We start from the raw sequence: 256,734 nt of genomic DNA, 5'->3' as shown, positions 1-256,734 counted from the left end.
GTCCGTGATAGAAAACAAATTTCAACTTAACACCAGCCGAAAAACCCCACCACTATTCCGAGTCGTTTTTTCTGACTGTGCTTTGAAGCTAGCCGAGTGTGAGCCTATCTTCAAATACGGAATGTGTCGTGTAGAGAAAATCGAATTGATGCGCAATACAATGACAAGCGAAGTGCTACTCACTTCCAGACAATCCGACGCGATAATATTTATTGAATAAGAATTGATGAAACATGAGTGCGACGCAGAAAAGATTTGAATGTGTTAGTATTGCCGTTTGAGGAATTTTTTGTTGTGACCGTTTTAGCATGAAACGTCTTGCTATTAGAGCATTTTTTCTTATTACCGTAAAGGTATTACGGCCGAGTTTTGGGTGTACCGATAACTAGATGCTGAGTAGGTTCTAATGTTTTAGAAATTTAGTATCAAACAAGTATATCGCATTATTTTATCAGAAAATATTTGAAAACAAATCGATTGTGGATCCTATCCCGGATACAACATTTTAATACAGAATTGACAATTGTGGAAGTCTTCAATTTTTGCAGAGTAGACCAGAACCATGTAATCCATTTGAGCTCGGGACTAGCATGATTACGAAGCTTAGGATAGGTTTTGTATGTCGCATCAGCGTTTGCCTCCCACTGAGAAACGTATTCATGCTCTCACAGTAACCACCCAATGTTGTAGCATTGTTGCTGTCTCTTTTCGACTTGTACACATTGAGCGACGGTGTGTACTTAAGCCACGGTTACAAGCAAGTTCAATCGTACCCAGCAATCATCAGCATTCAGTTGTAATCGGACGAAACAAGTGGTCAGAGGGAGGTCACAATCAGTGATGATTATATTATCATTCTCCATTACGGCTTTCGATGCCCTATCGGATAAAACATTCGTGGATAGAAGCATGAGAGCAAAAGGCGAGAGAAAACTATTGCATACAAGCAAGAGGGTGAATGTTTTGACGTTTCTTTGAAAAATGAGTGAAGCCAACATAAGCTGGCTTCCTGGCTCGGATAGTTGCCAAAAATGACAGCGAACGCGCTTTAAGCAACGTTCACATCACTAGGAGCCAATGTTGTTAACTCGAAATGACACTTATCGAATACAAACGTCATTTTAATGTGCTTAACTGGTACTGAGGTGATAAAAGCATTCGGATTTTGTGTAGGAACAACGATGAAAGAGAAAGCGTGATTTCTCATATATTGTTATTAATTACTTGTTTTGAATCCAACTTTTAAACAGTGTCGTACAGTTCATGTGAACAGACCTTGAACATTTGAAGCGTAGCTAGCGCTACTGGCACTTGGTGGGAGCTTCAGGCAACAAACAGTTTTCACGAGGCTGCATACAAGCTATAGATGATGCGTTCAACAAGGGCTGTAGTTGTGGATATCTGTGGTGCAGATGTTAATTATGTTAAAATATGTCGTCATTTGCCAATACTTAAGTATCAATAGAAACCCGTATTTTTTTCAAAATTCACACATTAAAGTATAGTTTGTAAAATAATTTAGTCGAAAATTGTAGTACGCCCAAGCGCGGCGTGGGAAAAACCTGCATTTTCAAAGATAGCCGCCTTTCAAGGCTTTCTCAGTTGAGCCTTCAAGCCATATTTATGCTAAAGGGCACAAAACATAACTGTAAAAGTTCGGGGGTTTGCGTTTCGACTTCGTCTCTTCAGACCCATAACACTACTACACCAGGCTGACGCTAGGAGGAATATTGCATATTGCTTGCTGGCCAAAACCAAGGTTCGATTTCCATCTGTCCCATCAGCAAACAGAACTTCTCCTCTGACGAGACGTCGCAAGTTAGGAGCCGTTTAGTGTGTTCGCAAGTAGTGTTTCCAATTTTGAATTAGTGTCAGCGTGGTGCAGTAGTCAAGTACCATGGGTCTGTAGAGACGTACATCCCTTGGGCTTATAACTTAACTATTGTGCATGCTAGTTAAGATAGGAAACAATATAATTATTACGCAAATTACCTCAAAATCAATTTATTTTGAGCGTACTTTCTCATCTGCAATATTTTCGATAAACTTGTAGTCATTGTTTGAGCCGTAGTCATTATTTATTTTCGTCAAGCATATGTAGGCTACATAGAATGGTTTTACAATATTTACTTATATACTATACATTATTTCTACGGTTTAGTTCAGATTTGATTTGTTTTCTAGACATGGAAAGGTCAATTATTACACAATTTTCATTATAATGACGCATCATTCTATCGTTCTTTGAGTGTTTGTATGTTAATGAGCATGCAACGTGCTTTATACGATGGAAGAGGAAATGTCGTCCAGTTTAGTTTACGAAGTGCGTACAAAATAAATTGTTTTTGGACTGATTCGATGCGTTCTTCGTACAAGACAGTGTATGGGTTCCATGCTAAGCTGCAATATTCCAAAATTGGCCTGACATATGTATTGTATAATGATTTTATTGTGTAAAGGTTTTCAAAATTGTAGGTGAAACGTTTAATAAAGCCCAGCATACTATTTGCTTTATTTATTATTGTATTATAATGATTAACAAACGTGAGCTTGGAGTCTAAGATTACGCCTAAATCTCGTACAATTTTGTATTTTTCTACAAGTTGGTTGCCTAAGTGTATGTCTATGGGAACATTTGAATTTTTTCTGTTGAACGTTATTGAGTTGCATTTCTTTACATTAAGTTGGAGTAGACTTTTGCTACACCACATGTGGAATATATTGATTTCGTTTTGGAATATTTCAGTGTGTTTGACATTTCTTATTTCCATGAAAAGTTTCATGTCATCTGCATATATAAGCACTTTAAGATGTTTGAGTATAAAGGTAATGTCATTAACGTACAAAACAAAAAGAAGAAGGCCTAAGTGGGAACCCTGGGGTACGCCAGAGGTGACAGGAATTGGTTCCGAGAGTATACTCTGAAAGCGAACTGACGTTTCGTTAAATATGATTCGAGCTATTTCAATAGTTTATTTTCTATGCCATATTTTTGCAGTTTGAAGAGTAATAAAGGTATATCAATACGGTCGAATGCTTTACTAAATTCTGTGTAGAGTGTTTCCACATGGTTGCCATTGTCCATTGCATTTACAGTAAATGTTACAAATTCTAAAAGGTTTGATGTTGTTGATCGGCCTTTATAAAGGCCATGCTGCTTGCTTGTTATTTGATTTTTGATTTGTTGAAATATTTTGTCATTTACTAGTTTTTAAAATAATTTGGGAATGCATGATATAATGGCAATCCCACGATGGTGTCGGATGTCCGATTTAGCGCCTGATTTAAAAATTGCCACTAAAAAGGATGATTTCCATATTTCTGGGAATGATCCATTTTTCAGTGACATGTTGAAAATATGTAGTAATGGTAGAGTGAACTCTTCTGCTAGATTTTATAAAAATATTGGTGCTATTCCGTCCGGTCCAGGTCCGTTTGATGCGTTTAAGTTTTTAGTGCAGTGGTAATTTCGTGTTCAGATAGTCCGTGGACGGAAATGGTCATTTGAAAATTCAGGTATAAATGAGAAGTAGTCGCGGTCGCGGTCTGTTTCGGAATATGAAGTATAGACTTCTTGAAAGAATTTTCCAAATAAATTGCAAATTTCAGTATTGTTATTTCCTACATGTCCGTCAAAATGCATTTGGGATGGAAACAGTATGTGTTCGGCAGTTTCGTCTACACCTGGGCAGTCCGGGCAAGCTGGGACCTCCGCGTGCCCGAACCTGTGGAGGTACTGTCGGAAACAGCCATGGCCTGACAGGAATTGTGTCAGGTGGAAGTGAACTTCCCCATGGGGTCTTCCCACCCAGCTCGATATGCTAGGTATCAGCCGGTGGGTCCACCTACCTTTCGAGGAGTTATCCCACTCACGCTGCCATCTGGCGACCGAGGTCACCCTGGTGCGCTCGCGGGCTCCTCTATTTCCACGTAGCTCGAAACACTCCTCATCTTCCTGAATGACCAGCCCGACTGACATCATACTCGCTATCACGCAGGATGCATCGTGTGATACCTTGCGGTAGGCAGATATCACTCTGAGGCACATCACGCGGTAGGTGCTCTCCAGTTTCTGTAGGTAACTGGTTACCCTCAGTGCTCTTGACCATGACGGGCCTCCTTACCTGAGGATAGATACGGCAACGCCTACTAGTAACCTACGTCTACTGGCGCACACCTTTGAGCTGTTGGACATCACCCAACAAACATTAGGAGCTGAACTATAAGACTACGTGTTGATTTAAAGTAGATTAAAGGTTATGTAAGCTGAATAAAACTTTCGCTGAACTATTCAAACATTAACAGTTTGAACTATACTGCTAATAAATGTAATAGCAACAATATTAAAGCTTTTATTCAACCATCTTAATTAGACTGAATTGCGAGTTGAATAAACGATGCTGTTACCAATAGTACTACCTTTAAACATTAAGCTGCACTACATGTCTTCAAAAGGTTGTTTCTACCTTTACATTTGCCGTTATACCACCTTTGACTTTTAGCTGAATTATGTGTTTAACAAAGGTAATTGTAACTACTACAAAAATTGGCGCGATTAGCAAATCATGGGGAATGGCAACCGACCTGGGTTCGAGTCCCAATACACACACAATATTTTTTTTACTATTCAGTGAAGGATTTTTTTTTATTATTTCGGTATATTCCAATTGAGTTGTTTTGCATATATTACAGTTAAGGAGCAGTAGATCAATAAATGAATAAAGAAAGTTTATTTAGTTTTTTTATATCTACTGAGTTTTCGCCACGGGAAATACACGATTTACAGTTTTTCAATGTACAAGCTTACCAAATCACACGCGCTCTCTTTTATGTAAATTTACCTTTTAATTCCAAACGATCTGTTTACTTGTGAAACATGAATATTCTCATATTGAACAAAAGAGAAACTTTTTTCCAACGTTGCTATAAATTTTTGACACCAGCATTGTTACCATGATTTTTTTTCTATCCATCGACTTGCAAACAAAGGTACAATGAAATCATTATTCACGCTGGCGAACTTAGTTGATATAAATAAATAAACTATTGAATTCGAACAGCGACGTCCGCTTACCAAAAAAAATCACAATGGAAAGAAAATCATTTGGCAGGGAGTGGTAAATGAATTGAGGAGATTGCCACCTTAGAATTATAAATGACTTCAATCCATCATTCAGTTACCACCACTTTCATATAACACCCATTTTCACTTATCTAAATGTTTTGTGACAACCATAAATCCTCACCTTGGAAACAAAAACGACTATAATCATCATTTTGGAAATAAATAAATTATCTAATTTAAAATTCCCGAATGTTCTAAAAATTATTAATTAAAAAAAATTGAAATAAAAAATTATCGTAGGTTGGGATTCGAACCCAAGACAACTAGGTTCACTCAAATCTATAGAAGGCTACTGTAGCCTTTGTACAGACTCTATTCAGCAACCTAGACTTGTCGGTACATCGGTGAAATCTTATGCATTCGATGTATGCAAGATTGGTGCAGACAGTAAGGTAAGTGCTTAGTATTCAACAGGTTGCTGGTTCGGATCCAGGTACGTGATATGATATCCAACAAGGTTAATACAATTTTTCTCTAACTGAAACGTAGCACTAATAAAAGAAATTTCTTCCAAAGAGATTGATGGCGTGTGTGTAACTTGAAATAAATGTCTTTTTTAACAATTTTCCTATGATAATCCTCTCAGCTGAATAACGGTAACGAAAAGGTTTATTGATAAAGCTGAACTGTGGTTTTCTTCAGGCTGTATACGTGCTGAAGAATTGTTCTTTCGTGTGTCTTAATCAGACAAGCTGAATAAATTCTCCAAATCCCGGATGTTTAAGGGTGGAATAAACGATATATGATTACACGTATACTTCCAATGTTCAGCTAGAGCTGAATAAAGCAACTGTTAAAACGTTTATAAAACCACGAAATGTTTGTTGGGCATCCTCGATAGAGCCGCAACAGCAGGCGACGCTCTCCTGCATGTATAGTCGACGTGGCTGCCGAAGGTCAGCTTGTCGTCTATAATGACTCCGAGAGATTTCAGATTCCGCTGTGAGGTGATCGCGACTTCTCCCACATGGATAACTGCATGTTGTGCCGACTTGCGGTTGTTGGCGATAACTATACCTCCGTCTTATGATGAGCGAGCTCCAGGCCTCTCGCGCTCATCCATTCCTCCACCGTGTTGATCGCGTGTTCTGCGGTTAGTTCTACCTCAGGGATTGACTCCCCGTAGACCTCCAAGGTTACGTCGTCGGCAAAGCCGACGATCTTGACCCCAGGAAGGAACTTCAGTCTCAGAACCCCGTCATACATGAGGTTCCATAGCAACGGGCCTAGGATCGAGCCCTGCGGGACTCCGGTGGTAATCGGAACCCTTTTCTGACCGACATCGGTCTCGTATAGCAGTACGCGGTTTTGGAAGTAGCTTTCCAGGATCCGGTACAGACCCACCGGTAGGCTAAGCCGGTGTAACGAGAGCGCGATAGCATCCCAGCTTGCGCTGTTGAATGCGTTCTTCACGTCAAGTGTCGCTAACGCACAGTATCGAATGCCTCGCCTTTTTCGTTGGATCGCAGTCTTTATCACTGAGTTGATAGCGTCCACTGTGGACTTACCCTTCCGAAAGCCAAACTGATTGCTTGACAGGCCGACCGTACCTTCTGCGTACGGGGTTAGCCTGTTAGGATAATCCTCTCAAGCAATTTGCCAGTCGTGTCGATCAGACAGATTGGTCTGTACGCCGATGGGTCACCTGGCGGCTTCCCGGGCTTCGGCAACTGCACCAATTTCTGCCTTTTCTATCTATCGGGGAAACGGCACTCGTTAAGACATCTCTGCATAGCTAGCCTGAACATGTTTGGGTTCGCTATGATCGCTGCCTTGAAAGCGCTGTTTGGAACTCCATCTGGCCCTGGAGCTTTGTTCATTGCTAGGGATTTAGCCACTGCGAGTAGTTTTTCATTCGTCACCGGAGCCACCGTTTCGGCCGTGCCCGCACTGTCTTATAGCGCAGGTGGCCAGGGGCTTGTGGCTCGAGACGGGAAGAGTATTTCGATAATCGTCGCCAGCCGGTCCGGAGACCGTTCTGAGGGTGATGAGCCCCCTTTGGTCTTGGCCATCACGATCCTGTAGGCGCCACCCCACGGATTCACGTTGGCACTCTCACACAGGTTGTCAAAACACGCTCTCTTGCTGCTTTTAATGGTCTTGTTAAGGGCCAATTTCGCAGCTCGAAACATTTCACGGCAGTTCTCTCTTGCATCCTCGGTGCGGGCTCTTTACATCCTATGTCTAGCTCTGATGCAGGCTGATCGTAGAGCTGCAATATCGGCATCTGATGAGAGCCTGTCGATCATCTGGTTGAACTGTCCACCTTGGTGGAGCGTAGCAGCTACAATAGAACACACCATTGATCTTGGAAATCGCAACACCCTCTGCGGAGGAGTGTATTACCTCTTGAACCGGGAACCGTCCCGTTGTACAGATTGCCACCATCCCAGGCCCGTCCGACACCCAATTGCCGTTACCGGCAGGGATGTTGTACGGGTCTGATAGGAGGGCGACATCTGTCCTCGACTCCGAGACCGACTGACACAGCAGCTGTTGGGCTGCTGCAAAATGGTTAAGATTTAGCTGTGTAACGTTCACGGCTTCTTATTATTTGCCTCACAGAAGGGACACGAAGGTCCACCCATAGCATGATTACGGGCTTGCTTCTTAGCGGTGCAGATAAGGCATTTATGCGCCTTAGTGCAGCCCCGCTCCTTATGCCCTTCCTCGCACCTATCCACTGAAGGCGGCTGGGGTATGCTAATTGGGCATACCGACCAGCCGATCTTCAGTTTACCCTTCACGGTAACCTTTTTGGCATCCACCTTCAGTAGCCTGAGGTAGGCTACTTGGGTGACGGAGGGTCCCCTTCTCAAACGCACAGAGGCCCGCTCGATTGTGACGTCGCATTGCTCCTTGACGGTTGCGACAACATCGTCTGCGGTCGTGAACTCGTTCAGATGCTTGCACTGGAGAGTCATTTCCGCCCCTAACGACCTGACCTGGGCGCCTTCACCCAGGACCTCTTGGGCCAAGGCCTTATACACCGCACTAGATTGTTCGCCTCGCATCAGCACCAAAAGCATTTCGCCTGTGTTGGTGCGTCTCACGCTGCGCAGGTCTTGCCCGAGGGCCGAGAGGCTTTCGGCCGCCCTCATCGACTTTAGGACGTTGGCATATTTGTCCTTGTCGGTTTTTAACCACAAGGCCTTGCCTCTGTCCTTGGCCTTCTTCGCGGGCCGCGGTGCATCCGGTGTCGGTGCCGGCTTCTTCTTGGTGACGAGCGTCCAGGGGTTTACGCCCCCCCCCCCCCTGTCCAGGTTGCATCGAGTTGCTGGTACCTTCTCTCTGCCCAGCGGGGTCATTCTCGCCCCGGTTTATCTCTACCAAACGGCGTTTGGCCGTAACGGTTACACGCCGTGTGGTGTTGGTTTTTTCACCCTCTCCCTCCTGGTGACTACCTAGGGCGCTTCGCGTTCGACGCCGTCTTGCGCTTGGCCTTGCCTTTGTCCTTCGAGAGGAACTCAGCCGCCGCTTCGAGCGACATGGCTGCTCCATAGAAGGGGAAGGGGGAGGCCCCTGTCTGGGTACCTATGTCGGCCTTCTCTCTTCCCTTCCTCTTGGAGGCCACTGTCTGGTTTCCTCTGTCGGACTTCTCCCGACATTCCACCCTCTTGGCGTAAGCCTGCTGTTCCTGTCTTGCGACACGAACAGCCTTCCGGAGCACCAGCAGGCTCTGTTTCAGCTCCTTGCTGATGTTTTGCTTCGCGCTAGTGAACTCGATTATTGCATCGAGCTGCTCCACCACTTTACGCATCGCGGTTAGTGGCCCGTCCAGCGCATTGGTAGGGCTATTTTCTACCCCTTCTGGGGGGTCACTGGTGCTGTCGGATACAGCACTCGTCGCTCCACTACTCTCCCCACGGGGGGCCAAACCACCTCTAGCAAAGGGGTTCGGCACCTCTGTTTTTTATTTTTATTTTTGTTCACTTCACACATTAATCCCACGAGTAGCGCGAGAAAGAAAGGTCCGCCATGCCAGAGCTCCGCAGTAACGTGGTAAGGGACGCTTACTGTGGGGGTTGCCCAGGTACCCCACAGGCTCCGTTAACGATCGAGCATCTTTTTCACCCCCTCGATCACTCATCCCTCGGCACGGGTCGCTTCACGCCTTGGAATTGGGGTTATGACCTATTTTGCTTTACGTGGTGACCGCGGCCCAGATCATCACAACCATCCTCCTTTACAAGGGCTTTGAAGCTGTAGCTCTGGTTCTCAATAGGTCCAGGTACATATGTTATTACAGACATGCTACTATTGAGATCCGTCATTCGCTAGCAGAGTTCCACCAATGAGCCTAGATAGATGAACTCGTCAACCACCTGAACTCGTCGCCGTCGATCGTAATACTACTGCCCAAGCGTTCCCTATCGCAATCGGTTCTGCCAACCAGCATGTACTTCGTCTTACACACATTTATCTTCAGTCCTACTCGTGCTGCTTCGCGCTTCAGTCGGGTATGCAGATCTGCTACCGTCTCCTTGTTTCTACCGATTATGTCCACGTCGTCAGCGAAGCACACAAACTCTCCGGACCTCGTGAAAATCGTGCCCCGCATGTTGAACCCCGCTCTTTGCATTACACCTTCCAGCGCTATATTGAACAACAGGCAGGACAACCCATCGCCTTGTCTAAGTCCCCTGCGTGATTCAAACGGACCCGAGAGGCCGCCCGAAATTTTGACACAACACCTTACACCATCCACCGTAGCCCTAATCAGTCTTGTCAGATTCACAGGGAAGCCGTTCTCGTCCATCATTTTCCATAGCTCCACACGGTCCACCGTGTCATATGCGGCTTTAAAGTCGATGAACAGGTAATGTGTCGGGACCTGGTATGCACGGCATTTTTGGAGGATTTGCCGTATAGTAAAGATTTGGTCGGTTGTTGATCTGCCGTTGATGAAACCGGCCTGATAACTCCCGACAAATCCATTTACCAACGGTGATAGGCGTCGGAACAGAAACTGGGATAGCACTTTGCAAGCGGCTTTTGTCACTGTGATCGCTCTGTAGTTTTCACAGTCCAATTTGTCACCTTTCTTGTATATCGGAGTGATAACCCCTTCCTTCCACTCCTCCGGTAGCTGTTCTCTGTCCCAGATTCTTTCGATTATTCGGTGCATGCATTCTGTCAGTTTCTCCGGACCCACCTTGCAGAGTTCCGCGCCTAGACCTTACCTTGTTGTTCTTGAGCTGTTGAATAGCCTCGTTAACCTCATTCATAGTGGGCGCCGGTACATCCCCGTCGGCTGCGACACTGACATAATCGTCCTCCTGAAACGCCCGATTGTCCGCCTGCGCACCATTCAGATGTTCATTGTAGTACTGCCTCCACCTTTCGACCACCTCACGTTCGTCCGTCAAGATGTCACCTTCCTTGTCTCTACACATTTCGGCCCGCGGCACAAAACCGTTGCGAGAGTCACTAAGCCTCTTGAAGAACGCCCGCGTTTCCTGAGAGCGATACAGCAGCTTCATCTCTTCTCTCTCAGACTCTTCCAGGCGGCGCTTTTGTTCCGTAAAAAGACGAGTCTGCTGTTTTCGCTTCCGTCGATATGACTCTACGTTCTAACGAGTCGCTTGAAGCAACATCGCTGCGCGTGCTGGCCATGTTCTTGGAGATGGCGAAATCGATTAGTCTTAGGCCGTTCTCGTTCGTCTGCTGGTGGGCCAATTACCGGTCTGTATTCCACCTCCTGGCCAACCTGAGCGTTAAGGTCGCCAATGACGATCTTGACATCATGTCTTGGGCAGCGATCGTATTCACGCTCCAGCTGCGCGTAGAATCTGTGAATTTATTCCTTCTTTTGTCTATTTTTCATACAAACTTGAAAACTCTTGTGAGTGAACTAGAGTTTTCGGTAAATGCTCATATTTGACAAATGTTATGTGAAGCCAATTACCGTTTGATTAAACAGTGTTCCGAAAAAAAGTCAAAATTGTTGCCGGTCTAATAACCAGCCATGAAATCGTAGTTTGGACAAATGAGAAAGCCACAATTGCACTACTAGGTGGATTAAAACAGGTTTTTATAAACTGTAAATGGAATCGTATTTTTGAAATGCATATCATTTTCAAAAAGGCGAATTACCCTCAAGGTTTAAGCCTTAATAAAGAAATAACAAGTTACGTAAAGAGGTTTTAGGGGCCATTCACAAACAACGGCTTATTACTTCGGAAGTAACACAAATAGTGAATTTTGGTCTGAAGAAAAATTGTTCGCAAAAACATTTCTGAAGACTTTTCCTTGTTTTTCATATTTTCAAAAATGTTTCAAATATCTCACTTCAAGGGTATTAATCTCCGAAACTATATCACCAAAACGAAGGCATTAGATCATCCTAAAACATCTCGGAAGATATTACTTTACCGTTACCGCGTGAATAGTTAATCGCATAAAATTTATTATGGAAACTACAGTAAGGATGGCACCGGTGGTTGAGCTTGAGTGGTAAGCGTGACCGCCACTCATTCCAATTTGCCTGGGTTCAATTCCAGCCGAGGTCGTTGAGATTTTCCTTCGGAAGGGAAGTAAAGCCGTTGGTCCTCGGTCTATGAGTTTGGTTGATCGATATCTAGTCCAGATAGTGAAGTCACGTCTCTGGTGTCGGTAAAAAAGAAGTGATCCAACTTCTATACTCTTACTAACAAAAATATCCTCCTCCTGTGATACTTGTGGAGTGCGCAGTAGTATATACGGCCTCTAGCAAAAGCAAGTATCGGACTAAACGTTCCTTCCCTTTCCTTCCGGGATATACGTTCGGGCCTGGCTGGCGTCGGTATTGATCAATAGTATTGTGCAACTCCTGGTAATCCTAAAGTATTGATTGAATACTTTAGGATTACCAGGAGTTGCACATCAAAAGATGTTTCGCTACTCCCAAGCATAATTCTAGAGAAAATTTAGAATAGGACGTAAGTAACAATGAGAGATTCTCTTTGGGGTCTTTCTCTTCTGTTCATTATTCGGCCATGATCACAATAAGTATAGAAATATATTATTTATGTATAATATAACTTGTAACAGTGTATCTACTGTCTTACGGAATCAATTTTTATAGTAAGACACAGAGCCTGTGCACTTCAAGAGTCAAGTACAGTGGAATGCGCTACACTGCATAATAAGACTAGTTCTGGAGAAAATTTTCAGTAGAACCTTAGTAACATTGCGATCCTCTTTCTTTTTGGATTATTACGACGTCAATACAAAACTTGGCACTAAAGCTGATCATGGTGCGTACCAAAGCCGTATTTAGCAATATAAAACTGATGGTCCCAAATAGTTTGGCAAATTTGTTAGTTTTTTTTGGGAGATTTTTTTTTTCAAATAAATGGTATTAGAATGGTCCTTGTGGTTGCGGTGTTCAAAGTATCGACTGTTTAGATGTGTGAAGTTTACCTGTGCAATGCCCTACAATATAATAACACAAATGAATTGAAGCATGTTTGCTGAATAAACAAGGCTAACTAAAATGGTTAATTTGTAATGATTTTTTTATGATTTAAGGTGGCTGTTGAAAATAGGGTTGCTTATATTATCTTTTGGTGTGTTAATTTCTCGCAAATGCATTGTTCTAGAGATTTTTGGAACTTTTATTGGAGCACATTTACACTACAGCACTGACGTTTCAATCCCTTGTGATAGTTGCATGTGGTTTATACAGGTTTTCTTCAAACCTCACTATCTTCAACCATTGCAATTTGATTTTCAATCTATCAATTCCATCTAGAAGATCGACGATTGGTTAGTTATTATTATAAAATTTATTTATTTTTTAAAAGAGCTATATTTTTAAACAAAATTTATTAATATTCGCGAAAGAAAAGATAACAATCCCTGGAGAGAATGTCATGATAACATTTATCACACTTTGAAGCTTTTTTCTATTGTTGTATATTTTCGAAGATTTAGGAATAAAACATTTATTTCTAGATATATTTTTCATAAAAATGTAAAAAATCATTTTCTTGAGTGTTTTTTAAAATGTCATTTAGCGCCATCTATATAAGTTATAAAATATAAATGTCTTCAGTACATGTGTTGAAAATATCAAACAAACAACTTTGTCGAAGAAATTTTTTTGATGGAACACCTCTGTCAAAAGATAGAACTGATCTAGATCAGTTTCCACTTATCTAGATCAAAACCAAAGTTGTCAAAATAATTATCATTTCCATCTAAGATACTTTGCTGAAGACACTAATCCTCCAGGATATATACCCAAGGCGCTAGAGGTTTTGAGCGCCGAAAGTAGCATTCTGCCCCACCGTACGACGTCTGACGTTTGATAAAAACATGAATAAAATTGAATTTGCCTTTTTTTTTTCTTTCATCTCATTCCATTACACATATGATTAAAAATCCTTGAAACATTTTTGAAATCGTAAATTAAAAATCTAAGCTTTAATAGGGTTCCATTTTTGGCACGGTTCCGGTTTTGGCAACTGAAAATAATAAAATTGTTGCCAAAAACGGAATCCTACTGTACTAACTTAGGGCAGACAACAGACAACACCATCCGCCGCGATCACTACTCCCAAAAATGTTGCGTAAAATTTATCCGAGAAACTCGAACAAAACTACAACCCTGCTCCGAGCATCAGTGTGTCATTGAAAACACGTGCAATACCCATTTATTATGCGCATAAAATCATACCCACTTATCACGCAGAATGATCGAAACCAAGCATAAGTTTCTCGCTCTTCTCTCATCACGTACTCCCTCTCTATTTTTGCTACACTGACGCAAATCTACTTATGGATTTCATAAGTCGCAACATATGAACTTGCATAATTTTGATTTCATTGGGCGCTTATGTCTTTCATAAGTTTCTCCTATGAAATTCAAAGGCATATATTATGATTTTTATTAAGGTATTATTGTGCAAATGTCATAATTTTTTTCATAGGAAATGATCGACAATGTAAAGCCAGGCATTTTTAGAAGTGGTTTAAACTTAGCGATTTTTGCAAATTTTGTGGAAATAAAACGTAAGTACCTATTTGTATATTTTCCATTGCTTCATATTTTACATTTCTTATAAAAGAAATGTTTTGATTACACTCTTAAGACTTTTTTTCATTCATTTCGCAGCGTTTCGGAAATCTTGTGACACAGCCACAATATCACATTAAAGACAAGTGCTACCTAAAGTGTTACTTTTTATGTAAATTCATACGGTTAAATATTAAATAAAGGTTGCAAAATGAAACATGCTATACTTGGATGATATTTTCTTGAACCTACAGATTTCACCATGTCTCAATGATTTCTTGTGTAAACATGATGAATTACATAAATACAATCATATGAAAGGCTTATATCTGCTTAAAAATTCCATAAGCAAAACTTATGAAAACCTTAACTGACTCAATGGTCATTTTTCTCCTCCGAGTCATAAGTCAACCTTATGATTTTCATATTTGATACTTGTGGCGCCAAGTCATAATCGTTTCTTATGGTTTTCATTAGTTATTTTATCTCGGTGTACGTCTCTCCTACACCTTCTCACGCAGCATGATAGAAAATCGACCAATAATTTTCCGCGGATAGGTCATCAACTCCTCGTTTCAAGCGGAGAGCGAAATACATATCTCTATGCCCCATTCAACAAAGCTGATGATATTCCGACGATGACGATTCAGTACATTTGCACCGAGCGTCCGGAACGGAATCAGCTGTTCAAAGTTCGTCTGCACCCGCGAGTCGCGCTCTGCTGCCAGTCCCGGGGGCTGCAATAGTGAAGTGAGTTTTTTTTTGTTGGCGTTCCCGTTGGGTGGTTCCCTCTCCTCGGATCGGGATGCACAGAGAAGTGGAACTGGATGTACGAAAAGAATAAGAAAGTCGCAATTTTATTTTTTCGTTACTGGTCCGGAGTGATTTTTTGACACAATTTCGTTGATTGATGTACATTTATGCGGAGAAAGAGTTGTGCAAAAACTGTACGGTTTATTTTCGGATAGTTCGGCTCGATTCCGATGGTCACTGTGATTGTCCTGAAAGTTGCAAAATCAGAAGCTACAGGAAACAGAGAAAAGGTGATTACATATGTATTCATGCTTCAGAGAACAAAGAAATCAAGCTGCTCGCAGTTGTTGGTGATGCCGTCGGCATATTCAGCATTGTGATTAGTCATTTCCAGATGCGGATGGATTCAAAGAAAGCAAACAAGCTGTTTATACATGTACGGTCAACTCAGTTTGACGACTAAAGACTACTCTCAACCGCGTATCATTTTCACATTCATATAAGCAATCACGTCGATCAAGGAAAAGGTAGCATATGAAAGGTACTAATTTAGAATCTATGGGAAGCATTAAAGGTGGTCGAAGTGCAACAAGGTTTCATTTGCGATCCAAAAGGCGAACGAATGAGACGTTTCGTAATAGTGAAATGAGGTCATTGAAAGGTAGTTCATGTCGTTCTGGCAGTGAAAAGGTGCAACAAATCGAATTATCCTCATTTGAAAGAACGCATACAACTTGCGTGAACTATCGTACCTAGGTGCTACGTTTCAATCAAAAGTTCATTCATTTATTCATGATAATCGATCCGATCGGAATCAAACATTAATCGAACACGCGTGTAGGTAAAGGAATCACATATTGTCCGTTCAAGGATCTTTTCAATTCCGGGCATCTGTACAATATGTATGAGTTTGGATCATGCTAATGAGTTACTATGGAAATAATCCTGATACAGTGTCGATTCGTTTTTATTAACCATCGTTTCTAATTAGAATAAGAAGTTTATTTCTTAAAATTCAAAACATTTTCAATTATATGCGCTGTATTTTAGAGTTTGCCATGGCACCATGATAACCTTAATCGCTGTCCGCGCTCCGTATTACGTGTACATTGTTTCTCCGCAAGTACCGTTGTTTTAGTGACTGAAGTTGAATCATTCAAAATGCCAGATAGTTCGGAAGCTGTTCAAAATCAACAAACTTTAGTAGCACGACCAGGAGAATATTGAAGGCCAATTTCAAGGCCAACTGCTACAAGACGTGTTATCAATTCTGAGCTTTCTACAAAAAACCTATTTTAATCCACCTAGCGGTGCAATTGTGCCTTTCTCAATCATGAATCACGAGAATGTGTGCGTTGTTTATATTCATTAAAAACTTTTAAATGCATATATTACATTTTATTATTATACATCACATGACAACTATATACAGGAAAATAAATCATTATTCGAGATCTAAAATTTTGAAAAAGAAAAAACAGCCACGGTAATATTGAACTGAAAAAAGGTGCGAAATCGGCAAAGTCCCAAAAAGTCGATTTAAAAAAAAAAATTCGAAATAACATAAAATCTCGACGTTTCATGCATTTTAAAGATGTTTGTCATCAAAAATACGAATTCGATTTCTGAAATTTCATGGGGTCCCCCCTTTGAAAAAAAATTTGAGTTCCGGCTTATATGGGAATTTCATATGTGACGTGACGATTTAGTCTATATTTCCGGACCCATACAAGCGATCCGTATGGAATTTTATACACATCTGTGGGGATATTATAGCTATCATTTGGGACTAAGTTTGTGAAAATCGGCCAAACCATTTCCGGGAAACTGATGTGAGTTCGTAAATTTTGAAAGATGGCCGCTTTTCCCGGGCACTTCCGGAACCGTCTATGGTGGTCAATGTAGTCAACGAAAGTTTGTTTGGCTGTTGGTGACCAAGAACAGCAAATTTAAGTTGTTTGAGAGACATTTTAGCGAAATTTTTACCTTTTTTGCTTTCATCGGAGTATCGGTTTGAATCACAATTTGCTATGTGATCGCACGCCACAGCCCGTAACTCCGGAACCGGAAGTCGGATCGGGATGAAATTAAATAGCCATTTACGGGGACGCAATACCTTTCATTTGAGACTAAGTTTAGTCGAATCGGTTTAGCCATCTCCGAGAAACCGATGTGACTGTTATTCTGAATTTAGATACTTCCGCCGGGGCTTCCGGAACCGATGATGGTGGCCAATTTGGCCAAATAGACTTTGAATGGATGTTAGTGACCTAATACTACAAATCGAAGCAGTTGTGGTCATATTTTGGAAAAATTTTCACCTTTATACATTCATTGCAGAATTTCTTAAAAATCGACATTTTCTGCGTGTTCGTACTCATCACCCTGTAATTCCGGAACCGGAAGTCGGATCCATTATAAATTCAATAGCAGCCTATAGGAACGTTGCACCTTTCATTTGGGACTAAGTTTGTAAAAATCGGTTCATCCATCTCTGAGAAAAGTGAGTGAGATTGTGTTCGCGTACACACACAGACGCACATACACACACACACACATACACACACACACATACACACACAGACATTTGCCGAACTCGACGAACTGAATCGAATGGTATATGTCACTCGGGCCTCCGTTAAAAAGTCGGTTTTCAGAGCAATTGCAATACCTTTCTATTGAGAAAGGCAAAAAGGTGCGAAATCGGCAAAGTCCCAAAAAGTCGATTTTTATAAAAAAAAATTTTCGAGATAACATAAAATCTCGACGTTTCATGCATTTTAAAAATGTTTGGCATCAAAAATACAAATTCGATTTCTGAAATTTCATGGGGTCCCCCCTTTGAAACAAGTTTTGAGTTCCGGCTTATATGGGAATTTCATGTGTGACCGGACCGTTCAGTCTATATTTCCGGAACCATACAAGCGATCCGTGCGAAATTTTACAGACATCTGTGGGGATAATATAGCTATCATTTGGGACTAAGTTTGTGAAAATCGGCCTAACCATTTCCGAGAAACTGATATGAGTTTGCTAGTTATGAAAGATGGCCGCTTTTCCCGGGCACTTCCGGAACCGTCTATGGTGGTCAATGTAGTCAACGAAAGTTTGTTTGGCCGTCGGTGACCTAGAACTGCAAAGTTAAGTTATTTGAGAGACATTTTAACGAAAATTTTTACCTTTTTTGCTTCCATCGGGGTATCGGTTTGAATCACAATTTGCTATGTGATCGCACGCCACAACCCGTAACTCCGGAACCGGAAGTCGGTTGGGGATAAAATTTAATAGCCATTTACGGGGACGCAACATCTTTCATTTGAGACTAAGTTTGGTTGATTCGGTCTAGCCACCTCCGAGAAACCGATGTGACTGTTAGTCTGAATTTGGATACTTCCGCCGGGGCTTCCGGAACCGATGATGGTGGCCAATGTGACCAAAGAGACTTTGAATGGCTGTTAATGACCTAGTACTACAAATCGAAGCAGTTGTGGTCACATTTTGGAAAAATTTTCACCATTATACATTCATTGCAGAATTTCTTAAAATCGACATTTTCTGCGTGATCGTACTCATCACCCTGTAATTCCGGAACCGGAAGTCGGATCCATTAGAAATTCAATAGCAGCCTATGGGAACGTTGCACCTTTCATTTGGGACTAAGTTTGTAAAAATCGGTTCATCCATCTCTGAGAAAAGTGAGTGAGATTGTGTTCGCGTACACACACACAGACGCACATACACACACACATACATACACACACATACATACACACACAGACATTTGCCGAACTCGACGAACTGAATCGAATGGTATATGTCACTCGGCCCTCCGGGCCTCCGTTAAAAAGTCGGTTTTCAGAGCAATTGCAATACCTTTCTATTGAGAAAGGCAAAAAGATTCGAATGATGATGACAATTCTTGAGCCATTTTGCAAAAAGACATATCTGCAATGAGTGACTCTCATTGTTTACTTTCTCTTCTGTTAAAAATTCGGTCGCTTTAACATGTATCCCTCAATTCTTTGCATAATATGCTAGTCAAAACTACCGTCTTTCAATCTGTACTGTAGAATAAGTGAAAAGTGCTAAAGTGACACCGTAAAAATCGAAAGAGAAAGTAAACAAAGAAAGTCACTCATTGTAGATATGACGTTTTGAATAAAAGCTCTAGAATGGTGTTAGTGTGAAGATAAAACAAGTGATTCTGCACAATAACCCCGCACTACAATGGAGAAATACGGTGAATTTTCTGAATCAATGGAAGATTCTTCCAGTAGAATTCAACGTAAATATGTGGAGTGACAAGGAAAAATTATTAATAACTGCTATCACACAAGCTCATGGTAGTTATTGGAAATAATAAATAATAAATAAATAACGGCTCAATCGAAAAGCGTGTAGGTTGTAAAGTCCGTCGAAAAGTTTGATGATTGGAAAACACATCCGCTTCAAGCTATTGAATTATTGGTTGAAGTCGAAAATCGAAATATTGTAAGGGGTGTTTATATGATTGGGTTTTTCATATTGATAAAAAAAACGCACAAAAAGTCGTTGATAACCAGTAGCGTAGCCAGAAATTTGGTGGGAGGGGTGTTGATCGTTATTTTTCGATAATTTTTAGTTATAGTGTATTTGTAATTATTATTACTGTTAACGAAAACTATTTTTCAGGTAAAGGAGTATCTTCGATAAAATATTGGAAATTCATAAACAAAAACTATCCTACAAGTATCATTCCAGTCTACAAACTCGAAGAATAAACAAAGAACAGCTGTCAAAGCTCCATAGATGACATTCTTCTCTAATATATAGAAGTTGAATACATTGTCTTTTGCTAATGAATCCCAGCGAAAATCCTGAAATCGATATTAAAATTTTAAAAGCAATATTGCAACATCGTCGCTGTTGTGCTATCTTATGACAAGCGCCATTTTGCACATTTCGAGAAAAACAATTTTTAAAGTTTAAAATTGAATATCTCGAAACTTATAAATGGTATAAACAATTTAAGGAAGGCAATTGATGCTTCTGTCTATTCTGTGTTAAACACTCAAATATTACGAACACCAGTTGACTATGTTGCGAGCTTTTAGTATAAATGTAAACAAAAGTCGCACTCACACGTGTCATAGGTGTGTATTGATGACAAAATTTGTATAGCGTGTCATAATCTTGCATGGAAAATTTTCCATAGAAAAAAATCATCAACTATTAACTTTTATTCATATCTTTGGCTTCATTTGGTCTAAAAACAATCAGTGAGATGCATTTTGAAGGAAATAAGTCAGGGAATCTAGCAAAAATAATTATTTTTGGTTACAGTGTTGCCAAATATGCTATATTTCCTGTTTAAAACTTAAATTGCATTTTTCTCACAATTCGCGCATTTTGTTTTGAAAATGATTATGCCATTGTGTTTCAGAGATAGTTTTACATATAAAAACATCTTATTCATCAAGATAATTTGAGCCAATCCCACTACACAGTCATTTGAAGCAAAAAATTAAAAATTGCTCAGCACATTTCTCGCTATATCTCAGTAACCATGCAGAAAGTCAAAATTCTGTAAACGCCACTTTGTAGAGATTGTTTAGACAAGTAATGTGGCATATCTAACTCAGTTTACCCCAAAATGGCGTTTGTCATAAGATAGCACAACAGCGACGACATGTCAATCAACAACTAACTTAAAACCAAGAGATTCGAAAATGAAATAAAATATTTTTTTTTTTAAATCTAAAGATTTATTTGAAACGGCTCAATGCGTTAGCACAACTTAGCCATGGGTCTTTTAATTTTTTTTACAATCATTAAAAAGTTAAAAAGTATGCTAAGAATGTTGGTCTGCCAGATCTTGTTGACGCAGTTTGCTGCTGCATGTTGTGATTCTTTTCCTTGGCGGTGAAGGGGTCATTCAGTCTGCCTTCTCTCGCGTTATCGTTCCCGTCCATGTCATCATCGGTACTGCGTTCTTGCTGTTCACGATCAGAAGTTTCTTGTTCTTACGGGTCGCAGTTGTAAATCCGTCTTCATCGGTACTTGCTTTTTTATTGGCGATGCTAATGAGAGCGGTTGTAGTGGTCGTTGTACCTGCATTATTGGTTAATTGGATCGTTGTTTTTGGTTTATCTGTAAGTGTCGGTGGCTGCTTATTAGAGTTGGTTGTAGTAGATGAATTTTGACTAGTTGCTTCGGCGCATGTTTTTCCGTAGTGGGCTGTAAGGTTACAGAATTGGCATGTTGGGATGTGCCCGGGATATGTGATTAGCGTTGTTTGCTTATAGGTCACGCCTTCCTTCGGTGATTTGCATTCGATAGTCATGTAAGAAGGTATTGGTTTAGTCACTCGCATCGTCACAATACGAATCAGAAGGTTTTAAGCATGGGAATGCCGGTGAAAAAATTTCTCCTTGTGTCGTAATAGATTCCACTTCTCCTTATTGCGACATAATTCGTTTGATGAAATATTCACTAGTGCGCGGTGCCAAATCATGGATACGCACGTCCACCATAACGTTTTCCATATGCACGGGGAACTTATATCGGGTGTTATTAAATTTGACCTCGTGTTGCATGTAATTCTTTGCAATGAAGTTTTCTGCCTGTACCAAACTTGTAAACGTGATCAAAACACAATTTTTGACGTGGTGTAGCTGAATGTACGCCAATAAAATGGCGGGATTGCTATATTTAAAGAGAAATTCCACCGTTTTATGAGTAGAAAGCCCCCCTAATTGAAAAAAATATCCCGAAAACTCAACGTAGGGGTTAGGTATTTTTAACATAGAATGTGTGTGCAAAGTTTGAAATAAATCGGTCAAGTAATTTTTGAATGGCTGTTAGCACCGCAAATCGTGTTTTTCCAGAGACGTTCCACAAAAAGTTTCGACACCGAATCGTTTGTAGATATTTTTGCATGAAAAAATTACAGAATGTTATTGAAATGATGTAGTATAATGTACAAGTTTTGATGAATTCGCTTTACCCAACTTTCAAAAAAAAATTGGCAAAAAAACTGATTTTTCTAACGCTGAAACCCTTACCCCCCACCTCCTCCCCCACCCCTTAATAAAATCGATGGGAATGGTGGTGACTGTAATAAAATCTCTATAAATTTACTTCAATCTTTAAAGCATTCTAATTGGTACTTGGGATCTCTTCCAAAATCAATGTCAAAAAATTGATTTTTTGTTCAAGATGATACCACAAATTTTCTATGGGGTTTAGGTCCGGTGATTGGGGAGGATGTGGGAACGTCTATTTTACGCTGCAGAGCAACCATTTCTTGACAATCTTCGATGAATGTTTGGGATCATTATCCTGAACAAAGCAAAATCTCCAAGCCCCAATTTCTGCACACTGCACAATTTTAAATCGTTCTTTAAAATGTCAATATTCATGAATCTATCCATGGTAATTCGATATATGTCAAGTTTCCTGGACCACTTGCACTGAAGGTACCCCACATCATAACATGACCACCGCCGTGCTTTACTGTCGGCCGCAGATTTTTCGGATTCAACTTTGTATTCGGTTTGCGTTACACTCTAACCAATCCGTCAGTCCCGAAAATATTAAATTTGCTCTCATCCGTAAATATAACGTTGTTGCAAATAATAATATTGTTCCAAATAATATTTCATGATTTTCTGAATTTTTTCACGAGCACGACTGGATTGTCTTAACTGTTTTACTAGACATCATGAACCAGTTCACGAATACATGAAGAATATTTCATGATTTCGTAAACTATTTCCGATAATAAAAGCGTTATGCGCGCGTTACTGAATGGAAATTGAACATAATTTTGAAACACATGATTTTTGTTCATGGTCCTATTTTCGTAACGTGAAAAGTACTTGTTGCAGAATTCATGGCACTTTATTCACGATTTTCCGAACAATTTTGTTTCCGTGTAGGAGTTTGTTCAGGAACACAAATTGCGTCTCCGTTTTTTGGAGCTAGCGTCAATCCAGCGCTAGCTTAACCCTGCCACTAAGTTAGTGCCGAATTCTGGTGAGACGAAGTCCATAACTAATTTACATCCAGAATGAAATTCGGAATGTGGGCTGATTTATGTTAGAATTCCAGCCCGAATGCAACAACCCATACTGGATGAATCGATTTTCGAATCGGTTGTTGCAATTGCGCTGAAATTCTGAGGAAAAGCATTCCGATTGCGATCAATGGGATCCAGTAGCGAAGTGTGCTGTCAAAACGACGGAGACAGAGAGTTTCGAGAGAAAGAGTTTCAATTTTGCTCTTGGTGGAAACTAATGGGTAGAATGTATAAGCGCAAACAGTTTTTTTTAGATATTATTAGAAAGATTATTCATAAATATCTAAATAAACTTCTACAAACTGTTCCCATATTTTTTCTACATCAAATGTGTATTTATTTTACAAAGCCGTGTGGTGTCCGGCGGGCTGAAATCTTTTTGCACTATTTCAGCCAGGAATAGAACCTCTGGGAACTGCTCCCATGTCGTAAGAGGCGACTAACAACATGCTACGAGTTCCTAGGTCGAGGTATTGCTCCGTACCGAAGACTTAAGGAATTCCTAGGTCGAGGTATTGCTCCGTACCGAAGACTTAACCTGGACGGACCTTAAGGTTTTCCATATTACCCTCTTTCCATTTTGTATTTAGTGAATCACTGACATATACTCACCTTTTCTGATTCGTCGTTCTTGATTGTGTGCCAACGTTTTAAGTTTCTTCTGGCGGTTGTATATTAGCCGTAAAGGACGAAATCTAATTCTACACTAAGTAACAGAATATATTAATATACCGGCTCTTCCACGCCAAGGTTTAACTTCTAAAGCTTTGGTTTAAAAACCGTCGAATTGCACAAAAAGTTTTTTATGTTGCAAGCAGGCATTGTAATTCTCTCTCACTCACGCGAGAAGAAGCTTATCCGATGTCCAACTTTTCCGAGATAAGATGAGTTGCAAAATTCCTTATCTCCACAAATAGCGTGAGAATGATTTTCCGGATAAAATTTATTTGACTTTTTCCTTCTCACCGGAGAAGGTGATAAAATTTTAATTTTGTAGAAATCAATTAAAACTTCAAAAAATACACTTAATTACAAAGAAAAGCGGCAAAGAAGTATGATAGACTTGTTTTTTCGTGTTTTGGAATAACGACAGAAAAGCAGCGAACGCAAAGAGGATACCGTGATAAACTCATTCACTCATTCTCCGGCTGTTTTATTTATCCGGAGAAATAACACGTTGTATTTATCCGGAGAAGTTGAGTGAGTGCCAATAACTTTTCGTGTGAATATATGAGTTTTTATTGTCGCAGTAGCAAACTATCCGGGTGCATTTACTCATATGAGCGATAAATGCAATGCCTGGTTGCAAGTGATCTGTAGATGTGTTAAATTAAGTTTTTTTTATTAAATCTGGAACCGTTTACCGACAAATCTACTTTTACGAATACCTCCAAAAGTGACTTCTTGAGGTCTCATGACACTAGCTTTATGATACTTTTGCTTTCCTAAACAGTGATAAAAATCTCAACATTCCAGAACTTCACTTTGTCAGAAAATGTAGGGCCATCGGAAACTAAAACTTCGTAAAATCGCACTCCTGGTCCTTTCTTCAAAATCATCCAGTGCAGTACTCTACGTCACTCGTTCGAATTTGCACCGCTCATATGGTAGTCGGTATTTGCTAATATTGCTGTTCTTCCATCCATTCTTCTTCTAGATCACCGAGGGATCCCCTGTCGTAGTGTTTATTATATTGGTTACGCATAATAAACATGTCGTTTGCAATTGGTATTTAACCCAATTATGGGAACGTGTCCTGTCACAAGTGTTGAACTAACATTCCTTCCCATCCCAAAATTGACCTGCATGGGCGTGGCCATCTACGTTATTGATCATACTATAATCTTAGTCTTTTTAGGTTGCACGTTGAGTATGATGAACTACTCCCAAGTATCATACAATTGATTCAATTTGCAATTTCAACAGGCTTGGTCAATCACGGGAAACTCACGGGCGGTCAACTAAGCTAAGCTAATCAAATGTGTATTTATTTTACAACTACAATATTATAGTATCTCCAAAATCCCAACTTTTAAAGTCTTTCTCATACGCGTTAGCCACCACCAAAGCAGCGTCATCTCTTAAATATTTTTATGAAGTTATTACCTAATTGAAAACTACCGTTCTTTAACAAGAACCCTCGTTCATTCTTTCTTTTTGAAGAAACAGTTCTTTTGAACTGTTCGAGAACGGATCGCCCATCTCTAATGCTGACTGTACGATTTTTTACACTCTATTCTCATGTGCGAGAAGAGAATAGTACTTATAGTCAGTGCTACGATGCGCAAGAGCATGTGTTCAAATCTGAGTGCGTCCGTTACTTTTTCCATTAATCGTGAAATCGTCCAAGTATTGCAAGAGATAAAGTAATTTTATATAACTGCAAAATTGAAAGGAGTTTTAACTACAACATTTCATGAGATGCTAACATTATTTGCAAGTGATTGTCGTTTGCAATTATTGCAAGAGATTCTTGTGTGCGACAATTGTCGAAGCTGAAATTAAATATATAAATAAATATATAACGAGTCTGGCTATAAATCTGGATGGCTAAAAATTTTTGTCATTTTTTTCTAGCAAGACATTGTTTTTTTGGTAAGATAGTAAAATGTTTTTTTTTGACTTTCCCGTTTATCAACCAAAACTTTTCAACCGGTAGATAAATACGTGTCATCACTGTGAAACTTCGGTCATTGCACTTTGAGTTGATGAAGGTGATATGTATATATCAGTTTTATTTTATCTATACTGAGGCTGGCTGGTACAATCGTCCCGAGAAATAAATGAATATTCACACAGTTCAGTAACATTTGAGAAATACATATGCATCGTTTTCGTTCAATTCGAATCACGAGGAATAGATCACGTTCACCATATTTTTCTTTTATCAACGACGCAGGACACTGGACACGTTTAAACCGCTAGGACGCTAGCAATTAAAATAGTTCATTCAAGCAAACATAGAGCCTCTGCCCTGAAATCTTTGTTCTGACAATTGGGTGGAAACGAAGAAGTTGAACGCGTGGTTCATGCTAAGAACAGAAGATAAGAGACGACAATAGGTGCCGTGCTCTTAATTTTCACTACTAGACCCTGTCAATAATTTGAAGACAACACGCGACTATTGCTGTTGAATTAATGTTGCATGCTTGCTATTGCTTTAATTAACTATTATTAGTGAAGCCAGTGACACACTTGACACTTCGAATAGTATCTTTGATTGTATTGTTAAAAAGTGCAATACTCGATTCATACCATGAGTTGGTTAAGCGCTCTTTTCAATAGAAACAAAATAACGAAGGATATGCACAGGCTTTTCAAACCACATCAATGAGAGTGCATTTCTGATAGTAATAAATAGATATGGTTGCTTCTTTTGTTGTTGACATCAGATATAAAAATTTCATCAATTATAGGCCAAACGATTATTAACGTAAACTGTTTATTGACGCTCAATAGGCAACCGATTACGGAAGCCATTTAAACGATACGCATATATACTGTCGTAAGTACACAATAATGTGGTACAACGGTACCAAGCAGCGCTCAACATTTTACTAAATATACAACCAACTTCAACCACCCTAATCCCGATTCGGCGGAAACAAAATATCACGACTCAGTCAGAATAAATTCCATTAAAGGATGCATTTTACCCTGCTTTATGCTGGCACAGACTGAAATTCCTCGACAGTGCGCAGGTCTCTCACGTAAACTACGTTTCACTTGTGGTGAGTTCTCGTATAGTGAGCAGAGGTTATAAAGAGTTGTACATCGGTCGGTGCTGGAAAACATGAATTGAACAGAATGCATGTCCGATGGTGGGTCGTTAGTTTTACATGATGTTTTAGGGTGCATTGTATGTAGGTAATTTCCTCGCATGTTTTGGCATTCGTTGATGTAGATGTTGCTGGTGATGTTCAACATAAAACGAAGAAAATAGCGACGAGTAAGATTTCAAACGATTAAGCGATACTAACCACATTAATTATGGTTTTATCAGGATTCGTTTCGAGATTTTCTGGAATCTATTCGGACTTGATATGACATTGTTCTGGAATCGATCCAGGATTGTTACGGCATTGATGCATCCCGCATTAATCTGTTATGGATACGGTAATAATCTGGAATTGCACAGGTATTAGCTAGTTTATTATAAAATTTTCTCACCTTTCTATTGAAACTAGTAGAGTTGAAATACTAAGTGTAAATCATCCTAAACGACTTACTTCGAGATTCCGCTTGCGGCACAAGTTAGAAGAGGAAAACCTAAGTGTATTCTACTTCATTGCGGTTATGTCTTTGACATTACCACACCCACCTTTTGCTAATTTTTGTCTAAAAGCTAGTATCTATATCTGTCTGTCTGTCTGTATATATAAAAGTCAATGTTTGTATGTATATGATTTATGGACTCCGAAACGGCTTAACCGATTGCCGTAAAAATTTATACATAGTAGAAATCTGTTATGGAGCGTGTTTCTGTGCTATTTGTTGGGGATTATCTTCCCGCCAGATGGCGCTTCGGAACAAATTGGATTTTCCTCTTATTTCGTTGAAAGTCGCAGCAACGCGCGATGTGTATTAGCTAGTCATATATGAAAAAAGCGTTGCGGCGGAAATTGCATGGTGGGGTGAAAGTCCCTCTTGCCCCCTACGCTGCTAAGGGTCTGCTTTTATTTGTTTTTTTTCTGGACTCAGTTAATTAGAACTTAATATAATGCAGTAATGCAATAGAGAGAATAGCGTGCGCCAAATGCGCACCCTCCCTTCATTTCCCTTGAAGCAAAAGACTAGCAAGTTTGCAATAAATAAAATCAATATTTGGTTGACCATATCCGAAATATGTGTTTATGATATAATAACCTGTTTTAATCCACCTGGTGGTGCAATTGTGCTTTTCTCATTTATCCAAACTACACGGAAAAAAATGTTCCTAAAATCGTGAATAAAGTGCCATGAATTCTGGAACAATCACGTTTTTGCGTTATGAAAACAGGACCATGAAAAAAAATAATGTTTTATAATTATGTTCAATTTCCCTTCAGTAACGCCCGCATAACGCTTATTTTAGTGGAAGTATTTGTTTTTGTTTTGTGTACTTCAGACACGGTTTCCGCCAAGTCATTTCTAATGCGATTTCCAGTACGCGAACTAGTTCACAACTTTATGAAAATTATTCATAAAACCAAAGGTTGACTCATGATGATTTTCATAGATATAGGAGCCTTAGTTCACAGAATCAAAATATTCTGGATATGTTCTCGTGAACTATTTCACGAAAGTCAAACAATTTATTCATGGATCCATTCAATTCTCGTGAGCTAATTCATGATCTCTAATATATTAGGTACGACCCAATATCCGTGCTCGTGAAATAGTTTACAAAACCATCAAATATTATTCATGTATTCATGAACTGGTTCATGATTCCTAATATATGTCACGATCCAATATTCGTGCTCTTGAAATAGTTCACGAAATCATAAAATATTAGTCATGTATTCCTGAATTGGTTCATGATGCCTAGTACGTGATTTACAATATATTATGCGTGTTGGTGATATTGAGAAGATATCGCTAATCATTTACAATTTCCTGCAATATGATAATGAAATTTTCCCGGGAACTCTCACAAAGTTTGGAGAATGATTCGTGGAATCATTTTTACTCAATGCACTGTTTTATGAAATGGCCAGCTGCCACGATCATAGTAATAGACACGAGCATTAGATATAAAATAAACTATTAGGACCTCGAACATCGATATTCGTTTGATAAGGTTCATGGTGATGTCTGGATAGAAAACGAAAACTGCGATGAGAATCCCATTTTTATGATCCAGTCACGTTATTCCGAATAAAAAATCCGATAGTAACCAAAAAGTAATAGATCACAATTAGACGAAAAGAATTTACGAATACCATGATAAAACTGCTGATATCATGAATATTAGTCATATTACTCTTCGTGACAAATTTGGAAGTAAGTTCTAAAATAAAATATTACATGAACAGAAATTACGAAAATCATGACTAAGATTGTGAACATGAATTACTATAATTATGACTCAAATATTACGATAACATGAACAGCAGTTACAAAAATCGTGCCTTAGATCCGGAAATCATGAACACAAATCACACAACTCGTGACAAAAATATCGAAAAACGTGACAAAGCTCCTGAAATCATGAACATGAATCACTCTGTTCATAACTTAAATATCACGATAACGTGAATAGAAATTATAAAAATCGCGACTAAGATTCTGAAATCATGAATTTTAATCCCGCTAGTCTGACAGAAAAATGCGATAGTAAACTCATGAATAAGATAGCACAATAACGTGATGAGAAATCATAAGAATCGCGAATAAGCTCTTGAAATCATGATCAACATTTAATTGCCGGCTGTGTATTCCCAAATTATGAACTAGAATCACAATGAAAATTAAACATGTCCAGGGAACAACAACAGTACTCTAACCAAACATTCTAATGTAAGGCCATGCATATATTCGGGACGAACTAGTTTTTTGAAAACACAAATAGTTTCATGAATTCGAGGTTCATTATTCATAATTTTAGGAACTTGTTAATGGTTCTCGTTAATCGTTCAGTTCACTCAATCGTGACCTTTTGTTCCGTTTGTTCTCCGTGCACAATTCCATGGCCGGTTATATTCAATATAATGGTGGAAATGTCCATTACATATTCAGTACGATTTGTACATACATACAATGCACAGTGTTTTAAAACGTCGTTTTCGTGCCCAAAATTAATAGCGTCTAAACCGTTGACTTTAGAGATATAGTTTGTTCGGAGAAGTTGTTGTTCTTATGATTGCGCATCCCCAGGAGTATATCGTTCAGTGATTAATTAACCTATAAGTGATATACGAAATTTATTTTCTGAACTCATTGAGATAGAGACTTTATGTCTTCGACAAAATTGTAGAAAATGTTACTACAAAAGAAATTGCTGAAGACACTATATATCTAGCTTCCATAGTTTACGAGTTATGGAACATATTATATGGAAGACCCCTTAAAATTAGTTTTTTCATGATAACTGTTTTAGATATTTTCGTATCTTCTTGGAATCTTCCACAAAGTTGTTTGCGGTATCGAAACACATATTTTTGCTTAACATAGTTACTTCTTATCTGTTGGATTTAAAAAATATTCCAAATTTTACGATATTTTTGGGGTAACTGCCATCTTAAATAACTCGTTACGGAGCAAAAAGGAGCAAACAACATCATAACATACTGAAAGTACTAGCTTTTTACTTTCATATAATGGCCCGATTGTTAGTCGACGCGATTCTCCCCGAGTGTTATGTTCAATACAATATGCCATCGCAGTGGTATAAAATGAAATATTCAAGCGCACTGCGAAAAACAGCTTCATCTTTTCATGGTAAATTGCATTAAACATATTCATCGATGTCCAAAAAAAAAGGAAAAGAGAACTTTGACCACAATCAAGATCAAAGTACGAAACGTAGCATATCGTGCGTTCGAGAAGTGTGTCACGTGAAATTTGGAATATCTTTTTAAATTCAACAGATAGGAAGTAACTATGTTAAGCAAAAATATGTGTTTCGATTCCGCAAACAACTTTGTGGAAGATACCAAGAAGATACGAGAATATCTAAAACAGTTACCATGAAAAAACTAATTTTAAGGGGTCTTCCATATAATATGTTCCATAACTCGTAAAATATTGAAGCTAAATATATAGTGTCTTCAGCAATTTCTTTTGTAGTAATATTTTCTACAACTTTGTCGAATACATAAAGTCTCTATCTCAATTAGTTCAGAAAATAAATTTCGTATATCACTTATAGGTGAATTAATCACTGAACAATATACTCCTGGGGATGCGCAATCATAAGAACAACAACTTCTCCGAACAAACTATACCTCTAAAGTCAACGGTTTAGACGCTATTAATTTTGAGCACGAAAACGACGTTTTAAAACACTGTGCAATGGATCGACAGCCACGAACTTGAGAAGCTATGTGTCGAAGCTGAAACACTTGAGCCCAGCAGTGGATCTAGAAGGAGGGTTCGGGGGGTCTGGACTCCGCCAAAAATTTTCAACTTGCTAACAAATTTTAAATTAGTTTCAAATTTAAAATAGTTTTCAAACTCAAAATCATTTCAAACCATTTTTTCACAGACCGACTAGGAAGTTTATTTTGGAGGAACTAGGAAATTTTCCTTAAAGGGGGGGGGGTGCTGAAATTGATGAGGGAAGGTGGTGTGTGATGGGGGGAGGGTGGTGGTAACCCCTTACCGCATGGCCCTAAATATGCCTCTGTTAAAATACAGAAAACCTATATTAGCCAAAATAATTAGACCGGGATTAGGTTGATGATATTCAGAATGATTGCATAACCTTTCTATTTGAGAAAGGCAAAAAAGTAAGGAGCACTGGGAGGGAGGGAGTGATTGCATAACCTTTCTATTTGAGAAAGGCAAATATGGGACATCATTTTTTCACTTAAACTACCATAACAAACGAACAAAACACACCAGGGCTTCTAAATTTCGAGAAACATTGATTGCAAAAAATTGGTGCAGTTTGTTTGAATAGAAAAAAAATTATTCTGAAAAATTAGGTAGAACATATAAATTGGGGACACACTGTATTTTCCCTTGGAATCAATGTCAAAAACTTCAAGCAAAGTGGGCGAAGGTCTAAAATTGACCAAATCATATGAAATTTGGCATCTGAGCTTACTTTGCTATTTGTCACAATAGTCTTTTGAGATTTCAAAAATGTTTTTTTTGCAATGCCCTAATGCGGATGCGGCGGTGGTTAAAGGGGGGAGGGGTTAATGAAATGTTGAGGTGCTAGGATAAGTGGGGGGGGCGGCGATACTACAATCAACTGCATATTATTCTTTACATTTGAGACTTCATACTTAGTTGCGTTTCGGCTTCGCCTCATCAGAAACCGACACTAACTTATTGTCGGAATAGATTAGCGCCGGCTTGACGCAAATCCCTTAAAACTAAAACACGCTTTGTGTTTCAATCGAACGATTGATCAAACGTGATGTCCCGTTCGAGCAGAAGTTCTGTTTATGCCGATGAGACACAGTGAAGCCGAAACTTGTCTTGGCTTAGCAGGCCTATGCGAAAGCACTATGCTATATATAGCAAAAAATATAGCATAATTTGAGACTTGTTTGGAGAAAATCGGTTCGGTCATCTCTGAGTAACTGATGCGCAATTGTTAGTCACACACATACACACAGAAATACACACATACAAATACACACGTTTTCCGAACTCAACGAAGTGAGTTGAATGGTATAAGAGAGTTGGCCAACAATTTCAAGCAATTTGTAACTCATTTTAATTATTTTTGAATCATTTATACATTTATTGATTACCGGTTTATTTGGGAATTTCGCATATGGCCGCATACTTGATCCCGTAAAACAGAAACGAGAACTCCGATTCAAAGGAAATTTCATAGCATTCAATAGGGATCTAGCTTTCATTTGAGCCTAATTTTTGTGAAAATCAAGTCAGACATTTCTGAGAAGCAGATGTCTTTTTAACTAAGGAACATAACTTTCCCGAAACTGCCGGTTCCGCCGAAGTTGTCCAATGTGGTCAACGTGGATTTGATTGGGCATCAGTGAGCTGAAACTATAAATACAAACATTTTCGAACACATGTTATGAAGTTTTGCATCTTTTAGATACCATGCTGATTCCGATTTATATGGGAATTTCAATTCGTAACTCCGGAACCGGAAGTCGGAATTAAATGAAATTCAATAGCAGGCTATGGGATCGTTGTACCTTTCATTTGAGATTAAGTTTGAAAAATCGGTTCAGCCATCTCTGAGTAACCGATGAGCATATTTTTGGTCACACACATGACATGATTGGTCACACACGCACACACACATACGCACAGACATTTGCCTAACTCGACGAACTGAGTTGAATGGTATATGAAACTCAGCCCTCCGGGCCTCGGTTAAAAAATCTATTTTCAGAGTGATTGCATAGCCTTTTTATAGAAGAAAGGCAAAAATAATGAAAACCTTTTATGTGCAAAAATACCTGCTAACTAAATAGGGGAAGACGCATGCCCCTCCCTGAAGACGCCAGTGTACTTGTTGTATATTGTATGTAGTCCTATCAAACACCAGAAAATCATGTCTTAGACGGTGTACAATTTTGGACTACTTCCAATCGAAGCATGAGCCATCACACAGTTGCATCTCACTAGCACACAATGCAATGCAATGCAAGAGGTTCGGTGAAGGTACCAAACAGAAAGTGAGAACCTTCGTCTGGGTGATATGACCAACGAGCAAGAGAATACAAAAGAGAGATGATACACCATAGTTTGGCTGTGCCACACCGGGTTCTCGACCGCCGCGAACCTCATTCAAATATTGCCATTGTGTCATCAATAATTGTGAACCATACACGCGACTGTTTGTACAGACGCTATGTCGTTGTGGACAGCCGCAAAGCGATCAGTGATCTCTCCACTGTCGCAATCGCTGCTGGTGCTACTGGTTGAAGCTGGTTCTATTCAGCCAACCATACTTTGGAATACCCGTGTCGACTGTGTTGTTGTTGTTGTGGTTGTTACTTTGGTCGCTGCTTCGTATCGAGCGTGAGCTGGTGAGAAAGAGAACCCGTTCATGTTAATTCCCCGACCCCACCCAACACCAACCACGTTCGCCGGTTTCGTGGTCCACTCTTTATCCAGTTTGCACAGCTGAGAGAAGCGTCCGCAAGCCGCAAGTCAGTTAGTCAATCGGTCCGTCAACCAGTCTGAGAGTTCTTGGCACCACGGGCGGACCGAAAAATATCGTACTGCTTACGAGACGGACTAGTTTGTGTGTGCACAAATGTCAAAAAAAATATTTCACAAAGAAAAAAGACCCATCTTTTTTCGGCTGTTTAAGAAATTCTCTGACGCGGATACTTACGTTTGTAGTCAGATGTGTTGTTTGTTGATATCGAGGCTGATTTAAGTAGCAGCAGTCGAATAAAGCACTCACCATTTTGTCCACCAAGTTGCGATGACCTTTACAGACCACCTACCATCTTCGACGGTACGTTTCGGTAGGTTACTCGTACGACGAAATCGGTGGAAAAGTTTGGAAGCAGCCGAATTCCAATCGCTTCCAAGGTGAAATTACGGTGTGCTTGGGAAAACATGCTGAAACGTTGTGTGATAAAAATAGAAACTCGAATAACGTAAACACTTTTTGTTCTGCATAATTCAATCAAATCAAATCATCAGATGCAGTAATCTGGCAAATTTTTGATGCGATTAAGTATGTGTACATGAAAATATTTCGGATACTATCGGTTAGTGCAAGTGGGCATTCGCAATCCAACATTCGAACGAGGAGAAAAAATGAAGTCCTCGTAGAAATCGATCCTGGCTGTGTGTATTTCAGCCCAAGTGTTTGTGAGAGTGTGAGTCCAGAGAAAAATCTTAGGGTGGAAAATCGCCTCCCCCTCGTGCGGTGCTGCGTGAGGATTAGTACGGCAGTAACCGGAGAGAAAGAGAACGAGAGGAAAATATTGAACTAGAGAGTGTTTAGGAAGGACGTTGTTTGTGTCATTTGCGATTCAAGGAAACCGAGAATTTCACTCTCACTATTTGACAAAACGGAGCAGACACAACTGCTTCGGCGTTAGTGAGCAAGCTGTTGTTATGCTGTATCCTAATAGCATAAACACAAAGCACTGATAACGGAGTACGCGTGTACCCGCAATTGTTGGAATTGCTGTAGCCGGTGGAGGAAAAGTGAGCAAAAAGTTGCCCTACATGTGAGTAACCAAGAGGGGGACTGTCGTACATATTTAGGTTTACGATGAATTTCACAACTCTAGAATGCGAAGGGCGCCGATTTTCCGGCTTCTCTGCAATCCAATACTGGATACCATCACCATATAAGTGACATCGTTGTTAATAGCACCAGCTCCTCTAGAAAAAAATTTTGGGATGAAACTACTTGAATTATCTGCTTTAAAAAAATAAATAAGACAATGTGCGTATTTCAAATGTTGCTCAATTTGAGCCGCTATGATGCAACGAAAGTAAAGTACCACCAAATTTGTGAGTTCAATATATGAGAATTGTCAAATTGTCCCCGGACTGCAACGGCTTTTGTAGTAAATGGTTGAAAAGCATCTCGTGGATCGTAACTATGTTAAGAATATAAAAAAATTGATTTAAAATTTAATTATCTTTTTAATTCATGTTTCCGTTAACAATATACATAGTTAAATCATCACTCACGACACTTTTGAAAACTTTTCGAATGTTTTCGACTGTCAAAACGACCAATCAGGAGCGGATCAACAGATAGTTTTCTATTGTTTCAACTTCCCGTAGATTTGATTTGGTGTACTCTTTAGCCGAGTTTCTCGCGTTTACTCTGACCGCGGCCTAAGAATCGGCTTCAAACTATGTCAAAATTCAAATTCCGTAGTGAAAAGTGGAACCAATATTTTCCGACAAATTTCGTTTGATTTGGTTTATTGATGATTATCATGAAAAATAAATCCCATAAAGATTTTGGATGCGAAGGATTTATTGTAGAATGCTCTCTCATGAGTGCTAGTTTAAAAAAATAAAATAATGCGATCAGTTTGCGAATCTATACATGAATTAAAAAAAATGCAATATTTGAGCACCAGTAAATATGACGAATTCCAGCGATTCAAACGTGGTAAAGTTTAGTTTAGTTATATGTGACATCCATTCGTATCACGAAGTAAAGTTAATTACTACAAAAAGAGACTGGGTGTAGTGTGTAGACGTAAACAACGTCCAGAAATGGTTGGGTGTGATTTATTCAAAACTCGAACCCGAAGGTTTAAAATTTCAAAAACCCGGACCCGACCCGAACCAGTCAGGTTTGACTCGGGTCCGGGTTTCGGGTCCAAAAACACGAACCCGACGATCTCTTCTCGAGGGGAATGACACTCCGAGATTTGTTGATGAAATGAGCTTAACATTTATTCTTTATCTTTAACCGAAGATGGTTTGAAATGTGCCACGAAAGAAAATGATTTGCTCGAAATTCATTTTTGACAGTTTCAGTGCTCGATGAATTTAAAACAAAGCATTTCCAGCAGCATAACTGCAGAAACAACAGAGCTTAGACGATTAAAAACTGCCAAACGAGCCGCATTTAAAAAGTTCTCGAAGCATAAGACACTTGCATTACGAAACCACTACTTTCAACTCAACCATGAATACAAACAGCAAAGCAGACGTGTTTTTTTAGATACCAGCGAAACGTCGAACGTCAACTGAAATCCAAGCCCATGTCGTTTTGGAAATATGTGAACGAGCAGCGAAAAGAAGCCGGGTTACCATCTTGTATGTTATTAAATGGAGTTTTAGGCACCGACCTCGAGGAAATTTGCCAATTGTTTTCCGACAAATTTTCAAGCGATTTTTCCGACGAGAACCTTTCCCCACAAGTAGCTGCCGCTTCAAATCTAACTCCTTCTCTAGGACGAACCATCAACCGAATTTGTGTCGATAATGCTGCCATTCTTGCAGCAAATTCCAAGCTGACAGCATCTAGTTCGCCGGACCCAGATGGCGTTCCCTCGATATTTGTCCAAAAGTGCATCAGCGGGCTTTTTGAACCACTTCGGCGAGTCTTTGTGCTATCACTCAATACTGGAACATTAACTTCCTGCTGGAAAGCAGCGCACATGTTTCCAGTTCACAAAAAAAGAAAACAAATCGAACATTGACAATAATCGGGGAATCTCGTGTTTAAGGCAGTATCAAAACTATTCGAGCTGGTTGTCGTAGACCCTAGTTTCTTTCACTGCAAACACTACATTGCAGACGACCAACACGGTTTTATGCCTAAACGATCGACAACGACTAACCTGCTCTCGTTCACAACATATGTACTCGATGGATTCGCTGACGGATTGCAAACTGATGCTATTTACATGGATTTATCTGCGGCCTTCGACAAAATCAATCATGATATCGCAATAGCGAAGCTGGACAAACTCGGTATTCATGGACAACTACTGCGCTGTTTTCGTTCCTACCTCGATGGAAGGCAACTCCCAATCAGCATTAAGGACTGTCTATCTACATCATTCTTCGCTACATCCGGCATCCCACAAGGAAGCCATCTCGGTCCAGTGATATTCCTCCTCTACTTTAATGACGTCAACATCAAATTACAAGGACCCCGCCTTTCTTTTGCCGACGACATGACATGAAAATATTTGGACAAATACGGGATAAAACCGATGCCGAGTTTCTTCAGAGTGAATTGGAGAGCTTTAGTACGTGGTGTGATCTAAACAGAATGGTTTGAAACCCGAGCAAATGCTCAATCGTTACGTTCACGCGGAAACGCCATCCGATTCAGTTTTACTACCTTCGACTCGAATATTCCAAGACACTCTAACGTCAAGGATCTCGGAGTCATCATGGATTCGGCACTAACGTTCAAACTACATACATCATCCATTGTGGATAAGGCTTCAAGACAGCTTGGGTTCATCTTCCGAATAGCGAAAAACTTTAAGGACGTATACTGTTTAAAATCTCTCTATTACGCGCTGGTTCGCTCAACACTGGAATATTGTTCTGCTGTTTGGAACCCTTACTACCAGAACGGTGTCGACAGAATCGAGGCCGTCCAACGTCGGTTCATACGCTTTGCACTCCGACATCTTCCTTGGCAAAACAGATTTCAGCTGCCGAGCTACGAAAACCGTTGTCAGTTAATACAGCTCGATACTCTAAGCATCCGGAGGGACTGCTCTCGAGCCCTGTTCGTCTCGGACTTACTGTCTGCCAGGGTGGATTGCCCTACAATCCTCGGACGCCTCGATCTTCAAGCTCGCGTTCGAGCTCTGCGCAATAACTCTCTTCTGCGAGTCCCGTTCAGGAGAACTAAGAATTGGCGCCAGAGCGCTGTTACCGGACTCCAGCGTGTGTTTAACAGCGTGGCGACGGCGTTTGACTTCAACCTGACAAGGAATTAGATAAAAACTAAAATAATGCGTATTCTGAAATGTAATTAGTTTAAGTAACCACCATTGTGGCCAAGGGGTCTGTTGGTGACGGTACAACAAATAAACAAATATAAACAAAAACAAAGATTTTGTTTTGACAGAATCATTAAAAAATTCGAATATAGAATATGCAGAGTTGCCAGTTACATCAAATTGGTTGGAATTCGAGCAAAATTTAATTGAGTTTGGATAGATTTCTCGACAAACATATGATTACGGCCTAAAAGCCAACTGTCAAAATCCACTTTGAATGGAAATTCCGGACAAACCGTTACACGCCAATCACAGATGTTGGTAGTAAACGAAAGAGAAAAGTTTTCTCTTTCATAAACTGTTGTGAACTGTGTTCGACTAATAACGGTTTGTCTGGAATTTCCATTCAAAGTGGATTTTGACAGTTGGCTTTTAGGCCGTAATCATATGTTTGTCGAGATTTGTTTTATTCTTTAATTTTTTTGCAATACTCGATTTGTTAGAGAAAAAAAATTATGTTCATTATGCTCATACTCATGCTCAATACTCGATTTGTTAGAAAATTGTTTAATTCTAAAATTACTGGAAAAATACGAATTCATGCAAAACTTAACGGAATATAACAATTATTCTGAAGTGACGTTCCCCTTGTATTTTTTGCTTACGGTTCAAGTGAGAACGCTTTAAAGAGCATCCATCTTTGAAAATGAAAACAAGCAGTTTTTTCTCATACCGTAGGAAAAATCTTCACGGAAATGAATCAATGTATTCGGGGTATTGGTAGAGTACACCAAACTTTCTCGATACAACCATAAATATACTAATTCCCTACGATCGAATCTATCTGTCATTTATCTTGTGGAATGTTACCCTGGTAGTCGTCTGGTGCCCTTCAGGGTAAGGCAAAAATTTCGTTTAGCGGGCGTATTCGATTTAAAGCTATCCGAGCGTCAGCTGATCAGTAAAACCGTAAATATCAGTGTGTCGTTTAGTGAAACACGATGCTCTACTTCCTCCATCACATATCCGTTTTGTATGACGCGAATTTACAATATCTGGCAAGTAAAAGTCAACTCGGAAAAGATCGTAACCGTTTCTATATTATACAAGCTAATACCCATCGCGCGTTGCTGCGAGATTCAACGAAATAGGAGGAAAACACAATTTGTTCCGAAGCGCCATCTGGCGGGCAGATAATCCTCAACCAATAGCACACAAACACGCTCCATAACAAATGCCTACTATATACAAATTTTGACGGCAATCGGTGAATTCATAAATCATATACATACAACAGCATTAGCACCTCGAAAAAAGTCGTTGCAAAATTTTAGCTCAATCTGACACGATTAAGAGGCTAAATTGCAAAATTTTCGCCCGTCAAAAAACAAAAGGACCCATAGAATATTACAACATTAAATTCGCAATTTTGGTGCCAAATGGTTTAGATTACAGTGATTCTCAACCTGGGGTCCGTGGACCCCTAGGGAGCTGTGAAGTCGTTGCTGGGAGTCCGCGAAGAAAAATATACTTTCTGAGTGCATAGTGAAATTTCAAGCCTCGTTTCCTAACAAACTGAAAATAACATTGTTATGGCATACAAAAGTAGAATGTAATGAAACGTCGAGATCTACTGCCTTCCTGATTTGTTTAAGATAGTTTTTATGGATCTTGGAGAATTCTGGATTTGAGTTCGTACTGGGGTTTGAAAAGGCTGTTTTTAATACTTTCTTCTTAGAAATGCATTAAACAACGCATCTTGTATCTTTTCGTAAAAATATATTTTGACAAAAGTTACCTCTGATACTCTTAATTTTTAAACTGAGATTTTCAAATAAAATAATATATTTTTATATTTACACCAAATTCAGACATTTCATGGATTTCTAAAACATTTGGCATACAAAAAAATAAAAGCTGCATTTCCAAGCTAAAGTTTCCCCTCAATTCAATTTTTTTGCACAACTAAAGCACTTTTTTCAACATTACACCAGATCTCAACGCTTCATGGCATTATTTTTCGATTGCCCTCAAATTTTACATAGGGACTTTCTTCGAGGTACCAATACTTTTGAGGTGTGTTCGGTTCGAAAATTCAGAATGACCATAAATATTGGCACTCTACCGTATATCAAGTATATCAAGGAGACAATTTTAACTTTGAACTGGTTGGTGGATTGTTGATTACGGTGAATATAATTCAATTTGAATTACCAGTCCAAGGGGCGTCACGGCATTCCGGTTATATTCCAGACAGCACCCACCCATCCTTTTGCTCAAGCAAGTGAAACAAAGTTACTTTTATTCTCTACTAGCTAATACCAGTCGAGCGTTGCTGCGACTTTCAACGAAATAGGAGTAAAACACAATTTGTTCAGCTGAGTACATTATAGGGGTACCATAAAACGGGGTGACTTTGATCTCTCGAAACTGTTTTCGCAGATTGCTTATTTAGCCAAAATAGTTCGCCGAATAGTTTAAATTTAGAACGATTTTTAATCTAAATCTATAAAACACTGATTTGCTATACTTTTTGAGTATATTGTTCGATTTTTGGGTAAAAAAACAAATGTACAAACGAAATTTTACTTTACCTTATTCTTACGAATCTTCGTAAAGCGTCTATTTTTATACAACGAATTAATCTTAGTTTTTAAAAGAATACTATTAAATTCCAAGCAATTTTTTATTTTTCATTAGAGTCGGATGTGCCAAATTGATTTTCAAGAGTTTGTTTATTTTAAAAACATTTTGTTGTGAAACTAGTTGGAAATTATTTGAAGCTTCGCAATATTTTTTTATATTAAATACTTCAACATTTTAAAATTGATGAAACTCTCTGTACATCGATAAACCATAGAAATAAAACAAATTTATCAGTTAAAAAAGTTCACAGACTCCTTTATTCTAGTTGGACTCATATTATACGAATTTTGGTCACTCAAATTTTACCGTATATTGAAATATATTGTATAATATCAATTAACAGCTATTTAACAATAAGTATCTTTTCAGAATTAGTTTGAACATACATTTGAACGAAATCATCAGGTGTGGGTGAACATGCAGGTTATCAAAGTCACCCCGGAGTACGAAAACGGACTTTAAATCTAAATTATTTTTGAAAAAATAGTAGTAAGCTGACAATTTGAGGTAAAGCCATCCATTAAACTTGAGGTAAAGCCATCTATTAAACTTGAAAAAAAAATGTGATGTGTCTAAAATATGTAATGATTACTTCGAAAAGTGATCAATGTAACCCCGGTTTACGGTATATATTATATCTGGCGGGCAGATAATCCCCAACCAATAGCTCACAAACACGCTCCATAACAAATGTCAACTACATTTATTTTTTTACGACAATCAATTGTACAGTTTGGGAGTCTATAAATTACATACAAACATTATATGTATACTTATATTTATAGATTGCTGAATAAGTTGTTGACATACTCTTCGCTCCAGTTTCTAAAAAATAGGTTGCATCCAGTCATATCGTGCGAAGACAAATGTCCACATTATTCCTTTACTATCAAATTCAGACTTGCCTTTCATATTATATCCCCCATGATTGCAGTTTCTCTTTTCGTATTCATCAGTTTTCACTTTGCGTCTGGCTCTAGGCTCGTGGATAAATAAATTCTATTCTGAAGAACTAACGCGTTTACATGCCCGCTCACAAAGTTCAGATCAATGGTGTAGTTGTCGATTCTAACTTGGCATGCGTGGATCTACTAAAGGACGGGATGGGCTGTTTCAAGGATCCCTTGCTTCAATGAGCTTCAATGCTTCAGTATCCCCATAGCGACCACCAGGCGATTCGCTACTGCAACGGTCAATGGAACCCTGCTGCATCGACCGGCAAGCTAAAGTGCCAGATGAAAGTCTTTAACAAAAACCTCTTTGTTGAGTCACTTTGGCGAACAGCGGAATCAAGTACGTTGATGCGGCTGATCTTACAGGAACGATTGTGACGGCTTGTGACGTTACAATGCCACGTAAACTGGAGCCATACAGTAGACGGCATGCAGCTTACTGTTTAAATGAGTAGCTCAGTACGCTACACGCTGCTTGTTTTAGAGCCAGAAGGCGGGCTCAAAGCGCAAGATCGGAGAGTGAGAGAGGAGCGCAAGCGACGTTTCGAGAAGCTAGGGACTCTTTAAAACGCTAAATCAAGCTTAGCAAGCCAATAGCCATAAGTAGCTGTGTTGAGAAATAGACGCCAATCCCTGGGGGATTCGTACTGAGTCGTCATGACTAAGATGAGGGCCTGTCGACACCAGCTGAAATATGCCCGGGTAAGCTAAAGATAATCGTTGAGGGTCTCTTTCCGAAGCATGATTCAACTACCCGGCCACCGACACCGTACGGCGAAGAAGAAGGTTACCGACTGGCAAGCGACTAACGACGACGACGTCGATGTGACTAATATCAAAGAAAACCCCCGTTCTGGATGGAGTACGAACCGTGGCGCTGAAAGCTGCGATCCTGGCATATCCGGACATGTTCAGGATGCTACTGCTGAAGTCTTTAGATGATGGCAATTTCCCCGAAATGAGGAAGGTACAGAAGCTGATGTTGCTGCCAATGTCAGGGGAGTATCCGGGCCATCCCGCCTAGTATCGACCAATGCCGCAGCGCTGCACAGAAGAATGAGCCAGATCCTGAAGAGCAACTTCCAGAGTAGAGTACTACTGTACCAGACGAACAGAAGGTAATGCGAGTCGCAGCGGGCGTTCCTCAGGGCTCCGTTCTCTGTCCAACTCAACGAGATGTACGATAGGGTCTTAAGACTGCGGCTGCACGGAAAAGCGAAAATCGTGTGTTTCGTGGACGACGTGTCACTTGAAGAAATGGAGGTATCGGTGACAGAGACAATAGATGCGATCGAGAGCTGGAAGGGCGGCGTCAAGCTGCAAATAGCTCAACACAAGACGGATGTGTTGTTGGTCAGCAACTGCAAAGCGGTTCAGCAGATACAGATCACCGTCGAAGGGCATGTGATTGCATCGAAGCGTGCACTGAAGTAATTGGGAGTGATAATCGGCGACTGGTAAAGCTTTAACAACCACGTTGATTACACCTGCGAAATATCGGTCTATTATCTAGTTTTTCGTCATCGATACTGAGATATGGGGCTCCTGCCTGGGGTGCGGCGCTGAAAACCAAATAGAACCGCGAAAATCTAAACAGGACGTTCCGGCTGGTGATCGTACGAGTTGCGATTGCGTACCGGAGGCAGTATGCGTTATCGCCAAGATGGTCTCCATCTGCATCGCCCTGGCGGAGGATATCAAGTGCTACAATCAATGAAACGTCAAAAACGTGAGGAAGATGATGAGAGTCGATTCGATAGTGATGTGGCAGCTGGAATGGGACAATACGGAGAAAGGAAAGTGGACCTACCGGCTCATCCAAACCTGTCGACGTGGGTCAATAGAAAGCACGGAGAGATTACCTTCCACCTGATACAGCTCCTATCGAGCCACGGCTGCTTCAGCAAGTATTTTCATCGGTTCGGGTACACAACGTCACCACTGTGCCCGGAGTATGAGAACGTCGAGGAGACACCCGAGCATGTGGTCTTTTAATGTCTGAGGTTTGAAGTGACGTGCAGGGAGCTACTTAAAGCGGGAGAACAGGATATCAACCCGGATAATGCAGCCTACAGAATGACAAGCGACGTAAAGAGGTGGAACGCAGTAAACAGAGATGTAGATGTAGATCATGACCGTCTTATGGCGGAAACGGCGTGATGAACATCGAGCAACGGTTTCGGGAGAGCAATTACAGCCAGGGAACTCTCCGCAGGAATAAGCTAGATCCACCGCCGAGGACTAGTTGAGTAGACTGCAACAGAGCACCGAGTATGAATCGGCGAAACGCCAGCGAACTGGACGTCACGCTCCATCCGGAATCGCCAGACCGACCACGGCACCCCACCGGTTCCGATAGAAAAATAGCGAAAACCAAAGAAGAATCGATATTGGGAGAACTTTTTTCGCCAGGGAACTCTCCGTCAACGTAAGCTAGATTCTCCGCTGGGGACTAGACTGAGTAGACCGCGACGAGACACTACCAGTCGCGAGTCATCGGGGCACCAGTGAATCGGACGCCCTGCTTCACCGCAATCGCCAAGCTGACCTCGGCATCTAGCTAATTGGCTCGGTTTCGGGAGAACTTCTCTCGCCGGGGAACTCTCTGTTGGAGTAGGTCAGGTCCATCGTCTGCGGCTGTTCGCCTATCTAAATATGGAAGCTGTTCTTCAATGTCAGCTTTTTTCACCGAACAGTCTAGATAAGCCGTGTAGTGTCGGTAGTGGTTGTTTCAACCGGCTAAGAATTACACTACGGACTACCTGTTTCAGTGGTAAAAATCTACCAAGCAGGGAACCACAATTCCATAGTGTCATGCGACCCGTGCTATGGGTAAAATTGTTGAGGGGGTTTAAAACATTCTCAATGGCGAACGGAGCCTGGGAAGAGTTGGGCGAACTCCCCAGTATGCTGCATTACGCAGCGGAACGTTCACTCTACACACCGATTTTTTTTCACCGATGATCCACTTAATTTTGCCGAATTTTTGTTGGCTGGGGGTTTGCTGAGACTCTCGGCTGATGGTAGTTCGGTGAAGTTTTGTTGAGTTTCGATTATCAAATTTCGATGTGTACAGATGAACCTGCCCAGAGGCCGTGTGGTATCCGGCCTAGAATTGAGCCACTGGAGTCCTGCTCCCATGTCGTAGGAGGCGACTAAAAGTAGGAGACCCTAAGTCAAGGTGTAGTTCCGTGCAGAAGACTTAATGACTGGAGGGTCTAAAATATGCCAGTCGCGCACGGAGCATTTTGGGTTTTGCCCTTACTGTGTTATGCGAATCTCTGACACAGTGGACCATTATTTTCTTCGCAAATCGTGGGAATCAAATGATCATGTCCCATTTAAACCTGATATGGCTCGCTAAATGCGTTAACATCCCAACTCGCTTGGTGTCCTCTAGTTGTTGTGCAATTTGTGTTGGAGATCAACAATGGTTAGAATAGCACAAATCAATCTCCAACATAAACGTACAGCAACGACTCATGCAGGAAGGGAAAGCTTCCATAGCATTGATTCAAGAACCGTGTTTCCATAAAGGAAACTTCTATTTTGGAAAGTTACTTTTTATTTATTTATTAACAGATTAAGGCCGAAGTGGCCTGTGCCGTATACAAAAGATTCCTCCATTCCACTCGGTCCATGGCCGCGCGTCGCCAGCCACGCAGTCTGCGAAGGGTCCGCAAATCGTCTTCCACCTGGTCGATCCATCGTGCTCGCTGCGCGCCACGTCTTCTTGTACCGGTCGGATTGCAATTGAGAACCGTTATCACCGGGCTATTGTCCGACATTCTGGCTACGTGCCCGGCCCACCGTAGTCGTTTTCGCGGTATGACAGATGGGCGGCTCCCCCAACAGCTGATGCAACTCATGGTTCATTCGCCGTCTCCATGTGCCGTCTTCCATCTGCACTCCACCGTAGATGGTACGCAGCACTTTCCGTTCGAAGACACCAAGTGCGCGTTGGTCCTCCACGAGCATGGTCCAGGTCTCGTGCCCGTATAGAACTACCGGTCTAATCAGCGTCTTGTAGATGGTCAACTTCGTACGACGGCGAACTCTGTTCTACCGAAGTGTCTTGCGGAGGCCAAAGTAAGCACGATTTCCTGCCACGATGCGTCTACGAATCTCTCTGCTGGTATCATTGTCGGCGGTCACCAGTGAGCCCAAGTACACGAACTCTTCAATCACCTCGATTTCGTCGCCACCGATGCAGACTCGAAGCGGGCGGTTCTCATTCTCTTCTCGTGAACCTCTTCCTATCATGTACTTTGTCTTCGACGTGTTGATGGCAAGTCCGACGCGCTTGGCTTCTCTTTTCAGTCTGATGTACACACCTAGAAAAAATCGTGTAAATTTACGTCTCCTGACCCTGACATATACGAGCATCAAAAATGACTAAGTTTCACGTTTGATTTTAATTTTACATGGCGTTGAATTTCGCAAATCACGTAATTTTACTCCGTACATAGCGTTCATTCTGAATGGTCGTAAGTGTAATTTTATGTCATTGAGCATGTAAAGTATACGTTTCATGTAAACTTGAACGGAACACGGTAATGTTCCGTCATTTCGTGAATTGCGGTTTGTTAAATTGTGTCATGTTTGCAGTTACGTCAACGATGAAATTCATATTTTTTTGGTGTGTAGGCTTCCTCCATCTTCTCAAAGTTTCGTGCAATAATATCAACGTCATCGGCGAAGCCAAGTAGCTGAACGGACTTTGTGAAAATCGTACCACTCGTGTCGATCCCTGCTCTTCTTATTACACCTTCCAGCGCGATTTTGCATAACAGACACGAGAGACCATCACCTTGCCGTAACCCTCAGCGTGATTCGAAGGGACTCGAGAGCGTCCCTGAGACACGTACTACGCACATCACCCGATCCATCGTCGCCTTCACTAATCGCGTCAGTTTGTCCGGGAATCCGTACTCGTGCATAATCTGCCATAGCTGATCTCGATCGATAGTGTCGTATGCGGCTTTGAAGTCGATGAACAAATAATGTGTGGGCACATTGTACTCGCGGCATTTCTGCAGTACTTGATGAAGAGCGAACACCTGGTCCGTGGTAGATCGTTCGCTCATGAAACCCGCCTGGTACTGCCCCACGAACTCTCTTGCAATTGGTGATAGTCGACGGCATAGTATTTGGGAGAGTACCTTGTAGGCGGCGTTCAGCAGGGTGATTGCTCGGTAATTGCAGCAATCCAGCTTGTCGCCCTTTTTGTAGATAGGACACACGACACCTTCCATCCACTCCTCCGGTAAAATCTCCTCCTCCCAAATCTTGGTAATCACCCAGTGCAGCGCTTACGCTTGGAAAGTTACTTAACACTGCCTTCATTGCTTACAACAAGACAGGCATGACTAACCCACTTGAAATGCCTCGTGCATGCATTCTTGCAAATAAGGCTATTGACGCGTGTCTCATATCGGAGCTCACAACTCGCGATATCTGTGTTGTCACAGTTACACCGACTGTCGGAAACGTAGACAAAAAATATATATATTGTTCAGCATACCTACCGCATAACGAGTCATCTACTTCTGATGATTTCAAAAGCGTTGTATCATATTGTAGCAGAAATGGGCTTCCGCTCATTATCGGTAGTGATGCGAATGCTCATCACATCATTTGGGGCAGCTCAGACATCAATCTGAGAGGCTCTGAAGTTGAGTATTTGCGGTTGTCCTCAGGGCGGTGTTCTGTCACCTTTGTTATGGAACTTAGTAGCTGACGGCTTGTTGAAGAAAATCAATGAGCTTGGATTTCCAACCTACGGGTTTGCTGATGATTACCAAATACTAATTACTGGATTTTGCATCGGAACAATCTTTGACTTAATGCAACAGGCATTAAGAGCTGTCGAACAGTGGTGTCGACAAGTTAAACTATCAGTTAACCCAAGCAACTTCAATGGTTCTTTTCACGAAGAAGCGAATAACAACCGGGGTTCGTCCCTTGCAGTTCTTTGATTCTGAGCTACTGTGTGCAGATCAAGTCAAATACGTTGGAGTCATATTGGATTCCAAACTGAATTGGTCTGCTCACATTGAGTTCAGAGTCAAGAAAGCGTGCATGGCCTTCGGGCAGTGCAGACGAACTTTTGGAAAGACCTGGGGTCTCAAACCTAAATACATCTATTGGATTTACACGACAATTGTACGTCCAATACTGTCATACGGATGCCTTGTGTGGTGGCAGAGGGGAGAGGTGGTGACAGTCCAGTCAAAGCTAAACCATCTGCAAAGAATGGCGCTCATGGCGTTGACTGGTGCTTTCACCATGACTCCGACTGCTGCTCTTGAGGCACTTTTAAATATCAAACCATTACACATACACTTAAAACAAGAAGCACTATCATGTGCATACAGACTGCAGGTTATTGGGCTTTGGAACAGTAATCATGTTGATCTTGCTACCAGTCATACACGATTGTGGTCACAAATGGTTACATGGGGTGAAAATATGCTTGCTCCCAGCGATATTACACTCACTTGTGGTTTTCCTTACAGGACATTCCATGTGAAAATTCCCTCTAGAGAGGAGTGGTTGTCTGGCTTTATGGAAAGACAACAACAAACGCAAGTGGTTTGTTACACTGACGGTTCTCTGATGGAGGGACGTGCTGGTGCTGGTGTCTACTGTCGTGAAATGAGATTGGAAGAATCTAACTCACTTGGTAGATACTGTACTGTATTCCAAGCAGAAATCTTTGCGATTATGTGCGGGGTGCAATCGGCCCTTCAACTGAGTTTGTCCGGCAGAGTTATAAACTTCTGCTCCGATAGTCAGGCTGCAATCAAGGCCCTTAGCTCAGACAAATCCCGTCCAAGCTAGTGATCGCGTGCCGAACCCAAATCGAAGAACTAAGCATTGTCAACCCTATCTACCTTGTCTGGGTGCCCGGACATTGCGGTATTACTGGAAATGAATGGGCTGACGAATTGGCCAGGGCAGGTTCAGCGATTGACTTCGTTGGTCCTGCGCCCGCGCTGCCAATTTCGTCAAGTTGGATAAGGAAAATAATACGGTCCTGGGCTTCGTCCGAGCACCGCAATTATTGGAGAAATCTACAAACGTGTCGCCAAACAAAGGCATTTCTAGAACAACCATGCCCAGTGGTTTCGAAAAATCTCTTACATTTTTCGAAGCTCCACTGCGGCATGCTGACCGGGGCTTTAACCGGCCACTGCAAACTCAATTATCACATGGCAACTATTCAGCGCGCTGAGTCTTTTTCATGTGATCTTTGTGAATCCGACTACGGGACCTCATATCATCTGATATGCGACTGTCCAGCGATAGCGCAATTGCGATTTCGAGTCTTCAGCCGTCCTTATATAGACCAAACCATGTTTGGAGGACTGAAACTCAGAGACATACTAAAGTTTCTTATCCAATGTGGTAAATAGCTTTAGGCTGATTCGCAGGCAAGTTGAACTACTTGTGAGTTTAACTTACCTGTTGTTTATTTTTGTTTTGTGCTGTTATTTTTCCCACCCTTCCAATTCTACTTCCCCACACCTCCTTGTCCTTTCCTTCCGCTCAGGAAATGATGAAAACACACGGCAAGGCACAAATCCCCGACTACATACGGGGAACGTGCCATTTGAGCCAATATATTCTGATTTCTGAACTTTACGATCTTTGCTACAGCTTTAAAAAGGTTGCCTGCTTTACTGCCCATGACCACATTTCCATTCTCCTTGTTTCTATGAAACTGAGAAAACTTGCGGAAAAAGTTTGCAATAATTTTCTCTATTTTTGTTGAAATTTGAAGTTTTTGTCAATTTTGTTGTTTATTCTGGACTACCAGGACCGTAGCGTAGTCTTCTGGTGCCTTTGGTAGAGTCTCAGTTATGTGCCTCTTTGCTGTCTATTTTGGCTTTCTTGTTCAGTTCAACTTTCAAGCAATAATTTTGTGTGTGTACCTGAGAATGATACTCCTATCCTGACTTATTTTATTACTTAACCTCACTTATTTTATAAAGCAGATCAAGATTTTAGCGCCCCCTAGGATTGGCGGCCAATCTGGCCAACCGCACGCTACAGCTCTAGTTACCGTAACGGGTTTTTTTCATAATACCTTTTCAATAATAACCGTTTTTTACTAGAGGATTTTTCTTACCGTCGTAAAGATACTAATGGCTAGTTCTCCATCATAACGTGACTATTGCAGATCTCCAACTTCGAATTGGGGAACACACTTTTTCCATGTAGCATCATCAAATGACTTTCAAGACACCTACATTTTACCCCCATCTGTTCTCTTAACGATTTCAGTAATGACATTGAATCCCGTGATGATGTGATAATGCTTTGTAATTTGCTGTTTCCCCCGTCTCAACCTTTCCACCTCGTGTTTCCTTCGATGTGAATCATGCAACGCTTGCACTGCACTCTGGGGTTGATAGATAGGTACGTACTGCTTGCAATGACAATTTCATCACGCTGACTTTTTTTCTTGCATTTGCCAACGATAGATTGTTGTTATTAGCTTCAGTGCCCGGAGGAGTATTCTAAATTACTGTATCATTACCCGAGGTCTCAAACCAGCAGCGTTGCACCGTATCTAGGGTATGACGTTGGTTACAACAAGAAAGCATGCGGGTGTCAGGTTTTGCTAACGTTATAACTACAGCAATCCAGTAATATCTGAAATGCTAATATGTTTAATTGCCTGGCGGTCTAACTAGTAATAGTTCTTGGAACAGAACGAATCAATGGGTATTCCGTTCGAAAGTAATTTGAACTGAAGCATTCGTACCCTAACCATTTACTTGCATCCAAAACAAGCCAAAACCAGTATCGATTATTTCATTGTTCTACATTCGTCGCCATGTTCGAATCGCTCTAGCGCGGAACAGCTGTGCATTGAAATCGATAAGCTCGAATAAAATAATCCAGCAAGCGATTGTCAAAGCATGCCATGAGCCAGCAAAATACCTCTATAGGAATGCACCGTAATAAATATTTTACCCTGTACAACAAATTCGCAGCGAACCGAAATTAAACCGGCACAATACACAGTGACCGATAAGATTGGGGCGCTCGGTTTTTATTACCTCGCCAAGTCCATAATCCACCAAGCAACCAATATGATTTATGCTTAATCACTTTGAGCGAACGTTGAGTGGTTCCGGGTGTGTGTGCTTTGCGTTTTATCACTGTCAGTTATATTACTTTTGAATGTGTAATTGTTATTCTCCACGTTCCATTGCTGGAACTGCATTGGGGTGTAGAAATGTTCCGCTTTGGATATAACTATCGATACATATCGCCGTGACTGAAATTAATGGCATTTAGAAATATGGTTCGGTTATTTAGACATTTTCACAGGCATGTTCTCAAGGGCAAGTGCACCCGCCCGCAAACTGATAACAGCCAGCGTCGGTCGTTACCCGGCAACAGAAGCCCGAGTACAAACACACCCTCGCTCGTTGATGGCGATTGTTTTCAGATTCCCATACCGGACCGTATCGGCCGGGACAAGCGGGAAGTACACTTGCACCCGGGGAAAGTGCTGTTTCGACTGTTTATTTGCACTTGCGTTGACTCTTTGTTGCCGTGATGGTGATTCGCGACTTTGAACTTATTGTACGCGATGTGGAACGCACGTTGGGTTATGTAAACTTATCTGCTTTGTTGCGGGAACGCTGATGCAGACCGGCAGTTTGGCGACACGTGTTTTGGAAATGGGTTGAGCGAAAGATGACTCACATTTCTTTTCCTTGTTTCAACATCAACGCAGTTTCCCTTTATGACTAACTCGTATTGTTGGTGTGATTGTGGATTTCATTTTTTATCAATTAACAATTCATGTTCAGATGGTTATTGATTTTCGTTTCAATTATAAACCAATAGGTTGGAAATGATTGCAAAAATTCCCCGTTACTCGTTTCACGTCCGCTCATGCATGGCTGACATAATCGTGCATACTGGTTGTGCCGACTTTCTAATTGCATACTCTGGCCAAGCACCCTTACAACTTGTCACCCTGGCTGGCCCTGCTCTCGGTTCTACGATCGCCGACAACTGCAGAAGCAGCTGCTTGTTGTAGCTCGCTAAAGTACTTGTATTTCAAATAAACACACCGGCCGTCAGCTATGCCAGCTATGGCTATCAATCTCGAAGTCTAAAAAAAAAGTTCACTCGCCCGACTGGGCAAATCGTTTCAATGTCAATCGACCCTTGAAAGCTTCTGATGTTTCTGCTAAACGGACTGTGCAATGCAGTCTTCCTTTGCAAGCGGTTCCCGCCTAGATAGTCATAACTACATAGCACTAGTAGCCCATAGTAGAGAGCACCTTGTTCAACATCATTGCATTGCACGTCGAGGGCTAGATACAGAATTGGATGTCGCTGCTGAGACTATTTTAAATACAGTCAGGAAACATAAAGCGGAGAATCGGATTGAAATAGACAGCATAATCGTGCTTGAAGGAGACCGGGTATCTAGAAGGAAGGAAAGGGGTGCGTTTGCTTATTTGTTTTCTATATGATGAAAACAACGCAGTTTATCATACTTTTCACTTTATTTGCGCACATTTGGGTATTATATATCGTACTTTAGGTTCGTTCAAATGACTAAATAAAGGATTTTACCCTGGTACCGTGAATCTTAAAAAGCCGATATTTTCACCCACGCCTAACTTTTAAACCAGGTTTACTGGAAGCTTATTTAACAGTTAAGGGGGAGGCAGGGCCGCCGAGAGGGGAGGGGCCGGGCCCGGAGTTGTGAAGGGGGCCCGGACTTTGAACAGAAGGAATGAGTCTGTCAAATTTTTTTTTCAAGAACTATTTTTTTTTTGAAAATCAATTAGAGTTTCTATGTTGGTATGATTTAATTTCCTCCAATTTCTATCATAAAGTTAATCGTACATTACATTATAAAGTTTATACTGCATGAAAGACTAATCAAAATAAAACTTCGAAACTCAAAAACGATTTTAACGTGCAGTGGGCAAAAAGGCAAGATTTTTTTTTGTAAATTGTGTATTAAAAGACTGACATTGATTTTCTATTTCGTACTTCACAACAGTTATCTCATGGATTTTGACCAACTATTTAAAGAATTGAGTTAGGGTGATGAGCACATTTTCACCATGTTTCTATTATTATCCTACGCATTTGAAGCCGTTAGTTAGAGCAGTGTCTGCCATCTTTGTTCAACGCATTGAGTCAAATTGTAGCGCAACAATAGAAGCACTCGATTCGAGTGTTCGTTGCGCTCAAACACGATAATTTCACTGTTTTCAGTGCATTTGTGTTATTATATTGGTTCTTAACAACGAAGCAAAGCTGTTGATGTCAATTTTTACGCATTCCATTGACTGTAGGCCGAGAAATTAATGAATTAGTGAGGCACCCTGCTTAGTATGGTGAAAATAGGCACTTTACCCTAGTTAAAGTTGAAAGTTCTGGGCTCTCGAAGTTGATTTTGATTCGTATTTTAATAATTAATTCGAAACTTTCAATCTGTGTATGGGTTTCAAAAAACAGTAGTTTTGTTGTGAATGGTTATTCCAATTGCAATGTTTTATTTTTTTGGGATGATATGAGACTTCTATTTCTACTTAATTCAATCCATCGTGGCTGCTAAATGAATCACAACAATATCTATTAGAAAGAAAAATAAAACTCAGTAACCTTCATTTAGAATGCTCAACTGGTCAAAAACGATTTGTGAAACTAATTTTGAATAACTCCACAAATCAACAGAGAACAGAGAAAATCCACGTAGAAAACTACCCACAGAAATTTTTCATATTCACTTTAAAAAATTTAATTTAAATACGAGAAATAGAAAGTGTTTGTCATCTTTAACTAACTTTCGTATATTTGCCCTATATTTTTCTTTTTCTATGTTTACCATTTTTGTGTCATTTAAAATTTGTTCTATTTTTTGTATTTGTCCCATTTTTCAATTCGATTCATTTTTTTATATTTATTCCATTTTTGCGTTTTTTTCTATAGTTTTGTTCGTTTCTTTTGAATTCGTTTGTTTAATCGATTTCATTATTTTTTTAAATTTAATTAACGAAATTTTCATTTTCTGTTAATTTTTGTATTTTTTTATATCTTCTAAAAAACTTATTTTAGTATTTCTGTATCCTTTTTTCATATTTTTCATTTTAGGTTTCTCTCTATTTTTATTTCGTTCGTTTCAATTTTTTTCGTGTTGTGAAATTTTCTGTTCTCCATTTATCAGTTTTGAAATTTATGTTTTTCTTTTGCATGTATTTTTTCAATATCCTAACATTTTTGTTTATTGGTATCTTCCATTACCTTTCGCATTTTCCTTTTTTACTCATTTAAACCATTTTGAATTCCATGTTTTCTGTTTTGTTAACTTTTCATTTGAATATTTTTACTTTTCTTTTTTTATCTTTTTGCGTTTTGTGCAAGTTTTCGGTTTTCCATTTCATCAATTTGTTTATCTTTTTTTCAATTTTACTTTTTATAGATTTATTTATTTCTCGACCCATTTATTTTTTAAATTTTATCTTTTTTCCTGATTCTTCCTGATAATAATCCTGTTTTTCCATTCCTTCTAGCATTTTCATTTTTACTCGTTTAAACCATTTTCATTTCACATGTTATCTTTTATCCAATTTTTGCACTTAAACATTTCTTCTGTTTGGAAACATTTTTAACATTTTCCTATTTTTTTTGTTTTCATGCTTTCCTTTTTTAATGTGGTGCTAATTTTATATTTCGAACATTTCATATAATTGTTATTTTTATGTCTATCTCAGTAGATCTATTTCGTTTATTTTTATATTTGTCTATTGTAGTCTTGTTTTTATATTTTTGTTGTTTCTTTCTTTTGCCATTCTTATCGTTTTCTATGTTCGTGATGTTTTAGTTTTAATTTTGTTATTTACCCGCTTTTGTCGATATTTTGCCATTTTCCAGTATTTTTCTATTTCTTTAATGTTTGTCTAGTTTCCTTTCTCATTTTCTTCGTTTAATTTGATTATTTTACTCAAGTAATCGTTTTTATTTTACTATGTCTTCAAGATGTTTTTTGCATTCATTTTTTTTATTTTTCCGTTGTCTTAATTTTGTCCTTTTTCTGCTGTTTCACCGTTTTTCGATCTTTTTTTTAAGTTGGCAGGTTTTGACTATTTGCATATTTTTAATCTTTTTCCATTATTTTAAATGCCATTTTATAGCTTTCTTCTTTCGTTTGATTTTATCTATTTATTAGTTTTTTCTCGTTTATTATTTCTTTATTTTTCTCTCTTTAAATTCTGCCTCTATTGAATGTTCTTTTTGTTTTTATTTAAATTTGTTACATTTCCATTTTACTATTTTTTTAGCAATTTGTGCAAAGTTTTAATTATGAGTTCTTGAATAATATTGTACCAAATATATAAAGGAAGAACTCTCATAAATCACCTGAATCAGTTTTTCCTGAAATCAAAAAAGGCCAGCAACACTACCGAACATATGAAAAGTTTTATTTTCAGAAACTGGCAATGTTATAGCACACCGACTTGCCGAATGTGTTGTTTCTTTAACGAATTCTAAGTGAAAGCAAGCAAAGATTCGAAAAAATCTATGACTTTTAGATAAATATGAAAATCTCGACAAACATATGATTACGGCTTAAAAACCAACTGTCAAAATTCACCTTAAATGAAAATTCCGGACAAACGGTCACTCGCCAATAATAGGTGTTGGTAGTAGAAAAAGAGAAAAGTTTTCTCTTGCATTTAGTGCTGTGAACTGGGTTCGACCAAAAGATAACTTTTTCATTTCATATTTGCTCTTTAGTTATAAAAGTTTCGTCCAAGCAAGAAAAGAAACACAGGGAAATTTTTTTTTTCGCGTATTGCCTGAATTCGAAATACTTGCACGCCAAGTTAGTGAAACCGTTAAAAGTGACCAAATCAACTGTCCCCAGCATAATGGCAACCGGGAGGAATAGTGGCCGATATTTTCAAGCTTATGAAATTGTCGAAGTTCACACAGAAATATCTGATTCTGTACCTTTGGTTTGAAATGCGACATTTTCATTGCGACCGAGCCCGTCAACAAGAAAATTTATGTGAAGAAGTGCATGAAAAAAAGTTTGCTACCTTTCATGACCAACACGATTATTCCACGCTATTTTGGCCGAGTTTTGAATACTGCCATTGCTGAAAGAAGGGCATGTAGTGGTAAAATGCCTACAAGGTTCTGATGGCGCCCAAGGACAAGAACCCTATGAAAACACTAGAACTCGGCCCTATCGTCAAGCGGAACCTGAAAAAGACCCAAAACTGTAGCTGTACAGAATTTGATGGCAGTAATTAAAAGACGCTCAACCGAAAGCTTAGCTGAATATTTTTCTATATGTTGTGCTATTTGAACTTTAAAATTAATAAAAAAAATAATAATTGTTGTTTGACAAATTTTGATCATAGACGACGCCGGTGGTTAAGTGGAAATCGTGACCGTCGCTCAGTCCAGTGGGTCTGGCTTTAATCCCAGCCGAGGTCGTAGAGATGTTCTGAGGTGAAAACTCTGTGTCACTGCTTCCTTTATAAGGGACGTAGAGTCCCGGTGTAGATAACCGATATCTGGTTTTGGAGGCATCTCTCTGGTGTCAGTGATAGGCACACAGTGCGAACAGAGACCGACGAAACGAAAAAAAATGACCGTAAAACCCTTTGAAATTAAAAACGCCATTGAAATGAACATCACTAAGTGTATTTTATAGTTGTCCATGAAATACATAATAGCTGATATTTATTTTTTTTCAACATATTTCGAGCTTGATAGTTTCTGTGTGCGAAAAATCTACAATGATGGACTTCCCGGGCCCGTAATTTCTCTCTACAACCCTAGGGGGAGGTCGTCTGGTGTAGTGGATAAAAAATCGATATTCCGTATTCGCTTAATTATTAGCATTGAACCTCTAGAATAGTTTCGCGCAGTCTCGGTGGCCACGCTAACATTCTTTTGTTTCAAACAGCCTTGTGTTCCTCGCCCGTATTTGTAGTCACACCCACAGGTCGATTATTCTCCGAAACCACATTTTTCGAATTGTAGCACACGATAACTCATAAACTATTGAACGATTTGATTTGTTTTGTGATAATGCATAATATGTGTAGCCAGAAGAATCACGGAAAACTGAAACAAAAAATTCTTCCCAATATTTTGAAGAAAAGTAAGCAAATTTTAGTTTTCAAATATGAGATGTGTGTATGTGTGTGTGTGTGTGTATGTGTGAGTCAAATAATGTCGCTTAATGGGGTCGTACATTAATTACGTAAGGCTTTTTTGGAACTTTTAAACCTCCCCCTCCCCCCAGATAAGAGTTCGTAATATTTTGGAGAACTCCCCCTCCCCCTACATAAGATCTTATCATGATTTTCGTCATTAAAAAATCATATTGTTAATTCATTTAATAGTACGATAACGGAAACGATACCTATAGAATTATTACCAGAAAATTCACGACAAAATTTAACTGTAATCATCTGCAGTAATTTTATTTGCATCCTAATCTCGCCCAGTATAAATTTCAAAATAACCTTTGGGAGATACTCAGAAACTCCATTTGGTCCACATAATCTGCTTCGCGATATTCCCCTTCCTTTGATTCTATTTCCTTGTCATGTAGAACTCAAAAGAATTTATAAAATCTTCTGGCGTGAATTTATTCTAAGTTGCCTTAGAATACACGGGCTGACAATACAATTATCAATGTCATTCACGTCAAAATTGTAGAGAAGGGGGCTTTAACAAGAACCTTGCGGGAGGTAACTTAATCTGAATGTTGCCAAATCGCCATTTGAAAAATGCATGTGCTTTTCTGACAATAAGTTGTAAATAATTATTTAATATTGGTGAAAGAATATTAATATTGGTGAAAGTAACGAAGGTTCGAGCTCGTTTGGTACGAGCCAGTTTACCAACTGATGCGTAATAGCGTCAGAGCAGAGAGTTACATCTAACACCTCTTCTCTGCCAGCTTCTGCAAATGTTGCGTGATTTCCTACATTAAGTATATGCAAATTTTCCTCGTAAATACGTGCTTTACTATGGTGATTGTTGAATTGGAGAAACTAGACTAATTATTTCGTTTTCGGTACCGGAAGTTAGTTTTGATATTAAAAGCGCACTGGTTATAAAACTAGCACGTAGGAAACTTAATAGGATAGGAGCACAGTGTTTTTTGCCAACCGCATTTTAACAACACGAACGCCGTTGGTATTGACACTGAAAAAGTTTCCTTAAGTAACGGATTCCACTTCTCCGTATTTTGTAACGGATTCCATTTCTCCGCACTTTTGACACAAATCTTTTAATGTGCTCTGGTCTAATGAGCGGCGCTAGGTCGTGTAGGCGCACCTTAATTTTATCGTCATCTATATATTCAGGATATTGGTTTCAACGTTGACATATTCGAAGCCGTGTTGCATGTTGTTCGTCGTTATGAAATTTTCTGCCTGGACTAAATTTTCAAACATTATCTATATTATAGTTTCTCACGTGGTGTAACTGTATATATGCCACTTCCTTGAGATTAGGATCCGTTTTCCCTTTTAGTAACAATTTAACAGTACATGACAGTAGGTCCAATAGGACAGTCCATCCAAATTATATTTTCCAGCTTTCCATCACTTTTATTTTTTACAGCTTTACAGGCACTTTTATTGTTTGTGAAGATCGGTTTTATTTGATATTAATATTTTAATTTCTGTTTGTAGCGAACAAGTTTTAAATTTCAATATCCAACCGAAGACGATATCCATCTTCGTGGACCCCTAAAACCTTTTCGCGGTTCCCTAGGGGTCCGCCCTAAATCATTCAAAATCAACAATTTCAGAAAATGATTGCCCTTTTCGAACATAACAGAATTTTGTAAAATATTTCGTTCACGAAAAGCGTTCAGGCATGTACTAAAGAAATGTTGGTTCGATTTTATCGCATGTGAAGTACAATATATCAGCTGTCATTTTACAACCTTTTCACTACAAAAATTACTACAAAACACCATAAAAATGCAGGCTTGTTATTTGCTCACACAATGTGCCACAAAGAGCGAAATACACCGATGAAAAATAGAGCAGCGCAAAACTCTGCGAAGTGCTGAGCAACCGCTCAAAGAGAAACTTGAAAACGAAAAAGAGAAATATCTGTGTACTGTGTAGCTGCAAAATTTCGTTCAAAGAGTCAATTTGAAGACCTACTTTTTGCGTCTCCCCTCACTGGCACTGGCAGGTAGGAAGGCGAATCAAACTACAATTCAGATAAAGTTTGATCGAAAGAATGTTTTTAAAATATTTTTGGTTGCCTTCTCTGCTTCTGTGCGCGTGGGACCAAGATGCACACTAAAGAGCCTCTTTATTTCTACTCTTTGAGGTGTGCAGCCATGGAATAGAATGAACGTATGGGAGCAACACACATCGGAGTGAAGGGGTTTATTGCGAAAGAGAGGAGCGGTGGTTCGCATGAAAAGTGCAAAGAGCGTTTTTTTTCTTCTCTTTATTTGCTCTGAGGTGCATTACATTCCTGAAATCATGTAAAATAGTTTCACAAAAAATATAATGATTAAAAATAATCGCGGATCTGCTCTATTTTTCTGAGTCCCAAATAGATCTGACACCTTAGCAGAGCGCACAACTTTCTTTTGCACGAGGAAACCTTTTTTCGCGACGGGGATACATTTGTATGCTCGCCTATTGCATCTTGGGGAACATTTACTTCTCTCTTATCATTCATATCAATATCATCATCGTTAAAGCTTTTGTAGTACCCGCGATCAGATATTCTTTCTTGTTTCTTGTACTTACGGATGACTAGCATATGTATGCCGTCATTGCAAATAACATTCTTGTAGATGGTAGGTTTCGCTGTTGTCATTATGGCTTGAACAGCTGCCACAAATTGAGCAACTGTTTCTGGTACTAAAATCTCTGCTGAGATGTATTCTGCTCTGAATCTTCCTCGCAATGTTTTCCATTGTGTGCCGTCTAATTACAGAACGTCCACGTAGGATTTTGCTTGTCATGGGTGCGTTTAATAATAGTTCTATGAGTTTTGAATTGTAAAAGGGCATATATCTATCAACCCGCTTCTTTACTACAATAACACTGTTAGGAATACCCGCGAAAAAGTTTCTCAAATATCGGATTCTACTTTTCCGTATTGAGAAACACAATTTTCAATTGGCTCAGGGAGAATATGCGGTTATAGGTCATCTAGCCTTAACTCTACATTTTACTTCATTTCAACGCTGTCACTTTCAAACACGTTTTTTGAGTTGTTCTGCTAAACGTGTATCATTCTGCTTAACAAAACATGTTGAATGATATCAGCACTGCATTGCGATCGGGTAGGATACTGAAGGTATGCGACTTCCGTATCAGGAATCAGAATATATTGGCTCAAATGGCACGTTCCCCGTACATAGTCGGGGATTTGTGCCTTGCCGTGTGTTTCATCATTTCCTGAGCGGAAGGAAAGGACAAGGAGGTGTGGGGAAGTAGAATTGGAAGGGTGGGAAAAATAACAGCACAAAACAAAAATAAACAACAGGTAAGTTAAACTCACAAGTAGTTCAACTTGCCTGCGAATAAGCCTAAAGCTCTTTACCACATTGGACAAGAAACTTTAGTATGTCTCTGAGTTTCAGTCGACCAAACATGGTTTCGTCTATATAAGGACGGCTGAAGACCCGAAATCGCAATTGCGCTACCGCTGGACAGTTGCATATTAGATGATATGAGGTTCCGTAGTCGGATTCACAAAGATCACATGAAAAAGACTCAGCGCGCTGAATAGTTGCCATGTGATAATTGAGTTTGCAGTGGCCGGTTAAAGCCCTGGTCAGCATGCCGCAGTGGAGCTTTGAAAAATGTAAGAGATTTTTCGAAACCACTGGGCATGGTTGTTCTAGAAACGCCTTTGTTTGGCGACACGTTTGTAGATTTCTCCAATAATTGCGGTGCTCGGACGAAGCCCAGGACCGTATTTTTTCCCTTATCCAACTTGTCGAAATTGGCAGCGCGGGCTCAGGACCAACGAAGTCAATCGCTGAACCTGCCCTGGCCAATTCGTCAGCCCATTCATTTCCAGTAATACCGCAATGTCCGGGCACCCAGACAAGGTAGATAGTGTTGACAATGCTTAGTTCTTCGATTTGGGTTCGGCACGCGATCACTAGCTTGGACCGGGATTTGTCTGAGCTAAGGGCCTTGATTGCAGCCTGACTATCGGAGCAGAAGTTTATAACTCTGCCGGATAAACTCAGTTGAAGGGCCGATTGCACCCCGCACATAATCGCAAAGATTTCTGCTTGGAATACAGTACAGTATCTACCTAGTGAGTGAGATTGTTCCAATCTCATTTCACGACAGTAGACACCAGCACCAGCACGTCCCTCCATCAGAGAACCGTCAGTGTAGCAAACCACTTGCGTTTGTTGTTGTCTTTCCATAAAGCCAGACAACCACTCCTCTCGAGAGGGAATCTTCACATGGAATGTCCTGTAAGGAAAACTACAAGTGAGTGTAATATCGCTGGGAGCAAGAATATCTTCACCCCATGTAACCATTTGTGACCACAATCGTGTATGACTGGTAGCAAGATCAACATGATTACTGTTCCAAAGCCCAGTAACCTGCAGTCTGTATGCACATGATAGCGCTTCTTGTTTTAAGTGTATGTGTAATGGTTTGATGTTTAGAAGTGCCTCAAGAGCAGCAGTCGGAGTCGTGGTGAAAGCACCAGTCAACGCCATGAGCGCCATTCTTTGCAGATGGTTTAGCTTTGACTGGACTGTCACCACCTCTCCCCTCTGCCACCACACAAGGCATCCGTATGACAGTATTGGACGTACAATTGTCGTGTAAATCCAATAGATGTATTTAGGTTTGAGACCCCAGGTCTTTCCAAAAGTTCGTCTGCACTGCCCGAAGGCCATGCACGCTTTCTTGACTCTGAACTCAATGTGAGCAGACCAATTCAGTTTGGAATCCAATACGACTCCAACGTATTTGACTTGATCTGCACACAGCAGCTCAGAATCAAAAAACTGCAAGGGACGAACCCCGGTTGTTATTCGCTTCTTCGTGAAAAGAACCATTGAAGTTTTGCTTGGGTTAACTGATAGTTTAACTTGTCGACACCACTGTTCGACAGCTCTTAATGCCTGTTGCATAAAGTCAAAGATTGTTCCGATGCAAAATCCAGTAATTAGTATTTGGTAATCGTCAGCAAACCCGTAGGTTGGAAATCCAAGCTCATTGAGTTTCTTCAACAAGCCGTCAGCTACTAAGTTCCATAACAAAGGTGACAGAACGCCGCCCTGAGGACAACCGCAAATACTCAACTTCCGTATCTCAGCCTGTCGCAGTGACGAGCAAAGTATGCGGTTACTAAGCATTGCGTTTATCCAACCTGAGATACATGCAGGTATCCCATGACCGTGCGTAGCTTCCAGAATAGACTGGGAGGACACATTGTCAAAAGCACCCTCAATATCTAGAAATACACCCAAGCTAGATTGCTTGAGCGAGAAGGCCTTCTCAATGTTGTAAACAACATCGTGAAGTAAAGTGATCGTGGATTTCCCACACTGATATGCATGTTGCATTTTGTGCAGTGGATATTCAACTAAACTAACGTTCCTGATGTGATGATCGATTATCCGTTCCAAAGCTTTCAGAAGAAAAGAACTTAAGCTGATAGGCCTAAAACTCTTGGCTTCTTCATAGCTTGAGCGCCCCCCTTTGGGAATAAATCTAACAGTTATTTCTCGCCATGCTTTCGGGATATACCCGGTAGCAAGACTGGAAAGCAAAATCTTTTTCAAGACATGTTTAAGAATATCAAATCCCTTTTGCAGTAGCACGGGAAGTATTCCATCTTTTCCGGGTGATTTGTATGGAGCAAAGCTGTCAACCGCCCACTTGACCGATTCAGTGGAAACCAATGTGCGTGCTAACGCCCACTAGTCCGAATCACCAGAATGAGATCGGTGAACATTGTTCAACTCCGGATCGATACAACCTGGAAAGTGTGTGTCGAAGAGACAATTAAGAACATCTTTTTCGTCCGTCACATAAACACCATCTCTGGTTTCCAAGGAGTTCATCTGAAAATCATTCGATTTGGAGAGAATTTTATTTAATCTGCTAGCCTCGTTCAGACTAGAGACATTAGTGCATAGGCTTTGCCAGCCAGCCCGTTCTGCAGATCTAAGACATTTCTTACATGCACTACGAGCTGACCTGAAAGCCCTGGAGTCATCACGCTGACGCCGGTTCCATGCTCTTCTCATAACTTTCTTCATTCTTTCAAGCTCAGCCCTCCCCCAAGGGGTTCCCCTAGTCGATTTAACAGTACGAAGTGGACAAGCTTCTTCGTAGGATGCTAATATGAATGAGTTTGTCGTATCCACGACGTCATCTAAGTCGTCTAGTTGACTAATTGTTGGAAAATATCCATGAAATTTAGTCGCTAAGTTTTCCAAAAAGAGGTCCCAGTTTGTAGACTTAGGATTACGATATGTCACCACATTGAAGGTGACATCAAAATGATCGAAAAATATATATTTATGATCGGATAGAGACGGTTCAGTTTCATTTGGAACCTGCCAATTTCCCAGTTCATGCAAAATTCTATCAGAGCAAAGTGTTATGTCTAACACCTCCTCCCTTCCAGACCTCGCAAAAGTTGGTCGGTTTCCCACATTCAGAATATGGAAATTTGTACTACTTATGTACTCCATCAGTTCAGAGCCTCTCAGATTGATGTCTGAGCTGCCCCAAATGATGTGATGAGCATTCGCATCACTGCCGATAATAAGCGGAAGCCCATTTCTGCTACAATATGATACAACGCTTTTGAAATCATCAGAAGGAGATGATTCGTTATGCGGTAGGTATGCTGAACAATATATGTATTTTTTGTCTACGTTTCCGACAGTCAGTGAAACTGTGACAACACAGATATCGCGAGTTGTGAGCTCCGATATGAGACACGCGTCAATAGCCTTATTTGCAAGAATGCAAGCACGAGGCATTTCACGTGGGTTAGTCATGCCTGTCTTGTTGTAAGCAATGAAGGCAGTGTTAAGTAACTTTCCAAAATAGAAGTTTCCTTTATGGAAATACGGTTCTTGAACCAATGCTATGGAAGCTTTACCTTCCTGCATGAGTCGAGATAAATTCATAGTTGCTGTACGTTTATGTTGGAGATTGACTTGTGCTATTCTAACCATTGTTGATTAGAGAACTGTACATTTCATCTCCAACACAAATTGCACAACAACTAGAGGACACCAAGCGAGTTGGGATGTTAACGCATTTAGCGAGCCATATCAGGTTTAAATGGGACATGATCATTTGATTACCACGATTTGCGAAGAAAATAATGGTCCACTGTGTCAGAGATTCGCATAACACAGCAAGGGCAAAACCCAAAACGCACCGTGCGCGACTGGCATATTTTAGACCCTCCAGTCATTAAGTCCTCGGCACGGAACTACACCTTGACTTAGGGTCTCCTACTTTCAGTCGCCTCCTACGACATGGGAGCAGGACTCCAGTGGCTCAATTCTAGGCCGGATACCACACGGCCTCTGGGCAGGTTCATCTGTACACATCGAAATTTGATAATCGAAACTCAACAAAACTTCACCGAACTACCATCAGCCGAGAGTCTCAGCAAACCCCCAGCCAACAAAAATTCGGCAAAATTAAGTGGATCATCGGTGAAAAAAAAATCGGTGTGTAAAGTGAACGTTCCGCTGCGTAATGCAGCATACTGGGGAGTTCGCCCGACTCTTCCCAGGCTCCGTTCGCCATTGAGAACGTTTTAAACCCCCTCAACAATTTTACCCATAGCACGGGTCGCATGACACTATGGAATTGGGGTTCCCTGTTTGGTAGATTTTTACCACTGAAACAGGTAGTCCGTAGTGTAATTCTTAGTCGGTTGAAACAGCCACTACCGACACTACACGGCTTATCTAGGCTGTTCGGTGAAAGAAGCTGACATTGAAGAACAGCTTCCATATTTAGATGGGCGAACAGCCGCTCAGGGAGAATATGCGGTTATAGGTCATCTAGCCTTAACTCTACATTTTACTTCATTTCAACGCTGTCACTTTCAAACACGTTTTTTGAGTTGTTCTGCTAAACGTGTATCATTCTGCTTAACAAAACATGTTGAATGATATCAGCACTGCATTGCGATCGGGTAGGATACTGAAGGTATGCGACTTCCGTAAGCCTAAGCTCCATTTTCAGCATCATAAACTATTCCACTTCACGGTGCTGGGTCGAAGAAGCGCTTTTTGTCAACTTCATTCACTAGATCGAGAGGCTGCTAGTTTAGTTCACTCGGACCGTAGCGCTGACTCGGGCAGAAGTAGAAAGTAGCCGCAGGCCTGCAATTGTGTTTCATATTAAAATTGGTTACTTCGGTGTCAATTTGTCTCAGTCTACAAACATCAGGTGCTTGGAGCTGGTCTCGTTTTGAACTATTACGTGTATGCATACATACTACCTTATTTTTAGTACAGTTTTAGTTATAGTATTGTGGACATTTTTATAGCTCATCTGGTTTTGCTGGTAAGTGATGATCGTTTGCATAAACTCGAAAAATAATTCGTTTGAATTAAAAATATGTTGACTACAAGGCTTTGTAACCGTAGCTAAATGAGAAGGTTTAACGGAGTCAGTGAGACTTTTCCACTTGCCGAGATAAATATAAATTATTTTTGGCAAACTGAACTCTGCGCATACAGTTTTCCATGGCACGCAAAGATTCTTTTTCTCGTTCAGAAAGCAATTTCAGTGTCGCCGAATAAAGCCTGTAAATAATTCAGATCGCATTTATTTGATATGTCATCTTCGTCATCGATTTCCTCGCTGGTTGTGTTTTGTTTCTCACGGTCTGTTACACAACTCATGTTTTTTTTCGTTTTGCGAGTATCGGTTGTCGATTCGTATTTCCCGTGGTAATGCTAGATGTTCATGTAGAAGTACTGTGCACTACGTTAAAATTCCATTTCTTTAAGTTTCATTTCATATTTATATTTCACTGACCTTTTTGCCAAGCAAACCGGACCAAAAATCAATATGCTAATGTAGAATATCCTCCTTATTTCTTTCGCGGTAAACGTTGTCGAGAAATAAAGTTCATGTAACAGAAAGTTATATCGGCTCTCATGTTTTCAGGATACATTTAGTTTGTTGTAGTTTCCGCTGCTGTCTAATATTTGTTGTACTTTTGTCCATCACGAGGAAGGCGGATTCAGTAAAAGCCACCAAAGTTGGTCACCAGTGTTTCGAGCGATTTATGTCGAACGTGAATCTATTATGTTTCGAAAATTTAACAGCTTGTGTGCACATTTGAATCATTTTTGGTATCTGACAGAAATAATAAGAAAGGTAGAGGTTAAAGTCAGGATCATGTTGAAACTATTTTGCATAATTAGGCAAATCAGTTTAATAATCAGGGCCGGCGGAAAGCGTGGGTAGTATGGGTAGTACTACCCATACCGAAAATAACCGAGTGGGTAATAACCCACTCGAAATTTTGAACCATTTCAAAAAATTTAGATGCGCAACGCATGTATCTCGCACTACACACATTTGAAAACATCGATGTACCACAATTCCATTTGCATAAACAAACGTGATTTAATGTGAATGTAATGTAAGTGTGTGCATTGCGAAAAGGAAAAAATCGTTACTAATGGACCCATCACCCTATGCTTTCTACCCACTCGGGCGTAAAGCTTTTCGCCGCCCCTGTTGATAATGACCTGAAATTGAGCAGTTTAGTTTTACAAAGGTGGTGCAAATCTTTCCCTCGATGGATATATACTGACATAGCAATTCTAACAATCAAAACACATGTATTTCAAAAAAATAAGTTCTTAAGTGTTTGGGGCCAATTGATGTCATGTCCAAAGATAGCCGTATATTTCGAATCAAAGCGGGAAAAAATGTTTCCCCACGCTCCACCTAACACGACATTTACAACGTGCTTGAACAACCAGATAAACACGGGCAATTAAAATGATGAAACACGAGTATCATTTTCCCGTCATACAATTATCGTGTATTTTCTCTTCCTCTCAATCACTTTACAGAATTGTACTCAACCTACGAGAGGGACGTAGCGATTCCATCATCTTGGTAAAGATAAAAACGAGCTTCACTACAACACAACAAATTGAAACGCACGTTTTGCTATGGCCCTACAAAAAATGAACTGAACAGCTCAAACTAGGCCAAAGCGGCTCTCTAGAGAACATCTAGCGCATATTTTCTGCACCAAACAAACCGGCCACTATCGTAGCGGAAACAGTACTTCCGAACTCTAATGACCGACAAGGTCGTCATCTGCAACACCACCGCCACGCCGGGAGCAATGTCAGCAAGTCAGCACGAGCTGACCGAAGTTTCCGTGGTGGACATCAATGCTTCACTGGCCGCTTCAGCACCGCTCCTGCCGACACCGATTGCCAGTTCGGCCAGTCCGGTGCCACTACAACCGTCCGCAGCGGCAATCCTCGCAGGTGGAGGATCCGCTGGGCTAGGTAATCTGTTCAATCTGGCCAGCAGCGGCGACATGGCGACGGTGGCGTACAACTCGTACACCCAGAACGTGCGCTGCAAGTCTCCGCCGACGCTGGTCGACAATCTCAAGAACGGGATGATTGGGTGAGTAGAGGAATATGTTGCAATTCGATAGGTTTAGTCGAAACTGTTAAGTAAAATCATTTGTTGGGCCAGGGCCAGACTTTTAATACTTTTCACCAAATTACCGACGAAATAACAAATGTTCCGAATTAGAAAATGAACTGAACGACTGTTCCGAGTTACTCTATTTTGTCTATATGGTAACAAAAGAATTCAACTAAACTTCTTTTTAATGCAACCAACCAACACACTTTTTCGAAAATTGTTTAATTATTTAAAAAAAGTATGATATAAGTTAGTTTTTAAACCGGTTCCAATTTACCATTCAGCTAATCTGCTCGAAACAGAAAAACTTCTATTTAATTATTATCATTTGGTGAAGAGCTTGACTTCGGAAACACGACAACGTGTCGGATCTATAGTATTCTATGGTTGTACCTTCAAACTATCGATAGTTCAGTCCGAATGATTGTCGAAATTATTGAAGCGCAACAATTAGCACTTACTTCTCTTCTAGCATTGTGGTGCTTCCCCCAGCCTATAAACTCTGCCAACTGTTTGTTCTAAAGCTCTAATCAAATCGTGACGCAAAATCGGAATACTCTCTCCAAACACAAACGTGACAAATCGCACGAGCTGAGAGTTGAGCGATGTTCATGATTTTAGAAGGTTAGTCATAATTTTTGTAAATTCTGTGATATTTTATTTATGAATTCACTCTTGCATTTTTTGCGTGGAGTAATAAGTCATGTTCGTGATTTTCGTAATTTCTATATGCGTTATCGTCATAAGGATTTTTTACGCAGAATAACGTGACAATATGAACTGGATCATGTAAGAAAACAGACAAAGATTTCGCTTACGTTTTGTTAATTGTTGACGAATTTTCTTGATTCGAACACCAATCGATTAAGAAAATTGACAGTAAAAATTGTTATCAAATTTATCTGTGTGTTTTATTAGCACACTATTAAAAAATTCGTAAATATGCAACAAATAGGGAAAACATATACAATTTTCACAAATTTGTGCTAGACTTTCCCTAACACGGACCTCATCTCGACATTCATAAGCATCCTCCTTTCATCACTTGATATAAAAGGAATATTTTTGACCAAATTCCTTCATTGCCATGCCTGCTCTGCTAGCAGAACCGGTTGGACTATCGCTACTGTTGCTTGTAGGATAGCTGTTAGATCCTGCATTTGATACGAGCTACGGAAGGGGAACGTTTGTCTGTGTGCACTGGAAGGATTTTGTTCGCAGTTCCAAACGACGATGGCGGAACAGCAGCGAGATGGCGAATTGATGGTTTATACCGTGCGTATGAGTCATGCAAGCAAGGCTCGAATCGTTCCATAGGATTCTCGTCCTGCATCACAAGACAGCTATCAGCGAACCGTCCTTATTAGAACGAATAAATAATGAAAAAAGAATTCAATTAAAACATTCCTTTTGTTAACTTGTATAAAGTTTGCGCTTGGTAATTCTGTACCTTTACCAGTGAATCATAATATAAGCAAATATTCTTCAAAATAACAATCTACCAACTCCATGGTTTTTGCAAAACCTTTAAAAAAATAAGTGAATGTGGCAACCCTGCCACTAAGCGAAAGCCACACCACAAATAATGATGAAAATATTTTTGTCATACAAAAGGTCTTCCATCTGCACCAAAAAGTTGATAAAAGAGATCGCCTTGTGTCACATTGTGCTCATTTGACATGATCTGGGTGAGGGGAATGCGAAGGGCCAGTACTAGCAGGCTTGAGTGCGTCGTATTGAGAATACCAACGTATTTTAACTGTAATTGAAGTAATTTATGAAGTATTTAAAAATACTTCCATTGTACTTAATAACATATTTAATGTAATTAACCGTTGTGTGTCCGACGCGGTACCCGGGTACCTTTTTAAGCTTCAATTAATGAAATTCCTATGTTTTATCCATAGCTGGAAATTGAAACTTTGTGACATCTTAGAACTTGACTAAGTCAAGCTTTTGGGTTAATAATATTGTTGATATAGTAAGGGTGGGAGTGAGGAGGGGCTCCTGAATTTTTTTACTACGTAACAGGCCGACGTGGGTACCCGGGTACCCACAAAACTAAAATGCCCATAACTAAGGTAATATCCAACCGATTTCGATACTTTTGGCCGTTTTGGATTCAGGAACTCATCCACTTTTGGACTTGGTAAAAATGAATCGGGTTACTTCATTCGGTTCCCGGGAATCCGGGTTTCCGGAAGCAGGTTCCTGTGCAGGGGTACTCTTTGCGAACTTCAATGGAATACTAGCAATATGGGTATCAAAATTCTTGGAATTGCATCAGTAGGCTGTATCTCGTGGTTTTGGAACCATTTGGTGATTTGACCCCGGAACGGACATTCCGGAGCAGGTTCCCGTGGGGCCGAGAGTTGCCATTCCATTCCAATTCCATTTTTCAAATTGCCATAGGGACCCTAACAATAAAAAAAACAGACTTCCGAGACAATTTGAAGAGTTTTGATACTCATATTGCTAGTACATTATTAAAATTTACAAATCATATCCTAGTACTGGAACATTACTCCGGAAAATCCGAATTACCAAACACCAGATCCATTATTCCGGTTCTATTGTAAAGAATTAAAAAGTGAACGAGTTCCTGAAACCAAAACATCTAAAAGTGTCCAAATCGGTTAAAGGAAGCCATAGTTATGAGCATTTCAATTTGTGGGTACCCGGGTACCCTCGTTGGCCTGTTAAAGGTGTTTTTTTTTGTTGGACACATAACTGTTAACGTGCAAGTATAAAGTATTGTAATTAATGTCGATGTGCAAGTACCTAAAGTATTTAAGTACATATTGGCAATAATTTAAATATTTTGCGTATTTAAAGTATAAATGCGCTGTATCTAAAATCATTTCTGTACTTAAATTACCATGTATTTATCACGTACTTTTTGAACATTAGCAGTAATTAATGTAATGGTACTTAATGGTACTTAAAGTAACTAATTAAGTACGACTTCTGGCACTGCGTCGCACAGTGGCGGGTCTTCAAACAAAAGTCGGACAAAACCTCAAATGTTACCTAATTTGACTGAAAATCACAATTGAAGCTAATTTTGAGGTGCTGAACTCATTTTTAATGTCAAAGGTCGTAAAATATTAAATGCATTTTTCCATACAGTGTCATTGAACCTTTCTTATAACTATGATCCCGTTTTCATGATAGATTTTCCGTTACTGTTCACCAATATCAGTAATATCATAAAAAATGAAGAACACTACTTTAAATCCATTGTATAACGTGTTGGTTTACTGTAGATTGTCTAAATATTTAACCAAAACACCATGCGCCTCCATATCATCAACAAAGCTTTAAAATCTCCATAAACCTTTTTGCACACCTAGGCGCAGAACGAGACCATGATATTCGAAAAGTAGAGGTTATTTCCCATAGAATGTATACTATGTGACCGTTCCGAAATGATTCCGAAATTTGTACAGAATACATTAGTGAAAAAAGTATTTTTGATCTGACCACCTCAAAAATATTTAAACGAAAGAGTCATAGTTCCAAGAAAATTTACCAAATGTATTTTATTCACTAACCAAGTTTTTCGTTCCTCTACACAATGAAACTAATTTTGGTAAATTCGGACCAAAATAAAAAGAGCAACCAGCATTTGAAGTGAATAGATCAATGGTGGTTTCGGAAATGAAAATCATTGAAAAATCTGGACTTTGGTACGTTTAAACTCATGTTAAACATCGTGTTTTTATCCAATGATCATAAAATTTCGAATATACTTCATTCAATACATGAGAAATTAAGGAAAAATATAAAATATCAATATTTCAAAAATAAATTTTTGAGGTTTTGGCCAGCCTCCAGCCACTGTGCGTCGCACAGTGATCACCTTCCATACAAAAGTCGGACAAAACCTCAAAAGTGGCCCGAATTTGATGAAAACTTCACATTAGGGTAATTTTGTGACGCTGAATTCATATTTGATGTTTATTTTTTGTTTTTTATTACCTCAAAATTTTGGCACTTAGGGTGGTTCGAAAATTTAACCTTTACGAATATAAAGGGCACTATTTCCGAAAATTCATTTTCAAAAAATTAGGTACGGTGATTTTTTTTAGCAGAATACACATTTTTTTTTCAATTGTTGATAATGATAAGACACATCTATAAATTATATTGGGAACCCTGGGTAGTCAAAGGCTACCATGCGTCTCCTTCAGACGTATCATGAAAAATCACCTTTTTTCATACCTCGGGGCAGAAAGGAGCAAAACAAGATATTCATTTTCGGAAAGTACACTAATTTTCAAGTATCATGAACAACAAGCGATCTTTTCAAAAGAAAGTACAGCCACTTTGAACATTATAACTTTAAACTATTGCTCGATTTACTATTTGTATGAATGGTAGCTATAAGTCCAGCGAATAACCTTTCCAATGAAATCAGTTTCACCCCAATCGGAATCTTAACTAAAAAGACATATTCATTTGAATAAGTTAGGTTTAAAAATAGTTTTCCTCAGAATCCATCATCTATTTCACCTTTGAAATTCTTTTAAAAATCGAACTCTCGTCCTCGTGACTTAATATTTTAAGAAGACTCTATTGGACCTGTTAAAAATCAGAGAAAAATGTTAAATCATGAAAAATCTAAAATAAAATTTTGAGGTTTTGTCCGGCTAGGCGACACTGTGCGTCGTATTGAAGATTTTGTGCTTGCCCCTCGGGAAAATGTTCGTCGGGGTGTACGCAGCAGAAGCGAATCGCCAACAAGCGAATCGTTTCAAAGGATTCTCGTCCTGTATCACAAAACGTAGTTATCTACAAACCGATCTTCCGTCCTTATTAGGACGAATACATAATGCAAAAAGAATTGAATTAGAAAATTCCTTTTATTAATCATAATATAAGCAAATATTCTTCAAAACAATAATCTACAAACCCAAAGGGTTTTTCAAAAGCATCAAGAAAATCACTGAATGTGGCAACCCTGTCACTAAGCGAAAGCCATACCAAAAACCTGTTTTCATCCACCTAGCGGTGCAATTGTGCCTTTCTCATTTCTCTAAACTATGGCACGGAGGCTTTTTATGTTCAACATAATTGTGGAAATGTCCATTACATTCTTAGTACACTTTGCACTTATACACAATGGCATGCCAGCCACGAACTTGATGAGCTACTTGTCGACGGTGAAACACTTGAAACAAAAAAATATCATACTCCATTAGCCTAATCAGCATTAGATCAATGTTATCTGCTTGCTAACTCATTTTGTCATGCGGGGGTGGGTATGTGAGGAGGGCGAAAGTCCCATGATCGAACGACTCCCCAGCTTAAATTGGTATGCTTTGTGATATAGTGGTGGTTTAAAGATGATGGGGTTGAAAGGGAGGGGTATGAGGGCTGGATGGGGTGGTGGTCTGAGGGGTGATTTAAGGAGATTTTTAAAGGAGGGGAGTGAACAGTAGAGGGGGGGGGGTGTAACCCCTCTCCGTAAACCATCAACTACGCCCCTGTTAAAATCCAGAAACCTTATGCGAGTCGAAAAAAGCCGGGATTAGGTTGACGTTTTTCAGAGTGATTGCATAACCTTTCTATATGAGAAAGGCAAAAGGATGATGAAAATATTTTCGTTTTTGCCTTTTTCATATAGAAAGGTTATGCAATCGCTCCAAGTATCGACTTTTTAACCGAGGCCCTGAGGGCCGATTTACATATACCATTCGACTCAGTTCGTCAAGATCGGAAAATGTCTGTGTGTATGTATGTGTGTATGTGGAAAAAAATGTCACTTCTGTTTCTCGGAGATGGCTGAACCGATTTGCACAAAATTAGTCTCAAATGAAAGGTACAACCTTCCCATCGGCTGCTAATGAATTTTTTGTTGATCGGAATTCCGGTTCCGGAGTTTCGGGTTGAAGAGTGCGGTCATACAGCAAATTTCCATATAAACTGGTACCACCATGATATCCAAATGATGCAATACACATTAAAATACATGTCGTCGCTGTTGTGCTATGTTATGACAAGCGCCATTTAGCATATTCCGAGAAAAACGATTTTTAAAGTTTGAGATTGAATAGCTTGAAACTTATAAATGGTATAAACAATTCAAAGAATACAATTGATGCTTCTGTCTATTCTGTATTAATCTCTCAAATATTACGAAGATCGGTTGACTATGTTGCGAGTTTTTACTATAAATGTAAACAAAAGTCGCACTCACACGTGTCATAGGTGTGCATTGATGGCAAAATTTGTATGGCGTGTCATAATCGCGCATGGAAAATTTTTCATAGAAAAAATTCATCAATTATGAACTTTTATTCATATCTTTGGCTTAATTTGGTCTATAAACAATCTGTTAGATGCATCTTGAAGGAAATGAGTCAGGGAATCTAGAAAAATTAGTTATTTTTGGTTACAGTGTTGCCAAACATGCTATATTTCCAATTTAAAACTTAAACTGCTTTTTTCACACAATGCGTGTATTTTTGTTTCGAAAATTATTATACCATTGTGTACCTCGGATAGTTTTAAATATAAAAACATCTTATATATCAAGATATCTTGAGCCAATCCCCATACACAGTTAATTGAAGTAAAAAATTGAAAATTTCTCAGCACGTTTCTCGCTATATCTCAGTAAGCAAGTAGAGTGTCAAAATTCTGAAAACGCCACTTTGTAGAGATTTTTTAGCCAAGTGATGTGGCATATCTAACTCAGTTTACCCCAAAATGGCGTTTGTCATAAGATAGCACAACAGCGACGATGTGACATTATTTGTATTTGCGGGTCTAGATTAATAATGGCCAATTGAAGTAGTTTTGACCACATTGGCGGTTCCTGATGCCCTCGGGGAACTTGCCAAATTCCTAAGTTAATATCTCGTCTATTTCTCAACGAATTCTTGATCGATTTGAACAAACTTGATTCCAAATGAAAGAAATGACACTGCTATTATCTGCTATTGAATTTTATTCCGATCTGACTATAGGTTCCGGAGTTATAGGTTGATGAATGCGGTCACACAGGAATTTCCCATATAAACCGTTACAATCGTAATATCTCAGAGGTTCAAAATCTACTGAAATGGACAAAAAATAAGGGCCGAGTGTCATATACCATTCGACTCAGTTCGTCGAGATCGGAAAATGTCTGTGTGTGTATGTATGTGTGTGTGTGTTTTTTTTTACGATGGAGAATACATTTACGTACTAGCCCAGTACACGTGGCATGAGGCAGTCCACATATACACCTATACACTCGCTCTTCTACCTTGCTTCGGGGTGGCTGGGTTTACCCCTTACGCGGTTGCCAGTCGCTGCGCCAAACCTTCCTCAGCATGAACAGACCATTCACTCACTTTTCTGCGCTCGGTCTGTTTCGCTCCAACTAACCAATCACTAGTTAGTCGTGCCAGTCGTCTATTGCTCGGTGGCAATCTGGGTGGTTGCAGTCGAGACTGCGTCCCACTTCTCCACTGATGGACACATCCACTGAATAAGGGTATCAGGGGTTGTGTCCCAGCCACTGACGTCAAGCATTGCCCTTCTTTCGACGTCGAACCGAGGACATACGAACAGTATGTGTTCGGCAGTTTCGTCTACACCTGGGCAGTCAGGGCAGGCTGGGACCTCCGCGTGCCCGAACCTGTGGAGGTACTGTCGGAAGCAGCCATGGCCTGACAGGAATTGTGTCAGATGGAAGTGAACTTCCCCATGGGGTCTGCCCACCCAGCTCGATATGCTAGGTATCAGCCGGTGGGTCCATTTACCTTTCGAGGAGTTATCCCATTCACGCTGCCATCTGGCGACCGAGGTCACCCTGGTGCGCTCGCGGGCTCCTCTATTTCCAAGTAGCTCGAAGCACTCCTCATCTTCCCGAATGATCAGCCCGACTGGCATCATGCTCGCTATCACGCAGGATGCATCGTGTGATACCGTGCGGTAGGCAGATATCACTCTGAGGCACATCACGCGTAGGTGCTCTCCAGTTTCTGTAGGTAACTGGTTCCCCTCAGTGCTCTTGACCATGACGGGCCGCCGTACCTGAGGATAGATACGGCAACGCCTGCCAGTAACCTACGTCTACTGGCGCAAACCTTTGAGCTGTTGGGCATCATCCTCGATAGAGCCGCAACAGCAGATGACCGGGTAGTCTAGAATAGTGAAGAGCTCACTTTCTTCTAGCACCTGAACCGTACACCGAAAATAATGTATCAGTCACGGTCACGGTTATCAAATAGAATTTATACACGCGAAGTTACATATACGTTAGCACACGCAACATACAAACGCACACGCGATCGAACACGTTAACGTACAAATGCACGAACCCTTCACGATGATACACGCGATAGCGAAGTCGCTATGCCGGCACATACCCGAACCGTATAATGAATATCACATTCAGTGTTTTAGTGGGCGCCATTGCCTGTCTCGTCTGCAATTGTAGTGTGTGATTCTGACGGGGAACCCTTCCGAAAACCTAGCTCTACAGCTCCAATAAGGTAACCCTCAAAAAAAATTAATGTTGCTGTACTTTTCTTTAAACAGTTCGAAAAGATTGCTTTTAGTTCATGAAACTTGAAAATTAGTGTACTTCCCTTTCTGTCCCGAGATATGTAAAAAGGTGATTTTTCATTATATGTCTGAAGAAGACGCATGGTAGTGTTTGATTACCCAGGGTTCGTAATATTATTTATAAATGTGTTTCAACCTTATGAACAATTGTAAAAAGTGTTCATTATACTAAAAATTCACAGCACCTAATTTTTTGACCGAATGCCATTTGGCCGAATGCCATTTGGCCGAATGCCATTTGGCCGAATGCCATTTGGCCGAATGCCATTTGGCCGAATGCCATTTGGCCGAATGCCATTTGGCCGAATGCCATTTGGCCGAATGCCATTTGGCCGAATGCCATTTGGCCGAATGCCATTTGGCCGAATGCCATTTGGCCGAATGCCATTTGGCCGAATGCCATTTGGCCGAATGCCATTTGGCCGAATGCCATTTGGCTGAATGCCATTTGGCCGAATGCCATTTGGCCGAATGCCATTTGGCCGAATGCCATTTGGCCGAATGCCAGTTGGCCGAATGCCAGTTGGCCGAATGCCATTTGGCCGAATGCCATTTGGCCGAATGCCATTTGGCCAAATGCCATTTGGCCGAATGCCATTTGGCCGAATGCCATTTGGCCGAATGCCATTTGGCCGAATGCCATTTGGCCGAATGCCATTTGGCCGAATGCCATTTGGCCGAATGCCATTTGGCCGAATGCCATTTGGCCGAATGCCATTTGGCCGAATGCCATTTGGCCGAATGCCATTTGGCCGAATGTCATTTGGCCGAATGCCATCTGGCCAGATGCCATTTACTGCATTTCCTATCGTTACCATCAATCAAAACGACGAATCAAGCAGTCAGGTGCAGATGTCCCTGTAGACACTAAGCAGAAACAACGAGCGCCTTTTTGGTAGGTCGATTCACACATATGCTTGTCAAAAGTAACTCAAGTGATGATAAAATCACTACATAATGCCGAACTATTGTCGCTACTTTCACCGTAATCCAGATGAGCAACGAACTGGTAATCGATTTATATTGAATTTCAATCAAATGCACTACATTTCACTGAAATACGTATAAAAAACACGAACGAACATAAAGCCACGTACAAGCAATTCGGCAGTGCTGCCTAAACTCGTCTTTAGCATGTCAAGAAAAATCAGTGAAACTATACAATGTATGTGTTCACAAAAACGAAAAATAAATAATAAAATCGAAACATTCGTTTTGTCTTTGGCCAAGCAGTTTTCGACTAACTGGCATTGGAACAAATGGCATTCGGTCAAATTACATACGGCCAAATTGCATTCGGCTTTCGGCTAAATTGCACTCGGCTTTCGGCTAAATGGCATTTGGTCAAATGTTATTCGGCCAAATGACATTGAGTCAAATGGCATTCAGCCAAACGGCATTCAGCCAAATGCCATTCGACCAAAGGGCATTCAGCCAAATGGCATTCGGCCAAATGGTATTCGGCCAAATAGCATTCGGCCTTACGGCATTCAGCCAAACGACGTTCGGTCAAATGGATTTCGGCCAAGCGGTATTGGACCAAACGGCATTCGGACAAACGACATTCGGCCAAATGGCTTTAGACGAAATGAGCGGACACCATTGTGACAATCATGCGCATGATGGCTATACGTTCATAGAAATGACATTAGTATTCACACCACAACAATAGTACTAATACAAGTGCGAAATCATCTAATTTCATATCTATTTACTGGCTGAAATTTGGTTTTAGGATGGCGAGAGAAGGAAAACACCTGCAATAGTATAATAGGCCCTCCTTGATACACCACCTTCGACGATTATTGCAATCATCATCTGCAAGCCACCTTCTGTTTTAAGTCAACATGAAGAGCCACAAATTATGTTGAATATAATTAATTAATATATAATCATATAATTAATAGTAGGTAAATAAAATAAATAAAAGCAATGAAATTAATAAAATTAATATAATGAACAAAAGAAATAAAGAAATTTAACAGAACAAAATGAAATGTATAGTAAGAACAGCTCATGCAAAAAAGAAGTAAGATATCGATAGATTGTTTAGACCATTAACAACAAATATTGTAAATACAAGAATAAATAAACAGACATCGTGGCATTTTTGTAAGTATTACTTTCGGCCAAATATCTCTGGGACTAAAACCAGTAGGCCCAAGGGCCTTCGGTTGTACAGCACTTGCCCAAACAGTATTCAGCAAAATGGTATTCGACCAAAGGGCATTCAGCCAAAGGGCTTTCGGTAATAAAGAAAATAAATAAGACCAAGAAAAATTTTAAAATGTCCCAAAATGAATAAAACGACGGATGTAAAAAATAAATAAATTTAATGAAATGATTAATAAAAATAAGCAAATCAACAAAATTTAAAGAAAAATTGCATAAAATGAACGAAATAAAGAACATTTTGGCAGAGCACACGAAATTTGTGGTAGAATACTCCAAATATGCATTCACTACTTCAAAAACGTATTCGATAAGTGACCCTTTTTTAAAGTGAACTTGCATATTACTTTGAGAGTGTAGTTGTGTATTCATACCACCAGTAAAGTTATACTCTTTGTGTAATCAACCAAATACAGTTCAAAACATTCCGTTTAGCATAACAGATGTTATAATTATACAAAATCTTATAATACTTTTCAGCCAAAAGATTGCAATGGGACCCTTTTATTTATAGGCCAGATACATTCTGAAAGAAAAAAAAATAGCAACCCACTGTTTGTGGCAGCCAACCCTACTGAATCAACGTCATTCAATTCGCATCAAGCCCATTCCATTCCAGAGGTCGAGATCATGAGAAAAAGTGTATTTGATTCGATTATTCCACTTGCCAGCATCTATCCTCCACCCACCAGCAAAAGCACCGTCGACTCCAACTTTCACCGGACCGTGCCACGTTCAGTTCAATAGCTCGGCCATCAAGTAGAGCTGCACTGTCCAGTATACTCGAATGCGGCATTTGTTTGCGGTGCCACTTCGCCCGCGACGTGACAGTAGCACACATACAGTTGGTAGATAACTACCAGCATCAGTATAGCAGCAGCCGGTGCAATTCTGTTGACTCTGCGGGGTCAGAGCTTTTCTCGCGAATGAATGCTGGATACTACACACCAACCTACCAAACACCCACCCACCCATCCATCTGCGATAGTAGGTATGACACAAAACACCAGCCGTCTACTCCGACTTGGCCGACCACTTTGGTCCCTCGTTGAAGCGTCGTCGCGTTCAACAATAATGGGCTCGGAGTAATTACTGTTGGTGGCCAAATGGATCACCGCTTGTAAAAGGTTTTCCAATCAGCATTTTTCGGTGAACTTCCCCAACGATTATTGCACAATTGAGCGGCCTTTACTAGTGGGTTTATTGTTATTAATTTGCAGATGTGCCATGGGAACACATTAACCCATTGGATCCCAACGTTGTATTTCGTATCCCGGTAGTGTAGTTTTCAAATGCCCCTCTGAGATTTGATGGGTTATCATACTTTTCCACACGGACTGTCCGCTCCGGTCCGGGTATGATTGAAGCGGAAAATTTAGATTTAATTGAACTTAATTGACTACGCATGACATGAACCGGTCAAACGTAACTAGGGAACAGGCGAAGTCTTTGCGTTTAACATGAACGTCGGAACGTCAGCGACATAGATTAGATCAATTAGCGCGATGAAAGGTTGATTCGATTTATATTTCCTGTGCAAAAATATGTTTTTACTAGTAAGTCATTCCATTTAAAATGACGAAAAATAAAATCAAAATACGATTTTTATTTTTTTAAATTTTGACAGTTGGACTTCACGATGATAGATTAAATTTTATAAGGTGGCGTGAATATTTCAAATCACAAACCGACTTTTTGAAAAAATTAAATCAAATAATTACGGTGCCAAAAATTGCCTGTAAATATTATACTTGTTATCAGATTAGAGAGTCTTCAAAGATTTCAAAAGTTAGAGGGATAGCGGTGAGACTAACTCCAGGTAGACATACAAGGATGACTAAATTAATTATATAACGACAGCGTCGGACCACCAAAACATGACGTCGGATGGTCCCTTTTGAGTCCGAAGGGGTTTTTTCCAAAGAATCCAAACCTCCCAGCAACTCCAGATTTCCAGTGCCAGTTAATATCGACACTAGGGTAAGCGCGAAGACGATCTTATAGCAGGGTTATGGTGCGGGACAGCAACACACCGAGTTGGTAGAATGATGGTGATGTTGCATAACAGAAGCTGGCCGGTTTGTATGAGGGAGCTGTATCATGAAATTTTGAGTTGAGTACAAACCCGTAAAGAAACTCGCTTCAGTGAAGATAGGAGCACTGGGGGTTCCTGTTCTTATAGCTAGATAGATATCAGGGTACCTTTTCAGATTTCAATCCATGGAATTCATGTGTTCTTTCCCAAGCTGGAAATTGATAGTTAGTGACATGTTAGGACATCACCAAGCATAGCTTTTTGGGGAATGAAGCGTATTTCTCACAACATTGCTAGTTTTTAACCGATTTGTAGACTTTTGGATGTTTTGGACTCAGGAATTCATCCATTATGATTATTATTTGTGAATACTGGCAATATGAATATCAACATTCTTGGAATTGTCTCATGGTTGAAGGACCATTTGGTGACTTGACCCCGGGCATGATATTCCGGAGCAGATTTCGGTGGAGTCGTGAGCGGCTGTTCCGAGTTCAAATCGTTTAATGATCCCGTAACGTCAAAAATTGACTTCTAAAACCATTCCAAAAGTTTTGATACAAATATGCCTAGAATTTCATTAAAATTTACAAATCGTATCGTAGTACTAGAACATCTCTCCAGAAACTCGAATTACCGAGAACCGGGTACATCTGGTTAATTTTCACAGATTCCTGATTTCACTCCCGACCGTCGGCTGTTCGGAGCTGAAGGTACTTTTTGTACAAACCGAGTATTTCAAAATTAATTCAACAAACGATAAATCTATCATAAATTATCGGCAGCCAGCTTCCCAGAGCAATAAACAAACGATAACACTACTGAGAGTTGCATTGATCGTGGAGACACGATCTCCATAACAACGTTTGTTACACTAACATTCCTTCCCTTCCCCGATGACTGTAAGGACATGGCCAGTACCGTTATTGGCATTTTAAAGTATAGAATTCTCGAAACGTGCATATTGAGAATGGATAGCTACTCCCAGGCCCCATTCGTTGATTCTCTGTGCAACTTAGCTTGTTCTGGTCAATCACGGAGTAGCAACTACGAATTGTAAGGTCATCATGCTTATGCTGACTTCGTTGTGTGTTTCTATGCAATCTACTCCGTGATTCCACTCATAAAATAGCAGAAACAAAGGGGCTCTTCATTGTGCGTTTTGGTTCCTAGCACAGGATCCGCCAGCAGGCTTCTTTTTCCAAGCAAAAAATCTCTTATTATATTTTTATCCCTGTTGAAAGTAACGCAACACTGTTGCCAATATGTTGGTTTTGTCATGTTCTTTATTTGATTAGATTAAACATTGATTCTTTATGAACGAATTTTAAGAGAATTGGCTTGAATTCTCGAATTCGATTAGGTGGATTAAAACAGGTTTTTTTTTTGGAAAAGAAAGCTTATTGCAGGTGATGATTTCTGTGATATGGATAAAAAATCATAAGTCGCGGAATAACGCTAAATTCGTCCTTTATACTCCGCCTAAACGAAATGAATGAACAAGCCGAGATGCATTTTATGACTACATATGAACGCTACGCAAAGAAATCAAAATCTCGATAAAAACAACACAAAAGAGTGCAGTAAACAAACGTTGTTATAAACAAAATCACGATATCTTATAATTCTGACACACATCCGGACATCCCTTTAGTACCTCTTGATTGCAAGCCATACGCATGTTGATGTCAATTTTATCCAATCACGATCTGGTTTGAAACTGGTTCGGTTGTCTAGGACAGAGCTGACGTATCCTACCCTAAGTTACACCTTGAGCTCTTATTGAATGGTCTTGGTTGAAAACAATTCCATTTGCTTTTGCCATCTTTGTTTATTATTTTCCATCACGTTTTGATGTAGTGTTAGTGTCATGTGACGTGCACGTAAAAGGACCGTATCAAAGCCTATTCACGGAAGCAGGAAAGGCCACTAAAAAAAAGTTATGACAGTTCTTCCGATCAATCTCTACCTGAATTTCAGTTTGAATCACCTTTCTCTCTGCTCGTTAATTCTTTGTTAGGGTGACCATATCAGGCGAGTAAAAACCCAGGACAGTCGATAAGAGACTGTCTCCTCCCATTATCTCTCATTCGACTGTGCTTTCTCCACAGGTTTTCGGCAGTTAAAAAGTTCTGGGGTCTAACAGGCAGAGCTTCGGCAGCAATCAAGTTCTGAGCATCTGGGAGGAAGAGTTCTGCCAGAAAGTCCTTCGTTGGAATTAGATCACCGAACACTTTTTTGGATTCATACACACACAGATCTTCTGTACAGGACCGGCGAAGCGTTTTCAGCACTAAATACACGTCATTGAAGTAAAGCAGAAACATCAACGGCCCCAACTAGCTTCCCTGCTGTATCTCCCGATCTGAGAGCTAGGACCGAAACAGTTGCAAAACCTACCGTTGATTTCGAATTTCTAAATTTTATCGATTGTTATATGAAAATTGGCCTGTCATGTAGGATACTAGACTCGGCAGGTTAGTCGCTGTACTTTTTTTATTTCCCTTATTTGACACGGCTCAATGCATTAGCTTGCCTGAGCCGTGGATCTTTTAATAATTTCAATGTGTAAATAAAAAGAAATAAAACTAATCTATCCGATCTTGTGCATGCGATTTATTACTTCGCGTAAAGATCTTCTTTCGTTTTGGAGATCCATTAGCTGCATTGCTTGTTTTTGCTTGGGGAGCACTTAGTTCGCTTTCTCTCGGTTTATCCTTTTCCCTCATGCTGTCCTCGCTATTGATGTTGTATGGGTTATCACGATTATCTGGTTTTGGACACCTTTGGAAATACCTGAACAAAAAATTCTCCAGGTTTCAAACTCAACGGATTCCACCGTTACGTATTCCGACATCATGATTGTAATTGAATGTACCCGTGCAGACGCACATCAATCTTATCATCATCGATATAAACGGGATTCTTGATTCTAGCATTACCATGCTTAACGACGTGTTGCATGTTGTTTTCCACAGCAAAACTTTCCGCCATTGCCAAAATTTTAAATGTTTTCAGTACAGCATTACCAGTGTGGTGGAATCGGATGACAACAACTTCCGTATGTCTAAGTTCCATTTGCACCTTTAATAACTGTTCCACTTCCCGAACACTAGGGCGGATTGGGCAGTGTTTTAAGCAGACGGCCACTGTATTGTACCGAAGATTGTTCAAATTTTGCTGCTGAGTTTCAAACATCTTGAAATAAACAACCGTATGGGCCGTTGAAAGTAATGGTGCTTTATTGTTCATACTGGCTTGGGACGACTGTTTTTTTTTCGATTGCTTTACTTGCTTATAGCACTGTCGCGGTTCATGTAGACAGCAGACTGTAAGTAGAAACGTTCGTTTGATTCACTACACTGTTAACAAGCAAAACTATTTCAGATTCTGATCCGATCGAGATGAAAAAGTAGACTGATTAAGTACTAGTACTGACCCTGATGTGGTTCCATAGTCACCAGCTCGAGAGAGCGCTCAATGAAGTTATTCCACGATAGTTATTGCTGTTCCGCCATTTTGCTTTTTATGGAATGGATTTCCAGTAGGACGAAAAAATGCCATCAGAAAGTAAAAGCAGGGTCACCAAAATGTCGATGTGTCTTCACGGAGGTACCAGAGAGAATTCGACGGGTCCCGGATTGAAAAACGACTTAAGCCGAGAAGAAGCTCTGGTAATCATCGTTTCATCGACTCTGATAGCGACCAGAGTTTGATTCACAACTGGAAACGGTTCAATTTGTTCAGTTGTCGAATTTCCTCGCAAGCGGACTATAACTATTTTATACGCTACGTACATACGAACGTCTCTTCCGCTTTTCAATTTCCCTGTAAGCAGAGCCGTAGCGTGGTCTTCTGGCGCCCTTGGCGGAGTCTTGGTTTTGCGCCCCTTTAGTGTTTACTTTGGCTTTCTTTTTCTGGTTCGACCTTCAAATAATAATTTGTGTACATGGAAATGGCCCACCTTCTCCCCAAATAATTTATGTTTGTTTAGCTTAGTTTAACTCAATCAGACGCGATTAAGGGATTGCGCAAAACGGCCAAAGTGCAAAAAATTTATCCCGTGAAAAAACACAAAAAGACCCTTAAAATACTCAAAAACTGAAGCCGATTTTTTATGCTGAATGTAATGAAGTATCGAGAGCTACTGTCATCCAAAATTTTGTTTTAAAATAACCTTTATGAAACTTGGAAAATTCTGGATTTGAGTGGATAAGGCTACTTTTAATTTATTTTCTATGCCACATGTCTTAGAATTGCATGAAACAACGGATCTTGTATCTTCTCATAAAAAAATTGTATTGACAAAAGTTGCCTCTCTGGTACTTTTAATTTTCAAATAAAAATCAAAAAATTTGTTTTTTTTTCGCATTGACATCCGATTTTGACATTCCGTTGATTTCTAAAACATTTGGCATACAAAAAATAAAAACTGCATTTCAAAACTCAAGTCCCATATCAATTCAAAAATATTCCTTGTACCACAAAGACATTTTTTCAACATTACACCAGATCTCGACGCTTCATGACATTATTTTTCGATTGCGCTCAAATTTTGCATGGGGACTTTTTCGAGGTACGAGTACTTTAGAGGTGTGTCCGATTTGAAATTTCAGGAAGATCTTAAATATTGACACTCTACCGTATATTTCGTGTACTCCTGAATTGACCCAAATGATCCTAAAATTGATGCCGAACAATATTCGTCACTAAAGATCTGAGCTTTTATCTAAAATCAAACATATTGAACTGGGTTCGACTGTATCCGATCTTCTGTCGGATCAGTCCGCAAAGTATTCTAATATTCCGCAAGACGTACCAGATATCTCGAAAGTTCGCCTAGATAAGCGCAGGATTGTGATATTTTGTCTAAAGCAAACAAATGACGTTACTGGCGACAAGACTTTCATGAGAAACAAACGCGTTTACATGCCCGCTCACAGAGTTGAGATCGATGGTGTAGTTATCGATTCGAGCTTGGCATGCGTGGATCTACTGAAGGACGGGATTGTCAGTTTGAATGGCCCCTAGCTCCAGTGAGCGACGATTTTGAGTCTTCTTCGACAAGTATCGTCTGCATGATCGGTTGTTTGTTGGTCCCGCGCGTCATGCGTGCAGTATTGCACCAATTACAAGCAAATGAATATCCGTAACAATATTTTTTCTCTCTTTTGAAAGGCTGCTAAATATACCGCAACTGGTCAATTCAGAAGACACAAAGAATTTCCAACGCTTCCAGGAACACCAAAAACCATGTGACATTTCAATCAGAGATTCAACTTAGTGCAAGATTGGTTAGTCTTAGATTGGTAACCGACAACTTTGTGATATTACGGAACTCCTCCCGGCATCGAGGAGACTTCAATTTTCATGGTACGGGTTATCTTCGCGATGGTAATTGATCTAGTTTACTCTACCATCTTTGCTACAACTTTAAAAAGGCAGCCTGCTTTGCTGGCCATGACCACATTTCCGTTCACCTTGTTACTAAAGGGCGAACACGAAATTATTGCGACACCGAAAAAATCATGCCAATTTTCTTATAATGTTTAAAATCAAACCAAAATTTTAGGGTAGTTTTATACATATATTTACTTCAAAAATCAAAAGAAAAGTTAATCGATGGAGCCTTGAGTGTAAAATTGAAAAGTCTTTACAGTGTCATCCGGTACCAGTTTCTCAGTTTTTTTCCATTTTTTTAACATGTTCTTATCGTCTTTGACTGTCTTCTTGCTCTTCCGAAGTTCCCGCTTCATCATTGCCCAGTACTGCTCCACCGGGCGCAGCTCCGGACAGTTTGGCAGATTCATATCCTTTGGAACAAAATGGACAGAATTGGCCTCATACCACTCCAGGACACTTTTAAAATAGTGGCGTGATGCCAAATCTGGCCAAAATAGCGGAGCTTCGTCGTGCTGCTGCAAGAACGACAAAAGACGCTTCTCGAGGCACTCAGATTTGTAGATCTCGCCATTTACTGTGCCCTTTGTCACGAAAGGCTCACTCCTCAGTCCGCAAGAGCAGATGGCCTGCCAAATGAGATATTTGGAGGCGAACATCGACATTTTCTTCTTCTTAAATTTGTCGTCCACATAGAACTTGCTCTTGCCGGTCAAAAACCCCAACCCCGAAATTTTCTTAAAATCGGCTTTTATATACGTTTCGTCGTCCATCACACAGCAGCCATATTTTGTCAGCATCTTCCGGTAGAGCTTCCGTGCCCGAGCTTTAGCCGTCGATTGTTACCGCTCATCGCGGTTTGGGAAGTTCTGTACCTTGTATGTATGTAGTCCAGCTCTCTTCTTTGCATTCTGGATGTAGCTCTGCGACATGCCGATCTTTTTAGCCAAATCACGGCTGGAGACGATGGGATTTGCTTTAATCATCCGCTTCACCTTTCCCTCCGTCTTTTTGTTCTCCGGTCCCGGTTTTCTTCCAGCTCCTTTGCCGTGGTCCAACGTCAACCGCTCTTGGAAAAGCTTCAACACTCTGGAGACGGTTGAATGGTGAATGTTCAACATTTTTCCCAACTGCCGGTGCGACAGGTCAGGAAATTCCAGGTGTTTGGAAAGAATTTGTTCTCTCGACTCGCGTTGGTTCACCTCCATTTTCGTTGAATCGAAAAACACGACTTCGAGTTTGACAGCATGTAAACAATACACATCAATGAGAAAGTGTGCAAAATTTGGTTGATTTTTACCCAATGGTAAAAAAGTTATGCCCTGTTGAGTGTGTCGTAATAATTTCGTGTTCGCCCTTTATGAAACTGAGAAAACTAGTGGTTCGCTATATTTTTCGCTATTTTTATTGAAATTTGAAGTCTGTGTCTTGTTTGTTGTTTATTCTAGACTAACATCGTAGCATAGACTTCTGCCGCTTTTGGTACAGTCTCAGTTATACGCCTTTTTGCTGTCTGCTTTGGCTTTCTTTTTCAGTTCGACTTTCAAACAATAATGTTGTGTGTACATGGGAATGATACTCCTATCCTGACTAATTTCATGACTTAACCTCATTTATTTTAAAAAGCTGATCAACAGTTTAGCGCCCCCCAAGGTTGGATCCCTTGGCGGGGGCCGACATGGCCAACCGCACGCTACGGCTCTGCATGTAAGAAAAAGAAGTCGAAAAGAAAAATAACAAGGCACCATTGAGAGATTATGCAAGACATCGGATGATACAATTGGGAGATTCGGGTGTATTAGGTTTTGTTTGCCGTAGGGGAGCCCGGGGCTAGTTGGAGGTTGGGGTCAGGGCCGGCGGAAAGCGTGGGTAGTGTGGGTAGTACTCCCCACTCGAAAATAACCGAGTGGGTAATTACCCACTCGAAATTCATGCACAACGCATGAATCTCGCACTACACACATTTGATAACATCGATGTACCACAATTCCATTTGCATAAACGAACGTGATTTAATGTGAATGTAATGTAAGCGTGTGCATTGCGAAAAGGGAAATAATCCTTACTAATGGACCTCTCACCCTATGCTTTCTACCCACTCGGGCGTAAAGTGTTTCGCCGCCCCTGGTTGGGGTAAGTTGGCGGAATCCCTTTTTCTCCGTTTCTATTAGACATTTAGCGCTGCCTCTTCTTGTGTATCTCAAGTTATGTGAAACCCATCATCCAATGTGTTTTTATTGAAAAACTTTTTGTTTTGTAGAAGTTGTGGACGATATTGTGTTTTCGAGCATACCAAGTAAACTTTCTAAATTTCAAATACTTTGTGTTATTTAGGTTGATTTTCAATCTTTTCCCGGAATGATTATATTTTTAGTGGTTAGGTAAAGTGTCTTACTGTTATTTCTGTTGGGATAATTGCAGAAATACCTGCATTTGTAACCAAAATCTAACATTAATTTTCAAAACAAGTATCAGTTTATACGTAGACATACACTGTGAAAAATAATGATAAGAATGCAAGCCATTCTAAGGAATTATCTTAGTGTGAACGAATAAAAATGACACAATTGAAACATTTGATTTGATTAGAAAACGTTTTGATAATATTTAAAATAATTGGTTACTTGTTTCAACTCACATTGATTGCTGTTTCAACTTACCTCGGATTGCTGTTTCAACTTACCTTCGTTATTGATTTGTACCAGCTATTCTGATGTAATTTGATAAAGCATAAACAGAATTAAGAAATTTAAAAATAAGCAATCATCGAATGACAGTTTTTGTCGAATTATCTAGCAAAAACAAAAAAATGTTTCAACCCTCCTCGGTCTCCCCTAATTCCTCCAAGAACGGATGAATTTATTAATTCAACAGTTTTAACCTTCAAAAGGCAAGCTAAACTCGTGACTTCAAGAAACATCGCTCGTAAGACCCGGTGAAATTGAAAGCCTCTTATTTTTCGTTTTATCAGTGAGAAAATTGAAAGCGCGAAAAGGCTTGATCATTTCTATTCTTAATTACAAGTTCATTCAAACTAAAAAATTGTAACCAGCCGGTCCTCTGAGGCCATTTGCCTTTTGTGGCGGTTAATCGTTCCCAAAAGTTCATTCTGCAACAGCATCTCTTACTCAATGCTGCTCTAGTGGTAGTAACAGAAGCATACACGTTCTTGAAGTTCAGTGATTCAATGTGCCTATAGAAAATTGCATTTATTTTGATGCACAAACTCTATCTTTAATCATGTACAAAGCTCAATCCTTGCCATGTGTCATCAATTAAGGGGAGATATACACCTAGAAGCAGAGAATAATGTAATATTTGCAATTTCGGATCAGGATTTTTTCTATCCAAAGTAGGCATATTTAGAAATATGCTTTAAATTTTTTTTCGAGTATTTGCTTTTTCATGAATTATGTAAGACATTTATAGGGAAAAGGTATGACAAAATATGTAATTTCGTGACTTATGAGTGAGGGGAAGTGAACTAAAACCTGACGTAACATGTTTTACTTAAGAAAAAAGATTTAAAAAAAATTGTATATATTATGGGAAATTTGTGACAATTTCGACGTGGAGGGATGTAGTAGGTTGTTTTGGGCCTTTTTTACGTAATTCATGAATAGTCTCTAAATCATTTGAAACGAGGATAAAGCTAGCAATTAACTAGGTACTATGAAGTACTGGATGCCATCGATGATTTTGAAAATATAGACTTTTGACAAAATTGGAACATTTAGGCTGTCCGTAGACAATGAAACAGAACACACGGCACAAAATAAATAATTTCACTATGAATTTTTTGACTAGTAAGTAAGTAAGCAACGAAAAAAATCCTTCTATATTAATGTATAGAGTATCACAAAAAATAGGAAGGCAATCCATTAATTAGTTTTCGAGAAATGTTGGTTATCTATTTGTTCAACGAGGCTTCGAGAAAAACACACAGATAACAGACATTTAAGCTAGGGAAAAAATTCCTTAAAAGCTGCCCATTAAAACGTAAGTAGTTCCACTTCCACGTAATGACCACTGATTCAAAGTACACAAATATTAACTCCAGGTTTGTTTGAAAAATATCAAGAAAAATACCAAAGCATGATTGTCCCGTCCGTAAGACTCGATAAAAATATAAATATTGAACAGCGTTTTTCTCGGCTCGCTGTTTTTCAATGTGGGACTCATATGTTTTAATGGACAGGCAGTCCTAAAGCATTGCATCGATCACTTCCAAACGTGTTTCAGGCGTCTGGTGGTAGAATCTTGCAACAGATACACACACGCTTGCTGGGCACTAGTTACCTATCGTGCGATGCCGGTCTCGGAACAGAGGCCCAATGTACTCTAGGAGATTCAAATATATAGACTAATATCTCAAGTTTCAAAAAAAAAAACAAAAAAATTGTAAAATCCACTTTTCGAAAATTTCAGTTGCATACCTTCCCTTAAGTAGCAGTATCACAAAACAGGATGCCAACGACCAGTCAGCAGCTTGTTTGCACAATAATTAAACCTATCAGATCAGAGACGTAATTGTGGGGGTAGAGTCGCAGTCAATAAAAAAAGCTCAACGAATAAAACCATCTATCATCATCGGCATCATCTCCAGCTCTTGCATTCATGTTGCTGCCTTTTTTTTTCATTTTGCACTCTCTAATTCAATCAGCAGCGGCTCAACTCAAACAATAACAGATCTCACACGCTGCTGAACTACAGACGATGGTGAACCCAGCGAACCCCCGTCCTCCCGCGCACGGTGTCATGCTTTGCACCAACGGCGACAGTTACTGTTGTTGATCGACCAGCTGGAACAGTTGTATCGGTGAAGCCTTCGCGATCGGACGTACAAATTCTCGAGTGATAACATGAATCTCTGAACAGTGAATCCTGCAGGGTCCCAAACAAACATGTCCAAAATAATCAAACGCCTAAGCGCTAGCCTGGAGGATGACGATCCTCCTTACGAAGAGTTGGAAAGTTTACCGCCGAAGCGGGCTCCCCTGGTTGAGCTGAGCTTTCCTCCCTCCGGAGCTAGCAGCCTGGATAATTTGGAAATTGTCACCGGTGATCGGACAGCGACGACGGGTTACCATTTCAGCTGTGATAATAGATATAATTTGAGCTTCTACAACCATCGATTTGCTGATCGGGTAACGTTGGAGGAGATCGATGAGCATGTTCCGGCTGTATGGATTAGAAGGTTGGTGGGAGAGAATCAATTTCGGGTGGTCCTGTCGAAAACTTTTTTGAATCAATTTGGGTGTGTGCATTTCAGTTCAATTCGAACCGATTCTATTTGAAACCGGTGTTAGTCAATAGTTTGATGTAGTGATATTTGGGGCAGTGCAAACAGAATCGAACATCACATTTGTTTTTTTAATCAAAATATTTTTGTGGACATATGATGATAACCCGCAAAGAAGCTCTAGACAAAGTTCGTTTAATTCTTCGAGTGCAATAACCTGCCGTACTTCAACCAGGCAACCATAGACTTACATGAATCCAACAAGCTTATTAAATTTGTAGTAGTGACTGAACTCGGAAATTGTTTTTGAATGAACACCATTAGTGGTTATTATCATTACTATAAAACTGCATAAATTCTTTTTAAATGTTTGCCACTACTGTATATTACTTTGAATTAATATTTGACAAAACAGTTAATTTAAAAAAAAAAATTACAATTTAATACGAACTGGACAGCCCAAAAACTGTTGTGAGAAATTAGCTGAATAATCAGCAAGCCAACAGAAGCTGCAACATTCCAATGGATTTCACACAGTTTTAGAGATTCAATTTCAGCAGGTCAAGTGCGGTAACCTCTCAGTTGATGAAAACATGCCCGAGTAAGTCAAACCGGCTCGAATCAGCTACTACCGGCGTTTCTGTTTTGAGTCACTGCTCGTTAGTTGGTCTCAATAAAAGATGGCCCCAATTGTTAGTAAAACGCGGGGGATGGATAACTCTTGTGATAACATGTTGTATTCTTAACCCTTAAATGCGCAATGTTGTTTTAAAACAACATTGCGAAAGCAATCTCAAAATTATCATAGTAACGTATTAAAGCTGTGAGACAATTTTCATAAAATTTGAAAAAAATTGGTTTGCGCCTTTAAGGGTTAATGGATGATGGTGATAGGAGTGGATGTTAGTAATGATAAGGATTCTTTTCATTTTGAATATCAAGCTCTGCATAGTTATTTTTGAACTAACTGATTTTAAATAGTTTAATCTAAAGTAACCAGATGTTTTCGGGACGAATGTGGGATGCCCTTAAGAAACCTATTAAAGATGTACGTATCACATATCTTTGCGCAGCTTGTGACAAATTAAGACACTTCTTGCAAAGATTTGTGCACTGACTCATACTACATGGGAAAAAATCCATTCATAAATTCATGAAAAAAAGGTCACGACTTCGTGAACTGAATGATTTGCAAAAACCGTGACCAAGCTCCTGAATTTATGTATAATAAACCACCTATTCATGAAACTATTTGTGTTTCCGAAGAACTAGTTCGTCCCGAATATATACATGGCGTTACATTCGAATGTTTAGATGAGTTACTATTGTTGTTCCCTGGACATGTATAGTTTTTGTAATGATTCTTGTTCATAATTTAGGAACAAAAAGCCGATAGTCAAACGATGTTGATTATTTCAGGAGCTTATTCGCGATTTGTATGATATCTCATCACATTACCGTTTTATTTTATTCATGAGTTTACTATCGGATTTTTCTATCAGACTAGCGGGTTTTAAGTTCATGATTTCAGAATACTAGTCGCGATTTTCATAATTGCTATTCACGTTATCGTGATATTTAATCATGAGTAGAGTTCATGATTTCAGGATCATAGTTACGATTATTAATATTTAAATCACGAGTAATGTGATTTATGTTCATGATTTCAGGAAGTTTGTCATTATTTTCATAATTTCTAATCACGTTGTCGTGATATTTTAGTCGCGAGTAGAGATTTATGTTTATTTATGTTCATGATTTCAGGATCTTAGTCACTACTTTTGATATTTATTGTGTAATTTATGTTAATGATTTCTTAGATCTTAGTTACAATTTTCGTAATTTCTGTTCACGTTATCGTAACATTTTATTCTAGAGCTTACTTTCGAATTTGACATGTGGAGTAATGTGACTCCTGTTCCTAATATCAGCAGTTTTATGATGGTATTCGTAATTTCTCTTCGCATTATCGCGATCTGTTATTTTTTGGTTACTATCGGTTTATTTTTAACTCAGAGTAACTTGGCAATATGAACTGGATCATAAAAGTGTGACTGATCCGCAGTATATTGTTCTGTGAATAGATCACGAATACGATTTGTGGTGCTCAACGCAGTTTTCGTTTTCTGTCCAGACATCACACTAAACCTTATTAAATGAATAACGTGTTCGCTGGTCGCTAGCAGCTGGACATTTCATGAAAAAGTGCATGAAACAAAAATGATTCCATGAATAATTCTCCAAATTTTGTGAAAGAGTCAACGTAAAAATTTCATTAGCATGTTACATAAAATTGAAAATGATAAGGGATTTCTTCTAAATACCACAAGCACGCACAATAGATTATAAGTGATGTACTAGCAATCATGAAGTAGTTAACGAATCCATGAATAATATCACATGATTTTGTGAACATTTTGACGAACACGAACCAGTTCACGAATACATGAATATTATTTTAATATTTCGTGAACTATTTTACGAGCAAGAATGGTAAGTCGTGACTATTATACTAGGTATCATGAACCAGTTCATGAATGCATGAATGTCATTTCATGATTTTGTAAACTATTTCGTGAGCACGGATGTTGGATCGTGATTAATATATTTCACATTATGAATCAGTTCTTGAATACATGAATGATAGTCGATGATTTTGTGAACTATTTCACGAGCACGAATGGTAAATCATGACTATTATACTAGGATTAATGAATCAGATCACGAATACATGAACAATATTTCATGATTTCCCGAACTGTTCCACGAGCACGGATATTGGATCGTAACTGATATATTAGGTATCATGAATCAGTTCTCGAGGATTTCATTAATTCAGGAATCAAATTCCGAGTTTCGTGAAATAGTTCACGAGAATATATTCAGAGTGTTTTGATTTTTAGTGAACTAATGTTCCTAAATCTATAAATAACGTCATCAGTCAACCTTTGGTTTTATGAATAGAGTTCATAAAGTTGTGAACTAGTTCACGCATGAAAACTCGATTTGGCAATGGCATGGCGGAAATTGTTACTGATGTTCACAAAACAAAAACATAAATTTCCACTTATAAAAGCGTTATGCGGGCGTTACTGAAGGGAAATTGAACATAATTATGAAACACATGATTTTTGTTCATGATTCTGTTTCCGTAACGTAAAAACGTGATTGTTCCAGAGTTCATGGTACTCTATTCACGATTTTGGGAACATTTCTATTTCCGTGTAGGAGTCAGCAAACGCATCGTGACAATCAGGATTGGCTCCATTTGCACCGTCCCTGCGTTATTCAAAAATTAGGACACTTTTATAATTAGTTTCTACAAATGATATGTGCAGTATAGATATTTGGGAATAAAAATCAGTATGTTGGAAAAAGCAGGATACTTTCTGGGACCTATGATCATGCAGAACATATCCCTAAAATCCGGTACTGTCTCGCCTAATCCAGGACGTCAGATCACTATAAATTAATCCAATATTATATTACTTATTTTTACTATCAAATTGGTTTTTTTAAGTGAACCTTTATTAAACGAAAATCATCATGCAATCTATCATCAAAGCTGAGTTGAAGTTCCAACAATTTTATTTAAGAAATATGAAGAATTTTTAGATGGTGTAATATTAAAAGGTAATTATCCCTATTGAACTTTGATCAAATATTACTTTTCTCTTGGAATAAATCAACTCATAATGACCCTTATCCATCACGCAGTCTCTATGTAATCCATCAAACCAAGGACAGTCGAACCGAATTAGTGCGAGTGCGCAAACGATGATTCGCTTCCTTGCTGATTACAGCCTACACCCGTCAGCATATCTGTAACTATAGCTTGCGATTACCGGAGCATTGTGCGGGAATTTGGCAGATCACTACAAGGTAGGGTCACGAGTACCGATAGCCCCAAAATTTAATTGCGAGATTGTTCCACTGTTGGCACGCGCCGCGAGCCTTACCGTACTCTGTGCGGAGCGCGAAGTGATTTCCTCGTTACTGAAAGTCGGTCGTTAATCCAGTAGTATTACGGAGTTTCAGTGTGCTGGAGGTGGAAAACAGAGCGCAGCTCAGCTGTTCTACTCGCAACGGAACGATGGCACTGGCGGATGTGATGAATCTGGAAAATGGCGAATGCCATGAAAAGCCGCTGGCCATGTGTAGGCCAATTTCGGTGTTTCGGTGGCATGCAGTTCTCAAGTATTTAAAAAAGTGAGACTATGTTTGAGGGGAGAAGTACGCGTGTAGTTCATGTGGTTTTAAAAATATCTAGACTAGCGTGATTTTTTTTATTTCGTATTAAAAGCCATATGATCACTATATAAATATTTCCACAAGAGCCTGATGTTCAATTGGTTTAATTATTTTTTACATTTTTTACGCGTTTGCTTGAATAGTGAATAGTGAATATAATATAAGCTTCAGAATTTGTTCTGGAATAAAGCTGCATTCCGCGTTTGTTGCGATAATGATACAAATTACGGTACTATAAGGACGTTAAATTTTTGAGTAATGTGGTGTACTTGTATCAAAACAAACTATTTAGTTTTGGCTTACAGGATTGTGAGCCTAGGATGTACGGTTTTTAAATAATCACAAAAAGGCTAATTTGTTGTTCTCTTGCCTCTTACAGAAACTCTCAAGGTGCTCTCTGCAATGGAGCTATCATGACAAACGGCCAAACCAAGGACTCCAACCTATCTCATGGATTGGTTCGAAAGGTATTAAACAACAGTGAAAATGGCCAAAAGAAGGGAATGGTGAGTAGCTTATCCTAAATAATGTTTTGTAGATCAGTATTCTATTGATATTAGACCGGCACAACCAACTTTTTTTCGGCTGGCTCCTTATGCCAAATATGTACTCGATCCATTGCTTTTGGTTTAATATTTATTTGCAAAAATATATGAATGATTGGCGACAGAAACTATAAATTCAGCGAATAATACCAGCATCTTCAAATACCAACCCCCACAGAAATGGTGTTTGTTGCATTTTGATTCATATTTGGCATTCGTTCTGTGGAATCCATTAATTGTGCTGGTATACTAAGTATGCATCACAGATTTGCGCCAATAATGGTAAAACTTTTATTCACAATACCTTTGCAAACAATAGAATAGTCTCTATGGTCGTGACAATCTGGTGTATACAGTGCCACCCAGCGATGAAACCACGACCAGATGAGTTTTCTCCATGTAAATTTTCAAAAAATCTAGTTCAACGTCACGGCTAGCTGTGTGTAACCGTGCCATTTTCCTGATGGTAATGTTGAGTTTCGAAAAGATCTATAGAGCTCAAAAGTTGATGTTCGCCGACATTCAAACAAAGATGACTGAGATCTCAAAATTCAAAATGGTGACTTTTCCCTGGCGAGTTATCATATGAAACCATACAATGTGGATAGTTTTGGTTTGCAAAGGTTGTAATAGTAAGATGTCTACGTATACTAAATTCATATTTGCCACCATAGAAAAATCCAACATGTCGAAACTATAGTGAAAAATCCGTCAAAATTTACTATGGACAAATCTGAAATCCTCGAATCTGAGTGCTTTTAGAATAGAGATGTCACCATCTTGGTTTTAACAATGGCATAAGATATCGATTTTTGGTTTCGACTCAGCGTTTCAGCGTGAAAAAAAACGCGATTTCTTTAGAACTTTACGTGAAGCGATTTAATCAAAACTTTTGTACATTGTAATATATCATTTTGTAATTTTTCTATACAAAAATATCGACAAACGACTCGATGACGAAGCTTTTTGTAGAACCTCTGTGGAAAACATGATGTGCGGTTAGAGAAATCTCTTTTTGGAAAAATCTCTAACCCTATATGCGGGGTTGGGAATCGAATCCAGGTGAGCTGCGTACAAGGCAATCGGTTTACCAACTACGCTATGCCCGTGATCAATAGCCTTCCAATCTAGCTTAGGTCCAGGGATTTCACAGGTTCGGGTTTCGAATAAATTGAAACTAATCATTTTTTATCGGCGTTTACGTTTTTACTTCTATTCGCTTTTTGTAGTGCAGTCAATAATTTCGTGATGCAAATTTATGATACTATGAAATTTTCTACACTTGAACTGCTTGAATTTGTCATATTTTCTGGTGTGAACATTTGTATTTTTGTATTCATTGATTAAATTGTAGTTTTGTTCAGATTCGCGCTATCTGAATACCTATAAGATCACGGAGTTATTCATTCAGTAATTCACATTTAAAATCACATCGCGATTTTTTTCATTCAACTTTAATTTAAAAAAATCGTTGAATAATATTGGTTCTACTATTCCTTAAGGGGGTTTCAGTGTGCAAAAAAACACTTTTTCCGCGATTTTTTTTAGAATTTTGCGTGAAGCAAATTTATCAAAACTTTTGTACATTACAGTCTATCATTTCAATAACATGCTGTAATTTTTCTATGCAAAAATATCGACAAATGACTCGGTGACGCAGCTTTTTGTAGAACGTCTCTAGAAAAAAAAACATGATTTGCGGTGTTACCTGCCATTCAAAAACTACTGAACCGATTTCTTTCAAACTTTGCATACACATTCTATGTTAAAAATATCTAACTCCTACGTTGAGTTTTTCAGATAATTTTTTATTTAAGGGGGTGTTTACTTATAAAAAGGCGGAATTTTTCGTGAAAAATAGTGATTTTTCTTTAAAATTAGTAAAATAAAACCCCTAATTAAAAGTTTATCTCAAAACTCAACGTAGAGGTTAGGTATTTTTTACGTAGAATGTGTATGCAAAGTTTGAAAGAAATCGGTTCAGTAGTTTTGGAATGGCAGGTAACACCGCAAATCATGTTTTTCCAGAGACGTTCTACAAAAAGCTTCGTCACCGAGTCGTTTGTTGATATTTTTGCATAGAAAAATTACAGCATGTTATTGAAATGATACACTACACGGAAAAAAATGTTCCCAAAGTCGTGAATAAAGTGCCATGAATTCTGGAACAATCACGTTTTGTGAACTTCAGTCACGGTTTCCGCCAAATTATTTCTAATTCGATTATCAGTACATGAACTAGTTCACAACTTTATGAACATTATTCATGTTTTATAAATAAAGGTTGACTCACGATTTTTTCATGGATTTAGGAACATTAGTTCACAAAATCAAAATATTCTGGCTATTTTCTCGTGAACTATTTCACGAAATTCGGAATTTAATTCATGAATCCATTCAATGCTCGTGAACTAATTCATGATCCCTAATATATTAGTCAAAATCCAATATCCATGCTCGTGAAATGGTTCACAAAATCATCAAATATTCATGAATTCATGAACTGATTCATGATTCCTAATATATTAGTTACGATCCAATATCCGTGCTCTTGAAATAGTTCACGAAATCATGAAATTTTATTCATGTATTCGTGAACCGGTTCATGATACCTAGTATAATAGTCACAACTTATCATTAGTTTTCGTGAAATGGTACACGAAATCGTTAAATATTATTTATGTATTCGTGAACTAGTTCATGATTCTTAACATATTAGTCACGATCCAATATCCGTACTCGTGAAATAGTTCACGAAATCATGAAATATTATTCATGAATTCGTGAACTGATTCATGATACGTAGTATAATAGTCACAACTTATCAGTCGTGTTCGTGAAAAAGTTCACGAAATCATGAAATTTTATTCATATATTCGTGACCTGATTCATGGTTCCTAATACATGATTTACGATCTATCTAGTATCTTTTTGCGTGCTTGTATTATTTAGAAGATATCCCTAATCATTTACAATTTCATGCAACATGGTAATGAAATTTTTATGTGAACTCTTTCACAAAATTTGGAGCATTATTCGTGGAATCATTTTTGTTCCATGCACTTTTTCTTGAAATACCCAGCTGCTAGCGACCATTAATAGGTACGAGCAGTAGATATAAATAAACTATTAGTACCTCGAACATCGTTATTCATTTGATAAGGTTCATTGTGATGTCCGGACAGAAAACGAAAACTGCACCGAGAACCCCAAATAGTGTGCGTGATATAGTTCATAGAACCAGATATCGCGAATGAGTCTTTTTTCATTGATCCAGTTCATATTGTCACGTTATTCCGAGTAAAAAAACTGCAAGTAACCAAAAAATAGTAGATCACGATAATGCGAAGAGAATTTACTAATACCATGATAAATCTGCTGATATCATGATCATTAGTTAGTCATCTTTGAAAGTAAGCTCTAAAATAAAATATCATAATAACATGAACAGAAATTACGAAAATTATGATTAAGGTACTGAAATCATGAACACAAATCACACAACTAGTGACGAAAATATCTAAAATCGTGACTAAGATCTTGAAATCATGAACATAAATTGCTCTATTCATGACTAAAATATCACGATAACATGAACAGAGGTTACAAAAATCGCGACTAAGATCCTGAAATCATGAACACAAATCACACAACTCGTGTTAAAAATATTTAAAATCGTGACAAAGATCCTGAAATCATGAACATGAATCACTCTACTCATGAATAAAATATCACGATACGTAAATAGAAATTACGAACATCGCGACTAAGATCTTGAAATCATGAACTTTAATCCCGCTAGCGTCATGAGAATTCACAAGAATCGCGAATAAGCTCTTGAAATCATGAACAACGTTTGACTATCGACTATGTATTCCCAAATCATGAATAAGAATCACAACAAAAACTAAACATGTCCAGGGAAAAACAACAGTAACCCAACCAAACATTCTAATGTAACGGCATGTATATATTCGGGGCCAACTGGTTTTTAGAAAACACAAATAGTTTCACGAATAAGAGGTTTATTATTCATAATTTCAGGAACTTATTCAACATTTTCGTAAATCGTTCAGTTCACGAAATCGTAACCTTAAATTTATGAACGGATTTTTTTCCGTGTATAATGTACAAAAGTCTATATCAATTCGCTTCACGCGAAGTTCTAAAAAAAATCGCAAAAAAAGTTTATTTCACGCTGCACCGAACGAAACAATGACGTGGTAAACAAACGAAAAATTCCACTCATCGCGGCGGACATGAATTGAATTTCGTTCTTCTTTCAACCTCACTCGGGGATGTTAATTTTTCTGAGCCCTGGTTGCATTACAATATGTAATCCAGGCATTCCCAGATATGTTCAAGACGGTTATGAAGGAATAACTAGAAAAAGGCTATTTCCTAGCCAGATCGCAGCTGCAGAAGCCGGTGCTGCTGCACGAACCAGGGAAACACACATATGTCTGCTGGATTCTTTCAGGGAAGCTCTTGGATATTTTACATATATTCTGAAAAGTAATTTTCAGAACCGAATTCTAGTCTACGATACAAATTCGAGGCAGACCTCGATGAAGATCACGGCGGGATGGCCATAAGGCTCCATACTTGGCCCAATGCTTTGGAACGTCTTGTACAAAATAAGACTCAATTTATCCCTCAAAACTCTTGCGAAGTGGCCAAACAGTATAGATAAATGATTTAGACCCATTAAGAGAAGATTAAAACAAAATTGCATACAATTGGACAACCAACAACAGTGGTGCTAGAAAAAATGAATATTTTATCAATCGTCAGAGCATCAATTGATTTCAGCTTAATCACTTTTTTCTCAAGCGTCAGATCGTTTCGTAGTTTTAGAGACTTTGTTTCTTTGTTAAATTTCCTACAAAAGCCACATAACGGTTTATATTTAGGAAGCAATGGGCGACTCCTGGAGCAATTATTTTGTGAAAGTTAATTTATTCATATAAAATCCATGTAAACTTTAAACAGTAGGCGCAAAAATATAGTTTCAGGGATCAAGCTAAGAATTTGCACAGATTTTCTAGGACCCAAATGGTACCCAAAAAGTTGCTCGGAGCTGGAATCCATTTTTTGTCCCACCCTACTACTCATAGCAGTCGAGATTTTTGGATTCACGTGTGACGTCGTTCCAACGATAATAGGTGAGTGAGACAAAGGAAGAGGTTGGAATGCTGACACCAACACAATTGAAAACTGGATGAATGGAGTCAAGTTTCACAACAAAACGGAGGTGATGCTAATCAGCAACTGCGAAGTGCTTCAACGGGCTTAGATTATCGTCGCAGATATAGCGAGAGCATCAGAACGTGTATTAAACCAGCAAGAAACTACGATCGGAAATCGGTTGTACTACAATAACCACGTGGACTATGTCCGTGAGAAGGTGGCGAAGATGACTAACGCGGTGGTTCGAATTAGGCTGAACACTGATGGTCCAGGAAGTAGTTAGAGCCATTACTCTAACTGAGGATATCGAGTGTTATCAAAATTCATCCTACTGCTCGAATTGTTAGTGTATGGAGGAAATACCGGAGCGTGTAGTCTTCAAACGCTTGAGATTCGAGGAAGTGCAAAGCGAGTTGCCTATTCCAAGCGGAATGTCGCAGAAGAGAGAGAGAGAGTAGAGACGAAACGATGTAAAATACCGCCAGTATGTAGTAGTCGCACCTATACTAGTGGAGCTACAGAGTAAATGGAGAATAAATCAACGACAGTTCGATTAAGTAGACCCTACCCGTCACCCCGTGAATTAGACAACATCTACCACCGGGAACTAAATCGAGTAGTTCGCGATGTAACAACGAGTCTTGATTGCTTTAGCAAGGGCGGTATACCGAGAAATTCCGCCACCGGGTAACTCTCAGTAGGAGTTGAGTAGACTCAACACCGAGGACTATTCACGTTGATCGCAACAATGCTAAGAGCCAATGGCTCACGGAAACGGGCGTCTGTATCGGGAGCAATTCCGCCGCCAAGGAACTCTCAGTCAGTGTGGGATAGATTTACCGCCGGGAATATTGGAGTAGATGTTTGAAGCTAAATGGATCGAGTTCGCAGAGGATTTGAACGACCTAAGATATGCAAAGAATGATTGATTAAAAAAGAAAAACTGCGAGCTAAAGTGCTCATTGGACGAGTAATTCAATGGAGGCCTTGAGTTAATGGTGGAAATTTTGTGAACAAAATAATATTTTGATGCAGTACCGTGGGAAAAATGCGTAAAAGAAAGTAAGGAGTTTTTTAATGGTTAGAAAGTTAGTCCCACACAGTGCCAAAACACTACAAATCAAATGAAGCTTTTTAAACATTACTGAAAAAAAACACTCGTTGACTCGGCCCTACGGCTCTTGGAAAAGTTCTTCAAAGTTTGAGCGGTTTCTATACTTTTCTTTTATTAAAAATGTAAAAAAGCACTGAGATGGTAACTTACAATAATTATCCGCACCAGAAAATTTATTAACCTACATACTTCTGAAAATCTTTGGTCTTTTTTTATTTTTTTTTTACTTCTACCTATGAAAAATATTTGTAGTGCAAGACTATAGGGATCCTTACACGCGCAATAAAAGTGTCATTACTAAGTAGTGTCATTACTGGAATTGTATGGGAATTCCATCATTACTCGCCTTACACGTTCATTAAAAGTGACATTACTACTCAGTAATGACATTACCAACGCCTCGTGTACGGGGCCCTTATGACAAAAGTATATGTATATTTATCAGGAAATTCAATCAAGTCATCCGTGAATCTATTTTTATTGATAAAAACGAACCATAATGAATCTCCGGGTCAAACCCGGAGGGGTGGCAACCCTAAACCGAACCGTGAACTGTATAGCTGGGAGTAATTATAGAAGATCAGTTAAACTGTAAGAAACAGCCTATGAGCCTATGCCTATGAGAAAGCGGAGAAGGTGACCAACGCAGTGGGCTTCTGTATCGAGAGAAATTCCGCCGCCGAGAAACTCTCAGTCAGGGTGGGATAGACTCACCAATAGAAATATTCGAGTAGATGTTTGAAAATAAATGGCTGAAGTACGCAGAAGATATAAACGTCTTAAAGTATGCAGCGAATGATGGGTTACAAGAGTAAAGCTACGAGCTGCAGGGCTCAATGGATGAGCAATTCAGTGGATCACGCGAGGCTCTGAGTTAATGGCGGAAATTTCATGTTTTGATGCAGGAATCAGGAATCAGAATATATTGGCTTAAATGGCACGTATGTAGTGGTCGATTTGTGCCTTTTTAGTGGTTAGACATACTACAGATCAGAATTTTGATGTTTTTTAAACCTTATTGAAAACAAAATACAGAAATTGTTCCAATTCGTCGAGCAAAGTCAAATGGTTTATAGAAATCGGCCCTGCGATTTTGGAAATGTTCTTAAAAATTTGAGCAGTTTCTATATCTTTCCTTCATAATAAAGGCTAGAAGGACTGAGATAATAACTTACAATAAATATCCGCACCAGAAAATTTAACAATGCTTGATCCAACGACACGACCTGAAACTTAATGAAAATTGCCAAACAAAAAGTGTTCATGTTATTTATCGCCAGGCTCCGGCACATTGAGTTACCCCTCGATACGCAACATAAAATAATTTCTCCAGCAACACTTTTTCGTTTATTGGATTTTCAGTTGCTGAGCAACCGTATGTAATGTTTACAACTTCTGAAAATCCATCCTGCGGAACTGTGAAAATTGTTACCGGTGAGAAGAACTTGGACCGCTGGAGCCATTCCAGATTGTGTTAGACTCACGAGTGACGAGCGGTCGCTTCTATAGTAATTCTTCCCGTATCCAGTGGAAGTTTTGTAATTTTTATTATCTATTTGACCAATCGGTCGAAGAATAAAAAATCACTCGGTCTTGAACAAGAAGATATATTTCATCGGATTGAAGTGACCTAAAAAAAGTCACCGGAAATGTTTTAAGGGATGAAGCCAACTCAATCAAGGCCCGTTGATACTTGGAATTGTTAATTGGCGTTAGGTTTCTTTGGAAGGCCACTTGGTCATGTGACATACAGATAATTTAAACACACAGGATTCGCTGTGAGGAAATAATAACTTGTGTTTCGTCAGCCGATTACAACTGCCAGGAAATGATCAATGCCCTGCGATATACGAAGAGCGATAGAATTGAAGCCATAATCACCCAAAATGCAAATCACGCAAAGATTCGTCTGAATGCGGTTAAAAGAATCTACGGTTGAAACTGTTGCCCGCTATTACGGGAAATGAGTGTTCCAAAGAAAGATACGAATGAGATTTCGTTTGTCGACTGATAGTAGAGTTTTAATTTCTATTTTTAGCAAACCGCCCTTCAAAGGTAAACGTTGGTCTAGCAGGGAAAATTCATTGCCAAATGCAACCAAAATCGCTTCGGTCAAGGCTATCCGATCAGAGCGCGAACTATCGGATAAGATTCACTCTTCATGCCACAACGAACTGATAATGACATTAGAAATAGATGGAATATAAATGAATCCGAAGCGTGCACAAACAGAAAACGTCAGCAGTAAAATAATAGAATAGTAACACATTTTTCGTTATAAAGTTTATCTTTCTAAGTTTTATTGATTTCGCAAAAAAGAAAACCTTTGTCACATACACCAAAATTGTACCGAAAGTCACCAGTATGATGGGATACACGCTACGTTTGCGCTTGCCACACAAGGTGCACTTGAACCCTTTTTCATTTACTTCGTGGTCGTGACGAGAATTCGCCAACTTCGCCACATACTTTTACATTCATTCGTCCGTACGACAGCGCATGTGTATGGGTTAGTAGTGTTTTCAATACATGATCTTTGCCAGGCACGGTGCCATTGAACTGCCTCTCACTTTATGAAAGCACATGTGTACGAGCATACGGTTCACTCGTATGATCGCTCACTCGTTTGAATGGTATTGGTTTCTTCGAACATGAACCTGCAGAACAATCACCCGTATGAAGACAAACGTGTACTTTAAGATTGCTCTTGGACATAAAATATTTGTCCCACAAAAAGCATGTGTACGGTAGCTCGCGCATGAGCAGGTACATCTGTAACTTATGGGAGATTTTTTAGCAAATGCATTGTTTCATAACGTGTACTTTTACCGGTTTTCGTTAATTCGTATTGAATAATGCAGGTCCACAGATATTGTAATTGAAGGACCATTTCACGAGATGTATCCGGACGTGTTTACCACTTCCGGAAAAAATCGTTTTTCTCAAAGCTCACATTTGTGTGGTCTTATGGCATGAGTGAATTACATAAGATATGCTTGATGAATTCGTACAAACCAGACATCGATTAGCCGCTAAATTCTGGGGTCCACAAGTTTAAGGTTGAATCCAGATTGCTGAAAATAAAACATTAACGCACTAATCAGATAATTTTGGGGAAGATTTCCTATTTTTAGTAGCTTACAGTTTGTTTTGTTGTCAAATTGCTTTTTTTTCCCTGTGTAACCAGGGGTTGTTTGAAAAAATAACAACAGATTATTCAGTGTTGCTGGTTTAATGCATTTTCCAATCAAATGTCACATTTGACATTACCAGTTACCTGAGTCACTGAGGGGTAGTCATATTCGCGATACAGTTTTGGAATGCCAGTGTCTAGTCGTGTCGTTGCTTGATCTGTTTTTCATTTTTTTTTGTGCCTGCTACATATCATGAAAAATGTTTGTAGTGCAAGTTTCACAACTATGACAAAAAGAAATAGGAAATTTGATCAAGTCATCCCTGAATCTCTTATTATAGATAAAAAACCAATTAGTACAATGATTGTGTCATTATGGTCATTTTTGTAAAGTTTTGTGTTGAATACATCGTAAAGAGTGACGATAGAACCAGCTGATGTAAACACATAACAGATAATTGGAAAAACCCGATTGAAAGCTACCGGATTAGATTATGTCACCGAAAAAGTCACTGGTACTGTCGCTCAATCGAACTAATTACACCCCCGTAATCTGCCCATCATAAAAACGTACTAAATAGAGTGATAATTATATCGTAATCGGTTCGACTATGTGTGACAAGAATCTGTGCTAGAAAAACCAAAACCATTAAGTCTCATTCATCATTTCCAATTGGCTAAAAGTTCAAGACCCTCAAGCTTATCAGCATTTAGTGCTATAACTTGGTAATGTGTGATTGCTGACTGTTCTCCCTGTTTCCCGTCCGCAGGTGTCTCTCACACATCTACCAAAGAGGCCACCGATCGACATCGCGTTCAGCGAGCTGGCCTATTCGGTGTCGGAGGGGCACAAACGTAGCTACAAGACAATACTCAAGGGTATCAACGGGAAGTTCCGCTCCGGGGAACTGACCGCTATCATGGGACCGTCCGGTGCCGGCAAGAGTACGCTCATGAACATTCTCGCCGGATACAAGTAAGTAGACTTTTTTTAACTCATTCGTCATAAATTGTCATTATAAGATCATATCATTTCGTTCTTTCAGAACTTCTCATCTGATTGGTTCGGTGCTAATTAACGGCAAGGCACGCAACCTCCGCAAATTCCGTAAACTGTCCTGCTACATCATGCAGGATGACCGGTTGCTGCCCTATCTAACCGTTCGGGAAGCGATGATGGTTTCCGCCAACCTTAAGCTGGGGAAGGACATCTCGGACGAACTGAAGAGGGAAATTGTCGAGGAAATCATCGACACGTTAGGGCTGCTAGAAGCAGCCAACACCCTGGCACTGAACCTTTCCGGTGGTCAGCGCAAGCGACTATCAATCGCCTTAGAACTAGTGAACAACCCACCTGTCATGTTTTTCGACGAACCAACCAGCGGACTGGACAGTGCGACCTGCTCGCAGCTAATCTATCTGCTAAAATCGCTGGCCCGCGGCGGCCGGACCATCGTCTGTACCATCCATCAACCATCGGCGAGGATATTCGAAATGTTTGACAATTTGTATGTATTAGCGGAAGGACAATGTATCTACCAGGGGCTCGTAAACGGACTGGTTCCGTTTCTAGCCTCACTGGGGTTGGAGTGTCCCAGTTATCACAACCCGGCAAATTATGGTATAGTTGCTATTTTTCAGCTCATGCTTATTAATTGTTGTTTTTATTTTTGCAGTGATGGAAGTAGCCTGCGGTGAACACGGCGACTGGAACAGCAAACTCGTGACGGCTGTTAACAATGGCAAATGTAACAACTACAACCAACCAGTACTAGCTCAAAGCAAACCCCAGAAAAACTTAGAATTAGCGACTGATCAGCCGGTGGAGAAGATTGTAGCCGTTATGTCCCTGGCGGCCGGTAAGGATGATCTGATAAAACCCTCGGCGTCCGAGTTTACCGCGATTAATATGCCTCCGGCGGGACCGCTGAACAATGAGAGCAAATTCACAGCCCCCCTAGGAAGTAGCATCAGTAGTAGTAGTAAAGCCGTAGAGGAACCCGGAGGTGCAGTGACCGCTGGTGTTAGTACAATCACCATGACCAGCGCCAGTGGAGCTTCGGCCCTTGGTGAAGCTTCCTCGACATCGCTGAAACCCACTTGTACAACGTCCCTGCTGGACTCAACCGAAAGCGTTAGTATCGCGGTGCCGAAGAAGCTAACCGGCTTCCCGACTTCCGGTTGGATGCAGTTCTGGATACTGCTCAAGCGAACATTCATCACGATCATGCGGGATCAGACGCTGACGCAGATGAGACTGCTGTCGCATGTGATCGTGGGTGCCATCATCGGGATGATCTACTATGACATCGGGAACGAAGCGTCCAAAATTATGAGCAATGCGGGATGTTTGTTTTTCACTACCATGTTCACGATGTTTACGGCTATGATGCCAACGATTCTCACCTGTAGGTGGATGATGGATAGATATGGCAGGAAAATGTTAATATCCAATTTCTTTTCTATTCTAGTTCCTACCGAAATGGCCGTCTTCGTGAGGGAGCATCTCAACTATTGGTACTCGCTGAAGGCGTTCTATTTTGCGAAAACGGTGGCCGATCTGCCTTTTCAGGTAAGCTAATCTGCTACTTTTGTTGAACGAATCGTTTATGTCAATCCCGAGAAAGGATTACGAACTGACGTGAGCATACTTGTATGAAACAGAATGCTTCGTCGCAGAAACTTCATCAAACCAAATTTGAAAAGTTTGAAAGAAGTCGTGTCAACGCTTTATTGGCAAGAGGAATTAATCCATAATTAGACAGACGTCTGTGACGGAGCATTCTGTTTGACCCTTAATAGCAATGCGACGAAAGTCGTTCCTTTTATCTACTCGAAAATTGAGATAATGAGAGAGAATTTTGTAAAAGTGAAACCACCATTCACAGTATCGGAATCAATGCACTTGATGGGGTCGCATGGTTAATACTTGTTAATAAAGTACTTTGCGTTTCCATTAATCCTCAATAAAAACAATGTTCGAACACGATTATTTTGGCAGACAGATTGTTTCAAGCTATCGTACTTTTTAGGATTTTTTCAGTATCATTGATTGGGGCAGCTGAAAGTTCCATTGTGATTCATAAACTTACTTGGCCAAAAATGGAGACGACAATATTTTATTATGATCAAAATTTGTTTTAATTTTGAACATCCATTTCTAAAATCATATGAGCTTCTATCTTCCTTGTTTTGAATGCTCTAAACGTTCGCTTGAGCTTTCTTTTCAGTGAATGCGAATTGCCACTAACCCGTTGTAGTTTCTTAAGGACTTGTGGTACGATTTGTCGGCGGACTATCAATCGATGGAACCAGACCCACGAAAACATGGACAATCCTGATAAAAAAGGAATTACACGTTCGCGCACTTTGAACTACGTGTTTTTATTTCGATGAACTCAGCGCAACTAACAAACGTCAAAATGGAACAACATTTTCATGTTTTCTCTACAGGGGTGTATTCGCCCATAAACGACTGGTGCAAAATCTGGAAAGGACGCAACACTCCTCTTCGCGAATTTAACCCCGAGTCTCCTTAACGGCCTTCACCTCGATCGGCACGATTGCCAATCCCATCTTTTCAGCGAACCTCTTGACCTTGGTTGACCCTAGCGGCTTGATTAAGATAGCCGCAAACATGTACTTCGATGCACAGTATTGCAGCTCGATATCGCCTGATGAACAGCAGCCCCTGGTGAAGTGATAACGCCTGTCTATGTACTTAGACCTTTTCTTCTGCTGATATAATACGATGAAATCTAGGCAACTCCGGTTATCCTCGAAGATGATCGTCGGCCGTCGTTGTTTCTCGTTCAGTTCAGCTAGTTAACGTCGTAGCCAAACAACTGCCTGCGTAGTCTCTGAAAGGGCCACGTATTCGACCTCTACGGTGATGATTCCAGCTTACCTAAGTCACGGTCGCTCCTCGTAGACTGAACATGTAACCAGTACAAGATCTGCGGTCACTACTATCGCTAGCCCAACCGGTTTTGCAATATCGTGGTAGCAGTAGCTCACGTCAACTCCTTCCCAGCGATAATCCGTAGCCAACCGTATGTATCAAGTAGCGCACTATGCGCTTCACCTCGGTCCAGTCGGTCATCGATGGGCAACTAACTTTCCGACCGCCGCTGCGACGTCTGGACGGCTGTTGACGGACAAGTACAGCGGGCAACCGATCAACTTCTGGTATTCCTCGCTTCTCTTCATCTTCGAGCTATCCTCGATCACCTTGTTGTATCCCGGATCCATTGGGTACTTCGATCCCTTAGCGTTATCCAATTCCAAATCGCGCCACCACTCTTTTGATGACAGCTCTTTGGGAAATCGCGAAACATCCGTCCGAATTTCTCCGCACACGAATGCCTAAGAAACATCGAATGTCACCTAGCATTGTAATCTTCAGTCGCTCCTGCAACGGTTGCTCGACCTGGTCGATTTCCTCCTCCTGCCTACAGACCAACAGAAAATCATCCACATATATGAGTAGATACATCCACCCATTCTTCCCAATCTGGTTTCGACATAAACACGAGTCTACACTATTCGAATCCAAGCTGCTTCAGTATATCCTTTAGCGTCTTGTGCCAAACTCTAGCCGCTTGTTTCAAGCCTTAAACGCTTCGCTTTAGTTTGCACATTCTTCTCACTTCCGGTCGCCACGTACTCCGGAGGCTGGCGCATATACACCACCTCGTCCAGCTTTCCGTAGAGGTACGCATATTTAATGTCCAAGTGTTTGACGTACATTTACATTTAGCTGGCGCAAATATTTCCTCGAAATCAGATCCAAAACGCTGGCTGCATCCTTTCGCCACGAGCCTGACCTTCATTCCTTGCCATCCGTATCCAACTTCCTCCTGTACACCCACTCGCTATCGAAAATGTTGCAAGCTGGCGGCGGGTCCACAAGATCCCATGTAACGTTCGACTCCAACGACTCGTACTCAGCATCCATTCCCGCCAGCCATTCCTCCTTGTCAGAGCAGCTGATAGCTTGCTCGTACGTAGTCGACTCATCCTGGTCCACCGTTGCCATACCAATAAAATAATCGCTAAATTGCACCGGTAACACTCCTCGTGTGGAACGACTTGTTTTCACTCTCCGGAACAGGAGTATCTTCACCGTGAAACAGTTCTTCAGTCGATTCATATCCAAGCAAGTCTTCTTCATCATCATGATCCTCTTTGAATGCAGGCACGGGTGCCAGCTCACGAGTGATTACCGGAAATGGTAGTGACTCTATCTCAACCGTCGATTCTAGCTTCCGCTCGGCATCGCGTTCACTGTCTATAGGCAAATCCTCGGGGAACTTTACATCCCTGCTGATGGTGATTCGCCCCGAAATCCTATCCAGCAGCCATAGTCATTATGCTCATTAAGGTAGCCTACAAATACCAGCTTACGCACTTTAGGCTGCATTTTCGGCTGGAACGTGTACCCTGGCTTCGCAGCCGAAAATCCGGAAGTGGTCATAAAACGGAAGTCTTCCATACCACTTCTCCTAAGGACTCATCCCGATGTGTCTGAAAGGTACTCGATTATGAATGTAGGTTGCCGTCAAAATCGCCTCTCCTAGCAGTACTTTTGATCCAGTTTCGCCTCCAACAGCATGCAAAGCGCCATATCTTTCAGGTATCGGTTTCGCATTTCTATCACTCCGCTTTGCTGCGATGAGTAGGGCATGCTGAACTGCCCCATAATACCTTCCGCTCTTAGAAAGTTCTGCAAATCCTTGCTGGTAAACTCTCAGCACCCTGGGAACCTTGCCCATCTGCGTTCTGCAGAACCAAATGAAGTCCTTGTTTGTCTCTGCAGCGACCGACTTCTTCCTCAGAAGATACACGAACGCCATTCGTGTATGATCATCGACCAAACAAAAGAAGTATTGGTTTCCACTCGGCGTGCTCTTCATCGGACCACTGAGATCAGCGTGTACGATGTCCAACTTTTCCTTGGAACCTCTCTCCACACTTTTCGAAAACGGTGCACGAGCCATCTTTCCCTCTAGGCAACATTGGCACACAGTACGCACTCCGCAGTCCATGAGCTTCCCCCCATCAGCTTGCTTGTTTACGTGAATCGACCGGACCGCTTCAGAATCCCGGTGTCCCAGGCGTCTGTGACATGTATGCAAGTGGATTCGAATTCCGCACCGATTCTCAGTGAATACCACATCAAAGCTCTTCTTCGCAATGATATTCACCGACACAAGTCCACTGGTAAGTTTCGGCACGTTCAATACCTCGCTCAACTCAATGTCTATCGGTTTTCCCGTGGCGTTCACGCCCGTGCCAGCTTCTTTGACTCGCTCGCCATCGGCCAACATCACGCTCGTACCACCGGTTTCCTCCAACACAGCGAAGAACTTCCGATTCCCCGTCTTGTGCCGTGAAGCACCACTGTCGATAAACCAACTCGACGGTTCAGCTTGTTCCACCATCCATGCCAGCGGTCTCTAGAAAACTGCTTGCGACTGCTTGGCTTTCGGTTCATCTGACTTCTTGATCAGCTTCGTCGCTGATTCACCAGCTACACTATTCGACTAATCTTTCTTCAGGTGTCCCAGTTGTTCACACTGGAAACAGGATCGCGTCTCCGCTTGTTTACTTCCGGCACCAGCAAACTTGCCTCCACTACTTCCACGTCGGCGTTGATGATCCACTCGAAACATGTGCCCACTGCTCAAAGTAGCACCTCCGCTGCGCTCCCGGTGATTTCTGCTTCCGCCTGCAACTTAGACTTCACCAGATGTACCATCAATTCGTCCCGTGGCCGTCAAAGTCAAAGGAATCTGGCAGCGAACACAACAACATTGCGACTTTCAGCTTTTCCGGAATATTGTCACAAACATCGGCGATCCGTTGCAACATTGCTCCATATCGTCGCTCTCCTTAAGCTCCAGATGCGTCAGCTTCTTCAGGAGGTAGACCTCCGACCCCTTGTCGTGGTAGGTCTTCAACGCATCCCAAGCGTCCTTCGCACAATTGCACACCGGTCTTGTCGCCCAAGCTTTTGCATCCAACTTCCAACTACGTGGACACGTATCCGTTACTGGGTTCACTTGGGATTCGGAGATGACGTACCATATATCCTCCCGGATCACCAACATCTCCTGCTTAAACTTCCAGTTATAAAAAACGTTGACTAGTCCGTGAAAGCCTCTATAATTTCTCGAGCCACTCAGCATTTCTCAAGAATGAAATAATTGTACCCTCACTTGTCGAGTCTTTGGCCAGAATGTCTCGGATTGGAGACAGTAGTTGGTGCAAGTTTCGTAGATGTTGAAACTCTGGACAATCGACCAGGAAATGTTCCACCGTTAGCCTGGTTTGGCATATCACGCCGACGGGTTCGAGTGATCGTATGTGAGTGGGTTGTTCGAGCCTGTTACCTCGGTCGGTCCATCGTTCCGGTCATCCCTTAATTTTGTGGAGGTGACCGAGTTGGCCAAGGCTTTTGATTTTATGTGGGAGATGATATTCGTCGATAGGACTAATTTGGTCAGTAATCTATGGAACTGTCTCCCGCGAGCTGCCAATGAGTCCGTTTCCTCATATACGCTGATTCCACAGTGACCGGGCACACAGCATATCTTGGTCAACGGATCACAGATGTTCTCTATAGCCTGTAGCTAAGGGTTACGTGACGTTGCCAATATGACCAACAGAGAGTCAGACAGGATGTCGGTCAGTATTCCCTCTGGTCTCCTTTCAATCGCCAGACTGATAGCAGCAATTTCTGCCGAGAAGACGGAGCTGCTTGTGGGGAGAAAGTAGGCCTGACCAGCTCCTATTCCGCAGACCTCCACTTTGACTCTTTCTTGCACCTTGGAAGCGTCAATGTAGATCGTTGTTTCGTCAGCTTTAGGAATTTTACCCGGGCAACCATAAGGGAAACGTCAGCTCGTAGCGACATGGATTGGTTGGTGTTGGTGTTCGTGCTCATCATGTACCTAGGTCGGTCCCGTGTCCTGTGGAGGCGAATTTCTGGGAGGTCTGTGCCGGTGCATTCTAGGAATATATGTTGAGCCGTTTAGAAGAGGACACAAGTGCTACCGGAAGACTTTTCAAGAAATCCCCTGAGATTCCACTAAAAATCTTCCGGTAGCACTGTTGTCCTCTTCCAAACGGCTTTGACATAGGCTGCTCCGGCGGGAGTGTTCGGTAGCAGGTCAAAAGCTAACTAAATCGTTCCGTGGTACAGGGGAGGAAGGTTCCTCATAAGTCCGTCCAAGTTGTGGCTGATTATTTCAATACCGTAAAAGGATTTGCTGTTGATGAGCGCACTACCGACGTTAAGTTCTCTTGTGCCAAGTCGGATACTGGGTACTAATAAGGCGCTTCCTGATTTCACAGTCTCGTTTGACTGTCCGGAAGTGCGATACGTAGGTGAGACGGCGGCCCATCGTGATACCGAGGATTTTTGGTTCTCGGCGGAAAGGGATGGTTGTGTCGCTAAATCGGAACGGTCTGTTAGTGGCTAGGTAATGGGAGTTGCAACAGTGAAATACTAAGCATTTGGCTGCGGCTATGTTGAACCCCGCTGCCTAAGCCCATCTTCCGACGGCGTTTATTGCGGTTTGGAACTTTATCCTCAACTGGAGCGGTCGATGCTGCCAGCACGATGTCGTCGACATATACGAAAATGTAAATTCCCCCGGCAAGGATGCAAAGCGGGAGTTCATGCTGACGAGGAATAATGTGACGGCAAAGACGGATCCCTGTGGAAAACCTTTTTGTTCCACGTACGTTCCGGACTGCAAACTACCGACTCCCACTCGTAAGACACGATTATTGATGTAGTCCTTGATGTAGTTCCCAAGGTTTCCAGTGACTCCCCCGCCTAGCTAGTTGCCGGAGAACTTCCTCGCAGTAGACTGTGTTATAGGCCTTGGCGATGTCCAATATAGCTATGTGTGCATGCAGATCGTCCACCAGGGCCTGCTGGACGATTTCTCCAAAGGCTCAAAGGTCAAGATGCGAGTTTTCTTCGAGGTAAGTCATAAGCCATTTGTTGACCATCCGCTCCATAGTCTTGCCTACGTGGCCGAAAGTCTTTCGCCGTACGGAGACTGTCACTCTTCTTTGTTATGAGAATAACAAGGGCCGTTTTCCTACATGATGGAATGGGTTGACCATTCCAAATGCGGATCAAACGCTTCTACAGCATTCTGCTAGCCTTTGGTAGAGCGTGCTATAGCATAGCGAGTCAAATCTATCCCGAAGCGTGCTCTGTTGAAGTCTTGTCCGAAGTCAGCTAAAAAAGATATCGGTGTTCTTCGAAGTCCTCTGCAGGGTGCTAAGAAGGTTTAAAGAAGGGCTTCGTCTGATGATAGCGAGTTTGTCGAGTTCTTTGGCAATTTCTCGTGGTTCGACTGTTGTGGTTCCGTTGACTACGAGGGAGAAACCGACTTGTTTCCTATTTGCACTGAGTGCGTCCACTCTCCTCCAAAGCTCGGCGGTGGAAACATCGGGAGATATCCCTTAGAGAAACACGTTTCAGCTCTTGATCTTCGAAGCTTCAATGGTCTTCCTGACCAGGTTTTGTGAACTACGCAAGTCTATAGCCCTTTGTTCTTTCATGGGGCAGCTAACGGTGGTCTTTTTAGTTATCCGGAGTGCTTTGCGACGGTCTTCTAGGGCTTGACTAACCTCCGGATTCCACCGGTGGGGGCTCGAGGTGGGGATTTACCCCTTGTGCGAAGAATGCAATGCTCGGCGGCATGACCTTTTTTCCGTAATAGCAAGATGCCCAATGAGGCAATACAATAACAGAACAATTGTGTTGATTGAGGTAGAGCAACAGATGCTTCTTCTGGTTGATGGTTTTGTTTCTGCAAAAGCCTAGCGGCAGGACAGGATTCCCGCCTTGAAGCAGGCAAATTCTGTAGCTGTGCTTGGTAGCAGGTTGGAGGCTAGTCGGACGGCTCCATGATACAGTGGACCGGGAACCTGGACCAGTTCAGCTAGGTTGCAACAGGTCAATTTGATTACATAGTATATCCGGCTGTGGATTAAGGTACGGCTTATGTTGATTGCGGTTTGTCTATTGTTTTTCTGGTGGCGCGAATAGATCGTTCGGACTAGCCGCTTTCGGCTCTTGCAATCCCACTTTACTTACCGAAAGTGTGGGACGAAAGTCGCTTTCCTGTCAAATGTGATATAAACTTTCGACTCCTTTCGAAAAGGTATCTAAACCCGCGTTGAGCAAGACAGGCTTGGTATTGGTGGGACAAAAGGATCCACAGCAGTGACTGATCGCAAACTTAGAGCGACTATGTTGAAGTCGGTGACCTATCGTCCGACTGCGTTTACGACGGGTTGTAGTGAGATCCAGGTACAGGTGATCACGTAGACGAATACGTGGACTCCATAAAGTAGTGAAGCGAATGTTGAGTTCTTCCCGACTAAAAATAGCGTTACTGAGAGCACTGATTCTTATGGGACTTCGTTGGTCTCTCAAAATTCGTCGGAGAGTTCGCCACCGATGTACACCTGGAATCACCGGTTTATTGGGTAGTTTTGGATGAAGGCTCCGAGATTTCTTTGGATGCCCAATCAGCGCAGCTCTCTCTGTATCCCTTCGCGCTAGAATGTGCTGTAGGCTTTCGCTAAGTCTAAGATGGTGATGTCGGTATGTATATTTTACGGCCCTCGCTTCCTCAACCAGTTCGCCAAGGGATCCCAGGTGTATTCCGGTCTCGACTCCTTTCGTGAAAACAAATTCGAGCTTATCAAAAAATTTACCTTCTTCCAGCCACGTAATCGGCCGTCGGTTGACCATTCGCTGGGGATCGTGTTCCCCCAGAACCTGTTGAAGGCATCGAGGAGAGCCCTTTTCTCGCCGAGTGGTAGGTGCCTTAGCATTGGTTACCCTACCCTGTCGGAGCCGGCCGATTTTCCGTGGGCTGACCTAAGGGCGACGGCGAGTTCCATCCCGGAGAAGGGTTTGTTATATTCCGCTGTAGAGTTTGATAAAAATGTAAGTAGTTACGACTAGGAGGCGTATTTTGTGCCTGACGAGGGTCTCGTTCGCGGATAGCGATTGGAAATGACTGCCGATCCTTTTTGCGATTTCCCGCGAGTCAGTAATTACTTACATCATTGATTGCCAGTGAGAAACCGTTTTGTCGCCGTTCACCGCTGAGAGCGGTAACCCGTCTCAATAGCTCAGCCGTTGAGGAGTCTGGGTATATGCCGTCGTGGAAGTTGGACCAGTCGATTTCTTAGGCTTCTTGAATGGTTTGCCGAACATCCTGCTAGGCGGCCATTTTTTCCCTTTGTTAAAATCAAAACAACTCTAGGCATGAGCATGGGCGCCAGAAAAGTGGCCTATCATAGGTTGACTACTGTCAACGCCTGTACATCACTTTAAGAATACCATCCCCTGGGTTTGCTTAGCTAAATTACGGAGTCTGCTAAACTCGGCCGTTCTTTCATCATGCAGGGGATGGTTTAGAGGAGTTTTTTGTAGGAGACGAAGTGCTTTCACGCGTGTCCTGATGGTGGAGGCGACGTCTGGTTTCCACCAGTGTATGGCACAACTGGGCACGACTCCACTAGTTTGTGGAATGCCTAGCTCTGCAGCTTCAATGACTATTTAGGATAACTTTTCCTGGGGTAGGTGCCGTCCTGTCAATGTTGGATTGGAGAGCTACGTCAAATGCATCCCAGTCAGCAGTCTCGTACACCCATCGGCAACGGCGGGTGGTTTTGGATGGGGGCATGTTGAAATAGGCATCGCTTGCTTCGATGTCTCATTCAGCTCATTCTCGTTGCCGCGGTGGCTGCACTTGTTCGACCCCGCCCACCACACGCGTTTAGATTCCGTTAAAATGGAAGGAGCTGGAATCTGTTTGATGAGGTCGATCAGTTGGTCTCGGATATCTGTGACTCATTGTGGTGACGAAGGACCGGATGGAGGTGGACAGTCTCTTGGCGACGGCAACCAATTTGGTATTGAAGAGGATGTGCTCGACTGGAGATCCACTTTGATACCCAATCCGATGGTTTGATGATTTTTGATTCCTCTGGCAGTTTCCCACTCGTACCGGTATCCGAAACAGGATGCAGAGCGGATCAAGATGAGAAATTATACTTTCGAGGTACCCGAAGTTGTGTCTCAGGCCGTTGATGTTCCACGGAACGGCGAGGATGGATAGGTTCCGGGGTCCGTGAGACCCGGATCAGTTGGTAGGCTTGTTGATGAAACGGACAGATCCGTCGATGGTGTGACGCAGATGGTTGCCGAGGCTGGTCGGGCTGTCTGAAATGGGTGGAGCACTATTCTGCTCTGTGGGAGATTTTGGTGTGGTGACTTAGCTGGGAGGAAGAGGGGCCCCCTCGTACTAGCAGTCGCCGGAGATTCCTCTGTTAAAATCAGTACCTCCACAGCCAGGGCCGGTGCCGGGTAGAAGGCTTTTTCTCTGGCCGGACAGCTATCTATTTCGGATATAAGTATTTGTCTTCTTTGCGGTGGTTGTTCGATTAGACAGACGGACTGCCCTTCCACAACCATGTGGGTCTGGCAGGCGATCTTTTTTCGGTGCGTTATAGTCATAGCGGTTCTGGATGTTGTATTCGAGATGTTGTATCGTCTTCTTGGCACCGGTAGGATCTCGATTTTTTTTTTCTGTAAGGAGGTTAGGGACGTTCAACTGTTCTCGGAGTGTGGATTGGAGACCTGAGCTTACCCAGGGGTAGCCGGGCCCCTGGCACCAGCAGCCACCCATTGCTCGTCGGTCGAGTCCAATACATCCGCGGACAGGTCCGGTGCAAGGGAAAAGCCCTTTTCCCTAACACTCCTGCGCTTATTATTCTCGGTTACGGGGTGTTATTCGTTGGTTGTTCGGTGAGCTAATGCTGGAGCTAATACTGGAGTATCGTTTGTTGAGCGCTGTTGTTCTGCCGAGTCCCTTGGATTAGGTTTTCCTTTTTCTGGTTTGTGCTGATGTGCTGTTAGGCGTTGATGATCCCTGTTGACTTTGTAGCCGGGCTATCGTCCGCTGTGGCTTTCAGATGGATGCCGTCCAGGAGAATCCAGTTCGCCGATAGGGGGCACGGTTGTTGGTACTGTTCGGGTGGGCTAACGCACCCGTGTGTTAAATCTTCGGTCAACCTGTCGCGTCTTGTGCTGCTGGGATTGAGGGAAGAGTACTTCAATAAGTAGTCTTGTTCGGGTGGACTAGCGGGCATCATTACTATGAATTGACAATAGCGTTCCCACAACATGCTGTCAAATGAACTAGTATAAAACATATTCGAATTTGTTTCCAACAACTACCTGTTCCAATCCCACTAACAAAACGTTGTTTACTTCCCAACAGGTAGTGTTCACAAGCCTGTACGTCATCGCAGTTTACTACCTCACATCCCAACCGTCGGAACCGAAGCGAGTCGGCATGTTTGTGGCTATCTGCGTTCTAACATCACTAGTAGCGCAGAGTCTCGGGCTACTGATCAGTGCCGGAATGAGTGTGGAAACGGGCGTTTTCATCGGTCCGGTATCTACCATCCCGATCATACTGTTTTCCGGTTACTTCGTACACTTTGACGTCATACCTCGGTATCTGCAGTGGCTAACCTATGTTAGCTACGTACGTTACGGCTTCGAGGGTTCCATGATTGCCGTGTATGGAATGAATCGGGGCATGTTGGACTGTAGCGAAGAGTACTGCCACTACCAGGACCCGAAGAAGTTCCTAGAAGATATGGCAATGGACAAAGCCGAATACTGGATCGATGCTACTGCTCTGTTTGGACTCTTTGTCGGCTTGCGGTTCCTGGGATATTTTGTACTACGCTGGAAAATGGCTGAAGCGCGTTGAAGGGGTCAAGCGTAACTACATACTTTGGTGTCGGTGTCCTTTTGTTCTAAAATGATTATGAGATAACAGTATTCTGTGAATAATGTGTAGTGTTTCAATTAGTTCTTCTTCGTGTTCGAAAGTATGCACAAGTCTGGTTCTTATTCAAATAGAAGAAAAAACGCAAAAGAAAATACCAGTCGCGAGTGGTACACAAATGGATGTGCATTACCCTATCTATAGATTCGAGTATTTTTTCTACGTTTAAAAGCAATTTTACATATTTACAAACATTTTTTTAGCAAATATTGAGAGTTCAACATTTTCCTCCGATAAGTTAAAAACTTGGCATCTAACTAATCATTCAAACCTCCCTTTCCACTTCCACAGGTAGTTTTCACCAGTGTGTACGTCATCGTGGTCTACTACCTAACATCCCAGCCGATGGAACCGAAGCGGGTCGGCATGTTCGTACTGATCTGCATTCTAACGTCGCTGGTGGCGCAAAGTCTCGGACTGCTGATCGGTGCCGGAATGAGCGTGGAAACGGGCGTCTTTCTCGGTCCGGTGTCCACCATTCCCATAATTCTATTTTCCGGCTTCTTCGTCAACTTCGACGTCATTCCCAGCTATCTACAGTGGCTGACGTACGTCAGTTACGTGCGGTACGGTTTCGAGGGTGCGATGGTCACCGTGTACGGCCTGAAGCGGGCAAAGCTGGACTGCAACGAGATCTACTGTCACTATCGCAATCCGGAAAAGTTTCTGGAGGAAATGTCGATGGACAAAGCCGAGTATTGGATCGATGCAACGGCCCTGTTTGGGTTCTTCATCGGCCTTCGGATCGTGGCCTACTTCGTGCTGCGATGGAAACTTCATTCGATCCGCTAAGTTCGGCAGTAAACTGACAGGCAAATAACCGTGACAAGGACGCCATTTTGCGCTAGAACTATGGTGCGCCGAATGTAGCTTATATACATCCAAAAGCCCATCACTCATTAGCCACTTTTAACGAAAACATAATTTAGGTAGGTTGCAAAGTAGGAATGATCATTCTACGGTGAAAATACTAAAATTTTATAATTATGATGCTTTGAAACAGACAAAGAATTTTTTTACTTCGAGCAAGGGAAGATCGATTTGTGTGCAGGAACGCGAACGGAACGGAACTGTTTTTTCGGATCAAAGTTTGTGTATACTAATAGAAGCCATGAAATTGGGTAGAAACCAAAAGCCAGTCATTTTTGTTGACTCAGTATTTGTCGGTATTTAGTGTCCGGTGTTTGAAACACTCAACTCCACCCAGCATATCCCCCTGTTAGGTAATTAGACTGGAGAAAGGATCATTTCTACTGCGACGACACAACTTAACACTCAAACAGACACGTTTCTCAAAACATTCTATCTAAGACACTATAACGTAATAGCGAACAAGCATTAAATCAAACCACAAACCCACATATTCCCACTTTGAAACCACGTTTAGCGAGAATATTCATCCTTATATAGGCTTTAGGAGAAAAAAAAAACCAAACAGAATCCCAGCTGATATACTAGTATGTAACATGCTACTCGAACAGATGGCGGAGAGAACATATACAACAAGAACATCAACCAACGCAAAACTATGAAATCAAAAAGCAACTTTCATTTTTCGCTGTCGGCACATTTCAAACTCTCAAAAAAAACGGTGTAGGTACATATTTTCGAAAGCGATAGATCAAGTAGACTGGCAACTCTGTCGAAAGTTTGATGGAGACACGGAATGTAATAACGTCCTCTTCCGGATAATTGTGGTACTATGTGGATACTTGTGTGTGTTAACTTCTAAGTAAATGTTTTGATATGCGCCTTCACACGACTTTTACAATTCTAGACAAACATATAATTGGGGCGTTTAAGCCAACTGTCAAAATTTACCATGAATGGAAATTCCGCACAAACCGTTACTCGCCCATCATAGATGTTGGTAGTAAACAAAAGAGAAAAGTTGTCTCGTTCATTAACTACTGTGAATTGTGTTTGGCTAGTAACGGTTTGTCCGGAATTTCCCTTCAAAGATAATTTCGACAGTTGGCTTTTACGCCGTAGTCAGGTGTTTGTCGAGAATTGGATTTGCAACTTTGTGGGGCAGCGTCACAGCCAACTCCCTGGCAAAAATATGGCGACGCACAGTGGCGGGTCTTCAAACAAAAGTCGGACAAAACCTCAAATGTTATTTAATTTGGCTGAAAATCACAATTTAAGCAAATTTTGAGATACTGAGCTCATTTTTGATGTCAAAAGTCGTAAAATATTAAATGCATTTTTTCATACAGTGTCATTGAACCTTTCTTATAACTATGATCCCGTTTTCATGACAGATTTTCCGTTACTGTTCACCAATGTCAGCAATATCATAAAAAATGAAGAACACTACTTTAAATCCATTGTATAACGTGTTGGTTTACTGTAGATTGTCTAACTATTTTACACAAAAAACCATGCGCCTCCATATCAGCAACAAAGATTCAAAATCTCCTTAAACCTTTTTGCGCACCTAGGCGCAGAACGAGACCATGATATTCGAAAAGTAGAGGTTATTTAACATAGAATGTATACTATGTGACCGTTCCGAAATGATTCCGAAATTTGTACAGAATACATTAGTGAAAAAAGTATTTTTGTTCTGACCACCTCAAACCTATTTAAGCTAAAAAGTCATAGTTCCAAGCAAATTTACCAAATGTATTTCATTCACTAACCAAGTTCATTCGTTCCTCTACACAATGAAACTAGTAGTGCTAAAATCGGACCAAAATCAAAAGAGCAACATGCATTTGGAGTGAACAGAGCAATGGTGGTTTCGGAAATGAAAATCATTAAAAAGTCCGGACTTTGCAACGTTTAAACCCATGTTAAAAATCGTGTTCTTATCCAATGATCATAAAATTTTGAATATACATCATTCAATACATGAGAAATTTAGGAAAAATATAAAACATTAATATTTCAAAAATAAATTTTTGAGGTTTTGGCCAGCCTCCAGCCATTGTGCGACGTGCAGGATTTGACAGTAGTAAACATATGATGGGCCTACCTAGATCCCTCTAAACAAGGTCTTAGCATATGCTAAAATTGTTAGTGGTAGTGAACAGAGACAGCCTATAAAACGTGGTATAGATAACGTAGACGCTACCAAGCGTCAAAGAAACTATCACACATACGAGCACAGCGGGAGTTTTCGTTTTGACGCATGCATAGACACAAGGACCTTTCTATATAAGGACATAGGGTGGAGCCAAGAACTCAGGCAACCCAATCACAACAAAAATTTGACAGCTACCTGCATGCAAGGGGCTCTACAAATAGGATAGTTACAGTTTCAACAAGACGGAGAAGAGTCATGCCCACGAACAAAAATTCGACATTCTCCCACAGTTCTGCTAGTTTGTAATTACGTCAAATTAATCCTGGTCATTTTATTACTAGAGCGTCCGATGACGGAAGTCAAAAACCAATGACGTTTATCATTTCATAGTAAAAAGGAAGAGTTGCCAGTCTTCTTGACAAGATAGCTTCTATATAATCCACGGATGCACCAGCTTTATTGAAAAAAAACAACCAAATATCGAGTTGAAGCAGTGCAACAGACGAAACGAAAAACTGATATATTTGTGTGATAGGTGGTTCAATTAAATTACGGGCGTTAAGGTTCAAGTTACCATTTTTAAGCATGTGTTAGAATTGAACGCTTGGTAGTGTGCGTAGGAAAATTTGTGTTCAGCTTTGCCACCGGATTATCCATATAAACCTTTTTAAAAACTCTAAAAGAAGAATATCAGTCGATTTATTAGATCATCACGATTCAATTCATGCAAAATACCTGTTGGAAAAACCATCGGCTTAGCTGGATGGTGCTTTTGAAAAAGTGGCTGTGGTTTTTTCATTGCGCAGTTGTGTTGCGTACCCCCGCTCGGTGTGGTAGTGTGACAAAAAATCACAGCCACTTTTTCAAAAGCACCATCCAGCTAAGCCGATGGTTTTTCCAGCAAGTATTTTGCATGAATTGAATCCTGATGATCTAATAAATCGACTGATATTCTTCTTTTAGAGTTTTGAAAAGGTTTAAATGGATAATCTGGTGGCAAAGCTGAACACAATTTTTCTTACGCATACTACCAAGCCTTGAGGTAACTTGAGCCTTAAGTTATTTCTAAGTACCAAACTGTATCAGTATATATACCGGTCTACAGTTTAAGCGTTTACGGATACAATTGAGAAGAAAATTATATTTTCAAATGAAAAAGGGGTAATTTTTAGCAAGACGGCTAAGTTAGTTGTTTATTTTGGTCTCTTCTGAAGTGCATTCAGTATGTATTTATTAAACGTTGCCAACTCTTGATTGAAGGCAAAGGTCATACACGAAAAAAGGGAAGGGTGTTCACGAAGCTAATTATTTACAGTGCTGTATACTCGAATGACAGAAAATCGATCGAATTGATATTCCACATAGACGAGCACAGTTTATTTCGTGAAGGCTAGGAGAAGTGCGCTGTCACACGAGCGAGTAAGCTGATAAATAAGATTTTTTGGTAATTTTTAGCTGCGAATTAGTGTGATACGAAACTTGATTTCATCAATTTTTAATAATAATATAACAAAGCAGTTTGTTTTATTTGCTCGAAAGAAATTTTCTCCTTCCTCATTTGGGTGCAGTGCTGAACGGTTGAAATTATTATCTTTATTCATTCATCTTATTATTGCCTACATGAAATAAAACTTAAACCTATATCCTGCATCTATTCTCAATCCGTCTGATGAAGCGGATTCCAAATTCTCCAAATTCTTACATTTCCTCAACAGTCGTAAAGGTGCGAATCATGGGCCATATTCTCACAGTCACGTCGCCTAGTGACTAGAAGAAAATTTCCTTCTAGTCACTAGGTGACGTGACTGTGAGAATAGGGCCCTATTACTGTTGTCGGTTCGTGGTAACCAAAGCTTGTCCGTAGAACCTGGGGTTCGAGAAGAGAACCATTATGCTCTCGGTGATACTCGAATGTTTGGCAACGACAGAAGTTTCGAGCAGTCGACTTCGCCGTTCAACCGTTTGTCAACAAATCCCGCTTGTTGAATTCTCCGCCGGTGTTCTAGAACAACCATGTTCGGCAATTTACAGCGATTAGAGTAGGGTGGAGGACTATGAGGATAGCGCCACGTTTGATTTCGCAGGGCCAACCCAATAAATTTACGCTGCGCACTTTCAATCCATAAAATTGAATTCATCTGAAAAGAAATCCAAACTTCTGAGGCACTTTCTAGAATCGGCCGAACGAACGAGCAGTAGAGACACTGCGAACTGACATACAAGTGAAGTTTTCAACTTGTTGAAGAAATAAAACTGTCGCTTTGAAATGACAACAACAAGTAGCAACTTGCCACTAGCCGGCGCTCCGATCGGCCAGCAATCGCTATACGGGACTTGTGTGCAAACTTGGATACAATGGTGACTCACGTATGCGAACCTGTATGCGATGGTGATTTTCAACGTATTTTCATTCAAATGTTTACACAGGTTTTTCGGGAAAGTTTGTTTCAGCTTATATTTCTGTTCCCTGTGGTAGAGAGTTTTCAGGCAGTACGGGTCAGTGAAGTCCTTCGCTATTTGCGAGATGAACCCCAATTGCCGGTTTGCTTTTGCGATTACAGCTGTACTGTGAGGCTAAATGTATGTTTATGATCGAGTAACACCCCCAGATCACTGAACCTATCAGTTCTTTGCAGAACCACACCATCGAAAATGTTGTCGTCAAAATTTAGTGGTTGTCTGAGACGGTTACAGGACATTACCATACAATTTGGAATGCTTCCGGTAAGCTTATTCCGTTCACACCAATCAACAAACAGATCTAATATTGATTGGAGGCGAACGCAATCATCGATGTTACGCACAATAAAACAGCTTTAGATATCGTCCTCGTACGCAAGGTCTGCACCCTGGTGCAAGTAAAAGCATTACATCATTAAAGTATGACACGTACAATAATAGGCCGAGACTACTGCCCTGCGGTACTCCAGATGAGTTTGTGAAACACGACGAAGTTCTCGACTCGAGCTTGACACAAAGAGACCCACCAATCAAACACGATTTCAGCCATTGAACAAAGCGCTCCGATGCACCTAGCTTGGATAACTTAGCTAAAGGAATGTCATGATTGTTCGAATCAAACGCTGCTTTTAGACCGGTGAAAACACCGTCAACCTGTGTCCCGCGTTCCAATTGTTCAAAACAGGTAGTAGTTAAATCGAGAAGATTCGTTGTACCCATGTTGGTCGCTGGAAATGTAGCTTTTGATACTCTCGAGAATAACGCCACTCACAATAATCTACAAGATTATCAATGCCGTAGATCTGAAGTTCGTAACATTCCGCCTGTCTCCTTTTTTATGAACAGGAACCATAAACGACAGCTTCCAAATTGCAGGAAATTTCTGCAGAGCGGTATTTTTTGAACTCCGGTCGCAGTGGCACACACTGTAGCTACTTCCAAAAAGCTACAACGAATTGATAGATGCGTTGAGACCCGTATCGATCAAAATCAGCTCCCGACTTATTCGCGAACTACTCGGTCTAGTCCACGACAATGGACCTAACCTACTCCGACGGAGAGTTTCCCAGCGAGAGAAGTTCTCCCGAAACCGATCCAACCAGCCAGGTGCCGAGGTCAGTTCGGCGATTCTGCGGTGGAGTTCAGTGTCCGGTTCGCGACTGGTGGTGTCTCGTCGTAGTCTATTCAGTCTAGTCCTCGGAGGTGAATCTAGCTTACACCGACGAAGAGTGAAAGAAGTTCTCCCGATGCCGATTCTTCTTTGGTTTCCGCTATATTTTCATTGGGTCCACCGGATGCCGTAGTCGATTCGCTGATTCCAAGTAGAGCGTGACGAACGGTTCACTGGCGACCCGACGACCCATACCCGGTGCTCTGCCGCAGTCTACTCGACTAATCCCCGGCGGTGGATCCAGCATGCTCCGACGGAGAGCTTCCGCTGCAAATGGGTCATGATCTGCGTCACCACTCTGCCGACCGCGTTTAAAGTGTTTACGTCGCTTGTCATTCTGTAGACGATAATATTTGGATTGATGTTCGGTTCTCCCTTTTCAAGCATCTCCTGCGCATCGCTTCGAAACTCGGACATTCGAAGACTACATGCTCCGGTGTCTCCTCAACATTTTCACACTCCGGGCCCAATGGTAACGTTGCGTGCCCGAACCGATGAAGATACTCCCTGAACCAAAGCTGTTGCATCTTGCCTTCTCCTTATTGTCATCTCGCAATCGAATCGATTCTTACCATCTTTCTCACGTTTCAGGTCTTGTTCCGATTGTAGCACTTGATATCCCCCGCCAGGGTGATGCAGATGGGGATCATCCCGACGATAACGCATAGTACCGCCAACGATATTGTTCTGTACGCGCTCGTGACTCGTACGGCCATCAACCGAGACATCCTGTTCAGCTTTTCGCGCTTCCACTTGGTTTTCAGCACCCCGAGCGGGTAACCCATGTCGCAACATCGATGACGAAACAATAGTTAGCAGACGTCTCGTACTGTTTCTCGGACCGCCAACGTTTGGCACGATTCTCGTTATTGCGTTCGTAGCCTGCGCCGATGTTCGCAGGCGTAATCAACGTAGTTGTTAAAGATCAACCGGTCGACGGTTATCGCTCTCAATTACTTCAGTGCCCTACAACGCATCCGTTGAACCACTTTGCAGTTGTTGACCAACAACACCTCCGTCTTGTGGTATCCGAGCTATCTGCAGTTTGACCCCGTTCATCCAGTGCTCGATCGCGTCTATTGTCTCCGTCACAGACACTTCCACTTCTTAAAGTGTCTCACTCATCTCCGTTAGTAACACCCACGATTTTCACCGAGAATCGAGCCTGAGGAACGCCCGATGTGACTGGCATTGATTTCTGCCCTTCACTCGTCTCGTACAGCAGCACTCTACTCTGGAAGTAGCTCTTCAGGATCTGGTATAGATAGTTGGGAACCCTCATTCTTTGCAGCACTGCAGCGATGGATTCCCAGAAGAAATGTTAAATGCATTCTTCACATCTATCGTGACCACAGCGCAGTATCGATCTCATCTTCGCTTTTGTTTGGATGCCTTCTCCACACTCTCGAGCACTGTCCGAATTGTATCTACTGTCGATGCTCCTTTGCGGAATACGAACTGCATCTTGGACAGTCCGCGTTCACCCTCCATGCATATCGTCAGCCTGTTAAGAATGATTCTTTCCAGGAGTTTTCCGAGTGTATCCAGCAGACATATGAGCCTGTACGAGGCCGCATCGCTCGATAGCTTCCCCGGCCTTGGCAGCAACACCAGCTTCTGTACCTTCGACATTTCGGGGAAGCTGTCTTAATTTAAACACTTCTGCAGCACCATCCTGGACATGTTCGGATATGCTAGGATCGTAGCTTTCAGTACCATTTTTGGTATTCCATCTGAACCGCGGCCTTTCTTTGATTTCAGGCATATCGACGCTTCTGCGAGCTCATCGTTAGTCACCTTCCCATCGTCCTTGTTTGCTCCTTCTTCTTCGCCGTGCGGTGTTGGTAGCCAGACAGTTGGATCGTGCTTCGTGAAAAGACACTCAACGATTATCTTCAGCTTTCCCGGCCACATTTCAGCTGGCGTCGGGCGTCTACTCCTCGACACAGCTCCTTTGGACAATCAGACTTGCTAAGCTTGTTTTCCACTTTTAAAGCGACCCTAATTTCCTTGCTGCCTTGCACTTCTCGCTATCTGGCTCCTATACTGCTCCCTGCGCCCACCTTCTGGCTCTTAGACAAACAGCGCGTAGCGTACTGAGCATTTCGTTCCACCAATAAACTGTACGCCATCTATTGCGTGGTTTCAGCTATCGCGACATTGTAGCGTTACAATCCTTCTTGTTATATCAGCCGCATCCAGATTCCCTCCCGTCTTTCCGAAATGTGCTAACAGGACCTTCATTGCACAATCGTACTTCCCTGTAGCTTCCTGCGGGATATACTCTCTAGTGTTGGTTACTCTACTGCCCCACTCCACGGTCCAGGAGTTGAAGTCACCACCAATGACTGCCGGCTTTCGACCGATCAACTGCTAGTTTAACTGCTACAGCATTAGGCTGAACTGCCTTGGTCTGAGCGTTCTACCACTTCTTGAATGGGTAATCTGTTCATAACTTGTATCGTAGCCGTTCCGTATCTATCCGCCACCCAGTTACCGTTATCATGGGGGACTTGATATAGCTCTCCAATCAAAGCGACGTCACACATTATTTCTGTCGTAGACTGCCACAACAGTTGCTGTGCGATATCATAGTGGTGCAGATCTGGGTTTTCATTGGCCTGCGGTCGCCTTCTTGTAGGCAGGGCATTTAAAGCCACCGGACTGATAATTGCTAACTCGTTTTCCTTCGTGCTGTCATCTAGGTCATTGTACTCAGTCACCGTCTACGGGCTTAAGGCCTTAACTTCTGCCTCTTCACCCAGTGATGTGGTAATAATCTTCTGCTTAGTCGACCTGTTAATCGTGGGATCCTCCTTCAACTCGAAGAGCGTCTCACCTTTTTAGGTACGCCTGATTCTTACCAGGTCTTCCCCCAAATCCCTCAGCCCCGGATCCCCTTTTGATCTTCTTGAGAAGCGCTGCATACGTCGTCGTGTCAATGGCTTTGTCGAGCATGGCTTCTCCCTTTGGCGCCTTCTAACTAGCCAGAGGTTCTCGTTTCCTATTCTGTTCCACTTTGCTCTTTGCCTACCGTTTTTGCTGTTCCTCGTGTTTCTCCTTCCGACCTACAACGGTGCTCCAGCTTTCTCCCGGTTGAGTGACGTCCTTTCCTTCGGCAGTAAGAGCATCCTTGCGCTTCTGCCACTTAGGCTCGCCTGGTCTTTCGGCTCCTGGTGAGCCCTCTTTGGAGTTACGGAAACTGCCGTGTTCTTCATTCCAACCAGCTTCTCCTTTCTCTGCAACGGGAGGGGGAGTTAATAGGAAGATATTAGCCTAAGCCGACGCCAATGCTCGCTCAGCTCCATCAGCCCTCAGCGTTGTCGTGTCATACTGCTTCACGGCAGACAGTAGCGCCTTTCGGATTCTGAGAACCATCTCCTTTATGAGCTTATGGACATTTTTCGTCACGTTTACAAATTTGTGGAGATCCTCCACCAAGCACTTCGCTAGCACTACTTTTGACTTCTATGGAGTTTTACTCGGCCCGCTCTACTATGAGTGTTATTGCTGCTGCTGCTCCTCCTCCTGCTGAATGACTTGGTGGCGGTAGTGATATTACCAAACCACTACTGGCGAACGGATCTGCCGCACTTGTTCCGTATGTGTGAGTTTCTTTACTGGGTCCCAACTCCGGGACGCTATCTGCACTCGTGGCTCGTAGTCGCCTCTTGTGATCCCATGGTTATCTTTGCAAGCAGAGAGGTCATGCTAGGGTTGACACAATCCTTCATGGGGAGTAGTGTTCAGAACTAGATCGGCGTAAAATTGGGAATGGTCCATCCGAACCTAGTACCAGCAACTAATTGGTGACGAGCTATGAACGTATCCGAAGACCTGTCAGAGTGTTGACGGGACGGAGGCAGCCGTATCAAGTCAGTGTCATCCTTCCTTGCCTAGAGAGTAGAACAGCACGCATGTCAGCCCAAAACCGCCGTCTAATTCGTGATCCGTGTCCTGTTCGTGGACGTTCGCCATGGCAAGTATGCCGTAGTCAGGATGTTACTGGCGATGATCCTGATGTGCGGTTGGGCTAGGGTACTTTTATTACTAAGATCTTTAATTATTGAAATCTCAGGATCTTAGCAGAAGCGGCGTCGAAGTTGCTTTCGGAATTATGACTTTTTGAGTAGTTTAGCAGAGCCCAATACTGCCCCAACCCCCCCACATCCTAGCAAGATACCCCAAACTCGCAGTAGATTCAAGGGGGAGGGGATCGTTAAGTCCCTAAACTCCTGTCCCTGCTGTCCCCCTGTGTATATGGATCAAAAATTTCACTAATTTATCGACAGATTTTTACAAACTTTCAAATCTGTGATACAACCTGCCCATCGACTAGTATTGGATTTAATGTCGATCGGAATTCCAGTTCCGGAGTTACCGGTTGAAGAATGCGGCCGCACAGCAATTTTCCATATAAACTGGTCACACTATGATAGCAAAACTTTTATTTGGATTTGCCAGTCTGCCTTACCCCCGACTGATCAACCGATCCCCCTCTCTCGTAACCATCCCCCTCTTTAAACGCCCCTTAACTCACTCCTCATTACAGAGCACCACCCAATCTATCCCTCATACCACACCCCCCTTTTCAATCCCATCGTCTTTGTTCATGCATTTCGTAGATTAGGGACGGCAATCTGCTCGAATCAGACACATACGGTTTACCCTTTCTTTTACCGTTTCCTTATCAGGCTATTTCAGCATCCGATCGAACAGACCGATCGGGTTTCTACCTATCTCTGATAAAACTTGCTAGAAGCGAAGCAAACGAGTCAGTCTCGAATAAAATACATATCGCATCACATCGAATATCGGTGTCGTATATTCAACGGAGCCAATAAATAGTTGTGTCGTTCCTTACTCCAAAATCAAGAGCACTGCTTCTTAATCCGAAGGACTTGATCGCGGCATCATAAATTGGTCCTTCGAGCCGGATCAAGGACCGTTAAGAACAGTGTTCGCGATTTACGCGGGTCGGTGTGATTTTCGTGTGACAATTACTTGTGTTGGCCAATGCGCCAAATCTGAAATCTTCGAACGAACTCGTGGTGTGCAAAAGGTGCTGGATAATAAAAACTGGCAGTGAATAGATATGAGCAATTAAAGCCAGTTAAATAAAACCGATTGTGATATAATTAAATTGCAAAGGTAAAGTGTGATTGTCATAAGCGGGATATATCGGCGTCATCGAAACGAGTGGCTACTGTTCCTTTTGTCAGCGCCCGCTATTGTTAGCCCAACGTGGCGTGGTTGAACGCGTGGTCCGAGCGTTGTAGCGTCGCAGCGTGGTGTGGCTTGGTTTCTCATTGTTCAGCGTAAAGACTGTAAGTACAAATGCATGCTTCTTCTAACCTGAATATACGGAGATATCAAAGATTAAATTCATCTGGCTTAATGGTGTTCCGCATTTCTGCGTGATAGAGTCGCTTGACGTAAGATATTTTTGGGTTGGTTGGCATATTGGCACACACGTGTGCGAGAACGAATCAAACGTATTATTTTAGTGCTGTCTTTTGTCAGGATGGCGAAAAATCTCAAAAGGCTTTCTAAAAAGGAGCGTTACTGTACAGATTCTTTGAACATTATCGAGCGCATGGTTGCAAATTATTCAGATGAAACAGACAGGGACAAATTGGACACTTGGATGGACAGGTTAGAATCGATATTTAGTCAGTATGAGGAAATTAGGCTTGAGATGGATTTATTAGACGATAGTGAGGTTGCGCTGAAACGCTCGGATAGTGTTAACGTGAATGATGTTACGATTGCCGGAGATCAAATTCAGACTTCTCGGGAAGAATTTGAAGTAGCCTATTTGAGATTAAAAGCTTTTCTCCAATCAGAAATGCGGAAACGCTCGTGTGCCTCCGACCAAGCAAATGTTAGCCATGCTGAGCAGGCACCCATATCCCAACCAGTTCAATTGCGAGTGAAACTGCCGGAGATTAGACTTCCTCTTTTCGATGGGTCTGTTAAGGAATGGCCAACTTTTAGAGATTCATTCAAGTCATTGATCGATTCCGCTCCTCAACTAAGCAGCATAGATAAATTTTCATATTTAATTTCGGCGCTTTCCAAGGAAGCTAAACGTGTGGTTGAGGTTATCGATGTGACGTCAGAAAATTATTATGTGGCTTGGGAGATGCTTCAAAGACGGTACGAGAACAAATATTTGATCGTTAAGTCCTACGTCGATTCCCTGTTTGCGGTAGAGCCTATGAAAAAAGAGTGTCACGAATCACTGAACCATCTTATCGACGAATATGAGAGAAATTTGATGATGCTAGAAAGGGTAGGAGAAGAAACAGAAAATTGGAGTACATTGCTAATTTTTATGTTGAGCTCACGGCTCGATCCAGTTACCATGCGTCATTGGGAATCTCACCGCAAATCAACAAATGTCCCAACCTACTACGAACTGACTGATTTTTTGCGTAGTCATAGTCTGGTTCTACAATCTGTCGCGGCGTCCAAAACTCGCACGGTTGATACTCCTCGATCATTTTCCTCTACACTTCGAAGCACATTTACTAAATTGAACTCCGCTCATCCTGCAATCTCGCCTCCTCAAAAGACCTGTCCATTCTGCAAACATTCTTTCCATTCTTCATTTAATTGTGAAGCATTTCGCAAGATGACGGCAATCCAACGATTCGAAGCTGCAAAAAAGAACGCATTATGCATAAACTGTCTTTCGCCGGCGCATCTAGTGAGAAACTGCACAAGTGGAGCCTGTCGTGTGTGCAACCAGAAACACCATACAATGCTGCATCAACGGACTAATTCGTCAAATAGCCAAATTAACCATACCCAGCCTAACAAACCCTCTTTGTCCGGAATGCAACCTTCTCCTTCGTCATCCACTCCGACCAAGCTCTCAATACCTTCGCAGTCACGCAACCTGCCACAATCTACTGAGAACCAAGTCCCCACAGTCTCCGCTCTCTCAACCAACCACTTGTCGTCACCTTCCGACATTATTCGTGGACAACTTCCTTCAACTGTGTTACTCTCGACGGCGCTCGTGAAAGTGTTTGACTCCTGCGGAAGGTTTATCTGGGCCCGTGCTCTTCTCGACTCAGGATCGCAACTAAATTTCGTATCGGAGCAACTGATCCAGAAATTAGGACTCAAACGTGTACGAGAATTTGTTCCAATCAGCGGCGTTGAACTCTCGTCTACAGCATCCAAACATTCTACTATCGTTCGCCTTCAGTCCCATCGCGCTGATTTCGAAGCATGCTGGAAATTCCACGTACTTTCAAAAATTACAATGGAACTACCATCCCAAGCAGTTGACATGTCCCGACTGAACTGGCCACTTAACATCGTCTTAGCAGACCCAACTTTCCATCAACCCGGTCCTATCGATCTAATATTTGGAGTGGAAAATTTCTACGATCTGTTGCGGGAGGAACAGATCAAAAATAGTCATGAGGAACCTCTATTGCAGAGTACCGCTCTTGGGTGGGTGGTGTCAGGCCGAGTCAACGTAGTTGCTTTACCGTCGTTCACGAGCTTCGCACATATGTGTAGTACACCGTCATTAGAAGAACAATTAACACGCTTCTGGGAGATTGAAGCTTGTCATTCGAAAAGCACATTATCGTTAGAGGAGTCTGCTTGTGAAGAACATTTCGCAACCAATACTATTCGAAATTCTTCAGGTCGTTTCGTCGTCGCCTTGCCAAAGAGAAGTTCAGTGATCGCAGAGCTAGGAAACTCAAAGGCCATTGCTACTCGTCGCTTTCTTTCCCTCGAACGTCGCCTTACTGCAAATCCTGTACTGAAAGAAGCTTATTCTGAATTCATTCACGAGTACGCCCAGCTCGGGCATATGAAGCTGATTAATGATATTGCCGATTCTGATCGATCCTCTCCGTCCTATTATTTGCCTCACCATTGCGTCGTCCGACCAGATAGTATCACCACTAAACTCCGTGTGGTCTTCGATGCTTCGTGCTCCACAGACACAGGAGTGTCTTTAAACGACTTACTAATGGTCGGTCCACTCGTGCAGGATGACCTTCTTACCATTATCCTACGATTTCGGATGCCACAGTTTGCTATCATCTCTGACATCGAAAAGATGTATAGGCAAATTCTGGTCTGTGACAATGATCAGCCACTCCAACGAATATTATGGAGAGACTTACCATCACAACAGATTCTGAGCTACCAGCTAACAACGGTTACGTACGGTACATCATCAGCTCCTTACCTCGCAACAAAGAGTCTCCAGAGACTGGCTGAAGACAGTTCGGAAAAGTTTCCAGTAGCAGCAGAAGTCATCCGACGAGACTTTTACATGGACGATATGCTTAGTGGGGTCGACAGCGTGGAAGAAGGCCAAGAACTCTGTAGGCAGTTGATTCATGTGATGAACTCTGCTGGATTTCAGCTCCGGAAATGGGCTTCAAATGAGCCCAAGGTTCTAGAAGGAATTCCACTCCCCCTAAGGGACGAACGAACTATTTTCGACCTCGACTCGTCGGTTTCGCCGATAAAGACACTGGGTTTGCAGTGGGATACATCGACAGATGCATTTCTTTTCGAAGCTCCGAAGCACAGTGAACAGATACCAATAACCAAACGCGTGGTTCTGTCGGATATCGCTCGGCTTTTTGACCCTCTGGGGTTAGTTGGGCCAATCGTCGTCTTAGCAAAACTGTTCATGCAAGAGCTTTGGCGAGAAGGAAAAAATTGGGATGATGCGCTCTGCGATTCTCATCAACGTTATTGGTCAGAATTTCGCGATAATCTTCACGCTCTTTCGTTAATGAAAATACCTCGATGGGTCGTGTCTACACCATCCGCAGTTTGTTTGGAGCTACATGGGTTTTGCGACGCTCCGGAGAAGGCGTACGGCGCTTGCATTTACGTCCGCGCAGTCTCTTCCAGCGGAAGCATCCACGTTAACTTGCTGACCGCCAAATCTAAGGTGGCACCGATTGGAAAAACGAAAAAAGATGGTACCGTCTGTTTGCCACGTCTGGAGCTCTCTGCAGCCCTCTTGCTAAGCCATCTCTTCGAAAAGGTTCAATCTAGCCTAAACCTTAAAGGTAGCAGTTTCTTCTGGACCGATTCAACTATAGTCCTTGCCTGGCTCTCCGCCAGTCCATCGCGCTGGAAAACTTTTGTGGCAAATCGGACCTCAGAAATCCAGCGAATCACAACCAAAGGCATCTGGGCACATGTTCCAGCTACAGAAAACCCAGCAGATGTCATTTCGAGAGTAATATCACCAACACAGCTACACGATTTCGTTCTGTGGTGGAGTGGGCCGCCATGGCTCTCGATGCCGTCTCGATTTTGGTCACCATTTACACGCCTCTCCGCAGAAACATTCACTCCCGAACAACTAGAAGAACGAGTGATTGCCCTTCCAATTCAGGTCCAGCCTCCTAATGAGTTGTTTCTGCGTTATTCATCCTTCAACAAACTCGTACGTGTTGTATCGTGGATCCAAAGATTCAGTTTTAACTCGAGGATTCAGAACCGTTACGGAAGGAAAACCGGGTTTCTTTCAGTAATTGAAATTAAACAGGCTACACACTGCCTGGTGAAACTCGCTCAGGATGAAAGATTCTCTCAGGATCTCGCGGAAGTAGCTCGAAATGAGCAAGTCAAACAGAATTCTCGATTGAAAACTCTTACTCCAATACTAACGAATGGCGTATTGCGTGTCGGTGGCCGGCTGCGCCATGCTCCCGTAAGCTACGACCAACGGCATCCGATGATCCTGCCGGACAAACATCCTTTCACTGAGCTACTAGTAGTTCACTACCACCGAAAGCTTTTACATGCTGGTCCGCAGTTGCTAATTGCCACCATTCGTGAAAGATTCTGGCCGCTGCGAATAAGAAACCTTGCCCGCCAAACTGTTCACTCCTGCGTCAGCTGTTTTCGTTGCAAACCTAAGATCCTGCAACAGTTAATGGGTGAACTTCCACCGGAGCGCGTTACACCAGCATTCCCGTTTCTCCGCACGGGTTTGGATTACTGTGGACCTTTTTATTATCGTCAATCTCGCCGAGCTGCCCCTGTTAAATGTTTTGTTTCCATTTTCGTATGCCTTGTAACGAAGGCGGTCCACATTGAGTGCGTTGGAGACCTATCGACCAACTCATTCCTAGCTGCTCTGAAACGGTTTGTCGCTCGCCGAGGGAAACCAGAGTTGATTGAGTGCGACAATGCAACCAACTTTAAAGGAGCTCAACGCGAATTGAACGATTTAGCCCAACTATTCTTATCTCAGCAGCACCAAGAACTGATCACTACCAACTGTACGGAAAATGGGATTACGTTCAAATTCATACCTCCTAGATCCCCAAATTTCGGCGGGCTCTGGGAAGCAGCCGTCAAGTCGCTGAAGAAACACTTGCGCAGCACGGTCGGCAATGTTGTACTGTATCAGGACGAATTTCTTACTATACTAACTCAAATTGAAAGTTGCCTAAATTCTCGGCCACTCACTCAGCTCAGTTCGGACCCTAACGATCTGGAAGTGCTTACTCCTGGGCATTTCTTGGTACATCGATCACTGGCCGCCATTCCAGAACCAAGTCTCGAAGATGTGCCTTCCAACCGCTTAGACCGATGGCAGCAAACACAGGAATACGTCCGGCGAATTTGGAAGCAGTGGCAGTCGGAATATTTGTCCGGGTTGCAGCCTCGTACTCAATGGACTCAACAACGAGACAACATTTCGGTGGGTACCATGGTACTGGTGAAGGAAGAAAACCTTCCACCACTTAAATGGAAATTCGGACGAATACTACAAGTCTTCACGGCTGATGATGGCAACATCCGGGTAGTAAACGTTAGGACGAAGGACGGTGAATTTCGTCGTGGAATCTCCAAAATCTGCGTATTGCTCATTCAGAGACCTACGGAATACCTCGATGATGAAGCCACTGATCCACACGAAGGAACCTAGAATCCTTCCAACGATCACAGTGTACTCACTGTGCAACAATGGGAGGTCGTTAGACCTCCCATTCATGTAAGTCTATGTAATTTAACGAATTTGCAAAAAGTTTATGAATTTTTCGTCCACCATAATGCTACACGATGATGATGCCTGCTCCAACCCACAACCACGAGCAAACGACAAGCTAGCTGCTTCTTCAAGAGGATCTGCAGCTGCACTCAAACGCGTCCACTGTATGTCGGTGGCTCTGCAGCAGAGGAGACAAGGACCTGATGGAAGGCAGTTCAGCTCAACACCCACCCACTGAAGAAAGTCTCACCGATTCATCTACCTCCGACCTGGCTTCCTCGATGGATGACATCACAATCACAAAAGCACAAGTACGCTCAGTCACTTGATGCCAACGATCATCGTCCGTTTTCGGACCCGTGGAGGCCGGTTGCCTCCAATCCAGTTAAGTGTTGTTCTTTTCCTAATTTACTATGCCGTCTATTTATACCGCAGCTCATTATTCTGTCGCACTATATATGAAAAATCTACTACATAATTCACTTTTTGCTAAATTTATATCTCTGCTCCATCGGGGGCAAAATGCCCTCTGCTTTGATTTTGCTGGTTTTTTAATCGAAAACAGAAAAATCGTTCTGAAAACCTACTAAATGCATAACCTAAGGCTATTTAATAGCACACTTTTGTGAAATCCCATCAGGAAACAAAACTACTTGCTTGTTCGCCGAGCATTATACCCCGTTGTTGTGGTGCATTTTGTCCCTGGACAGGTGTGTTTTGCCCCGCTTATTTTTCAAAAGGTAATTTCTAATGATTTTGAAGAATTGAATTATTTTCATGTTTTTTAATATTTTGCAAAGCGTTATGATTGTGATTGCAGAGGAAAATGTTGGCTAAACGATATAATTAATTAAATTATCCCAATTGATGTTCTATAGCTGAGTTATTATCATCTTTCCTTAGGGCGTACGTTTTACCCCATCTTCCCCTGCATGCTACATTCAGTCGCCGTGGTTTGCAGATAAGTTGCAGGATCTCGTTATCATCCTAAATGTATTCAAAATGTGCATGTAAGAATGATTTTAAGACTTGATAAATGGCATCACAATAAGCGTGTTTGTTCACAAACATTTGCTAGTTCAGTAGCAATGCAAATACACTCGAGCGCGAACTAACCGCATTAGAAAATCTTAAGATTATGTATATCCTTACCAGTGGTTTGCATCAACGACTAGCATAAACAAAGAGACGACATATCCAATTTGCGATTCCAATTAAGCTAACTAATTCTGAATTCAGTACGATTTTTCAAAGTCGTTGTTATTTAATACTCGAAAATTTTCGCTGAAATTCGTTTAGTTTCTGCAGCCTTTCAATCCGGCACGAAGCTACATCCCAATTTATGGATTCCTGTCACCTTTCAATGCATGAGAGCAGTGGACCAAATTCATCAGCCGGGTACAACAGGCAGCCTTCAAATCAAACGAACCTTACTGCCCACACAGCACTATGGCCCAAAAGTCGTTTTTAGGCAGGCAAAAATGTTTACGCCCAAATAGTTAGGTAGGTCTTAAATATCTTCTGGGAAGTTTGTTCATATTTTTAGCAACCTTGTGTTATTCTTAAAATTAAGGTAATCCCTGTGTTTAAATTAAAAAAATAACTATTTTAGAATTAAATTATTTAGGAATTTAGCATTAAAAATACTGTTTTTTCATCTCAAACGTGCAAGAAAAAGGTCCTAATTAAAACTTCTCTACCACTTATTAACTACTGCAAATCTAATAAACTAGCACTTTTCGAAGATATTAATATTGAAAAGAACAACAGTATTTATGCAAAATACGATTAACTTACCGACCAAATGAGATAGCAATTAAGTCACTTCAGCGAAAATGTCTTAAATTGTTTGATGTAAAATATTTGCAAGAAAATAATGTTTGGAAACATAATTGAAGAAATTCAATTCTTGGCACTACCCTGCCTTACAGTGACTCAAAAAAATCCTAGCACCTAAACCACTAGAGATATTTTGATCTTTTAGTAAAGACACTTTAAATTAATTGATTTACAATTGTTTGTACACCCTAACCTCAATCTCCCGTTTATCGAAAGATCGCCCCGAAATATTGGGAATACATCTCCAATGTAGATCGAAATTGAATCATATCTGAAACAGTTTTGACTTCCTAAATACAGCTTAGGAACCACCGTGCACTGACTACTGCCAGGAACGAATTGTACTGCCCACACCGGCACGGGAAAATCCGCCATGGCAACCGAGGTTGTTGCCACAGCGAACGAACAAAAACGAGGCCTTGAGGCGGCACGTGCAATGAAATGTGAGCGCCAAAATCACATGTGGCTTCCTGCACGAATTTTTACGAAACCTGATTACGGTTTTGACATGACCAGATAGCAAGCACTATTTTCTCTAGTGGAAAATTATGCGTTACATAAAATTTGGCGATGCACTCTCGAAGCAACTAATGCGCTGAGACAGAACTTCTATATACCGGACATCCGGAGTTGCTTTCGACCAAGCGTGACATGAATTCATGAATATTTAAATTTCGTAAAAAGATAATATTAGTCAGACTCCTAGCATTTGGCTTTGGAGGGAGCTGAAGATTTAATGATTAATTTCGTCAATTCTGATGAAGTAAGATCATCGGACAATAGTCTCTAAGACCAATAAAGTTTCAACAGAAAATGGATATTAAGTCTATGATATATCTCAGAAAAACATTATGATTGTAATTCTTCATCACACTGGGTTAGGAAACCAATTGCGCAATTGCATTACTGCAGGGCAGAGACATATCAGATTATATAAAAGTCCATCGGACTCACATAGATCACGCGAATAATACTCAGCACACTGTATAGCAGCAATGCTTGGAAAATGCAATAAATTCTTTGGCAGCTTCGGACTCACATCCCGCAGAATGTGTTTTGTTTGAATGCAAGTTTGCATGCACCGCCAATGGTTGGCTTGTTCAGATGCAATCCAAAAGCGAATCTTATGCTTTAAAGGTGTCCCACATCAAATTGAATCCCTAAAAAAATCACTGTAGAAAATTATTTAATGGGTATTCTTTTAGAAGTAGTTTGGAGTGTATTGTTTACACTATATTTTTAAAGCCGTTAGTTTTTGGAAAAAAATGGCGTCACCGAAAAGCAACGTAGCGAATTGATTCTGGCCAAGGAAAATCCTCAACTCTCTCATCAGACATTGGAAAACAACAAGGGATCATAAAGTCAACGGTGAGTCGCGTAATTAAATGTTACTACCAAACCCTGAGCAAGGAGAAATGCGGTAAGAATGGATGTTCTTGCGATCAAGATCACAAGCGTGCAGTGAGGCGTTTAAGCGGAATCCCAATGCTTCGTTCAGGGATGTGTCCAAAAAGTTGAATCTGTCCAAGTCTTTCGTTCAGAGAGCCAATGACCGGGAGGGACTGCATGAAGGCTCTAAATCGCAACGAACGGCAAAGTACGGTGGGAAGGTTACGGACCCGGAAACTGTACACCCAAATGCTGACGAAGCCTCATTGTCTCATCATGAATGATCAGACTTACGTCAAGGCGAACTTTCGGTAATTTCCGGGGCTACTGTTCTTCATCGCCCAGCACAAGTTTGATGTTCCGGAGGAAGTAAGGCAGCAGACACTTTAAAAAAATTGCCAATAAATACAAAGAGTGTCTGCTTCATCTGTTGAAGCAACACGAAGACCCTACGATGTACTGGCAGGATCTATCTTCATGCCACTATTCAAATATTGTTCTGTGGTACGAAGCCAACGGGGTCACTTTCGTAACCAAAGATATGAAGCACCGGATCTAAGGCCCATCGAAAAATACTGGGCAATTTTGAAGCAGGCACTACGGAAGCAAGAAGGTCAAATCTGAGGAAGACATGAAGAAAAAGTGTGTTTCCGCACAGAAGAAGCTGCAGCTAGATGTTGTACAGAGCCTAATGAGCGGAGTTAAGCGTAAGACGCTTAGCCCAAAGCTTACTAATGGGTAATATTTTATTGTCAGAAAGTTTGAGAAGGATCGGTTCACTAGATAATTTTCTATAGGTCTTTTTTAAGTCATGCAATTTGGTGTGAGACACCCTTTCGAGACAAATTTCAATTTTTCGATGACCGGAGCGTCCTGCGGTGTCCAAAGTAGGCACGATTTCCCGCCAAGAGCCGTCTCTGAATTTCTCTGCCGGTATCATTATCGGCGGTTACCAGTGAGCCCAATTACACGAATTCGTCGACCATCTCGATTTCGTCACCGTCAATCTCCGTCTCTAGAACCTCTTCCTCTCATGTATTTTGTCTTCGAAAGGTTGATAGCAAGTCCAATCCTACTGGCTTCAGCCTTCAGTCTGATGTACGGTTCCGACATTGCCTCAAAGTCCCGTGCCATTATGTCAATGTCGTCGGCGAAGCCAAGAAGCTGGACGGACTTCCTGAAGATCGCGCCACTCGTGTCTATCCCCGCTCTTCTAATTATACATTCTAAAGCAACGTTTAATAGCAGGCACGATAGACCATCACCTTGCCGTAACCCTCTTCCAGATTCAAAGAGACTCGCACATCACCCGATCCATCGTCACTATGACTAATCGTGTTAGCTTATCCGGAAAACAGTACTCGTGCATTATCTGCCATCTGCTGATCTCGATCGATTGTGTCATACGCCGATTTGAAATCGATGAACAAATGATGTGTGGGCACGATGTATTCGCGGCACTTCTGCATAACTTGCCGAATCGCTTGATAGTGCCCCACGAGCTCCCTTGCAAATGGTGACAATCGACGGCAAAGAACTTTGGAGAGGACCTTGTAGGCGGCGATAAGTAGTGTGATCGCGCGGTAATTGCAGCAATCCAACTTGTCACCCTTTTTGTAGATTAGTCAAACGACACCCTCCATCCACTCCTCCGGAAGAATCTCCTCCTGCCAAATTTTGGCGATTACCCCGTGCAGCGCTCTAGCCAGTGTTTCACCATCGTATTTTAATAACTCGCTGGGTAGTTGATCTACACTGGCAGCTTTGTTGTTTTTCAGCCGACCGATCTCCTCCTTGACTTCTTGGAGATCAGGGGCCGGCAGTCTATCGTCTTCTGCGCGTGCTCCAAGATCGTTGCCATACCGCCTTCGTCCTCTGCTGCTTCACCATTGAGGTTGCACTAGTTCGACGCTCAATCCTAAATCGAAAAAGTCGTACGTCTTGCATGAACTAAGCAACTGGCATGTTGCGAGTGATGACAAGCACAGAAGCTCTGGTTTGCTACACATTCTTATCATTCTCATGCTGATGAGAAGACTTTTTGGATTTAGGATTGATCGTCTAACTAGTGCTAATTTTGGTGCTAGTTTAGATTTATCATCGAATCCGCAACACTAACAACTAATTTTAAGTTAGGTATAGTGCGCTCCTGCATGAAAAAACAACGACTTTTTGTATTGCTTTTAAACAAATTATTCTGATATTACAGTAACTGATAGATCTTTTCTGCTGTGTATAAACAATGAAATTCACATTCTATTCAAGGTAGTCTCCGAATCTTATAATAAGATTCATTGAAAAGAACTGGTTTGAGAAAATTTCTTTAATATCGTTTTATATCTTGATATATTGTATTTGTGAAGCTTTCAATACTATCAACAACTTTGCTGAAGACACCTTTTTGAAGAATTATTTCTCCAGTATTACTTCTAGGAGATTTAATCACCAACATTATTACACTAAGGTTTCTTTTTACACAGGGGATACGTACCGTGTAAAAAAAACCGTGCAAAAAAAACCGCGTTAATTGCGAAATCCGTGAAAAAAACGGCGTTAATTGCGAAATCCGTGTAAAAAAACCGCGTTAATTGCGAAATCCGTGTAAAAAAAACCGTGTTAATTCAGAAAACCGTGCAAAAAAAACCGCGTAATTCCGAAAATCGTGCAAAAAAAACCGCGTTACATTCAATGCAAAAGACTTAGACGATTTTAGGAAAAGGGATGATTTCGGAGTTTTATCAAAAATGTTCTAAGTCCTTTTGAAGGCAAAAGACTTAGACGATTTTTGAACAGGTTTTTTTTGCACGGATTATGCAAGTAGCACGGTTTTTGCTTTTTCCAATTCCTTAGGTTTTTGGAAAAGTGGAAACGACGGATCTTGAGGTTTACTTTTGTCCCGCACTTTAACAATATGGTTGTTTTCGGTACAGTGTTAACGAGTAGGCACCAAATATCGATGCCTGAGGCCATTTGGAATACCAAGATGACGACTTCCGGTCTAACAGAATTTTCAATAACCCAATCAGTATGCATATTTTCCGAGCGAGCCTAATGAGCGCATGATAGAGATCAATTTCTGAGGCCATTTTGAAATACAACATTGAGACTATCGGCTTAGCGATATTCTGTATAACTCACAACATGGAGTGTTTTCGAACTGGATTGACAAATATGCAGTTGCCAGAGGTCGGACGTCATTGTAACACCCAAGATGGTTCTGATTATTTAGTATAAATATCCAGCGTAAAACAAAAAGATACATTTATTTTTATATATTTTGCATTTACAAGATAAGAAAAATGTGCTCATGAATGGATTTACTCGAATTTGAGTTGGTTCGTCTGCTAGAGCTCATCGAGCGAATCTTCATGTGAGACTCAAAGTCGAATCAAAAAGCTGACATAATCAGGGGGAAATAATAAAATCAGGTCTTCGCTGTATTATTAAGGGGGGCGTCTGGTGTAAAGTGCTCAAACCGAAAGTTATTGTGTTTTACGATTTTGAAGGCAAGGAAACAATGCATCTTTTATGTAATGTTAAGCTTTAAATTTGTACGTTTATTCTGTACGAAAAAAATATTTGCACGGCCTTATTCTGCGCGGCGTGTGACGTGAGACGACGAAACTCACCTCACTTTACGTGACTTTTCTCACCCGATTCTGAGAGTCGACTCGGGTGAGGTGAGATTCCTCATTGCGGTTAAATGGGAGTCTCACGTCACCCGAAGTGACTCTTTAGAATTGGGTGAAGTCACGTAGAGTGAGGTGAGATTAGTCGTCTCACGTCACACGCCGCGCAGAATAGGGTCGGCAGCCACGCAGAGCCACACATACGAGCGTTCCAAGAGTAGACGTCCAACCATTTCCACGTCGAGGAGCGCCGCGGCTAACACGATGACTCTTGATAAAATTGTTTGACACAGGAAATTAAGTAAAATTTGTAAAGCTTAGACTTGTAGTTACTCGATGAACCCAAAAAAAAGTTCGAGTTTAGGAAAATGGCTTCATGTAAACCGAAAAATCTCATATTTTTCTGTAAAATTCGTGCACTTTTCTTCAAAATAATAGAGAGAACAATTTTTTCATTCTGTTTTCTGTGGTTCACCGACAGGCTACACATATTGTGCATTTTCATAAAAAAAATCAAGTCAATTCTTTGATTAGTTTTTGAGTTATTGTGTTCACCAATTTGAAAAACGCGGTTTCGAAAAAACGCTATTAAAGGGTACTCCATCTCAAATTGCATCACGGAAAAAATTACGTGGAAAACAATCCATTTGGTATTTTCTCTTAAAAATTTGGGTGGAAGTAGTTTAAAGTGTATTGTTCACACTGTATTTTTATCGCTGTCAGTCTTAAGAAAATTGTTGCCGATAGATTGAAATCTGCGTGTGTCACAGCAAATACGCGCGAGGAATGCATGGCTGTTTAAAACAAAAGAAGTTCAGCGTGGTCACCGAGATTGCGGGAGACTATTCTAGAGGCTCAATACTAACAATTAAGCGGATAAAAAAGAAGTCGATTTTTTGCCCACTACACCAGACGCCCCCTTAAGATGAATGAGATGTACACTAAAGCAGAGATGATGCTTAATGTCTGCATACTGCATCCTCGATACATTTTTTCTAGTGCAACGAAAAACATGTAGACAGGCTCAGTAACGTAAATCAATGCGTTTCCAAGTTACATGATTGAGTATTGTGGGAAATATTTCAAAAAAGGAATTCGCCAAGCATTCATTAAAACTACAAGTCACTCGCTGTTTACACAATATTCCTGGTTGCCAAAACTAGCAGACAAATAATTTGTAAAACCGTGCAGCCAAATTTACTGTTTTTCTCGCCGCGTGTCTTAATATTTAAAATATCGTCTTGGCACTAAAATAGACGTCAACATCTTAGATGAAAACATGACTTCCGGAATTGACATCCGGTATCTATTCATTAACGCTATTACAAAAATTCTCACATTGTTGTGGTAATTGAAAATTTTACTAAACCGAAGTAGCCATCTTGATTTTCGAAATGGTCTCAGACATTGATATTTGGCACCTACTCGTCAATCCCGTTCCAAAAATACTCATATTGATTGGGCTTTGGAGAATTCCACAGAACCGGAAGTCGCCATCTTGAATTTCAATATGGCACCAGACATCGATATCTAGCGTCTATTCGTCAATTCCATTCCAAAAATACCCATATTGATTCGATTTTAGAGAATTCCAATTAACCTGAAGTCGCCATCTTGGTTTTCCAAATGGCCTCTCACACTGATCTCTATCATGCGCTCTATTAGGCCCGCTCTGAAAATATGCATGCTGATTGGGTTATAGAGAATTCCACTGAACCGGAAGTCGCCTTCTTGGTTTTTAAAATGGCCTTAAACATCGATATCTGACGTCCACTCATCAATCCTGTTCCAAAAATACCCATATTGATGGGGTTTCAGAGACTTCCACTGGACCGGAAATCGCCATCTTGGTTTTCAAAATGGCCTCAAACATCGATATCTGACGTTCACTCATCAATTTCGTTCCAAAAATACCCATATTGATGGGGTTTCAGAGAATTCCACTGAACCGGAAGTCGCCATCTTGGTTTTCAAAATGGCCTTAAACATCGATATCTGACGGCCACTCATCAATCCTGGTCCAAAAATACCCATATTAATGGGGTTTCAGAGACTTCCACTGAACCGGAAGTCGCCATCTTGGTTTTCAAAATGGCCTTAAACATCGATATCTGACGTCCACTCATCAATCCCGTTCCAAAAATAGCCATATTGATGGGGTTTCAGAGAATTCCACTGAACCGGAAGTCGCCATCTTGGTTTTCTAAATGGCCTCAGACATGAACATTTGGCATCTACTCGTTAATGCTGTTCCAAAAGCAATCACTTCCACTTTTCCAAAAATCTTCGAAATTCTTTGCATTCAAAATGGAACCGTGTAAATTTCAAAATCCGTGCAAAAAAAACTTGGTCAAAAACCGTCTAAGTCTTTTGCCTTCATAAGGATTTTTGCTAAAACCGTGTTAATTGCGAAATCCGCGCAAAAAAAAATTGATCAAAAATCGTCTAAGTTTTTTGCCTCCAAAACGAATTAGAACATTTTTGCGAAACCCGTGCAAAAAAAATTGTTGAGAAATCGTCTTTTGCCTTTAAAAGGACTTTTTGCGAAAAACCGTGTTAATTGCGAAAACCGTGCAAAAAAAACCGTGCTAATTGCCAAAACCGTGTAAAAAAAGCCGTGTAAAAAAAACCGTTGCGAAAAAAAAACCGTGTAAAAAAACCTTAGTGTATATCAAAAGAAGCGCTTTTTGTCTTGAAAAGCTTCTTCGAGGTTGTTAAACCTTCAAAGTGGATGGTTTCGAAATTTTATGATCTAGACCGTTAGAAAGTTTTTGAACATTTATTCCACTTTAAAGGTGCACTTTGTATTTGCACTCTTTGACTTCATTGACATATTTTAAAAGAAATTATAAACGGCATCCGTTAGACTAATTTTTTTTCTGAACTTTCACTAATTTAACAAACATACATTAAATTTAAACATTTTCGAAAATTCTACGATTTTCATGAAACCCCCCTCCCACAAACCAATTTTCTGGCTACGCCACTGTAAACATCCATGCATTCCACGCGAGTATTTGCTATAACACTATAACACACACAGATTTCAATCTATCGGCAACAATTTTCGAAAAACTGACGGCGATAAAAATACAGTGTAAACAATACACTCTAAACTACTTTTGCCCAAATTTTGAAGAGAAAATGCCCAATGGGTCATTTTCTGCACCGTTTTTCCTGTGATGCATTTTGATGTGTGTTTTTCACGAAACCGCGTTTTTCAAATTGGCGAACACGATAACTCAAAAACTAATCAACGAATTGACTTGATTTTTTTATCGGGATGCCCAATATGTGCAGCCTGTCGATGAACCACAGAAACGGAATAAAAATTTGTTTCTTCCTATTATTTTGAATCAAAATGAGCGATTTTTACAACAAAATATGAGATTTTTCGGTTTTCATGAAATCATTCACCGAAACTCGAACTTTTTTTCCATTTTTTGTGGTTCATCGACTAACTACAATTCTAATCTTCTCAAAACCTTTTGAATTTCCCGTATCAGGCAATTTTATCGAGAATTATCGTGTTTCCCGCGGCGCTCCTCAACGTGGAAAAGGTTGGACGTCTACTCTTGGAACGCTCGTATGTGTAGCTTTGTGCGACTGAAAATATTTTTTCTTTCGCGCATAATAAATTTATAAAGCGATCCTAAAATTACACAAAAGATCCATTGTTGCCTTGCTTTAAAAATCGTAAAACCAAATACCTTTCGTTTTGAGCACTACCATACGCTCCCTTTAAAGCATAAGAATCTCATACAACAAACCGAGAAAAACACTGTTCAAAATTTTTATTTTCATGAAGCCTTATGGATGGGACAACAATGTTTTGGTATTTTTCTCGATGTTTTCTAAACAAACCTGTTAATCTTAGTTGTGCATTGTTATTCAGTGGCGATAAAGAATACAATCCAAGAGATAATTCATTTACGACAAAAATCTATGGGTACATTCATTCCCATAGCCAGGATTTTGTTTCGGGATGAGCTTTAAAAAAAATGCATGTGAGTTTTAACTCTGATGACATGATATGGTCACTAGAAGCCAAATAAAATTTAAATAATGAAAACAATTCCAAATCTAAGACAATCCTAAAAACATGTTCTTTGTCACAAAAAAGGTTATATATAGTACATTAACGAATGATTGATGAATTTGATTTTTATTATTTATTTACAAGTTACAATTTACTCTTGTTACAACAATGGATATTCTAAAGTTCGTAATATTTATGCGCTAACCTTGACGGTGCTGAAAAACACAAGGTGTTCTAAGCTACACGTTTAAAAGGTATAGAAGATACTAAATCGAAATGAGTAAAAAAATATATCCATGAAATGTTCGAACGAAGAGAATGTCGAAATTTGCACAAAATCTTCTGATTTAGCAAGTTATTTGTAGATGCGCAGAAACGGTTCAACTGCTATTTTCTTGATCTGGCGTACTGCAACTATTACGAGCTCTAAGGCATCATACAATTTTTTAATATATTCTATTGAAATGAAACTATTTTCAAGAATGGCCTTGGCCTGCAAGATCAGAGCTGCAGTTATAAAGAATTTTTGGTGATCAATAGGATCGAAATATATATATATATATATATATGTATATATATATATATATATATATATATATATATATATATATATATATATATATATATATATATATATATATATATATATATATATATATATATATATATATATATATATATATATATATATATATATATATATATATATATATATATATATATATATATATATATATATATATATATATATATATATATATATATATATATATATATATATATATATATATATATATATATATATATATATATATATATATATAATTCAATGTAAATCATTGAATTATATATATTTCGATCCTATTGATCACCAAAAATTCTTTTTAACTGCAGCTCTGATGGTGCAGGCCAAGGCCATTCATTAAATATCAACTAAAGTAATTCTTCCAAGAATTTAATCTATTAAAGAAAACTGTCCAAAATCGCATGACAATCACTTAAAACTGAATATTAATCTCATCAAATTTAAAAATTTGTTAAATGAACCACCAAAATAACTAGAAACTGTAAATATGGACAAGCTCAATAATTTCAGCATCTCTTGACTCCGACATATGGAAGGTAATATATCGCACTTCCTTCCCATTTGCGAAGAGTCACATAGGTGTAAGGCCAACTTGCTGTGGTGATTTCGGTTACACTTTCTAAGTCAATTCGTCACTTCGTTAAACAAATATATTGACACTACTCTGTTCAATAATTGGTTCGATGTTTTAATAAAAATAATTCGCTCAATTTTTCGCCACAATTACCATAAAGCTTGTAAGATGTTCAAATACTAGCACAAAGCTGTAACGTCTATTTTATTACAGGTTCATTTTACAACAATTTTGAGAAATAGTTTCAATTGAAGCTGTTGCATCTATTTCATCAAAGCCTTACGGATAACGAAGACGTAGGGTCGTAATTTCGAATGAACATGAGTTGAGTGCATGAAAATACAGATGAGCTGCTCTCGAGTCGATTTCAATTTATTGGTTCATTTTACTCTCATTTTCTCGGCGATCTCTGATCATCTTTCTCATTTTATTCCATAACGAACAAAAATAAAACGAAAGGCAGACATATACTGAAAACACGAAATCGAAACAATAATCCTATCTTATGGAATTATAGACTCAACTAGTTACGACATTTTAGTTGTTCTCCGTGATAGCCTACTGATGTCTGTTCCCTGTATCGTCACGTCGTTTTCAAACTTACATAGACATTAATTGGAAACCATCGAAAGCGACTAAAATGCTGGTGCTGGATGCAACATTAAGTTTATTATGATTGATTGGTTAAAATCACGACAGTTAGTCCTACCGCGACTGTGTACGTTTCTGTAAAACGTTCTCGTAAGGGCAATTGCACGCGGAGAATTGTTTACTAGGCTGGGAAATAATTTTCCTAGCCAACAGCGTCTTGGTGGTCGTTCATTTCTGTCTATGTTCGCGAATATATGATTTCATCTTTGTTTCGCGCCCTTACGGCTCACGATTGTCGACTTCCGCAATGATAGTGCTAACTGTTGATTTTGAGATACTAGACACAGCTTTTGCCGTCAATATTATCTGAACAGCAGCCACAAATTAAGCAATTGTTTGTTTTTCAGCTATTGGAGACTATGGATGTGCAAAGATATAATATGTCTAATAATAATATGGCATTATGTTTTGTACGTGGGTCAGGTAGGAGGAAATGGATCGGTCCACCTGGATTCTCGCCACAAAAACACCATTTAATATACAGGAAATTACTTCCTAGATGTGTCCTTTATAATGAATTCCATTTCTTTCAAATGTGACAGGAATCTTTTAATGGCCACGGTCCAAGTAAGTGGTATCAGATCTTGAAACCGAACATTGATTTTCTCATGGTCCAACAACGTGTTACAAGTTGTTATGTAAAATGACTGATTTCGCCTGGGTTAACTTGGTAAATGAAATCAGCACTGACATGGTAGAACTCGTTAAAGGCGATGTTCGTAAGCATACCCTCCATTTTCCCCTTCAGCCAATATTTCTCGTCACGAATATTCGGTCTTATGCAAAAAGACCGACGTATTAGGCTGAAGCACCACTTCTTGCTTCTGTGACTCAATCGTTTATCGTTTATGTTTATTACCTTCACCAACAGGCCCCTTGGCCCCAATGGTGGTTGCTTAAACTAATTACATTTTAAAACTGCCAATATTTTCACTATTGGCGCATTCCGCGTGCGGTAGAAGTCAAAGGCCGTCGCCACACTGTTAAAAATTCGCTGGAGTCCAGTAACAGCGCTCTGGCAACCATAGTTGGTTCTCCTGAATGGAACTCGCAGAAGATAGTTATTACGTAGAGCTCGAACCCGAGCTTGAAGATCCAGACGTCCGAGGATTGTAGGGCAATCCACTATGGCAGAGAGTAAGTCCGAGACGAACAGGGCTTGAGAGCAGTGCCTCCGAATGCTGAGTGTATCGAGGTGTATTAGCTGGCAACGGTTTTCATAGCTCAGATCACCACAAAAAGAATTAAAGTAACAGTTTCGACGAGTCACACAATTTGATAGGAACTGTTTTATCATACTCAATATACTGAGTAGATATCGTAACTGCTGTCTTCGGTGGTTCGAATTAGAAACCTTCCTCACCATTCTCCCATTAATTTGTTGAAGCCAAACGAAATACAAATTTTTCTAAGAGTCACCGAAAAACAGGTTGTTTGTTAAATATATTTTTAAAAATTTCTGGCTTCATTCACAACATCGAAACGAATTTTATGAACTAAAACCGGTCCACAGCGCAGGACACTCCCCTACACCTAAAAAGTGCTGTCAGTTGCTCTGCTACTAGCTGTTACACAATGCGGTTATATCATTTCGGTTATGTTAAACCATGGAAATATATTGTTTGTACTGTTATTTCCACCGATTGAGAAAGTTCAAGCACGTAACTGCAGAATACACATATTTTGTTGTCCTTCTCTAACGAACGAAATAAGCATCTTACTGTTCAACTGTAAATACAGCATTATCCTGTACATAAAAACATGCTGACATCGGAATGCAGGATAAGCACAGTGCTAATTCGAAACAGAACCAAACGTGCTAGAATAAGAATATGAATATTATACATACTTATAATCATTTTATTACTGAAATGATTCACGCAAATACACACCATATTAAAAATGCGATTTTTGCGAAACTAGGGAACGATCTTCTCAGCATGCCTCCGCAAATTTTGTTAGTCAAATGATCCAATCCAACACCGTTGGCAGAAGAAAATTGTTCCTTCCAACGCAACACACGTAGGCGCTTAATACAAGGTATTTTGCACGTTCAATTCCACGTGAAGTTCTAACGAGACCCGTCGTCGGAATCATAATCCCCATCATGGTTTTGTTGTTTTGACTTTACCAGTACAAAGTATTTTTATTATGTAATCTCAGCACATCCTCCCACAAGATATGCAAATAAATTTATTGTTTATTGTTTTTCACTCAGCCCTAGTGCACAGAACAACTCGTCGCTGTTTTTTTTTTTTTTTTTCATACGTTTATTTGACACGGCATTTGCAATAGCTTTTTACGCCAGTTTCTTTTTTTACATAGCACGTTACAAAAATCCTTAAGACTAATTTTAACTATACTAGTACTTTGTCTAAAACTAACACTGAAATCACTTTATTGTTTGCTTTTTTCCTTACATTGTTGTATTTCATACTGATCTAGTATTTTCGGGTGTATTTATTTACTTTTTTTCTGTTATTGTCTAAATTTAAAAACTAAATATTCTAGGACACTTTAATTGGTGAATGATTAGCCTTGGATGAGAGTATGAGGAGATGAATTTAATTAAATTTTGACAGACGCTGTTTTTAGAAAATGATAGATAAGTTCCATGTATAGAAGATCGCGATACGCCAGGATGTCTCTAACAGGAACATGGATTGGTCTTCCTCGGACTTGTAAAGAATCTACTAATTGTGATCTGGCTTCACGATATTCAGTGCAGGACCAAACAACATGCTCAATGTCATGGTAACCTTCTCCACAAGCACAATGATTACCCTCAGCGAGCCCAATACGACGGAGATGCGCATCTAAAGTATAATGATTGGACATGAGCCTAGACATCACACGGATGAAGTCCCGACTTACATTCAATCCTTTGAACCATGCCTTCGTTGATACTTTAGGGGTAATTGAGTGTAGCCATCGTCCCATATCTCCATTGTCCCAAGATGTTTGCCAACTAGCAAGTGTCCTCTGTCGAGAAGCGCTATAAAATTCATTGTAAGCGATGGGTCTTTCATATATTTCACCATCTAGTGCACCAATCTTGGCTAAATTATCAGCTTTCTCATTGCCCGCAATAGAGCAATGGGCGGGAAGCCACACTAGGGTAAATTTATAACATTTTCTTGTCAGGTTACTCAGAGATTCTCGTATCTTCCCCAAAAAGAATGGATCGTGATTATCAATCCTCTTTGAGCGTAGAGCTGCAATTGTGCTGAGACTATCAGTGAGGATAAAGTAATGGTTCGGGGGTAAAGTATTAATTATTTGCAAACTATAGTGAACTGCTGCTAGTTCCGCTATATAAACAGAGGCGGGTTCTGCAAGTTTGAGAAAAATTGAAAAATTATTGTTGAAAATACCGAAACCAGTGGCCTCACTGATTCGTGACCCATCAGTGTAAAACATTTTAAGGCAGTCTATGTGTTGATATTTACTTGTGAATATTTTAGGGATCTCCCGCGAGCGTAGATGATCCGGAATTCCACGAATCTCTGCTTGCATGGACGTGTCGAAGAATAAAGTGGATTCAGGAATATCTAGTATATTGACGTATGTGGGAACATACTTAGCAGGCGTTATTTCTTGTGACATGTGATTGAAATACACTGTCATGAATCTGGTTTGGGGTTGAAGCTCGACAAGTCTTTCAAAATTTTCAATTACCAGTGGGTTCATAACCTCACATCGAATAAGTAAACGAGAAGAGAGATCCCAGAATCGGTCTTTTAGAGGAAGAACTCCCGCTAGTACTTCAAGACTCATCGTATGGGTCGACTGCATGCAACCTAAGGCAATTCGTAAACAGCGATACTGTATCCGTTCCAGTTTAATAATGTGAGTGTTCGCAGCTGAACGGAAACAGATGCACCCATATTCCATTACTGAAAGTATTGTTGTTTGATACAATCTTATCATGTCACTTGGATGAGAACCCCACCATGATCCAGTTATTGTTCGCAGAAAATTTATCCTTTGTTGGCATTTCGTTATTAGATACCTAATGTGGCCTCCCCATGTGCCTTTAGAATCGAACCAAATTCCAAGGTATTTAAAAGTCAGGACTTGGGCTATCGTTCTACCAACCAACTGAAGCTGAAGCTGAGCTGGATCACGCTTCCTTGAAAAAACAACCAACTCTGTTTTCTCCGTAGAGAAATCGATGCCTAACTTCAAAGCCCAACTTGATAAATTATCCAAACTATCTTGCAGTGGTTGTTGTAAATTTAAGGCTTTTGGTCCTGTAACAGAAACCACGCCATCATCTGCAAGTTGCCTTAGAGTGCATGGGCTGACAATACAATTATCAATATCATTCACGTAAAAATTGTAGAGAAGGGGGCTTAAACAAGAACCTTGTGGGAGGCCCATGTAACTTATTCTGAATGTTGCCAAATCGCCATATGAAAAATGCATGTGCTTTTCTGACAATAAGTTGTATAAATAATTATTTAATATTGGTGAAAGACCACATTGATGTAGTTTCTCTGAGAGAACATCAATGGAAACAGAGTCGAATGCTCCTTTTATGTCTAAGAACACAGACGCCATTTGTTCTTTTTTTGCGTAAGCTAGTTGGATTTCTGACGAAAGTAGCGCCAGACAATCATTCGTTCCCTTTCCCCTCCGAAAACCAAACTGGGTATCTGATAGCAAGCCGTTCGCCTCAACCCAATTGTCGAGACGTCGTAAGATAATTTTTTCCAACAATTTCCTGATGCAGGATAACATTGCAATCGGTCGATACGAGTTATGATCGGAGGCTGGTTTTCCCGGTTTTGGAATAGCGATAACTCTCACTTGTCTCCAGTCGTGCGGGACAATGTTCTGCTCAAGAAGCTTATTGAATAAATTCAACAAGCGTCTTTTTGCTAGGTCAGGCAGATTCTTCACCAAGTTGAATTTAATTCTGTCTAGTCCCGGAGCATTATTGTTGCATGAGAGGAGTGCAATTGAGAATTCCATCATTGTCAAAGGCGAATCTATGAAATCGTTACTTGTGGGAGCATCGCGAGTGATTTTCTGCGCAGGAGCAGAATCGGGACAAATTTTCTTGGCAAAATTAAATATCCAACGATTCGAAAAATCTTCGCTTTCATTAGTCACGTTTCGATTCCTCATTCTTCTGGCTGTGTTCCAAAGAGTACTCATTGATGTTTCTCTTGACAAGCCATTAACGAAGTGTCTCCAATAACTAGATTTTTTGGCACGACGTATACTGTCAAATTTGTTTTGCAAAATGAAATAATTTTCAAAGTTCTCACGTATACCCCCTTTCTGTTTCATAATTTCTTTGTAGGCAACTTGTTTAGCTTCATATGCATCAGAGCACTCTTTGTCCCACCAAGGATTAGGGGGCCGTCTATTTATTGTCATTCCAGGATTGCATTTCGTTTGGGCTTGTTCTGCTGCTTCAATAATTAAACCCGCCAGGAATTCATATTCTTCGGTAGGGGGTAGCTCTTCTGTCGAAGCAAGAGAAGTGGAAATTAATGTTTCGTATGTTTTCCAATCAATATTTCGTGTCAAGTCATAAGGAACATTGATTGAATTCGTAAGGCCTAATTCACTGTTAATTGAAACAACGATTGGCAAATGATCGCTACCGTGAGGATCAGGTACCTTCCACGTGCAATCTAACCGAAGTGATGTCGAGCACAGAGATAGATCCAATGCACTTGGACGTGCAGGAGGTCTGGGGATGCGTGTTGTTTCGCCAGTATTTAAAACTGTCATATTAAATTCGTCACAAACATTGTAAATCAAAGAGGATCGATTATCATTGTAGAGGGAACCCCACAATACTCCGTGCGAGTTGAAGTCTCCCAGTATCAGACGCGGAGCAGCCATGGATTCCACTACCTCAAAAATTTGACGTTGTCCAATTTGAACTTTGGGAGGTATATATATAGAAGCGATAGACATGTCTTTGCCTTTAATGTTCGTTTGGACAGCTACAGCCTCAATGCCCGCAAACAAGGGGATGTTAATTCTATAGAAAGAATAGCACTTTTTAATTCCTAGAAGCACTCCTCCATACGGGGTGTCTCGGTCTAGGCGAATAATGTTGAAATCATTTAAGTTGAAATTAATGTTTGAGGTAAGCCATGTTTCACATAGAGCAAAAGCATCGCATTTTAAATTATGCAGTAAAATTTTTAAGGAATCAATTTTAGGTATGATACTTCTGCAATTCCACTGTAAAACAGTGATGGAATCTTTCATTGGAGGAGGTGAATTACCCATTGAAAGATACAATCGCTGCAAGGATGGGCCATTGAGCAATCAGCTGCTCTAAAAATGTTCTAATTGTTGGGAGGAAAGCTGAAAGTATACTCTTTAGTGGTTCAGAAATATTGAATGCTTTAAAAATCCAATCAACAATTTCAGAAAATTTCAATAATCCTACCCCCGGCTGAGGCTCAGAGGTAGTCGAAATTTTATTATTTCCAGTAATGGTGTTCTGTTTGGATTGTACGTTCCCAAAACCGGGCGGAATTGATTTCGGTTTTGAATCGGAATTTTTCGGTTTTGGGCGCAGTTTATCTATTGGTGGAGAAATTTTAAGGCCCTTTCTTGGCAGCTTGGGAAAAGAAGACTGTTTTCTTTTTCTGGAATTTCCGGGTAAAACAAATGATGTACCTTCGCACGCTCCGTCAGAGTCAGACTGTTCCGAAAATAGAGATGCGTAAGTGTTTTCTAAGAAGATGGGTTTAGGGGTAGCATTTTTCAACATTTCTGCATAGGAGCGCTTAGACCTCTCCTTCAAGGATCGTTTAATTTTATCCTCACGCAATTTATAAATGGGGCATGCAGAGAGCTCATGTGAGTTTTCTCCGCACATTAAACATTTTTCTGAATTTTCATTGCATGTATCCTCTTGATGAGAACCCCCACATTTGCCACACCGTGCCTTATTGGAACAGTAAGTGGCTGTGTGGCCAAGCTGTTTGCAATTAAGGCAATTCATTACACGAGGGATAAAAAGGCGAACAGGGAGACGAATCTTATCGATAATGACATAGTTGGGCAGCGCAGACCCAGCGAAAGTCACTCGAAATGAGTCAGACAGTCGATAAACTTTTTTATCTCCTTCGTGTGATACTGAATGCAATTGCTTGCATTCAAGTATTTTTACGTCTTTAAGTATGGTGTCTTTGAAACGACCAACCCCATGCTTAACTAAGTCATCAACAGTCAAACTCGATTCTGTGATGACCCCATCAATTTCAATTTCCTTTGAAGGAATATACGCTCTATACTCACGCGTAAAAAGCTCGCAAGAAGCAATTGCATTGGCTTGTTTGAGACTACCAACGACAATGCGTATTTTATCTTTATTGACTTTGACGATCTCTTTTACATCCGAGAATCGCGAAGTCAAATCTTTAGAAATTTGGATAATATTTAGCGCCTTTACTTTACGCCTAATAAATACAATCCATGGTCCCGTTGACGACTCTGGGTAAATTTTTATTCTAGTCGGATTTACATTTTCAGCATAAGGCTTAGGGGGAGGGTCTGGTACTCGTTCTCCCATCTCTTCATCCATTTTACCTAGCAAGAAAAACTATCACAAAAAGGAATGAAAAATATACCTGTTATACCTGTAGAACACACCTCATGTGTTACGTTGTAAACTCGGTGCCCGTTGTTTGACAATGTGACACTTGCTGTCCTTCTTCGTCGCGTTGCTTCTTCAGTAGAGAAATAGTCCTACCTGCAACACTTCAAAACTCTCTCCGATTAAGCTGCTCGTCGGTATCACCACCACAAGCGCGCTCTCTCCGTTTCCACCACCTCGGTAGACAAATGTGGCTACCTGTGGCTTGCTGCGAAAATCCCACTGTCGATGCGGCACTTTTCGGTGCCACTTGTTTTCCTTATTCGTCGTACCACTTCTGCGGTAGACAAATAGAGCAAATGGGTCTACCTGTGACGCTTCCCTCTCGTCGATTAGAATTGCCCGACGACACCAATACACTATATTTTTTTCTGTGTGTACAGGCACGATCACTGTCGATTTCTACCACCGCGGTAGGCAAATTCGTCTACCCGCGGTTTGCTGTCAAACACCACTTGTCGAGGGTGCCGTTGACCACGCCTCCGACGTATCAACTGTCGACTCACACTTAACAAACTGGTCTCTCTCTCTCCCACAATAACGCATACAGCGTCTCGCACTCCGTCACTCTCTCGAGAACAAAACCTTCCACCTGGAGGCACAACCGTCTCGGTCGGTTGCAAAAACTGTTATGTACTCGTCGCTGTTGTGCTATATTATGACAAGCGCCATTTAGCACATTTCGAGAAAAACGGGTTTTAAAGTTTGAAGTTGAATATCTTGAAACTTATAAATGGAAGAAACAATTCAAAGAAAACAATTGATGCTCCTATCTATTCTGTAACAATCTCTCAAATATTACGAAGATCGGTTGACTATGTTGCGAGCTTTTATTAAAAATGTAAACAAAAGTCTCGCGCACACGTGTCATAGCTGTGTATTGATGACAAAATTTGTATGGCGTGTTATGATCGTGCATGGAAAATTTTCCATAGAAAAAAAAACCATCAATTATTTACTTTATTTATATCTTTGACTTTGACGTTTGCTCTATAAAAAATCTGTGAAATGCATTTTGTAGGAAATGAGTGAGGAAATCTAGAAAAAATAGTTATTTTTGGTTGCAGTGTTGCCAAATATGCTATATTTCAAGTTGAAAACCTAAACTGCATTTTTCTCACTCCTTGTGTATCTTTGTTTTAAAAATGATTATGCCATTGTGTTCCTCGGATAGTTATACACATAAAACCATCTTATACATCAATATAACTTGAACCAATCCCCAGACACAGTTATTCGAAGCAAAAAATTAAAATTTTCTCAGCTCTTTTCTCACCATATCTCAGTAACCAAGCAGAATGTCAGAATTCTTAAAACGTCACTTTGTAGAGATTTTTTACACAAGTGATGTGGCATATCTAACTCAGTTTACCCCAAAATGGTGTTTGTCATAAGGTAGCACAACAGCGACGAACTGGTGTCGAAATGAACATAATTTGATACATTATTGGTATGATGTTATTATGCAACCCAATCCAATTAACTGTCGAATTCCACGAACGAATAGTAAATGACACACAGTTTCCTATTCGTATAAGGACCAGTTATTCTAGACAAGGTTTTCTTGATAGTTTGCAGATTACATAAGATTGTTTGTAGTATTGAAATGTTTTATTATATTGACAACATCAACCCACTTGCACGTAACTATTCGTGTGGGTAGATGATATGTTATTTATATAAATCAATATCAATTTATTTGCAGTTCTGAGATGTACATTATCCAAACTGTTCTCAGAGAGCTCCCTTTAAAATAAATAAATCGACTTAGAGTTACTGTACATGTGAAAACTAATAATCATATGGAAACTGTTTACCAAAACTTTTCCAACTCTCCCATCGAAATTTTTCAGTATTATGCGGTGATTGAACAAGAATTATGTGATTTTGTATAGTTAGCGAAGGACAACACAGCATGTATTCTGCAGTTACGTATATGGTGTCGCTCAAAGTAGCGACAAAAATAACAATTATACCGAAATGTACCCAAAATGAGATAACCGCATATATATCCGACCAAATCAAAACGGCCGATATAAATAGATCCTATCTAAAAATAACAATAATAGATACACCACTGTTGTGTGGTGGTTTCCAGTTATATAGACTGGAGTTTTGATTCAAAGATCGGTTACGAGGCTCATCATCACGTGATAAACGGTTTTTTCATAAACATAGCATAGTTAAATTTTACGTGCAATTTAAAAATTTGTAGCAGAATTTGTTCAAATGACAGTATGTACATCTGTCACGTTTCGTAGCAGACCATACACTAACGCAAGGAATGGCAAATGGTAAAGGCTGATTGGTTAAACGTTTATATCAAAATGTGTCAGCTCCTGATTGGTTGATTTTGACAACCCGTACCCAGTGCTAGGGAATCGGTGCTTGGTCGTATTGAAGTGATAACCGTTGCCACAAGCTACAGGTCCTGCTATTCGCGAGCCTAATACGTCGGAGATGAACGTCTAGCGTGTAGTGATTGGACATGAGCTGAGACATCACACGAATGAAATCCCGACCCACATCCATTCCTCTGGACCATGGTTTCATTGATACCTTCGGGATAATAGAATGCAGCCACCGTCCTAACTCTCCGTTGCTCCAAGATGTCTGCCAACTTTCTAGCGTCCTCTAACGAGAGATATTGATAAAATCATTGAAGCAGATTGGTCTTCCATACATGTCAATTTCTAACGCGCCCGCCTTAGCTAAGGAGTCCACTTCTTCATTACCTGGGACAGCGCAAAGCGAGGAAAACCAAACTAAGGTTATATTGTACGATCCCTCAAAGCACTCAGGAGCTTCTATGTTTTCCCCACAAAATATGGAATGTGCTTCCTGTTCTTCGAACGGAGAGCCTCTATTGAGATGAGGCTGTCCGAAACAATGAAGTAATGGTCGGTGGGCAATGTATCAATAATCCCAAGGGTATACTGAGTTCTGTGACGTAAACTGAAGCAGGATCATTGAGTTTGAATAGGGCGAATGTGATCTGGGATTCCACAATTCTCTTCTTTCGTTAAATACAGTTAAATCTGAATCATGAAAGGAATTGATATGGTTGGAAGGCTCGACAAGTCTTTCGAAATTTGCAATTCCTAACGGGTACAAGATACCGCATCGTATGAGTAGACAACATGCGAGGTTCCAGCAACAATTTTCACCGGTAGGATGCCCACCAGCACTGGCGAGTGGCGAGTGCATGCAACCCAAAGCATTAAGCAAATAACAATTTATTCTATTAATTTTATTACTCTTTTAATGTAGTTTAATTTTTTCTCTTTATTCATTTTATCAATTTTATTCATCTTTTAAATTTATTCTACTCATTTTGTTTTAATTTCAAGTCAATTTTATTAATTTTTTTTATATTTTTTTTATTTCATTAATTTTACTCAGTTCGTATACCTTATTTTAAAAATTTTATTCATTTCATGCATTACATACATCTTATAGAATTTATCCATTTTGGATATCTTAGCCATTTTATTAATTTTATCAAATTAATTCATTCTGTTCATGTTATTCTTTCATTACTTTATTTTTTTTATTAATTTTGTTTGTTTTAGTTACTTTATTATTTTTATTAATTTAAAATAATTTCATTACTTTAATAAAAAAAATTAATTTAGTTAATTTCATTTATTCTGTGATTTTGATTCTTTCATTATTTGAAATTATTTGGTTCAATTTACTTATTTCTTTTATTTTATTCAATACTTCCATTTCGCTTATTTCATTATTTTTGCTTATTTCATTTATTGTCACTTAATTAATTAACATCTATGTTTTAATCATTTCACTATTATTATAAATTTTAATAATTTTAGCCATTTTATCAAATTTATAGTTTTACTAATGTTATAACCTTTATGATTTTTTAGTTTTATTCAGTTTAATATTTTTAATTATCTTGATCATTTCGTTTATTTCATTTTTTTCATTTTCTATTTATTTAATTCAATTGATCCAATCATTTGCATTTATTTCACTCATTTTATTGGTTCTGTCCAATTGACTCATATTGTTCATTTTATAAATTTTAATTATTTTATTAATTTTAACTTAATTTTGAATTCTATTTTATTCATTTTATTCATATTATCCATTTCATTAATTTTAATAATTTTATTCATTTTGTTCATTTTATTCATTTTTTTCATTTTATTCTTTTATTCATTCTATTAATTTTGTTTATTTTGTTCATTTTATTCATTTTAATAATTTTATTTATTTTATTCATTTCGTTCATTTTATCATTTTATACATTTTATTCGTTTTATTCATTTTAGTCATTTCATTAATTTTATTCATTTTATTAATTTTATTCATTTTATTCGTTTCAATCATTTTAATTTTTTTGATCATTTTATACATTTTATCCATTTTATCAAATTTATCCATTTTATCCATTTAATTCATTTTATCTCCATTTTATCCATTTTATCCGTTTTATCCGTTTTATCCATTTTATCCATTCTAACAATTTTATCCATTTTATCCATTTTATCCATTTTATCCATTTTATCCATTTTATCCATTTTATCCATTTTATCCATTTTATCCATTTTATCCATTTTATCCATTTTATCCATTTTATCCATTTTATCCATTTTATCCATTTTATCCATTTTATCCATTTTATCCATTTTATCCATTTTATCCATTTTATCCATTTTATCCATTTTATCCATTTTATCCATTTTATCCATTTTATCCATTTTATCCATTTTATCCATTTTATCCATTTTATCCATTTTATCCATTTTATCCATTTTATCCATTTTATCCATTTTATCCATTTTATCCATTTTATCCATTTTATCCATTTTATCCATTTCATCCATTTTATCCATTTTATCCATTTTATCCATTTTATCCATTTTATCCATTTTATCCATTTTATCCATTTTATCCATTTAATCCATTTTATCCATTTTATCCATTTTATCCATTTTATCCATTTTATCCATTTTTTCCATTTTATCCATTTTATCTATTTTATCCATTTTATCCATTTTTTCCATTTTATCCATTTTATCCATTTCATCAATTTTATCCATTTTATCCATTTTATCCATTTTATCCATTTTTTCCATTTTTTCCATTTTATCCATTTTATCCATATTATCTATTTTATCTATTTTATCCATTTTATCCATTTTATCCATTTTATCCATTTTATTCATTTTATTCATTTTATTCATTTTATTCATTTTATCCATTTTATCCATTTTATCCATTTTATCCATTTTATCCATTTTATCCATTTTATCCATTTTATCCATTTTATCCATTTTATCCATTTTATCCATTTTATCCATTTTATCCATTTTTTCCATTTTATCCATTTTATCTATTTTATCCATTTTTTCCATTTTATCCATTTTATCCATTTTATCCATTTCATCAATTTTATCCATTTTATCCATTTTATCCATTTTATCCATTTTATCCATTTTTTCCATTTTTTCCATTTTTTCCATTTTATCCATTTTATCCATATTATCTATTTTATCTATTTTATCCATTTTATCCATTTTATCCATTTTATCCATTTTATCCATTTTATTCATTTTATTCATTTTATTCATTTTATTCATTTTATCCATTTTATCCATTTTATCCATTTTATCCATTTTATCCATTTTATCCATTTTATCCATTTTATCCATTTTATCCATTTTATCCATTTTATCCATTTTATCCATTTTATCCATTTTATCCATTTTATCCATTTTATCCATTTTATCAATTTTATCAATTTTATCAATTTTATCCATTTTATCCATTTTATCCATTTTATCCATTTTATCCATTTTATCCATTTTATCCATTTTATCCATTTTATCCATTTTATCCATTTTAACCATTTTAACCATTTTATCCATTTTATCCATTTTATCCATTTTTCTCCATTTTTCTCCATTTTAACCATTTATCCATTTTATCCATTTTATCCATTTTATCCATTTTATCCATTTTATCCATTTATCCATTTTATCCATTTTATCCATTTTATCCATTTTATCCATTTTATCCATTTTATCCATTTTATCCATTTTATCCATTTTATCCATTTTATCCATTTTATCCATTTTATCCATTTTATCCATTTTATCCATTTTAACCATTTTAACCATTTTATCCATTTTATTCATTTTATCCATTTTATCCATTTTATCCATTTTATCCATTTTTCTCCATTTAATCCATTTTATCCATTTTATCCATTTAACTTATTTTATCCATTTTATCCATTTTACCCATTTTATCCATTTTATCCATTTTATCCATTTTATCCATTTTATCCATTTTATCCATTTTATCCATTTTATCCATTTTATCCATTTTATCCATTTTATCAATTTTATCAATTTTATCCATTTTATCCATTTTATCCATTTTATCCATTTTATCCATTTTATCCATTTTATCCATTTTATCCATTTTATCCATTTTTCTCCATTTTTCTCCATTTTAACCATTTATCCATTTTATCCATTTTATCCATTTTATCCATTTATCCATTTTATCCATTTTATCCATTTTATCCATTTTATCCATTTTATCCATTTTATCCATTTTATCCATTTTATCCATTTTATCCATTTTATCCATTTTATCCATTTTATCCATTTTATCCATTTTATCCATTTTAACCATTTTAACCATTTTATCCATTTTATTCATTTTATCCATTTTATCCATTTTATCCATTTTATCCATTTTTCTCCATTTTATCCATTTTATCCATTTTATCCATTTTATCCATTTAACTTATTTTATCCATTTTATCCATTTTACCCATTTTATCCATTTTATCCATTTTATCCATTTTATCCATTTTATCCATTTTATCCATTTTATCCATTTTATCCATTTTATCCATTTTATCCATTTTATCCATTTTATCCATTTTATCCATTTTATCCATTTTATCCATTTTATCCATTTTATCCATTTTATCCATTTTATCCATTTTATCCATTTTATCAATTTTTTCCATTCTATCCATTTTATCCATTTTATCCATTTTATCCATTTTATCCATTTTATCCATTTTATCCATTTTATCCATTTTATCCATTTTATCCATTTTATCCATTTTATCCATTTTATCCACTTTATCCATTTTATCCATTTTATCCATTTTATCCATTTTATCCATTTTATCCATTTTATCCATTTTATCCATTTTATCCATTTTATCCATTTTATCCATTTTATCCATTTTATCCATTTTATCCATTTTATCCATTTTATCCATTTTATCCATTTTATCCATTTTATCCATTTTATCCATTTTATCAATTTTATCCATTGTATCCATTGTATCCATTTTATCCATTTTATCCATTTTATCCATTTTATCCACTTTATCCATTTTATCCATTTTATCCATTTTATCCATTTTATCCATTTTATCCATTTTATCCATTTTATCCATTTTATCCATTTTATCCATTTTATCCATTTTATCCATTTTATCCATTTTATCCATTTTATCCATTTTATCCATTTTATCCATTTTATCCATTTTATTCGTTTTATCCATTTTATCCATTTTATCAATTTTATCAATTTTATCAATTTAATCAATTTAATCAATTTTATCAATTTTATCAATTTTATCAATTTTATCAATTTTATCAATTTTATCAATTTTATCAATTTTATCCATTTTATCCATTTTATCCATTTTATCCATTTTATCCATTTTATCCATTTTATCCATTTTATCCATTTTATCCATTTTATCCATTTTATCCATTTTATCCATTTTATCCATTTTATCCATTTTATCCATTTTATCCATTTTATCCATTTTATCCATTTTATCCATTTTATCCATTTTATCCATTTTATCCATTTTATCCATTTTATCCATTTTATATATTTTTTCCATTTTATCCATTTTATCCAATTTATCCATTTTATCCATTTTATCCATTTTATCCATTTTATCCATTTTATCAATTTTATCCATTTTATCATTTTTATCCATTTTATCTATTTTATCCATTTTATCCATTTTATCCATTTTATCCATTTTATCCATTTTATCCATTTTATCCATTTTATCTATTTTATCCATTTTATCCATTTTATCCATTTTATCCATTTTATCCATTTTATCCATTTTATCCATTTTATCCATTTTATCCATTTTATCCATTTTATCCATTTTATCCATTTTATCCATTTTATCCATTTTATCCATTTTATCCATTTTATCCATTTTATCCATTTTATCCATTTTATCCATTTTATCCATTTTATCCATTTTATCCATTTTATCCATTTTATCCATTTTATCCATTTTATCCATTTTATCCATTTTATCCATTTTATCCATTTTATCCATTTTATCCATTTTATCCATTTTATCCATTTTATCCATTTTATCCATTTTATCCATTTTATCCATTTTATCCATTTTATCCATTTTATCCATTTTATCCATTTTATCCATTTTATCCATTTTATCCATTTTATCCATTTTATCCATTTTATCCATTTTATCCATTTTATCCATTTTATCCATTTTATCCATTTTATCCATTTTATCCATTTTATCCATTGTATCCATTTTATCCATTGTATCCATTTATCCATTTTATCCACTTTATCCATTTTATCCATTTTATTCATTTTTTAATTTTGTTAATTTTCCTCGTTTCATTCATTTTTTTTCATTTTTCCAGTTCATACAATGTATTTAGTTTCTTTGTTTCATTAATATCATAAATTATTGTTAGTCATATCTTTTATTTATTCTATCTAATTTTTGAATTAAATTTATAAAATTAAATTGTATCTTCCTATCCAATTTTCTAACTCTTCATTTTTGTAAGCCTAACTAATTTGATTTATTCATTTGCTTCATTTGATTTCTATTAATCATTATACTCATTTAATGAATTTGACTAACTTTTTCAAGTTTTTACGCTATTTTTTTTATTTAATTCGCTTTATTAATTTTCTATAATTCATTTAGTTTATACGAGCTCTGCAAATTCATAAATGATCCAACGAAAATATGCGTAAGAAATGTCTTATCTCACTGCTAGGTGAATTAAGTCGGTTTTTGTTAAGCAAATCGCTTATAGCCAAACGATGGTTATTAAAACATGATCGCCCTGGCAAAAATGTCCGTCAATGATAGTTCTGTAAGTCTCTGGAACAAAGCAACAATTAACAGATAAAAATATAATATAAGCAAACCGATTTTTAGTCCTATATTCCAGAATAAGGTTATAGTGCATTGATTTATACTGACTGCTATAATACAGGGATGAGTAATCATAATTTGGGTTTATAGCAGCAGATATACAGCCAAGATTTCATAATTTAGTTTGATCAAACACCTAAATTTGTAATATAATGAAAACTGTTACTTGGGTTATTATAAGTCTAGTAAATTAACAATGCAAACAGCCGTTAGCAGTCTGAGTTTCCGACAAATATTGAAAATCGCAATTTCCTATGTTCCTCTCGTGCCTTAGTCGCGGAAGGTATTAAACTGGCTTCCTACTATAAACAATAAAGCAAATACAGCAAAACAGCGACCTAAACACAGACAGCTTAAAAGGTTGCAGCCCCGAAGGAAAACAAAATGAAAAGTCACGTTGCCAGTAGTGTGACAATTTTGTTACTGGGATGTTATGAACTTGCGATGGATAAGCAATTCCATTTAACAGGCTACCACCGGGTGTACCATGTGCTGTGCTCATTCAATGTGAGAACTAACTATTCTTGCTAATCGAATCAGCCGGTGAGGTTACTCTTATAAGCTTTGAAAGTGTGTTGGTTTATCTTAGTTAAATTTATCCAAAAACCTTTTTATTTTAATTTTTAGAGCCGATTTTAGTGGATGGAAATAGTTTCACGTTTATTAGTTAATATTATCTTTGTTATATAAAGTTAACAAATCTGCCGCCAATTGTAAATAAGACACGCTGGTGATACAATTATGCGTCGTTTTATGTAAAGGTTGCAGCACATTGCTTGAAAAAAACACGAAACCCCTACCCTCAGCGAAATTGTTTTTCTTTAAGCAATATAAAAGTTTAACGGAAACTGTTCTTCATCATATCCAGAAAACATCCCTCCCTGACTGAAACAAAAATCTCTGCACTTGATCGTATGTACTGTTAACTTACCAAACCCTGGTTGCATCACACTACACAAACAAAACATCCACCATCCTTTTTCCAACGAACTGTCGCTCACACATGGATGTCAGTTAACCACAACCCCGGCGGGATCTGTTTCCCTATATCCCAATCGCTTCTGCTGTTACGAAGTAAACGGATTATAGAGCTCCCGCATGGAGGACGGCACATGTTTTGTCGAATTGGATACCTTGCACCTTCATAATCAGCTCTTAGCTTTTGAGGTGAGAATATGAAGAAAGACAAACCTAGTTGAATAGCTGGCAAAAAAATGACATTGACTTTGGCTCGAACGTTATATAAGTAAAAGAGAACCGAACGGAACTGTCCTAATGCCAATCTGGATACTGAGATGGTTGTCTCAAAAACTTTGACATGTATGGAGGATTGTTTACCCAATACATCGAATTCAATGAAAACATTTATTAATAGACTTTTGTGTTCCTCTAACTTTTATACGCTAGAACTATATGGCATTTTCAAACAGAAATACCGAGAGATTTCGCCCCTAATCAGCCAAGTGCTGTTCTCTTAATAGACATTTCCGTATCAAAGGTACAAGAAAAGGGTTGTTTATATCTTTCTCAAAGACTTATGTAAATAAGAAGTGCAAACAAACTTTTGTAGCTTGACATTTTATCAACAGTTCGTAAAGGGAAACAGAACCTATTAATAGAGCTAGTGTTCTAACATGCTTTATTCTCTTCTTTGAAATGCAACTCAAGAAACAATTTTATCACCTATTTAGAAAACTCGGACATACACCCACCATCCATCCACCATTTGTTTTGGTGCAGGATAAACTTCAGCAGTACGTTACCTAACAAAATCTTTCTTTCTGTTCAGTTATACCCCCCAGAGACTATAAATGTACAAGCATTTGTTTTGCAGCATATATACACAGGTACGGTTTAGACTGTTCCATTTCCTGGTAAATAAATCTGAATCACGTTGCTCTGCGAATCTGCAATGCTCTACTATACATAGGATTCACCCGGAACGGACATTAGATCAGCACGGGTGTTCGCTTGTGTGGGAATCGAATGATGGGAGTGTCTATTCGTTTTTATCTGTCATTTGCTATTTACCTCAATTTAAATGTCATCGGTTGGGTGCTACTTCAACCTGAAGGTCTTACAGCAATGAAACGAGACAGACCGTGGCAAATTTGGCAATGAATACTGGGAAATAACAATTTTGCAAGACGAAAAACTTTGATTACAGCTTCAAATTTACCCCTAAAAATTCATAAAACATCATCTTTATACCACCACCATATCACAAGGCATACCAAATAAAGCTGGGGAGTGGATCTTTCGTGGGTTTTTCACCATTCTCATACACCCATGATATTTCATTTTGATTCAAGTGTGTCACCGTCGACACGTAGCTCATCAGGTTCGTGGCTGGCGAGCCATTGTGTGCTTGTGGGTTGCGTTGGGATAATTTTTTTTTCTGCTTGCGTGTGCAATGTTTTGATACGGGTGAAATTCTTATGCCAAAATATGATAACGTGCTTCAGTAGGTATTTCTAAAGCACGGGCGGACTGAACTGTATTTGCGCCTACTTAAGGGCGGGTGTTGGTTGCTAATTTTGGTGGGCGAGGAGATGTGGAGCTATGTTGGAGCAGTCTCAGTTTGCTTCAAAAGGTTGCGACTGTATCAGAGACATAACCGCAATGAAGTAGAATACCCTTAAGTTTTTCCCTTCTAACTTGTGCCGTAAATTTTTATCGGAATATTTAAGAAAGTCGTTTGAAATGATTTTTTTCTTCAAATCATTTCTTTTAGTGTTCTGGAATATGCAAAGTTCAAAACACTATGAACATTTTCTCCAGGACGACATTTGCAAGGAGTGTTCATACTTTAATAGTGCTTTACAACAAAAAATGGGCACAACGCACAAGTTCGTCCTATTTTTTCGCAGATAACAGAAGTTTAGTGGTAAAATACCCTAATTTATGTGTATGATAAAATTGAAATTATTTCTCTCAAATAAAAGACAATTATCTCTGTAAGGTTCATGCACATATTTTTGATTCTGTCTCTTGCTCTCTGCTTTTAATTTTACACTAATCAATTATTTTATATAGTCTTCCCATATGCACATCGTGCACAATGTTCGCTCTGGTTCTATGCTCATATTAAACCCCCACTTCGTGTACGAACTCATACATGCTATTTCGTACCTAAACACGTGCACATTAGGGTGGGACAAAAAATAGATTCCAGCTCCGAGCAACTTTTTGGGTACCATTTTGGTCCTAGAACATCTGTGCAAATTCTTAGCTTGATCCCTGAAACTATATTTTTGCGCCCACTGTTTAAAGTTTACATGGGATTTTATATGGGAAAATTAACTTTCACAAAATAATTCCTCCAGGGGTCGCCCATTGCTTCCTAAAAATAAACCGTTATATGGCTTTTGTAGGAAATTTAACACAGAAACAAAGTCTCGAAAACTACGAAACGATCTGACGCTTGAGAAAAAAGTTATTAAGCTGAAACCAATTGATGCTCTAACGATTGATAAAATATTCATTTTTTCTAGCACCACTGTTGCTGGTTGTTCAATTATATGCAATTTTGTTTTGATCTTCTCTTAATGTGTCTAAATCATTTTTCTATACTCTTTGGCCACTTCGCAAAAGTTTTGAGGGATAAATTGAGTCTTCTTTTGTAAATAATAAGAGAAAACTAAAGATTTTGTATATAATTCGACCGTCAGCAGCAGTGATGCTATAAAAAGTAAAATTTTCATTAATCTTCAGGGCATCAATCGGTTTTTGCTTAATAACTTTTTCCACAAGCATCAGATCGTTTTGTGATCTTCTAGACTTTGTTTCCTTGACAAATTTCCTATAAAAATCAGACATCTATTGTTTTTTAGGAGGTAACGGGTGACTCTTGGAAGAATTAATTTGCAAAAGACGTTTTCCCCATACGAAATCCCATGTAAACTTTAAACCGTCGGCGCAAAAATATAGTTTCACCGATCGAACTAAAAATTTGCAGAGTTGTTCTGGGAGCTAAATGGGACCCAAAAAGTTACTCGGAGCGAAATTTCATTTTTTTCATATAACCATGTCCCACTCTAGTGCACATGTTCGCCTGCACAACTGAACCCCATGTACGTACACGGTGTGCGTACACATCGGTTCGTGGCACCAGTTTTCTCTTTCTCACTCGCATCGTCACTAGCGCCGACTCTTTTTGCCATGAGCGAATCGTTCTCGTGTACGCACCCGGTGTACGTACACGGATGTTTGAACTAGAGTTTGCACATCGTTCGCTTGAGTTCGATGTTCGAGGCGAACTTGTATATCGAGACGAAGCATGTTTGAAGTTGAACGCGTGCACGAAATTTTGTACACAGGTACAAAATTGTACATGTTCATGGGAAGTCTGATTTTAACTAACTGACCATCTTTTGACATTAATAGATTACAATCAGCGATTTTGTGAAAAACAATCTATTTACAAAGATACTCAGACTGGATAAACAAGGGACAAATAATTTTGACGTAGCATGAATTTCAAACTAAAAATAACACCTGCTCAAGCTGGAGAGAGCATGTTCTAGTTTTAGAATTTTCAGCTTTTTAAAAATAATGAACAATAACAGAACCACACCAGAACGTGTCCTTAGGTCTATTGAACCTAAGTGTATGTGCTGATTTCTCTTTATATATCTGCAACAACAAAGAGAACGGCAGCGTACACTAGTGTTCAGGTTCGAAACAAAACTTTTCGTCATAATAAATCAAAAGCCACTGCTGGAGATGTGAGTGTTTCCCTTCCAATTACACTTCTAAATTCATATTATAAACAATACGCTGCTGAAGACACCCTAAATTACCTGATTGATATAAAATACAAAGCTTCCAAACCTGTGATAACAATAAAAACCAATCAGTGCTTTATCTTGGTCAGGTCACATCACCGTTGGGTTGACTGCCAAGAATCACTACCGATTAGCTTTGCAACTTTTTGAAACAAACTGAAACTGCTCTAACTTAGCTCAATCTCCTCGCTCACGAACATCGGCCACCTTAAGTGGACGCAAATCCAGTTAAGTACGCCCGTGCTTTCGAAATACCTACAGAAGCATGTTGTCAGAAGTTTCAGTGATAGAAAAAAATTACCAAACACGTTTCATATTCGAAATATGAAACGTGTTTGTTAATAGGCTCATCACAAGCCACCGAAACATGTTGGCAAAGGAATTTCATCCGTATCAACCCAACATATACACAAGCAGAAAAATGAATTAATTTATCCCAACGCAACACATACACACGTCGCACCGTGCAGTGTTGAACTCAAAAAACATTATAAATCAAAAACATGTAAGCATCCTACGGTCCAACTGTATGCGAATCAATGCCACCAGTGCCGAAACCCCATAGCAAACACTATGGATTTTCGGCTATGACAGCATAACCTCGCACACAGTTAAAGCGTGTAAAACTTACACCCGTTTCACTGCTGTGTGCAGTCTATCGTGCGCTCCTCACCCCGCCGTGCGAACCGAAACCCTGCATGTACGCGAACGATTGTACCGTACGAACGATATGGTCGACAAATGACAAGTGATTCAAACAAACACGCAGCACTTCTATTTATAAGCTACCCGTCACTTTGAGTGAGTGTGCTCAAATACCAACGTTGCCGAAAATACACAGTGTCTACCACTTATTCCACCGTCCGGACAATACAGTCAACATGTTGCTCGTTTAACATGTGAGCATCGACTGATATAAAACGAACATGCGGGACCTACATAAAATTCCTTGCCGTATGTGATGAAACGTACGCAGTCTCAGATGAACATCACCGAACAAAGGGAAGAAGGGAACAATCATGAACCAGAGAAGGTCATCATCTCAGGAGACGATAGATTCCAATAGCGTTGGTCAGCCTGACACTAAGACCGTAGACGAAGACTCAGCTAACGGAAAAAGAAGGCCTTGGAAAAATTGGTCTACATTACACATTCACGGCGGTAAATGAGTAAAACTTAAGGATAGAAGCGCACAAAAGAAGCGTTACATGTGGTATCGAAAGGAGAAATTATATTTAAAAGAGGCAAAAGGAATCCAATGAACCACAGCTACCTAAAGAGTAACCTGCTAAAAGAGTCATGAGTAGTACGCTCCAAATATCCCCGTCTTTGTCGGAGAAAAGAGGAAAGAAGAACCGGTCAGATTTCTCAGATACCTCTCAATCGACACAGATGAAACCATACAATACTAGTGGAGATAGGAGACCTTTATAAGGCGTCTCCCATAAATAAGACCCTAAATACAGTACGATCGCTAAGGCTAAAGAATATCGGGTTATCGCCAAAAACTTTCCCAACAGACATCTGAATACCGAGGAGGTTAGCCAGATTAGGAAAGAAGTATTAGGACTACTTGTGTAGCAACAATGTCAAGCTGCTATTCACACAGAACGCTACCCTCAGGTCGGGCTGTTTGTCTTTTACTGTTCAGATCAAGAAACTGCAAAATAGCTTGAAGAACAAGACCACTGAAATACTCCTCACTGTGCCACTGTAAGGATACCCAAGTTACCGTTGTTGACGTAGTGCCGATTTGCTTCATTTTTGGAATAATAAAGGCCCACACCGGTCACTGGATGGGGGTAACTGAATCTAAAAGAACACTGGAACACTGACCATAATCACCTTCAAAGTGTATAACACCTCTTGAATGAGGTTAGAGCGTCGGAGTTTTGAGATTGTCTTTGGCTGTGGCCAGAATATTAAGCTGAAGCTAAACAACCAAGAAAGAGAAGGTCGCTGCGCAGGGCAGCAAGCCTGCCACGAAAGATGGTAACGGAAGAATTGGATCCCACATGATGTACAGGAGCCTCTATTAACCCAGCACCTCGACACCCAGACGCAGAGAAACGGAAAGAATCCCAAGGGGCACCATAATTTGACACCATGCAAAAGGAGTTTCAGGGGTAGTTTCACCACTGGGGACTATCTGATTAGAAGTTCGAAGCTCAATAGTTCAAGTACGCAGAGGAGCTGAACGGCCTAAAGTATGCAGAGAATAATGGAAGAAGAGGAAAAACGAGAGCACAATAGCTCATAGGACGAGCACTTTGATGAATCAAAGGAGACTCCGAGTTAATTGTAGAACATTAGTATGCAAAAGAATAAGCTGCATAAAAGCACCATCCAATCCCTCACAAAGTAATACTTTGATGTAATTCCATGGAAAAGAGGCAACAAAGAGAGAAAGAATTGTTTTGATGGTTAAGCACGACAATGGGATTCTTATACTACAGGCCAGGCTTTTGAAACTTTTCAAATTTTACTATAAAACAATCCACAGTCCGCAAACCACACTTCACAGTCCTCAATCCACAAAGAAAACTCAAAAGTGCTTAGTTCACAATCCACAGTCCACAGTCCGCAGTCCACAGTCCACAATCCGTAGTCCACAGTCCACAATCCACAGTCCACAGTCCACAGTTCACAGTCCACAGTCCACAGTCCACAGTCCACAGTCCACAGTCCACAGTCCACAGTCCACAGTCCACAGTCCACAGTCCACAGTCCACAGTCCACAGTCCACAGTCCACAGTCCACAGTCCACAGTCCACAGTCCACAGTCCACAGTCCACAGTCCACAGTCCACAGTCCACAGTCCACAGTCCACAGTCCACAGTCCACAGTCCACAGTCCACAGTCCACAGTCCAGAGTCCATAGTCCATAGTCCATAGTCCACAGTCCACGGTCCACGGTCCAAAGTCCACAGTCCATAGTCCATAGTCCATAGTCCATAGTCCATAGTCCATAGTCCATAGTCCATAGTCCATAGTTCATAGTCCATAGTCCATAGTCCATAGTCCATAGTCCATAGTCCATAGTCCATAGTCCATAGTCCATAGTCCATAGTCCATAGTCCATAGTCCATAGTCCATAGTCCATAGTCCATAGTCCATAGTCCATAGTCCATAGTCCATAGTCCATAGTCCATAGTCCATAGTCCATAGTCCATAGTCCATAGTCCATAGTCCATAGTCCATAGTCCATAGTCCATAGTCCATAGTCCATAGTCCATAGTCCATAGTCCATAGTCCATAGTCCATAGTCCATAGTCCATAGTCCATAGTCCATAGTCCATAGTCCATAGTCCATAGTCCATAGTCCATAGTCCATAGTCCATAGTCCATAGTCCATAGTCCATAGTCCATAGTCCATAGTCCATAGTCCATAGTCCATAGTCCATAGTCCATAGTCCATAGTCCATAGTCCATAGTCCATAGTCCATAGTCCATAGTCCATAGTCCATAGTCCATAGTCCATAGTCCATAGTCCATAGTCCATAGTCCATAGTCCATAGTCCATAGTCCATAGTCCATAGTCCATAGTCCATAGTCCATAGTCCATAGTCCATAGTCCATAGTCCATAGTCCATAGTCCATAGTCCATAGTCCATAGTCCATAGTCCATAGTCCATAGTCCATAGTCCATAATCCATAGTCCATAGTCCATAGTCCATAGTCCATAGTCCATAGTCCATAGTCCATAGTCCATAGTCCATAGTCCATGGTCCATAGTCCATAGTCCACAGTCCACGGTCCAAAGTTCACAGTACACAGTCCATGGTCCACAGTCCATGGTCGACAGTCCACAGCCAACAGTCCACAGGGCACAGTCCATGGCCCACAGTCCACAGCCAACAGCCAATATTCAACAGTCCACAGTCTACAGGGCACATTCCACAGTCCACAGTCCACAGTCCGCAGTCCATAGACCACAGTCCTCAGACCACAGTCCACAGTGCACAGTCCACAGTCAACAGTCAACAATCAACAGTCCACAGTCAACAGGTAACAAACAACGGTCAGCTGTCAACAGTCGATAGTCATCAGTCAACAGTCAACAGCCAACAACCAACAGTCCACAGTCAATAGTCAACAGTCAGCAGTCAACAGTCAACAGTCCACAGTCCACAGGGCACAGTCCACAGTCCACAGGGCACAGTGCACAGTCCACAGTCCACAGTCCACAGTCCACAGTCCGTAGTCCGCAGTCCATAGTCCACAGTCTACAGTCTACAGCCCACAGTCCACAGTCCACAGTCCACAGTCCACAGTCCACAGTCCACAGTCCACAGTCCACAGTCCACAGTCCACAGTCCACAGTCCACAGTCAACAGCCAACAGTCCACAGTCAATAGTCAACAGTCAACAGACAACAGTCCAAAATTCACAATACACATTCCACAGTCCACAGTTCACAGTCCAGAGTGCACAGTCCACAGTCCACAGTCCACAGTCCGTAGGCCGCAGTCCACAGTCCACAGTCTACAGTCTACAGTCTACAGTCCACAGTCCACAGTCCACAGTCCACAGTCCACAGTCCACAGTCCACAGTCCACAGTCCACAGTCCACAGTCAACAGTCAGCAGTCAACAGTCAGCAGTCAACAGTCATCAGTCAACAGTCCACAGGGCACAGTCCACAATCCACAGTCCGCAGTCCACGATCCACAGTCAACAGTCAACAATCAACAGTCATCAGTCAACAGTCAACAGCCAACAGTCCACAGTCAATAGTCAACAGTCAACAGTCAACAGACAACAGTCACAGTCCAAAATTCACAATACACATGCCACAGTCCACAGTTCACAGTCCAGAGTGCACAGTCCACAGTGCACAGTCCACAGTCCGTAGTCCGCAGTCCACAGTCCACAGTCTACAGTCTACAATCCACAGTCCACAGTCCACATTCCACAGTCCACAGTCAACAGTCAGCAGTCAACAGTCATCAGTCCACAGGGCACAGTCCACAATCCACAGTCCGCAGTCCACAGTCCACAGTCAACAGTCAACAATCAACTGTCAACAGTCGACAGTCATGAGTCAACAGTCCACAATCCACAATCCACAGTTCACAGACCAGAGTGCATCATCCAATCCACAGCCCACAATCCACCGTTCACAGACCAAAGTCCACAGTCCACAGTCCTCAGACCACAGTCCACAGTGCACAGTCCACAGTCAACAATCAACAGGTAACAAACAACGGTCAACAGTCGATAGTCATCAGTCAACAGTCAACAGCCAACAGCCAACAGTCCACAGTCAACAGTCAACAGACTACAGTCAATAGTCCAAAATTCACAATACACATTCCACAGTCTACAGTCCACAGTCCACAATGCACAGTCCACAGTACACAGTCCACAGTCCACAGTCCGCAGTCCGTAGTCTACAGTCCACAGTCTACAGTCCACAGTCCACAGTCCACAGTCCACAGTCCACAGTCCACAGTCCACAGTCCACAGTCAACAGTCTGCAGTCAACAGTCAACTGTCAATAGTCGATAGTCATCAGTCAACAGTCAACAGTCCACAATCCACAGTCCAGAGTGCACCATCCAATCGACAATGCACAGCCCACAATTCACCGTCCACAGACAAAAGTCCACAGCTCAGTCCAGTCTTCCGACCTCAGGTCACAGCCTTAGTCCATCAGTTCTCAATTATCAATCCTTAGTGAATAGTCCTCAGACCTCAGACCCGTGGTTCCCATCAGTACTCACCCTACATCAAATACATATTGAAGCACACGACCTCACCTATCTCGTTATAAAACAACACACGGTTCAATGCCGGAGAATAAAACGAGCCCCCAATCAAACGATGTACATGCCTGTTTCAGATAGGTGCCACGCGCCGCCACAGCACTCTGCAGAAAGCACAATATTCAACCCACAACACCCCTTTGTCATTGTGGCAGCGAGCGTTTTGTAACCCCCCCGGGCTGAAGTGGTACATAAGACCCACCCATCCGATATCGGCTCAAAGCTCAGCCATACCCTGCCGCGTGTGTTGTGCCGGCATAACAGAATATCAATACGGTTACGAGGCTCACTCACGCGGCTTGAAATGTGACCACCACCTTCGATGTCTGTGCACGGCACCAATGGCGGCACGAGGAGGCGGTAAACTATGCGTAACCATTCCCTGCCCGACCGCTGTTCCTGTTCCTGTTCCGTACCGGGAGGCTTCGAGCTGGATTCCATATTCAGCGACTGTTCAGTTTGTCACCGTCGGTCGTTGAAATTGGATGCAAAATATTTTCGCTGCGTTCAAATAACTAAACATCGGTTTGTTTAATGATTAAACATATTCTCGCATAAAACAGTTCGAGGTATAGATGAAAATAGTGAGTTCAACTAATATTAGACTCGGCTGGTCCAGTGCATATAAACGGATCGCATAAACTGTTTGCTAGCATTCGTGATACATATCTTCGCTGGAGAACAACTATATCTCAACAATTAGTTTTTTCGTATTTGTGAGTGAAATATTTACCACTGATTGTTGATAAACAATACGACTTTGTTTATGATAAAAGGAAAATAAATTTTTACCAAATGTGTGAAACACTAGTGCTTGGCGAAAACATTTACGGAATCGATTTCGAACTGTAGTTAAAGTGGCAAAGCTTAGTGTTATGAATGGCAAATTACAAAATAGTTCCGTGGAGAAAAACTGCAAACGAGAATAAACCGGAATAATTCAGATAAACACAATGAGTGCTACCGGAACGGAAAACATGGAGGGCTCCGAGTGCATCCATAATACCAAGATTTCTGACTCCGGATACTCGAACAGCTGTAGCAACAGTAAATCGCAACGGAGGTAAGTTCATATTATAACTTTAATCACCAGTCCGAGATATTATTAGGTCGCTATTGACTTGTCTTGGTTGCAAATTGATTCCCAATTTCACTGATACCATTGACAGTTGTTTTCTTTTACCAAAAGTGAATTTCTATAAAATTTTCATTATACATTGAAGAGCCGATTTAATCAGCCATCAATTTTATCTACCCCCGATTTTATCAGCTACATATGGAAATTGATAATTGTTAGTTTGATGGGCTCTAGCAAACGAACCAAGTTGAATTCTAGTAAATCCTTTCTTGAGCATATTTTTCTTATCTTAGATATCCGAAACATGCAAAAGAATTTTTTTATTTTTTTTTATTTTGCGCTGTCAGACCCTCTTAAGCGAAATTTAAGCTAAATAATCAAGAGAGGTTATGAGGCTATATCTAGGGACTAAAGAAGAATATTTTAACATCTTCGGTTTCCTAAAAAGAAAGAAAAATATATGTCCCGATTTTATCAACGTCCCCGTTTTATCAGTCTAAAATTCACAAAGGAACTGATTAAAACGGGTCTTCACTGTATTGACAAACGACTAATTTGTAGTAGTGGTTGTTTAAAAGTATGCACATGCAAAAAGTGGTCTGTTTGATGGACTTTTGGGTTTTAAGAAAAGTAGAAAAATTCCAATCCTATAAAATATTTTTAATACAATGTAACCACTAAAAATCTTTTTAAGCGCCGTTTTCTACGCCCACGTTTAATTTTTTAATCAGGCATAATGCACCGTTTAACCTGGTTTAAAAGATAAGCATGACTGAAGAAATCGGCCCTTAAACGGTTAAAATTAACAAAAGTGATCTAAACAAAATAAAACCATTTATAATACCAAAACTCATAATATTTACTAACAACTGCCGAAGAATTACACAGGCAATATACTCTGAAAATATATTTTGTCTCATATGGGCCATTCTGCGGTAAGTTGCCTAAGCACGTATAATCGACCTTCGCGGATTCGAACCAATGTTGGGAGAGCTGTTCACTTAATTGCATATTTGACAGCAGGGCTGTTAAAATCAAGTTCTTATTTTAGGCCTGATGAATAATTTCCTTCAAAAAGCATCCGGCAGATTGCTTCTAGCGCCAGTAATAACGAAGTCAAAATAAAAACTAGGCATTCGATAATTTGTCAAAAGGGGCGTTTCCAAATTAGGCAAAAGCGTGATCGAAACTGTTTTGACGACGAGCAAACGATTTTCGAGCTATAGTGTCTTCAGTAAAGTTTATAAATAAATATTTATAAATGTTCCCCATTTTATAGAAGTACAGTAAGATTCCGTTTTTGGCACGTTCCGTTTTTCGCATGCCCCATTTTTGGCAACAAAAAAGTTCCGTTTTTGGCAACAAATGGGTTCTATTTTTGGCAACATTGGTTTTGTTTATAGTAAATCTTTTAAAAAATGCTGAATACACATTTTGTTGTAATAATGGATATCACTTTTGACTTTATTTCCAAACATAGGAGTCATATTTTTTATATTTTATGGAGGCGAGCATAGCGAATAAAATTAAATTTGCTGATTTTTTGTATTATTTCATTCCATTTCACATATTCATATATAATTAATGTTCTTGTAACATTTATGAAGTCACAAATCGAAAATAAAAGCTTTTAAGGTATGGTACCATTTTTGGCACGGTTCCAGTTTTGGCAATTGAAAAAAAAATTATTGTTGCCAAAAACGGAATCCTACTGTATTAGTTTGGTGATTAATTCCCTAAAGTTGAGAATCAAATTTTTATTTGGTCATTCATGAAAATTTAAAAAAAAACTGCATTCAGTAGTTTATTGATCACAAATCTAATAATGCTATAAAATGGGGAATATTTTATACAAAAACTTCGCTGAAGACACTATAGCTCAAAAATCGTTTTTTCGTGGTCAAAAAAATTTCGATCACGGTTTTGCCTATTTGGAAATAGTGTTCGAGGGGTGGTTCAATCGACCCAACACAATTTGATTGATTATATATATGTTGTCCATAGCCGAAAAATTCGTCCAAAATTGATTCAAATCTGTAATGGTCGATTTCCAGTTTGCACTTTTTTGGATTGCTTCGCACGGAAAAAAACATATTTATCCATTTTTATCTATTAAAGTTTGTACAGTGTATCTGTTTTGAAGAAATTTTAAAATTCTGTTAAACTTTCCGAATATTATTTTTGTTTATAGAAAAAGTTATATACAATGACAAATGTTGCTAGAGAATTCAATTGAACTTAAATAATTCTGATTAATTATACGGTGTACTTTTCAAGGGACCTAGTATAGGTTGTAGATCTCATCAAATGAAACAAAAAAATAATCTATGAAAAATGTTGCATACTCTCAAAATATTGATTTTAAGCAAAAAAATATTTTTCGAGACTTTCGGCAATAAAAATTAGATGTAAAGTCATTTTTTAACCGATATTATGCTATTTTGTTACAAATTCTAAGCGGTCTCAGGACAGAAATATGAAAACAACCTTTATTTTACGATTTTCCATGAAGAAAGGTTATGAAAACTGCTCACCATTCTTATGAGGAAACGTCTCGAGCTATACTCATTTCAAATGAAAGCTTTTAATTTTCTCTTTAAAATAAACTTAAGTTAGTTTTGCGAAAACTTGCGATAACTGGTAAATTTTTTTTTGGTTATTACTGACATTGTGTTTGAATTATCACTTTACAGCTAGAATAGCGACATGAATACTTGCACCACTTTAAAATAATTTTGGGGGATAATCTACGAGAGTTTCACTAGTAAACAAAAAAGAGGATTCGAGGTTTCTTGGATGCTGAAAGTATTCAGATTGTTTGAAATTCAGTAAATATTACCACTTATTAAAATAAGTCATAGAATGTTTCTGGAATTATTTCATTACAACCGTCAAATTTAGTAAACACAGCTGAGTTCACTCTTAATTAATTCTAGTTATCTGGTAACACTGTTTTGATTTGAATTTGTATTGTACTTATTCAGCTTAAGGATATGCGATATAATCCAAACAAAATAAAATCTTTTATGCATGAATTAAACGGGGAAAGTCACATTAAAACACATTTTTAGTGAAATACAAAATAAGTGTCTTAAGTTACAGAGATACATACTATTTGAACCATTACGAACAAATATCCTTTTACCACCCTAGTGATAAGTGAATGCTTTTTGTGCATATCAAATAAACGAAAAATAAATGCAACATTCGAAAACTATTCAAAAATATCTTATTCAACCCGTCAAAACTTAATAATCTTCTTTGAAGCATAACATTATTGAAAAATCGTTTAACCCGTAAGGACAAAATACTTATTTTTGGGCCATCCCAATAAACAGTAAAGTCAACTTAAAATATATTTTAAAATCCAGAAAGAAATTTGGAGCACAATTATTTCTTTTAAAAACTTTTAAAAACGACCTTCACGTCAGAATACTTATTTTTAAGCCACCCTAATGAGTAACAAAGGTTTTATTTCTGAGAAGTTTTAATAATAATAATAGTTTCTAAAATATAAACATTTTTGAGCCACCCTAATGAACCTTTTGTCCTAAGTCGAGCCACTAAGCGTCGTGTCCAGCTGTTGTACAAGTATGAAGAATGTAGGCTTGTATTCGAATCTTCTCTCTCTGCCATTCTCATATAAACCGAGACCCGGAGGGCTGTATGTTATATACCATTCGATTTAGTTCGTCGAGATCGCAAAATGTGTGTGTGTATGCGGGTGTGTATGTGTGAGTGTCAAATAATGTCACTCAATTTTCTCAGAGATGGCTGAACCTATTTGCACTAAGTTTCAAATGAACGGTATAACGCTTCCATTAGACGCTATTGAATGTTTAGCTGATCGGACTTCCGGTTCCGGAGTGTAGGTTTCCGAATGATGTAATACGTGTTCAAATGGGCTCCACATTACTTGGATTTGCGAGTCTAGATCACTAATGACCAAACAAAGTAGCTTTGACCACACTGACCATCTATGACGGCTCCTGATGCCCCGGGGAACTCGCCAAGTTCCTAATGGCATACCTATTTTCCTGCATACTCTTAACCAATTTTTACAAACGAGATTTTAAATGAAAGATACAACAGTCCCATTGATTGCTATTGATTTTCATACAGTTCTGACTTTTGGTTACGGAGTTACGGGTTTGTTATTGCGGTCACATAGGAATTTCTCACATGAATCGGCACAATAATAATACCTAATAGGTTAAAAATCTATTGATATGAACACCAAATTACTTCGATTCACTAGCCAAGATCACTGATGGCGAATCAAAGATTCTTTGAATATATTGATAATTTCGGAAGTCCCCGGTCCCGGACATATTCCAGAACCAAAACCACTTCGATCATGATGAACCAATTTCACAGCTGAGTGTGTACGTGTTTGTATGTGTGTATGTGTGTATGCATGTATGTATATATCTATGTATCAAATAAACTCACTCGGCGTCGGCGGTAAAACATGATGATGAGTTACGTTCTACCATAGATCATGCGGTAGACTTGGGTCCAACGACCAACTCCTACTCTGCAGAAGGCAAAGAATTCTTCACATTTTCTTTCAATCATGCCCATATGAGCCTGCCTAGTTCTAGTTTTCCGTTCTAAGTTTTTAACTGATTCGCTCTAGAATACCTATCCGCCTTTCAATTTCATTGCTTTCGTTTCTCTTAGTCTCAAATTTGCCGAAAATAGCCAACAAAATCGATACAGTAAACTCACTCATGTTTCTCAGAGATGGCTGAGCCGATTTCAATAATATATTCAAATGAAAGGTAGCATCGCCATAGATTGTCATTGGATTTCATTCGGAATTCTGGTTCCGGAGTTACGGATTCAAGAGTGCAATCACATAGCAAATTCCCATATGTAAACAGGTAGCACCATGATGGTCAAATGATGCAATACATATTAAAATGTATGTTAAATAACTTGAATTTGCTGGTCTAGATCACTAATGACCAGTTTTGACCATATTGGTCGCCTATGGCGGATCTTGAGGCCCCCGGGGAACTCGCCAAATTCCTAGGCTAATGTCACACCTATTTTCCAGCGAACTCTCAACCGATTTTCACAAACTTGATTTCAAATGATATAATACCCCCATCAACTGCTTTTGAACTTCGTTCAGTTCTGACTCTTCGTTCCGGAGTTACAGGTTAGTTATTGCGGTCACATAGGAATTGGTCTTACTGAAGGCATAGGTCTTGGCTGCTAGAAACGAAGGGAAGGGACTTTCGGACGTGATCGCGCAAGCGGTGAGTTAATGCTTAAGATCGTGTTTGCAAATTTATAGGTGCTAAAATGTTCGCTTAATTATCGGAATGTTTTGATGTTGGCGAGAGCGCGGGTGAAAGTATGTGTGAATGATTGCAATTGCCTGTCGCGTTTGGGGCCAGGTTTATGTTATCGCGAAGGACACCAGCATTTGTATGTTTGGAATGAGATTGTATATGAGAGAATATGCAATGGATTGTGTTAGTCAGTGTTAGGATGAATCTAATTTAAAATATGAAAAAGGAAAAATAATATGCTGAATAAAGATAAAAATGATGCAAAGAGATTGAGTAGAAGCGTTTACATTAACCGATATTATTTTTGGTACACATGAGAAGTAATGCAACATGTTTGAACTTGTCTAAATTCCAGCAAATGATATTTATTTACCATCATCAACTATTGAATTCTGTTAGGATTTTGTCATACTATGGTGACATGAAATGGATGCGTGTGTCGGTAAATTAATCGTACCCTAATTTATCTAATCCGATCTTCCCGAATGAGTCGGTATAGAATGCACAGAATTGTACAGAATTGAACACCGGGAAAATGCGACTAACGAATCCTAGGAAGAAAATAATTTCACGCAAGGCAATAAATTACCCACTATTCTATCACATACGTCATTTCTGTATACATTCCCTGACCTATCTGTCACAGATACTCAGATGAACACATACACAGGTAGACATACGACTAGCACATAACATTTGTGCACTAGTACTAAAAACCACAATTATTACTATACTAACACTAACAGGCTTCTAATAGTACATTTCTTCAATGGTTGACCGTTAGTTTGGGCTGGTGCACAGTGTAAAAAAACGCAGGGCAAAAAAAAGGCCCATAACCCTCTCGGTCTCCTCTATGCACTACTATCGCGGTTTAAGGCAATCGATCTTCCCAATTCCAAATATGTTGAAGCGGCCACCCAAGCTTCACTTCTTCTCAACGGTATCCTTGTCACACATAAAACGGCTCGAAATAATCGACGTAATTGAAGAGTTTCACTGTAGCTACTCTGGATCGAAAATGAATTAATCATTAGAATTAATTATTAGAATTAATTAGAAACTTATAAATCGTCGATATCTTAACCGGAAAGTAGTATAAATATGCGGCTAACGCGTAGGGAAACAAAAAGCTCAATGATGAGAGTGATGAACCTTACCCGTCGTACTTAACCAATATTTCCAATTTTTTATCTTTAACCATCCCTACAATTATTTTTAACCATTCTGCAAGAGCAGTTTTGTATAATTTATTGCATTTAAGCTTTGGCATTTATTGCATTTAAGCTTTGACAATTCGTATGCGACAGTTTACACGACGTCACCCGCGTTACTGATTGGTACGGTCAAAATAGGGTCGAGGGGTGTCAATCGAGATTCTCTGACGCCATGGAAATTCATGTATTTTGATTTTTTCATCTCTATGCTGAATCCATTGTCGAATTTAACCGATAGTGTCAAGCAAGGAGCTGTTAATTTTTTGTGGCAAATTTATTGGTTGTGAATGTATAGTTTTACACCCAGAAAATTAATCATTATCAATGCATTGTTTCTCATTCAATGATACAATGGAATTATTGTGACAGATTCCCAACTTTTTTCTTGTGCATACAGGGGTCCAAAACTATTTTTCCTTGAAAATGGTGGGGTCAAGAAACAAGAAAACCCGTTTTCCATAAAGATAGATGCTTCCATCGCAGTGCTAGAAGCTGCTCAAGTTTTAGCTTCCACTGTTTAATACAATTTTGGAAAATGTAGTCGAGAACAGTCTAAATTGATAGGTTTTATCAGTTTTCAACAACATTGCAAAATAACAAAGACATATCAATATTTCATTTTTCGTCGTCAACGTAAACTGTCCCTGGCAGCACTGCTCCATCGGAATCCAATCAGGTAAATTGTAATAACTTCAGTTTTAGAGCTAATACCTGCAACTGTTAGTGCTCAAATGAAACGTAATGGACGCATTTATTAGTTTCACTTGTTTTTGGAAACAATTCTTGCCTAAACAAAAAATTATAGCTGCTTTAAAACGATGTTGTCCACAAACAACATGGGCATGAATGGGTTAACTTGTTTGAAAAATTTCAAATTAGTCTTTATTTTAAATTCGTTCTAAGCTCAAAATCATTGCAAGCCAGATTCGACCACCAAAACTGATTTTAATCTAATGAGGTTATTACAGATAACGTATTGTACAATGAACATTGCAAAATCGAAACTTCAGACCCCCTCCGAATTTTTTTCTGGATCCGCCCCTGGTTTAACGGTTCATGTACCACCTTGTAAAAAAGAGATGGCGCCGGTGGTTGAGTGGTAAGCATGACCGCCACTCATTCCAATTTGCCTGGGTTCAATTCCAGCCGAGGTCGTTGAGATTTTTTTGAGGTGAAAAAAATCTGTGGTCACGTCTTCCTTCGGAAGGGAAGTAAAGTCGTTGGTCCCCGGTCTATGAGTTTGGTGGATCGATATCTAGTCCAGATAGTGAAGTCACCTCTCTGGCGTCGGTAAAGAAGAAGTGATCCAACCAGACTTCCCATGAACATGGACAATTTTGTACCTAATTTCGTGCATGCGTTCAACTTAAAACATGCTTCGCCTCGATGTACAAGTTCGCCTCGAACATCGAACTCAAGCGAACGATGTGCAAACTCTTGTTCAAACCCGTGTACGTACAGTAGGTACGTGCACGAGAACGATTCGCACATGGCAAAAAGAGTCAGCGCTAGTGACGATGAGAGTGAGAAAGAGAAAACTTGTGCCACGAACCGATGTGTACGCACACCGTGTACGTACATGGGGTTCAGTTGTGCAGGCGAACATGTGCACGTGTTTAGGTACGAAATAGCGTGTTTGAGTTCGTACACGAAGTGTGGGTTTAATATGAGCACAGAACCAGAGCGAACATTGTGTGCGACGTGCATATGGGAAGACTGGATCCAGCTTCTATACTCTTACTAACAAAAATATCCTACTCCTGTGATACTTGTGGAATGCGCAGTAGTATATACGGCCTCTAGCAAAAGCAAGTTTCGGACTAACCATTCCTTTCGTTTCCTTCCGCGATCTACGTTCGGGCCTGGCCGGCGCCGGGATTGATCAATAAACACTTCAGGATTACCAGGAGTTGCACATTGAAAGATGTTTCGCTACTCCCAAGCATAATTATCTACTTATTCTCTGTGCAACTTCAGCTAGTCCAGATCGATAACGGAGTAGCAGCCAGGGGTAGTCGCACAAGCCGGTACAATCGTTAAACCGCAAATGTTAAAAATCTATTGAAATGAACATTAAATTACTTCGATGCGCAGTTCTAGATCACTGATGGCGAATCAAGGATTCTTATTCTTATCTTATCTTGTCTACTATCGATAATTCCGGAAGTCCACGGTTCCGGCCATATTCCAGAACTAAAGCCACTTCGGTGATGACTGAACCAATTTTCACTAACCAAATCTCAAATGGAGGGCATAATATACAGTTGGGTGGTTAACGTGGTTTTTAGCGTGGGTTTCGCAACCAGCACGTAATAAGCCAGGGGAATACTTATGTTCATCGGAAGGTAAAAATTGAGCAAAAAGCACTGCGAGGAAAGCACCAATTTTGATAGATTTGAGCTATTTTCGGTCTTGGTAGTACCGATGTCTTGGTCAGGCGGGAGGAGTCTTACAGAGAATTATCGGAAATGGAAGCTATTGGGTTCAATTCCCGATTCTATCAAGTATCTTCCCGGAATGGAAATTTTCTTGATGGACCCTAGTTGTTGGCGGAATATTCGAAATGTATCTGGTTACGTTCTTTTGAAGGAAAGCTATGTCTGCAAATTGAACCAGTCCGTTTCTTTTTGTTAACTGGTTTTGTTATGGATCAAAATATTAATTATCTTTTAGATAAATCGTTCAGCTCACACCTTTGTGGGGGTATGAGGTGGGACCGTCATCATCAATGCATAGCATCATCATTTTAAGATCGATATTTTTCCAACGTAGCCCCCTCTTTATAATTACAGGCTGAAATATTAAAATCTAATCATTGTATCATCTTCCAGTGGTAGTTCGAAGACTCATCACAGCGGCAGTAGCGGTGCCGGCAGCAGTGGCTGCAGCGGCACGGGAAACACTCAACCAGACACACCCGCCGCTTCATTGCACCATGCAAAGGACAAAGATCGCAAAACGAAAGAAAAGGAACAGAAAACGCTGATCGATTCTAGTCCGGTTGGAGTTCTCGTCGACGAGACACGCTGTAAAGCAAAACCATGTCCATCGACTGCAATGACTGTATGCTTGGAAACGGAAGCGTCCGGCCACCATTTGGATGAACCCAAAGATCGTCTGCCCATAGAAAGAACTGATGACGTTTTAAAAGGTAATTTTATTATGAGAGATACTGTCCGTTCTAGCAAAGCATTGAATATGCAAATACCCCGAGCAAACGGATCATCCAACAAAATACTAGTACTATAACAATGCCGCGAATACGTTGAATGATTTCCATGAAGATTCAGTAAAGAAGAAAAAAAACTTGTTTTTTCGTTTTCAAATATTATGATAACCCCGTTTTAACGTTTAAAGAGACAAGGACCATGACAAGATCCAGTTCAACATTTGTATTTTTATGACATGACTGGAGTTATCAGGTAAATTGTTTTTGTTGAGTCTTCCATGACTGACAGTTATCGAAAATGTTTCAAGAACATTTGAAGAAGCTTCCATAAAATACGACTCTTATTAGTGTAATTAACCGTATGAGAAGTTTTGAGAGATAACTCCCTTTAAATATGCGTTTTTTTCCAAATTTAAAAATACAACGTAATTACTTATACAGGTATACCTCAATAGTAAGTACATCTTCACTTTGTGTAGTGTACGTACTATCGAAACAAAAAAATAAATTTCAATATATTATTTTTTATGTTTGATGTTGAATAAAACCATACAAAAATAATATTTTACACTAATTAATCCTCATATTAGTGATAAATTGTTCTATCACTACGCACTTAATTTTAGAAGAATAGTTTCCTACAATCAGAATGGTTGAAAATGGCTTTTAAAAACAATTCATCGGGCTCGCACAATTTGTAATAAAAACGGAAAGCAATAAGACATTTTTAAATATTGTAGGATCTCCGAGAATTTATGATAAAATAAATTGATCCAGACTTTTCCACCATTTTTATTTGATTTAAATTTTTTGACTTCTTCGCCATTTTCATTCGAACAATAATAAAAAGTAGCTGCTTACAATAGCACAACAAATATTCACCATTTGTTTTAAAAACAATTTTCTAATCTATTGTGAAACATCTCGTGTTTAATATATTCTTATCAAGCCACGGGAAAAAATGTTCCCAAAATCGTGAATAAAGTGCCATAAACTCTAGAACAGTCACATTTTTACGCAATGAAAACAGAACCATGAACAAAGATCATGTGTTTTAAAATCATTTTCAATTTCCCCTTCAGAACGCCACTTAACGCTTTTATTAGTGGAAATATTTATTTTGTTTTATGGACTTCAGCGTCAACTTCCACCATGTCATCACCTATATTGGTTCACAACTTTATGAATTTCTATATTGGTTCAAAAGTTGATTTGTGATTTTAATCATAGATTTAGGAACATTATTCGCAGCCCGAATGTACTACTTTCACTGATTCATGATTTATTATATCTTGATCATGCTTTCAGGAGTTGTGAATTAGTCCCCAATTCAAAACTGGATTTTTACTCGTGAACTTATTCACGAAGCTCTGCATGTTGTTCATGAATCCTTGCAATGCTAGAGAAGTTCACAAAATCATAAAATATTCGTGCAGTCGTGAACCGAGTCATGATTCCTAGTATAATAGCCACGATTGACCATGCGTACCCGTGAAATAGTTCACAAAATCATTAAATATTATTCATGCATTCGTATGCTGGTTCATGATTCCTAGTTACGGCTAACTAGGAACTGACTGAAGTTCACAAAATCATAAAATATTCGTGCAGTCGTGAACTGAGTCATGATTCCTAGTGTAATAGCCACGATTGACCATGCGTACCCGTGAACTAGTTCACAAAATCATTAAATATTATTCATGCATTCGTATGCTGGTTCATGATTCCTAGTTACGACTGACTACGCGTGCCTGTAAAATAATTCAAAAAATCGTCAAATATTCATGCATTCATGAACAGATTCATGATTCCTAGTACATGATTTACCGATTTTGCCTGCTTGTGATATTTAGAAGATATCTCTAATCATGTTGAATTTCATACAACTAACACTCATACTAAAAATAGAGACGATTATCAGATATGAGAAAACTATTTGGACCCAACATTATTCTTCATGTGATAAGGTTCAGTGTGGTATCTGGACAGAAAACGAAAACTGCGCTGTGCACCAAAAATTCATTTTAGAGCCACAAATTATGTTCTTGATATAGTTCACAGAACAAGATACCTTGAATCTGTGCCAGTTTAATGATCCCCTTCATATTGTCACGTTGTTCTGAGTAAAAAATCCGCTAGTAACCTATCACTATAAAGCGAAAAGGCATAACGAATGCTGGTATCATGAACACGAGACACATCACTCCACGTGTCAAATTTGAATGCAAGCTCAAGAATAGAACATCACGGTAGCATGCATATAAATAACGAGAATCGTGACTGATCCTGAAATCATGCACATAAATATACTACATAAATATAATACGAAAATCGTGAGAAGATCCTGAAATGCTGAACATGAATCACATGACTTAAATATCATGGTGACTACTTACTTACTTCTATTCCTGCGCACCCCTGGTGGTGCAAAGGGCCATTGTGACAGATCGCCATCCTGGGCGTTTGCCCGCTACCGCCTTGACATGCTGCCAGGTCAAATTTTCGTCGACTTCTTTTATTTCCTTGTTAAGGCTGCGCCGTCATAAGCCTCTGGATTTGCCTCTGCAGCGATGTCCTGCTGGGATCCAGTCTAACGCTTGCTTGCAGATTTCGTTTCCGCCCCTGCGCAGAGTGTGGCCGACCCACCTCCACTTTCGTTCCCGAATTTCTGTCGCTTTCAGGTTCTGCTGACATCGACGATGAAGCTCAGCATTAGAGATCCAGTTGTGATGCCACCATGCGCGAATTAGGTACCGCAGGCATCTATTGATGAAAACCTGCAGCCGTTGCGTGTTCTCCACTGATACGCACCAGGTTTCACTGGCGTATAGTAGTACAGATTTCACGTTCGAGTTAAATATTCGGGGTTTGGTGCGTCGACTAATCTGATTGTTTTTCCAGTTTTTTTTTAAACTCGCAAAAGCAGCCCTCGCCGTCTTGATCCGTGCTCCTATGTCGATCTTGGTGCCTCCATCAGACGCCATTTGGCTACCAAGATATTGGAAGCTTTCGATATTCTCCACTGCTTGCCCAGCTACCGTAAAGCTAGAAGGGTTGACCGCTAAGGAACGATCGGTAAGATCATCAAGCTTACTCTGCATGTCAGTGCGCCGTTGTGCTAGGAGAGTAACGTCATCAGCCAATTCGAAGTCATTCAGATGACCCATAGTAATAGGTTGCCACAGCAACCCATGATTTGGTTCACGGTCGATCGCTCCTACCAGGATCACGTCGATTACGATGAGGAACAGTAGCGGTGATAGAATACATCCTTGCCTAACTCCAGCCACGACCCGGATTCTGCACGAAAATGCCTCGTACCGTGCTTCAATTAGATCGATGATTTTCTCAGGGACTCCCTTGCGTCTCAGGGCTCCCCACATATTTTCGTGATTGAGACGGTCGAAAGCTTTTTCGTAGTCGATGAACACTAAGTAGAGAGACTCTTGGAATTCATTGACTTGCTCCAGGATGATACGGAGCGTGACAATATCGTCCGCACAGGATCGTCCGGCACGGAATCGTGCCTGCTGCCGTCGGAGAGTTGCGTCAATCTTCTCCTGTATCCGGTTCAGCATCACTTTGCAGAGAACTTTGAAAACGATACACAGTAACATGATACCCCGCCAATTATCGCATTTACTAAGACGCCTTGCATCCAGTCGGCCGGAAAAGTCGCGGTGTCCCAGATATTGTAGAATAATTGATGCAACAGTTGTGCAGATACTACGGGGTCAGCTTTGAGCATCTCTGCTGATATGCGATCGACCCCTGCTCCGGATGGCTGCTTCTATCTCTTGCAATGATGAAGCTTCGGTGTTGACGCGGGTAATACGTCGAACCCTTGGCGGATCATGCCGAGTTGTCACGGTGGCGTGACCAGCACTTGAAAAAGGTTTTCAAAGTGTTCGAACCAGCGTTTCAGCTGGTCAGCGCGGTCGGTTAACAACTGTCCAGACGTGTCTTTCACGGGTATCGTAGCATTAATCTTTTTCCACTAAGGCGGTGTGAGATATCGTAGAGGAGACGGTTGTCGCCAGTGTTTGCGGCTTTCTCGCCTTCGTCGGCTAGGGAGTCGGCCCACGCTCTTTTGTCCCGTCTACATGAGCGTTTCACTTCCTTCTCTAGAGCCGAATAGCGCTGACGGGCTGCGGCTTTGGCTCCTCGTGTTTAGCTCGCTCAATCGCGGCTTTGGCGTCCCTTCGTTCCTCTATCTTCTTCCAGGTGTCATCTGTGATCCACTGTTTTCTCTTGGTACGTAGCTCACCCAGATTATTCTCGCAGGTGGCGATGAAGGCGTTCTTGATGGCGGTCCATTGATCTTCTACGCTTCCACCTTCCGGAATATCTGCAGCATGGTTCTCCAGCTCCTCGACGAAGGACCTTCTTACCGCAGCATCTTCCAGACGACGTGTGTTAAACCAACGCCTGATCTTCTCCTTCTGTCGCTGAATCCTTGCAATACGCAGCCGGATCTCGCCGGTTAGGAGATGTTGGTCGAACGCTATATCGGCGCTACGCTTGTTACGCACATCAAGGAGGCTCCTTCTCCATTTTCGGCTGATGCAGATGTGTTCGATTTGATTCTCGTGAAGCCATTACGGGAAACCCATGTCACTTTGTGTACTGGTCGATGGGGGAAGAGCGATCCCCCGATCACCATGTCATTGCCACAAAACTCTGCAAGCAGCTCTCCGTTTTCGCTCATTTCTCCGAGGCCATGACGTCCCGTGACGTGCTTATAGTCCGAGTTATCGGAGCCCACCTTCGCGTTGAAGTCGCCCATGTAGATCTTAATATCACCTTTCGGAATTTTATCCACGACACCATTCAGTTGACTGTAAAAGTTCTCCTTTTTTTGCATTTCGGCAGCATCAGTTGGCGCGTAACTTTGGATCATGGTAAGGTTTCGAACCCGTGTTCTGAATCTGGCAACGATTATTCTCTCATTAATAGGCTCCCACTTCATTAGCGCAGTGCAGGCGTGCGCGCTGAGCAGGAAGCCAACTCCACGGTGACGAGGAGCGTGTTCACCTCGTAGACCAGAGTATAGCAGAATTTGACCCGATGGCAATCTGTGTTCTCCAAAGTTCGGCCAACGGACTTTGCTCAGTCCTAGGATCTCAAGTAGGGTTGTGGTATCGGTAATACCGGTACCGAAAATCCCGGGAATACCGACCCATTTTTGGTACCGTAATACCGGTACTGAACAAAAGCCAGTACCGGTATTTTCGGTACTATACAATTTTTATGACAAATATGTTAACTCTGCAGGGGGATCTGTTTCAAAATATTGGTCTACAAGATAACTTTTAATTATATTAATTTTCCTTCTAGATAAATAGTTGAGATAACACCTTTGTGTGGGAATGAGCTGGGGCCATCATCATAATAATTCTAGAAGTAAAAGTTTTATTAGCGACATTCTGATTGGTTTCCATTATTCACTGGGTTGCGCGTAATAAGACTATGGTCTAAGTCGTGTCTGTATTTGGTTTGCTCTTACACCTTTACCTATAAAAGAACGAACAGCGATTTAGTAGCTAACAGTTTTAGACTTGGTGAACTGCTTCAAATGGGGCAATTTGTAATTATTGGTGATCGAAAAATTCAGCAAAACTCCATAGTTTACAGGAAAGCAAGGAGCCTTGATATGCATTAGAAAATAGAAGGCAAACGACATAAATGTTGAAACCAATTTTCAGAAAAAGAAGAGAGAAAATGCGATTAACCTGCTCGGATTTACTGCCATTTTCGCTTTGATTTACTGTTGTTAATAGGGTTTCATACATTTACCATCTGTTCAAGTCGACGAAAGTCGCACCACTTAGCAGTTATTGATTTCAAAGTGGCCTAGATTTCGAAATAAAAGAAGGTGCCCTATACGAAAAATATCTTCTGTGAAATGAGTCTAACCATTCCGAAGCAATTAAAAACAATAAGCATGTTTTTTGATCAGCACAAATCAATCATCTGAGAATAAGATCATCAGTTTGAGCATTCAATTTCAGTTTGAAGCTTTCTTCGAATTTTTTAAAAAATATTCGGGTACCGGTACTACCGGTACTGAGGGATTCAGTACCGTAGTACCGGTTCTCGCCAAAAAGGGTCGGTACTGCGAACCCTAATCTCAAGCTTCATGCGGCATGTCTCATTGGCAAGTTGTGCCAATTTACCCTGCTGTAATCGCGTTACCCGCCATCTACCAGCCCGTATCATGGTGACGTGAATATAAATTACGGAAATCTTGACTAAAATCCTGCAATGATGAACATAAATTATGCTAAACTGTAAGAAAAACTCGATGGTAATTATACTAGGTATCATGAACCAGTTCACGAATACATGAATAATATTTCATGATTTTATGAACTATTTCACGAGCACAGATATTGGATCGTGGCTAGTATATTAGGAATCATGAACAATTCACGAATATATGATTTTTTTTTATGATTTCGTTACCTATTTCAAGACCACGAAGTGTAAGTCATAACTATTGTACTAGGAATCATGAACCAGTTCACGAATACTTGAATATTTTATGATATTGTCAACTGTTTCACGAGCACGGATAGTGGATCGTGACTAATATAATAGAAATCATGAAGTAGTCCATGAGGATTGAATGGATTTATGAATAAAGTTCCGAGTTTCGTGAAATAGTTCACGAGAAAATATTCAGAATTGTTTGGTTTGTGAACGAATGTTCCTAAATCTTTATAAAGCTTTTTATTTAATTAGTAATAACATGGCGGAAACCATTAATGAAGCTCACAAAATAAAAACAAATATTTCCACTAATAAAAACGTTATGCGGGCGTTACGTAAGAGAAATTAAACTTAATTATAAAACATTGAACAATTTTGAATGTTCCAGAACTCATAGCGCTTTATTCACGATTCTGGGAACAATTTTTTCCGTGTAGTATCGATAAAAACGCGTCAATAGGTATTGGCGATTCTACGTTGAAACCGCTCGCAGATAGCGCTGGAAGGAAAGTGTTACTGATTTGATTCTGTTCTGTCATAGTGCATATATTTTCTGTAAATATTGGTAAAAAATGACTTTTAAACACCAAATCACCGAACAATTTGTTGATAATTGTTTATGAAAATGAAGGAAAACCATCATTTTATAAGATGATGAGTAAACATCTTGCGAAAAGAGTGTAAAACATAGTGGTTTCTAATATTATTCGTAGAGCTATATGCGCGCTGTTTCGAAATGTAATTTGTTGAGCACCGTAGCCGCCGCAACAGCATTTCCCGTTCGTCCTAAGTTAAGCTAAACCTTCATGAGATGTAAATTCATGAAACTCTCCAGATCAGGCGAGGAAAGAATATATCCGACTAATAGGAAAGTGTCAGCTTTGTATCATGTACAGCCGATCCTTCTCTCCGATAGTCTTCACTGAATCTCCTACGTAGTTCAAAATATGAAGGAGTTTGACATTGGTACTGATTGGGTCTCGGTTTCGAGTTGGAACTTTATTTATGGAACGATTTTTTATAACCACAATAATACCCCGATTACATTTCGAAGAAATGTATGAGTGAAATAGTTGCAAATGGCTGTAATTTCAGAATAATTGCAAATAAAACTAAATTTCTTACTCGTTTCATTCATATTTTGGCAGTGGTAAGCTTTTTCCGAGAAGATAATGAAGATTTTGTTGTAAGCTACGACTCACTTACGGGTGAAAAAAAAGCAAACTGTATCACTTTGCCAGTTCATGATCTGAATCATAGGTGTCGCATGACTAATTTTGGCTTTGCCGCAAATCGCCAATTGAAAAGTCGCCGCGTTTGCATTTATGTATCTAATTTCAAGCTCCGTTATTACTAACATGCACATGCATTAGGTTATAAATACCATGTATTTATCTTAAATGGTCGTTATTATCTCTCGCATACGTGTATTCTAACAAAAGTTTCAATATGAAACATAGGAAATACTTTCTTTGATCTATAATATTTCGCTTTATCATAACTATTGGTCCATATTACCTTTTATCGTTCGGTGGGATCCGCCCCAATAAATATATAAATATATCGTAGAACTGAAATAACGAAATCTGTCCAAATAATTACTCAACTACGCAGATAAGATTAGTTTTTCTAGGCAATACTGCCACAGCCGGCTGTTTGAGGTTCGAATTGTCTTTGCTTAGAAAACATAGGTTACTCTCGGTAGCCGGTTGCCAGACATTAACCCTTCTAAATCTCCAATTCTGCGATACCTATGGAAGAGTCTGATGAATCGCTGACCTTCCGTTGAGTAGGTCTTCCCGTATACCCTATCCTTAATCCTTCTTCGTGAACGGGGGAGGTGGGGACGTTGCTAGACAACTCTTATTAGATAATCAGCAGTGAAATATGATGAAGTCAGTGGTAATCCGCCAAGTCGTCACAACGCAAAAATTGAGCGTGATGGCGTGTTTTTGCCACTGGGGCCGCATTACGCGATCAGAAATACATAACAAAAATATTTGAAGACAATATCTCGCGCTGTTACTGGTTATAATTTTCTGTTATTTTAACTACTAACAAGACAAGATTCGTAGCACAGCTTACTACGAAAAATGCATTCTGTCATAATCTCGTTATTGCATTCTGTTCAGGTATGTAACCAAAGACTTTTCACACAAGCTTGTATTCACAAAACCTTTCGTTTCGTAATGCCGATCACCGCTGCTCTATTGGCAGCTGACAAACCTTCTGCTGCAAATATTTGTAGGGGTAAATTGGTCGAAGTTGCTTGTCATTCAAAATTATTGTTTCCCAGTTTTCATTTCCAAATATTGTCACGGTCTGTCTCGTTTCAATGCTGTAAGACAGATTCCAGCCAATCGCAACTAGAAGTAGCAGCCCTTCGGTGACATTTAAATTGAGGTAAATAGCAACTGACAAAGAAAATCGAATAAACATACCCATCATTCGATTCCCACACAAGCGAACACCCGTGCTGATCTAATGTGCACACCGAGTAAATCCTGTGTATAGTGGAGCAATGCAGATCCGCAGAGCAACGTGATCTCGATTTATTTACTGGAAAATAGAGCAACCCAAACAATGCCGGTGTATATATATATATATATATATATATATATATATATATATATATATATATATATATATATATATATATATATATATATATATATATATATATATATATATATATATATATATATATATATATATATATATATATATATATATATATATATATATATATATATATATGCTGCAAAACGTGGAAAACAAATGCTTGTATATTTATAGCTCGTGTTATGTAACATACTCTTGAAGTTTATCCTGCAGCAGAACAAATGGTAGATTGATGGTGGGAGTATGTCCGAGTTTTCCAAACAGATGATAAAGTTATTTCTTGTGTTGCAATTCAAAATAGAGAATAAAGCATTGGTGCAACACTAGCTCCATTAATAGGTACCTCTTCCATTAATAAGATGTTCGAAAGTTTGTTTGTACCCCGTGTTTACGCACGTCTCGGAGAATGACACGAGCAACCCCTTGTACCTTTGACATTGAAATATGTAATATATCACTCGGCTTAATAATGTTGCAAATCTCTCGGCATTTATACACGAATATGTTATGATCCCAGTTCTAGCGCATAAAAGTTAGAAGAACACAAAAAGAATTCGAAGTATTGGCGATTCTACGTTGAAACAGCTCACAGATAGCGCAGGAAGCAAAGTGTTGCTGATTTCATTCTGTTCTGTCATAGTGCATATATTTTCTGTAAACATTGGTAAAAAATAACTTTTAAACACCAAATCACCGAACAATTTCTTGATAATTGTTTATGAAAATGAAGGAAAACCATCATTTTATAAGATGAAGAGTAAACATCTTGCGAAAAGAGTGTAAAACATGATGATTTCTAATATTATTCACAAAGCTATATGTGTGCTGTTCCGAAATGTAATTTGTTGAGCACCGTAGCCGCCGCAACATCATTTTCCGTTCCTCTTAAGTTAAGCTAAACCTTTATGAGATGGTGTAAATTCATGAAACTCCAGATCACGCGAGGAAAAATATATCCGGCTAATAGCAGCTTTGTTTCATACACAGCCGATCCTTCTCTCTGATAGTCTTCACTGAATCTCCTACGTAGTCCAAAATATGAAGGAGTTTGGCATTGGAACTGATTGGGTCTCGGTTTCGAGTTGGAACTCTATTTACAGAACGATTTTTTATAACCACAATAATACCCCGATTACATTTCGAAGAAATGTATGAGCCAAATAGTTGCAAATGGCTGTTATTTCAGAATAGTTGCAAATAAAACTAAATTTATTACTCGTTTCATTCATATTTTGGCAGGGGTAAGCTTTTTCCGAAAAGAAAATGAAGTTTTAGTAGTAAGCTACGACTCACTTGCGGGTGAAAAAAAGCAAACTGTATCACTTTGCCAGTTCATGAGCTGAATCATAGGTGTCGCATGACTAATTTTGGTTTTGCCGCAAATCGCCAATTGGGTAAGCATTCTACATATACTCTCATCGTCCAAGTGAAGAAATTGGCCGTTATGGTTTAGAGGGATAAGAAATAAATGTTTTCAATGAAAAGAAATTTGTTTTCAATTAAGATTCATTTAGCGTGTAATAAGCTTCTATTTAAATTCAACCCTGCTTACTGGATTACATGTCGGTTCGACGTTAGTAAAAAGCAGAGTTACAAATAATCGAAGCTCTTTTTGGACGACTGAAAATGAAGGTGATGCGCTCGCGTTGAATAAAAAAAGTATTCATTCAAAAATCGATATTATTCATTCAATTGAATATCGTACAATAACATTCATTTCACTACCCAAGTAACAATCCAAATGCTAATTGGATTTATTTAAGTTTTATGATAGTTTTATCAAGGCATAGTGAATCTGGTTTTAACATTGCTTATGAGAAGGGCATTTGGTTTTGTATTCTTGGCGGGGTTTAAGAGTGCTTCAAGAACTCTTGAAGAAATATCCATAAAACTACATTTTTCATAAGAGTAATTTAGTCTTATGAGCAGTTTTAAAACACTCTTGAGTCCCTTCTTAAGACATCGCTTTCCATCCTTCTTAAAACCAAAAGATAGCTTTAAGACATTCTTGTTGAAGCATAATGTATCTTAACCCTAGAACGTTGCACTGGGGTACATAAGTACCCCACGCCTTCTTTGGGGCCATGTAAAAACGAGAATACGGCATTTACCGACCTGGGACCCTAACCATAATTCAATTTAGAGTTCCTGGTAAGAGTAGGAAAAGAAGGTATAGCCAGTTTGCGTACGGCCAATTTCTTCACTGGATGAAAACCGATTTTTGCCGAAAACCAGTTTTCGGGTTGCTGGTGGCCAATTAGCCGAAAACCGGTTTTCAACGAATGTGCCGTTAGTGTTTCGTCAGGTTTCGTGCCGGCAGTGGTAATGTGATTCGTGACAATACCAGTTTAAATACTGGTTGTTTTACTACGGTAGTAACAATTAGTATTATATAATCGTTTTTAATCGTTTATTTAATTAATTTAATTTAATTTTGAAACGGAACAAAAAATCGTTCTAATTTTTGCTGATTTTTATTGTTTTACTGTTAATTTTTTATAGTTTTTCAAAGCAATGGCTCTCAAGTATAATTTGCGCACAATAATAGCTGTAACAGTAACAGTGCGTGTTACAAATGTATTACTGGTCAGAAATATGTTTTTCATTTCCATCTTATATATTACATATTATTACATATTATGGTATTTTCCAAAACCCGATTTTTAAAATCTCACTCTTCAAAATAATTGCAGTTTTTCAAAAATATCGAAAGTCCATTTTATACCGTATCAAGATTATTCTTTGCACTTTTAGAATCATTTGATTTTTTTTTTCAAATCGGTTGAAAATTCGCCAAATTATAGTAATTTTTCCAAAAAAAGTCAAAACAGCGATTTTTTCACTTTTTGTTTTGTTCAAATCTATTTATGTATCAGTGATTCAATAAATTCCGTACTTTCACTTATACAGCTATTTTCGCAATTAAAAAACGAAGATACATTTCTTTTGTTTGCATTTTTACCTGCAAAAATTGCGATCAAACGCGTGGGGTACATTTGTACCCCAGTGCAACGTTCTAGGATGGAAAATGCAAGTGCAACGTTCTAGGGTTAAGAATGCTACACACCTAGAAAAAAATCGTGTAAATTTACGTCTCCTGACTCTGACATATACGAGCATCAAAAATGACTTACTTTTACGTTTCATTTTAATTTTACATGACGTTGAATTTCGCAAATCATATAATTTTACACCACATATGGCGTTTGTTCTGAATGGCAGTACGTGTAATTTTATGTCATTGCGCATGTAAACTATATGTTTCATGTAAAATTAAACGGAGAGCGGCAATATTTCGTCATTTCGTGAGTTACAGTTTACTAAATTATGTCATGCTTGCAATTACGTCAACGATAAAATTCATATTTTTTTGGTGTGTACCATAAAACCTTCTTAAAGCTTTAAACGAAGTGAAAATACTCTTGCATAAGAGCGTTCTATAATAAACAAACAAACTGTAACGACTGACGGGATATGTGACGTAACCCAACGGAGAAGACGTGACATGTAACTCAATCATGTATGAACAGCAAACTCGATGATTATAAATTATTCATTTAACCCTTTCATGCCCAACTTTTTTCTAGTACATGTAGGGTTTCAAAACTATTTTTCCTTTAAAACAGTGGGGTCAAGAAACTCGAAAAACCTTTTTTCATAAAGGTAGGTGCTTTCCTTGCAGTGCTAGAAGCTGCTCAATTTTTACCTTCCAATGCTCACTACAATTCTCCTAGAATATTTACAATAGTCCAACTGCGTGGAAAACGTAGCCAAAAATAGTCTAAATTGATAAGTTTTATCAGTTTTCACTAATATTGCAACATAACGAAGTTATATGAAAAATTCATTTTCCGTCGTCAACGTAAACGGTCCCTGGCAGCACTGCTCCATCGGAGTTCAATCAGACTAACTGCAATAACTTCAGTTCTAGAGTTGATCCTTGTAAACATTAATACTCAAATGAAAGCCAATAGTCACATTTATTAGCCTTACTTGTTTTTGTGAGCAAATCTTGCCTTAATCAAAAGTTATAGCTGTTTAAAAACGTTGTTGTCCACAAACAACATGGGCATGAATGGGTTAACTTTGCAAATCTGTAGGTGCTGTACATATAGCGAGATGTCGTTAGTTGTTCATATAGCTCTATTTAGCATGCGTTGTTGAAATAAATCAACAATTTTTAGATGGAATTGTGATTACCATAACAATTAATCATAGGCATTTTTATTTCAACATTGACATTTTCAATGTTAAATAGACTGGATTTATGGCGATCTTCCATCTAACCTTTCTGTCTTGAAAAATTCCTATTAGTTTTATTCAAATCCAACAGCTCTTCCTCAAGTGTATCATAAATAAAAATGAATCTATCTTGATCTTGAAAAACTTCTATTACTCTTGAGCAAAAATAATAAGTTTTAATAAGATCTTATGGCGGTTTCAGTTAAATCCAATGACAAGTAATGCCGTCGTGGATATTTTTTACCGCTTCGAAATGGTAGCCATTAGCATTAGAATTAAAATAATAAGTTTTTTTTCATATATTGAACTGATTCTCACTGATTGAAATACATTTCTGAACTAGAAAAATGTTTATACACGCGTTTAATTCAAAATATGACAATTATGAACATTTACACATACTATTTATTGAATTTTCGAAACGATTTAATATTTCCTATAAAAATCAATGTTTTAGAGATTGTTTCACGGCGCGTTGAATTTTTCGCACTTTTATATTGCATATTATCGGAAAACCGGCAATCGCATGCAAATTTTCTCAATTATGAGCTTAAAAAGCTGGCCACTTATATTATCGATTGTTAATTGTATCCATTTTGGTAAAGGAATATCATATGATGGATATATTTATATAGATTTCCCAAAGTTGATTCTTTTCGTCTATACACCAAGCTCTCTATCTAACAAAGCACTAGAAGTGTTCCTGAAGAAAATCATAAAACTATCAAGACTTATGGAAGTCTTATACTAGTTTTAAGCAGCTCTTGAACACCACTATAAGAATGGTCATAAAGATAAGACCTAAAAGTTTTAAGAAAACCTTGGAAAATACTCTTGAGCACGAGCACCATCTTAAGAATGGGCCTTTTTCGTCTTAAGATGGGTTTATGGTTGTCTTATAGCAGTGTTGTAGAGTAATTGGTTTTATGTTCGGTTTTATGAAGCTAATTTTGAAGATATCTTTAAGTGTACTATAAAACTAAATTTGTTACTTGGGTAATCATCTATGAAAATGTTTTCAAATGTTGGTAAACTATATAAAATAATAATTATCATCGTTTATATTATGGCAAGGCTTACTTCGATGCATGTGATTCGTTGTTGCACGGCCGCTTCGTGCAATCAGAGTTAAAAATAATCGAAGCTCTTTTCTGACGGCTGAAAATGAACCTGATGCGACTCGCGGTGAATAGAAAAAGTATTCATTCAAATATCCATATTATTCATTCAGTTGAATTGAATACTTTACGATGACGTCACAAATGAACTGAGTGTTCATTTTTGACAGTTCGCTTGTACTGTTTACATGGACTTAGAAAAATTTGTGGACGACTAGATTCGCTCGAAGCAAATCGTAAAGAATTTTTCTAAGTCCATGTAAACAGTACAAGCGAACTGTCAAGAAAAGTGGGGTTAACTGTGTCAGTAAAGAACCTAATATCGTGCAATATATTCATTTCACTAATTATCTAGGAAAATCTTTTCAAATGCCGGTAAAGCACATGAAACAACAATCATCATCGCTTACATTGTGCCAGGGCCTGCTTTGATGCGTTTGATTCGTTGCTGCACGGTTGCTTCGTGTAATTAGGTTTTACACCAACCGACCTAACCCCACAAAATGAGCTGGATGAACATTTTTTGACAATTCTCGATGGTTTGCTTACATGGGAGTTACGCGAGTTCGAATGTAACAGGTGAGCACCCGTTGCACTCGCACTCACGCAACTGACAAAGTAAACAAACCACCGAGAATTGTCAAACATGAACTTCATTCACCATGCGTTCATTCGTGTCGTCATCTTGTAGAACTCAATAATCAGAGACGAATAAAAATCTGCATGGATGAATGGGCGGTTTGTTCGTTTGAAGTTTTCAGCTGCGTCACTCAATATTGAAAATGAATGCGACTGAATATGATCAATTTTCATACAATGACTGTGAATATTTTTAACTCTGCGTGCAATAATCGGAGACGAATGAAAACCTGCATTGAATGAAGTTGGTAGTTGGTTCGTTTGAGATTTTCGGTAGCGCCACTGAATATTTAAAATGAATGCGACTAAATATGATCAATTTTTAACAGTTATTTGAGTCAAACACACTACTGATTTTTAATACATGCTAAAATATAATGTACTCTAAAACGTACCTTCTAAAAAACCACACCAACTGTTGATTTGTGGTTCGTTTGTTTTTCCAAGATCCAAATTACGAACACTCCAATGGGTCTAATATCCTTGCGAACCTTGTTATGGTCCTTATATAGTCTTCCACGGTGTTTCGAACGATTAAAATTTGCTCGGGATCGCCATCGGGTTTATGGACAAAAGTGACTTGCAGAACCGGACCGGGGGTGTGCCCATTGTTTCCAAAGCAATTTGTTGAATAATTTTGCTGTTTCAATTTCAGAAGAAACCCAGACATCTCAAGATTCCATTCGTCGTACAGACACCAAGCAATCACCCTATTGCCTGCCTGGACCGTCACCAGCAGCTTGCACCGCAGTTCTACAGGACGATGGCTATCATAACTTGGATTGTGAAGAGCTACCAGCTGCCATTCAGGTGCAATCTCCGGATGCCATTACACCATCGGTAGCGGCTAGACCACCAAACACCGAGGACGGATTCCGCTGCATCATTTCAATGCACGACGGTGTGGTACTGTTCACAACACCTAGCATTACGCACAGTCTCGGGTTTCCGAAAAACATGTGGATCGGTCGATCCTTTATCGATTTCGTTCATCCCAAAGATCGAGCCACCTTCGCCAGTCAGATAACGTCTAAAATGGCCGTTCCTCTGGGTGCACTCGAGGACGACTCCAGACAGAAATGCCAGCTCAACTCACTCTACGTAATGCTGAGAAAATATAGAGGACTCAAAAGTGCAGGCTTTGCGGTCACGGGTACTGCTGTAAACTATGAACCCTATCGGTTAGTGTTGACTTTCCGCGAGGCCCTAGAGGAAACGAGTGACATCGCTCAAAGAACCGGGCGTAACATTTTGCTGATTATATCGGCAACTCCGGTCAAGAGTGTCTACAAAATGCCAAACGAAAAGTTGAAGGACAAAGAGCTTAAATTTAGTACCATACACAAACCATGCGGTAGACTAAATTACGTCGACGGAAGCTCAGTAGAGCTACTTGGTTATCTACCTCAAGATATTATAGAACGATCGATAATGGAACTGTATCATCCGGAAGATATGCCGATTCTGAAGCAAGCCTACGAAAAGGTGATGCTCAACGGTCAAACAGTCGGAGCAACGTTTGCTAGTCCCCCATATCGATTCCTGGCCCAAAACGATTGCTACATTATCCTCCAAACAGAATGGACGAGTTTCGTCAACCCGTGGTCCCGTATGCTCGAGTTAATTATTGGAAACCACCGGGTACTGGAGGGACCATTTAATCCAGATGTATTCGCGCCAAGTGAAGGCGATGTAAATCGCGAAAACTTTTCAAATGAACAAATGAAGGATCGCGAATCGATAGCGGATGATATTCTCCAGCTCTTGAAGGAACCGATTGCAAAGCCTCCGGATAAGGTAAGCCAGGAGGTAATAAAGCGATGTCAGCTTTTGGCATCGTTAATGGATGAAATACCAGCCGAGGTCACGAAACCCGAACTGACCCTGAATCTCTTGAAAGTAAATTCTGAGCTAACATTTTCAGAGCAAGATTCCGTTATGCTTGGAGAGATTTCACCTCACCATGATTATTTTGATAGCAAAAGTTCATCTGAAACACCGCCAAGCTACCATCAGCTCAATTACAACGATAATTTGTACCGCTTTTTCAACAGTCATCCTATTATGAACATTGAAGAATCTCTTAAAATTGACTCATCCGGTGGGGCTAACACAGAAACGATAGATGGCCAAACCAATGTCAGCCCCAATCGACAGTTTAGCGGCAGCGGAGAGGGAAGTAACGATAGTTCCGAGAGAAATGGAAGAATGCCCGAAACCACGCCTCCTTCGAGCAATGGGCAAGATTTTTCGAGCAGCTTCCAACCTCCGGCGTTGACTGAAGAAATGCTCTGCCTTCATGATGAGGACATGCAAAAGGCTATGTTGAAGAGGCATCGTGAAGCCCGGACTCTGGCTAGAAGTTCAGAAAAAAAGAAAGGACCTCCGGATAAAGCACAATCTAGTTTCGTTTCCCACGGGCTAAAGCGAGGCCTTTCAAATTCGTGGGAAGGAGATAATCACAAAACTTTCAAACACCAGCATAACCCAAATCCAACTGCCAACGGTCAGGATCAATCATTATATATAAGTGCACCGCCAAACCCTACACCACTGCAAACTGCCCCCGTTGCAGGCCCCAGTGCAACAAAAGTACCAACCACAGGCACCATCGTTGCTCCACAGCCAACTACTCTTACGTACAGCGTACCACGAAACGGGGACCAATGGCAACCGTTTTCGGTTAGTTTGACGACGATACAGACATCACATAGAAACACAACCGCCAGTTTCGTTCCTTCGCAGAACATGCTACCAACTCTGTACTACATTCCGACAGTGCCACAATCAATTACGCCAAACCCCGGTGGGATACTGCCTCGAATAAACACTATTTCTATTCCGTACATACCCGACATGACGTATCCTCAGCCTATGCAGCTTTACCAGCCTTCGCTGTACTACTCGCCAATGATGTACCAAGCGATGCCATTCCAGCCAATAACACTTCCAAGCGGACTGACGAATAGTTCTCGAAACGTACGTTAAATTTTAAAGCTGTACGCACACTAGGCGATAGGTTACACGAAACAAAAAAAAATATTCCCTATGAATTTTGTTCTAGCTATGCCAACAACGTGGCAACAGCAATAGCGTTGGAATAGGTAGAACAAAATGCACGGTGTTTCTTTGTGGCGTGTGTCCTGTCGCCCCGTGTACGAACAGCTTAACTGTGCAGAAGTACGAACACATGAAGGTCGTCCGCCCAACGCAATGGACACACCTCGTGTTTTCGCACTTCAATTTTCAATGACCTTGAGTTTCATCGCATCAATTCCGGATTTTCCTATGCTTAGTAAAATCCAGAATTAACCGATCATGCTTACGGTTACACGAAACTTTATACTCATCTTCTCTATTGTACTTATAATTTGCATTCTACAATATAGCAGCAACAACCTCAAAACCAGCCACCTCAACCTCAACCAACAGCGCAACCTCCAACCAACTCCAAATGTTGCCAACTTAACCGTCCAACCGACGCAACCGGAACGGCTACGGTGGCCAACGGTGGCAAGCAGAACGATCGGGTAAACAATAAGCAATGTAGTTTATATCGCACAGCGGTGGACCAATTTGTGAGTTTATTTGGCCAGGGAAGTGAAACCATGTAGAAACATAACACGAAATGTGGGTATCAGTTTTAAAAACACACATACAACTCATACAAATAACATGTAGAATTGTAGAATGCTTGTGTCGGTGGTGCAGATAAATTTAAACGACCTCAAATAATGGGTGTTTTGAACGTTGTGGCAAAAGTGTGTCAAGGGTTGGTTGTATCAGTCTTTCTGATCGAAAGTGTATTTGTGGGCTCCAATCTTGTTTCATATGTACAATTGGAGGACACTGACATCATTTTTAATCTCCATATTTAAGAGTCAACTTTTCTCATCATCAGAGTGATTCTAGAATTTCTAGAAATAGATATTTTCTACAACAAAAAGGAACTTTTCGATTAAGAAAGAGAACCAATTTCAAATTAATTGGTGATCTTTTATAATAAAATGTATTTTAAGTTAACAAGTAAGAAAAAAGTTTACGCCAACACGAAAAACAGAAATCCTTATAAAAGCAACATCACCTAAAACACTGTTTAAGGCCAATTGCCAGCGGGCCGTGATTCTGAATGTGATATTCACTGTACGGGCGTAGGGATTCACGATCGCGTGTATCATCGCGAAGGGATCGAGCGTTTGTACGTTAACGTGTTCGATCGTGTGGGCATATTGTATGTCGTCTGTGCTAGCGTGTATGCAGTATTCATTGCGATTTTGAACAATAATTTATGATATACATTATACATGGAAATGACACTTATTTTGACTAGTTTTATGACATATTTTAACCTATACCATTTACGTTTTTAGATCAGAGTCGTTATAGGTTCGATTAAAATTGTCATTTTTATATGGATTATACCGAAGCTAGCGTGACTCGAATCCAATAACGAAATCAGAATTAGTTTATGAAGCAGTTCAAGATTTCCGTGTTCTTTTAAGGTTGTAAAACCAACGTTACAATGTAACCGTTCGGTTTCCCAATTAATAGATAATACATAAGAAGTTTTACTGACTTGATAAAGCAATTTCAATCAATTCAAACCATTGGTAATGACGTCTCTTGTAGACTCAGATAATGTGCACAGACGGGGAAATACCCCGATGGAAAAAGAATGAACACTTCAGTCGGAGAAATTTTAACATAATATTATGCAATTTCGAACTTTAAAAAATGTTGAAGCTAATCCTCAGAAAATCTTTTGAAAGTGACGCAGATAACCAAATTCTTCAGCCCATTTCAGGTACGAGACTATACGAAATTATCAGGAAGACTGCAGGTGCAACTGTGTTTTTGTCAAATAATTTGACATTGGGTGTTTAAAGGTGACTAAAAGAGCGTCAAATCAGGAGACTGTATATCAATGCTATTATACTGGAGGAGACATTTTTTAAGAGCAGTGACCTGATTGCTGGATTGTTGATTATGGTTCATAGCCATCACAACATTCCGATTTTGTCCCAGATATTACTAATTCATCTTTTTGCACTAAAAACACAGAAGTTTACACATTATTCGTGCCAGTTGTTAGAAAAATAAAATCGTGCCAGTTGGTAAAAAATTAAATGCATATTCAGCATCCAGTCAAACATCGAATGAACAGATCACAGTTTTACTGTGCTATCCTCTAACCTGTCATTCAATTTAATATATCGCTCAAAATGTCAAGTCTTCCGTCGTATTCTTTAATACTTCGTATATTTTATTACAGTTTCCAGCCCCTGCATAAATAGACCCCTAAATAGAACGAGCTGATAGCAAGCTGAATCTCGAACAAGATTCGTCATTGAAATCTCTAACATCCCGTTTAAAATCATGAATATTGAACTCGCATGGACCTTATCTGATCTTTTTTCGTATCAAAGATAATCCGCTAAGTGTTATGAATATTTCTGAAGAACTGACCCTGAACTATTCAGCCCAGATAAGCTCGTTATTATGGTATTCTGTCTAAAGCAAACCAAATACGTCACTAACTATAAATCTTTTATAACCCACTATCGCATCTACATGCCCGCCTACAATGTTGAGAGCGACGACGTGATCACCGATTCGAGTTTGCTATGTATGAATCTGCTGATGTACGGGATTGGCTATTTCAGGGGCCATTTGATTCAGTGAGCGAAGATCTTGAATGACAGTCGCACTGGACGGAACTAAGCTATGTGTCTCTTCAAACTCGTATCGGATGATCTTTTTGGTGGGGCTACTTTGCGTTTCTTCGACAAGGATTGTGTCTGTCTGTTCCGCTATTCTAGCATCGCGTTATGCATTGCAGTATTGCACTAAATACAACCAAATGGGTCGTTTTGCAATTGACAATTGCTCAGTGAATCAAGAGTTTCTCCAATGCTCAAAAAAATTATAGGTCGATTCTTTGTAAAGGTTTTGAGGTACCGCTCGAGCAAGCTCTGACACAAAACCGAAAAAAACAGCTGCTTGGTCTTAGAAATTTGCGATTCAACAAGAAGTTTCCAGCGCTTCTAAGAACACCCATTTGTTGTCATTTCTCATTTCTTACCATTTCAACCAGATATTCAACTTAGTACAGGACTGGTTGAGTCTAGTATACGCACCGGCAACTTTGTGAATACTCCTTCCGGCACCGAGGACAGTACAATTCTGATGGTATTATGGCGTGGGCTTACTCCATGATCTTTGCTACGTCTTTAAGGAGGTGACTGCTGTACTGCCCATGACCCATGACCATGACTGCTCCTCTTGTTTTTCTATAAAACTCAGAAAAAGAGTTTTTCTATAAAACTGAGAATTGTCGCGTGTGCTAACGTTATGTAACTTTGCGTGCATATATTCGATTTTTTAACCTAGTGTCCATACGCACATTCGTGTGAATTTTGCAACCCACGGACAACTTGACAGATTTGGATCGATTGGATTCGCGTTTAGCTTTCAAAAAACGAATCCAATCGAACATTGCCTATCCTTATAACATTGGACGTGTTGCCATACAATGCCGGGGCATACGTTGCCAAAAATGCTGTTTTTCTCTCCGCAGTTCTCTTACTAGAGTTTTTCTAATATGTACCACCGTTTTTATGGTGGCGCTAGTATGCCTTCTCTGTACGAGTACCATGAACAACGAAACGAAAAAGTTTCAAGAGAAAAGCGTGTTTCGTTACGTGTGTTATGAACGCCGTCAATGCGGCTAGAACAACATTTAGAAAAAGCGTATTCCAAAATGTGGATAAAGAAAACTATTATTAGAGAATAAATTTATCCCTAACTGGAAACCGTCAGCAATGTTACATAAATCTTATTATAAATTTGGCTGGAAGTCGTTGTTTTTAGCAACCGGCTCACCTCCTTCCTAACACTGTTTTAGTTTTCTTGTTGTGTGAAGTTTGTAATTGATAAATTATTGGTGCTTTTTTCTCGAGAAATATAAATGAAAAACATTTTGGCCAATGAAAGCACATCACCAAGCTTAACAATTCGCGAACCTACGACACCTTGTTTCAAGTTCATTAAGAACGTCAAGAATTCTAGTATTTTGAATGGGGAAATAAACAATATATGTAGGATTTTCTACCTATTTAGCAAAATTAGTTTTAAATAGAATTTGTGTGCTTTTATCAGAATTCTGGCAGCAAACCGGTAGTGCTCGGTTTCAGCAAGAATGCTGCCAGGAATGCACAATTTCGTTCGACTCCTGCTAGAGTTTTGTTCGACTTTTGCATTTATTCTGTCCGTTAGAGATTGCAATGGTTTTAGTACGGATCCCTTCAGAATTATTTTGGCAATTTATTCCAGTCTGAAAGAAACCTAACGGAACGACATCTACCGGAGGATTTCATGTCTGTGGAAATGTTGATTCGATCCGGAAGATTTTCGGGAATTCCAATATAAGTGTAAGTGGCTTGATTTTGAAAGTCATCTTCTTGTATTTCCGAAAATCGAATTTATTTTATTTTGGATTTTTTTAAATTCAAAATAGAATCTGTGTTTCTGTTTAAGTATAGCGGAATGAGAACAGCTTCTAATTTGAACAGCGAAATAAATTTGATAGAAATTTATTTTTTACAGATATGGAAAATAATATATGGGTTGCGTCTTTTTCAAATTTTGCTCCATTCGAGCCGCCATGACATCACCAAATCACCACAAAATTTGCTTACGAATTTAATATATGGGAGCTGTCAAGTTGTCCCCAGGCTGGAATTTTGGAATCATCGTGCGCGGACCGTGAATCTGATAGTTAATTTTTAGTGGGTGGTTCAGATGCTAGAAGAGAACTAAGACAAGACGTGACAATCGGCTTCTTATTTTCCCTTCGGCATTCTTCTTTTCGCACATTTTCTCCCTGCCGAAATTTTCCGAACAGTGTTGCTATTTTATTAATGAAAATGGGGTCTTGTTAATTTATTTTATGCCGGCAATATTTTGCATCTTGAATCCACTATATTGAACAAGGGCACCGTTTTTCCATGTCATGGGTGTTTAGTAAGGTTTGATGAAGCAATTTTCTGAATAATTTTAGATTATGGTGTGGTTTCTGTCGTATTTTTGTTATAGTTAATCAACCACGTATACGGTAAATGCATGATAAATGCTTGTTTCATTTCGCCGCACAATTTCAGTTCAATTAAGTAATTTTTACTTTTTTAACGATAATAATTTTATTTGTCAAAAACAATGACAATCTTTTCTTATAAATATAGCAACACTGCCAAACATCATTTCACTATCCCTGCAGTAACATTTCGTACGGTGCAAAAAGTCAGAATCAACCAATCAGGAGCTGGACCATTCTGACGTAAAATTGGAACAAAAACGGCTCCCCCCCCTATTGTCACGTTTTGTCTTAGGAAGAGAATAAATTTCTCCATATCACTAGAGCTCCCAGTTATGTCGTCATAAAACGTGTTGTTTAGTGAATATGAGCCTTATTTTTCATATCCAACTGAAGGCATAGACACTAAAGGCATAGACCTGGGCTGCTAAGACCGAAGGTTGATATTTCCGGACGTAATCGATGCATTATCGGCGTTTATAGGTCCCCGCTTGAGACCGCGTTTATAGAATTCGCTTAATCATCGAGATGTTTTCATCTTTGCGAGACCACGGGTGCTTTGGTGTGCGTGGATAATCGTGAAGGTCTTAAGCGTTTGTATGTTAACGTTCCAGAAAATTTCATTGGACCGGAAGACCGCCATCTTGACATTCCAAATGGCCTCAGACAGCTACATGCGGCGTCTACTCGTCAAGCTCGTTCCAGAAATACCCATGTTGATAGGGTTTTAGAGAATTTCAATGAACCGGAAGTCGCCATCTTGGTTTTCAAAATGGTCTCAGATATCGATAGTTGGCGTCTACTTGTTAATACTGTTCCGAAAACAACCATATTGTTGTAGTGCGCGCCAAAAGGAAACCTCAAAATCCGACGTTTTTACTTTTCCAAAAATCTTCTAAGGAATTAGTATAAATGTAGAAACCGTGCTACTTGCATAATCCGTGCACAAAAAACTTTCTTCAAAATCGTAAAAGTCTTTTGCCTTCAAAACGACTTTATTATTTTTGATAAAACTCCGAAATCAAATCCTTTGCATTGAATGTAACACGGTTTTCAGAATAAACGCGGATTGTTTTTGGCACGGTTTTCGGAATTAACGCGGTTTTTTGACACGGTTTTCGGAATTAACGCGGTTTTTTGTGCACGGTTTTCTGAATTAACACGGTTTTTTACACGGATTTCCCTAATTTACACCTGAGCGTACTATAACAATATTCTAACACACAGTGTGAAAAAACTGCTTTTTCGCTCTCGATTTTTGCACCATTGTTCGTTCCTCTTTAAGGGCACAAGACCTAGCTCTACCTCTAACTAGTAATGAGTACTAGTTTAGATACTTCATCTAACTGGGCCCCAAGTTGATGCTAGTTACTAACGAGATAATTTTGAAACACAAAAATTTATGCACAAATAGGCTTAATCCGGTTTTGTCGTTAGGGAATTAACATTGCATAAAAAAACTAGCCGTGCGTTTCTATAATAGGCAGCCCAGGCACGTCTATGTGTTGGCAATCCCTCGATAGTTGTATGGAAATAGTGATTTTATATAATTGCAAAATTGCAAGAAGCTTTTGGCTCCAGTAACTGCAAGAGACGCTAACATTATTGGCAAATGTTTGTCGCATTGAAATAATTTAAGGCATATGTGTTTTGGGTGCACAGTGTACATGCTTGTTGCAATTGCCAAAGAAGAAACTACTCGCATTGAAAATCGGCGGTTAATAATTAATTAAATTTAATTAAATTAATAATAATAATAATAAATGGAATCCATTAACGTCATTCAGATAAGACAATGAGGCAAACGATGTGCAAAACCATGAAACCGCGGAAGGAAATGCTGAAAAACATGTTTACTGTATCTGCGTCTGGCTTTGTACTTGCGAATGACTTCTTCGGTGTCTTTGTCGTCGCCAAAGTGTGGAATTGAAGTTGTGCATTCCGTCTCATATGGCTGCTTAGCTGTGCGATGATCACGTTTGCGCTTTGGACCATTTTTGTTGGATTCCTTTTCCTTCTCTTTTGCGATCGTGTTTTCTTCGATTATCTACTTGAACAACGCCTTAAATTATTATATTGTTAACTCACGCGATTCCATTGATGGCGAGCACCTTCCCTTCATACGAGCACGTAATGTTTCGAACAGAACCTTGAATTGTTTAGAGGCTGATCGAATGCAGGCGCCATCCTGATCAGATGCAATTACGTTCTTTATGTCCTCTTCACTTCATTTTGGCGTTTTTTCGCACAAAATTACGCACAATTTTCAGGTCAAAATTATTAAAACTTACATCGTAGTAGAAACCTATAGTGCCTCCAAACGGCTGACCTATCGTGCCCCCAAGCGTATGTTTCATATTGAGACCAGAATGCTTCGCTATACATGTGTACAGGTCTCGAGAACGCATTTTACAATTTGATCTGTAGAGGCATCGTAGTCTAATCGTGAGTTAGCAAACAACCACGGAAAACGATGAAAAACGAAAATTTTTGGTCTAAATTGTTAGTGAAATTTTAGTCTGCCATTTTTATTTTTTTGATTTTGATACATATCAACTCACATTCGTGTGTAAAATTCACAAAAAAAAATCCTCAATTTTGGCTAAAATACCATTTATTTTTGGTGATATTGGCTCGGCCATTTTGAATTTCAAAAAAACTAACATCAGATTCGTAATCAGCGATGTCAAAAACCCACAATTCCCTGTAATTGTTACAAAATATTGACATTCTATCACGAATAATTCGTCGAAAGTGTTCTCAAAACTTTAAACGCTTTTATCTCAAACCATGATTTTTCAAAACTGCATACTGCATATTTCAAAACGGTTCAATTTAAAGACTTTATCTTTTGATCTCCCGAAATCTTTTTTATTTTAAAATCTACAAATTCTTTGTATTCGCTATTTTTAGTGAAACCTTAAAGTGAAAAAAATCTAAAAAATCGCGCTCAAAATTTGAAATCGTACCATTGCGTCAAATTTGAAGTTTTTGACCCGTTCTCGGGTCATTGCTCCAATAAAATTAATTTATTTAGAGCCTTAATATTTTGTGTTTCAAATCAATCCTGAAGCAGCAGGCTATAGGTATGCAGTTTTGGAATTCCATGCGCACCTAACCTTAGGACAGAACGTCATCACGGACGGCATTTTATATTTTTCATCTTGAAAAAATCTGTAAATGAAGACGAAAATATAAGTATCCTAACACTGTTTCCTTCTATGTTTTTATTGACTCAAAAAAAATCGAAGTTTTGCTTTCTTTTTGGTCATTTTAATGAGATATCTTCTTGAATTTTCTAACTGGCACAAACCGTACCGTGTCCAATATACAGACTGAATAAAAGATCGTTATTTAAAATCTACTAGACCAATCGATTTGAAATTTTATACAATATTTTTCCACATAATTCCTTAGAGAACTACGGGTGCTGTTACCATCCAGAATGCTGGAATGGGATAGCTAATTTCCGAAACTTGAGTGTTATTTTTTTTTTCGATCAGTTTATCACTGATGGGTAGTTTATGTTAGTGCTAAATATTATGTTGGAAAGCTTCATTCAATATTAAACATAAAAAGTATTGTTTTGAATTTTACTCCCATAAATAAACAACAACAAAATTCCTACCTATCCCCATAGAATCTACATTTCTCGCTGTTTTTTGAAAAGGGCCAATAATTGTTGCTTTGTTTTCATCACCGCTAGCAAATTTGGTATGGTCATCGTTTTTTTTTCGGTGAAAATTAAAACAATCTGCATTTTACCGGACGTTTCGACCTACTAACATGTTCAGTCATCCTTAGCGGCTTTATGCTAACAACGTCTACACAATGAACAATCACGTTTTCATCTGGTTAGCATAAAGCCGCTGAGGATGATTGAACATGTTAGTAGGTCGAAACGTCCGGTAAAATGCAGTTTGTTTTAATTTTCACCGAAAAAAATCGATGACCATCCATACCAAAAGGGCCATTAAGCATACTGTCAAAATTTACTTTGAGAGGAAATTCCGGAAAAACCTTTAAGGGGGGCGTCTGGTGTAGAGGGCAGAAATAAGAGACTTCTTTTTAATGCGCTTAATTGTTAGTATTGAACCTCTAGAAAAGTCTCCCGCAATCTCGGTGGCCACGCTGAACTTCTTTTGTTTTAACCCTTTCATACCCAACATTTTTCTAGTACATGTAGGGTTTCAAAACCATTCTTTCTTGAAAACGGTGGGATCAAGAAACACGAAAAGTCTTTTTTTCATAAAGATAGGTGCTTCCCTTGCAGTGCTAGAAGCTGCTCAATTTTTACCTTTTAATGCTCAATGCAATTCTCCTAGAATATTTACAATAGTCCGATTGTGTGGAAAACGTAGCCAAAGACAGTCTAAATTGATAAGTTTTATCAGTTTTCAAAAATATTGCAACATAACGAAGATATATGAAAAATTCATTTTTCGCCATCAACATAAACTGTCCCTGGCAGCACTGCTACATCGGAATCCAATCAGACTAATTGCAATAACTTCAGTTCTAGAGCTGATCCTTGCAACTGTTAATACTCAAATGAAAAGCAATAGTCACATTTATTAGCATTACTTGCTTTTGTAAAGAAATCTTGCCTCAAACAAAAGTTATAACTGTTTAAAAACGTTGTTGTCCACAAACAACATGGGCATGAATGGGTTAAACAGCCATGCATTTTACGCGCGTATTTACTATAGCACACGCAGATTTCAATCAACATTTTTTGAAAAACTGACAGTGATAAAAATACAGTGTAAACAATACACTCTGAACTACTTCTACCCAAATTTTCAAGAGAAATACCCAATGGGAATGTGGGACACCCTTTAATAACTACTTTCTCGAAACCGCGTTTTTCAAATTGGCGAACACGATAAATCGAAAACTAATCAACGAATTGACTTGATTTTTTGCCTTTCTCATATAGAAAGGTTATGCAATCACTCTAAAAATCGCCAACCCCTCCGGACCAGGTATCATATGCCATTCGACTCAGCTCGTCGAGATCGGAAAGTATCTGTGTGTATGTATGTATGTATGTATGTATGTATGTGTGTATGTGGAAAAAAATGTCACCTCTGTTTCTCAGAGAGGGCTGGACCGATTTGCACAAACTTTGTCTCAAATGAAAGGTACAACGTTCCCATCGGCTGCTATTGCATTTTTTTTTATTGATTGGACTTCTGGTTCCGGAGTTACGGGTTGAAGAGTGCGGCCACACAGCTAATTCCCATATAAACTGAAATGAAAAATGCTCAAAGGGGGGAGTGAAGAAAAATTTCCAAATCGAATTTGTATTTTTGATGCCAAATGTCTTTAAAATTCATGAAGCGTCGAGATTTGATGTAATCTCTAAAAAAAAATTTTGGACTTTAGCACCTTTTTGCTGTTTTTTGGACTTTGGCACCGAAAATGGACTTTTTTGGACTTTGGCATCTTTTTGCCTTTCTCATATAGAAAGGTTATGCAATCACTCTAAAAATCGTCAACCTATTCCCGGATTTTTTTTACTTATTTAGGTATAGGTAGGAGTATGCAATGAGGGATTGCTACTTTAAAATTGAAACTAGTTTAAAATTTCTTAACAAGTTGAAAATTTTCGGCTGGGTCCGGACCCCCCGGATACTCCTTGATCCGCCGCTGGTTTCAAGCGATGTTTCATTGTGGACACATAGCATCTCAAGATCGTGGCTGTCGATCGATTGTATGTTCGTTTCAGTAATAATTATTTCCACCGTTGTATTGAACATAACCAGCCATGGAATCGTAGTTTGGACAAATGAGAAAGGCACAATTGCACCACTAGGTGGATTAAAACAGGTTTTTTATGAAGATGCCCAATATGTGTAGCCTGTCGATGAATCACAGAAAACTGAATAAAAAAAATTTCTCCCTATTATTTTATTACAGTAAAATACGAGATTTTTCAGTTTTCATGAAGCCATTTTCCGAAACTCGAACTTTTTTCTATTTTTTTACTTTCATCGACTAACTACAAGTCTAAGCTTTACAAAACTTATTGAATTTCCCGTATGAGACAATTTTATCGAGAGTTATCGTATTCGCCGCGGCGCTCCTCAACTTGGAAATGTTTAGATGTCTACTCTTGGGCCGCTCGTATGTTTGGCTCTTTGTGACTGAAAATATTTTTTTTTTCAAGCACAATGAATGTATAAAGCGATTCTTATATTACACAAAAGATTGTTGCCTTGCCTTCAAAATCGTAAAACAAAGAAACTTTCGTTTTGAGCACTTTACACCAGACGCTCCCCTTAATCACAGATTATAAATCACAGCAGTAGACGAAATAAAAAAAAACTTTTCTCTTCTATAAAATGTTAACATCCATTCTCTGCGAGTTGCGGTTTGTCCGAAATTTTCTCTCAATGTGAATGTTCACAGTATACCCATTGGCTGCTAACAAAAAACACGCGCGATTTACCAGGGACTTACATTAGACACTTGTATCAAAGTAATTCAATTGACAAGTATTTATGAGTACCTATTAATTCCCAAAGCTACCGAATCTGTCTACAGAATCCGATTGCTGTCAATTTTACTCCGATATCAAAATTATTTTTCTTCGTTGCTAAAATTATTTGAGCTACAGAATAGGGACCATGCTTCTATCACTCTAGCAATACATCAATCTACACTATGGACACATATTGTATGTATGTAGGGATTACTTAGACCACTCCAGTTGATTCACAAGTAACACAATATGGGTAGAGGGCGTCTTGCCCACAACTACACCGTGCTCTATTTATCAATACAATCACTCTATTGTTACTGTAAATAGCTTCCTGCTTTCCAGTCAAAACTTTATATGTTTAGGAATAATCACACAAAATTCACAAACGCTGCTCGACGACTACGCATCTACCACACCTGACTGCCCGGTGATTTCTGGTGGCGTCTTCTGTGACTTTCCACCGAGAACCACACTAACCATTGTTTAACCCCTATACTTGCAGACAACAGTTTCAAAGGGTTCCAAGAAGGTATTTGGCAGTTTTACTGACATTTCCCACACGGGCGAAAACTTCCATCGGACGGCGGATGAGGAAAAGCTACAAAACGCCGTTATCGATGACACCCGGAAGGTACCGGTAACACATCGCCAAGCGAGTGAAGATGCGGATGAATCGACCTTCTCCAGTCTAGCCTCTAGTTTCCTTAGAACGGAGAATACGTCGGAGAGCAATTGCGTTGGCAGGAAAGGATCAAGCGAGATGATATGGGAGAGCGCGCAAAATTCGCGTAGACCGGAACCACCCTGGATGGAGAATGTGAGCCAAACGACGAATTGGGCCTATCGGTACCAGATTTCGGATCGTGTGGCAAAGGATGTACTCGCTGCCGATCTGGTCAAGCTGAAGGGTCTCAAACAGGTTCGTTACAGTTAGCTGTAGAAATTCACATTTCAATTAATTCTAACGATTCCCACTTTACAGCCTAAGCTAGTAAACGATCAACTCGGACAACTGTACCTGGATCTGGAGCTGCAAGGACTGTCGGTCAAACTATCACTAAGTGAGGCCAGCCAATCTCATTCTACCAGTAGCAGTGACGACTGCGATACAGTCGATCCGAAAAAGATCGCCAAAAGAAACATGCAATATAACAAGTTGCAGTTTATCTACGAAGAGAATGCCCCGTTTCCACCTTCTACGATTGGAGCTTGAACTGTGCATATGTCTAGATGGATGATTTTGATGTGATAGATTTTAAAGCGCATTTTATATATTTATTATACTAACCATAACCGGTTCAACTAGAAATGCTACAGCTTCTCATTCAGTTATATGAAATGATTAAAGAATTTTTTGACCTGGCTGACAGATTTGTATGTGGAAAGATATGAATGCATAGTTGGGTGGATAACTGTCCACACTAGAATTATTTCGGAGGAATGTTTTATAAATTAAGAGAGTATATAATAAAGTCAGAGGAATTTACAATTCTATTTATGAAAATGACTATTCGCAGCATCAAACGAATGATGAACATTTTAGCATTCTATGGTAATAAACAACAAATTGAATAGAACAATATGATTGACAACGAAGTACAACGACGGAATACTTGTCTCATAAGATAACATTTAATAATTTCTATGAAGAAAAATGCGAACGTAATGTATTTTACATCGAAATACTAATCAACATAGGAAATACATAGTCTCAATGTAACCGAATATAATATAAATTAACACAAATATATAAGCTTCAATGTAGCAAGGCTCATTAATAAGATCATAAAGCACAAACTGTATCTTTATGATTTCAAGAAGCATACCTCTAGCGTTTTGAGAATTTTCGATGTATCAGCAATTTTAATGTTAACCATCAAATACATCCTCTGTCTGTTCTGATTTTCGTATGCTATACAGCACCGGTTTAATGCGAGAAAATTTATTAGAAGAAATAATTTTAGACTCAAAAATGTTTGCCAGATTGAGTGGTTCAAATATTCGTACAAATATAAACTCAATCTCAACTATAATGTATGCACTAAACAATCCACAGACGATATCACTTCCTCTACAAGGAACAGCTATGCAAAGAGGGACCATTCATAAGTTTTTTTTTATTTATATATAGATCTTCGACTATTAATCGCACAGACTGGCTTATCAACTAATCCTAATACTAAAAGTACATCTTGCAACATTAAAATCGAAAAACGCTTTTAATCCACCTAACAGTGTGATGAGACATTTCTTATAACTCTTATCACTCTCTTCGGATATTATATCGTTTGAGAACTTTTAGAACTTGATGCTTCGCGATGTTTTTGATAACACATACTACATGGGATAGTGGCAGGACTCAGAGAATCGCTCAAATCAGCATAGGACAACATCAGTGCTAGAAATCTCAAACCAAATCAATGGGAAAGCGAAAAAATGGCCAACAAAATAGACATACAAACGAATTATTGCTAATGCTCTGTTAATAAAATATCTAAATTCCTCAATAAATGCATTGTGGTGGGAAAACTGAATTTTCCTAAAGGGGTTATGTATATTGTACTGAGCCAAAAAATCGAATTTTTTTAATCGATTTGAAGTTTATACTTTACTCAAATTTACAACGCGACTGAGAACTAAGAAATCAACGCTTTTGCTTGAAAAAAGCGATAGTAGCAGTGATACCATTCAAAGAAAATCAACAGTGAATATTTCCAGACTTGGTTTTATTTCCTATTTAAGAACTATTGTGTTTTTTACATCCTAGATTGCATGATTCAGTGATCGAAACCCAAAACTTCACAAAGTATTTGAAATTATTAAATTAAAATTTGTGTTTGCTATTGAAATTGACAAAATGATAGTATATATAGAATATAGTCCCTTTGGCGTTGGTTAATTTTTCGGTCCCACCTATCAGCATTGAAGTATCGCCCTTACGTTTTTTTACAATACCAATTTTACAATTTGTGGGAGTTTGGTGAAAATCGATCTTACTGTCCAAACGGCATAATTCCGAAACCGTAATTTTTGAAGTTTTAAAATTATGCAGAATTAATTTTTCAGACAATAGTAACAGAGTTCGTGTCTTTAGCAAATTTGTTGAGACTTTATTGTAGTCATGAATATTAACCTGAGAAAATTCACCATAAATACTTCTTGGACGATATACCGTCAAAATTACTTTATCAAATGATGCGCTGTTCGTATGTAAAACTCATCGAAGATACTAAACCTCCGAAATTGGCGGTTTCAAAATGATGCTATCTTGACCTTAAATTATTGTTTTGGAACATTTGACCTATACATATAATTGGTCATACAACAAAAATCAAATTCTCATCAAAATCGACCAGGACCTGCTAGAGTCGAATGGAAATCGTCATTTTTCATAAATTTCGCTCTACATTCGGAAAGTGTTATCCTCGTTATTAATCATATTACGTTTTCGTCTCAACTCGACGCATTCCCAAAATAAAAACCTATTTTGATCCACCTAGTGGTGCAATTGGGCTTTTCTCATTTGTCCAGACTACGATTCCATGGCTGGTTATGTTCAATACGATGGTGGAAATGAATATTACATGTTCAGTACAATTTGCACATACGTACAATGGATCGACAGCCACGATCTTGAGATACTATGTGATACTGAAACATCGCTAGACCGCCGCTGGTTTCAAGCGATGTTTCAGTATCACATAGTAAGATCCGGGAGGTCCGGGTCCTGCCGAAAATTATCAACTTGTTAAGAAATTTTAAACTAGTTTTAATTTTAAAACAGCAACCCCTCACTGCATACTCCCTCCGGGCCGGTATGATTGACGATTTTTAGAGTGATTGCATAACCTTTCTATATGAGAAAGGCAAAAAAGTCAAAAAAAATCAATTTTTTTCAAACATTATTTTTTCGAGTTTATATCAAATCTCAATGGTTCATGCATTATAAAGTCATTTGGCATCAAAAATACAAATTTGATTTTGAAAATTTTTCATTTCAGTTTATATGGGAATTTGCTGTGTGATTGCACTCTTCAACTCCTAACTCCGGAACCGGAAGTCCAATCAATAAAAAAAATCAATTGCAGCCGATGGGAAGGTTGTACCTTTCATTTGAGACTAACTTTGTGCAAATCGATCCAGCCATCTCTGATTAACAGAGGTCATATTTTTTTCCACATACACACATACACACACATGCATACGTACACACACATACATTTTCCTATCTCGACGAACTGAGTCGATTAGCATATGACACTCGGCCCTCCCGGTCGGGATTAGATTGACGAATTTTAGAGTGAATGAGAAAGGCAAAAACATTTTTAGCAAATGTTTCATAGACATTAAATCAATTTTAACTTCGCTTTCTATTAAATAAAGACCCTCATTACAGTACATCGCTACAAAAGCGAGCTCAATTTGAAAAGAAATCTGAAGATTATGATTGATTACAGAACTCTGGAATTTTCTATTGGAATGATTTCAGGCAGGAATTTGATATTGATGCTATTAGGCAACTGTGAAATCAAGACCAATAGATCAATTACATATCAGAACCCCATTCTGACAATTTATCAAAAGTCCTCATGATGTTTACAACAACAGGTTATCAATGTACGGATCAGATAATTGTTATTGTAATACTGAATTAAATCAGTCTGCATCAATAAATTTTCAATTGCAATCCAATATATTTTTTGGGTGTGGTAGGGAGGGAAGTTGTTAAACCCCAAAACCTTCTCTTGGCTACACCGTTGCTTGGAGTTATTTACTTCACTTTCATTTTCCGATATGTTTCCGATCGATCCGTTGGTTATAAGTTAGAAAAATTGCAGTCAGAAGGTTCGTACAAATGAACATGTTTGCACTGATAAGGTATCAAGTTCCTTCCAGACAACTTGGAAGTGTTCCATGATTATTTCTAGCGGTTGTAGATAGAAAAATGAAATACAAAATTTTTTTTATCGTAATAATGTTTGGCTTATTTCAATGGATTATTACTATATTGAACAATAAATGGGCGACAAAAGGTAATCCACAAACAACAAGGCATAACTTTTAAAGTATTCAAAATAGATATTTTATGTCTTCAGTAAAGTTATTCGCAAAAGTTAGAGCTACAAATTTGCTGAAGGCATCATTTCGATATAACCACTTCCAAGAAAATTTGTGAAAATATCTCACTCATAGGGAGATTAATCAGTAAAAGCACAATACCAAAAGAAAGGGCGTATTGCCTCCATTATATTCTCCGAAGATACTATTGACCTAAAATAAGCCGTTTTGGCGTTAATAATAGATTACATGTTTTTGGTCATATTTCTGGCAATGGGAAATGATAAAAATCTTTCGTCCGCATTCAATGTTAAATATCTCTTTTGATAATGGTCCGATTTCAACAATCTATAGCTTGTTTGAAAGGTATTTGTTAAAGCTGTCTAAAAACATATAAAGTGTTAATCTATGTTGTCAATTTCGGCAGATAATTCAAAAAAACTGCAAAAACGCCATTTTTACACATTCAAACATTCATATCTTGGAAACTAAACATCAGAATCAAAAACAAATTAATAGCGTTCATACTGTTTTTTAGTTATTTCATTTAAAATTGGTTTGGATAAGATCGGTTCAGCCATTGCTGAGAAACACGAATGAGAATTTGTCCGTTACATACACACACACACAGACACACACACACAGACATTGTCCCAAATCGTCGAGCTGAGTCGATTGGTATATAAGACTCGGCCCTCCGGGCCTCGGAAAAAATCTTGAAAGTTTGAGCGAATTCTATACATTTCTTTTATAAGAAATGTAAAAACATGAAACTTGATTAAACACACGACAACATACATTTAACGGGTTGTTTCGTCCAAATTGTGTACGGCACAACGGTAAACGGAAAAAGTCCACTTGGCGTGTTTGTCTTCTAGGTGCATTGAAATTAAGTTGACCCAAGAGTTGGCTGCTTTCAATGTTCCCGTCCAGGATGTCGAAAATAACCATTCGTTGATGCTTTATTCTCCTGTCAGCAAGCGTAGGCAGGTGGATTAATGCGCAACGTTGCACATACGGCGGTAAACGAACTGGGTCGGTCCAAGGTAAAAGGCGAAGAGCATACCTGATGAAACATTTCTGCACCCTCTCAATGCTGTTAATGTGGACACCGTGATAAGGAGCCCAAACAGGAACGGCATACTCCAAGATGCTGCGTACAAGCGAACAATAAAGCGTTTTCAAACTGTACACATTCTGGAACGACTGAGTGTTTCGCCTTAAAAATCCTAACATGCAGAAAGCTTTGGCGGTAGTAGACGCTACATGCTCGGAGAAAGTTAACTTGCTGTCCAAATAAACTCCCAAATCTTTGACGACGAAGTTGCGGTGTACGTTGGCTGACGACATTTTATAGTTAAACATGTTCGGTGATAGGATCCGAGTGAATGTAATCCAGTGGTGCAAATTTTCATTTTCAAATGCCAACTTTCAGCTCAATCAAACCCAAGCATGATTCAAATTCAAAGCCTCCCTTAATCATTCACTTTCAAGTTGGCGGGATTTTCATAACCAAACCGTACATCGTCATTTCAAATTGATGCATTTTCATTCATCAACCAAAGTTGTCATCTGCTCTGTAGAGGCCAGTTTAGGTTAAATGTTGACATATTTTGTATTTTCAAGCTTACATGAACAGTAAGAAGAATGTCTAGAGTAGTTTTGCTTGAAAAATCTAGTCAATATCCCAGAACAGAGATATTCACAGGGTCAATGAAATCGAAAATGAATGGAAAATGATTGAGCAGCCCGGCTGTTTGAATGAATGATGCAAACGAAAAACGGCGAATTGAACATAGTAGGGCATGATTTGAGATTTGTTCTTCCTTCAAGTTCAAAACAACCTGGTGAAAATTTGCAGCTCTGATGTAATCACGCTGCATTTTTCTATATTCACCTCCATTCCATTGATGGTGCACCAATGTAACAAAGCGTCAATGTCTAGCTGAAGTAATTTACAATCCTCCAAAGATTTTATAAGTCGGTAGAATTTCAAATCATCGGCAAACATAGATTTCGGAGATTTCAAAACCGTGCCAAGATCATTTATAAACAAAATGAAGAGCAATGGTCCAAGATGACTGCCTTGTGGCACACCAGAACAGATATCAAAAGGCGTAGAAAGTGTATCGCCTAATCGAACAAAGGCACTTCGTCCTGCGAGATAAGAAGCAATCCAATCCGTTAACCAGTCCGGAAATCCAATGCGTTTAAGCTTCTCGATAGCAAGGCGATGCGGAACACGGTCGAAGGCCTTTGACAAGTCAACATAAATAGAATTAACTTGTTGTCGCTTGTCAAGTTTATCGATGATGGTGGATACATACGCCATAAGGTTTGTGGTTGTAGATCGTTTACTGACGAAGCCATGTTGTTCCTCAACGATTATATGACGCACGGACTGATAAACAATGTCGTATATCAATCGTTCAAATACCTTCGGGAGGCAGCTGAGAATCGATATCGCCCGATAGTTCTCCACATCATGAACGTGTAAGTAGGGGTTTGCCCACTACTCGGGTTCTTGTTTGCCCGGCGAACCCTTCTTTTCAGGGCGGCCTAGGTGCTCCTACCAGAATTTCGGATCTTCGTAACACAACAAAAAAAGTAAACAAATAAACTAAATTTACCAACTTTTATTCCTCCAATTCTCCTTTGCTGCACTGTGCGCTGCACGCTGCTCGGCAAACTGCTGCTGTTGGCAGGAAGGCGACGGTTTCGTCCGACCGGCCGGGACAACAACGGCCGTGTTCTCCTATGTCGTTGGCTGCTCCGGCAGCGGTCCTTAACAATTAGCCAGGGAGGTGAGCTTTGCTCCTTTGTTGGAACCTCCCTAGCGACGTTGGCGACGAATCACCGGATCGTCTACTCGCCGTAAACGATCCCGGAAGTCACCGCAGTGCACTTCCCAGGGGGAACCTTTGTCCACCCTGCTTCGTTCTCCTTGTCAATTAGCTATAGAGGAGAGCTTGGCTCGTTTGACTTATCCTCTATAGCGAGAACGGTCGATGTCACGGTTCCTTTTCGTTTAGCCGGGGAAGCGAGTACGCTCCTTATCTGTTAGCTTACCCCTGTTGGCGAACCGACACCGTAATTTTCACTGGTGCCCGAACCACGAGCCGGCACTTTTCGACGGTCTTAGCTTGCCGTCACACGCGCGCACTGAATCGTTTTTCTAGTGGCGGAAAACTGTCTCACTAAAACTTATTGTGGACGTCTGTTATTCACCGTGGTTCGTCACCTTCTAACTCTTCTCACACGATGGCCGCCTTCCACCTCGACCGAAAACACCAACACCAAAAAAAACCGTACCGCTGCATAGCTGTCATCACCTATGTGCAGCATAGCCAGTACACGTATTTCAGCAGTAGGAGAGCGGTGGCCTATCTAAGCCCTATGTTAACTATGTACAATTGTCAAACAAAAATTACTACACCTATCTGAACGCACAAAACCGTTCACAAACGCGAAACTATATAAAAATTTACAAGAAATAGTGAACGATATCGAAACAGCGGTGAGCATAAATTTTCGTAAACAATACACTCTACGGAGAGAGTACGCACGAAAGGGTATATTTCCACTCAGTGCTAAATTGTTACCCTGACGGGTTACAAACGCTACCACTCTTGTGCACGGGTGTGATAGCAGCATATTTCCAGTAACTAGGAAAAACAGCATCAGTCAACGATCGATTGAAAATAACGGACACTGGCAATGCGAGAGAGTCCGCACAGTTTTGGATGAACGATGGTGGTAAATGATCGGGTCCCGCTCCCTTGGGCGCATCTAAAGACTGCAACTTGACGAGAACATCCTCACGAGAGAAAATAATATGAGATAAATTCAGGTTGTGCAGCGGCAAAGTGTTCAGGTACGATTCCAACAAAGGTGGTGAGTTATTACTTAACACGCTTTGGAAGAAAGTCGAGAACATGTTTGCGGCATCCAATGACGTAGCAGCCGAACTTCCTTTATAGCGAACATTAAGGGGTATTCCTTTCGAGCTCCTACGACTGTTGACGAACGACCAGAAGGATTTAGGATCACGTTGAATATTTCTTTCGATGCGTTGAATATAGTTGCGATAGCATTGTGCATGCAAATTGTTGTATTGACCCTCCAAATCACGGAGTTCGGCTTTGTGCAATGTACTCCTGGACTTCAGGTATCTTTTCCTTGCTTTCCTTACCCGGTTTTTAAAGTTCTTCAATTCCGCATCAAACCATGGCTGATTCACCCTTCTCCTAGTACGCATTCTAATTGGAACAATTCGTCGCATTATTTCGTAAAGTGTGTCATAAAACACAGTGACAGCATCATCAACCGAACCAGCAGTAAGAATTTCGTCCCATTGAATATTCGCTACCTCAGAATTCAACGCTGAAAAATCACACCGATTGAAGTCAAAATCGCAATCGACTGCAGTATCGACACATTCCGTATCCAAATCTAATATCATTATGAACGGTCTGTTACGTAACGCTTTTAGGATGGCGAGGGATTACGACAAATTGTGACATGAAGTGACATATGAGGGAGGGGGAGTATGCTAGAACGTTACGTAACATGTTTTAGCGAAGAAAAAAACATTTTTTTAAAGAGTTTGTTACGTAATATGGGGAGAGGGGGATTGGAAAATTTGTGTGGGGGAGGGGGAGTCAATTTTGGGCATTTTTGCGCTACGTAATTTATGAATGGTTCCTAATGGTTTTGTCCATCATGTACCTGAGTGAGGGACTCTGATCAGAGATGATAACTCTAAGCCCTACTCTCCTAAACTCCACCATGGAGTCCGACATTTACCTGATCCCCCGGATTCCATTTGATTGCTAGTTCGCTGGTCTCATAACCGCCATATCAGTTCTGCACGGTATGATATTCTACATGCGCTCCTCTCTGCGTTGACCAGTTTTATTCCGTGGTCGATCCAGCGATTCCGGTTGGAGGGTGGCTTCCAATTCACTGATGGCTCGACGACCCTATACTGGTGGTTTGTCGCGTTCGGTGCTACTCGTCATAATCGCCGACGTTGGAGCTAGCCTATCTCGGCGGAGAGTTCCCCGACGAAGGAATGTCTCCCGCAATCGTTGACGGACGCGTTTTCTTGCTTCGTTATAGTCCGGCAGAATACCGAGGTCTGTCCAGCGATTCCGGGTGGAGGATTGCGTCCGGTTTACTGGTGCCCCGACGATTCAAGCTGGCGATTCATTACGGACTACTCGGAATAGTCCCCGACGGTGGATCTTTCCTACTCCGACGAAGAGTTCCCCGGCAGTGGAAGATCTTCGGAAACCGATGCTACCCGGGCAGATGCCGATGTCGGTCCTGTGATTCCGGGTGAAGGGTTGATTTCCAGTTCACAGGCGCCCTGACGGCGGTTTGCCAGTGCTACTTCACGATCTACTTGAACTAGTCCCCGGAGTGTGTACCCTACTCCAGCGTAGAAATTTCCCAACGTCGAAAGTTCACTGGTAACCGTTATCACGATGCTGGTCGGTTATATGCCCAGGTCAGTCCTGCGAATCCGGCGGAAGGATCTAGCCTAATCCGATTGCACTTGTTGGTCTACTTTATCTCTCTTCAGCAGACTGACTAGTCGAGTGCCAAGGTCGGTCCGGCGATTCCGGTTGGAGTGTAACTTCCGGTTTATCGGTGCCTCGACGATTTGAAACCGTGTACTGCTGCGTTGCTGGTCGTTGCTCCCCTCGCCTTCTTTGCTGCAACTCTCACATGATCTGATGAACTTTTCTGCTCATCGCGTCCGATTTTTGTTTGTCAGCGCACATTCTTTGGGCAATATTATTTATGTTAACGTCCTCACCGACAATGGTTCTCATTTCGTTTTGCTCGTGCTCGAATCACGGAGATTCGAAGACCATGTGCTCAGTCGTTTACTCTACATCACCGCACGCGATGCATAACGGTGATCTCGCGTGGCCGAACCTATTCAGATAGTTTTTAAAAAACCATGCCCGGACAAAAAACTGTGGCATGTGGAAGTTCACTTCTCCGTGCGCTCTGTTCACCCAAACCGACAGGCATGGAATTAATCGATGGGTCAACCCACGTTATCCCACTAATGTTGCCACTTGCTCAAGGTATCAGCTCGGGTTTGTTAACGGACTCCTCTCGTGCCTCGATCACTACAACACTCGCTATCTTTTTCCAGTAGAAGGTTTAAAGGAATCGTTCCAGCTATCACGTAGACTGCCTCTGACGAGAAAGTTCGATATCCGCTAGCCACTCGTATGGTTCCGTCAGCCTAAACGTGCTGTTGAGCCGATATGTGTTCCGAGATCACTTTTACGACCCCCCCCCCCCCACAAGCGGGGTTGATATGCCTATTAAAGCGTAGCCGATCGTCTACCATTACTCTCAGTTGTCTAACTTCCCGCTTTGAGTTGATTCCGACCGAAATTTTCCTCTGCTGCACTGCCTTACGATTGCTTATCAAAACCATCTCAGGTTTGTGGTGAGGCGTCAGCTTCTTCTCGCACATACAGTCTTCCACAACATCTATCGCCTTTGTTGAGGGTATTTCTACTTCCTCCAGTGATTCGCCGATCACTAGGAGCATCAAGTCTTCACGCTCCTGAGGAGGCTCAGCGTCAGCACTCCGTCATACATAGCATTCCAAAGAGTTGGGTCACGGTTATACTTCTTTTTCCGGCGGCAGTGTCGTAGATCAGTTGCCGGTTCTGAAAAGAGCTCCTCAGAATCCTACAGAGGTACTCGGGAACTCTCAGTCTGTGCAGCGAATCGGCGATTGTAGCCCAACTAGCACTGTTGAAGGCGTCTTTTACGCCCAGTGTAACAATTGTGTTTACTTATACTGCGTCACTCTACTGATGTGTCATGTGTGTGTCATTTAGCTTCAGTTATCACCGAATAGATTTCTGGAGGCGATGGCATTTTTTTTTATTTCGATTATAGAGGTTTTAACCTTAAGGTCATTCGCCTCTTCGGGTTAGAAAAATCTCTTATGAAAAATTTCTAACCCTATGTGCGGGGTCGGGACTCGAACCCAGGTGCACTGCGTACAAGGCAATCGATTTACCAATACGCTACGCCCACCCCCGCGATGGCATTTTAATTCTCGTCAAGTTTTAACTCTAGGCTAAATTCGTGACGCGCGCGAGACATGCCACGGCAAAAATGAGCCCGTCGGGATTCCCGGATTTTCGTTACAGGTATTGCCGGTAGCACAACCCTAGTAGAAACTATACTTTGCTTGTTACTAACAAAAATTCAAAATTTTCTTTGTTACCAAATTTAATTAATTGTATATAAGATTTTATGGTCACCGCAACATATTTATTTCATGGACTTGTTGAAGGCGAGAAAAGTCAACAAGTCCATGAAATAAATTTAATTAATTGTGTTTTACTTAGTTAAAAAAGTATTCCAAAGAACAAAACAAACTGATCCCCTTGTTGATCACTTCAAAAATATTAGCATGTTGAAGTAGGGCTATGCCAATATCTTTTTACCAAATAGCTTCTGGTCGAATAGGGGGAAAGGGGGCACGCGCCCTCCGTGCCCCTCCCTGGAGCCCACAGTGAAGGAACAGCTATACAAAGAGTGAAACTAAGTCAACCTATCGAGTAAAATCTGAATTCACCTCAGGTACAGTAGTACCAGAGGTCGATTCTGATTTTACTCGATAGGTTTATTCTACAGACACTTTATACACAGACTAGGGGAGACAAAAACAGTAAAAGTAGCAACCATCAATTTAAACTGGCTTCACGGAAGCTCCCATAAGCTGTGTATAGGCTTCCTCTTGTACTTCCTCTCACAAAACCCTCATTCTCGTTTGGCTGCAATTTTTGACACTTCGCTAGTCTGTGCATAAAGTGTCTGTAGTTTATTCTTACTTTCTTCGTATGGCTGTTCTGTGACATTAAGGGGGGTACGGTTAATTGAATTAAAAAGACACATTTTTTGCTTTTCTCATATAGAAAGGTTATGCAATCCTTCTAAACATCGTCAACACAATCCCGGCCCGGAGGGCCGAGTGTCATATACCATTCGACTCAGTTCGTCGAATTCGGCAAATGTCCATTTTTAAAGAGCATTAAAAAACTTTCAAGAAAACCCTGAGACAGGAAAAACCCTAAGGTCTCATGGAACGGGTTTGGGCTGCCATCGCCCGACCCGCTAAAACCACTGCTCTTCCCAGAACCTGATTCCTCCCCGGCTCTACTTCGGGGAGGGGGGGGTTATAGTACCACTCCTCAATACACCACCAGTTCTGCACAGACTGCCAATTTCGACATGGCAGTCGCAAAGCTGGTTGAGAGTCGAGGCTTAGTGCTCTTCCCCTACGAAGACAATCTGGGCGGCAAAATTCAGATTGTCTAATTCACCGAGCCCTTCGGCTCCTTTGTGCCATTCAGCACCGCAACTCCCTTCTCGCACCACTCAACTCCATTTACTCGTTGAGCTGTTGTTGTTCGCAAACTGCTGGGTCTAGTTCCCGACGACGGAGAGTTCCCCAGCGAGAGAAGTTCCCCCGAAACCGAGCCATTCAGCCAGGTGTCGAGGTCAGTTCGGCGATTCCGGTGGAGCAGGGCGTACGGTTCGCTGATGCCCCGACGACCCGCGACTGATGGTGTCTCATCGCGGTCTACTCTGTCTAGTCCCAGGTGGTCTAGCTTACGCCGGCGGAAAGCTCCCAGGCGAATGAAGTTCTCCCGATACCTATTCTTATTTGGTTTTAGCACCATAATTTCTTGAACCCTTTGGCTCCCTGTCCGGTAACATTTAGCACCGCCACTCCTTCAGGCCCTTTGCTTCCCCTCTCATTCCATTTTGCTCAACTTTCCCGATGAGCCATTCAGCTCGCGACTTTCCATAAATCTTGTTCGCGAACTACCCGGTCAAGTCCCCGACGATGGATCTAGCGTACTTCGACGGAGAATTCCCTCGCGAGAGAGGTTCTCCCGAAACCGAGCGATAGATTTCTCTCGATACCGATGTTCGTTTCCGTGAGCCATTAAGCTCCCCGCTTCGTCCCGATCTAGTCCCAGGCGGTACACCTAGCTCACATAACGGGTCAGCTAGGTGCTGATGTCCATCCAGCGATCTTGGGTGGAACTTAGCTTCCGGTTCACTAGCGGCCCAGCGACCCGCTGCTGGCTAGTCGAAAATCCCGGGAATACCGACCCATTATTGGTACCGTAATACCGGTACTGAACAAAAGCCAATACCGGTATTTTCGGTACCATACAATTTGTTATGAAAGATATGTAGACTCCAGCTTACGCCTAATTCTAGAAGTTAAAAATTACTAACTCCCGTTGTACTGAACGGTATGTTTAATTTCCTGCACAATTTGATCGCAATAAAATTTCAACTCTCTTTTACTAAATTTCAATATTCACATCTAGCATAAGGCCGCTAACTGGCTGAAGCGGAAAGCGAAGCGTTTGCGGACGCGTTTGAGCACTTTACATAGTGTTTTGCCGCGTTCGTCGACGCTTCGCCCCGCTTTTACTACATGACAGTATTACGCGTTCTACATACATACTCCATAGAGATAGTTCTAACGCATTCGCTTCGTCTACCGCTACTGCATCGCAAATTGCGTAAGCATGTCATCGGTCTAAGAGTAAAAATTCGTTTTGATTTATTTTATTAGCGTTATTTTGGTTGGTTCCAATTATTCACTGGGTGGTGCGCAATAAGGCTGTGGCCTAGGTCATGTCTGTATTTGGTATGCGCTTAAATCTTTACCTATAAAAGAACGAACAACGATTTAGTAGCTTATAATTTTAGAGTCGGTGAACTGCTCCGAATGGAGCGATTCGTAATTTTTGGTGATAGATAAAGTCAGCAAAACTCCATAGTTTACAGGAAATTAGAAGCCTTGGTAAGCATAAAATTCGAAACCAATTCACTGCAAAGCGATAATGCCGAGAGCAAATGTGACCAACGTACATGTTTTACATTCGTGCTTCGATACTGTTGATAATAGGGTTTCTTACATTTACCATCTGTTGAAGTCGACAAAAGTCGCACCGCTTAGCAGTTATTGAATTCAAAGTGGCCTAGATCTCGAAATAAAAGAAGGTGCTGCATTCTAAAAATACTTTCTGCTGCAATGAGTCATCAGTTTGAGCATGCAAATTCACTTTGAAGCGTTTCTAGAATCTTGAAAAAAATATTCGAGTACCGGTGCTTTACCGGTACTACCGGTACTGGGGGCTTCAGTACCGCAGTACCGGTTCTCGCCAAACTGGGACGGTACAGCGAACCCTAGTCGACGCGGTCGACTAGATCCAATCTCCGGTGGTGGATCCAACCTACTCACGAGCTACCACTAGGTCGGTCCGCCGATTCCGGTTAAGCCTGACGTCCGGTTCACTGGCGCCCCGACGATCCGAACCCGGTACTATGTCGTATACTACTCAACTAGTCTACACCGGAGGAGAGTTCTCCAGCGGCGGAATTTCTCCTGAAACCCAATTTGTGGTTTAACGGCGGCGTTTTAGACAATGGCGCTACTTTGTTGGTCCCTTCAACACTTCCACTGCAGCTCGGAGAGTATACTCATAATTACTCTGTTGACAGCGTCCCAGGTATGTTCGTCATGGCACATCTCTTCGATGATATTGGCCACTGCCTCACCAGGCATACCCCTACGAACTCCTTCGAACCTAGGGCATTCAAAGACCACGTGTTGCGGTGTCTCTTGCACGTCCATACACTCCCGGGCAAAGGGATGACGAAGCATGTCCAAACCGATGCAGGTACTTCCGGAAGCATCCGTGCCAGATAAAAACTGCGTGAAATGGAAGTTCATCTCTCCATGCTTCCTACGCACCCAAACCGACACATTTGGGATGAGTCGGTGAGTCCACCTTCTGCTGCCACTTAGCCAACGAGTCCGCTTGGACCAGTCTCCTTGCATTACGTGCATTTCTTCGCTGGTAGCACGTCCACGTCTGCAGCCAGAGTGATGCAGATGGGATCATCCCGGCGATAACGCGTACAGCTTTTCACGGTTCCACTTGGCTTTGAATGCAGCACCCCAGGCAAGATCCCCATATCAGAGTATCCATGACGAAACAATAGTTAGCAGATGTCTCGTGCTGCTTCTCCGACTACCGACGTTTGGCATGATTCTCGCTATTGCGTTTGATGCCTTCGCCGATTTTTCGCAGGCATAGTCGACGTGGTTATTGAAGCTCAAGCGGTCGTCGATTATCACTCCCATTTTTCAGTGCACGCTTCAATGCAATCATTTGCCCTCCGACGCCGATCTGCATCCGGTGCACCGCTTTGCAGTTACTGACCAACAATACTTTCGTCTTGTGGTGAGCTATTTGCAGCTTGACCCCGTTCATCTAACTCTCAATCGCGTCTGTTGTCTCCGTCACCTCCACTTCTTCAACTGCCTCACCCATCACCGTTAGTGACACGTCTTCAGCGAAACCCATGATTTTCACTTTCCTGAGCAGCCGCAGTGTTAAGACCCCGTCGAACATCCCGTTCCAATGAGTTGGACCGAGAATTGAGCCTGAGGAACACCCGATGTGACTGGCATTGGTTTCTGCCCTTCGCTCGTCTCGTACAGCAGCACTCTGCTCTGGAAGTAGCTCTTCAGGATCTGGCATAAATAGTTGGGAACCCTCATTCTATCCAGCACTGCAGCGATGGATTCCCAGAAGAAATGTTAAATGCATTCTTCACATCTATCGTGACCACAGCGCAGTATCGATATCCTCGTCGCTTCTGTTTAGATGTCTTCTCAGCACTCTCTAGCACTGTTCGAATAGCATCCGCTGTCTATGCTCCTTTGCGGAATCCGAACTGCATCTTGGACAGTCCGCGCTCACCCTCCGCGCATTCCATCAACCTATTAAGGATGACCCTTTCCAGGAGTTTTCCGAGTGTATCCAGTAGACACATGGGGCTTTATGAGGTCGAATCGCCCGGCGGTTTCCCTGACAGCAACACCAGCTTGTGGACCTTCCACATTTCGGAGAAGTTGCCTTCATTTAAACACCACATGTCCGGATATACTTGGATCAGCACCATGTTTGGTATTCCATCCAGATCGGGAGCTTTCTTTGATTTCAGGCGCATCGACGCTTCTGCGAGCTCATCGTTAGTCACTTGCCGATCATCCGTGTTTGCTCCTTCTTCGTCGCAGTACGGTGTCGGTGGATTGTGCTTCGGGAAAAGACCCTCGACGATTATCTTAAACTTACCCTGTCATATTTTGACTGGCGTCGTCGAGCCCTTCATTTTCACCATAACGAATCGGTACGCGTCGCCCCAGGGATTGACCCCTCCCCCCATTTAAACCTCTTTTAGATCATCCCTCATTACACCCCCTCAGACCACCACCCCATCATGCCTCGTACCTCCCACATAATCTGTGTACCACCAAAGCAGGAAGACAACATTGAACTAATACTGATTAGGCTACCTAAGCATAATTATTTTTCGACTCAAGTGTGTCACCGTCGACACGTAGCTCATCAGGTTCGTGGTTGGCGAGCCATTGTGTGTATGTGCAAAGTGTACTATAAGGGTAATAGACATTTCCACAATTATATTGATTATTAGTCATAGTTTGGAGAAATGAGAAAGGCAAAATAGCACCACTAGGTGGATTAAAATAGGTTTTTTTTTAAATCGTTGTGGCGAAATAGAGAGTTTTAGCATCTTCATCCAATTTCCGAATTTCCAATTTTATTGCAAACCATTGCGAATTGAACGAGTGACATCTCTGGAGGCACCTCCACGCTCATTGATAAAAACTCAAATTTGAGTGGCCATCCATTCAATTTCATAAAAAGCGCTCGTAGTCAAAAAATGAGTTTGCCTCGTTTACTCAGTTTTGAGTTTGGGGTGAACATGTCAAATTTGATTAAATTTTACTCCAAACGCAAATGCGAAAAATAATTTTTCCATATTTTTAATATAACAACAAGTTTTAGTCACCCTTGTAGTTCAAGCACTTTTCTTATGGATAAGTGTTTTTTTCACTCGAAATTTTTAAAATTGAATGGTTACTCACCAGTTGAGTTAATTCTACACATACATTTTGTTACCGTTTTATTTCTTCCTCTAAACTGAACACATAACCTCGTTACTTTACTACTGAAATTGAGATAACACGGTTACCAAGTTACAGTGATTTAAGCGCCACCTGCCTAAGAAGGATCACTGTACCAGATGATATCCGACCAAAGACTCCTAACTCGGGCGCGTCATGTATTCCCGATCTCACTCTAACGTTCAGTATACTACCTCTTAGTCACGCGAATCAGAACTAAATCTCGAAACCACGATATCACAGCGACGGCGCACGATGAACCAGTCTAACTTGAGTAAAAAGAGAATCAAACAGAATGCCAAGAATATAAACGGCTTTCGAAACCAACTGGCGGCGCCAACCTACTTCAGCTGACACTTTTATCTTTTCTTTCTTGTGAGTCCGCGAAAAAGTAACGAATCCTTGGGGTAGATGCGTCCACAGGTAGGTTTTGATGGAGATCCAACGGCTTGCCAACTAGCGATTCGACCACGTTATACAATGAATGGGTAGCCTATTCAACGCACAATTCACTAAATCAATTAAACGGTGTTCGCACCTAGAATCTAAAATTAGTTGTAAAAACTATTAGGAACTTTTCAATTTTCAAATTAGAGGCACACAGTACCCCTGCCTCAAAATCTACACGCGCAACGCGAACTTTAAATTTTTAATCAAACGCAACTGATCTTCAGAACGATCTCCATCAAAGTGACGAGCTTATCGGGAACCTGTTCATGCGTGTACCATTGGCGGTGTCGTGCGATCGCGCGTTAGTTTGCTCTGAGTGTCTTTTGAAAAAATCCACGCTTGTTCAACTTTTCCCGCGATTAGAGTGAGTGAGAATAATTTTATGCAGGCAAGTAGACAAGTGTAAGAGTTGCTGTAATCGAGCCTTCTATATTCTAGTTCAGCTATCGTCTGCTATTGTATAAAATTTATAACTGGTACACAGTAACGTTGTAAATTGAGAAGGAACAAATTATTTTTTTACAATTCAAAACTACTCAAAATTTGAGTTCAGAACACTCAATTTCAAAAATAGCAGCAATATGTCAAAAAATGAATTTTTCAAAATTTCGAGTGAAAAAAACACTTATCCACAAGAAAAAGTGAATGAACTTCAACGTTGACTAAAACTTTGATGAAAGACCAAGCCGCAGACCTAGCAGTTGTCACGGAAAACCCCGCAATCACAAAATTAAAATATTGCAGTTGTTGATTTTTGTTTTAGCTGTTTCAACTAAAAATGCTCAATTAAATCATCCCGCTTTTCCCACCGGTTTCCGTCGGCGCAATCGATCGACAAAACAACCGATTAAATATGACCGACGAAATCCATTGAATTGAATCAGCCCATTAGTAGGTAGTTTAAAACGGCTACCAGCTTTACACAGATTTAATATGCCGATTATTGTGCTTACAAATATTGCTCACTGACCAAACCCAACGTTGTCGATCAATTAATCGATCGACTTCGAAGCGCCCGCTTACGTCGGACTACTGGGAAAATTCGCCACTGTTGAATTTTCTATGAAGCCTCGGTCGATTTTCACACATCGCAGTGTAGGTACCTACATAAACAAAAATAAACGACTAAGCGTTTTCACACTCGCACTGATGAAAAGTAAATGGGCGCGTAATTTGACGCACACGGACGCCCCGGTGTGGCGCATGGCTGAAAAGTCGAAAAGTGGATTTAGGAAGAAAAAAATTGCACTTTGCTGTTGCTGGAGGGGAAGAGTTCGTCAGACCACGTGGGAAAACTACCATCGGCTGCGAATTCGATAAGCGCAGGTAGGGTTGCCACCTCTGGAGAGGCTTTGACCCGGAGATTTCCCCTGATCTGGGGGTGGTGGATTTTGAGTGGAACAAGACAGAAATTAGAATCAAAGCGATTGCTAAGCATTTTAGAGCACTTTAATCGCTTTTTATTCCCACGTTAAAGTAAAACTGTAAATTTTTCACGCTTGAGAACGGTTTTATCGGTTTAATGTGGTGTAGTATTTCACTTCCCCGATTAGGTGCCAAGAATACAAAAGCACCAGCTACTCTCACTGTGGAGGTCGAACGAGCATTGCTCTCCTCCACAACTAACAGGAGAAGGAGAGCAAAGGAGGCAGAGCTGCGACATCACACTATGTGGTGTCGGTTATTCGTCACCAACAAATTTTAATTTCGCAACAAAGGGGCAAAACTCACCTCCCTAGCCCAGTAAGGGATCGCTGCTGGAGTAGTAACAACACCACAAGAACTCGTTTGATGTTGACCTAGTCAGTTGGATTAGAACAAATCTGCCAGACCTTAGTGCAGCTGGTGATAAGCAACACCAAGAGTGAAATGATTTGGTAAAATTGCAGTAAAATAATTTTTATACACCATTTTGAGCGACTTAGTGGAATGCAACATTTCAATTGTAGCACATAGTGAAATATTACTTTCCTTAATCTTCCGGAAGTCGCGCATATGGCTTACTGAACGAGCAGCCGCTGGTCCCCTAAGACGATTTCGCTAGATTTTCACAGCAGCGTGCACTCAGTGCACTAGCGCGACTTCCGGAAGGTTAATTTGTTGTAAATTTTATTTGTTTTTCATTTTCATTGCTTTATGAAAGAAATTAGCAATATTTGGTGAACTCTTCGCCACCTTGAAACGAAGGGTTAGTCGGGAAAAAAATTAATCTGAACCAGAGTAATAGTTAATTTAGACTTTTTAAATATTTTGTAAAGAATCAATTAATTCCAAAAAAATTGAACCTATGCTTCTTCCCACCAAACCCGGAGAAATTGATGTAAAACCCGGAGACCCGGAGATCGCTCCCGAAAACCGAAGTCTCCGGGTCAAACCCGGAGGGCTGGCAACCCTAGCAGAATGGTAGCAAGGGGAGGTGAAAACTCGTAGTTTAATCGTTAAGTGCATGGCCAATTCTTACCTGGAATACGTTCGGCTGGAAACATCTGCACGGGAGATGCAGCTGAGTCATTGGAAACGGAACGAATGTCAAGACAAGACAATTGAATGACAAGCTAAAGTATATTGTGCGTAGCAATGTTAATGATGAAGGTTTTTTTTTGAAGTAGAATACTTCTAACGTTTCAATATAGGGGTCCCGCTTCAAAATTTTCTGCCGGAATTTTACCCGATTTTTTAAACGTGAATATCTGCCGTTGTACTGAATGGAAAACTAAGATTATTACGCTATCTGATTGGGAATATGTACAACAATTTTGTATCCAATTCGCTGGTATGTAGAATTACTGAAAATAGCGGAAATAATGGATGTTATGAAAGTAGTAATTATCTTATCCATGATTGGTCGGTACAATTCGCTCAAAAAGCAAGCGTTGCTGGGACTGCCACTTTTTCATCGAATGAACTGCAATGCGTATAAAAAGGGAACACAAGAAAAATTCGTTAGTTTGTGTTCTGATGTTGTAAGCATAGTAGCTGCTGCGTTTCATGTCAGCTCACACTCTTTGATGGTAGGTAGGTAATAGATACCATGACTGCCGCCAGGCGCTGATAGCATTTCATTCTAATCATGAAATGACGTGCCAGTTTCAAGCATACACGGAAGATACAATGATGCCACAGAAAAAGCAGAAAGCTCCTTTTTCAGAGCTGAATAAATGGATTGGCGATGGGGTGGTTTAGTGTGAGAACCGCGCTCTCTTGTTCTTTAAATGATATGTGGCGTCAGGTGCGTGTACAGATAAATTCACCACGGCGCGCGATCCAGAGTGCACCGTGGTGAATTTATCTGTGTGTTTCCTCTGGCAAGCCGTAGTGAGTACTAGTAGATAGAGAACACTAGATTAGGATTGTCGCTGGTGTTTCCATTGTTTCCGCCTCGGAACATGTTTGTTTTGCTTCTGGTATATATCTGTCAAAGTATCGAAAGTCTCTCTAGTATAAGTCTTTGGTCCATACTTTTGGTACACGCTGAAAAATATGGCCTGCTTGTAATCACAAACAGTTTAGTTGAACTTCAAATTAGTAATTTCAGTCTCGTTTATTCTGCTGTGATTTTTATGCATTCAAGACCGAAAACGTCCAATGCATACAATTTGCAGCAGAATAAACGAGAGGCAAACAGAAAAATGATGCGATATCTGCTATGAAATAAATTTCTATGTGGCATACTATTATAATTTTATTAATTTTCACATGATATCTAAGCGTGACAGATAATTTTTATGTGCTACTACAAATTACAAAAAAATTATGTGTGAAATCAATATATTCAATAGAACGAATTTTCTCGGTGTAAATTTACGACTGTTATTGTTATGAAATGACAGAGTTTGTATATACCGCACAAGGAAATCAAAATTTATCAAAATTCAGTACAAGTTTAGACAATTTGTACATTCTAATTGGTGAAAACACATTAGCCAAGAATGGCCATTGTTTTGCTGGCTAAAAGAAACAAAAATGATTAGTCGCTATGAAACGACGATAGAGGATTATTTTTTTGCTTTTTTTATTTGGCCCATTTGACAGGTATATCCCGGAATCAAAACATTGATGTTCCTACCACTGATGACAGCGACAATCCTAATCTAGTGTTCTGTATCTACTTGCATACTGGTGTTTCGTTGTGTAAAGGTGATGGTGTTGGCTTATTGGATGCTGATATTATGATTTTTTGTTGATGATTTGATACGAGTTACTTCGGAAAGTTTATTTACGAGTTTATAGAGCATTTTTAGACTACCAGGGAAAACTTAAAATACTCGGTCCTCGGAGCAAACGGAGAAAAAGTTTTAAGTATCTTCATGCTATAAACACATTTTCCATAAAACAGATTAATTATATCCACATTAAGCCCGGCTTATTTTCTGTGCGGCTAAATGACGCAATGTGCATTTTACTTATTTTGTTTGCGAATATCGCGGCTACACAAGTAAAAAGCTCCATTATTGTGAAAACTCCACTCTAAGATACCTGCTTGGTTAAGGTTCGAGCATATTATTATTTATGAAAACATAGGGTAAAACGCGCCTCCTAAGGAAATATGATCATAGTTTGGCTATAGAACATTAATTGGGAGAATTTAATAAATATCATTCAACCAACATTTCCCCCTGTTATCGCAATCATAACGCTTTGAAAAATGTTCAAAATTTTAATAATTCACAACAACAACGGGACAAAAAGCTCGTTGGACTAACACGTAATTTTGTTTTTGCCTTTCTCATATAAAGAAAGGCTATGCAATCACTGTAAAAATCGACTTTTTAACCGAGGCCCGGAGGGCCGAGTATCATACACCATTCGATTCAGTTCGTCGAGATCGGCAAATGTCTGTGTGTGTGTATGTATGTGTGTGTGTATGTGTGTGTATGTGTGTGTGTGTCATTTAAACTCACACAATTTTCTCAGAGATGGCTGAACCGATTTTCGCAAACTTAGTTTCATCTGAAAGGTATAACGCTCCCATAAGCTGCTATTGAATTTTTAGTTGATCCGACTTCCGGTTCCGGAGTTACGGGTTGAAGAGTGCGGTCACACAGCAAATTCCCATATAAACTGGTACCACCATAATGTTCAAATGATGTAAAACATATTAAAATTGATGTAACATTACTCTAGTTTGCGGGTCTGGATCACTAATGATCAATCAAAGCAGCTTTGACCACATTGGCCACCTATGACGGTTCATGACGCCCTCGGGGAACCCGCCAAGTTCCTAAGCTAATATCACACCCATTCCACAACGAATTCTCTACCGATTTTTACGAACTTAATTTCAAATGAAAGATACAGTAATGCCATTGACTGCTGCTGAATTTCATTCGGTTCTGACTCTTGCTTCCGGAGTTACAGGGGTGTTAGTAAGGATACACTGGAATTTTCCATATAAATCGGTACAATCGTAATACCTCAGAGGCTAAAAACTATTGAAATGGTCACCAAATTACTTCTAATCGCAGATCTAGATCACTGATTGCCAATCAAACATTCTTTGAATATATTGTCCACTATCGACGATTCCGGAAGTCCGGAATTCCGGGCATATTCCACAATTAAAGTCAAATCGGTTCTTCGGTGATGACTGAACCGATTTTCTCAAACCAAGTCTCAAATGGAAGGCAAAATATGCAGTTGAGTATTGCGTCGCCGCCCCCCCCCCCCCCCATCTTGCCCTTACACCTCCCTCCTTCATCACTCCCCTCTTCTTGGATCACCCTCACGCCCGCATTTCCTTCATCCACCCCGTATACCGAAATAAGATGAAGGATTTCTGGCCCATCCTCCACTCCCACTCTACTAACCCCCCATTTCCTACAAGTTCAAACCCATTCCACCAACCTTTCCAAATTATAATCACATGAAGATAACATTGAACTCATGCTTATTAAGCTAATTAAATATTATTCTTTTGCCTTTCTTATATAGAAAGGTTATGCAATTGCTCCAAAAACCGACTTTCTAACCGAGGCCCGGAGGGCCGAGTCTCATATAACATTCGACTCAGTTCGCCGAGATCGCAAAATATCTGTGTGTATGTATGTATGTGTGTATGTGTATGTGTGTATGTATGTGTGTGTATGTGCGGATTTGTTAACAAAATGTCCACATCGGTTACTCGGAGATGGCTGAACCGATTTTTACAAACTAAGATTTAAATGAAAGGTATAATATTCCCATAGGTTGCTATTGAATTTCATTTTCAACCGACATCTTGTTCCGAATTACGAGTTGAAGAGTATGGTTACAAAACAAAATTTGTTGATTTTTCCAAATCGGTTTCTCGGAATTTTCTGAACCGATTTTGACAAACTTAATTTTAAATGAAAGGTCCATCAGCTGCTGTTGAATTTTGTGTGGATCCGAGTTCTGGTTCCTGAATTACAGGGTGATACGTACGATCACGCAGCAAATCCCGATTCTAACGAATTCTGCGATGAATGTAAAAAGGTGATTTTTTTTCCAAAATGTAAACACAACTGTTGAATTTGTAGATCTAGGTCCCCAACAGTCATTCAAAGTCTCTTTGGCCACACTGGCCACCATAGACGGATCCGGAAGCATCCAAAGTCAGAATAATGGTTATATTGGTTTCTCGAAAATGGCTAGATTTGCTCAACTTAGTCTCAAATGAAAGGTGTTGCGTCCCCAGAAACTGATATTAAATTCCATCTCCATCCGACTTCCAGCACCGGAGTTACGGGTTGTGGAGGTCGATCACATAGAAAACTCCGATTCAAACCGATACCGCGATGAATGCAAAAAGGTGCTCTTATATATACTTACCAAGTGTAATAAGAATGAAAGACATTTCCATAAAGTTATATTGTACGAACCAGCTATTAAATCATAGTTTGGAGAAATGAGAAAGGCACAATTGCACCTCTAGGTGGATTAAAACAGGTTTTTGTCAAGATTTTACAGTGTATCTTTAAATCGTCTTAGGTTATGCAATTATTAGGTTTTCAAAACAATTGTTCTTTTTTAGATTAGAAAGATGGGTAGGTAATGTCAACGACATTACCGAAATGAAGTAGCATACATTTTAAGTTGTTAATACGAATGCTGCAATTTTTACTAATATGGTTTTATTAAAATAAGTTATTTCGTTATTTTTAATGGAAATAGCTAAATAACGGTACAAGTATATACGATTCTCTACTGTTGCCAAATGAATTGTTTCGCTCTCATTAAATGCTATTTTCAGGGTTACCATATGAGGATAAATATGTTGGAATATTTTAAGTTTCGATGTACGTGTACCGATATTTAGGTATTTCCATTAGAAATAACGAAATAGCTGGTTTTAATATAACCTATCAGAAGATAGTCAAAATTGTAGCATTCGCATTAACAGCTTAAAGTGTATTCTACTTCACTCCGGTTATGTCTCTGACATTACCCATCCATCTTTTTATTCAAATCGATTATTTGATAAGGCAAGTTTATGTTAACTTAAAGGTGCCATTTTTTTCTTTGTTTTACATTTTGAATTTCTTTAAACTAGGGGGTTACACGTTTAAATATTATATTGTTTTTATATAATGAAAATAAAGAAGTTTTACAGCTAACTTATACATATACAAGAGGGGATAATCTAATATTCGTAAGATTAGGGGGGATATTTTTTGTGTTTTTTGCATTTTAGGATTATTAGAAGGAGATTATCGAAGCTATTAATCGGCCGGATGCATCAGGTATTGGGACCGCGGGCGATCTTCCGCGATCCGGCAGGGGTTCCTCCAGACGATTTCGTAGTACGGCTCAGATGCGGGTCGGCAACACACCGCGTTGTGCGTGTGATGTTGTGCTGTAGATCTCGTGTTTGTTGGGTCATTCATCAAACCATCGTTGGTGGATGAGGACACTTCTTCGAATGATAAGAAAAATAATAGGAGAAGTTAAATCTGAATATTGGTGGTTCTTAGGAAGGTGTATACGAGGCACAGATAGACGAGATCGCGACTTGCCAGTACATTTCGAACCGGGACATTGGGTGATCTTCCTCGGGCCCAAAAGGAATCCAATAGTTAAGATCTGGCCGAACAGTACTCGGCGCATGCCCAGACAATATGTTCGATATTGTGAAAACTGTTGCCACAGGTGCAGATACCGCTATTAGCGAGCCCAATACGTCGAAAATGAGCGTCCAGCGTGTAGTGATTGGACATGAGCCGAGACATCACACGAATGAAATCCCGACCCACACCCATCTCCTTGAACCAAGGTTTCGTCGATACCTTAGGGATTATCGAATGTAGCCACCATACTAGCTCCATGAAGTTTGCCAACTTTCGAGGGTTCTCTGATGAGTAATACTGGAAAATTCGCTGGAGCAAATTGGTCTTTCACATATGTCCCCTTCTAAAGCGCCCGCCTTAGCTCAAGAGTCCGCTTCTACATTGCCTGGAATGGAGCAATGCGAGGTAACCCAAACTAAGGTAATCTAGCACGATCTTACAGACAAAGCAAGCAGGCACTCCCAGATTTTCCCCAGAAAATATGGAATGTGCTTTCTAGGTTTCATTGAACGGAGAGCCTCGATTGAGCTGAGGCTATCCGAGACAATAAAGTAATGATCGGTGGGCAAAGTATCAATGATCCCAAGGGTATACTGAATAGCAGTAAGTTCTGCGACGTAAACTGAAGCAGGATCATTGAGTTTGAACGAGGCGAAGAGGTTTTGATTGAATGTACCGAAGCCAGTGGAGCCGTCGAGGCTTGACACGTCGGTGTAAAACATCTTGTTGCAGTCGACTTCTCGAAATTTACTATGAAAGATGCTTGGGATCACTTGCGGACGTATGTGATCCGGTATTCCATGAATCTCGTCCTTTATGGATGTTTCGAAGAATACAGTTGAATCAGAAGCATGAGGGAGATTGACACGATTGGGATAATATTTTGTGCCATGTAATCGAAGTGCAAGGACATAAATCGGGTTTGAGAATTAAGTTCGACAAGCCTGAGCAATCGACATGAGAGGTTCCAAAATCGATTTTTCAGCGGAAGGACGCCCGCCAGCACTTCTAGACTCATCGTATGTGTCGAGTACATGAAACCCAAAGCAATACGCAAACAACAATATTGGATTCGCTTCAGCTTGATGAAATGTATGTTCGCAGCGGATAATATCGATGTTTGGTACAGCCTGATCAAGTCTCCTGTGTGGGAACCCCACAATGTTCCGGTTGTTGTACGGAGAAAGTTGATCCTTTGTTGGCACTTCTGTTTCAGATACCTAATGTGACATCCCCAGGTTCCTTTAGAGTCGAACCAGACTCCGAGATATTTGAAAGTTGAAACCTGAACAATGGTTTAACCCATTAATTGAAGCTGTAGTTGCGCTGGTTCACGCTTCCTTGAAAATACTACTAGCTCAGTTTTCTCCGTGGAGAACTCGATACCCAGGTGGGAGGCCAAACAGACAATTTGTCCAAGGTATCTTGCAAAGGTCTTTGCAGATCGACGGCTTCGGGACCTGTGATGGAGATCACACCGTCATCTGCAAGCTGCCTTAGCGTGCAGGAATTGACAAGACATTCGTCAATGTCATTCACGTAAAAGTAGAGAAGGGGGCTTATACACGTGCCCTGGGGAAGACCCATGTAGTTAATTCTTAATGTCGATAAATCACCATGCGACAAATGCATATGTTTTTCAGACAGCAAGTTTAGAAAAAAGTTGTTTGGAGTCGGTGAAAGACCATGCTGGTGCAGCTTCTCAGAATGAATTTTGATATAAACTGAATCAAAAGCCCTCTTAACCCTCAAAAAGGCAAATTTAAATTGTGATGTCAAGAAGCATTGCCCCTAAGACCCTATGAAATCAAAAGCCTCTTTTTGTCATTTTATCAGTGAGATAATCGAAAACCCGAAAACGCTTGATCCTTGTTATTTCAAATTGCAAGTTCATTGAAACTAGAGAACTGTAAATACGACTTGGTACGAACTACTACGGTTTGACACTTTTCACTACATTTAACGGTACACTTCAACAGAGCATTTGGGTCGTTTTACCGCGGTCTCCTGGAGAATTTCACTGAGTGGACTGTCAACCCTACCGTTGGTCTCTGGGCAAATTCACAAAACTAAACAAACTAGCGGACTAAATTAACTCAAGGACATCACAATTTTATATAAAACAGCTTAATTAGACGAGACCTTACATTTATTCAAACAGAAAACAAAAATACTTCCGCAAACTTTTTTCATTTTTTCGACGTAAAGAAACTCGTTGCGGCCGTTGCCGAACGTTGGTCGACTTGCTGCTTCAGGGTCTTCCGGAGACTATGGCGACGATCAGGAACAACTTTCAGACCGGGTACTTCCGTCGGTCGAGAATCCAGTTTGGACGAGGTCTTGGCCGTGTAACGTGCGGCCTATGTTTATATTATGGTCCGGGAATGGTGCACTTTCGCGAGCTACTTCACGCTTTTTTTTCACCAACTAGCTTGGCATCATTGGACCAACAGTTCACTCACGTCGCTTGTGGTTTTTTTTCTGTCCTTTGCCAGCGGAACACTACACTTTGACCCACTTTTGTTTGATTTGGCTAGTAACAAAATGTCCGTATTGGGTTTCTGACGGATCGCGGATTTCACTGTACCGAGCAGAACGGGTGGAACGCACTATCCCAATCGGGTGAAGGGATTTCACTCCTCGGACCTGATTTCACTAATTGATCCTGTTTTCGATGCGGGAAGCCCTTTTTATTTCCCCGTGCCTCCGGAAACCATCTCCACTCTCGATCAATGACCTCTTCTTGTATATAGCGTAGCAAAGGAAAACATTATTTACAAACATGTATGGGTTGGTGCCCCGATAAAAAGTTTATCTGAATTTTTAGATCAGATTGGTTGCATGCATAACCTTTATATAGGGTTTGTATGCCTATAATGGACCCTTTGCGTATAATGGACCCCCTGACGCTTTTTTGTCAATTATTCCTCATTAATAACTGTTTTCAACGTATACTGTTGGTTACAGGACAGCTTTAAGACTTAGACAGGAATTTGAATGTGTTTTTTCACCATAATTCATTTCAAAATTGATATTTGCACTCTATTTCAATCCAGTGCAGCATGACACAGGGTTTGTAAGTAATTGTTTTACTATTATAAAAAGAATACTTCGCTCTGATGTAAATAAACTACGCATGAAAAAGATATTGTTTTACTGGTTAATACCTAACACTAACACAATCTTTTGCGATGTAGATCTAACAAACTAAGATAATTTAAAATTTATATTGAAATTCTGGGGGTCCATTATGGGAACAAGTGAAACTAGGTATCTGCGCATTATGAACCCCTGACACATTAATATAACTAGAAACTTGTAATAGCAACTAATAGAATTAAAAAGAGTTATCCACATTCTGAGGATTCAGTATAAGATTGATTGAAACCATCATATTGAAAATTTTGCAGCTTCTCAGTATTTGATCAACAAAATTTGTGGTTCCTACACCCAAAACAAAAACCTCTTGCAATAATTGTAAGCGACAATCACTTGCAAATAATGTTAGCATCGCTTGCAATTTTGCAGTTAAAGCCGCTTGCAATGTTTGCAAGCATATAAAACACTTCATCTCTTGCTATATCTACATACGTTTCTTCAACACACTGTCACAGGATTGCCACCACATTCACGTGCCTATGCCGGTTTGTATGGCAACGCACGCCGAGTTTTTATTTACCGTCTGCTTTTTATTCATTTCTCACCAACATCTTCAAACGCAATATTGTGGCTTATTCATTACACACGAGGCAGCATCGAATTCCGGATGTGCTGATTGTACGAGTTTTAACGTTCGTCTTTTATGTGTAAGAATAGATCAGTGCCTATTGTCTGTGCTACGATACTCAATGGCATGAGTTCAAATCTGGGTGCGCGCTTTACTTTTTTCATTAATCGTGAATTCATCCAAATATTTATATATGACTTTTATCCACTTACAATTATCTGATAGCATGGTTGGATGAATAAGGTATTGATTAGTGATCTGTTCGTGTAGAGTTCGTTTTTCAATACCAGCTGTCTTTTTTATCTAACGCTTATTGGTCACCAATACACATGCATCGCTAATACATAGGCAAAACTCGTTTTTTCTGTTTCTTGCATTACATGCAAGGAAGCTTCTTCCAATTTTTGCACATTACCAGAACGCTTGCAATTTTCGCACGCATTTATTGCAATAATGTAAGCGAATCTTACCGGGTATGTTTTGGCACCCAAAACAAAAATCTCTTGCAATTATTGCAAGCGACAATCACTTGCAAATAATGTTAGCATCGCTTGCAATTTTGCAGTTAAAGCCGCTTGCAATTGTTGCAAGCATATAAAATCACTTCATCTCTCGCTATACGTACATACGTTTCTTCAACACACTGTCAAAGGATTACCACCACATTCACATGCCTATGCTGGTTGGTATAGCAACGCACGGCGAGTTTTTATTTCCCGTCTACTTTTTATTCATTCCTCACCAACATCATCAAACGCAGTTTTGTGGTTTATTCATTACACACGAGACGGCATCAAATTGTGTAAGAGTTTTAACGTCCTGTTCTTATGTGTAAGGACAGATCAGTGCTTATAGTTAGCGCTATGATGCGGAAAGGCCTGAGTTCAAATCTGGCTGCTTGTTTTACTTTTTTCATTAATCGTGAAATCATCTAAGTGTTTATATATGGCTTTTATCCACTTATTACTATCTGGTAGTATGGTTGGGTGGATAAAGCATTGATTAGCGATCTGTTTGTGCAAGATTCATTTTTCAATACCAACAGTCTTTTTTTCTAACGCATATTGGTCACCAATACACATACATCGCTAATACATAGGCAAAATTCGGTTTTTCTGTTTCTTGCATTGCATGCAAGGAAGCTTCTTGCAATTTTCGCACATTACCAGAACGCTTGCAATTTTCGCTCGTATTTATTGCATTAATGTAAGCGAATCTTACCGGGTACGTTTTGGGTGTAGGGATATGGATACCAGTTCGAAATATCGAATTTTGGTAAAGGAATCAAGTTGAAGTGCTTTAAATTTGCATTATATTGTTCGAAAGACTTGGTATCATCAATTGATAGAATATTACATTAAAAGTACAACTGGATTTATCCAAATTCTTTGAAAGTGTTAGCACCGTCTACTGCGGGGTCCATTACTAGCACATTAACCCTAGTATAATTTTACTTTTCACCAAATAAACAAATGAACAAAAATGTAAATAAACTATCTGACACATAATATAAATAATTGCGTAAATAAATAAATAAATAAATAAATAAATAAATAAATAAATAAATAAATAAATAAATAAATAAATAAATAAATAAATAAGTAAATAAATAAATAAATAAATAAATAAATAAATAAATAAATAAATAAATAAATAAATAAATAAATAAATAAATAAATGAATAAATACTGACGGGCACCAACCGAAGACTACTAAACATGAAATAAACATCCTTCAAACATGAAAACATGGAAGCTATGACATTTATTTCACATTTAGACATTCACTGACAATATTTACAAATATAACAAAATTTCTAGGGGTCTATATAAAGCTGGCCCAGTGAACACGGATTTATTGTGACCAACGAAAGACAGGTCACATTTTTTAGGGTTAATATATAATAAAACTTATGCCATCTGCTCTTTGCTAGCATAATCCATATGAATTTCTGTTGAGAGCAACGCAAGAGAATCGTTCGTCCCTTTGCCTTTAAGGAAGCCAAGTTGTGTATCTGACAATAAGCCATTTGCTTCAACCCAATTGTCGAGGCGAAACAAGATCATTTTCTCAAACAACTTTCGGATACAGGACAGCATTTCAGTCGGTCGATACGAGTTGTAGTCGGAGGCTGGTTTTCCTGGTTTTTGGATGGCGATGACCTTCACTTGCCTCCAGTCATGAGGGACAATGTTACCCTCAAGAAACTTATTAAATAAATTCAGCAAGCGTCTGTTGGCAGTGTCTGACAGATTCTTTAACAAGTTGGATTTGATTCCGTCTGGCCCTGGAGCTTTATTGTTAGATGATAAGAGAGCAAGTGAGAACTCCACTATCCAAAAAGGTGTTTCGTTCGCAGTATTGTGAGAGGACGCGGCGTGGTAAATCATTAGTGCCGGGCGGAATACAGAAAAATCTTAGCGAAACCGAATATCCAACGATTTGAATATTCTACGCTCTCGTGAGTAATGTTTCGGTTTCGCATACGTCGGGCCCCTAAGAGTATTCAGCAATGTTTCTCGCGTTAATCTATCAACGAACCAGCGCCAGTAACCACGTTTCTTGGCTTTCATCAAACTCTTCATCCGTGTTTCTATCAACGCGTACTGTTGATAGCTAGCGGGTAACTCGTCGTCCCGGAAGGTTTTATGCGTGATGTCTAAGCACTCTTTGTTCCACCATGGGTTGAGAGACCGTCCGCGGGAGTTCGTGTCTGGTACGCATTTAGTCTAAGCTTTAATCGCGGTGTCGAGAATCAATCCAAACAAAAACCCATACTCTTCCTCGCTTCTATAAACTTGATTTTATCGGATATCACGTATTTCTTCCAATCAATATTTCGTGTGCGGTCATATGAAACATTGAATTTATTCGGTGGCCCTGAACTGTTACCAGTGGTAATCATGATTGGCAGATGGTCGCTAGAGTGGGGATAAAGAATTACCCTTTACATGCAATCTAACCGCAGCGATGTCGAGTAGAGGGACAAGTCTAGGGCGCTCGGGCGCTCCTCTTTGCTACACTGCGCTTATCGTTGCGTGAAAGCAATCTTTTGTAAGACTATATCTACGATTCACATTCGTTTTCGAGCTCTCCATCGAGACAGAGGTTGTTTTTTCTAGTCCGTAGTGCTGTGTGTGGCGATAAAGAATAGTGTTAATCCGCATTCAAGGTTATTTTACCAGTTCGGTTCGGTCCTCAGTCTTTTGTTCGCGTGTGAGGATTAAACAATAGCCAGCTGTATAAGCTGGATCGGTTCGTCGTTGGACACCAGTTTAAAGCTAAGTGGTTTTTGTCATTTGTAACACATTTATTGCTTTCTTCCGTCTGCGCGGGCGCTGACCCCGTGCGTTGACGTTTTCTATGGTTCCCTCTCCGGATGGTCAAATGGAAGTTGAATCGGGTTCAACTTCTAAAGCTCCCCCCGGCCCAAATGCTATCCAGAACTCTCAACTGGTCCATTTGTGGTCTTCTTTCGGCCCAAGACTAAATCACTGAATCTTCTTCAGATTTCTAGAGACCTGACGGAACGGGTCTCGGCTGTGACCGAAATTTCAAAGGTCCGCTCGGACAAGATAAGGGTGTTGCTAGCCAACTCAAAGCAGGCAAACGATATTGCTTGCTGTGAGCACTTTACGCGGGATTATAACGTGTATATTCCAGCTGTAAAAGTACAATCCGAAGGCGTCATTTCAGAGACCGCTTACTTCAGCCAGTGAAAATACTTGAGTGCAAACGTTTGCACTCAGTAGTAGTTGCGGGGGATGCTTCAAAAACGTACCCCCAATCAAACTCTTACCGGGTGACCTTCGCTGGTACCGCTTTGCCAAATTTCGTCCTCTTGCACAAGGTTCGTCTGCTTGTGCGTCTGTTTGTGCCGCGGGTCATGAATTGCACAAAGTGTAAACAACTGGGTCACACAGCCACCCATTGTAGCAATAAAGCCCGCTGTGGAAAATGCGGGACGAATCATCTAGATGATTCGTGCAGTAAGCAAGCCGAAAAGTGTCCTTACTGTGCGGAGAGTCTGCATGATATCTCGGCATGTCCCGCGTACAAACTACGCGGGGATAAACTGAAACGTTCCCTTGCGGGACGATCCAAACATTCTTTCGCAGAAATGTTAAAGAATGCTACCCCACCATCCTCAGCAAACATCTATACTCACTTGCCTCCTGATGAGGGCGAGGCTGGTAACCCACAAGAGGGAACATCTACTAGGGTGCCTAGAAGTTATAGGAAGAGGAGGAACATTTCCTCTCGTAAAGTTCCTTGTAAAGGCCAGAAGGTGTCCCTTGACGGGGCTCCGAAAGTGACATCTATTGGAAGTGTTGCAACCAAACCGAAGCAATTAGCTCCTGGTCTCGGAGGATTAAGCTCAGAGAAGGAGTTCCCAGCACTTCCAGGAACATCAAAAATCCCAAGTGTTCCTTTGTTTCAGTTCGAGAGTAATCACAGCACTGAAATTATAAAACTCTCGGACATAGTGGACTGGATAATAAAAACTTTCAATATTACTGATCCTATTAAAAGTCTTACGTTAGCTTTTCTCTTTACAGTGAGAACATTTTTGAAGCAGTTGACTGCTAAATGGCCCCTCCTCTCAGCAATTGTATCCTTCGATGGCTAACTCATCGAACGAGGTCACGGATTTGATCACTGTTCTACAGTGGAATTGCAGAAGTATCATCCCGAAAATCGATTCCTTCAAAATTTTAATAAATAATTTGAGTTGCGATGCATTTGCATTATGTGAAACTTGGTTAACTTCTGACATAGATCTCAACTTCCACGACTTTAATATTATTCGCCTGGATCGAGACACCCCCTATGGAGGAGTGCTTTTGGGGATCAAAAAGTACTATTCCTTCTACAGAATTACCCTTCCCTCGATAACAGGTATTGAAGTTGTCGCTTGTCAAGTAACAACCAAAGGCAAAAGCCTTTGCATAGCTTCCATATATATTCCCCCCAACACCGCGGTTGGGCACCGACGGCTACAAGACATCTTAGAATCCCTGCCAGCACCGCGACTAGTTTTAGGAGACTTTAACTCTCACGGTACAGCATGGGATTGCCTCTATGATGATAACCGGTCTTCCTTAATTCAGGATCTTTGCGATAACTTCAATTTGACAATTTTAAACACGGGTGAAATGACACGGATTCCTGCTCCTCCAGCGCGCCCGAGCGCCTTAGACTTGTCCCTTTGCTCAACATCGCTGCGGTTAAATTGCACGTGGAAAGTAATTCCTGATCCCCACGGCAGCGACCATTTGCCGATTGTAGTCTCAATCAATAACGGTTCAAGGCCATTGAAATCAATCAATATTTCGTATGACCTCACACGAAATATCGATTGGAAGAGCTATGCTGCCGCGATATCCGACAACATCGAATCTACCCAAGAACTTCCTCCGGAGGAAGAGTACAGCTTTTTGGCTGGCTTGATTCTCGACAGCGCGAATCAAGCTCAGACTAAGCCAGTACCCGGCGCGAACATTCAAAAACGCTCTCCTAATCCGTGGTGGGACAAAGAGTGCTCAGACGTGTACGCGGAGAAGGCCGCCGCGTATAAGACCTTCCGGGACGACGGGTTACCCGCTAGCTATCGACAATATGCGACGTTAGAAACGCGAATGAAGAGTTTGATGAAAGCCAAGAAACGTAGTTACTGGCGCCGGTTCGTTGACGGACTAACGAGAGAAACATCGATGAGCACTCTTTGGGGCACGGCCCGGCGTTTGCGAAACCGAAACAGTACTAACGAGAGTGCAGAATATTCAAACCGTTGGATATTCGATTTCGCCAAGAAGGTTTGTCCGGATTCCGCCCCGGCACAGAAGATTTACCCCTCACGATAGCGCGAACGAAACACCTTTTTCGATGGTGGAGCTCTCACTTGCTCTCTTGTCGTGTAACAACAAAGCTCCAGGGCCAGACAGAATCAAATTCAACTTGTTGAAGAATCTGCCAGACTCTGCCAAGAGACGCTTGTTGAACTTATTTAATAAGTTTCTCGAGGCTAACATTGTCCCACTCGATTGGAGACAAGTGAAGGTCATCGCCATCCAAAAACCAGGAAAACCAGCCTCCGACCACAATTCGTACCGTCCGATCGCAATGCTATCCTGTATCCGGAAGTTGTTCGAGAAAATGATCCTATCCCGCCTCGACAATTGGGTCGAAGCAAATGGCTTACTGTCAGATACACAATTTGGCTTTCGCAAAGGCAAAGGGACGAACGATTGTCTTGCGTTGCTCTCAACTGAAATTCAAATGGCCTATGCTAGCAAAGAGCAGATGGCATCAATGTTCCTAGATATAAAGGGGGCTTTTGATTCAGTTTCGATCAACATTCTTTCAGAGAAGCTGCACCAGCATGGTCTTTCAGCGACTTTAAACAACTTTTTACTAAATTTGTTGTCGGAAAAGCACATGCATTTTTCGCATGGTGACTTATCGACATCACGATTTAGCTACATGGGCCTTCCCCAGGGCTCATGTCTAAGCCCCCTGTTATACAATTTCTACGTCAACGACATTGATGAATGTCTTGACAATTCCTGCACGTTAAGGCAACTTGCAGACGATGGCGTGGTGTCTGTTACGGGACCCAAAGCTGTCGATCTACAAGGACCATTACAGAATACCTTGGACAATTTGTCTGCTTGGGCTATTAAGCTGGGTATCGAGTTCTCCACGGAGAAAACTGAGCTAGTTGTATTTTCAAGGAAGCGTGAACCAGCACAACTACAGCTTCTATTAATGGGTCAAACTATCGCTCAGGTCTTCACAGTAAAATATCTAGGGGTCTGGTTCGACTCGACAGGTACTTGGGGATGCCATATTCGGTATCTGAAACAAAAATGCCAGCAAAGGATCAACTTTCTTCGTACAATAACCGGAACATGGTGGGGTGCCCACCCAGGAGACTTAATTAGGTTGTATCAAACAACGATACTGTCGGTAATGGAATACGGATGCTTCTGCTTTCGCTCCGCCGCGAACATGCATTTCATCAAACTCGAAAGAATTCAGTATCGTTGTTTGCGTATCGCCTTAGGGTGCATGCAGTCGACCCATACGATGAGTCTCGAAGTGCTGTCGGGCGTTCTCCCGTTGAAAAATCGATTTTGGGAACTCTCATATCGATTGCTCATTCGATGCGATATCTTGAACCCGGTCGTGATTGAAAATTTCGAAAGGCTTGTTGAGCTCAATTCTCAGACCCGTTTCATGTCCCTGTACTTTGACTACATGGCGCAGAATATTAACCCTTCTTCTTACAATCCCAACCGTGTGCATTTCATAAATACTTCTGAATCTACTTTTTTTTCGACACATCCATGAAAGACGAGATTAGTGGAATTCCGGACCACATACGCCCACAAACATTTTTTATAATAAATTCCGAGAAGTCGACTGTTCTAAGATGTTTTATACTGACGGATCAAACCTCGAAGGGTCCACTGGCTTCGGTATTTTCAATCAAAAGCTCACCGCCTCCTACAAACTCAGTGACCCTGCTTCAGTTTACGCCGCAGAACTGGCTGCCATTCAGTATACCCTTGGAGTCATTGAAACATTACCCGCAGGCCATTACTTCATCGTTTCGGATAGCCTCAGTTCCATTGACGCTATTCGCTCGATGAAACATGGAAAGCACTCCTCGTATTTTTTGGGGAAAATACGGGAGCTACTGAGTGGTTTATCTGACAACTCTTTCCAGATTACCTTGGTATGGGTCCCTTCTCATTGCTCCATTCCGGGCAATGAGAAGGCAAACTCCTTAGCTAAGGTGGGTGCCTTAGAAGGAGACGTTTACGAAAGACCAATTTGCTTCAGCGAATTTTTCAGTATTACTCATCAGAGAACCCTCGAAAGTTGGCAAACTTCGTGGAGCAGTGGGGAGCTGGGAAGGTGACTATATTCGATAATCCCTAAGGTATCGACGAAACCTTGGTTCAAGGGGATGGATGTGGGTCGTGACTTCATTCGTGTGATGTCCCGACTCATGGCAAACCATTACACGCTGGATGCACATCTCCGGCGTATTGGGCTCGTGGATAGTGGTATCTGCGCTTGTGGCGACGGCTATCACGACATCGAGCACATTGTCTGGGCGTGCACCGAGTACAGTTCCGCCAGGTCTCGGCTAATGGATACCCTGCGGGCCCGAGGAAGACCAACCAACGTCCCGGTTCGAGATGTGCTGGCAAGCCGCGATGTCCTCTATATGTCCCTTTGTGAAAACCATCAATATACAAGTCTAACTGCCCCTTCTTATTTTCCTTATCATTCTCAGAACCCTCTTCCACCTGTATCAAAGCATCTGTATCGAATGAGCCAACAAACACGGGACCTACGGCACGAACATAACACGCTTAACTCGAAATGTAGCCGATCCACATCTGAGCCGTACTACGAAATCGTCTGGAAAACCCCTGCCATCTTGAGGAGGACCACCCGGCGTCCCAGTACATGATTCCCCTGATGAAGGCCACCCGAGTTTGTAATCCATCCGTTGATCTCACGATGCCTGAAACTGAAATAATTTTCTCTCCCTGCCATCTTTGTCTACCCTCCCTCCCCTGATTCTTATACCCAGAAGTAACACCCCTAACCCCCCCCCCCCCCTCCCCCACTATATCTTCACGAAGCATTTAGCTCTTCTTGTCTTTTCTAGTTTTAACTATTATATTATATAATCTCGTTGAAAATGCCCAACTCTACTACCCACAAAAATAACTATAATTACGAATCTTTACAAAATTCAATCATGCCCTCTAGTTATTCCTACTTTTAAGATAGTCGTAAAAAATTGTCCCCCTTAGTTAAACATTATTTGCTCCAATAATCTCACTGATAAAAATGTCAAACCATAGTGCCACAAAAACTAAATGACCCCCCTAATCTTACGAAAATAATATTATCCCCTTGTGTAGATATATAAGATAGCTATAAAATCGCATTAGTTTCATTTTAAAAAAATCAATATGTAATTCCCTAGTTTTAAGCAATTTAAAATGTAAAACAAAACAAAATTTGCACCTTTAAGCTAACGCAACGTGCCTTATCAAATAAACGATTTGAATAAAAAAAATATATCTACGATTCCACATTACCGACTGGTATCAATTTAAGCGCAACAGAGCCACTCATCCTTACTCAGCGCGACGTGTGACTATTTGGCTTTACAGTCCCTAGGGGTGCCGCAAAAGATTATTTTGATATCAATGGAAAATCTCATGTCATCCGTGCCATATATGCAATTGAGTGAAATTTATTGCCC

The 256,734-nt window shown here is 40.0% G+C and overlaps 5 protein-coding genes across 8 annotated transcripts; all 5 read left to right on the top strand.

The window, feature by feature from the left end:
* Positions 1-33,750: 33,750 nt before the first annotated feature.
* Positions 33,751-123,392, top strand: LOC131684713 (ATP-binding cassette sub-family G member 1-like). The gene is made up of 9 exons (XM_058967823.1): positions 33,751-34,769; positions 66,699-67,272; positions 95,338-95,464; positions 105,711-105,916; positions 105,987-106,561; positions 106,617-107,348; positions 107,412-107,512; positions 119,139-122,441; positions 122,938-123,392. Exons 2-8 carry the CDS (start codon positions 66,932-66,934, stop codon positions 119,637-119,639), a joined length of 2,583 nt encoding a protein of 860 aa, XP_058823806.1. The 5' UTR covers positions 33,751-34,769; positions 66,699-66,931; the 3' UTR covers positions 119,640-122,441; positions 122,938-123,392.
* LOC131684715 (ATP-binding cassette subfamily G member 4-like) lies at positions 117,947-119,132 on the top strand. Its single transcript, XM_058967824.1, has one exon. It carries the CDS (start codon positions 118,344-118,346, stop codon positions 118,767-118,769), a length of 426 nt encoding a protein of 141 aa, XP_058823807.1. The 5' UTR covers positions 117,947-118,343; the 3' UTR covers positions 118,770-119,132.
* Positions 123,393-132,785: 9,393 nt separating the features above from the next.
* Positions 132,786-136,451, top strand: LOC131680803 (uncharacterized). Its single transcript, XM_058961514.1, has one exon. The coding sequence runs from the start codon at positions 132,786-132,788 to the stop codon at positions 136,449-136,451; it is 3,666 nt and encodes a 1,221-aa protein (XP_058817497.1).
* A 38,211-nt stretch (positions 136,452-174,662) lies between these two features.
* On the top strand, positions 174,663-176,392 carry LOC131680801 (uncharacterized). Its single transcript, XM_058961511.1, has 4 exons — positions 174,663-174,890; positions 174,968-175,239; positions 175,290-175,952; positions 176,008-176,392. Exons 1-4 carry the CDS (start codon positions 174,663-174,665, stop codon positions 176,390-176,392), a joined length of 1,548 nt encoding a protein of 515 aa, XP_058817494.1.
* Positions 176,393-177,121: 729 nt separating this feature from the next.
* LOC131684711 (period circadian protein) lies at positions 177,122-219,138 on the top strand. 4 transcript variants are annotated; one of them, XM_058967818.1, is made up of 6 exons: positions 177,122-177,712; positions 187,076-187,395; positions 203,182-205,505; positions 205,919-206,104; positions 217,608-218,024; positions 218,088-219,138. In XM_058967818.1, exons 1-6 carry the CDS (start codon positions 177,603-177,605, stop codon positions 218,316-218,318), a joined length of 3,588 nt encoding a protein of 1,195 aa, XP_058823801.1. In that variant the 5' UTR covers positions 177,122-177,602; the 3' UTR covers positions 218,319-219,138. The 4 variants fall into 4 exon arrangements, with proteins under 4 accessions (XP_058823801.1, XP_058823802.1, XP_058823800.1 ...); XM_058967819.1 differs by having other exon boundaries at positions 205,916-206,056; XM_058967817.1 differs by having other exon boundaries at positions 205,916-206,104.
* The last annotated feature ends 37,596 nt before the right edge of the window (positions 219,139-256,734 follow it).

This window comes from Topomyia yanbarensis, chromosome 2 (assembly GCF_030247195.1).
Source record: "Topomyia yanbarensis strain Yona2022 chromosome 2, ASM3024719v1, whole genome shotgun sequence".
NCBI lineage: Eukaryota > Metazoa > Arthropoda > Insecta > Diptera > Culicidae > Topomyia > Topomyia yanbarensis.
Note: the sequence above shows the minus strand (reverse complement) of the source record. Positions and strands in the feature narration are given on the sequence as shown.

Coding starts and splice junctions, on each gene's coding strand:
- LOC131684713 (XM_058967823.1), top strand. CDS start 66,932: ATGACCGACAAGGTCGTCATCTGCAACACCACCGCCACGCCGGGAGCA. Junction 95,465..105,710: donor ATGGCCAAAAGAAGGGAATG/GTGAGTAGCTTA, acceptor TCCCGTCCGCAG/GTGTCTCTCACACATCTACC. Junction 107,513..119,138: donor TGGCCGATCTGCCTTTTCAG/GTAAGCTAATCT, acceptor CCACTTCCACAG/GTAGTTTTCACCAGTGTGTA.
- LOC131684715 (XM_058967824.1), top strand. CDS start 118,344: ATGTTTGTGGCTATCTGCGTTCTAACATCACTAGTAGCGCAGAGTCTC.
- LOC131680803 (XM_058961514.1), top strand. CDS start 132,786: ATGGAACTACCATCCCAAGCAGTTGACATGTCCCGACTGAACTGGCCA.
- LOC131680801 (XM_058961511.1), top strand. CDS start 174,663: ATGGTCCACAGTCCATGGTCGACAGTCCACAGCCAACAGTCCACAGGG. Junction 174,891..174,967: donor CAACAGTCCACAGTCAACAG/GTAACAAACAAC, acceptor AACAGTCCACAG/TCAATAGTCAACAGTCAGCA. Junction 175,240..175,289: donor CCAACAGTCCACAGTCAATA/GTCAACAGTCAA, acceptor CACATTCCACAG/TCCACAGTTCACAGTCCAGA.
- LOC131684711 (XM_058967817.1), top strand. CDS start 177,603: ATGAGTGCTACCGGAACGGAAAACATGGAGGGCTCCGAGTGCATCCAT. Junction 205,506..205,915: donor TGACGAATAGTTCTCGAAAC/GTACGTTAAATT, acceptor TCTACAATATAG/CAGCAACAACCTCAAAACCA. Junction 218,025..218,087: donor AGCTGAAGGGTCTCAAACAG/GTTCGTTACAGT, acceptor CCCACTTTACAG/CCTAAGCTAGTAAACGATCA.